This window comes from Homalodisca vitripennis, chromosome 4, assembly GCF_021130785.1.
Source record: "Homalodisca vitripennis isolate AUS2020 chromosome 4, UT_GWSS_2.1, whole genome shotgun sequence".
Lineage (NCBI taxonomy): Eukaryota > Metazoa > Arthropoda > Insecta > Hemiptera > Cicadellidae > Homalodisca > Homalodisca vitripennis.
Window position 1 is genome coordinate 91,125,322 of NC_060210.1, and position 288,358 is coordinate 91,413,679.

The window sequence follows — 288,358 nt, forward strand, 5'->3', positions numbered from 1 at the left end:
TAGTATATAGATCAGTTCGTTACGGAAACCGACCGACGGAAACGTAATTTTTGCTTCCAGCTCGTAGCTACGCTCAGCCTATTACATGAGGTAATCTACCTTGTTACTGGACAAATCTTCCCTCACTTTTGTAACAGTATAATACAAATTTCGGTAAACTAGATTACTTAATATCTTGCCAAAAAATACAAATAAACTAAAACGTTAATCAAAGAAGTAGCTAGACTTCTTTAAACAATTACAATGTATTTTCATTTCGAAATAATTGTGCTACTTTATATATCTAATTAACTTATATGTAATATCCTGTTATTTGTCTAGTTACCCTTATTGACAAGGAGATGAAACGTAGAAGGAAACATTCTCCGACGACGCGACAGTGTTTTACCGACACCGGCAGGCGTGGCAGTAACTCGTCGCCCAAGAAGTGACCGGTGTGCGGGCGCCGATATGTCCATTGCCCGGACCATTGCCCGAGAATCCTGTTCCTTTTTTACAGACTCGCCGGGAGACTGTACCGGCTAAATGTTGAGTTAGGTCAAAAACACATTAAAACTGGTCTGGGCAACTTGATGCCAGCTTGTTGCGTCCTCCTTCGCTGTGCTCTTTAACATTGCTGCTACAACTTCTGCTCGTTTGTAATCTTTAGTTGAAAGTGTTTAAAAAGCATTGAGCCTTTGATTATTAATTAAACACTGACTTTAACCAATGCACTAAATGGACTTATTAGGATAAGTGGATGAATGCAACGATTTCGTCCTGATTAATTTGTTAACTATAGACAGACTTGTGTCTGTGTTTGATTGTTCTTGCCAATTACGTCAACTTGGTGCAATGGTTTTAAGGTGGGTAATGAAATTTCATTAATAAATGGCAACCTGTAAATGATATCATAACTAATTGGGACCTTAGTGATTAGTTTTGACCCCTTGAGATTTAAAAAAAATATTTTTATTTACTATAGTGTTTGTGAAAGTGTGTAAAAATTAATTACTGTGCCCAAAAGGTCATCAGTCAATCTAAACACTGCATTAGTTCCTCAATAGTTATAGGCGCGAAGAAAGAGTAACGGAACTAAAGAAGAGCCCTGCGGTACGGCGTGCGATATACTAGGCGGTGGTCGTGCCAAGGGCCGGGCCAGTCTTTGTTTACACCCCTGGAAGCGAGCGAGTGCACGTCGCGTTGCAGCCCCCCCCCCCTAATCACGGCAACTCTGTAATTCACTCGCTTCGTACAATATTTTCTGAAAACTGCACTTTCTAAAGGTTCACGCGCAAACGGTAATCATTATAATAGAAACGAAATTATTATCTATTACGTAAAATAGTACTTAAATCCGAGCGAGGAGCAATGACCGAGAACCGGTCCCCGGCCTCGCCGCCGCCCGCCGATTGTTTTATATCTGGCGGTACTCTAAATTATTTCTCTTCGTTACTGCAGTTCCTACCAGGATGCGTTTAAATCACCATCAGCGCCGTACATTTCATTTAACACGCACGAAGACATTCGATTATTTTTATGGCCCTGGTGCCCCCCCCCTTTATCCTACATTTATTGGGTCCAATACCGGTTATTGATCTCTATCATGCCCGGGGCCAGAACGATACCCTGATACACATCACGTCTGGCACATCACTGAGATTGCTGCAAGAGGTTCAGCACGTTTTCTACAATTTCAGTTCTCGTTAACTTTCCATAAATTGTACAATTTTTTAAAGAGATTTTTAAAACCACGCGTATTAAATGTATTGGAACGAAAGAATAAGTGCATCGTCTTGTGAAGTTAATTTATTTGAAGTGTTTAGTGGTAGAAATGTTTTATTTGTAACTATTCAATATCGGAAGAATCATGACTTTTTGATATTTTTGTCACAATCATATAATAAATAATTAACTAGCTGTTACTCGAAGCTTTGCACGCATTTCATCTAGTGTAAAGTAAATGTCTTAAACACACCTTGTTTAAATGGAATTCGTTATATTTCTAATATTAAGGATGGAAGTCGGAAAATATTCCCCAGCTCTCAAACAACTTCTACATTATTAATATATTCGATTGTTTACATATTGGCCTCACCAAGTTCTTATTGATTGTATGTGAGGATCAATATTTCGAGACAAGAAGAATCATTTAATACAATTAAAACTACAATTTAAATCATTGAAGTAATCCTCTTAATTTAGAGGGGAGAAGGTCCGTAGGTAACATATACACTCGTATAAATTACAGGGATTATTTTCAGTTTTATGTAAGGCTATGAAACATAAATGTTTGAAAATTTCCAAAATATTTTGAAAATTCTGAAGCGTATAATTTTAAAAGGCGAACCAGGTAGAATCATGAAAACGGATGTAGCATTTGTTTTAGTGTCCAAAATGGGGCCACGAGGTATTTTCCAAAATATTAAAGTATTTGATTTTTGTAGTTTAAGAAAGTTTATCAGTTTCTGCAGAAAGTTTGTGGTCAAGAGAATAGATATGGAAGGCAGAGCGTATATGGTATCCAGTGGCACCTCGAGGAAACATGGATGTTCACGCAGAATCGCACTATATTTAGATCAGTGGTTAATGTAGGGAAATTGCTCCAGTTCATATAATTATAATGCTAAAATATGACGTACTTTTTTAACAATAATTCGCAGTTCATTATTGTCCTATTTGGAGTTCTAAGATTTACGTAAAAATATTCCAAAGTGACGTTTGGTCAAAATTTTCAACATTTTACATGTTGAACATGGGTGTATACTAAAAATGTATGGATGGTGTTTATGTCTTACACAGGCAACGACACATTTAGGCTCATATCGATATTTTGGTATTCGCATTTGCTCATATATATTTTTCCATTGTATAAAGGTGTTTAAGTTCATTTATATTTTCAAACTAATTGTTCAGTATATTTAGGTAGTCTAATTCCAAACATCTACATAGTTTTATATGGCTTCTTAATAATTAAAAAAAACTAAAGATATTGTGATAACATTCAAATAGGGTTTGGCAGTTTAGATTAGTTTCAGTGATGCAAAAAATTTAATAATTTGAAATCACGCATAGATTTATAAATGATATTGAATATGCATCACTTCGTAAATACACATATAATTTTCAGAAGTACTGTGTAATTCACCAAGACGCTAAAACGAATCGATGTGGAACGCGCGGCCGCGTGAATACCAATCTGGAGAAAGCAGAAGGGGGGCCAGCCAGCATGCTGCCAAACACGCAGGGCTAACCCGGCACAACTTGGGGAAGGTCAGTTTTTGACAGCAGGGCTGCCACACTGCGCGCACCAAATTATCGTACATTATCGTATATTCCTTCTCATCGCTTGTAATATTATGGTAAAATAGAAAATATATTATAAATTGGTTTTCTTTCTTCAAAATATATTTTAGTGTGGGTATAATTAATTTCAATTATTCATAATTGCCTATGTCTCTTTGGTTAAAAAAAAATATAATTTGTATTGCTTATGCAATTTTAGTGTGAAAAGTACGTTAAAGATTCTGAATTATTTTATTTTAACTGACTAACGTATACATATCTCAACACATAGCAAACTCTGTTATTACATGTACTACAGTACTATAATAAATGTATGGTATTTATGATCATATCTTTTACTACATATAGTACTAAATATAGGTTAAACATTTAAAATGCAGCGTCCTGAAACTATTGAATTTATGCTGAACCACAATTTGAACTTGCACGATTCATTAGAAGTATTGTTTTTTTTTCATAAAAACGTTGTTTACTTAAAGTCGTAATATAGTGTTTTGATACGATTTAATCAACCAAATTACTTGTTTTACCCTGCTTAAATTTACTTATTGAAACGCGAAATTAAACCCTCTTGCACATACCCGAAAATGTTACTAAAACCGCCTACCTACAAGATGATATCATTAACAAAACTCCAAAAGTTCTAAATTTGTATATATCTTTGTTGTTCGTTGAGGAACAAACTACACGTGAAATGGAAAATCGGCAGCGAGCGGAAATGTAACCCAGAGAGTTGAGCGCTGGAAGCGGCAGCGGGAGAAATTGAGAAGATAGTCGATGGCAGGTAGATTAACCTTGCACATTAGCAATACCGACTGCTGCATCCAGTAAACTAATCTGCCATTAATCATAGAGGCAGCAGAAGACAGAATTCGCGGGACTGCAGGTCGTTGCCCTAGGTTGGGGCCAGTCCTGACCTACCACATTCCCAATATCATTTTTTTCGCGAGTCTTCTCCTTTTTGTCGAGTGGAAGCGAGACGGAGCGAAACTTGTTTTTCTTTTCTTTATCGCTGTCCTGCTATATATCTTCCGCCGGATTTAGTTTTGTTTTTGTAGCCGCTGTCGAGGCGGTCGGTGGCTTACCTCGCGTCCTCGCGTTAGGCGAGCGTTCCTTGACTTCAGACGTTGCTCCCTCTCCTGGTGTTGGGTGGGCGATCCTTGACTTCGGATAGTACTCCCTCTTTTCGTGTTTGGAGGGCGATCCTTGACTTCGGATGGTGCTCCCGCTCCTCGTGTTGAGAGGGCGATCCTTGACTTCGGATGGTGCCCTCGCTCCTCGTATTGAGAGGGCGATCCTTAACTTCGGATAGGGCATCCTTGAATTTAAAAGATGCAATTTTTCTTTGCGTTAGTCGGGCTATTTTTGACTACAGCCGATGGTTCCTTCCCTGGCTTTTGACAGGCGATACTTGAATTTAGATGATGCTCCTTCTCATGGTGTTGGGTGGGCCATCCTTGACTTCAGACGATACTCAGATCTCTGGCGTTGGACAGGTAATCCTTGAATTCAGACGAAGTTACCACACTGGCCTTAGCCGTGAGCTTAATAAGTAATTCAAGCTATCACTAATAAGACAGGATTAATTCTAGCTTTACGACTACAGCCAATATTCTTTTACATATGTTTTAAAACAAAATGTATATTTCGTTTTTCTGTCAAAAATAGCTGTTGGTTAGACGTATAAATGAGCATTGTTAACCTATTCTCCTAAAAGTCTAGTTTACTTAAATTGGATTACATGAAATATTTTATACACAATATAAAGTCTAGAGTTAAGAAACTGTATCTGTAGGGCAACGCACATACAAATCAAATATATTTATTTGACATTTCAAATTTCGTACCATTTTTCTTAGTAATACTTTTTGTGATATGGTTTAAACTGAATTTAATCTTGAAATATTTATAAATGTTGACAACGGCTTAGTATAGCATGGCGGTTACCGCGAGATAACCGAATCAAGCAAGCAGTGTCGAGCTTGGTTCTTATTTGAATGGTGACTGCTGTGCGATCTTGTCCTTACAAGCAGCTCGCCTGCCCGGCCATCATGCTGGTGGTTCGGAAGTCACCCGTTGGTGCCCAGGTTATGTTAGAGAGAGGTTATTGGCCCTAACATCACCTGGTAAAATAATAAAATCTTTAATTTATGTTTTTAGTTTTACATATAAAAATATATATATAATAAAAACCAGACTTCATTACAGTTTAGACAGATTCACAAACCATGTAGAACCATGTAGGAAGTCCTACTTAACATGTTGCATTATTATGTTTAAAGGATTTTTCACTAGTTACAGAAATTTGAGATATATGGCTATTGTAATCCCAAACGGAATTATAGGCGGAGATACAATGAAAAAAGCGGTTTTAAAAGCAGGAATCTGACAAATTGGAGCAGTAACCTCCAACTGGAGCCAAGGATTACCAGAAGGGTTCCTTCTGGTTGGTTTACACCTTCCAGTTGAACTTTTACTGCGTACAGCAAAAACCGTTGTGTCACTTAAATCTAGAAAATCCTATGGGTGTCCGGCAGCGGCACCTTACTAACTGCAAATGTCGAGATATTGGGGAGCAAGGGTAGAACAATAGGTCTAGTATACTGGGGGGATGACTGTTAATCTAATATGGGGGCTCCCTAGGTGTTAGAGGCCGTTTGATTGTCTAAACATAATGGTGTGTGACTCATATCCGCAATGGCTAAAGGCTGGTTGCCATAAGAGAACAAAAAAGACCATGGATGTCCGAGGAGATGCCAAAACCTGGAATAGTAGCTGTTATCTAGATTTATAAACGGAGTTGCGGTGTGGACATCATACAAGCGTCAATAGTAACCGCTACGTGGATGTATTAACCAAGGTTACGGTACGGAACATGTTCTTGAGGTGTCGGAGGATGGTCGTGGACATCATACAAGCGTCAATAGTAACCGCTCTGTGGCTGTATTAACCAAGCTCACGGTACGGAACATGTTCTTGAGTTGCCGGAGGATGGTCGTGGACATCATACAAGCGTCAATAGTAACCGCTACGTGGCTGTATTAACCAAGGTCACGGTACGGAACATGTTCTTGAGGTGTCGGAGGATGGTCGTGGACATCATACAAGCGTCAATAGTAACCGCTACGTGGCTGTATTAACCAAGGTCACGGTACGGAACATGTTCTTGAGGTGTCGGAGGATGGTCGTGGACATCATACAAGCGTCAATAGTAACCGCTACGTGGCTGTATTAACCAAGCTCACGGTACGGAACATGTTCTTGAGTTGCCGGAGGATGGTCGTGGACATCATACAAGCGTCAATAGTAACCGCTACGTGGCTGTATTAACCAAGGTCACGCTACGGAACATGTTCTTGAGGTGTCGGAGGATGGTCGTGGACATCATACAAGCGTCAATAGTAACCGCTACGTGGCTGTATTAACCAAGCTCACGGTACGGAACATGTTCTTGAGTTGCCGGAGGATGGTCGTGGACATCATACAAGCGTCAATAGTAACCGCTACGTGGCTGTATTAACCAAGGTCACGCTACGGAACATGTTCTTGAGGTGTCGGAGGATGGTCGTGGACATCATACAAGCGTCAATAGTAACCGCTAAGTGGCTGTATTAACCAAGGTCACGGTACGGAACATGTTCTTGAGGTGTCGGAGGATGGTCGTGGACATCATACAATCGTCAATAGTAACCGCTACATGGCTGTATTAACCAAGGTCACGGTACGGAACATGTTCTTGAGGTGTCGGAGGATGGTCGTGGCTAGGCTAGTTGTTGACACACGTTTAAGCAGTAACCGCCAATCGCTTTCATAACCGGAGTCACGGTACGAAGCTGGAGGCGGAGAGGATGCGGCCCATTGCCGCGAGAACCACGATCCTAGACCATTTGGAGCTGCGCCAAACGACTTATGGCGAGAACACCTATTGACTTCAACCGTAGTATCTGTATCCATGGTTGTTGTCAGTAGTAAAGGCACTATGGCGATGGCTCATTGGTGGTTTGCACCTGGTCGTCTCTGGTTTGTCACCCTGTAAAAGAAGAAATACATTTTAGTACTACTCCCTGTACACATATTTCTCTCATAAAGTTCTGTGTCATGGTTGGGACAGTACACCAACTGTCACGTAACAGCTTCGCTGAGATTCCAGGCAAAATGTCAACTTTATAGCTCATTTCATTACTATAAGCTACAATTATATTACTATCTCTCATCTTAGAATGTCATATGATTGTGCTTAGTTTATTTATAAATGTATTTATTCTGCAACTTTCTCGTTGCCATTTCATTTAGGTTACCCGTAACACCAGGGTTAAAATGTTCGCTAACGCTCCGCCTAATCTCATGGAATGACATGCACAATCAGCGATATTTGTTTTCTATATGTAAATGAATCTCCATGCGAAGTTTTAAGCCTGTAGATCTTTTTGAGATATCTTGTTAACAGACAGATATGGATATTTTCTAGTCCCATCGAGTGCCCTTCCCTGAGCAAAACATAACTAGAGTGGCCATTTAAAAAAAGTTCCAAACGAATTTTGAAACTTACTTTTCATCTAGTGTAGTTCATTATTAACATGAGATGCAAAATCAATTAAATGACAATGAAGATGTTAAAATCATTTGCAAAACAAAATAAATGTGTAACAATCCAAATATAATATTATTAACCTTGGTATAAATTTCCAATCTTTCTATATAAAACATTGTACCCACACTTACTCATCACTCATTCTCCAATCTCAGAAAGTTTATATTTAGCACACGTATGCTTCTTGACTTAAGCAGAAAAACTAAAGCTTTTTCATAAACATCAAACACCAATAGGGGTCTACACATTCGTGCCTGACGCTTTCAAAAGATATTTTCCCTGTGATGTATGGCGTCCCTCAGCCCGGTGTTCCCTACTTGGCCTAACCTTATCTGTTCAATGTTCTCATTAATTATATCACTGAGACGATTGAATCTAAATTCTTATTATATGCCGATGATATTAAACTGCTCTACCCTATACAATCACTATCAGACCGTAGTTTTCTTCACAGATCTCTTGATCATGTTGCACATTACACATGGATGATATCTGTGGTAAAGCTAGTAGAGTTGTTGAATAGCGATGAATGGGTTTACTACACGATTTCTCGTCCTGCAGTATAAATCCTTCTTACTTCAAGTCTTAGAATATGGCAGTGTTGTTTGGAGACGTTACCAACATAACCATATAATTACACTAAAGAGAATCCAACGTAAAGTCTCTTCAAATTGATTCGTGGAATCTTTTACTGTCCTGAACTTCTGTAACACATCGAGTTTCGTGTACCTGGGTCAACAAGGCCTACTGAACTATTTATAAGAAGATTTATCCCACTAATTATAAGGAAAACAGTTCACTTTCTCGTCTAATGAGTCTTGGAAATGCCATTTCAGGATTGGTTGCCTTTCCTTACGACAGCCTACATAAATTCAGAAAGATGATCAAACAAATCAACTTAGTATATCCCGTCTTCTTCCTCTGTATCATCATTAGATGCAAAGCATTGTTTATTATATTTGTATTTGTTATTAATATATTTATTTGTTGTTACTGTTTTGCCTTGTTAATTAATTACTGTTGTGTATAATTATTATTTAAATATTATTATACATAATTATAACATAGCTATCTTTTATTGAATCATTTTAAGATTTATTATTGATTGTTTTAATTTTTTATTCAGTATACAAAAATAATATTTGCGTATTTAATTGTATATTTCATATTTGTTGTATTTGTATTTTTGTATTTATAAGTAGGAGAAAGACCTACTTTCTCATTATTGACTATATTATTGTTATACGTATATTAACTAAGATTCATAATTATAATTATTATTATATAATTTGTATTCACGCTCGTTTCATATGTTTAAAACGCATTGCCGTTGGTCAAATAAATAAATAAATAAAAGAAAAAAAGAAAAGGGTTTTTCATTCACGTCAACTAGAAGTAGGAGCTGAAATAAGGTTATAACCCCTAAAATGTATAAATTATTGTTTTTGAACTTCCCGCTTTTCTAGAAATATAAAATTTAAAACACAAGTACCTAATCACTTAGAACTATACTTATTTTAACTTAACTTACTGCTAGCCTAGAACGTTGAAATTTGAAATAAACGTGCTAGGACTATGCACACCAGAAACATTAGATACTTAAAAGGATAAGTTAGGCATCTCAAAGTCTTACTAAACGATATCACGCATGCATTGTGTTGATATACGCAGAGCATTGGCATTGTCCCTACAGATTATTTTTCTGCGTTATTTACCCATAGCCTTTGCTAGAAACGGCGTAGAGTTTTCTTAGTATTATTGTGTTTCTATTGAATACATATGTTTCTATTTAAAATTACATGTCACAAGAGAGTGGTTGCAATTTGAAAATTTAAAGTTACATCCTTTTATCCCCTTTGAAAAGGAGTGAAATTTGTTTTTACTCTTCAAAAACACCAAAATAGTAATTTCATAAGTATGGTGAAGGTTGTACATTGATATCTCAATCTATTGAAATATATCCAGGCGTATCAGGACAATTTACACCCGGTATATACTCGACTGGGGAAATTGCTAAAGCTAATAATAAGCACCAGGAATAGATTAAACAGGAAGAATATTACAAAGAGCAAAAGTAGATAATTTTTGACTAAACTAGATTTTTAATGGCGGGTGAAATATGATTTATTCTATCTAGAAATGATTCTTCAAGCTCTAAACTTTAAATAAGAAATATTTGTATTTAAACATTTTTTAACATCTTAACAATGAACGCAAAAATAATTTGTAGTTGATAATGTCGACTTCTGACTCAAACTAATCGAAGATTTCCAACATATTAAATCATAAGTGCTTTCACAAAAATTACTACGAACTTGTATTCTTCCACTATGGCATTAAATAATTAAATCGTTACTGACACTGATGGAGCAATACATTCATATACTATCGAATGTTGCAGAGAAATGTATATATATTTTATTAGTATTCATAAAAACTCTTTCACTTGCCGACTTCAGGGCCCCAAAACATTGCTATTTAAACTTAAAGTCCAATTATTCTGAAACGGAAAAAGACTTTGGAAAACCTTCCAGTGATTGTCCTTTATTTTCAGGAGTGCTTATGCGCTAATAACAATACGCCTATAAAGTAGAAAGCCGCGGGCAACTGCTAGTGTAGATAAACTGTCTTCGATCATTCAAAACTGCGTATTCTAATCAGTCGGTATGTATGAATTTTTTATGTATGGTCCACAAGTGATACTAGTAGATACTGTAGCTTGAATCAGAAAATCACAAGTGACAGATTGACATTTTACATGTAAACTCGTTGTTGGGCCAACTCTCCCAGCGGAGCTAACAGCCTCGCGTTGGCAGTTCATTAGAAGCTCGGCCGCCTCAGATGGTGGATAAGGCAGGCGTGATTCCAACTTTAATTATATTACGATATATACGATCGCGGATAACAGCTGATACAAAATCAACAGCTTTCCGTTTCTCCGATCCGAGATTGTCCTGATGCGGACATGGCTCTCAATAATCACATACGTGAACCAACCCAATCAATGTTATCCGTAATATGTATTGAAGATCAGCTTTAAAAAATAGAATAAGTCTGCATTATAGACGCATAGTACAGTTAAAATTGTGTACACTTTTAGGTAACCGGCTCCAAAATACTTTAATCTAAGTGATTGAAATTTTCACAAAATTTTCATAACACAATGGAATACCTATGAGCAGTGGCGTAACTAGAGGGGATGAGGGGGATATAATCCCCTCCCAAATACCCTAAAATATACGGATAACAGAAATGCAACTTGTTTTAAATACAGTAGTTAAATATTTAACATTGAATATTTAATTTTGTTATTTATGCCATCCTCTCAGTGTGGTGTGAATGAAATCTTCATTCCCCCTTCCCAAAGTTATAGTTACACATCTGCTCATAAGCTTTATTTGAAATTTGAAATTTAGAGGCAATGAGAAATTGTTTTAAGTAATGATAAAATATCGTCTATTTTCTGAAAAAGTATAGCTACGAAACGAGTTGGTCGGCCATTGCGTTCTACGTGTTACGTGTTAAGCACGGAACACGCTCGTGGCAGTAACACAATTGACAGCGGAATCAAATTTACAATTTTTTATTTTGCAAAAGGTGTTTCTAAACAAAAAATGTATTGTGTATTTTAATAAGACAATAGTTTTATAGTAATATGTGTTTTATTATGAGGTGTAAAAACGTTTTTAATTTTAAAAATACGTCCACACAAAAGTTTTTAAATTATTTTTTGAAACACTAAACGATGCAAATATCCACAATACAGTAATATTGTTATAATTCTAAACCATGCATGATTAACAATGACTTAAAACTTCATTATAAACGGAAATGGCACAGTTCATCGTTATAATCGCTTACCGCCTAACAATACAATGGTATGTGGCAACTTACCAACTAGCAATAACACTGCGTATAGTAACTTACCATTCGATGACGGCCTTTTGTGATGCCGTCGTTGATGACTAGTTTTTTAAGCGTTTTATTATTACGTACTTTTTATGAGGACCTGTTTGCTTATCAACGGGATAAACTAATAAATGTTCAGTTAGTATTGAACAGAATCGTTTAATTGTTTGTTAGACGAAAGTAATTTGATAGAAAATATTCTATAGTGATAGCTTCCTTAATCTTACTAGACTTTGGTGGTAATATCCTCAAATTTACAGACAATGACGGGATGAGACATATTCAGAGCCATAATACCTTAGACCTCGTACATGTAATATCGGACACATCACTGCACACAATCTTACTAGACTTTGGTGGTAATATCCTCAAATTTACAGACAATGACGGGATGAGACATATTCAGAGCCATAATACCTTAGACCTCGTACATGTAATATCGGACACATCACTGCACACAATCTTCCATTATTAGCAAATTTCCATATTCAAAGCTAACTTCTTGGAAGCATGCATCGGAGATGAGAATAGGTTATAGGTGACCTATATGTAAAACAATCAATATAGTAATATTACAATATCCAGTTATTAATCTGTGAAGAGGTCACACTGGATACAGAACGCTGATACGTTGTGTCTTAATTTTGTACCATCAAACATTGGAACGTTAATAACTCTGTCAAAATATATTTAAAACGTTTCGAAATATTTAATCTTAAATTTATCTTAAAGAGGTCACACTAAAAAAGTTGTTTGATACGCTGTGTCTCATTTTTATTAACGTCGTTGTCTAGAAAAATTTAATTCTGTCTGTTATCTGTGTGTCTCTCCACACGATATTTCAAAATCGAACTGTCCGGTGTAGTTTAAATTATGCATGAAGCTTCACTGAGTTCTATGATTGGGCATATCCCTCCATGCGATTTGGCTGAACGTTAGCGAATATTTCGACACTGGTCTTATGGGGTAACCGAGATTACATTGAGAAAATAGCTGAATAAATAAATTTCTAAATACATACATGGTACAATCAAGAGAGTTTTTAACATGTGAGGGATTAACATATGTAGCCTAACAATTCCAACATATATACCTTCATTTAATGGTTTCTTACTGGGTAGAACGTATCTGAACGCTAATATGAAAGCCAAAAACAAAATACAGTAAAGTAAATAAATAAAAAATCCAACGATGAAGACGAATAAGGGAGATAATTAGCTATCAAACAGTTCTAAATAAAAGCAATCTCTCTCTCTCTCTCTCTCTCTCTCTCTCTCTCTCTCTCTCCCCCCCCCCCACCCCACCCGTGGATCTGTTTGTTACTTTGTTACATTCCAGGGGATAGGCAGAGAGAAAAATTTACATGTGGCCTTAAAGTCTGCATGGAACGGTTAATGCAACCTTTAAGTCCTTGAAGATAGTACTGATAAGCTTATAATTGATTCATGTAATTGCACTTGATGAATGTTGAAACTATAAATTGCTCTAGAACACTATCAACGTCAAAATAATAGTCTTTATAATGTACCACTGCCAACGATAGACAGACTTTTAACTTTATAATGAAACATATAAAAATTAATAGAGTTTCAAGGTCCACTTGAAGATGCACTTCTTGCTGGTTCGCTATAAATTTTTTAATGTTAGAATCGAGATTTATATAGCTAGATCCATTAGAGGTATACAAATATTTTATTTTTACATCACTAACTCCTACAGTTCCCACATGAAGACTCATGGGACACTCGTAAGGACTTTTAAATATATATTCCACGTTTTTATGTTCAGCCCTAAAGTTGCATTTTTTAACATTCTAAATTTAATTCGCATTAAACGAATACGTTCAATGTCCTTCGCTGCTTACATTGGATTATAAAAAGATTTTTCTACGTACAAGATTTAGTAGTTTGTTTCTTATATTATTATTCTTTTGGATTGTTATATTTTTTAGCCCTTGCGATATTACTGAAACAGAAAGATAATTACCATGCTATTTCCTAATCTGAATGTTTATCTTCATTATGTAAGCCTACATTAAATGCCACATATCATAATGTTGTAAATAAAATGAACAAAACAAATATATTTAAGACGGCAATAACAAATACAATATTCAACCCGGAAGGAAAGTAAATTAAAATTACCGATTTTAAAGTGAGTGTGAAGTAGACAAGATATGTGAAACACTAAAATATGTATTTCTGACTTTTAAATATAGTGTGACCTACAATTAGTAAAACGGACGATAAATTACTCCTAAGACACACACACACAAATCATAATTTCTCTGTGCTTGAATATAAATGTAATAAATAAGCAATCTTCTATTAATTGAATTACAATAAAAGAGCTCTTTACTGCTTTTTAAAAGAAGTAGATATCTACTTTGCGTAGTTGAAAGTCGTACAGTTTGTGTGATTAGTCACGAGATACTAAAATTATGGAATATTTCTGAAAATCACAAAAGGAGAGTCTAGACGCTATGCCAGACACACATTTAAGATAACCTTGTCGTGAAATTACTAGGTTAACAACACCGATAAGAGGTTTTAGTGGGCAATAAAATGGAAAGTTTTAGTTTAGCTAATGGTTCACACTGATTCGATGTGTCATGTCATACATCGTCAGATTAACATCTAAGGTTTCCGGTTCAAAAACAGTCGAAACAATAGTTACACAATTCGATCCTTGAAAATGTTAAAAATTAATTGTGTTAACAATGTTACACCGGATGATTTAGATGTTCGTTGTGACACCGGTCGCGCAAGCATAAGAACTGAAATCATCATATGCTTTGTTTACGTGTAGGCACAAATTGTCTTAAATACCGATTTTTTAAGTTATTGGGTTCTGCACCCACACGAATTATCCAGTACCAGTATAATCTCAGCTCGAGTTTCTCCATATATGATCTGCAACCTTAACTAGAAGAGTTATAAACTTTATTTAAACTCAACTGTTATTTTCAAAGAGAATAGCATATTTTTAAAAGACCTTTACAATAAACAAATAACTTATGGTCTATCCTTGTTTCGTTTTACAGAAGACATGACTTGCAATACTTTATAACCACAGGGTTTTGGTGTACTGTACGAAAGTTACAAACGTTATCGTAATTTTGTTTGCTTATTATACATTTAATAACTAATGTAAATAAATTGGTTTAGCTATTCAAAGAACTGCATGAAGAAAAATTACCAAGGTGAAACAGAAATTTATCACAGTATTTCTCTGGGCAATATTAGGGCACATCATGATTAACGTTTTTCGTTCTTCATTAATACAGAACAAATATTGACCTTTCTATTTCTTGAGACCAATAATGTAGAAAATAATATACAATACGTATGCAATTTGGGGAACATGAATAGAGAGTTTGGGGATGATCATTCATTTTGGTCGATTATAAATATTGTAAATTTGAAATAGCGCCTCCTAAAAAGTGTAAATACCGAATGTAATTCAATACGAACGCCAAACAAGGCGAATGTGCAAAAGCGTATATGAGAATTGCGAAGATTTCATCTACAGCATAACCTACTGTATGTAATCTTTATTGTTTAGATAATACTCCTATACAGTTCTATTATGTTTCATTCGCCTAATGAGAACAACAGATACCACACATTTATAAATCAGTACCATAAGATGAATCGATTGTCTACTAAAATGTTGGCTACAGATTGTTACATCTGCCTGCAGTTGTTTATTGAACAATTTAAGTGAATAAATGTGTTCATGAGTAAATAAACCGACACAGCGTAGTATGAAATGATCCGATAGAAAGTAGCGAAAAGGGTAAGGCGTTGGCGGATAGACAGACAGACGGACTTTTAGACCCTAAAATCAACAGAGCTCCTGCTTGCACCTAGAGTAATCTATGTTCAAGTCTCTAGGACCAATCTATCAAGAGTTATTGTACACACAAGCGGACCAGCACACTGACCGACGAATTGCTTTTGACCGTTTGACCCTAAAATATGTAGGGCTGTTCCTGGGATAAGAAGAACCTAAGAACCGAGCTTCAAGTTTCTAGGACGTTTCTGTCAAGAGTTATCGAAAGATAGGACGGTGAGAAGTACGGAAAACCACACGATTTCAAGAAGGACATATATTAATGCATTTTTAAAATTATTGTTGCCATCTTAAATTCGATGAAAGAACATCTCGACATATACCTACGTACAGAAACGATAGTAGGATTTCGGATATTTTCCGTCATTATACGTTACAAAAAATTAGTCTATAACACAGTTTCGAGGATTGCAATCTACCAGACAAAAGACCCTTAGACATAAAAAACTGAAAATGCTGTAATTGACAGTCACTCGAAGTTAAAATTAATTAAGTTGTACATGACAAACTCCATAGAGTCCAGACTAAAGAGAATGCACAACAGCGATGTCACTCCACAGGAGCCAAGAGCAGTACCATGTCACTCCAGAAGTAACGAAGGCGAAGAAGTTAATGCAGTTTGTCAGGTATCACTTAACAATTATTGTAAATTTGAGTAACAGTCCATTGTCGCATTGTTTTAGTTTTAAATGTCTAGGTCTGAAGAAGAAGTTAGATTTCAACCTCGAAATCCTGTGTTATTCTTTAACAAACAATGACGCAATGACGGCAAATGCCTGAAATCTCATTATCCTTTGGAAATTTCCTTTGTAATAACAAACTTTAAACAAAGACTATACATAATATAATCACGGCTACCTAATGCAAAAGAACACAGATACACATACATATTACATGAAATATATCCTCTTAAAGGAAAATCTAATATCAGGCTCCGCATTCGGTCTTCGAAGCGTTATGGAAAATAATGCGATAGCTGTATACCAAATGGGATATATATGTATATTCATAATTAATTTACAATTATTGACATTATTTAAATGATCCATCAATTAGAGAAATATACATCAGTACAATCTAGTTTATTAAGTTGTTACAAAGAACTTATTCAAGGAAACTGTGTATAAAGTTAAAGGTTTGCTGCATATTGAATGTACACATGTTGAAATCATTATGATAATTTTTTCCACTTATCGGACATTATTTTAACTAATAGCATCCTTCAATTTCTTTTATCATTGTTATATTAGGTTTAACTCTCCAATTGGAAAATTCTAATTAATCTAATAAGTTTAATATACTACGTGAGCATGTTGTAATTTTGTAATTTATTTGTTACTCTAAATTATTTATTGCCCTAAGAGTTTATCTTGGGAGTAAATTCTGTCGGTATTGGTCTCAAAATGGTAATATATACAACATTTACACTTTTTCGTCTATTTTAATAATAGTATAATCATAAATTACATACAATTGTAAGGTATGACAACAGTTATTTATTACTTGAATTAAATTATGATCAATCACAAGTTTCGATTATAATTTTCACATTAGGTAGAGGTAACATGGCTGCTTGGATCGGTGTGTGGGTGTAGACCGTCAGCAAAGGTGTCAGACAGAGGCCCTGTGCGAGGCTATTATGTCTCTAATTGCATCGAATTGCACGCCCGTCGGCTTGCCTCATTGCAGTCTGATGCAAGTTTTTGTGTTTCCGTGTCCGACTGTTTATGTTTACTGCGACCTTTGCCCTTTGTTTGCAAGCGGCACGCCCAAAAGTGGCAGCAATATGCATTCCTCCTCTGCATCATTGCCTAGTGCTGTACTCAAGTAGAGGCGGCATATATCCAGTCTCTCTTGCTCACTTTCACGGAATCGCACAAGCGATATTCGTGTAGGAAGCAACTTTACCAGTGCATCAATTACGATACAAATGACTGTGCAAAGGTAGTATAATAATTAGTCTTTTAATTGAAGGCTGGTATGAATGAATAGATGAGGGATTAATTTTTTTTTTAATTATAATTTGATTATTAAGTAAAAAGCCTAATTTTTTGGGACAATAAGACCCTATAGAACTTAAATTAATAACCTTATTCTTTTATTACCATATTTATAAAAACCTAAACACATTAAACCATTGTTAGACTCCTTTACATGATGGTTTCGTACATTATCACACATAATAATACATGTCAAAAATGGAACAATTTATGGGATACAAACATGCATTTTTCTGGCCGAGACTTACCAAACATGTACGTCTAGTGTTATTTAATTGACAATAGTTAAAATGTCCATTTGTACATTATTAATAACATTTGTATTTACGTTCTGCTCCTGGAATGAAATTTAATCCGTAACATGCAAGAAGTCAAAAGAGATGCTGTACTGGTCAAGACTTAACATCGGTTCCAAGAATAGCGATTCGGCACTATTTATGAGACAAGGGAAGCTTCCACTGTATAAGGACACAATACATTCAATATCCACCTAGAATGCTGTGAATGCGCGAGTTGAAGTACCAACCTCCAGTTGGGAGGAACCAGACCGGTTGGTGCCTACTTACACATGCACTCGGGCCATTCTGTGGCCGTTTCCCGTTCTGAGTCTACTTCCGGTCGCCAAAGTTTGGCTTCTGCATGCCAATGACCTGGGATCCATGACCTGGTCCAACACTGCTGCAGTGACACTTCCTACCGTGCTCCAAGGAGTTGTCCACACTGGTCAATGTTTAGAACCACGCTATGTAATAATCAAGTACATGAAAGTTAATATTGTAGTATGGCGTGTTTATCAATATAATATAATTGTAGTACGGGGCTGGAAAGTTGTAATTATAGCGACTTAAGAGCCGTAGTAAGGGTTTTCCATGAGTCTTTTCCCGATAACAACAATGACAACCCACGTGCAGTTTTACGCCTTTATCGTTAGTCTTAGTATTGCTAGAAATGGCTCGTTTTAAAGATTTCATTAATAAGCATCCTAACGCTTTAGTTTTTACGATAGATTTATGTGTTATTCAGAAAGTAATCTCCTTGTTTTTTATCGCTTCAATATATTGGAAGACATCAACCACAACGCTAAGATTAAAAATAAGGAAGTAAAACTAAATAAGGTTTACATTGTTATAAAGGGGGAAAACCTCAAGGTCATTTTACTACAGCCGGCTGTTAAGTTTATTAATTATATCCAAATGCGGAAATAATCGATTATCCAGAAATCCTAACTAACCTTTAAAAGTCCAAATGAGACCACACTGCACGGTGGCTTTATAATAGGGTGCATTGAAATTGAAAGTATAGCGTAATTTACACTTGTAATGCGGACTAATTCCTTCGAAACAGAACTTTGTGTTCAGGCCATCTTTAGCGCATAAAGAGATTGATTCAACCTCAGGAGCTGGATATAATCAGAATAACGATTTAAACGAGACCGGAATTGTTAGTAACGTGAAATCATTCAGTCAGTTGATCATCGATCTTGCGGTACCTGTCATTTACCCATTCATTACACTCATACAACAGAATATGTACTCGGTATTAGCGCCTTCCGGGAGGGTTCTCCCCTAGTATTTTTAAATAGTACACCCTTTAACTCCGTTATATGAAGGAAAATAGTATTATAAATAATGTTTTATCAACTCATATTTCGTACTTTTTATTAAAAACTAAAATTAAGATAAATTTTCAAGACATTTTTAACCTAATCACCTTTAATTAGGATGTCCTTCTCGTAAGTTGTTGAAGTAAAACGTGTAACGACAAATCACTATCATTTAAAACAGATCTGTAATTTCATATAGATTATTTTTTCATACTTATTCAGTTTTACAAGTCATAGAAACAAGCATGCTGGCTTAGGAATACGGACTGCCAAAGCTCTCTTCTTTTCTTCCGCTAGGATATGTAGGTTTGATGCTGTCAATTATGAATTGTATCGCCCTCAATCAAGATACCCAATATCGTGTAGCCATCCAAAGAAGATTCCACTCAATTTAGATTTGTTATTTCAGCCAGATTTCCGTTGAAAACTAACGAACTTTATCATTTCCAACTCGTATAATACCCACATACTCACAGACACTATTTTTATTTTTGAAACCATAATTAGCACAGCACATTGGCCTGAGAAGAAAACATTGTTAATAGCTAGGGTGATTCTGCTTGGGGATATGCTGTCATTCCTAGTTAATAAGCCTACTAGGGCAAGCACACTAGACTATTCCTTTGTCAGAAGATCGCAAATGCTCGGAATAGAGTCGGAGACCGAGAATGGAACTCCACTCTTGTGGAGGAGACGAACAGAACTATTTTGTGGCGAAACGGAAAACTATGTTCTGCAACCGTGATATTGTCACACTTCCGGCCAGGCGACTGCGCCACAAAGAGTCGCTAGTTTCGCCTACACAAGCATTGCCTAATTGAGTTCATCGCCATTATGAGTAATGCTGCTATTGATTATTTAATGAACGAGGGGCCGCCGCGCTGCGAGGGGAGCTCGCGATTGTCAATACCAAATATTCTTCAGTTGCTTCGCGTTCACTTTTTACATTCAAAATATCCAACTAGACCCATTTGTTTGTCAACCGCAGTTGTATTTTTTTTGGGGTGGTGGGAGGTTTTCAGTAATAACTGATTTCTTTTCGTGAAATATGGGTTAAAAGTAGCAAAAGTAGTGTCGAAGTTCGTGTGAATTTTGAAAAAATACCCTAAAGATAGATTTACACTGTTTCTGAGGCCAATTTTTTTAATCAACTACAATAGTTTCAAATTATTTGTATTTTGGAATATTTTACATTGTACTACCATCATCTAACTCTTTCCAGTGGAAACGTCGTTAAAAGATTGTTAGCAAAACTAAAATCTATAAATATTTCGAAGTCCCTGTGGTAAGCCGTCTCAGTGATCCATCCAAGAGTCTTGGTAAAGTGAAATATTTCTCTAAAATGTTTGGGTTCAACACATAACTAAGAAGGTTCTTAAATTGGAACTTGAAATTGTGATAACAATGCTTCGACGCAGTTTAGACAAGAAAACTCACATGATAGTCACAACCTAAAGATATTAAGATATAAAATATTTGTCTATTTTTATTACTTAATTTTCATATTTTGTATGATACTGGGAGAAAACCACAGAAGTATTCATACAAAAAGTGTTAATTATTAGTTATTTTATGGAGATATTTTTATCAATATACTACTGGTTATTATTTATATATTTTCGTCATACTACCTTTGGCCCGATCTTCACCTTACTACGAGAACAGTCAGTTTCCCGTATCTGCGTACTGTATAATCATTGCTTCTGAACATTTCACTCCTCATCCTGATTACAGTCGTCCTGCACGTGGCCGGAAGGAAGTGGCGGCTAAGTACAGCAGCGGTTTACCAACAGTATACTCTTGAGCTTGCGTTTCTACGTATTTGACGGGAATAACGAGAACAATATGTCGTCGACGCCGGGAAACGAGCGGCGTTGGAGTACTTCCGCTATGGATTTATTGATCCACAATCTACCGGGATCAAAGCGTGTTTGTGGGTCAGATCGGAGCCAACTGACAAAACACGAACAAGCGGGTTGGCGGTGTTTACACGACACCGGGGTAGGCAGGAAGGAGGATACGGTGTGTTGTGGTTGTCATACACGTGGGGAACAACGGGTTCAGAAAACAATCAATGGTAGTACAGGATAAGACTGGTATTTAAATAAAACAGAATTTCACGAAATATTACAAAACATTTTAAAATATCCTAATTCCCAAGCGGTGGAGAATTCACCAGAAATCCCGGGACTAAGGATCGCAGGCCCAAAGGAGCAGGAAATACGAAAATTAAATAATTTTTTTCTTGGTAGTTTCCACTTAAATGCAGAAATGCTATCTGGCATTCGTCGACCAACCACCTACGACTGCAGACGTATGGTGACATGTTTTCTGTAGTTGTGATTCCTGACTTAGGGGTGTCACAACGCTCTGGAATGATTTCTTTATTTTAATCTAGTTTGTAATTATGTGTTACGTTAGTTATGTACCTGAAGAAGAGATCAGATTGCAGATCTCGAAACGAAGAGTTACTGATTTTTTTTGTATCACTAAACGATGGAAAATTTGTATTCCGATTTTTTATTCACGTTTAAAAAAATATTTCTTTCCTTCATTTCTTTATGTCAACAATTAACAAAAGTTAAATACACTTTATATATTTACACCAGGCTTACTATGAACTATCTAACCTATTTTCCCATGTTAGAGAAGGTATAGGGTCTCTAAGCCTAGATATCGGGTTCCATCACTATCATATAACAAGTATTATGTAAGTTCAAAGGCGTAACAGTGAATCTTCTTATTCTTTAATAGACATCTTATGATTATTTATGCCTATCCAAAAAGCTACAACTGAATATAACTATATGGAAAGTAAAAAAGTAGGTATAAAGCAAATTCTTGTTTTAGTAAAATAAAATTACGAATTTTTTTTTAACTTCTGTTAGACCAGTTTAGAAAAATCCATAAACAAGTATTTAGGAGAGAGATCAAGATTCTTACACCTAGCACCCAAGAATATGAAATCCGCCTGAGATTAAAATCAACTCTTTACATGTCTGCTGTAGGTGACCATGTTTTCCCCGAGTGGCGAATTAGAGAGTGGAAGATTTTTGCATGGGAAGTAGAATGCTACATCCTACCAAGGAAGGCAACTGGGATACATGGTTCGTATTCTATATAAAACTATATAAACCCTTAGTTTCTATTGTTTATTGGACTATAAATAAATTGAAGGGTCGTTCTTACCCAGTTATAAGGAAACATCTTATTTGGCCACTACATCCATCATTAACACTTTCCTGAAATTTTTTCATTTAGGGTGCTATAAGTAGTAATCCAGGAGTCTAGAGCCAATTTGTAGTGTATAAGCACACGATATGATATTTCTTTGAAATATAAAAAACAATATTTCCTGGGGAAAATTTCTATTTTTTTAGACTTTAGTAAAAAAAAACAAAATCTAGGTTTAGTAATGTTAGGTTGAAACACTTAATCTCGACTATCGGACATATAACTAATATTCATATCGTTATCAGTTAACTACGCAAAGAAACCAAAAGTCACTCCTTCCGAGCTATTCGTCGGTCTTACGCTGATTTAAAACCAATTTTTTATGCTTGAAAAGCTAAGAAAATATATGATTGGTTAAAAATTTTCATTTCATATTATTACCCTTTCAACATCCTTTCGATTCCATCCCCACCGAAATTAACTTGGTTGACGATGGATTTCTTATTTAGAGAAATTTCCTTTATCGGTTTCAAGAAAACCTAGGTTCTCTGCTTATGCAATGCAAATTTGCTGTCGGCTCCTCAGCCATTTGTATTTAATATTTTTTTCAATCAGCTTGGGTCTCGTGGAGAGTAGGCCTATATTAAATGGACAGATAATTGCAGAGATGGGTTTTCGTTTAGACTTGGAATAATGGTGAACATGGGCTTATAGCAACTGGTGATATTCTCTTAATAAATAAAACATTACATATTACATGTTTAATTGTAAATTAAGTGTCCTCATATGTAACAAAATTAAATTATATATTAAAAAGGTAGCCTCGAAAAGGGTTTGATATAAATATACAATAATAAACCTTTTAACACGTTTTATTTATTTTATTGTACAATGTACATTTCGAATTCAATGAATTCATCATCATCAAATACTTAAAGGTAAAGTGTTTTAAAATATTTAAACGTAGTTCCATTACTTAATATATTCATATTGTATTTACCTTACAAATGTACTACCGTTAAAGGAATGAATCGGTTTCGTTTATGCAGTATGCTGTCGCGTCTAATACGGTTTACCATAAAAATCTTAGTTGAACAGTCCATAAAAACCAGTGAAACCATAAATGAACAGTTAAGTATGTCCATAAAAAGTGTTCTAGAATCTTGCACTTTAAAACCAGTAATATTAGAGTAAACCTTGTTTTACCGTGGTCATTTTACGTGAGATAGCCGAAAATATACAACTATTCAATCTGCAGTCTGATAGAGAATAAAGGTTACAAAGAGGTACGGCACGTACGATAAACATCTCATACGATAGTTTCGAGGAGCCCACGCCCAAGCAAGGGTAAAAACTCACCCTTTGTATCGACGTTAAATATTTAACACCCCTTAACGCAACGCTAATAAAAGTGGACCGAGGCTCGTCACGGGACGGATGGTGGAGGGGGAGGGGAGGGAGTGAAGGGTTGGGACCATCGAAATCATTCCGTGGGGGAGTTTTTATTTAGCTAACCAGACAGTGAGACAGACAGACTGACTCTCCAGCCGCGTATACGAAACTACCCCAAGCCGACCCGCAGTGTAGGATAAGGGTGCCGGATTACGCAATGCTCACCGCCCGTACCACCCACTACTAGTAGTGCCCTTCCGTCTAGTGCTAGACGAATATTTACATCGGCTAAACCCCACTAATGACTGACTAGACTCCCTCATAACTATTTCCCCCTCTAATAGTTCAGTTTACACGAGGATTTAGTTGCTTTGCAATATCCACCTACTGCGTACATGCTCTGCGTCGAGTAGTTTGCCGGAACACGATCCATATTGTGGAAGACCGGATATTGCATATTGAGTTCGGAAGTTGTCATTTGGGAAAATTGGTGCTTCAACGATCCAGCTCGTCAAGTAAGCAACCATCGAGTCGCTAACATTTTCATTTTGCTAGGTGAAATGTGAAGCTATCGTGTTGGCAATTCATATCTGAAATACTATTACCGTACCTCGGTCATCAGAGATGATCCTAAAATGGCAAAACAAACCTTGCATATTTTATAGAAGCACTTCGATATCCACGACTATAATCGATAACTTCTAGACGTTCTTTGGCAATGAATTAGATAAATTACCAGTTTTCCGTCCAAATAACATTCTCGTTAAATACCTCCGTCAAGTTAATCTGCGGCCGTCTTGTTGGCAGCCGTCAGCTTCCAACAAAGGGTAGTTGGCCTACTGTAAACCTTCGCAGGACTTTCCAGAGATTACTGGAAATCACGACATTGCAGCTAATTGTCTCCAGTACCTAGCTGAGCATGAAAATCTCCTTGTAATGCTATTGTTGAGTTCCATTACACTGTCGTAGTAATGTGCCGCGCGGCATGTGGAAATATGCGGACCACCTTCAGTTCATGCGGAGACGTGGTCGCCGGTGGTTCTGGAGTCCAGGAGCAGCATTCTCAATAAATCATAAGCTCTCCATAGTTTAGATGTATTATGAGTGGTATATGAACATCCAGGAGTCAAAACGTTTTACACATCGCAGTCCAAAATAACTTATATCTTCAGGAAACCTATTGTTTTAAGTTATAAAACTTAAATACTAACTTTTTTAATTCGAACATTATGCAAAATGTAATAGCCACTTCATTATCAATATCGATACTGTATCTATAAAAAATGTTGGTTTTACTATATAAAGTTTCAAGATTGAAAGAAAATCCACTTAGGAATTATGATTTTTCTTTTTTAATACACTTAAAAAATAATTTGAACGATTTGGTTAGTGAGTTAGTTCAAAACTAAGACAATGTTCTTTATTTTTGGCCAAAGAACTTGAATTTTAAACTTAAAACAAATCTTAAATCACTACCAGATTGTTCATTAACGATGTAAATCGGATGACAGTCAATTTTAAAGAAAATCATGTCTTTAGAGTTAATTGAGTATCTTTAATTGGATGAATTTAAATCATGTACATACATTAATGTAAATGTATTTATATGTGTTGTATTTATTAATTTTTCCATCTCCATATGTACCTATGAATGAAATTATACAGATTCTATTCATAATTTATCCTATCAATACATTTCATTCAATATTTTCTATTAAGTGAAAACATTATGGATCAAAGTTCCAATTTTAAAATAGTGATTTGGAACACTATTTGATTGAGTACGATTATACAGATTGTTATAAATGTTATTGACTTTAATCGTTTTCGGAGAAAAGCATAGAGTATCGTTTGAGCCGGACGCAATCTGTAGGCTTTAAACATACATTTTTCATTACTAAAAAGATCGAAAAAGTAAAAGGCTCTAAGAGTCGTTAAAGGAAGGTGAATCAGCCCTTGATACTAGTGATAAATGTCAATACGCTGAATTTAAACACGCAAATTGATCGTTGAATGGCTTTAATGACAGCGGAAATAGCAAATCTATATGATCAATAAAGTGTACGCAGCGGCGGACAACCTCGCGTGTGTTGCTGGTAATTTAGCTGTGGCTTTGTAAATTAGTGCTTTAGAAATGTTCTGAAGAGGTGAGCAGTCCTGATGCTCCTGTATGATTTAATTACGATCGGCTGCAGTTTTAATGGAAGCTTTTTGGAGGAATTATACTCGATTGAGAGTTTTTGGCAATATTGCTTTTATCGTTAACTCTGCTTAAAATCTTTCGAACATTATATTAAAAACATCTCTGAAGTATTAATACGACTATAAAATAAAAACATACACACGATAAATGTTGACATAAATTAGAATTACAAAATTACATGTCCATGTAAAAATATTTGGATTTATGCAAAACAATTTTACGATTTGTTGCTCATATACTGGGAGCCACTTTTTCATCATAGTAGTTTACATAATATTATACAAACTAAAAAATACAAATGTAAAAAATTCAAAAAAGGTAAATGTTATATTGCTGGCCACTCCAGCAATCAGGTTTCGCTCAGGTTGCATGTACAATTTTGTCGCAAGTGTTGCACATGTGACTACATCACGCGTAAAAATGCCATATGATTGTACTTGGTTTATTCACTAAATTGTTATTCTGCGAGTATAAAAAATTTCGAAGTGTTGTGATTTATTCTATGGATCTAAAGTTTTCCCAGATGAAAATACGTGAAATGTATCAAAAGATCCCGAATCCTTCAATTGTGCTTCTGCTTTCACCCCCTTTCTGAACACCCATTTCCATGATTTTATGAAATCAACTGTTAGTGAAATCGCAGTAGAGTTAGGTCTGTACAACCTTTTATAATTGTAAGAAGTACCTCTATAAGAGATGTGACTAACACATCTCCTCAAAACCTCTTAGTATCGTGGTAATTTAATTGTAATGATAAAAATTAGAGTGTGAAAACAAGTAGCTGTATTACATAAATTTACTAGAACACTAGTGAACAACATTTTAGCTTAAATGATGCAAAACAAAGAGTTTGAAAATATACTACCAAATATATACTACGGCCAACCTATCATTGCTCCTACCTGAAGTTTGTGATGATGATCGTGATTTTGATTGTTACTCAAAACTTCCTCACTTTATCAGAATGAATTTAATCTGAATAGCGAGATGCCTTAAGGATTTTTATAGTAGGCCGACATAAGATATTTCAAAATGGCACATAAAAAGTATTTTCTGCGCCATCAAAATGCTTAACCTATTAATTAAAATAATAGATTTGAAATCTAATACATATTAATCTGTCAGTAAATACAGATTAGTTTAATACAGTAATTTCAGATTGCGATAAAACCAGCGTCGACCAAATTACAAAGATTCCATTTGAATGCGATATATTGTATATAAAATATTGAGGGAGTAGATAAAATAATAAAAAGTTTTATTTATCAATAAAAATTTGTATACTTCAACCCAGTGTGCGACTTGATATAACTTGCTAAAATCACGTTTAAAATCTTGTTTATGATAATGGGAGAGTTTTTGTGTTTTCAATCGTTTATGTGTAATCATGTTTCTTAAGTTCTATAAGTGATAATGGGAAGATAAAAAATGTATCATAGAGGTAAAATACCTTATCTGTAGCATGCTGTTAAATAAATTTATAACATTTTTTTTTTAATTATAGTATAGAAAAATGGGATTTGTTTGAATATTTATGTAAAAACAATTCTACAGACTGTAAAAATCAACTAACTGATCACAACAAGTAACATTCTGGAAAGTAACCAATAACTATGCTCTTTATTACTTTGTTAATCTATATATATAAAAGAAATTCGTGTTAGTTACACTATTTATAACTCAAGAACGGCTGAACCGATTTGGCTGAAAATTGGTAGGGAGGAAGCTAAGAACCGGGAGAAGGACATAGGATACATTTTTATCCCGTTCCCGATTCAGGATTCCACCCCACTGGTCTCTAAAAGTTACAGAAATACCCGTAAGAAATGCATTACAGCAAACATATGTTATTAAGTGAAAGAGCCTTTTCAAATTTAATCAGCTGTTCTTTGTAAACATATATAATGCGAGAAAAGAAATATATGTTTATATCATTTAATTCCTATTTTAAATTTCTTTACACTTATAGTTTGAAAGCATAGAGTAAGCTTAAGAGAAACGGCAAATTTTTTTCAACTGTTTCTGCCATCACTGTTAAACATAGACTTTACTATCCAGATAATACAATTCAAATTTGACGTAAAAATTCACCTTTAACTGCAATATTTATCTAATATAAACCATGCTCGTGCTTGATCACAAGAGCAACGCAGATATCAAAATTACTATCTTACGTCGGCTACAAATATAAAGAATGTTATAAAACCAACCTTAGTTGTTTTTTTTGACAGAAGTATGGTTATCAAAACTCCGTGTGTACATATTCTCTCAATCGAGACAACAAAGCAAGCTCAATCATGGCATCGGAGATATAACTAATTTAATCCAGAAGTGACACACGCAAAGCCTAAAATAAAAACCATACGCAATTTCGTTTAACATCTGAAGCTCATAATCATTAGACTGTAATAAAATGTACCTTAAATATGCCTATTTTCGTTTCAAAATTACATTGAGCGCCATCATTTATTACATTGTATGTGCGCTAATGAATTCCGACTTTTTGACTCCCGTCCACGATGGTCTAATATGGTTCAATTGTATACAAAAATCATAGAATATTGGAGAAAAATTCCAGTTATTTCACAGGTGCATATTGAGACTGATTTAAAATTTTAATCTTAAACAGATCATGAGCTTGGAGTATCTTTCAGCGACTATCATTTATCTCAGAAGGGTAATAACGACGTTCAAAAGAAATATGCCTCCTATGTCCTAATTTTTTTGTTGGGAATCGTGTGCGAAGCCGTGGGTATTTGGTTGTAATTGGTATTTTATTGAAAATGAAGAGTTTTCGTTATAAAATACTACGAATTTATTGACGAACTAGCTGTTACCCGCAGCCAATCGCGCGTAATTGCTTTTACTAAGTAATATAAGGACTTCGGTTCTTAAGATTTGCGTGCGAAGCCGTGGGTAACAGCTAGTGCATGATATATACGATACAAGTCAGAGTTGGTAAAAAAACTGTGACTATCAAGTGTCTACGAATATATTCAACCTCAAGTTTCGTTCTTGAATATCTTATGTGGTACCTTATCCTTAACGAGTAGCTTTCTTTGACGTTCGTATTGTGCAGTTCAATAACTATCAATATCAAAGAACGAGAACTTTCATTTTATAATAAATACTTCTTTCACAAACAAAATTAAATTAAAAATCATAGTGGTTTGATTATATACGCTATAGCCAGCGAACCAGTACTATTAAAGTCTCGGATTTCATTAAGTACCTACCGAGATTGATGTGAAACTCGCATTCGGAACTATAGCCAGAACAATAGCGCTATAAATGTCCAATAACTAGTTCTGTAACAAGGTTAATCCACGCAAAGAACACCAATAACCGCGTGTTTAATGGCGGTGGTCTTTTATTTTACTAGATTGCAGGTTGGGGTTGATCCGTACCGAGGGTGTTCAGGCCGCGCAGCTAACCGCTTTCATGCACGAACAGCAGTGCCTTTGTCACAGCACTGCTAAGACCGGTTCATTACTATTTTTAGTGACAATTTGTAACGTCTCATTATTTAAAAAAACTGTTAACTGGTGTAAGAGATCTATTTAAATTATAATAAAATTTGACAAGAAAAACAAAATAATTTTAGTCAGTTCAGAAAAGCCGATGCTTCACAAAACGCAAATTATCTGCAGCAGAAGCTTTTTTTGGTGCTTCGAAAATATTCCTTAGGGTGTAGAAAGGGTGTATGTAAATTAAAATGCTTTAAAATCAGACAGGACAAGAAGAAATAAATAGTTTAATGAACAAGTAAAGATGTGAAACACAACCTGAGGCATAAAACACGATAAACTGCGTAACTTGCAATTCTTCAAATTTTCTAGCCGAAATTCCGACTCAGGTTTCAACCCCTCAAATACGGTTTCTGCTTTCGGAATGCAAATATCAAATTCCTGCAAAGCATTCTTCAACTCCCGGAAATAATTCGGGAGGAGCACCCGCCATATTGGAGGGGCCGGGCCGCTTGCCGAGTTTAATTTAAAATCGAACGAGCTTTTCAATATTAATCTTAAAGAAAATACTCAGCTATGTCTGTATTGCGAGAGAAAGAGTAATACTGATTTACAGACAAACAAACATTCCTTTACATTTCTCTCTTTCGCTTTCTTTTCCTTATATAATTCTTTCGTTTACGTTACCATTTTACTCAAACATTGTATTAAAAATAAATACAAAATTTCAATTTATAGAATAAAACAGTTTTACTGAAGCCAGTATGCTCATTTGTTGTTAAAAAACTGTTACAAAACTAGTTTGTATGTGCTGAAAGAATTTTTATTGTATTACAATACAATTCGAATATTACAAATCAGGGTACAATTTTATCTATCTTACTTAACATTTCATAAAATGCTTATATGTTTAGGGAGATATCTATTTGCGTAGTTGTTTTTAAAGCTACGCATTTAAGAATTTTACGTTCACTAAAATGAATTTGTTGTTTGAGTTCAGTTCGAAAACACCTTTGGTTCATCTGTTAATCATACAGGTAAAATTGAATCGTTTGTAACCTAAGCAATTGTCATAATTCTGATTTTACCTGATAAAAACAGTTAAATATAAAACAGTTATTGTTAGAATGAATTAATATACGAGTACATACATACTTACCTGAAATCTAATAAGTTCCTTAATATAGTGCTATTATAGCTTAATAGCCTAATTATCAAAATACACTTTTGGATAATTATATATCGCCCGACATGAGTGAATTATATCTTTAGTTTACTTTATTTAAAATTATTAAAATTATTGTTTTTGTTTAAATTGTTGGTACCAGCTGAGGTTGTACGACCGAACCCCCCCCCCCCCGTTCTTTTTGAGAGAAACTGTTAAGATCATGCTTGTCTGTAACCAAAGCAATTTTTATCATTACCGTTGACCTTGTACCATACCGACTCTCCTCCTTGTTCTGCTTAATAAGATTCTCCCACATGCCAATGGTACATGAAAACGGTTAAAGTTCTAAAAATGGATCTGCCTTTTCTAAAAAGAATTATTTTGTCCTAGTTGAATCCGAGTCACCACCTCCGAGTCAGAACGCCTTTCATACAAGGACAACATTTCTGTCAAAGTGTGAAATTTCATTCGTTATGTATCATTGCCCTGTGTAGTTGTTTTAGGTTAGATTATTTTCTTCAATAGTCACAATCCTACAATACATAGTAACATCTTTCATACAAGGACAACATTTCTGTGAAAGTGTGAAATTTCATTCGTTATGTATCATTACCCTGTGTAGTTGTTTTAGGTTAGATTATTTTCTTCAATAGTCACAATCCTACAATACATAGTAACATCTTTCATACAAGGACAACATTTCTGTCAAAGTGTGAAATTTCATTCGTTATGTATCATTACCCTGTGTAGTTGTTTTAGGTTAGATTATTTTCTTCAATAGTCACAATCCTACAATACATAGTAACATCTTTCATACAAGGACAACATTTCTGTCAAAGTGTGAAATTTCATTCGTTATGTATCATTACCCTGTGTAGTTGTTTTAGGTTAGATTATTTTCTTCAATAGTCACAATCCTACAATACATAGTAACATCTTTCATACAAGGACAACATTTCTGTCAAAGTGTGAAATTTCATTCGTTATGTATCATTGCCCTGTGTAGTTGTTTTAGGTTAGATTATTTTCTTCAATAGTCACAATCCTACAATACATAGTAACATCTTTTCATACAAGGACAACATTTCTGTCAAAGTGTGAAATTTCATTCGTTATGTATCATTACCCTGTGTAGTTGTTTTAGGTTAGATTATTTTCTTCAATAGTCACAATCCTACAATACATAGTAACATCTTTCATACAAGGACAACATTTCTGTCAAAGTGTGAAATTTCATTCGTTATGTATCATTACCCTGTGTAGTTGTTTTAGGTTAGATTATTTTCTTCAATAGTCACAATCCTACAATACATAGTAACATCTTTCATACAAGGACAACATTTCTGTCAAAGTGTGAAATTTCATTCGTTATGTATCATTACCCTGTGTAGTTGTTTTAGGTTAGATTATTTTCTTCAATAGTCACAATCCTACAATACATAGTAACATCTTTCATACAAGGACAACATTTCTGTCAAAGTGTGAAATTTCATTCGTTATGTATCATTGCCCTGTGTAGTTGTTTTAGGTTAGATTATTTTCTTCAATAGTCACAATCCTACAATACATAGTAACATCTTTCATACAAGGACAACATTTCTGTCAAAGTGTGAAATTTCATTCGTTATGTATCATTGCCCTGTGTAGTTGTTTTAGGTTAGATTATTTTCTTCAATAGTCACAATCCTACAATACATAGTAACATCTTTCATACAAGGACAACATTTCTGTCAAAGTGTGAAATTTCATTCGTTATGTATCATTACCCTGTGTAGTTGTTTTAGGTTAGATTATTTTCTTCAATAGTCACAATCCTACAATACATAGTAACATCTTTCATACAAGGACAACATTTCTGTCAAAGTGTGAAATTTCATTCGTTATGTATCATTACCCTGTGTAGTTGTTTTAGGTTAGATTATTTTCTTCAATAGTCACAATCCTACAATACATAGTAACATCTTTCATACAAGGACAACATTTCTGTCAAAGTGTGAAATTTCATTCGTTATGTATCATTACCCTGTGTAGTTGTTTTAGGTTAGATTATTTTCTTCAATAGTCACAATCCTACAATACATAGTAACATCTTTCATACAAGGACAACATTTCTGTCAAAGTGTGAAATTTCATTCGTTATGTATCATTACCCTGTGTAGTTGTTTTAGGTTAGATTATTTTCTTCAATAGTCACAATCCTACAATACATAGTAACATCTTTCATACAAGGACAACATTTCTGTCAAAGTGTGAAATTTCATTCGTTATGTATCATTACCCTGTGTAGTTGTTTTAGGTTAGATTATTTTCTTCATAGTCACAATCCTACAATACATAGTAACCTAAGTGAAATTTCTAGAGATTAACACAAGACTTCCTTAACAGACCGTAAATGACTTATGACTTAAGTTTGTGTTGTTTGTAATAAATTATAATTTAAGACAACTAATTATAAAAAGAAGTAAAATTATATTATTTTAATGCAATATTGCCAATACCAATTAAACTTCTAATATATAACAGCATGTAATTTCATATGTAAATAAAGTTAAACGACATTAATTATAAAAAAATTATATCCTTCCTTTTTTGTCATGGCCAGACTTCCAGATGCCCCAAATAGATGCTTGAAATACAAAATTTAGACCCTTATGGATTGATTAAAAAAAACTTAAAACTAAATTTAACATTGAAATAAAAATTGCTCCTCACGAAAATCGATAAATGTTCTATTGGAATCTTTTTTACTTCGTAGACTGTTCCACACAGTTACTTTACATGCAACACAAAATATGTATAAAGCTCATTACCTATTACAGTCTACATGTAATATAAAGTTTGAAGAATACCTGGCCTAAAAATAAAAAATAGACTTCGCATGATTGTTTAGCAACGATTGACACATTTTCGTACAATTTATAGTAACCGAGTACTTTATAAGTTGTCGAGCAGTGGCGTAACTAAAGGGGAAGAAACCCCACAAAGCCCTAAAGTATTTTTAAAGTACACGTGTAGCAGTAATTTCTTAAAATACAGGAATTAAATGTTCTACTTTAAATTAGGACTATCTAGTTTATTTAGATTTGGATTTATTCTGTACGCCCGCTAGAATACGCTCCTTAATCAGATTCACCCTCCTCGTGCAGACCCAAGAATTAGTTACGCCACTGTGTCAAGGTTCCACTAAAACTAACGTTTGCCTCGATATTCCTCTTCAAGTTACTATTAGAAATTGAGGAAAAGAACGGAATTCTTAGAAACCGAACAGTTGGAACCGATCCTGCATAATGACCTTGAATCGTAACGCGCTCGACTTGTATCCTCAACTCTCAAGTAGGTCCTATATTCTTGATCCTAGGAGAGGACAGTCAATTCCCCATGTGCATGTGAGTGTGTCAATTAGGTCGGGAGCCGGGTAGGTGTTACAGATGCAGCGTTCAAGTGGGTCGAGCAGGGAACATAACTCTGGCCTCAATGCCATCAAGTGTGTCGCAACCCAGGGCTAGCCTAGACCTGGCAACTAGGCACAAAGAAACTAGCCGATAACTGCCTCTCCGATCGACGCGGCACGACGACTGTATTCCTCTCTCTCTCTCTCTCTCTGCTGGAAAAAAACATTCGAGGAAATCAGTGTAAAGGCTAATGAGAACTCTTTAACAGTATTATTTTGACTTCTGTCACTTTTTGGAAAATACGGAGATGGACAGTTGTTGTCATGTAGTTTTGGATAGTAAATATTACTCAAACTTGAGTCCTTACACTTTGAATTTTAAAAATAAGTTCAAGGAAAATTTGTTGATATGGTAGTCAATATTATCTATAGTTTTTTCAATGATTTTTAATGTCTAAACTGAGATTGTATCTTTTTAAGTGACGTCACCTTAAACACTCTACAAGATGCTGGAAACCTCGTTCTAGCAAAGTTTTGGGACATGTTTATAGGAGTTTAAATCATTCTTTGCATAATATCTCGGCGTATAATAGGGGTTAGTATTTTCTCCTTGTCTTTACACAGTTTTTAACTACCTTAGAAACCTTAAGAATAAATAAATCGAAATTGCACAACAACAAAAGTTTTTTAACATAAAAAAGAATTATTAGACTATTTTATTTTAAACTTAGAAGTACGCCACACCAAGTCGTGTAACAAACAGGCTTCGATAAGGCTCAAGGAACATTTCTAGCTCGTTTCATTAGACTAAGTTTTACTATATCACATGGTAAAATTTCATATGAGTGTTCTTAATTTTTTTATTCTGTATTTTTATATATACAAATGTGTTTATTCTGTGATTTTCTTTTTGCCATTATGGTTATCCATAAGGGAAATATAAATATATTCTCCGCAAAATCTAATGAAGTGACTTACTAAACCATTGTACCCAATGTTTCTTATATAGAAATGAAGCTACATGCAAAACTTTAAGTGTACAGGTTAGTTCGTTTTCGAGATATCGCGTGGATGGACAGACAGAAATGAAATATTCCAGGTCTTCATACAATATGTGTTGCTAACGCTCAGCCAATTAATGGATTGCCAATTTTAATGAAGGTATACACGCTGAAAACCTTTTGTAACGATAACAATATGTTTAATGTGAAAACTTATTTAGTTACAGAACGCGACAACAATTTCCTTGGAACCAATGTGATTGAGGCTATTCACAATACCCGCCATCTTGGAAATATTGTTCTGGTCCAACAAATGATTAAAGGTTGTCCAGACACTTATACGTAACTATAACATTACTACTATATCACATTTAATTTGTTTATAAATAAGTCTATTAGTTAATAGTTAGAATTTCAATAGTTAAAGAATGTTTTCGGGGTTGAAAGGAAGATTTTGGAACCTGTTAGTTATGATGGCGAAGATGAAGTAATGTTAATTAAGTACTGAGATTAAGATCGTTTTCACTAGAGAGATTCTGTGAAGGTTATATATAACGAATAGTTAGAAGATAATTAAGGAAGTTCCTCGTGATCCTACTTCACATTCGATACGTACATGATAGATAAAGAATAAGGGTTGTCTACTAACTATATTATAATCAGACACAATCTTTAGGAGCAAAAGATTTATGTTACGCTTATTTTTTTAAATAGGGAAGTTAAACACCAACAGTACTTGAACTTTATTAAATGGTGTTGTCATAAACCTTGTAATGTACTAAATTAACTATCTTCTTCCCTATTCTAATCCTGTTCTTAAAATAAAAATTTCTGAAGTAGTCGTTTTTCTACCGAAGTAGATTTCTTGCAGTAGTTTTTTTACCGTGACAATAAGGAAAACTTAACTGTCACCGCATGCGATTATATACGGTCGCAAGTAGACGCCTTTTAACCGAAATAAGATCAGACATACGTATGTAAATATTGTTTCATTCACCAGGACAACATGGTAACTCTATTATGACACTGGAGATATCTATATGTACACTGAGTAACACATTATAAATCAGGCTAAACTCTAATACTCTTAAGCATGAACACTAAAATAATATGTACCTGAAGTTTGCCTACTTACGTTTGAAAAATTTCATAGGATTACACTTCAAATGCTTTTTGCTAAATACTATAAGGACTCAGATATTGAAAATTGCGTGTGAAGCCGCGGATAACAGCTAGTAAATGAATAAAGTTACATAGTTTTACTCGGAAAAATTAAGATACAATCGTAGTTCTAGTTTTGGTGTATTTATATTAAAAGGAATTAGTACACTATTCCAAATTATAGATTTTTCAGCCTTTTTGTAATATCTGTAGAATAAACGTGTAACAAAATGAGGTCAGTTATGAGATTGTGAAATGTTACGTTTCGTCCCATTAAACCCGATTGGACTCTGAAACGTCAACACAGTGGCAACACACAAAGCCCACTGTCCTCGCACAGTTGGACTGATTGACAGAGAAATCCCACTTTTTGGCACAGCTTTAGTTCTCTTTGGGAAACGTGTGTCGTTATGCGGGTCACTAATTCCTGAACACCTGTAATTCAAGTTCACCTCTAACAATAAACGAACGCAACTCTATTATACGATTCGAGACTATCAAAATTTCGTTCAGAGATAAATGTTCAATTTATCTGGACATCTTAAACTAAACTAATTTGAAAACTGCATCCGTATGCCTGTGTTTAATATCTATATTATTCTCGTATTTATATAATTACTAGCACATACCCATGGTTTCACCAATTGCAACATTAAATATCTTTTGTTTGAACACCTTCCGCGATTTGAGTAACAATTGAACTATTTTATGTCAATGTAGAGGAATTCCAAAGTCGGAATTCATGGGATTTTTAGTGAAAACACTTTTGATGTAATACGATAGGGCACCAAGATATTTTTTAAATAGAATTAGTCATGTATCATGCATTAGGTGCACATTTTTCAGTGTTCATAATTAAGAGGACTAGAAGTTAAGCAAAATCGCTGCTCGCTTGTTTCCTTATTGTAGTCACGAAACGAATTGTTTGTTGAATCGCGCTAATGTCCAGTCCTTCCGTTTTTAGCCCTTTAGCTACTATAAGTATGCGTCTCACAATCTCTCGGGAAACCAGATCCAACACTTTACATATACACATACCCAATTTAGTTCATTAATCAAGATCAGACATACGTATGTAAATATTGTTTCATTCACCAGGACAACATGGTAACTCTATTATGACACTGGAGATATCTATATGTACACTGAGTAACACATTATAAATCAGGCTAAACTCTAATACTCTTAAGCATGAACACTAAAATAATATGTACCTGAAGTTTGCCTACTTACGTTTGAAAAATTTCATAGGATTACACTTCAAATGCTTTTTGCTAAATACTATAAGGACTCAGATATTGAAAATTGCGTGTGAAGCCGCGGATAACAGCTAGTAAATGAATAAAGTTACATAGTTTTACTCGGAAAAATTAAGATACAATCGTAGTTCTAGTTTTGGTGTATTTATATTAAAAGGAATTAGTACACTATTCCAAATTATAGATTTTTCAGCCTTTTTGTAATATCTGTAGAATAAACGTGTAACAAAATGAGGTCAGTTATGAGATTGTGAAATGTTACGTTTCGTCCCATTAAACCCGATTGGACTCTGAAACGTCAACACAGTGGCAACACACAAAGCCCACTGTCCTCGCACAGTTGGACTGATTGACAGAGAAATCCCACTTTTTGGCACAGCTTTAGTTCTCTTTGGGAAACGTGTGTCGTTATGCGGGTCACTAATTCCTGAACACCTGTAATTCAAGTTCACCTCTAACAATAAACGAACGCAACTCTATTATACGATTCGAGACTATCAAATTTCGTTCAGAGATAAATGTTCAATTTATCTGGACATCTTAAACTAAACTAATTTGAAAACTGCATCCGTATGCCTGTGTTTAATATCTATATTATTCTCGTATTTATATAATTACTAGCACATACCCATGGTTTCACCAATTGCAACATTAAATATCTTTTGTTTGAACACCTTCCGCGATTTGAGTAACAATTGAACTATTTTATGTCAATGTAGAGGAATTCCAAAGTCGGAATTCATGGGATTTTTAGTGAAAACACTTTTGATGTAATACGATAGGGCACCAAGATATTTTTTAAATAGAATTAGTCATGTATCATGCATTAGGTGCACATTTTTCAGTGTTCATAATTAAGAGGACTAGAAGTTAAGCAAAATCGCTGCTCGCTTGTTTCCTTATTGTAGTCACGAAACGAATTGTTTGTTGAATCGCGCTAATGTCCAGTCCTTCCGTTTTTAGCCCTTTAGCTACTATAAGTATGCGTCTCACAATCTCTCGGGAAACCAGATCCAACACTTTACATATACACATACCCAATTTAGTTCATTAATTAAAATCGAGAATGAATCAATATGTGTGCCATGTTGCTTCGATTTTGAAATAAGAATAGTTGTTATTTTTGTTATGCTTTAACTCTATAAATGTAAACAAATTGAAAATATTGTTTAAATTATTTAAACATATGATCATACTGCAACAATATGTTTACAAAGGACATTTGATTACATTTAACAGGCTTTATCAAATTATATTACACAACTGTATAGACCAAAAGGGGATTTTCTGCTGCTTTAGAAACCACTGGGAAGTAGGTCGGAGGGATTTTTTGAAATAGGAATAGACCAATATTCATCACAGGAACCCTAAGAATGTCCATGTAAAATTTCAGTACACTCGACTTAATAGTTTACGGATGAAAGTAAACCAAACAAACAAAGGAACTTTCTTATTTATAATATTACGTCTTCGTACGCAATTGCACGTGTATGAGCACTTTTGGTTTGAGTGAAATATTTCCGACGCTAATGTTAAGTTTTCCTTGTTGCCACGATCAAGAAAATACGTAAAATACATTAACAACGGCACTACGAGTTTGTTTCTTCAAAAACTGAAAAATATTCTTAGTATTTCAGAGCTGTAATTAGTATATTAATTAGCACAGTTTAGTTAAATTTCATCTAGCATTGTTCTTGCGTGCTAGTTTAAATTAAGTGAAATTCTGACCATCTTATGATTTAGAACATTTTTACTGTATTTATCAAATCGCAGAAATCCAAAATAACATGAAAAATAGCTATTCCTTAGACTATAAATGAAAACAAATTGTAATAATGAACAATGTGTATTACATTACATTACATTACAACACAGTTGATTACATTAGAAATGCTCTTTTGATTAATTAATTACTCTAGAGACCAAGATAGGTTATTTGCTACTTAAAAAGAATGATTTTCGAAATAAAAATAGGTTATATCCCAGGGACCGTACAAATGTCCATATAAAATTTCAGTGAAATCTGTTGAATTTGTTTACTTGTGAAATGAAAACAAACAAACAAAGGCACTTTCGAATCTATAATATTATTAGGATTAGGATCTTATAAATTATACGAGAAAACGCAGATTCAAATTATGGGTTTGTACCTCCGAAGGTGTGAATTCTTTATGAACATGAACGAAGTAATTTATTTAATTTTAGAAGCTTGCCGTAGACTTTTTCACACATAGTAACTTTGAGGCACAGCACTGTTCAATGTACTAAGTATGGAAATTAATTACGTTTTAATTGATCTCTCAAATTTTAATTACACAGCGGTGTCTCCATTGAAAGATTTTAATCCAAATGTAGGGCGATTAGGTCGATCGTAAGAGCTGCACTGTAATTTGGGTCGTCACTAAATTGAACCACCTAGCGGCAGTATCCCGGAAGTGGGAAGTGGGAAGCGGCGGTAGGTGGTGAGCAGATGCGCGGCCCTACCTGTAGCCGGGGAGCGAGCGATCGAAACAAATGATGTTATATAATTTCGTGTATTTTTGGGCGCGGGCGAAGGGTGGGCAGGGTGTTGTGGGCCGGGGTGGGTGATGGGTGGACGGGGGTGGGGCGCCGAGACGCTCGGAGGGGGGATTGTTACTCCGATCTATAAAAACCGAAAAGGTCATTAGAGCGAGGGAGACGGCGATAGATTGGGCTCCCTAATGTATAACAGAGATGGAATATTTTTAAGGGGAGGGTGGCGCTGTTTGGGAAGGGGCAGAGCGGGCCTTCCATTTTCGTTCCTTCCGACAATAATTTGGCAGTATTTTTTAGCAAAGCTTTCAGCGCGGCCGCGTGTGTTAGTAGCGATTGTGTAAGTGATTGATTTGTGATGGCATGCTGTGTATGGGGTGCTTTTCGCCACGGGCTTCTCGATTCTAAGAGAATAATTCGTAAAAATATCTTAAACCACGGATATTCTTAATTCATTATTCAGTTCAGTACGTACTCCCTATTATCGTTACATTTCTCATTTGGAGTCGTTATCTCCTGAAATTTGTAAGTTTTACCGTGCTCCCAATAATACTCGTTATGTTCCCAAAATAACGTTTGCGCCAAATAACTCCGAATTGCTCGTTTAAAAATTTCTTATCTCCGTATAATCTTTACTCGTTATAATCAATTTGAATTATATTTATTGAAGAAGTTGCAAGATCTTCGTATTGTTATCCCGATTGAACAATGTAAATGTAGTATATACGCAGTAACGTTCGTCCTAACAATAAATCGGTATAAAGTACAATTTAAATGTGTCTAATCTGAGGAAATCTTTAGTTAATTTAACATCGCGTACGTAAACAGTATTGTTTGCAAGGTAAACGTGTAACAAAACAAAGTTTAATTCAGATTTTCAATAACAGATAATTAGCTTAAAATTATAACAAATCCACTTGGAATTATTGTCGCACGTGTCGAATAAACCAGGAAACGGGCAGTGTTGTCCGATAATCGTGCTAAGGAGAGGTGGCGGCGCCTGTTGCTGCGTCCGATTGTGTATGTGCGTCGGCGCGAGCTGAGCGTCCCGACGCCGCGGCCGCCGCCGCTCACAACCGACACTATACGTCTCGGCCGCTCCTGCCCCGCGCCAAGTCCGCCTGACATACGACACTAATTCTATTAGCCGCTCAGCGTGTGCAGTATATCAAATATAGCGCGGCTCGATGTAAATTTCGAAATAAAATTGAAACCGGATTATAACTCTCAGCTCGGTTATTGGATAGTTTCAATTTGCTGAGATACTGAAGCACGAATTGAACTGCCCGGAACAATTATAACGGTTAAGCGGACCATGAATAATAAATAGATCTACTATCTATTTTAAGTTACACTGTTTCTGAAGAATAGCTAAAGTGGGGAATTTATATATTAGAGTATTAAGATCCCAGCGATCGCAATATTTTGGCATTCAATCATAAATTAATTTCCTGCATTTAAATGGGCCAAAATAGTGTCAAACATGTATTTCTTAAAATTAATAACTTATTCATGCATTTGTCTTATATGCTATGCAATTTAAAATGTTTCTCTTAAAACTTTCTTCAGTTTGAAAAAGTTTTGTTTTTGAATGTTGTAAAAATTAAATAATTTATAGTTAAACACACTGTATTTTTTACAAACAATGATATACATTGCATTCGTAATAAAAGTAATTATTTTATTTTGTTTAAGGAACAGATACCATTAAAAACATTTGTCTGTAAACTTATAAATATTGCAGTAAATTAAAAATGTATAAATTGTAGTATTATTATAAAAATACGCATATATTTAGTGAGTAGTCTACCGTAAATTAACATATGTTATTTAATATTTCGGTAAGAGAACTCTCAATTTGGTATACAAAACTACCGTCAACAATAATCAAAAACAACAAACTGTATTGCGATTACAGATAACTATTTTTGACGGGAAACTATTCAATAAGAAATCTCCTGAAGGGTGAAGAAATGTGTTAGTGAAGTTTAACAACTGCAAGGGATGTAAAATTGTAGAGAATATCGATTTCCACACAAAGCAATCGCGGGTTGTCCTCACTTTGTACCCATTTTGCCGTAAGTGTGCCAGCTCAACAGTACCGGAAGTGCCGGACCAAGACGGCCGCCGGAAGTAAGAAGGGGCGGTGTTTTCGGCCGGGTAAGGGAAGGCGTGGTGGGAAGCACAATATTGATTATCTTTTCTTTTTTCGTTGCTAAGTGATTATAACATTTTTGGGAGGGAGGGAACCTTGAAAGGGAGGGAGTTTAAAAACTGAGCAAGTCCTTCCCCTTCTTTATAACCGTATGGAGTTGTATTGAAGGTGGGGGAGCGAGTGAGAAAGAGAGAGAGCGATGCATCTACCAGTTGCGTCACGGGAGGTGACGTCACGGCCGATGGGACGGAGCTAGCGCTCTTTCTGTCAGAAAGGAAAACAAGAAAACCCGTGCGCAACATGGCGGAATGCTCATATGCGAGGTGTGTTCTGGAAAGGCGAGCGATACGGAAATCGTTGCAGAGTTGGACCAAAACCATGGTGCACATCGTAGGTGAGTGGTTTTAAAATTATATATTAATTTTGGAGAATTTTTCGGATAACCTAAAATTAAGGTAAGTGGAAAATTTTGTTCGCTATCAAACCAGGAAGTGTTTGCAAACCTGTTGCCGAATTGCATCCTGATGCACTTTCCCCCACCTCCCGACATCCGCCTAACCGACAAAACGTTACATACGCACTTTCACACCTGACATATCACTAGAACCGCCGTATTACAGCTAAAATATTGGATAAAATTCGCGTACAGTGAGATACAGTGATGCAACACAAATTTAGGCTTAATATCAGCTGACAACAGGGGTATGCGCATTGTCGGTGCAGCGGTGGAGGGAGGTAGGGGCCCCTACTTCCCCGTCACCCCTTCCCCCTCGCATGCCCCCCTCCTGCGCCTCCATCTCTCTCCCGCTGCACTTCCGACTTGACCCACCACAACACCATGCACTTGCCTCTATGCACCGAGCTCCCGCTATACCCCGCGCACTCCAACTGCCCACTGCCACTGCCATCTCGCCTGCGCCTAATTATTCGCGCCGTTTTAACAACACCCGCTCCACTTTCTGTTTATTGTACAGTATTCAGCCAACTTTAAAGCCGCATTCGTCAATCGCGCGTACATTAACACTTGCGCTTTCGAGTTTAAAGCGTTGTCTCTCTCTAACATTAGGGCGATATCCCATGTTAATGAAATTTATTTATTATTATAATAAATGTTCATATCATTTCTGACGGTTTTAACTGCAACTAAATTTTTAAATCTAGTTTTGTAAAATTCTACGTGTAAATTTAGAATGTCTGGTGTAATAACATTACATGATGGTAATTTGAGTAAACGATTGCATTAACTAATAAGAGTTATACTAAAAAACCATTTAAAAATTGCTTAAACTTTTTATACAATATTATATTTTTTGAATGATTTTTTGGTCTGCTTTTGAAAATGCTTGACATTGCAATAATTTTATTTACATAAATTAATTTTCAAAAACTATGTGTAACACAATTCATACTCAGTATTGTTATTATTTTAAAAATATGAATTTCAAATTATGAACTGAATAATCTTGGGAGTGTTCATATCATAATTACAATTTTAAACCATAAGCAATTTCATCCGTATTTTAATAACTAATAGTAATTGTTGTCGTAATATTGCTTATCTAATTCAAAGAATTTTATGCGTATATTCAGATTTTCCTCTGTAGCGTTTTACATAATGCTACACAGTTTGAATATTCATTGTTTATATTTATTCAACATTAAATGTTTTCCCTTCAACTTCTATTTATTCAACATTAAATTTGTCCATTTTATTTATTAGTACCGTAAGTCACATTTCCTGTACTTGCCCCATTGCGTACATCGACTAATTCACGCCACAGATATCGCACGGTGCACACTGTAGCGTTCCAGGCTCGAGAAGCGGTATATGGCCAGAACCACCTTAGAAGACGCACACGGTTCAGGTTGGTAGGCACTACCAGATACCCTCCACTTACCATTACTATCATGCTTGATATAAAAAGTGTCCTCTTTGATAAATACAATGTATCCCAGTTTGTTGTCGTTTCCTTGTTTTTGTGTTGTGTGAATGTGAATTGCTAAACGTTTACTTGTTCAAATCGCTTTAAGGGCGTTTTAATACTTATAGTCTGATGTTGGTGTTGGAATAAACAGCCAAATATTATTTGTATTTCAGTAAAAATTTCTCAATAATATAAAAAATGTTTAAAAAGTAGTTTTTTTTGACAGTAGTTTACTGATGTTGAATGGCGATAAATGCATGTTTCCAAATTTCTTCAGAATTTACGGCATTTTTAGATATTAATGTACTGTTAATAATGGAGTGTATCATTTATTTATGTTTTCTTAAGTTCTTAATTTTTGTATGCAAAGCGATTATGTCCTACTAGCCGTCCTTGATAGTTATATTCATGCAGAAAATTATAAAGCTCGTTCTTTGGGTGCACTTCAACAGGATTTACATAAACGGTGAAAATTTGATGTATTTTAACTAGTATATTAGTTATCACCTTAATATAGTACAGTATTACTGTTTGAGTAGGTCTACTACACGGCATTGGCATTGATGAAGTACAATATTTTTCTTCATCCGAGATTTCGTCCACACTTCTAATTGGCCCCATTATTATTAAGAAATGTTATTATTTTAAATAATTAGAATTTTTAAATTATATATCAACCATATTGAGTGTTACTTACAAACTGGAAAATATAATATACTGCAATCCAATAATAGGCTATAAAGTTTTTAATAACGAGGTTATCAATACAAACGAATTAGGTTATAAATACACTAATGGCAGGTAATTGTTTTGGAGAATATATATCGGTATTTTCACTGTAATGTCTACTATGTTAATATAATTCAATTATTCTTATAGCCTACATTTACGTACCCGTTATAAAAGTGTAGATGCAAAGATAATCTATATTTAGTTTATGGCTATAGCACAGATTATTTTAATTATGTTATCAGATTCTACAACAAAATCAAATAAATTAATTTTAATTTTAATTTTACAAAGTAAGACAATAAGGTTCTTTTTATATTGCAATAAAATTTCTTTAAATCAAATTTACACCTATCCACTTTATTTATTTATATTGTTAGTTTAAACCAGGCAAAATACTGAAAAAAATATATATATATATAAATATTTTTATTATATTGCTAATATATTCTAGAATAGAAATATTATTGTTGAAATAAAACGTTTAAGGTTGTCAACATTTTAATACATGCTTCTGAATCGGCTTGCGGCTTGTTGCCTAATCCTAATTTCACTTTCAAAATAATCAAAGTTTCCTTATTTATCTATCTTTTATAACTTTATGAAAGTGATCCTTTTATAACATGCATTTACGTTCAACTTTGTCTTTTAGAAATATAAATGTGCTCTATAGTTTGTGGCTAAATAAAACGGACTTATTTCATTTCCAATCCCATTATGTTATTTTGAGAAGAGCTTTTTATCTTTATTGCTATTCAAAATTCCAAGATATTTCCTGTGTGAATGCGGAAGTAGGGATTGAAATTATTGATATAAAACTATTTTAATAGGTTCAGCCATTTTTTTAACTTTAATGCCGCTTGACTGTTACATTAGATAATATTCAGCAAACTCACAAGTATTTGTATTGTTAAACCTTCAAAAACACTAGAATTTTAATACCAAACTTTATTATTAAAATGCATATAATTGTTCATACCAACATTTACTACGCAATTGAAACAGAATCTCAGAGGAAAATAGAGATTAAACATAACTATTAAATACTCGTTTATTTTCAGGTTTGCATTTATTTTCTATCAATATTTTTCTCTAAATGCAAATAAACTCTAAAAGAGGGGTAACGTAAATTCACCCACATAGGATAACAAGGAGCGCAAAATTACTTTAAAACACTATTTTATCCAGTTATGTAGCCGTAATTAAAGACAACTACTTAAAGTTAATTTAGTTCATATAACTATAAAGAATTTATTTGATCAAACGTGCATACAAATAACTTACATGTTTAGTAATTTTAACAGTCACTAGCTTGGAAATACGAGGAAATTGCAATTGATTCTGAATGGTTGTGGCATAATGGTTTAAAAATGCATTCATTACTTTATACGCCAAGATTCGCTAATTTTGGTTGCCCAGGTTACAAACGTCTTAACTGTTTCAGTTACATATTAAACTTAATTATTTACAACCTTGGTTTAATAACCTATCCCGTTAAACTAAGCCGATATGAATCTTTAAACAGGATGTCGCTTATATTAAATTATGAGATGTTTCGAAAATACATTAGTGCCGTTTTGTATCTTGGACATCATGTATTTTCAACATCTTAAATTTTAAACGAAGGTATTACATAACCTTGAAGGCCAATGAGCTGGAAAATATTAGCTAAAGAAGCAAGTGATAGTACATTTTCGGTGTAGAGCTTAATAGCTTTGAAAAATCTCCAGAAAACGACGTTATGGGAGTTTTAAGCATATTTGACCTGAATATGTAATAAATACAATTTTTAGAATTTTCGTTAAATTAACATTATTTATACATTAGATAAACAATATCTTAAACGATTTTCATTTTGCTCTCTTTGGTGAGAGGGTTGTCTTGAGTTTTCCGTAGACCAACGAGGAACCACTCGTTAAGTCTCCAGACGATAACGACACGATTTTAAGAAGTACCTGCCCTTAAAATAAAATGCCTAGTGACCTTATTAAAAAGCGTTTCATTTTACTCATTTGTACTTGACACAATTGTGCACTTAATATCTAATCGTTTCTTGCCAAATTCGAGTTACCCCAACAGTTTCAAGTTGAGGCTGACCAATGCTAAATTTAAACGGGAGAAATGCAAAATTAATAACTGCAATCTTTTAATGGAGAGGTTGCGATAAGATAGCAGTTTTCATCAAGTGATAAGACGTGATAAGAGGGGAGTGAGGCAGGTCGGTGGCATTGTCAATATTGACACTCGGCTCACTGCGATGACACACTCTTCTGCACTGTTAAATGCGACAGATAAACCCCTGTCCGCGCCACACTCAGTCCGTGTCAAACGAATGGCAGTGGAATAAATAAGAGTATAAAATTCATTTTTTTTTTTTTTGGGTCTAAGAAGAAATTATTTTATTGCTCAAATTTCAAATATGGAAAATTAATACTTAAATATCACGAATATCTAATACATGCTAATTAGATGCTAAATACATGCTAATAAATCAGTCAAGGAGCCAAGAGCAAATTCGCATGTATACGGACACAACCTGGTTATCCTCTATATTTATAAAGGAATTTCCGATAAAAAAAAATCATCAGCCAAGATTGGTTTGGCGGAGATCGAAATAAGAAGGATATCAAAAGGATTAAAAAAAAAATGGTATTATTTTCTCATGCTTATGCTTGCTTGACACATAACCCACCGCGAGACACGTATATCAGCATCAGCTAACGAATAGAAAGTGTTAAAGTGTAGAAGTTTAGTCTCTTCACGCAGTTGTCTGACGGTGGTATTACTATTTCATGTATGTGTCTGATAGTCGATTATAATTGTATAAAGTTAGGCAAAACATAAACTGTGAAAACATTATCGTTTGTTATTTTAACTCTGCGATTTTAACCTCCACTTATACTAACATTGCTGATGATAAATTTATTTCTTAAAAAAATCTTTAATATTTATTTCAAGAAAACCCCGATTGTATGCCTATATAATGCAAATTGGCCCTTGGACTAGATGGGAGGATGATTTAGCCAATAAATGTAAACTCAGTCTTAAAAATTCTTAGATGCGGTTTGAGGGTAATGTTATGTCAAAATAACAAACTGGACATATTATAATGGTTTGAAATTGGTTATTGAACTGTGCTACCATTCCATACAAAATGCACAACAGTATGTAATGTGTTTGCCATTAGAAGACACGGTGTCGTCGCTTGGTAGTCAAAGTAGTGGATTAGATTAACAAATAAATTACTGTAGAGAATTTACCATAAATAACAATAATAATACCATATAATATTAACAAAAACTGATGTTCCTTTTTAAAGTAATTATGAATCTTATTAATGTTTGTGGCTTGTTAATTCTTGGTAATTACAAAAGTTTGAATTTGGTATTCGTCATAAAAATGCAAAGCAATATTCTACTAATTATAGTACATTTTATGATTTTTAGTGTAAATCTGAAGTAATAGTATTAACTATAGTGCGTTCATTATTCTTTTAAACCTATTTGTTCTCTTTGTTAGTTGCTAAGCTACGTTTAGTAATATGTTCTGTTACTTATACTGTTTTAATTATTTTACTCGATATGACAGATCTAGTTGTGTACAAACATACAAAGACTTTACTTCAAATTTCAACATTTGCGCTACATTATATGTTATTTTTTAATGTCAATTTCTTGTATGTCTGTTTAGTACTTTTAAACAGATTTCGAGAGACCTAGAGACGTAATATTTGAAGCATACCTTAGAATTTGAGGACAATGTTACGTAATAACAATAATAATTTATTTATAAATACTTTAAAAGTTGGACCAAAGTTTGTAAAATAACTTTTCCTACATTCGAACGGATTCTTAATTTGGAACAGGCTGTACTAAAAATGTGCAATAGAGATTGTTAATAGATACTAGCAGTTACCTGTGGATTCGCACGCATTATCTATGTTATAGTATTGATAAAGCACTGCATACTTAATATTTCCTCAGATGTGCAGTTAAAATTTAATTGCTATTAAAACTTTTAATTTACTTAAATGGGCATTTTCTTGTAAACAAATTGAAAATAGTGGTTAAATTAACTAAACATATGATTGTACTGTCAAAAAACTGTTACTATATAGAATAGTTCGTTACTTTTAACAGTTTTTTTTTAGTAATTAATAAGACTTGTTTGCTTTAATGCATCTTTAGAGACTAAGATGGGATTTTTCGCTGCTCTAGAGTCCTGTGGATATGTAGCCCGAGGAATTTTCGAAAGAATAAGCCTTTGTAAACAAGGGGTCTTAAGAATGACCATGTAAAATTTCAGTACAATCAGTCGATTAGTTTTTACGTGATTGATAAACACACATGAACACATAGGCAAACACCATTTCGATTTTTATATAATTGTATAGTTACAATACTTGTAAAACACAAATCAATAAACGTGGAGTGCATTGTTGGTAATCTATTAACCATAAATTTCTTACGCACCATGTGTTCTGTTGTTCTATTCGGTCCTACACATTTTTAATACAATATGAATGGTATTATGAATCTCTTTCAATGTTGGATAATTTATTTGACCAATCGTACGTATTATAAAACGTATGGATTTGATCTTTTTAATGTAATTATTTTTGTGACATACAGTTAATCGGATGTCAAAAAAGATGGATTCATAGTCTAGTCATGAAAATATTCTTAAAACATGTATTATTACAATAATGTGAAATTATGTAAAAAGGTCCGAAATCTAAAATTTACAGATACGTTCCTTTAGAGATCTAGTTAATTTTCAATCCTTAAAAACGATCCGAACTAAAACCTTGTCTTTTGTGGACCGAGGAATCTTGTTAGCACTTCTTTAATCTGCAGGCAAGCTGTGCAAGTGCTTTACGGCGAAATCGAGTTAGCTCTCATCAGTCGGCGCGATGTGCACGTTTCAGTCTCTCAAATGGGAGAAACAAACGGACCCGGACCGTTCTTTGATATCAATAAAACGGTGCAGTCCAGTTAGCTTTTACAGGCCTGTACGAGCTCACTATTACGTACGTGCTGTAATTAACTAGCTCTGTAATTGATTACAGGAAACCTTGATTAAGTATTTATCTCCTAGTATTCTAAAGTACCAAAAGAAAAAGCCAGTGTATAAAGTTAGGGAATAGCTAAATAACTGATTGGGAGGAAGGCTTTATTTTTCAAGATGACTTGAAACAATCTATTATATGTAACTTGACTTTTATCGATTATTAACGTTGTTTGGGTTATTGCAATCTATAGTATAAGAAAATTGGGATTACGGCTGAAGGTCTAGGTAGTTACCTCACACGCACGCACCCTCTCACTCAGGAGCGGGTTATTCTTTAACATCTTCTTAAGCTCATGACTAAGCGATACTCTGTGACAGTTTCTGTGTACTATAAGCTGTCTGGTATCATTGTTCTTGTTATGATGTTTACAATCTATACGTACTAATCACTTTAGGATACAATTTTTAAAAATCTGAGTTTAATTGGGGAAGGACATTAGGTAGCAGTCTTTCCTATTGGGCGGAAATGCGACTGGTCCTGATCCCCTTGCACTTGTGCGTGTGCGTGGAGGGAGAGGAAAGGGTTTACGTGTGTGCTGGTGTGAAACTACCTGGGCCCAGGTCCAACCGCATTCCCTATCTGCTAATGCTATTGAGTCAAAATCATGGCTGCCCTAGTCTTCAATTCATCTTTTCAGCGGAGATTGGAGGCCTGTTTATAAAGACCTTCGCTCTTGTAGAAGCCAATATATTTCATACCAAGTGATTGTGGATTACAAGACAACTGTGTTCCAATAATGAATTTGTGTGACAGAGTACGTCCGATATGTAACTACTGTCGCAGCGTGAGAACTAATTAACTCAAGAGGGTTACTGATTTTTAATGAACAAATTCCGGCTTTTTTTAAGCAATTTTGTGCTTAGGTATTTTTCTCAGGAGACATGTTGAAAATAGAAATCTACCAACTTACAAAGTAAGACATAACGGATCTGAGGAAAAGCACGGAGAGGAGAACCTTCTCGTTTTACACAGGATGTCTGAAACATAGTTTATCAATTGGTTTACCAAAAGTTCGGCATTTCTTGTATCTTAATCTCCAGAGGAATATTTAAGATCCTCCTCCGTGTTCCATGTTGTTTTGCATAGTTCGGAATCTAAATTAAACTCTAGGTTTCTAAGACCCAATTTCAGATCGTCATGTATTGATTTAGTCAACAAACACGTTAAAGTTTACACTAAAAGATACTTATAAACATGTCTCATGCATGTTTATAAAATGAAAATAGTGTTGAAAGATCAGCAACATTTGTTCGTACGGATGTATTTGATAGTTTTCACAACATATACAGTATTAAAGTAGATTGAATGTAGGATTCGTTCCACCAGAAGTTACATAGAAACTTTGTAACTATAATACCTTAATGTAGAATAGACAACAAACATAATTCAGACAGTTCTGTGGTAACTACATAACCAAACTGCACATTAGGCGAACCTAGGTGTGACACACGTGTGATGTACGATTATGGGCTGGGTCTGAAAGGTTACTCGGGCAACTGGCAGTCTTCCAAAACAGATGGAACTGAAGAGATAGATGACAATGGAGGCGATGGATAGTGGAGAAGAAAGGGGAGGATGAGAGTGGAGGCTTGAGATGCAATATTTAACACCTCATAATGATACGTGCATGACGTAGGTGTTTATGAAGAACCTGGCTATTCTAGTAAACATGCTTTGACGAAAAAACTAGATATTAGAGGAAGCTGTCTAATATTTTCCAAAGAGTCATTGTATTAATAAGATCAAATCTATCGCTAATTAGGTTAGATCGTTTGTATTTTGAAAATTGTAATACCATCGAAGCAGTTGGTGGAACTTCAAATATCAGCAGTTAAGTGGAGATAATTCAATCTGCTAAAATATCCATGAAATGCTCTTTTATGGACAGAGCTAGTCCTCAAATAGATCTTAATTCCTCAGAACCTTTGAAGACCCTGCTCTACTGACAAGGACATGCTATACTTTAACAATTTATTTAACTCCCCCCTTCCCCTCACTTTTATCGTTGTTTTTCGGATATTTTCAAAGGAATACTCAATAATGCCGAAGGACAAAGTAAGTTTGATGTAGTTTGCAGAAGAAATGAAAGACTATGCTTGCAAGCGCCTTTTCGAACTCAATGATGATGGCCAAAATCCATAAATCCAGAGTCGTTATAACGGACTCTGTCTATGTTTAGATCTGCCAAAGACAGTAAATTCATCTTCCGTTAAAAAAACAAGATGATGATCATAGCGGGAAATACAAGTGGGTGATTGTTTCTGCAATGTTGGAGACTTCACTTATTATTAGACGTAAGCTTCCCATTTATTCCGCACTATTAATCACTTGGATTATATAGTAAAACTAAGTTTCTATCAATAGTTCAAACCCAAATCCAGATAGTGATTGTGTTTTGAAGGCAGTCAAGTTAGAATTGGCGCCTTGTGTTACGTTGTTCTATGAAAAGATAGTATTATTAGGAGATTCAACACCTACGCACAGAATAAATTAGTCTCACATGTATTTACACATATTCACTATTTCATGATAGTAAGAGAGCTTAATTATGCATTTATTACTAAGCTATGAAAAGCACTGATAAATATTGTCACCTTTCATTGAACTATCTTTAGTTTTATTTAAAAGATAAACAAAATCTTTTAAAGTCTTGTGGCGGTATAGGGTATTGAAATTTTAAATTAGATAAATGGTACATGGTACAACACCAATATCAAGGAAAAATCATACAACAGTTAGCAAATTGAGCCATTCCATTTTTTTTTTTTTTTTTTTTTTTTTTTAAGCTACAGGGATTTTAGGCTTTTATGACGATTTACTTTAAGCTTTGTTTCAGGAATCTGGAAACAACATTATTATATGGAAAAAACAAGTGATATATTTGTCTTATAACCATAGACTAATACTCCAGAAACTGAGGGACAGTTTGCAGTTGTAAAGCACCCAGTCTGGTTTTTCTTTAAGTAGATAGAGAAATATCCCTTAAGAAAGAAATCGATCATCAGCCGCGCTAGTTTTGGTGGAGGACGAAATAAAGGGGCCTTAAAATTTAAAAAATATTAAACAATAATGTTTTTCTCCGATTTGTTTCGTTCGATACACTTATAACCAACCGCCATACACGTAAATAATTGTTGAAATCAGACTCAGGCCATATACAGTGGTGACTTTCTCGGTATCTAGCCGCCTGACGGTGATATAACTCTTATTTATATGTAAAAAAATGTGGACAAGAACGATGTTGGAAGGGCACTTGCGATCAAGATACGGCCTATTAAAAATCAAAACGTGTTGCTAAAAATCTCATTTCTTCGTGAGAGCTGCCTGTCTCAAAACAGAGGCGTAATAGTCGAGTAAATTTATCGAACGGGTTATAAAACGACCATTTGGATAACGATTACTCACGTTTGATCTATTAGGTGACCGGAGCGACAAGTCCGGTTAATTTCATTTCCTACACAACATTTCTAACGAACGGTTTTCACACCCGAGCACGTCGCGTCGCGTCTGTTCTCGGAAGCCGGAATCAGATCTTGGGACAGCGTCTGCATGAGCCCATTACACGGCGACACAGGCGCAATTTAAATGTGGATCGTTATTAAATCATGTACGCATTGACGCCGACCGCTGCAGCGCAAATGAAACGTCGCCGTGATGGATGTAGAGCGCTGTCGGCCCGAACATCTGGCCAGTAGCCGCCATCACGGCTGCGGCCGCCATCAAAGCTCAAGTTTTGAGAACGTTCCAGATTAGACAAACTATGGATTGATTTGTTATGAAAATCTGATTTAGTATTCAGTGTAGTTATCACTCCTGAAGAAACTTATAAGTGATCTGGAGCTTTGCCGTCAATGATTTTTTGTGCTTTTAGACTGGGACCCTAAGTATTTGAGGTACGAACTCTACAGATAATGTTTTTTCAGCTGCTGGATTAAGCTTATCTCGTTGATATCGCCACGTAAACCTGCAATAAATTTAGATATGTTATACTCTGTAGTGATTCAATTTATGGCTACATTAAATTTTCCAAAATAATTAAGAATTTACCTCTATTATGTTTAGCATGACTATAGTAAGTGTTATATACAGTTCATTTTGTACACATCAATGTCTTACCGGCTCTCTTAAGTTTTGTAAAGACCATTAATTTACCGCTCAGTCTTGCTAGTGAAAACTTAATGTGTAAGTGGACGTAAAACGTGTTACGTTTTCAATAAACGTTTCAGATTGTCCCACAGACAGAGTCGTACTTAAAATGTGTTGACCATCGAATTTAAATAGTTTCAATAATATATTCATAACCTTTCTCGAATTTGTCTACGTCTCTCTGTCGATTTTTATCTTTATCTTAAAAAAAAAAAAACAAACACCATATTGTATGTAAAATTCACAGTACTTAACTGGTAAAAAAATATTACGAAATACAAAAGTATTATCTCATTAGTATTTTATTTTATGACCATATTAATATTTGCTGACTATAACAATGTTTATTGTTAAACGAAACGTAAATCCTACAAACAATTTTATTTTAAAAGATTAGCAAAAATAATGCTTGTAACAACTCACTTCAAGAGAAGTGGTCAAAACTGTTAATACTATAATAGTGTTGCCATGATTTGAGCAAAAAAATCCCAAACAAAACATAGGCTAACATAACTACTATTCACAGCTAACACTAACTTCCTCTCAACATAGCAGGGGTTGACATTGGAAACTCCCTTTCATATGGCAGACATTCCTGAGATAAGGGATGATCATCGGATAATATTTTCATTTCCGGAAAAAACTTCTGGATCGGGGAAATATAGACGTAAAGGACAGTCGGAAGTTCCGTAAGCTCGGCGAATTGAACTGTTAGCACCAAAGTCCTGAGCAAATATCCATTGCATTTGAGTATACACTGATATTTCAGTAGCTTCTACTGTAACATCTGCTAGTATAAATACTGTTTTAATTAGGATTATTCGTTTATTAAATTCAGAGTCACAGCCGTTTAAGGTGATTTTAATAAATAATGAACAATGTTTTGTTTACTAAATTACAGTTTTGGGTAATTTTTGAAACCAGGGCTATGAAAAACGGTTTAATGTAAGAGAAGTAAGTTATTTACAATACGTACATGAATGACACGTTTCAATAACTTTTGGTTTAAGAAAATAAAATGTGTTTTACTAAATGTAATGTTTAAAAACCGGCAAGATTTTATAAAATTTTAACCTAAGAAAAATTAGCTTTTTCATTTATTAAAAACATGCCGTTTCTTTCGGTCCTCATTCCCATACCTCATACTATAAACAGGATATTTTCAACTAGGATACGCAGGATATGCTATAGTTAGAAATTCACTGATAAGGCACAAACCAAGGTCAATTTATCACTGCTTAGTAACGAAAATCACTCAACAGAATTCACTAGTGTAGTTTTTCCGAATCTCCTAACCTATTCCGAACGTATTTGTCTTTTCAGCGTCTTGTTTGACCTTACTATTGTGAATACTTATGCAGCATTGAAACGCTGTTACTCATACTGTTGTCGATTTAAAAATCTATAAATTAAAAATGAACAAGAACATCTAATCTCTATCCAAAACAAACATATGGTTTAAAGGACTTTTTATGATTTTTTACATTAACCTTATATTTCTTAGTACCTTACTGATGGTGAAATTATCTTTTATGCTGCTTTACATGACGGGATCTTAATGGATAGAATACGTAGACCGATTTATACAGCATTTTGATTGCTCAACGATTCTACCGTCCGCACAGAAAACCATAAAGAGGTCGGAACAGACTTGGAGTATGGTATGGTGACCCAGATATGGGATTGAACCTACGTTGGGAAAGAGGTCACCGAAGGATTTCTGGAAATGAGGAACAGGAGCACAGATCAGACAACACAATATCAAACTCCGCTATAACTCAGACCGGCGCCGACTTGGGGAGTTGACGGAACCTAAACAAAGACTGGGAAATTAATCAACAACTTGATAAAAGACTTTCAGCCGCAGTCTTTCCTTATAAAAGGAGCTGTTTCCTCGCTCCATTCTTTTATTTTAGAATTTTATTCAACAAAACAATCCCTCAAATCTTTGTTGTTACCGCTGAATATCGCAGTTAATTTCCGATTACTGCAACTTAGAACGTCACCAGTCTAAACATAAATCACAGGTTTCCATTGCGGTATTGTTACGGGATTTCTTAATAAGGTTAGGAATTTATAAAATCCTCCAATATCAAACAGCAATTTTATTGCTTACGCAATACAATATTCAGTTTCCTGTAAAACTGCCTTTATTACTAAGAACTATAATCTAAAGTGTTTACTTTGATTTAATTTTAATATTATATTGTTTTCTTGCTGAAGAATTTGGAAAAATTAAATAATTCCTATCTGAATTGAAATGTACGTTTGGCTGGTGATATTCAAGGTATTGAGTTAAGCACTATGCATCTTGTAACAAAAATAAAACTTATATTTTAACATAAATATTTCAAATTGTAATCAAAATAATAAAAATTGTCTCAGATTATTTGTTATAAACGAATGTTGCATTAAATCAATGTGTGTTACAACATCCATATCCGAATGTATGCTCCCAGTCAACTCATGCGTAACAGGGATTATCAATTCTCGCAAACACTTTCCTGATACTTTCCTTGAATTGCCCTTTGTTGTTTTAAACCCGGGCCATAACGAATCCAAAACAATAAGATCATACGGAGTTAGTGTTCTGTGACCTAGGTGACCACGTAATTGGCCATGGCCAGTTCAACGCTTGGCGATTTCTTATTTAAACAGTTTTTAACAATCTGCTTCAAATAGATTAAAGCACTGTCTTGCTGGGAAAAGAATTCATTTTCATTATTCTAGTTGACTATAGCACAGTTTTTCTATGTATCAATGCAAATGTTTCCCTTTTTAGATTTTGCTTGACATAATATACACCAACAGTTTACTTTTTCTCTGTATTTATCCCCCGTGATAAAGGGACACACCTTTGGCCCCATATCTAACTATCAATTTCTAAGAACACTGTTATTGTAACTAAAGTTAAAAAAAAATGTAATTTCTTGTTAAATTTGAAGGTAAGAGCACAACAATTGAAACATAAGTTACTTCAAATTCAACTTACAAGCTGGAGATCTCGTTTTAAATTTACCTTGCTATTGCAGGGACGATTATTATCTTTTAGGCAGTTTTTTGTAAACAAAATTAGTCTATTGCAATTGTCCACATGGTAGTACTTAAGCAAAACTTTTATATAATTTTACCGAAAATGAACCTCAGAACCCAAAACCACCCCGGTTCAAAAGTTTTGTATCTGTATCTATGTGTATGTGTTGTATAAAACGAAATGTGTGAAATATAACTTTCAAAAATACCCCAAAGAAATTTAAACTACTGTACGCACAAAATTTATCTTGTAAGTTCGTTGGCAGCTAGGTACGCCAATTAGCTCCTAAATAGCAGCCGTTTATACTTTAAAAATTCACAACACCGTTATTTATGGATCTGGAAAAACTTATTACGGAATGCCTATAATTGCCCCAAAACTTTCTGTAACCAAGAATTTCTTTGTGTGTTGAACGGCTTTCAAGATATCGATTACATGTGAATCCACGAATTTATCGATCACCAAGATCTGGTGAAAGAAGTGTTTCACTTGTTTAAACTCGGTACTACACAAGTTGATCTAAATCTACCGAACAAATCTTCTACCCCAATATTTTGACATACGTGGTTAATGATGACACTCCCCAGGACACGCTTGGGACTACACATGCATAAGTGACCCACGGGGTTTTTTTACTGTACCCAGAGTAGTCCCGGATTGCGATTCATCAGTATTATATTTTTTCGTTTACGAATCAACATAAGAAATCAAACAGCTGAATAAACTATGCGACTCTACATCATGTGGTACCGACAACAAACTCTTATCACCAATGAAATACGAATACGAAATACGAACTAAGTTGTAGTTTCTTTTACCCGCTATGTTTTCATGAATATTCCAGCACCACTAAACTTCGTATTTTCTCATCTTGTGTATATTTATATTTTCTTTTCTTTTAAGAACACGCTATACTGTATTATTCAGTTGAATATTAAAAGTAGATACAAGACTAAAATCAGCAGGGTCTAAATATAAAACTATTGATGTATACGCTCATTACTTTAATACTATTATTAAGATCATTTTCAGAGGTGGTTCTTACCTGTGTGGTTCTCACCAATCAATACATTTTTAGAGGTCCTTAAATGTGTGGTTCTCACCAGCCAATACATTTTCAAAGGACCTTAGATGTCTGGTTCTCCCCATTCGATAAATTTTCAGATGTTATTAGATATATGTTCTCAATAGTCGATATTTTTTCAGAGGTGTTTAGAATGCGTGGTTCTGAACATTCCATAAATTTTCAGGAGATTTTAGATACGAGGTTTTCACCAGTCAGTATATTTTCAGAAATTTTTAGATGTTCGGTTCTAAAAATTTTATATAGTTTCAGAGGATTTTAGATGTGTGGTTCTCAACATTTTATGACTTTTTAGAGGATTCTAGAAGTTTGGTTCTTAAAATTTTATATATTTTCAGAAAATTTTAGATATGTGGTTCACAACATTCGGTGTTTTAAAGAGGTTTTAAGATATGCGATTCTTACCATCCTATACATTTTAAAATATTCTTAGATGTTTGGTGCACAACATTCGGTGTTTTTTAAGAGGTTTTTAGATATGCGATTCTTACCATCCGATACATTTAAAAATATTCTTAGATGTGTGGTTCACAACATTCGGTGTTTTTAAGAGGTGTTTAGATATGCGATTCTTACCATCCGATACATTTTAAAGTATTCTTAGATGAGTGGTTCTCACCAGTATATAATTTTTTTTTATTTACACTAGAAAGCTAATAAAGTACATTATCGAAAATTGGGTACTTAAAATAAAAATTATATTTTCCCTAAATAATTCCGCAGATCTAAAAAGCACTGTGAAAGTCTTGGGGAAACGGATATGTTATACTAGGCTCCTAGTTAGTCAGAATTAGGTTGGTAATCTAATTAGAGCTCGCACGAACGTATAGCGGAATATTACCTCTGTATCTATCTCCTAAACAGTGTTGACCAAGCTTAACCTGGACTATTTACTTTCTTTGGTACAGTGAAACTTCAATAATTCAAAGCTCAAGGAACCAATAAAAAAATTGAGATCCAAGATTTCGAATTAAGCAGACTTTATTTTGTATAATGATGTCAAGGGAAAAATCTGAAATATCCTAAATCTATTGAAAAATGAACGAATCACCCACTCTTAGTTGTTGAATTCTTAAGTCTTTTTGGAATAGACCCAGAAAATAAGCTAAATATTAAGTGGTTGTTGTCAGTCTGTTTATTATTATTCAGCTTGCCATACTTTATTGTTAAAGGTGTTCAACAGATATTTTTACACGTTATGACTTCTACGCAATGAACAAGACGAACAGTGTATTTAACAAAGAATATTTTTTCGACATTCCTGTTTAGTAAGGAAGTTGCAGTCAAGGAGAAAGTTTAGAAAACTATGTTTATATGATATAAAAGTAGCATCCACAGCGGTATGGGAGTTTGTTTAGAACATGGTATAAGTGGTTATGAACAAACAGTTAAAGAGCATAATGAGTTAAGAACTCGCAGGTACATTTTGGCTCAAAAGTGTTACATTTGGCTAAAACTTTCTTTGAAAGGTAAGGACCAATTAATGGTTTGATTTTGGTGAAATTCGGCATCGTGCACTCTGCTATTGTGAGAACTTACAAATGTAGAATACTGCAGCACAAAATTATGTTATAACTTCACAGCACAAAAGTATATTTTGAATTTTTATAACAGTTTGAGGAAGAAATTAGTGCACCGATAATTCACTTTACTTGGTGGCAACTCATTCTAACGTATTACAACTGTCGTAAATATTGACTATAAACGTTATAATCTCTCCCGCATTGACGCAGCCAGCACACACAGCTGGAATCTTCGTTAAAATTAAAAGCGGAAACGTTCGGCTATTGTCAGAAGTAAAACAGGAAAGAGAGGAAAAGATGAATGAGGTCTATGGACATGAATGGGGCCGAACTCACAGCAGCAGGTGGCCTACTGTTTGTATGACCAATCTATGTATCCGGCTTCTCCAGGGCGTCCCGGTGTGGTGGCGTCGGTGGCGTCGCGACACATCGCGGCATGATGCCAAGGAAGATGGGATATACTCGTACTTACATCTCAGTACTTTCGTTTTATTTTCATTGCATCTGATGAAACTGAGATTTAGATAAGAAAGTTAAATCTGTATAAAATTCCTCATATTCAAGTCTTTACCGAGTTCTATACGAGCGTTGCGTTACACGTAGTACTGTTACTATTTATTGTATTTATTTTCTCATAAAGGGGAAAAAATTTAAAATAAAATATTATTGTGAATGTTTTGGAAACTAAATTTATAAATTCACTGAAAGACTGAAAAAATGGAAACTATTTAGTGTTTTTTTAAAGTGAGAAATAATAGTAATGGTGATATCTTATACAATAATAATAAAATATTAAAGCTGTTACTAAAGAATATAATATGTACCGAAAGTCTCTTTTCAGAAGTCAAGAACTCAAAATGTTTCTAGGCTACATGAATTAAAATATTTTGTGATCAGATGATACTTAAATGTATTTATACTATTCTCAACAAAGAATACAATTATTGAAGCCCGTCTTAAAATTTAAGGATTGAGATCTACGAGAAATTTAGTCTTCATTAGAATTTAGTCGTAACAAATTATCAAAATAAATCACAAACAAAAAGACTCCCAGTACTTAAGTTTGGGGTACACCAGTTTTATATTTCAATTTCAACCAACGATTTGCATTTAAACCAATAAATACTGATCAATCTGTACATAACACCACAGTTTCCTAGAGTGCCCTTTACGTACAATGCGAAATGTTTTAATAACAACTGTTATATTTATAGAGTGTTCAAAAAAGGTGGGGAAATATTTTGGGCTATGGTTAAACATGCGAAAATAATAAAAAAAGTTCCTATTGACTATTTACTGTCATTAGTTAAATAATAGTTTTCATCACTATGAGAAAAGCGCTTTTTTCATGCGCAATCATATTGTACGAATGTCACGAATCCGAAGTCAGAAATACGATTCAGCGCCTAAATACACTTTAATCCATGTGGTAAACAACAGTTTCTATCATACGGGAAACAAAATAAAAACTGATGAATTTTATTAAGTTTGTATTATATAACAACTTCAAAATAGTAATCCTGTAAGGTTTACATATTAAAACAAAGTAGTGTGTTTCTGAATTTGTTTATTGAAACAATGACAAAGTTTCAGGTTAGTCAGCGCGTTGAAAAACTTGAATTGTGCACTAGCTGATTTCTAAATCTCTATATAAGATAACGAAAACAATAATTTTATGGACCAAATTAATCATCAAAAAAGGTGTTATTTGTGCAGTTTGGTAAAACAAGTATATTCAACGCATATGTATAATTTAAAACTGCAAATATGTCAGTTTTTAAACTTCTTTCTCTAGTGACTGCTTGACCACGTTGTTCTTATCAGGAGAAGTAACCTTGGTATAAGAGTATAAAATTTCAACCTACATGTATTTTAAAGATGACAGTTTGAATTAGTAACAGCTAGAATAGTGCTAACTGATCATATGTACCTTGTTGGCCTAATCTGTTATATCAAGGAAAAAGAAATATTTTCATAATTAGTTACATTGTAGTAATAAAAAACCATATTTATGCCTCTCTTATACTACTAAGCAAACCTAATGAGGTAACGGCCAAGATAGGGCCGAAGTGTTGCCAACCGCAAAGTTAGGGCCGCAACTCCAAGGCCGCCAACATCATGGTACTCTAGCACTTCCTCATTACCTTCACTAGTAAAACTAGCCGATTCGAAGTAAAGTATAATTTACCTTATTCGTTAATAGGGACGGGGAATGATAAAACACACGTCGCGACTAAATTTAATAATTTCGTAGCTTAGTAATTAACAGCTATAGTTTTATCATTACCACCTTCAAGCAGCTGCGTCATATAAGACGAAGTTTGAAGTTATTTATTTATTATATTTCATAACAGTGATGTGGTTAATCAAATTTTCTATTGTGTTGCAAATTATATTATAAAAAAAATCATAAAAGTACCATTATTTTATTTATTTGTGAGTAAAGCAATTTCGACACAGTGTATTTTCAAGTGTTACCTTCAAATGAGTGTTACGGAGGAAATAAATTATAATCTCTCTTTTAAACTTCCTGAGAAATATTCATATTAATAAATGAGAATAGTAATGATTTCTTAAGAAAATTATATACACCTTATATTACATTTTATTGCCATTTCTTAGAACAGCGTGAGTTGGATAATTTCAAGAGAAACAGAAGTTTTAAAGAAAATTTTTCTAATATATGAGTATTTACTTTAAATTTAACCAGCTACTGAAGTTTTTACTTGAGGTTTATTTAGCCAGAAAATGTTCCTTAGATATTTCTCCCAACACAATCAAAATTAATGTAGACTTCTTGTGGCTATCATCTCAAAACGTTAGACTGAAAATCCATTAATATCTATAAAGGTAATTAATGTTGATGGTAAAACAATTCTTTAGCGGCTGGTAGTCAGTTCTTAAAACAACCCATGCTTCATCATCTTTAAATCTTAAATTATTTAATGGTTACAATTACATAAGTGGTTTCAAAAATTGTAGTTTTAAACATAAAAGTTATTGCTGTATGAATTTTAAAGTTCGCGATTTTAACTAAACAGTAGTTTTTATATTGTCCACACATACTAACCCACAAAACGTTCCTCAAAATCTATAAATCGGCCGCCATACTGAAACTGTATGTATATAATTGATGGCAAACAAGTATTCAATACAATTTTGCTAGATTAGTTTATGTCTACCAATGGTAGTTAGTAAATTATGGTAGTATTCGTGATCAATCTTTTAGTAAAACTTCTACAGTCCCTACCTTACGCAATACAAAATGCTTTTTAAAACCACCTGAGAATGCTAAAACCCTTCTGGCGCAACAACATAAATAAAAACCCACAAAAGTATGGTGGTTTCTTATTTTATTTCCGAATCCTTAATCGGCCGTCATCATGAAACTTCATAACTGTATAAATTATCACGCTTGGGCAGGTATTGTTGAGTAAATCCCGTTAGTTTCAACCCGTTAGTACACGTCCATTGTGTGTTCTAACTTCCAAATCATGTGATTCCTAATAAACGGAAACCTATCTCACGATACACGGATCTCTGTACGTCGTGTATACCATCAGCTGTATATTCTATTGGGCCGATGTGTCACCAAGATTAGTAATACCTATGATTGTATGGGTTACACAAGAAATGATTCACCCAGTGCTATAAATTGAGACAATGAAAAGAAAGCGCCAGGACTCCCTTCTGTGGAGTGAGAGGCTCGTTTAATAAATATTGAACACTAAAAATGAAAAATTAAGTGGCGAAGCCTTAGCGTCGGACCTCAGAACTAGATTAAATAAGCCCTTGGACCTCAGGGGACTCCTCTTCTGAATGAATGATTTATCTCATATCCAACCAATACAATCAGATATAATACTTGTATGCAAGGCAAGCGGGTTAAAAGCCGATATCAAGATATCTAATGTCTTACTAACTAGCGCCTCAATAGGGCCTCTGAGTCCTACAATACTTCCTGAATATCTTCCTGAATCCTAACTAGTAATCTTTGATTATTTTACGGACGACCATATGATTTCCTAAACCCACGAAAATCATATTCATTATAACATCACACATATATTAGTAATAGGTATATACAATTTTGTATACTAAATAATGCAAAATGAAACCGCTAACTTAGAAATCTGTGTACATGTTCCTCCGATCATCATATTCCTGAAATGTATACTTTCCGATTCTAGAGATTCTTGACTGGACAATTGTACCAAGTTGGGCATTCTGTTTAAAGCCCACAGTTATTCTTTATACAAATAATCCAAAAGGCGATGTGTTATTCCATTAAGACCGTTAAGTCCTTAGATATCATTCTGCAAACAAGTGTCTGAGTAAATTATTATAAACATATGTAACTTTTACGATGGAAGTTTTGAAAGGATAATATGATTTCAAATATTTTCCATCGTTATATGTTACAAAAAATCATAAAACTATGATTAAAGGATTGAAATCTACCCTCTTCTTCAGATGTAAAGAAGACCATAATGAGTTTTTTTTTATGTCTAAGGGGTTTTTTTACCTGAAAAAGAGGGTAGATTTAAATCCTAAAAACATTGCGTTGTATCAATGTATCAATGCTATAGACAGTTAATATGCCATACCAAGGTATCCTATATATGTACTTGTAGGGTAGTGTGGGCTAAAAGTGCTGTTAAAGTAGAATAATACTAATAACATTAGTGATAACTGATATCAAGTTGGTTAGCGTAAACCATTTGAGGTGTGTATTAATTTATCAAAGTGTGGATCAGCTCTTACAAGTAAAATAAAATAATAATGAAAACCATTATGATTTCATATGTAGGTATCGTCCATAGATCTTGGCGTCTTCAACAGTTTAGTTAGCGTTCCATTTATCGCTACTTATATCGAACCTTCAATATTAGTTACAATAAATTTTAGTTTCATGGGGCAGGAACTAGGTCACCTCTATCTTTAGAACCGCTTGGCGTAAAGTTTTACAATTGTCGCTTTTAATGTTGTCCCAGTTACACGGTTCTTATCATAACGGCTTCGTCGTTGTTGTTAAAATTATTATAGTCCCGTGGGCTAGTCCCTCGGGAGTTGTATCGTCTTTACTGCAAGATGTTCGGGCTCAAAATGCTAGGCTGGCTATAACATATCGTGATGACTGTGACGTAGCTATGCAAATAACACTTTGGAGTTTGGTGTGTCAGGGAATATGGTGAACTGGGGAACTTCACGCTTGCAGACTAAAATATTACTTGAGAGACTATGGGAACGCCAGTGACGTAACATTAGTAAAGAGATTCTAAAGTCTATGATTTTTTACATTTTATTCACCTACGCTTTGCCTAACTATCAAAATGTTCCATCGCTCAAAACTCGGCCGAATCATCCAAAGCATTTCATATTGCTGACGATCGTTGGATGACCGGAGTGGTAATCAATAGGATTGATTATTAATGAGGATAGATGGTCAATTACAACTTAGCTTGGCGTGGTTACTATTATAGTATAATGTTAACTGCCATTAAAGACCTCGATTGATTGGTTGATTGATATTGTGCCATCCACATAAATTCAGAGAATGACAATAAAAAGAAAAGAAGAAATCTAACTCTAGCCTGTGAACGTCAAGAAGCTCTCTGTTACTTGGTGCGAAGAGCAGCACCATTTTGATCCTTCCTTCCGGTTTACTTTTGTTTTCAGTTATGTTTTGTTCATAAGAGAAATTATCGGAACCCTAAGTAAGAATAAAATTATCTTTTATGTTCAGTAGAAAAATAACAATTCACAAGTTTAAAATAATTCTTCAGTACCCAAATGCCAAAGTCGATCCATCATTGCCCACTGCATCGACAGTTGCATAAGAGTGCAAAGACGCTATGAATTCCGGTATAAGATGGTGAGGAATTGAATTAATTAATCATCACTATTCACCGAGATAGATATGAGTGGATTCAAACGGATTACACAACGCCTTATACGAGGAAAAAATATTAAAGAGCACGGAAATACGTCATATATGAAAATTAATACCTGCAAAAGGTTTACAGACCCTGAGCGCCCAAAGTGCGTTTGCAAGCGTGCTCACAGTCATATACTACTACCAAGTAGGGGAGGGTCAAGTACTCGCCTCGCACCCCCGCACCACCATCACTCAGAGGGTTGGGGGGCCAGTATACCACATGCTGTTTTCCGTTCCGGTCATTCAGTAACACAATCTATATACGAACATAATATTAATGACTTTAGAATAACACTACTAATAACATATTTTGGTTAGATTTATTCACTACATTGAGAACACGCCAACCAATACTAATAACTTTTTATTTTTGTGAGCCATTCGATAGCAAGGCTATCTTCATCAGACACAAAATTTTTTTCTACACATTACTTACATTACTTATAGTTGTGCTAGGAAGGGTTTATTCAATGTGAATGTTGATTTTAGCTTCAGTTCACCTTCCTTTTAGGGCAGAATCTAGAATCTGGCGCTGTCAGATACAGTACCTAGAATGTAGAGTCATTTTCGTCTGAAGAGATCCAAAAAAGCCTGGATGAGACAATGAGATATCTCTTCACTTAGACTACACTATATTTTGTATTAAAGATGTCTCTAACGTCAAAACGATGTAAGGCGTTTATTTTAAGCTTCTTCGTAGACGACCTTTTATGTCTTCAGGCGAACGTGACTCCAGATTCCAGGGGTCAAATCAGTGAGTGACAGCGTCAGATCCAAACGTTGCGCCAAGAGAAAAGTGAACTTTAGCTAAATTCAACATTCAGATTGCTTTCTTCAGTGTAATTATTTTTAAAAGATTGAAGGTTCTCATAATGTTTATTCTATGAAACAAAATGCGATAATTTTATATATCTGTGGATTTTGATAATTCAGAAATGTGCAATTAGAAACCAAATACTCTAGGTAACAAAAGAAATATATTTTTTCTGTAAATATCTCCCATAGCTAATACAAAATGATGCGGCTCTTAAAGGAAGATCGCAGGTTCTTTTTTTGGGAAGCCACACCATTAAGTGTGTCAATAGAAAACCAATGCATTCCTAAGCCATGACTAATGACAGAGAATCTTTTTGTTTCACCGTGTATTTATACGAACATTTTTTTCCATCTATCGGTTAACTGATATGTCATATTAAGACCATTCCGATGTTCCTAATTTATTGTGAGTGTACAAAATTCTCTTCGACTTTCACACGCAGACTATTGTTACTTAAAGTGTTCTAAACTTATGGTGTGTATAAGTTCTAAACTTTGAAATAAGTTCGGTTTACATATCTACACGTCATGGGCCAACCCATAATCAATTCGCAGACTGAAATTTTGGTAAAGGTTGCTTTGAAAACCCAACTGACTTGGTGAACATCAAAGTATTTATTGTTTACTATATATTGTTTAATGTTTTTAAGTGAGTATGCAATGAATCCTTTAACGTTCAAAATTAACAAATTTTTAATTTACGGGGACTAAAAAGGAACTCTGACATGTTTATGTACTAAATACTAATATAAATATTGTTCCATCACTGATCACAAATTTGCTTTTTATAAACTTCGAGAAGATTAAACTCCCACCTTCTTATCAAACCGTTACTAAGGTGTGAAATTCGAATTAACTGTAGATAAATTGTAAACTAGTGGGCATACATAATAAAAGAGATTTTAGATTTCGATAGAAATTGAGTGGACCAAGTTTAGATGTTCGGAGGCGGTTAGCAGATTGACGCCTTATCGTTGCGTTGGAGTGATAAGACATGACATAACTGATAAGACAGCGCTCCGCTGCGGTAGAGTATATTTGTGCCAGTCAACCAGCTCCTGACCTACTCACACTACTGCTCTGGTTTCGTTAGTGGCTGACAGACAGACAGGCAGCGTCACTGTGCCGAAGTTATGTCACCTCCCCCCCTCCACCCCTGCCGTCGTGTACCGTCACCGCTACCATCACTGTTTACAAGTTACCAGTTCAATGTTTACAATGGATGCGGTTCTCGGTAGTACAATTTTGAATACAGGAAAGTCAACTGTGCATGACTCACACGCTGTAAATACTGGAAAGAAAACAATTTTGCGATATTCTAGCCGGCTATTATTTAACTTATTGAGCTTTTTTCATAAACTAATTGCATGAAACATGCGTAGATTTGACATGATTTACGGACATGTGTACACGATTACTAACATTATATAAATAAACATTTAAATAACGTTTTAACGTGGATAAAGTTAAGAAAGTAGTGTTACTGGAAAATAAGATTTAAAAATATATATTCATTATACCAAGTAAACCGTAACATTAACTATCTTTTTTATTATTTCATTTTTATATAATTTGCAGATTTAAAAATCCAATCTAACTCTAGCCTGTGAACGTCAAGAAGCTCGCAGGCTCGCAGGCTTTTTTTGTTGATATTGCCAACAAAAAAAGCATATCATATTTGCTTTTTTATACAAATCTGTATAAAAAAGCAAGTAAGTGGTCTTTTTTTAGGTTTTAAAACTTAAACATTAGATTGTAAGAAGGTAAAACACCAATAACCGTCGTAAAAATAGGTAAACATGGTAACAGAATAAGTCTTCTTTATTGAATATTATGTACATACTGCAAGAGAAATATGAAATTAAGATGTGGGATAATATCTATATTTTTTATTTTCGTAAAATATTGTTAAATTAATTACGTAGCAGCGACAATATCAGCTAAGATGTTGTCAAAATATGCTGTATCCGCCATGTCCTCATTAGTCTCTAAGATAAAGACATCCATCCAATGCCCTCACGAGGCGTTTAGACACAAGGAAATTAGACAGCTAACATTGACAGAATAAATTATGGCTTCTTCGCAAATGTTCTGCCAAATTACCAAAATCCAGCTCGGTTAGTGACGTCCCAAGTGTTCTGTATATATTTATGCCACCAGTACGAATTGTAATAGACATAGATAACTCAAAGCATTCAATATCGAGGTTATAACACTCACAGATCGTACTATTTTGTCAAGGTCAGAATAATTTTCTTTCAATTGAGGAAAAATCTTTTTCTGAGACTTTTGTCAATGAATTCGCCTCAATCTTCTTTCTAATGGATTCATGTGTAACCGATCGAATGCCGTGCTTACTTGATCTTCACTGTAATTTACAACCTCGGAAGATCTCGAGGTTCAATGTGTAGTTGCGAGATGAGTAGTGTTGCAACAGAGACAAAAAGAATAAACTGCGTGTTCTCATATAAAAGTGATTGAAACGCTCTCTGACCTGGCCTTACTATGCCCAGTCTATTTATTTGTTTAATCTGGTGGTTCAATAGCTGCATTTACCCTTTTCTATCCTCCCCACTTTCGTTTCTTTTTTTGTTTTAGGTGACAGTGTATTCATTTATAAGGTCCGTAATGATTTCACAGTGATTTCGTCTTCTACGAAATCGTATTGAGATAGGTGGCTCTTCTTACTTGCTAAATTGTACTTATGTATCTAGTAGTTTCATTATTTTAAAACAATATTGGTGGGTTTAAATCATCAATCCAAATAGATGGTGAAGAATCAATTATTCACCACGCTAAATCACCATAAAAATGTACTTGTAAACAGCACAATCTAAAGTCATCAGAGTAGAATCGCACATTGACGAAGATAGCTTGCACGGATTTTTTCTGACGTCGATTTGGGCACAAAAACTAATCAAGCCCGACTGCTGAAAAAGAAGGCCATACAAACGATAACCTCTTAGAATTTTTGACTACCCAAACTGCGCATTTAATGTTCTTATGCAATACGTTATCGTGTTGCGTTGGGATGTTAATTTCAATGCAGTTCTGATTAGATATTGCCAACAAGCTGTTGAAATACCTTAATGTGGAACTGTTGGATCTCAAAATATGTGGGAATAAAGAAAGCATCGGTAACAACAATTGTTCTACTTTATTCTTAGGACGAAATAAGGAGTTCCTTAAGTAGTTAATTACCTTTATTTTTTAATTAGCAAGGACTTTTTACCTAATCTTACTATTTGTAGTAAATAAGAAACAGTGCTTTAAATGTTATCAGTGAATTACCTTAGAATTTACAACAGACTAAAATAGCTCGTACCTCAACGTTCAGCCCTACTTTACTCGTCCAGGTGGCCTCAATACGGGAGTTATGTGGCCATACGTTGCCATAGATGTGTCAAATAGTGCTTTGTTTAGCACATTCATCAAGTGTTATTGCAAGATGCCACCAGAATGAGTTACTAGTCTAGTAATGGCTTCCAATTATCTAATGCATCTCTTTCGTTCCCATTCATCTCAACTTTCAATACATGACGTTTGTAAACAACCGTGTTTCAAGGTCAACCTTGATTTGTAAATGAATTTTTATTTTACGATTTCTTCGTTGTAAGGTCGATTAAAATAAGGCTGTCCCACTTAAGAAGACACATTGCTTCGCTGCAAGTATGCAATTAGAATGTATTGTCCTCTGATATGTACTGGCTATTTTGGTAATACAATACTATTAAAAACAATTATTTACTATTACACAACACACGCTTTTTTAAGTAGTGTACTTTGCAGATCCTATATTCCTTACAGGGCTCACTTTGCTACCAGACGGTATTTGGAAATTAGAGCAAACCTGATACAGTACACTCCAATTGAAGTTCAACATCGTCTTGTCATGTTCGGCTGGTTTTGGCTTTCAGTGGCAAAACCGATAGCTAATCTATGTAGTAGAAGATTATTAATAACAAAACAAAGCCCCAAAATTAGCAAAAAGTCACTAAAGGATTTTAAATTAAAGTAATTAACATAATGTGGTCCTTTTTTCTGCAGCCTACTGTATTTGGAGGGCAGACATTTAAGAAACTTTAGACAATGAGATTTGACCACTATAAATAGACTTTCAGGCATCGCACATCGTTCTAGATCAGTCAGTCTCCAATCTTGCGGTCTTTGTTTCTAAGAATTGATTAAGGGATGAGGGATATCAACATTCTGTCTCAGTTAGAATGTTAGAATTATAAACAGAAACTATCTAGATGACAATCAGACACAGTGGCGTTAAGTCCACATTCAACTTACTGTACTCCACTGTAGGTTCCACATTTTTATGGTCACCGCGCTATCCTCGCTTGGCTTTTAAGCATATATGATTGCAAAAGACTTTTCATCTGCAAACTTGAAATTCATTTTGAGAGCCATGATACTTTTCTAATACAGCTGAGTTGATCCAAGGAAGACTGTCTCGTCAGAATAAGGGCTTCAATAGTATGATGCCTCCTAATCCAGCAGAGTCGGGGGAAGGACTGTCTCGTCAGAATAAGGGCTTCAATAGTATGATGCCTCCAAATCCAGCATAGTTTGGGGAAGGACTGCCTCGTCAGAATAAGGGCTTCAATAGTATGATGCCTCCAAATCCAGCAGAGTTTGGGGAAAGGACTGCCTCGTCAGAATAAGGCCTTTAACAGTATAATGGCTCTCTGTCATGGTTTAGCCATGGGTCAGGATTTTCAAAAGCTGTTCTGCTAGATGTAGCGAGCCATTCTCTCTTTGAAAACCGGGGTCAATTCAACCCCCAAACCCCGCATAGAGCATTGAACAATCCCAGAATAGTTGTTGAGGAACCAGTAGTACTCTCTAGTTACTCTAAATAGCGACAGAGTCAACCAGCACTGACTTACATAACCATAACTCAGACTTCATCATCGGTGAAGTGAAGAAAGGATCAAGCACAATTTTCTTGACAAATTAAATTAAATTATTTAAGATACTTTACAAATATCCCTAATCAGACATGTACTGCAGTAAGCATGCTTCAAAATTTAAAAATACTCTCGTTGAAATTTAAGAAAAGTACGAGAAGATAAAAGTAATTTAACACTTTTCAAAGGGGATAAAATATCCCATATGGAGTAGTTTGTACAGTAAAAGTGTGAAAGTTAAAAACGTTAAAGCCATGAACTTTTTAAAATTCTTAATTGTAATTATGTTTACGCACCCCTTAATAGCCTACTGTATGAAGAATAAATAAATTCGTTGTAAACAAAAATCTCACCTTTGAAAACCATTTATGGCTATAATAATTTACACCCCCAATCTGAATATTTGTTTAGTGATAGATAAGGCCCTATTATATTAAGAGTACAAAGTTGTTATGTGTTATTGTACGTTCGTTGGCAATACCATTTACCTCAGACCTCAAGTGCTCAATGTAAGTCTCATAGTCTATCCTTAGTTATTCTAGCCTCTAGTAATTACCTTAGTATCTTAATACCTTTTCCTAATAAGGATTAGCCGTAGCAGTAATCAGGATAACGGATAATGAGACAGGAAATTCACTAATAATAAGCTTTCTTGTTTCAACTAACCCTGTAAACACCTGTAATACGAACTTCATCTACAATGATGTTCAAACATAAATGATAATATCATAATTAACAACATATAATATAATTGCGTCGCTTTGTTTAAATACATCTACTAAACAATTTTGAGCATTATTTCCTTATTAACTGTTGGACGAAATGTTAATAAGGAAAAGGAAATCTAAATGAATATTTATTGGGATTCTTAAACTCCCACCACGGTTCATCAAATGCGAAATTTCAGTCTCCAAGTAGAATTATCAAATACTTCCGATCGCTGAGTAATATAATTATTTGTTTAGTTTGATATTTGGACATTAAACATAAACTAAACACTCATTGAGTTTTCACACAAATACGAAAACCATCGCTGATAATAAATATAATTCAGAGGTAAGCATTGATAAACATAAACATAGAATGGAATAACGCAAATAAATAAAGCGCAGGAGACTAATAATGTGCATAGCAAGGCCGTTAGATTATTGCAGTTCTGTTTGGTCTCCGACTTGAGCAAATCAAGCAGAAAATAAATAATGCCGGACTTGTTTACCGATATTTTGCCTTATTAAGTAAACATGTTTGCTCAGAGTTATTAGAAAAATCCACTGAACCAAAGCACTGTTTGCTGAACTGCTCAGTAGATTAAGTATTCCGTAAAATTTGTTTGGGATTTTTATTTTCACATAAAATCAAAATAACACAATAAAATTAAATATAATTCAAAGCAAAATGTAATATTGTAAGAGCTAGAAGCGTCAGTATACAATGAGTAGTTTGGAGTAACCATTGACTTGTTTGTTAACTTAACTTAAAGTTAGGTATATATACACACAGTTGAAATATACATGTTGGAAATTTAACCAATTTTGTATCAGTGCAAAAATTGGTTAGTTTCTACTGAGCCATTCAAAGTAGCGAACAAATAATTTAGTTAAATTTGTATCTGCAGTATCTACTTGTATTAAATTACGTAATTTACCTACCTGTCCTCCCTATATCAGCTTAATGGCTTATTGTAAGATTATGCATAAAAGGAATTTTTATTTAGAAATCAACCTACTGTAAGAATTTACGGAAGCGTTTATTCGCCAATCATGAAGTTACAGTATGGCTGCCATTGGTGCGCTGTAACAAATATTAAATAAAGGTGATACGTAAAAAAAATTTTGAATATTATGTTTTGAAAATATAACTGACAACGTTTTTATGTAATAATCCAAGACTTAAAAAAAGATAGCACAGTTGTACTGGAATGCGGTCTAAGTATTCTTTGCGTGGTTCAGTACCCCCGGTTTGAAACTTTGCAGGTTGCAAAGCTTGTTCTGTAAGTTGTCATCCTCGTCCGTTACAGCAGTTGACTGGCAAAAGAAGGCCGCCAAGTGAATCCCTGGGGTCCGAAGAGCCTTTACACGTAGAGGTAGACGACAAGTAATTATCTGCTAAGTACATGCGGTAGGATAATTGGCTGAAACGTTTCACAATGGTATGAACGGTTTGACCTCAGGGAAGATCCTCCTGTAACTACCTCACCAGCCTGGGTGTTCTCAGCTTCTCTTTGAATCCTTCAACTCAGAATGGTTGTATGATAAACAAAACAAGTAATGTGATCCAAGGGACTGGTTAAAACAATAACTCTTTTGTTAATCTCAGAACTAATCAAACTATTATATTAAGTACGATCTAAAATTAGCACACTGCTTACTTACCAATGTTGTTTTAAGTACGTAGTAAGAAATTTGAAAACTCGTATAGTTTTATAACACGAAAACAAGCGTAATTTGCAGCGTACGAGCCCGCTGGAGTAGTAATCGACTAGGTAAACATTTGATTACTTTGTTTACCTCTTTCCTACAACTGCTACTGGAATTTCTTCCGTTATTCTTCTTCTCTTGTGAAACGGTTTCTATAGTTTTTAACAGCCAAAATATATATATAATTGATTGTATCAAATGTAGGGATTGTTTTAGGCTTTAAAATATAGTTTTAATCATAATATCCATTGATAAATTATTGAAAAATAAATAAATTATTTTTGAGTGAGAATAATCATTGAAAAGCAGCTTTAAACAAGTTAAGTTAGTTTGTTTACAAGGTAGTGTGTCTAAATAGAGTCAAATGTTGTAGATAATTAACTGCAAAGTAGAAGATTATTGTACCTAAGTTAGAGTGTGTGGGCCAAGCATTCCCCTGGTTCATTGTACCCGGTTTGAAAGTTGGTAGGTGCAAAGCTCGTAGCTTACTTCATTTCAATTCGGTAAACAATGTCCTAAGAAGCATTGGGTTAAAAAGCGAATTGCTGATGTCCGGGATAAGTTTGCTTGTGGATGCGGAGAACGACTCTGTGCTAAATAAGCTACACGCGAGTCGTAAAGAATAGGCTGAAACGTTTCGTGATTTTTCGGTAAGGTCATGAAAATTCCCATCAAATTGAGTCGACTTCTTCTGTTCTATCCTCGACTGGAATTATATTCAATAGTCCGGGTTCAAATCAACTGATATAACAGTTATGTGCTCCAAGGAATACGGAATTTCTATGGCATATCTCAAGCCGGTTGCAATGTATCGAAAAGTATCAGGCGTGTATTACAAAGTTACGTCAGAACTCGTAATGGTCGCATTAAACATCATAATGTTATAGAGCATGCTGGCTGGAGTTTTACAAAATGTTGGTTGGACTATGGAACAAGAAGAATTTTTCAGTAAGCCAGATATATTTTGACCTGAATTGGTGATCTTTATGCTTTTCATATGCTGTAGAATGCTTGCATTAAGTGATTAGTACAAAATAAACTGGCTATATCATTATTAATCTTTGGAGCATAGTCCATATGCTGGTGTATTCTGTCAATCTTTTATCTGCTCGTATCAAAGTATAAAGATCTCAGTAACCTGGGACCACATTCTTCCGAAGTTCATGGGACCAGACCATGACTTACTTCGAGAAACCCTTGAATTTTGGCAATGAATCGACGACCAATGTCATGAGGATATTTGTGGTCAGTTAGTTAATTCATCCTTCATGAATGGATATCAAGTAAATGAAAGGTATCACTATGATGCAGTATATACGTCCTTCGTTTTCTTCTATTTATCCTTTTCTCACTTCTGTTTCCGTTCATTGGAGAGATTAAATCGGAAATAAAAGAATTATGTTTTTGACGACACGATAGTATGATAGCTTTTGAATATTGCTTCTCTTGTGAAATACATATTCATGATTTTCCAGCAATCTGGACAACTTTTACGAGTCTCCGTTCCTCAAACGAGTCAGTGGGAATGATGGAAGACCGGGCACCCTAGTGTCAAACCCTCCACAAGCAGCCCCCTTTCTTCAGAAAAATTATTTGAAATGCACACTAGAATACTCATTACATTGATACTGTATACTCTGAACAGTCTACTTTTAAAATTACAAATTATTTTCGCACTGACTGACACCAGGCATACCAACTTACCAAGTACATGCGCTGCGGAAGTTGATAAAAGATTTAGGTTTGAGGTTTGATCTCCGCGCAGTTTTAAACCACTTCTTCCCGGATGCGGCTGAGTTTGGAGAGGAATATCGGACATTAATCCTTTTGTAGAGAGAATCTGCGAGATAACTTAGTGGAAACAATGGAATAACCGACGATTGTAGCTTTATCTCGACGGAAGTGGTCAACTTCGGAATTGTACTCGACTCAGCGTCCAAAAGTGATCCAAAACTCGTGATATCTTTGTGCAGTTTTCAAGTGTTGTGCGCTGTATACGCAGGATATCCTACAGGTAAACTGATGCTTTCAATATTACTTTGATTGTTTTGTACCTACACTTGAACACAACAAAACTACTTTACTATCAAAAGTACTGTACTGGATAAGAAAATTACCTTATTAATTAAGGGAAACCGATTAGTCTCATTCAATTTTGTCATAGTGTGATCGAGAAATATTTCATTCTGTTAAACTAGTATTTTTCATGAAACGCTAGTTCTGTATGGACAATAATTGTTCTAATTTGGTGCATGTCCGATCATTGAATTTGTCTGAACGTCAGTGAAGCCTTTCACTCAGAGGGACGTAAAATTTCTTTTCTGTATAAAATCTGCCTGTATATCAATCTGCAGATCATCTCGGTAATGAAATGAGATATAGACTAAAATTTTCCATGAAATCTCATCGGAGCCTGTTACGCGAACATGGTGTAGCGTACTCCAGTCTTGTTTGTTACAACCACCAGTTACAAGAACGCTATACAATTCACTGTCTATGACAATAATTCGGTAGTCAGATGGACTCCGCTTAAATAATAATAAATTTATTTCCAAATAACAACAAATAATTAGAATAAATCCAACAGTAATACAATAATTCAAAATAAGGTAAACATTACATAGCATATGTAAAAAAACATAACATAGCATATACAAAACAAAAATGATTTGCTCAGGCTGACCAAGTTTACACTTATCAGTTAATTAAAAGGAAAATACAATGAACAGTATTTTTGTTGGTTGTTTTCGGAAAATGAAACAGGCGATACAAACGATACAGATACAAGCGTTATCAAACAAAAAAGCGTTTTGTAAGTGCGATGTTTATATAGACAGCCCCATAATAAGCCATTCGCACGACACCAATCAATCGGATATCAACAGAAATCATTCGAATGTTAGATACGATATAATCGAATAGTTATTCACCATAAACAAATTTCAAAATGTTTAAAATGTAGACATTTTCTAAGTCGTGCACGTGGTTATATGTTCTCCCGGATATTAGATATATATTATAAATTAAATAAATCTAAATGTTTATACCGGTAAAACTTGCACTTATCAATACTAAGGACTAATTAACTTTTGAGATGTGTCAGACGAGCGTAAAATATTATGTTAATTATCAAACAATTTTTTTAATTAAAAAAATTAATCTGTTAATAATTAAATAATTAATAAGGACTAGAACATTTTGTCTGATAAAATTTATTACAGTATAATAGTTCACTATTTTGCGATATAAATACCATAAACACGTATGTAAACAGTTATATGGACGAAAGAGTTTTTATTTTTACTGTGTAAATAATTACAAGTAATATAGATTCAATGCAGTGTTCGGCAATATACGATTTTTCTATTACTCCGTATTTATGTGTACTAAATGCTCTTTAAATATTGTTTTAATGTCCCTTTTGATAATGTAATGTAGGACACAAATTATTAAATGCGTTGGATTTAATTCTGGTTGTTATTTTCATGCCGGTTTTTGTCTTCGGAGTTTTGTTTCTTAATATTTGGAGATATAATCTCAAAAACAGATTTACAATTATTAAAAAAAATTACAAATTCAAGGCACTAGGACGATTGGAAAATGTTTTATATTAACAAAACTTATGAATAGTGAAGAGAGACCCAAAAGGCCAAAACTCTTCTCTTTTGTTCGATAAAAATGTTGTAAATCTATCAGAAATTATGTACTGGTTAAACCTATTTCTAAATCGTTTGTTCACATCATATTATATTTAAAATAATAATATTTTATTATTATTTACGTAAGGATAAATGTGTAAATATGTATTTTTGGAATTGCCTGGACATAATATATGTATTACGAATAGCCACTTATAAAATTAATTTTGATATTGCAAAATGTGTTATTAATATTAGTTAGATTAATTTAATAATACCCACTCTCTTGCAATGCTAAGATATTGCTTGGGTAAAGATTTACTCAGTTAACAATGCTGATTGCTAAGGTCATATAAACAACGGTACTTGTTCATTGGCAGATAATATTTGAACCGTATAAAGTTTTATATCGCATTATGCTACAAAAGGACACGATTTCAATACTCGAGAACCTATAAAAACCCCATGACTCTTCACTAAAAGAACAGTTTTGTACTGTTTAATGTACTTTACCATAAGAGAGGACAAGGGGTATCGTTCGATTTTGAACTTTTAATAGTTTTGAGGTTTAAAGTACTTTCATGCGAACTACGAAAAAAAACACAAATCGATTAGGAATGGGTTCCTTAGGAACCACTATTTATAAACAATCTATTTTAATCGTAATCGTAAAGAAGTCCAATTTAATTATTTACGAGAAAGTTTTTACAACTTGATGGTCTTTAGTGAATGTAAAGATAGTTACTGTAGTGCAACCTAACATGAACATCAAACCAAAAGAATTGCACAAGCCTTTCGTTAAGTTCTATTATTTAAACCTACAATAATACGAATAGTTTTTCCAGTTTTTACAACTTGATGGTCTTTAGTGAATGTAAAGATAGTTACTGTAGTGCAACCTAACATGAACATCAAACCAAAAGAATTGCACAAGCCTTTCGTTAAGTTCTATTATTTAAACCTACAATAATACGAATAGTTTTCCAGTTTTTTACACCTTGATGGTCTTTAGTGAATGTAAAGATAGTTACTGTAGTGCAACCTAACATGAACATCAAACCAAAAGAATTGCACAAGCCTTTCGTTAAGTTCTATTATTTAAACCTACAATAATACGAATAGTTTTCCAGTTTTTACAACTTGATGGTCTTTAGTGAATGTAAAGATAGTTACTGTAGTGCAACCTAACATGAACATCAAACCAAAAGAATTGCACAAGCCTTTCGTTAAGTTCTATTATTTAAACCTACAATAATACGAATAGTTTTCCAGTTTTTACACCTTGATGGTCTTTAGTGAATGTAAAGATAGTTACTGTAGTGCAACCTAACATGAACATCAAACCAAAAGAATTGCACAAGCCTTTCGTTAAGTTCTATTATTTAAACCTACAATAATACGAATAGTTTTCCAGTTTTTACAACTTGATGGACTTTAGTGAATGTAAAGATAGTTACTGTAGTGCAACCTAACATGAACATCAAACCAAAAGAATTGCACAAGCCTTTCGTTAAGTTCTATTATTTAAAACCTACAATAATACGAATAGTTTTCCAGTTTTTACAACTTGATGGACTTTAGTGAATGTAAAGATAGTTACTGTAGTGCAACCTAACATGAACATCAAACCAAAAGAATTGCACAAGCCTTTCGTTAAGTTCTATTATTTAAACCTACAATAATACGAATAGTTTTCCAGTTTTTACAACTTGATGGACTTTAGTGAATGTAAAGATAGTTACTGTAGTGCAACCTAACATGAACATCAAACCAAAAGAATTGCACAAGCCTTTCGTTAAGTTCTATTATTTAAACCTACAATAATACGAATAGTTTTCCAGTTTTTACAACTTGATGGACTTTAGTGAATGTAAAGATAGTTACTGTAGTGCAACCTAACATGAACATCAAACCAAAAGAATTGCACAAGCCTTTCGTTAAGTTCTATTATTTAAACCTACAATAATACGAATAGTTTTCCAGTTTTTACAACTTGATGGTCTTTAGTAAATGTAAAGATAGTTACTGTAGTGCAACCTAACATGAACATCAAACCAAAAGAATTGCACAAGCCTTTCGTTAAGTTCTATTATTTAAACCTACAATAATACGAATAGTTTTCCAGTTTTTACAACTTGATGATGGTCTTTAGTGAATGTAAAGATAGTTACTGTAGTGCAACCTAACATGAACATCAAACCAAAAGAATTGCACAAGCCTTTCGTTAAGTTCTATTATTTAAACCTACAATAATACGAATAGTTTTCCAGTTTTTACAACTTGATGGTCTTTAGTGAATGTAAAGATAGTTACTGTAGTGCAACCTAACATGAACATCAAACCAAAAGAATTACACAAGCCTTTCGTTAAGTTCTATTATTTAAACCTACAATAATACGAATAGTTTTCCAGTTTTTGCAGTGTTTGAATTTTCGACATACCACGGCTTTTATCGTCTCTCGACATGGTAGGTGAATAAGGTACGTACATGGGTACATTATAGCAATGCGAAGGAAAATGTAATTTTTAAATATTTTTTCAGGAAAGCTTTGTATGCAGTTATTACCTATATTTTCCCCCTACAATGATTTGTGTACAATTTGTTTACCTATTTATAACAACTTTTAACTGCAAATTCGTCTAAAACTGTAATATTTCAAAAATATTTCTGGATACTGGTGTCTTAATTTAAAAAAGTTCCGCAGTATTTTATTTAAAGTACTTTTAATTGGCTTCTGTATTTTAAAGCCCGGTTGTATTTAAACAACTACCTAATGCATCTCAATCTTCTGATCCAAAATCACAGTTGCATATGGTGTCTGTATTTCTCCCGAAAGTTTTGGCCTATATGTATACAGTATACGAATTTAAAAATGTATTTTTATTCTTTGTTGTTGGAGGCCAGCTTCCCATTTACTTGAACTGCACTGTCTTCAGTTATTTTTTCTCTAGTGTACACATTTGGCATATCATCTTTGCGTGAAATGTGACCTTGTAAATACAATACACATCCTTCCAGATTAATATCGAAACAAAAATGTTTAATTAATTCTTAAATTAATTAAGAATTTAAAGAACATGTTGATTTAAATATTTTATAACTGTTAAAGGACTCAGCTGAAACAGTCCCCACTAATTATCCCTACCATTCTGCCTTACTGTGAAGTTACCTCCATTTTAGGCAGTTAGGCCATTCCAAACCAGATTTTCAGTCTTTCGTGTCGGTGTCATTGGCGATAAAAATAAATGGACAGCCACGTGCCCCACACGTAGAGGACAAAACCACTTGAGCGCCTTAAACAGAATACCGAACGTGTGAGCTACTAAGAGCTTTCGGCTTCAGAGAAACAGGGAGTGCGACAACTTCTTGGCGTGGAAAATTTAAGCAATACGAACCGTGGTACGAACTGCAATAACGTCCGTGGTCTTCAAGGCAACTTTGGTCATGGTGTTTGCTTCCACAAGCTCAGGATATACTATTTTTAACTAAAAACATGCATTGGACAAAATTGGTAATTTAGATCATAGGAGCTAAACTAACTCAACCACCAATCTTTATGCCGACCAAAGACAACTCACCATTGTCTCTTAACTCGGTGAAGCCTTGTTAGACGCAATTCAACTCTGTCTAAACAGATGACAGAATGTTCCGCAATCTAAGGAACGTTCCAACCGTTCCTCGTACTCATTCAACCACAAGGCACAGAATAGAGGAGAAAAAGCTCAGACCCCTGAGTTATCACAATAAGTTAAGAACAAATAAACTGATAAAACGGAGTATCATACGATCCGATAAAGCGCAACGAAACAGTTATCTCACAAACTGTCAGACAGACAGACGGACAGACTGCCATTTGACATTTGGCCCCCAAATCAAGTTCTTCCTCGTACCAAGAGGAGCCTATGTTCTAAATTTCAAGTCGGACAATTATTCTTTAGCACATATGGGTATACGGATAGACGCTGATACACGCCTCAATTTTAAGAAGGCCCTGTAGCTGTCGGGTCCCTAAAAAGGTAATAAATACACTCTTCCCTGTGCTTCTAAAGGAAAACTCCATTTGCTCTCAGTAATATGTCATGTCGTGTATATATACTTACAATCTGACCGTCTTCACTCATTTGACTACACACTAAGCGCGCTCCATACAAATTAAATATGACTTCTAATGGTTTTTAGTCTCAAATTAGTTTTTGTCTTTATAATTTTTTTACATTACTCGTTGTCGTTTTAATGTAATTTGACAATTATTGGGTGTGAATTCATTTCTTTACTTGCCGGAATGCTCTAACAAATGATTTGTCGACAGAAAGGAGTTTCTTGTTTTTTGCCATTTACCAACATTATTAACCAAGCGTAACGGCTCTCTCTAGAAATTCTCCTCACTATGACTTTATTGCAGGTTTTATTCAATCTGGAATGCCGCAGGATGTTCGACACTGGACTTTACATTACATTTCGACAACTAAAGGAACTTACAATGTTTTTTTCTTTCTCGTCGTCTAGCTTCTCGTCATATACAAATAAATAGGGGAAAGTTTAGTGAAACGAAGGAATGGTCTTCGTTCTGATTGTTCTTGAGCTTATCTCCACACCATACCCAGAATATCCGATGGCTATCGGCCTTGTGATACTATTTATGATCAATTCCTGTGTAATTTTATGACATTACCGAAATTGCAACAACCACACCATTTGGATTAAGAGTCAATTGACTCTTCGTGATCATGAGTTCTCATTAATGATAAATTTATATCACCGTCCTATTTCCGATGCCACTTTTATCGGTCTGCTTTCTGCGATGGGCGTGTTGGACCCGTAATAACTGGAACACGTATTTCACAAAACTTTGTTGGAGTACGTTTTAAAGAATCCTTGCAAATCTTGCATTGGTGTATAATTTCGATCTAATAACTGGTCTGTGGTATAGATGCATGTTCTAGTCTATAGTAAGCTGGAGTACTATTGGCAAGAACAATAATATTGATAAATTTATTTTCTCACAGACCCAGTAAAAACCAGAAGAAATAGCCAGATTATTATTGCGAAATGTACAAACATGGGCCTTAATCCACGTACACATAATTTGTTAAACGTGCAATTTTTATAAACATATTCTTTTTTTTTTAATTTCCTAGTTCTCCACTTATATCTAATAAATCTTCCATTCTCAAAATCTTGCGTAGATACGATGTCACATTGCAAATCGATAAGTCATCTCATTCAAATTGATTTACCTATCTTGGAAGTACTCCAACAGATTACGCTGAGCTTCAATATATTCTTCTAGGAATCACCTTCTTTCATTTAAAACTCAGTCAACAAACGATATACATCAATTCTTAGTTCTAATGAGGCAGTGTATGCATCAAAACCATAATTTACAAACGACTCCTGCTTAAGTTCTTGGAAATTTACAATGCCGAGTTCCGATTTCTTACATTCTGAATGCTCTGAAGTCTCATCTCTAAATGTTTCCGCATCATATGTGGAATGCCACTAAATGTTTAACGGTCATGTATCTAAACTCTAAATTATATCCCCAGAATCCATAAAAGTAAAAAAAAAAAAAAAAAAAAAAAAAAAAAAAAAAAAAAAAAAACACCGTTTTATTCCAGAACCTAAAGATATTCTCGTGTTATTCCCAGATCCCTTAGGGAAGACCTACAGAAATTCCTAGAAACTCTCAGCAGCCATCATACATATGCCACTAACAATTGGTTGATAGAAACGTAAAGACCAATTTATATTTTAATTAATGTACAGACTAACACAAAAGCATTGTTGGAGTAAAATTATTACGTCTTTATTGATTATTTCCAAACAGGATCGAACTCTGCCCATTTACCAACTTCCAGATCTGGACTGCAGCTCAATCTAATTTCTAAAGTTAATGTTGACCATATGTTTCATATTTTCCAGACAATATTATTTGGTTAGTAATAGAGTGTTAGCATATTATGCAGATTTTAAAGATAACGTGATTTTGGAAATCTGCCATCGTTATTTGTTACGAAACCGAAACATTACGTTTCAAGAACTGGTTTCCGTCCTCGTCTTCAGGGAGTACACCTTCAGTAATAAATAGCCCATGGTCAATAATAGCGTCAAACAAAGAATGAGTCTGTGATACAAAATATAGCTTATACTCGTTTTATGGCTCACTTTATTTTTAATTTGCACGCTGCAAACTCCTTCATATACAATGTGTAGTCTGTCTGTCCTAAGAATAAGGTCAAACACGTTAATCAGTCCCTATTATATTAGACATGATATATTTATGATTTTATTAGTCTCTAATACGGTTTTTGTCTTTATAATTGTGTTACATTGCTCGTTGTTTATCTAACAATGTTTAGTTTATTTCCGCCTCTTTCGGTTGGATCTAAACAGCTTTATCAAACAGACAACCGTGTGAAGACATTGACAAAAGTATTTAACTAACGAATTCACATGTGGTGCACATCTCACTCATCAACTTACTTACCGAAGTTTAATAATCGGTGAATAACTATCTTCATTTCATTATCCTAAACATTACTCTGCGCAATAGTTTCCCATTTGTTAAATTGGGAACAAGCCTTGATAATAACACAGTTTTGCTTATTTTTAGCTTAGTTTTCCTCCATTCCCAAAAAGTGTATGAGTCACGCCTATCAAGTTGCGGTATCTTTATAACAGTTGAGTAGCCTATCCATCAAAGAACTTTTCTTGTCAAACTAAGACAACACTCTTCTTGTTTTATTATGTCCATGATTACAGTTTGTTTGTAACACACCTAATGTGCCAGTATGAAATGATTCATTTTGTATATTATATCCGTATCTCATAGAATTGTGTCTTATGAGTGTTGTATGTTTCTTAAATGATTAACAATATTTGCAATTGGAGTTTCTTGGTAAATTACCTATTAATAAAAAATTAACTTACATTTATACGCTACTAAAAGTTTCAGATTTTCACTCTGTACTCCACGTCTGTGCACATGTTAACATCTCTACCCATACATGTATAACACAAATGTAGATAGTTAAACGTAACGTTATTACTGATTATCATTATCACTCTACAATCTGTCATCAAACTTGACCATTCTGAAACATTAACTATTTAACGGCTTTCTGGTAACGCCAAAATGTGGAGAAATATCTTGCTGTTGGTGTTTTTGACACTCGGTGTTGAAAAAAATGTTGCAATATTTCGATTCTAGGCGTGAATACATTTTTCTTAACTACGATGAACATTAAAATAAACGGCATTGCTGCCAACACTATCGATGATCATGCTATTGATCCATTGCAATTCTTTTTTGAGATTAATTTCAGCAGATGAATTCAAAATATAGCGTACGTCATTTGTCAGTCGTTATGTTTGAAAAAGTGGTGGCTGACAGATAAGTTCACGGTAAAAATCTAGATATTTTATTAGTTTTTATATTGACGGAGACTACCGTGTTAAGATTCTTATACATACGGATGAAAAGTGAGTTTTACTATGCGGATGAAAGTCACCACCGCAGGTAGTCGAAAAAACTGTGCATAAAGTAACTCACGAGTTATTTCGGGTAGAGTATCCCAGTATAGTGTACATGTACAGGTCTGCATGTCTACCATTACAGAACCTACCACCTCTGGATCAATATGTTCCGAGAGAAATCTGGGAATAACTTTAATATAAATGTAGGGCAAATTGCACTGATAGAAAACCGCAACTAAAGTATGAAAAATGTGGAATGTCTAAATATGTCATGTCGTGGTTTTAAATACTACGAAAAAAAAACTAAACGATAATAATTATAATGCCTATATTGTCGAACGCTTTTCAGTTTACACTGCTTTATAAATTTACTCCAGTCATTAACTGTAAAATCTTTAAATTAACACTGTAAAAACGAAATGAAAACAACTACACATAATGCTATAGACTGAATAATTACAAACCTTAATTTAGAACTTTTTACTATTATAATATAACTTAATGTAAAATACAACACTTTGGACAGGAATCGAAATATCATATTATCTAAGGAGATATCCGATCAGATCTAATGTATATCATCTATTTTCCCATGTCTTTATGATATATTTCACCTACATAGATAAGACACTCACTGTAGAGATAAGCGTCTCTAACTGAGAGGTTGCTGAGATGATTCTCAGCGGGTCACTAAAAGTGTTAAATAAGTTAGGGCCGTTTTCCTTTAACATGTTTTATGTCATCAATTTAAAATGGCATTGACGCAAAAATCTTCTCATATAAAAAAATAGAAGGCCTTCCACCAAACGAGGAAACGTCTTACATTGTAACGGATATATTGGTCTCTTCCGGTAGCGATATATCCAAACAGGAAACTACTAAACAGTGTGGTCTGCGTTTTATATAAAGAACAATTGTCTGTCTAATCTTGGTACAAAATGAGGATCCTTATATTTAGTTCCGACATAGCGTTAAATTCACTCACTGTTTTGGTTGCTGTCAATTTAACAACTCTAGGCTATATACTGATACGTACCTTGCAGAGGTGATTAAGTGCTCGAATAAACAAATGTGTTTCCCTAGGAAGTAATAGGAGAACGGTTTACTTTTTAGTGTTAATTTTAACCGATAATGGATTTATTAATTTCATTCAACACAAACACCACAAAAGACCTACCTCAAAGTTTAAATGAATGTGGAGACAAAAATAGATAGGCCTACATTTTTGGAAATTCTGTCTCTAACTCCAATTGTCGTTTAACAAGGAATTTTAGATAGGAGAATGATCGCCATGTCGATATATCTAGACATAAACAACTACGTCATACCCATAGGCATCGTTTTGGTTCTTATATACAGTATACCGAATGTAATGCATAATATTAAATACAAGATAGAGTATGTTCATTACAATATTTTAGGTTAACTGTATGTTAAATACTTTAATATACGATCACACTAAAAAAGATAAAAATTGAATAATAACTTAGATCAAACGATCAACTGCAACCTTATGCGGTTAATTCTTAGTTTATAAAACGATTAATCGAGTCTTGATCATTCATTTAAATTTCAATAAAAATATCTCAATGATTATTATGTATTATAACATTGAAAAAATGAAATAACTTGAACTAATTTAAGTGGAATATTCAAGCTGATATTGCTAAAACTCAACAACTTCACTGGCGTAATCTAACGGTGGTGGTATGGTTTAAGTTTTGTAGGATAACAACGAAATGTATTCAAGTAGAGGGATCTAGTATAGAACAAAAATTGAACGTTTGGAATTTGAACTGTTAAGTTGCTGGTGACATACAATTTAAATCACAACTCCATTTATATATTGATGTTCCTTAAAAAATTGAGAAGTATTATCTTTCTCTTGCGGTACTGAGAACCTAACAGAGCCGAAGTTTTCTGTCTCGTACAGACAATCTTGGAACTGCTAGTAGAGGTGCCGGTAAGATCCCGAGGCAGCAATATTAATCATTCGTTGATTGCTCAGTCGGCAAGGAAGGAACCCAGGAGTGCGCTAATTTTAATGAAATCGCGAACTCGGGCGAAGTAGGAAATTAGGGGAATATCGATTGGGAACGTCTTAAGACTGTAGATGCACTCGGCGCGGTGGCGGGAGGGCGTGCGGGGAGGAGGGGAGACGGCGCGGCACGGCGGGGCGGGGCTGGAGGGGGAACAGCCGAACTCAGCCGAAGTGCAACGAGCTGCATCGTTAAGTTGGGCAATGCAAGGGTCTGGTGCATGGCGGCCGATGCAGTTTTTCGCCAGTGCACGTTGCACATTTTGTGCATTCCAAGGCCAAACTGAATTGAAAGAACCTCTCTTAAGTTAGTCTTCTTCTGGCCGCTCCCCCAGCCACTCGCCGGCGCCTCCTCGACCACGAAATTTAACTTTTTCAAATTATAACCTAAAAATTTCTCCGGCGACGCAAAATGTTTAGTGAGTTTGAAAAGTGCAGTTTTAAAAAGTGTGTGTAGTTTATGAAGATGCCCGGACCCACTCTACAACTTCTTACAACCGTGAGTCACTTTTCATTGATTTTAAACAATTGTTTTGTGCTTTTCAAATCCTAACCTATTTCTAGTGCTTACATCAAACTATGTTGTAACTTGTGTTTACTGTAACCTTGGCCCAATTTCCGCTGTTTATAAATACCCGTCATTCACGTCAGCCATTTTTCTTGACAAATGTCAACTCGACGCTTCATACTTCCGCGTTCTTTTATCGGGCGCCAACTACAACTTAACAACTGTGTCGTGCTGTAACAGTCATCAACTACAATTTAGCTCTTTTATACTGGTTTTATCTACGAAATTCACCAATAAATGTCTATAAGGTGTTATGAAAACTAGAGTTGTGCTAACTTGATTACGGGGACTAGCCTAGATCTTTTTGACCCATATATTATAGGGTTTCCCTGTACATTTAAACGGCGTTCTGTGCCGTCAGCACTTCTTTTATACATTTTCGTCTCTTTATTACGTTAAATAACTATGCATCTATACTCTATAGTAGACGAAATAAAAATTTAAAACTTCACTGTTGGAACTTTATACTGTTTACATGAGTTGCCCTGAATTATTTAAAAACTAAGTAAAATATGTACTTGTTTTTATTTAAAAAATTGTAACTGAACTAAATATGTTTTTATAAACTGTTCAAAAGGATTAAAACTACTGATCGATTTTAGTACTGTACTCAACTTAAAAATAAAAAAAATTCAACATAAATTTGAAAATTAATATAATATTTTCTATATCTTAATATATGACACTATATTTTTAATTTCATTATTTAAAAACTCGTAGCAGAATATTGTTTAGAATTTTAGTAAACAATGTGAATATTTTAAAAATACTTAAAATGTACGTTTTAGGGGACAGTTATTAGTAGTTTATAAACTGTAATTATATTTTATGATCGTATCTTTTCAATGTAACTGCAAACTTATCGTAAGCTAAATACTTTACTTTTGCATGTATTCAATTTGTAGTGTCGGATAATTTTGTATCGATATATGTAACAGATTAACAGTATTTTACACGTTGGCATAGATTCAAATTTAAAAAACACGCATCAGATTTCATTACTTTTATAACCTATTTATTATTAAAAGATTGTTATAACATTATATTATTACAATGGTTTTAGTTGAAGATAACCATAAAAACTTTCATAATTTATCCATCTCACGATTAGTTCCAGATTTAAACACAAAATCCTAGATTTACAACTAAATTAAATACTAGTTATTATCATTATTGTTTGCAAATATTAAGTTCCACTCCACCAATAAACTCATATGTCCGTAAACAAACGGTCATGGTGTTCAGTTCAATTTCATCATTATAATAAAAATAAACATTTATCAATAAAATGTCGTAAACGAATATTATATGTAAAATCAGAATCAATACACATGCGTTGCAATAGAGTTAAAAATAATGTATGCGTAGTTGCGCGAAACTCCTGATACCTTCGTTGTTGCGTAGTGTCAGTCAAAAGAAGTATATATTAAATACAAATTATAAATAGCTATATTATATTTACCATGTTAGTAAAACAATTTTAAGGATATAGTACATATGACTGCGAAAGTAATTATTCTTAAAACAATTTCAATATAAGGTAATGCATAGGTTAGAACTTAGAACACGGCATTTTCGTTTTAATAAACTACCACTGTAATGTAAGATTGGTACTAATTATGAATAAATGATTTACCTTTAAGTTACTATTCATGCTAAACTCTAAAACACTCAAGTATATTACGCGTTAATAAAATTCTGTACATATATCATAAATTATTTATATTATAAATTATTATTTACAACAATAATAACGATTTAGGCTCATCAAAGTAAAATTTAAGTAAACTCTGTTCCCGTAAACTCTGTTATAATATTTTACATCTAATCTAAGAAAAGTTCTATAAGTAGCAGTATATCTATAAATTATTCTTTTTATTTTATACTCATTTTTCAATAGCGAATAAGATTGTTAGTTACTTTCGAAAGGTTACAAAACTGAATATTTGAGTAATAATATTAACTATTAAGCTCTTTGATTTGAGGTATACTTAGTATGCTAAAGCTAATGCTCGGTATACTAATGCTAATGCTCGGTATACTAATGCTAGTACAAAATGATTAAAATTCTCCGTTGAAGCGTGATATAGCCTACATTTAAGATAGGAACAACATTTAGATTTGAATTTCCGTTTCATATAAGTAAATTATTTTTGTATAAAACAATTTATTTTAAATTTTGATAGTTACTCAACGTAAAGTAAATGTTACATTTTCAAGTTACCATAAATAATAGTATCATCAAATGTAATTAAATAGCTTTTATATTTAGTATAGATCAATGCAATAAGCCTGCAATTTTATTTTAAACTGTGCATGGATTTATTAATGTCAGGTAAATATATTATGCGTTAAACAGTTTAAATAGGTTTAATTGCTTTATTGTCATTTTCACAAGCAAATACTGTTCTGTGGATATAAATTATCGCGCCGACCTTTAGGAATTATTATGTAAGAACTCAAGCCAAGCATTAAAATAGATTGAAGTTATAAAATCACGCAATAAAGTAATCAATTGGTGTTTAATGCAGTGAATACGCGTTCATTACAAAATTAAACGTGATACAAGTAGTTTTTATTTGATAACTATAATTTATCACCCATCATAATTATGCCGAAATTTGCTTACGATCATAAAAAGCTGCGGTTAATCTTTGACAATGTCATTGAACTTTATTAGGAGCTCTTATCGATGTCTGCAGCGCCGGCGAACTGTGCTGAGGTTGACGTATTTATCACTTCGGTTAATTTTATTTACGTAGCTTCATTCGATTTGGAACAGAATCAAATGCTATCTGTAATTCGATTTCAATTACTAAGCCAACGGTTTTAAAATGCAATACTACATATTTACTTGTCAAAAATTCTACAAGTTTATTATTATATTTATTATATTATATCCAGTATCGCGTTTAAGCGTTGGGTTTTCATTTGTTATGACATTATGTGAATCAAAGCAGAGCGAGAAATAACTTCCAATATATATCTTTTATGTATTATATTCATATGGTTCATCTAAAAGTTATATTTTACACTAACAATTCTTCCATTTTTTACTTTCGTACTTTTAATTTGTATTGTTTCTGTACTTTTCTTCATTCAATTAAATTTCTTTTACTAGGACAAATTCCGAGGCCGAACTTCTCGCCTGCTGCAGTTTGATTGTAAATAACAATAATTATTTGCCGCTGAACTAACAAATAATAACAATATATGTTGTCGCCAATATGAACATATATTTACTAAAGGAATGATCTTATCCTAAATGACTCCAGATATTCCGAAGTTGTGCGTAGTTAGTATATATTTAAGGAGTACAGTCCTAGTATTGGAAAAGCAAATTTAGAATAGGGGTCGTGTATGTCGCTATAACAGTCTATACAATGTTGTGACAAATTTCTAAAGTAGATAGAAAACATATGTATCCTAATAATAATTCCAAGATGATAATTTCCTAACCGTTACAGGACTTCTTTTATCCTGAATTCATTATAAAGCAATTACAATCTGTCTAAATGTAAATACTTTGTAAAGTTATATAATTTTATTACCATTATTACGTTATAGCAATATAATTATTTATCACGTGTAATCTATTAGTAAAACAATGGCGTATGAAGGGTGAAATATTGTAAACAGACTTGCAGCCATTCACACAGTTAATGGACTATATATAAAGGGCTATAGTTTCAACGTAATATTACTTCCAAACTAAAACTTTATTCCGTAAATAAATCTCCAAGAACGGAAATTTTTAATTGCCGTTAATGTAGATTAGTATGTTAGAGTTATGTATATATAAGTTTCCAAAGAGTAGATAATTCAAAACTATGTGAAAAAAGTGTACAAGAAACTGGTTAAATTCAGGGCAATTACATAAAAAAGTAAATATATATTTTTATAATGTTTAACTTGTTTTAAAGAAATTAAGTAGCCTACAATGAGCTACGCTACATCGTGTTGGAATGACAGCAATTACTGTAGGCTATTCCACTTGTTCAAACTCTCAGTGAAAATTTGCAAATCTCGTTATCAATTCGAATTTTTTGTGAGTAAGCACAATAAATCACAGGATTACCTCACTTCAATAGAAATGAAATCACTTAGTACAGATACTGACAAGCATCTGCCAAGAAACTGTAGGGTTTCCAAGATTTTCTTCCTTCCAATGTTTTGTAGAGTTTCACATAATGGGTTTTAAAGTTCAGTATGTAGATGGCAAGAAACTTAGTAGGCTTAATAAAATTATAACGTAGCCTATATGGGTTGTATAAAGAACAAATATAGTCTAAACTTGAATAAGTGTTTCCGACGTATGATACTACGATAAAATATTATATACTATTTAAATAACAGGTATTGGAAATAATATCAAAATCAATGTAGTTACGATTATTTTATTTAATAAGTCCCTTAAATAAAATCAGAGCTAATGTAACACGTAGACATTATATGCAACATAATGCTCAATTTTTTTAAATCTTTGATGGATAATTCAAAAGGAATTAAAACGAGATTGTATTACAGATGGATGGTGTACATTAAGAAAGAAACAAATTTTGTGGTTAATTTCTGATGGCCTAAATAGGGAATAAAGTACGATGTGTAATAAAATACTAAGTATTTAGACTGTCAGAAAGCACAAAGTCACATGTCGAAATTCAAGTGAAGTACAAGAAAGTATTAGTGCGAGTGACTAATACCTGTATACATATTTTTACGTGGTCTAAATCGGATTCTGATTATTATTAACTCAAAAGAAATCATAACTAGGAAGATAACTTTCTCATTTACCTATAGTAAACAACATAATAATATACTGTGTAGGTAAATTGTATAGGCCTTTTTATTGATAATAACGTATAAAATTCAATTTACTTTTACCCTTTATTTTTAAAGTATTTCAGTACTTTATTATTTATTGTTATTAATTATGATTGTGATTTTAGCTTGCTCTGCAGTCGTCAAATTTCTTTTAATTTTTTTTGCCCATGTTACCGAATACTTTTTGGAATTAATCCTCCAAATTTACCTATGGAATAATAACATTTATACAACCAGTATAATGTTGGTAAAACTTTCTTACTTTTCTTTACACCTTTTAGTAGCATTACTATAGATACTCTACAATTTTATTAAGATAAAAAAAATAGGAACGGCATGTTTATGGTAATTGTTGTTTACTACATTCTTAGTTATTTTTGGTACCATAATTGGTTTTGCCTTGTTTCCCCAATAAAGAAAATATGGATACATACGCAGGTATGAGAAGCCTACTTCGGTCATACAGCGTCTACTTTTGGCCGTTGTATTTTAGTTCCAGTCTAAGCAGTTTATGGTAACACATTTCATTTTGCTTTGTTGTCCTGATGAAGAAGATATAAACATGAGCCGGTCCAAGAAGTCTATTTCTGTAAAAAAATAAAACTAAGATGGGTTCTATTACATTCTTTAAATTTATAGCCCTTGATATTTCTATTAGAGTAATGATAAGGAACTGTATACTTTATATTTGCTAAAACATAAAGTTAAAAGTATATTTTTTCTAAGACATAATTTTATTATCTGTATTCACTCTGTGCTCAACAGCGATTCTAGAAAAAATTTTAATAAGGGAGTTTTGATATTATGAAGTTTACTCTTTGCTTTCAAGACTGTAAACATAAACAAAGTTATATTAATTGTTAAATTAATTAAACATACCATATTTCTGGCATGAAATAATTATTCACACAGTACAGTTAAACAGGCTATTTCAATTAATAACATTTGTTTCATGTAATTATGGGGTTTTTCGCAAATTTAGAGACGTAGCCCGGAAAGATTATCGAAATAGGAATAGACCTATGTGTTAATTAGGGACCATAAGAATGTTCAAATGTCAGTAGTTGGTCCTGTAATATTTAGTGATTGACTGACACACACAGGATCACGCAGAGAGACAACCTTATAGTTTTTATATATAACGTTATACATAAAGAGCATTTAAAAGTAGAAGTTCTATGACAAACAATACTATTGCATATTTTCACATCCATTTAAAAACCTGAATATCAAACACTTAATGATTAGCAAGCTTCGGAAACAATAAATTCTTATGATAACAATAAAAACATTTACAGGTATGTCAATATTCGAACTTTAAGAGTGTTTTGCTAAAATTAAGTATAGTAAATTAAAAATTCGTTTTATTTCCATACTCAAATAAAAATTGTATAATTTTTTCCACCTTTCGTGAAGTAATAAAACTGAAACATTTGTACAGCTTTGAAATAAACCTATTAAATGGATCATAATATCTATCTTTTTGACTCAATCGTTAAATTCAAGCCTTTTGTAATATTGATCTGAATTCAGTATAAAATGTTTATGTATATATTATTTTGTTAGTAAACTACAAATAATTCTTATAAATTCAAATAACTGTAATAAAGCAATTGAATCTAAGCCTATATCATCTTCAATTCAGACCGCATGTATTTAACTTATATTATTGACACATTCAACTCATTATATATATATATATATATATATTATAAAAAAAAACAACACGTACCTTTGGTATAATTACGTTAAGACATAAACCCAATGCCATGTTTTAATGTAAAGTGCTAATGTCCTATTAACGGGCTTCAAGGGCGGGTCGTTAAGCGCTTAAATAACAAAGTGACATTACGCAATAAATATTTCACTGTCTTTTTTATGGAGTAATTAGTTTGAAGTTTGTAATATATATTTCATAGTTTCATTAAAAAATTTGAAGGGTATACATTACAAAATTTATCTGTATTTTTTAATATTTTATTTTGTCCACCTTAAATATAGAATTCAAAACTAATATTTTACTTGAAGTTAACAAGTAGGCTATTCCTGTTCCTTATCCACTGATATTAAAATGGGTGCGTTTCGTTATATAGATAATGGATTGTCTAAGCTTATAATAGAACTCAATTAAATACAGAGATTATCAAATCCCATTAGATAATTATTTTAGTTAAGTATTGAAATCACAACAATTACACTGAAGGTCATCGTCGTTGCACAACGCCAGATCGCTCGTGAAAATTCAATTTTACTAAATGCATTTTCCTGCATAGATAAGCTCTGCATTGTCACTGCACTAAACAAAAATATTTTAAATATAGAGTTTTAAAATTTTGTCGAAAGATACACAAAAACGAGTAGTAATTATTTTGAAATAAGGTTCGGAAAGTAGGTTATTTTTTAATTACAATGTGAATACAATTATAAGTTGTAATTACAAATGTTTATACTGTTATTATATATGAAACCTAAAAAAATAAAAATAAATTTAAACGTGTCACTGAAAATTTTAATTGGTTTGTTTATTTATTTATGAAAGTCAAAGTCATTTTGCAAAGGATTTTAAAATAATTAATACAAATATATTTTAAGTTATAACAAAATTTTAATTATGAAATTAAATAGTTAATTACCACCAGGTACTTACCGCAGGATAAAGAATAAATACATTTTGGATAACAATATTGAAATAACATAGCCGTAAATCGCATGTCATATGTATAATCATAAACCTACTTGACAAAATAATTAATAAATACCCCTGTTAAAATACAGTGAACACACGTGAACGTGCGTGAATGCAATTAAAGTGCCAAAACACAAGTAAATCATGCAATTATGCATAAATAATTAAAACCTATTTTATAAAACAATAAATATAACAGGACCCAAAAAATTGTATGCGATCTATGAATAAATGATAATAATTTACTGTATACCTTGAGTAAATTACGAGTCGGTTGTTTTGTTATTCAGAAGAAAATATTATCTTATGTAGAATATAATGTTTTTGTTAGTTCCAGCAACTTAATTTTGATACCAGATCGAAAAACCTAAACCAGCTAAAAATTAAAGGCAACAATTACGGGGAAAGTGTAAAAATTAATGTAATCTATGACGAGAACACCATTGTGGTGAATAATTTATTATAACAATAAATACACGGGCATTTTTACGTTTACTGTAAATATCGAACGAATAAACATCATAATATTAGAAATAATGAAGCCGAAACTATATGTTACCTAGACGCGCGTAGTATGTAAGATGTAACTTTCTTATCAAAGATTCTCATACATATGTTGTTACTTGCATAATTTTCAATGGTTCATGCTACTTAATATTTTCTGAAAACTAATTTTATATATGAATATTGATTAGGGGCTCGCCTTCTGAGAAGAATAGTTAAAATGACATGAATGCTTGGCAGGTTAACAAAAACTAAATGTATTTCAGGCTTTTCATATAGATTGATAATTATTTGGTTTCGTTAAGATAAGTTACATGTGGAGGAGAAATGCTAAACTATAGGGTTGTTCTTTCTCTTCTCAGTAGTACAATGGTTTGCTAAATCATTGACGTTTTATATTTTTGGTAATTTAATTTGCTTATAGATCTTAGAGGGTTACATTGTTTTAGTGAACCTGAACTATTTCCATAGGTTTGTGTTTGAATATCCTTCCACGGTATTCAAACATTTTGTGTAAGGGAGGATGTTCCCTGACGTATATTCGCTACGACGTTATCTCTTCTGTCCCCTTTTACTGAAACGGTCCCCTTGTTGTTCTTTCACGGTTTGAATAATACCGCGGTTTATTGGAAAGCTATTGAATTATATACGGTAGTACGTGGGAAACAAACACACGTCTTTGGACTGTTTGAAATTGACATGATTGCTTGCTGTTAACCCAAACATGAGCTGTTGATGTTATCGTCTTCCCACTGCATTTCAAACCGTCGCTTAGGTCTTCTGGAGATTGCATTATTGATAAATTACCCAAATTTTTGGTTTGATGAAGTAATAATTGTGATGGCATATATGGATATCGGATCGGGAAACTCACCAATGAAGAGATCGTCTTGTAAAACTCATACAGCAGTACTAACGATGAGACCAGAATTCAGACTATGACGTTGTTGCCTTTACAACACCTCAACGGAACATTACTCTGACAGATAATGATGAATTACAGACTATTATTTACAATGAAAGGTAGCATTAAATTTGCTGCTACTATCACTTGTTTTGAGGTAGAATGTCAAAACTAAATCTATTTCTATATCACGTAAACTAAATGTACGTTTTGTGTTATACTATCAAACTCAGAATTAGAGTCTCGGGTATCACATTTGACTACATAAATTTCAAATTTAGTTTCTGGATTATATATTCTTATGTTATGCGTTATAATATTTTCTGTGGTTCAATTTATGTGCTATCATGCAATATGTATCAGTCATAGTGTATAGAACATTACATGGCTCTGAGGCATAACCTATTAACACAAGATTATACTATGACATTTGTATGACTATGTTACAAATAAGTAGCTCTTATCAACAGTATACTTGAATACAAAATGGTAACATTGTAAGACCTGTATAAAACGTATTTTTAATTAGCCAGTAACCACCATAGGACTGCAAGGAAATGTAATAGAATTGTAACTGCCAGGTTTTCAAAATTAGCAATATCAAAAATTCAGTTGGAAAATAGAAAAATGTTTTCAGTTGTAATCAATACTAATATATTTTTGTAAATTTTCTGAAAGTATAAGCAATCGAAAATACTAATAAGCAATCGTAAATAGTTACGTGTATATCAAATTTATTAAAAATTAAGATTTAGGCAGCCGCTGGATTTAAAAAGAAGGGAAAAATTAGGAGAAATCTGTTTTACTATATTATTGTTAAAACACCAGGCTTAAAGGGTTTAAAAAAACTGAAAATATGTATTGCAATATGTAAATTATGTACTTGTTCTGTACGATAAGTAACAGTCCTTTTCTATTTTGGGTTATAAAGTTGCCGATTTAGTAAACAGTTTTTATTAATAGAATAAAAAATATAACACGTTTTGACAAAATCTTAAAGCAGGATGAATTTTGATAAATATGTTCATAATACGCCCTCAATAATATTACGTCATCGAAAATTAATTACTTATCGGTAAATATAAATAATAAGGATGTAATACATTATTCCATTTATGTTTGGTTTACACCATTCACATTGAATGAAAAATCGTATTCAAATAACTGAAATACTGTACATAACCACCCGACAGTAAGTATTTGTTCAGTTTCTAAATGGTTTCCTTTTTTAGAGAGATAGCTGCTTTTACAATTAAAATAAAAATAATAAATTTTAAAATTTGCAATCACATTATGCATGTACAATTAGTATACTGTTACTAGTGCGTAGAAAACGAGTATCATGCGCAACGTAACAGGCTTTGCTAAGTCTACTTGCAAAATTTTAAGTCTATACCTGCACATGTTAATATGTCACATGTTGAAACGTCATATTATTTTACTCAGTTTGTTTACAAATTTACTTTGCGCGTTTCTTATTGTCATAGTGCTTACTCATAACATAAATGTAAAAACGTTCGTTACCGCTCAGCAAAATTCCACTTAGTGACATGTAGCACCACGTAAATTGATGTAGTTCATACAAAAATGAGGCTAGAGGCAGAATTTGAAGTCTATGTCACTTGGTTATCGAGAAATAGTGCATACAGACAGACAAAAATTAATAGCGCAGGAGTAACAGGCTTCGCTAACGCTCAGCCAATTATTTGGGTTTTTATTACAAATTCCTCAACCTACCGTTAGGCATAATTACCAGCAGTTAAGTATTGAAATTAGTTTTGTAACCAATAAACTAGGTTTACCACCTGCAGTATTATGCATCAAAGCAATTAATTGATAGCAAATATGTTGAAACCCCATTTGGTTTGCTCACACATTTGGTCTATACCCTTCGGCGTCAGAAAATTGGCTCGCTTGCCGTCACTACGCTTTGGCACCGGAATTCCTGCGCAGATCTTTGAGAACAATGTTACTTCTACAGCATAATTCGACCAAAATATCCTCATTGTATGTGATGAATCTTGTAACGATCCAGTAATCCATTTCCCTATGTCGTCTTTAATTCGCTCTCTATACATTATGCCTATGTCTTCAATAAAATAACTATTTGTATGGTCTTTCTTAATGAAAACTAGAAGTAATACAACTTTACAGTATTCCAAAAACACGTGATTGAAACTAAAATTTCAGACCTGTTGGCTTTGACTTTTAGGCACCTTTAAAAGTATTATTGAGCACAATATTTCCCGATTGTGCTTGTTCTTTCCCGCGAAATGTTAAAATACATTAGAAAGCAATCAAAAATACATCATATAACAGTATAAAATAATGCGTTTACTTATTAGCTATATTATAAAGAGGTTTATACACAAATATCACTTTGGTTTGGTCTATTAAAATACAAGGTGGTAATACACAACATCACGTCTCGCATAACAGGCAATGTTACGTGCAAAATTTCAAGTCCGTAGCTCATTTTATTAATATGCTTGTGTTTTATGTGATTTATTGTTTAAATATAGTATGGTTGGTTTCAGTTTCTTTTAAAATATATTTATTCTACAATTTTCTTTGATTCTATGGGTTTTTCGTTGTCGTCTTAGTTGCCCACAAGACCATTAAAAGTATTAGCCAAATCGCATGGACTGACATACATCATTATAATTCATTATAGAAATATTCTGTGGGAAGACATACAGAGAGACAGAAATGGAATATTAGCACTACCTCGAGTAATAGGCTAACGCTCAGCTAATAAATAATATAATAACAATTTGAATTTGCAATACATGCTTAAAAATATATTTATTTCTAATATACATGTAGTTAAAATATGGTTAACACTGCTATGTTACTAATCATGCCGTGTTAGCAAGATCTTATAACGATTTAGACATTCGGGCTAAGGAAGACAGGTAAGCATACACTAAGGACTGGTATACAGAATCCTTAAATACGTCACGTCATGTTCTCAGTTATGTTTGAATGTGTTATAATTTCATCTGTTGCTTCTATTTCTACACATGTTTTTGTAATGGTTGATTATTAAAACAATTACAAGAAAAAATATGAAGCTAATAAAGTGGTAAAATAATTCCCTTTAGCACACTCGGTGTGATACGGTTATTTGCAAGTTTCCCCTGCATTTTCCTGTCCCTCCTCATTTCGATGTATATACGGTATTTCCTACAAATGATGTGGCACCGCTATGTTTATCGCTTCTTGCGATATCAAATAATCGTTTTATGATCAATCGTACGGAAATATCAAAGTAAATTAATCGCATTTCCTTAATTCTATACTGGCTGTAAATTTGGAATCATCTTGCTAGAAAACGTAGTTGTCAGATGTTATTAATAGATAAAATGTTATTTTCTTTTCACGACTGTATGGGGGATAAGGAAAGTCAAGTTCTTAACACTAATACATCTTTCAAAGCCATCCATCAATCTATATTGTCAGCTATCCAAGTTGAAACTAATTGAAAGTTGAATGTTGTTGGATTTTGGCCCACAAGTAACAAAATTAACTATAAAGTAAGTTTATGATAACATTAATTTTTAGAGGAAGGCAAGAGAGTCTTAGAGAAGTTTCCTGTAAGAGCATATCAAAATAAAACATATGCTGATTAAAATTATTTGATTTGCCGACAGAAGGTTTAAGCAACCTAACGGTCAACTATTTGAACGTTCGCTTCCGCCACTTCATCCATTATTTTTTCTTCCTGTGACCCCTCCTTCGTATACAGTATTCCAAAAGAAAAATCAGCAGTTCCAAACCATTAGTTTTTTTACGTTTTACACCCTGTTTTGTTTATGTTTTATACACATACTGTTGATTGGAAGTTTATTATATTACAACTCCAATTATATCTTACAGGGTATTTATACTATTCTATGAATGGTCTTAGACAAGAGCTAATATAAATATGCTAAAAGATCAATATGAAAGTCAATATATCTTAAACTATTTTCTATCTGATTATAATTCGTAAAATATTGGTCTCTACTGTTAGACTTAAGTATTTAATGAGATAGCGGAAGTTAGCACGTGAAACTGAGTTATCTCTCCCGGGCAAAATCTGGTTACACTTGAATACATGTGTTGTTTACAATTTTATGTATGTAGAGTGTTAAGCAGAGCCCTGGCGGTGCCTCGAAAAATGTGAGCTAGCTAAAAGAATGGTTATGAATTTTTTGTGGTGGTTGTTAGAGTCGGAGCATCCAAATACAGAGAATTTAATTAATTTCGGCGATAGATTTTTAAGACTAGAGGTCGAAAGTCAGGATAAAATTCCGCACTTTAGGAGGTACTCTAAAACCACAAGATAATAGACGGGATATTTCCTGTTTACCATTTTTCAATCTCAATTCTTTTGATAGATTACTAATTGAACATTTTAAGGTTCCGCTACATTTTTTGATTTTTTTAAACAAATTACTACAACATGCCAATTAAAAATTTTTCTATTGACCCCATAATTATTTGATGTTAAAAGCCAGGCCGTGATGTTTCCGTACCGAAATATTGTTAAGTTTTAACAAGTAGATCGTTATGGGTTATTTTGTATCCATTCCAACATAACAACGTCAGACTTTAAATACTATTATGTTATTAACAAGATTTCTGTTAGGCAATGATTGATAACGATTTATAACACCCTAAGATTAACAAACGAATGTTGGCCATCGCTGAAGGCGCGTACTTTTGTGCACGATGCGCTACTCAATTTTTACATATCAATACCAACCGGAAATAAGATTCTCCACGCTATCCTAAAAATATTTGATCCCATAATTTCTCCTTTGTAATTCAGTTTTATGTCTTCCCCACTGTTGCTAAGAATTTGACGTATCACGACTCTTTGGCATGATTTCTTAGTTAACAAATGAAGAAACGGATTACAAAGATAACGACCAGAGTTGCAAGGGCTGTTCAGAGTCAAGAAGACGATCTACCTAACACTCATTTGGGCTCATTCAAAATGAAAATTGTTCCTTTCGCCCTTATCCTGACCCATTTAAATTTTCTCTCAATCATTTTCATTATTGTTACTTACAATGTAGCTTATATAGAAATTAAAGAATATATTCTGTGTCTTGTCGACTTAAAAATGACAGGCGATCTGAGTTAAATATAGGGCATTGATTTCGCTCAGCAACAATTAAAATGAAAACTTTTGTCTAAGCTTAGCTCGTGTTTAATTAATCATAAGGGAATTGAATAATCTGGTAATTAACTTGAAACAGATCCCAGTTCGAATTGACTAACGTTTAATTTTGCAATATATTATCCCATGAAATACACCTCTACCGAAGGTTATTGGGAGAGAGTGGAATATCAACACAGTACAAAACAGCGCTTAAATCAGATCGCGTTTTGTCACGTGCGGTGGATGAGCCAATATAGTCATTATACCGGTACAAGATGGTTTGCCGTGGCAATTTACTAGAGTATAATAATTAACAATACTCAATTATTGGTCACCAATTAGGCGTGTACAACTAAATTAATATGGCATGTGTGTATTATAACAAACGCGAGCTAAAGCTGCACTTTCCATGACCAATGGCGATGTGGATAAATCGGTTTACCTATTTACGATGATCGCAAATGGAATATTATTTGTTTCATTAGATACCTGTATCGGTCTTCAAATAATGAGTTTTTGAAGGCGTAAGGATCTGTAATTATGTTATAAATTATTCTTGATTAAATTATTTTGTGCTAACGTTGTTATAACACTAAAGAATGGAATCTGTTAGTGTTAAAAATTTGCGGAATTAAGTCCTTTTCTAACTAATTTATTAATTAATACTATCTAATTCTTCTGCTTTCGCAACCAGCGCTATGACTTTCCGATCATCCAAATTTTTCGCTGGAATTTTTACAGTCCGAAATATTTCGTAATTTTTCCTTACTTTAAATTTTGGATGATATGAAAGGAATATACCATCCATATTAGGATTTCGGACATTTGCCATCGTTATATGTAACATGTGACAATCACAAATGTATGAAATGCCATTTTATTGTGTTAGCAATTTTCCGATGCGATGTGAACGGAAACACTAGATTATTTTCAATTAATACCATATTGTTAGGGAGACTAGGAATACCATATTGAATACCTAGGAATACCATATTGAAACAAGGAAGGAAGAAAGGGTTGAGTGTGTGCTTTTTCCCACTCTTTGAATATACGAGATGTGGGATTTAAATTAGTTATAGTGAGTTATAGTGTTCAAGTTCTAGTACTTTAAGGTTTTATTTTTCGTATAGAAAATCATTTCGAAAACATTTTAAATCTTTATAATTTTGGACTTTTTCATTTCCAATAAAGCAAAACCAGAAACTTTTTAAAACTTGTTTGTTTTTAAGACAATGAAGGTTTTGTTCCGAAGTATACAGTATTTTCTCTTTGTTTTCCTCTATATTAATCTGCATAACAAAAGTGCTCTATTTCTCCACTTTCGCAAAGTTTTATTTGGAAGCAAATTTGCCAATGAAAAGAATTTTTAACTATTTTCCCCATTCTTTTATCATTGTCGTGACCAAATACGTATTCCTTCAGTCCACATCACCATATCCTAATTTTAATATTTGCTACTTGCAGCTGCTATGCTGCAGCGTGAAAGGTTGTCACAGAGCTCCAGTGTTGTGTCACACTAATTTTAATATTTGCTACTTGCAGTTGCTGTGATGCACCGTAAAAGATTGTCACAGAGCTCCAGTGTTGTGGCCCACTAATTTTAATATTTGCAACTCGCAGCTGTTGTGATGCAGCGTGAAAGGTTGTCACAGAGCTCCAGTGTTGTGCCCCAATAATATTAATATTTGCTACTTGCAGCTGCTGTGATGCAGCGTAAAAGGTTGTCACAGAGCTCCAGTGTTGTGCCCCACTAATATTAATATTTGATACTTGCAGCTGTTGTGATGCAGCGTGAAAGGTTGTCACAGAGCTCCAGTGTTGTGCCCCACTAATATTAATATTTGCTACTTGCAGCTGTTGTGATGCAGCGTGAAAGGTTGTCACAGAGCTCCAGTGTTGTGCCCCACTAATATTAATATTTGCTACTTGCAGCTGTTGTGATGCAGTGTGAAAGGTTGTCACAGAGCTCCAGTGTTGTGCCCCACTAATATTAATATTTGCTACTTGCAGCTGTTGTGATGCAGCGTGAAAGGTTGTCACTGAGCTCCAGTGTTGTGCCCCACTAATGTTATTATTTGCTACTTGCAGCTGTTGTGATGCAGCAGCGTGAAAGGTTGTCACTGAGCTCCAGTGTTGTGCCCCACTAATATTAATATTTGCTACTCGCAGCTGTTGTGATACAGCGTGAAAGGTTGTCACTGAGCTCCAGTGTTGTGCCCCACTAATATTAATATTTGCTACTCGCAGCTGTTGTGATGCAGCGTGAAAGGTTGTCACAGAGCTCCAGTGTTGTGCCCCACTAATATTAATATTTGCTACTTGCAGCTGTTGTGGTGCAGCGTGAAAGGTTGTCACAGAGCTCCAGTGTTGTGTCCCACTAATATTAATATTTGCTACTTGCAGCTGTTGTGGTGCAGCGTGAAAGGTTGTCACAGTGTTGTGTCCCACTAATATTAATATTTGTTACTTGCAGCTGTTGTGATGCAGCGTGAAAGGTTGTCACAGAGCTCCAGTGTTGTGCCCCACTACCAGTAGGTCAGTAGGCCTGCCATTGGCGGGGTTTCTGTGCATCATCTTACTGCAACCCGATCCCTTCCCAAGGTCACAAGCTCTTTTTACAACTTACTCCTGTCGTCTTCTAACATTAAAACGACCTGTTGTATTTCAGTTGATGTGAAAATTCGATATAGGAGTCTAATTTGCTCCATTGAATCCCTGTTCTGTATCAATACACTATCAGTAGGCTACTTACCACGAAACATACCTTAGACATTACTACTATTCTAACTGGTAAATAATCTAAAAAATATAAACATTGCAACTGTTCGAAAATATAATCTTAAGTGTAAAATGAAATACAAGATGGGCTATTATAAAGACGTTTCATACTGATATAGTAACTCGGACTGTTATTAAATATACGTTTCTTGAAAAAGTCTTTTCTTGTCTTTGTATATCGTGAAAAAGTCAAAGGCTTGAATTGTCTTATTTCTTCTTTTGTCTTTGTTCAATAGTAGGAAGTTTGAAATGTTTTATTCATAAGACTATAACATTTATTGAATTATATTTCATTGTATGGAAAGGTGTGTTACCTTTATTAGCTTAATGAACCCTACCAATTGTTTTTATGACAGACTTAAGTCAAAATTATGTATATAAATATTACATCCCACGCCGTTTCTTATTTTTTTTAATTATCTCCCTTCTTTTCTTCTTTATTATACTACTTTAACTTTTTTTAATCAGGGAATTTCAATCTGAAGCAATGTTCTCATAATCTTCTTCTATATTATGCTATTTGGGCTACACATTAGACGTAGTAGGCATGTACTTTGATTCTTAGCAAATTATTGCTTAAAATCGTTGTTTTTAAATATTGTGAGTGTACCACAGTTGTAAATGAATGTGACGACAATCATCTAAATTTTTCCAGTTCATAATAATTAACACTGTGACATTTCGGCCTCATTGTGGTCAGCTGTTGTCAAAAAATGTAAACCAAATAGGTTTAGTGTTAGAAATTCTTCGATAAGGTGTGAACAGGAAAACTTTGTTGCTAGTTCTGACCATGGAACCGGCCTCGTAATGGTATAATCAAGGCAAAATAAAGTAGTCAAGCTTGAACAAAATCCAGTTGCCATTCTGATAATAAGTGCATCGAGGCTAAACATAACTGGTGAAATGTGAAGCCCGGCTTGGGCGGAAAATCAGATGACAAAGTTACTCACCAGCAGTACAAACGAGCATTTCCTTTTGGTGAAGTTTGAGTCGGCAAAACCGATTAAATCACTTGGCCTGGGTTCTTTGTCAGAAATATCCGGTCAGCAGACTGGAGGAAGGACCTAGGCGCCACGCGGCCAAGATAACAGACCAGACCAAGCACCGCGCACTTCTGTGAACTGATAAGGACACGTGGACATCAAGGAAGTGCAGACTTGCACATGTCTCTGGTGTTCCCTGCAGTCCGTGCCAGTCTGTGATCTTGGGACAAGCATGAGGGACTGCGGTGAGTACAAGCGTATCTTTACATCTCAGGGGATTCTGTAAACCTTCGACGAGATTATTAGACTTTACTATCTAAAACGGCTGATATTTATTGTACAAATTTTTATCTTTACTGTATGTATACATAGACAAATATTTATTATCTTAATATAGCCTACATTAACCAAATGACCCTACAATGTTTTAAATTGCATTTATACTGCCAAATATATTTTTTGTTATTTTGAAAAATCTTAAAAGTTACGGAACAACCTAAAAGTATTAATAACAGGATGGGTTGTCCTTTATTTATCTTGATGAGTTTTCAAAAATATTGTATGAGGCCCAGCCAGTTAGGTGCCAAATTGACAAATATGTTATTCCTAAAAACTTATGAGACATAAAGCTGCTCAGAGACCTAGCAAAGTTTCAAAACACTACAGATCTGCATAGCAATTTTAAGACTATTTCAACAAATAGACCAATTTCCCCTTTATTCTAATTTTGCCAATTCAAATTCTTTTTACTAACGTAAGATGTAGTCAATCTTTTTCAGCGTTGTTGATACGTTCCTTCATGCGATCTCGACGCTCACTGTCTCCTCATTTTTGAGTAATTTATTGTGATTACAATTTATATTTGTAACCAATCAGATATTTTTAGTTAAATTTTAAAACGTTTTTATATAGCAGATTCGACATAACTGTAACTTACCTTTAAACTCGTTTCATCTCATGATATTGTAGAGTAATTGAAATTGTATTGTTATTTATAGCAAGTACGGTGTACCAGTTGTGCTTTAAACATTTTAGCAGTGTAGTTTATTTTGTGTTCAAAAATGTTCAAAAAGGACGTTGGAATTTTTTGCGTTTACGAACGTACACTTAAACACAAAAAGTAACGATGGTTCTTTTTTGGTGTAATGAATTAAAAAATGCTTTACATTGCTAAAATATTGTAATCAAGTTACAACAACAATGAATTGCAATGTTTGAATATTAAAAACTCGGCGAGTTCTGAACCAATCCAATAATTACTCATTCCTTCAGTTTAATAATCTGTCAATGTTGTATTAAAATCTGGGCGTTTCGTAGTCAAAATAAATAGTAAATGTGCTTTTATATTACATTTAAATCCAACCTCAGTATACAGCATTATAATGAGTTTAAATATTTTCAATACGAATAGGAATTGTGTGAAATTGTCACAAAACATTGCTAAACTTAAATGTTTCAAAATATTATAACTATTATACCTAGCGGGAATTTTACGTTTCATTGTTTTTCGTTCTTTACTATTAAGGTACCGGTATAATAATAACACTATAAAGTATTGAAAGTTTCATTAATAAATTTCAATTGCATTTGAGATTAATGTATACTAATTTATTATAATTTTAAATTCATATACCTTTTTACTTTTTTCTTCACATTTAGGAATGGTTTTATTGGTGAAGTGTTGGTTTTTTAAATTACAAGGCAATGAAACACTTAAAACATTAGTTAGTTTCTTTTCCTTATAGACAATTACAATACACGTTTTTAATACAACTGTACGACTTCAAAAATAAGTTTGCTTGTGTTTAAATCATGAAGAATTATACCAATTACGTATGATTCCCTAAGCATAATAGTGACGTTGCCGCATTTGTCTAGCGAATGCTTTGACATTGACAACAGCTGGCAGGACAGCGAGCGTGCAGTTCTAGCGCCCCTAGCGACTCGCTGACAACCGTGTATGATTCCCGCCATTTAGGCAATCGCGCGGGAATAGTGGCCACTTCTCTTTGTTGCTGCTACTGCCACAGCGATTGAGCTTTTATCCATCCGCACTTACAAATCCCACCTTGTTCACTGTGAGTTGCCCGGGGGCAGTCCTCTATTCCAACATACAGTAAAAATTAAACCCGAGTATAGCGCCAGTCAAAGCGAATGTGCACTTGTCAATGATCGGCAATACCTTGTTAAAAGTCCGACATGTCCACTTTCAAACAGTTTTGACACCACTAAATTTTCATAAAACCGCTGTCAAAAGCTGTTCATTATCTGGAACATGTTATCAGGCATTGTTCCTTCAGTTATGTTCTAAAAACATCACAACTAACAGTCCGTTTATTTTTTTATTTATCTTTCGAATCGTTAAATAAAAAAAAACGAAAGCTCGTTTTTTGTTTTCTATTGAAATGTTTCATCGAGGTAAAATTACTGAAAGTATTACTGGAAACAAGAAGCTTACTGCAAATATGTGCTTGGAATTGATGATTTTTATCTCTGAATGTAATTCATATATATTAATGTCATAAATATTAAATAAAATGTTGCAGGCTCTAAAATTTAAATAACCAGAAAACGAAATAAAATTAACGCTATAGAATAACATTTAAACCCCATTCAAATTACGTAAGTTTCAGCATAAGGCCCAATATAAATCTCATGTCTTTGATTCTATACTATTCAACCTGATAAATACTTGTTTAAGATTCTTGAGAAGAGGGGGAAATTATCAAAGTTGTAAATTTATTGCATGCATTTGTTGAAAGCAATGCGCGCTTTCCTTGTAAAACGCATATATCATTACTATTTAAACAGTTAAGTTTTCCTTAAATGACATGCACTACTACTTCGTAAATCAATTATTGGTTAATGTTTCAAGAATTCTGCTTCATCTAATAAAAATAAACGTAACATTTGTTAAGAATATATTGCAAAACCTGATCCATCAATGATAGGACTAAAACTTGTCATCTTACAGGTGTCAAATATTAAAAAATTTTGATAGTCGTGTTATGGTTTATCTGGTTAATACACTAAACAATTATCATATCGTCTTTAAATCGTAAAAATTTTGCTGTTCAAGATATGCAGAATTTCTATTGAAAATTCTGGTTAGACATCGGTTTCAATTTTTTGTAAGGATTTAGACAGAAGTTGTAACTGTGTGTATGTGCGCCCATCATACTACTCGGTTACTCTCGTAAAGATTTACATAAACAGTTCAGCCAGAAGAATTTCTTTAGTAAATTTCTAAGGTAAATAGTCCTATAACCCGCAATATCTGTCAATAAGTTTAAAGAAAAGACCGATCAAAAATAATGTCATCATCAAGTGCCTAAATTTTTTCTTGCAATTGAAACTTTGCATGCAACCTCAGCGAAGGCTCGTACCTTGTTTGCAATATGTTTCAAAATACTTACATTTTCCTCAGATTTGAAGGCCTACATGCGTAGTCTTTTTAATACGCCTTTATGAAAATATCATATTTATTAGCACTTTAATTCAAACCTACTCTTCTGCACCAAATTTTGATATCAAAATATGAAAATAGTTTTTAAAGCACACAAACTGCAATTGTTTATTTTTCAGTTTTGGGAGCATAAATAATAATAATTTATCCTACTTGCATGTTTCAGATTTTGTTTTTAGTATTAGAGGATATGTTTTTCGTAACACTGTTATAAGCTAGACTCGTATATATCGCATAAACTAAGTCACATCTTTGTCGATCATTATTACACCGCTACGCTATGGCGTTATAATGGAAACTGCACATTATAGCCTAGTACGGTGTACTTATCAAAGCCGTTAATGTATGTGTTGGAGGAAGTCTAAATGAAGGATACTATTCCTCCCTAGTACGGCACAGCCCGAGTTGTACCTCATTCATCCTGACCAGAGTGTCGGGTGTTCTTACATCGCCAGCGTTGGACCTCACTGCACCCCAACCGCACCCTCTCGAGACCCGACAATGGCCCGTCTGGCTCTTGGGCTAGGTCGTGGCCTACTCACTATCGATCTATCTCGTACGGAGGGTATTGACCGATTTAACCGACTCTACTACACATTCCCGCCCCTCGTGGTCACATGGCCGCCACCACAGACGTGCACGCCGAGGCGACGTCCAGGGGTTCGCAACACACACCATCTCGGGAGTTGGAGATGAGTAGCGTAACTTCGATACAGTATTCAGACGGAGGTCGTTTAACATACTTTACAGCACATTTGACTGATAGAACGTTTTAAAGATTGAACCATTTCCTTATGTTATTATTAAATAAATAGAATATTACTACGCAAAATAGCTAACTGTTAAAAACATTGTAGAAGGAGTAACTTTACGTAAACATTTCTACCTAAACCATTGATTTTATTCTTTGTCTTAACCAACGCCTATCTGAATTCTTACACATATCTGAATACTGATACATATCTGACTACTTACACATAGGCTATACCTTTTATACAGTATAGTAAGCATTTCACGTAAGCATTCAAATAGACGTAAATATTCGACAGATCTAAGTATTTAGATATGTGTAATTATTTCAACAAGTATTAAAATATGTATAAGTTGTTAGATACGTGTAAGTATATACACAATTATAAAAGAAAGAATAATGGTAACGAGCAAACAGTAGGCGTCGAAATGCGCCTATCTTACCCCTCAAACCAAATCAGTGAACTTCCAAATCCTGACGATTTACAGAAATATAATCCATTCCAGATAATAAAGTGGAAAATAATAAGCATTTTTTGTAAAACGAAGTACGTAAGGTATCTGCATTATCATTAAACGCGCTCTATTGAGGTAAACTTTCTATTCACGGTTAGCCGATGAAACCGACATGACATAGATTAAACATTGACGTTTTAATCTTGTATTCTGTGATTTTTTTTACTCTCTCTTCTTTCCTGTACTACTTTTTTCGGTTCTTATTCTTACCGTTTTATTCTTACAGTCTTGAGTTTTTCCAACCATCTGATGGTTGAAGAAGAAAATCAACCATCTGCCTTTCATCAAATTTATTGAAATATAAATACATTTAAAGAACATTATTTGATTATTGTTAAAGAACACAATTTTATCTATTATCTTTTTGAAATAAATAGTATAAAATATCATTCGTTCCACCCGGTTTTTAATTTATCAATTTTAAGATCTGCCCATCTGCAAATAGTAGAACAACAATCTATTTGAATTTTTTCTCCATCTTTTAATATGACTCCATTACATTGATTATGATTCAGTAGTTATTAGAAGTAACCCTCAACATTGAGTTTTATTACAATTTTTGTAAGTTTTTAAGCAGGCATGATAATCTCTCATTCTTGTACAATTTATTGGACTTAACATAGACCTTTACAATTGGCGTATAAGAGCAACATGAACGTTGTCATGTAACATTCTCATCAGTTAGTGCTTACTTAAAAATAAGGTTTCAGTTTACGGTGTGTTAACTAAGATGGATATGATATTTATATAATTATTATTCTAATAATTTTAGAGTACATAGTTGTAGTTGCAATATATTTACAATAATAGTCTAATTTCAAAAATGGAATATCCACAAGAATCTGTAATGCTTTTTTTTCCAAGCTCGTGTTGAATTGCACTTAAACGCTAGATCCCTAAATGCTCAGAAACGACCAAAATTTTGTAATGGGTCCGATGTAATGGCAGTTAGTCAGCAGCTGTTCCGCTGTGTTACTTTATAGATTTTATTGTAGATTCAGTTCTTACCACTTCAGTAAAATGGAGCGTAGGATTTCACACAACAATAACGTGATGTTTTTTCTTCATTATAATAACGCCATGCAGCTTCTGTTTTCTCACAATGTACAAACATGGTGTTCCTTATCACGGTGCTGTTACTTTTCGAAATTTTATTAATTGGCGAGTCTGTAATGGGAGACAACCAGTCTTGCACGGTTTATTTATTGGTAGACCTGGATCTGACGTGGAGATGAAGGAATTATTGGGGTATCGTACAACTTGGATCAACTGGCAGGCATTATTGAACATACGTGTGGAGTTGGAATGAATATGAGTGATTCCACACGTAACGATACCAAACCTGCAGTATACAAACGTTTTGTTAGGCTACGTAAAATTTATATTATTTCACATTATATTTGTCACAGCAATGTTTGACACGGTATGTTTTAGTGTGTGGAAATTGTCAGATTCTGCTTTTTAATATGGACGGTATATCAAGAATTGGTAATAGACAAAACAGCAATTTTCATTTTTGCGAAATGAAGTTCCACATAGGAATGTCATTCCTGACCGTAGTACTTATGATAGATGGATGATGGAAACCAGAGAAGAGACCAACGGGAAGACGTAAAAGTGTTCATCGATGAAGTACAAATTAGTGTTTATCTACACGAGTTTTAACATGACAAAAAACTGTTTTTGTTCCAGAACAAACATTTATTCTCACTGATTTTTACTGACGTGGGAATAACATATTTTTTGTCCCGAAATATAAAATACGCACGTATCGAAGAAGAAGCCTTGCGGAACCCCACCACTGATATACAGCCGTTATCTTATCACTACGCCAATATTGGGACGCTCTCTAAATAATTTGCATTACCTCTATTTAAACACTAAAATTAAAATTTTATCAATGTTATTTGAACAGCGTATTTGTTAACAGCAGCGTGAATTGCTAGTTACAATATTCTTCCCAAACGTTCGCTATTTCACCAAGAAAAACTACTTTGCTGGTGGCTTTCAAAAATAAGATGCTTTCCTTCTTCAAACCCGTTTGAGCTTAAACTCGTATTTGACAGGTGTCTATTTTGATTTGCGCTCTTCATCAGATGGTCTGAATTAATTGAGAAGTACAGGAAGATGTTTGCTTCTTTGGTAAGTTTTTAAATGTTTGTATACAACTTTTCGTTTTCTATTTAAAAATGCTCGTTCTTGTTAAAACTGTTTTAAATAAACTAGGTACCATAAATAGATTACAAACTAACATAAATTGTTTTTTATTATTTTAATCTAATTATGTTAATTTGCCAAATTATAGAAACTAGGAAACATTAAGGAGTTTAAAGGATGGATATGGTTACAATCTGCACAACAGTAGGTACAGAATTATCCGCTACATCTGTACCAATATAATACTCATCTTACGTGTAATATTAGTTTAATTTCATCTTGTCATCAATGTTGAAAATATAAAAAATATCTCCAAAGTGTATTATATATATTTTATCAATTCTTTAAAATTTAATTGAGTTTCACGATTCTTAATAGTAATTTCCGCAACAAGAAATAATTCCAAAATTGCATGTATCTGTTACAAATGTTTGTTGGATATTATTCTGCGTTAAAACACGTACGTGTTCAGTCGTAACACTAATCAAGTCAATATTTGTATTTAAATGTACTACGTTTCTTCAAATACTTGAAAAATTGTATTTGCAATATTAAATAGTTAATAATTTTAATACCGTACCTTTAATTAATTGCATTCAAAAAAACTACTTTAGTGTAAATTTAATATAGAAATGAAATTAGGTCTTGATCCCTTAGGCAACGTCCTTATTTAATAAAGTGAACGTGGTTTAACATTATGCAAGGCATTTAATAGACAAATTATTGTAATTATATAAGATTTACAGCCGTGGTGGCGGGTTCCACTCTTTCTTTAAATGTTTGTAATCAACTTCTGTAACGATGGTTGATATCGATCATTCCATGTGGTCGTGTTACTGTCTAGGTCTATAGTCTCAATATAATAAATAACCTAAATGCAAAAACTATTGTGGTAAAGCAGGGATCGAAATCAAACAAACTCAAAGATTTCCTCTAAGATAAAAGTTTAGTACCAATGAGCTGTTTTTAATGTGGACAAAATTGTTATAATTTTTTAAAGACTTCCATTACAAATTACGGCGGTCCAGGCTGACATCCCTCCATCTCTTAATGTAGCCTAAGTGATAACTCCCCTTCTCCATTTTTTTTTTATTTCAAAATATTTCGCAATTGAATAAGGAATGTTAATGGTAACTTTAATGTACACATAAGTACTACAATACTAATAATTTGTTAAGCAGTGGTTTAATAGTCACCTCCGTTTTATTTTGACTCTAGAAACGATATTATAAAATCCACAAAAGTAGTTACATGTATTAGAGTCTGTCCTACAGGTAGCAGGTGTTCACTCCACGCTGTTAGAGTTCTATTACATGTTTTTCAATCTATAAGATTTAGAAAAGCGTTTTAAAAATACATCTAATTCATAATTAAATTTGAATCAGACACTGAGTTCATTGAAAACGACCACAGACTTGTGAACATGACTCAAAAGTGGAACAACAAAACCGATATATTACGATGAAAATAGCTTAGGTCTGTAGTAATGACTCCGTTCATTATATCTGCGGGCCTTTTATACCACAGTAGATATTTGGAAATTTTTTATTCTAGTTTACATTTACAAATTTTTCATTTTCTTATTAGTAATCGTAAAAAGATTTTACATATTTCAAAAGTTTTATTACTCTCCAATGTACAAGGAGACTGTCAAGGACCTGTACCATTTTGAAGATAGATATTTAGGCTGAGAGGTGACAGGCTAGAATCCCGGAGAGGTCAACACAAATTTACAAATAGTTTTAGACTGTGTTCTCTGAAAAACGTTTAGTATGCTCACTTTAAAATGCCACTAGCATCGATACGCCCACTGAATAATTTTTCTGGCGATACATGCAATGCCAGTTATTATTATGACCTAACACACAGTTTTAAATTGTGGTTTATGAATTAATAACGGAAAGAGAACTGAGATGTGCGTTTCACAATCCAGAAATCTGACCGTAGTTTTAGAAAATCCTTATGGCACATGGCAGAATCATAAGTACGAGGCCAGACTCTTATCTGCCTAGATAGGTTGCACAATCCAGAAATCTGACCGTGGTGTTACAAAATCCTTATGGCACATAGCAGAATCTTAATTCCGAGGCCAGACTTATTTGCCTAGATAGGTTGTACATTCCAGAAATCTGACCGTGGTGTTACAAAATCCTTATGGTACATGGCAGAATCATAAGTACGAGGCCAGACTCTTATCTGCCTAGATAGGTTGCACAATCCGGAAATCTGACCATGGTGTTACAAAATCCTTATGGCACATAGCAGAATCTTAAGTACGAGGCCAGACTCTTATCTGCTTAGATAGGTTGCACATTCCAGAAATCTGACCGTGGTGTTACAAAATCCTTATGGTACATGGCAGAATCATAAGTACGAGGCCAGACTCTTATCTGCCTAGATAGGTTGCACAATCCGGAAATCTGTCCGTGGTGTTACAATTCCTTATGGCACATGGAAGAATCAGAAGTACGAAGCCAGACTCTTAACTGCCTAGATAGGTTGCACGATCAATAGGCCTAAATCTGACCATGGTGTTACAAAACCCTGATGGCACATGCCAGAATCAGAAGTACGAAGCCAGAGTATTATCTGCCTAGATAGGTTACACGATCAATAAATCTGACAGTGGTGTCACAAAACCCTGATGGCACATGCCAGAATCAGAAGTACGAGGCCAGACTCTTATCTGCCTAGATAGGTTGCACAATCCAGAAATCTAACTGTGGTGTTACTAAACCCTGATGGCACATGGAAGAATCAGAAGTACGAGGCCAGACTGCCATCCATCACAACATTGCTGGCCTTGACTCTGTGATCAGCTCGTCATTATCTGCCTAGATAGGTTGCACAATCAGACACTTACATGAGCAGATCGTTGTCGCCCAGTTGATACTCTTCTGGAATATCTTGGCTTGGAATTCAGGACAGGTTCTTTCAACTTGAACTTCATCCTAATGGTCGAGATCTTTTCTTAAATTTTAACTGCGTAGCAATAACATCGTAAAGTATTCACTCAATTTATTTTGGTCGTATTTTTGTGAATCCGAGATGGTTTAGAACATTCCCTTTTTAGAAATGTGTAATTACAGTATTTCCCGTCTTTGCAATTAGGACGGTTTAATAAATTTATCACTTTTGACATGGCATTCGCTACACACTTCAGGAACCATTGTTTGTTACTATTGCTGCATCATTCCAGATAGTTGGAAAAATTAAAAAAGAACCGTAAAGAAATGTACGATACCTGCATCGACGAAGAACTTCAAACTTTTTTCATAAAGCCACTGTTTTAGCCGTGTAATGCGAAATACTGAAGAAAAGGAGACAACATTTTAAAGCAATCATGAGTTGTATTTAAACACAACCTCATTTTTTTCGGCCTGTACGTATTTTTTTCTTTCAGATTTGGGTTAAAGAATTTTAATTTCACAGATGGGTTCAATAGTAATTCCAAAACCCATCGTGGGTTGTTTTTTGTTTCAGTTGTAATAAAACATAATAAACTATTTAATATTTTTTCATATCATTTTAAACTCGTAAATAAATGTATACATTAGGTTAGTAAATTGTAGATATACCATTTGCACAATATTTCCATTTATGTCCATATTTGAAGAGGAAAGGTGGTTATTTTTATAGTATTTGAACCCTTTTAGTGCTAAGGGATCTGGTGCATTGCCATACCCAAGAGTGCTAAGCATTTTAGGGCATAAATGCAGAGTTTTAGTAAATTCCTTACTATTTCCTTAATTGAGGACGTATCTTGTTACTTTTTTTGCATTGAAGATAAATAACCAATAAACAGAAATAAATACAAAAAAGTACATTTGTACATATTTGGATTGTTATAAAAAATTTTCTTTATAATGTTATTTTTTTAATTTTTTTCACTTTGGCATACAATTTTAGTAAGTAAACAATTTTATATTATTTTTCTGCTACAATCGGAAAGAGCAACTAAAATTAAACAAATTCCATATATTTTATTTTATTTTTACACAACAAATAAGAAGTGTGGATGAAAAATATAATATGTTGTCCGCGCCAAATTTTGCCCTACATGTAATGTTTGAAACGCTCAAGAGAAATGTAATACACTTACTATTATTAGCATAAATACTTTATTAACTTTAGTATTATTTATAAAAGAAGAAATTCAAGGACAGTTAACACTTTTTTTACCTAAATAATTGTTTTATTCAGTAATAAAACTATAAAAAAGGTGAAGTAACTCATCATAACCCGCAATGTTCTTATTAGATATAGTTTGTAACTTAGTAAAATGTAATACACACGGAAAACACAAATGAAAAATGAAGTAATGCAATGATTTGGAATACTAATGAAGTAGTATTTCACAATTATAACACAATTTAATGGATAAAATAAGATAAAACATAATAAACAAAGCACAGCGTCAGTTCGCTCGCAACGTAAACATCCGAAATGACCTTTTTATTTCACGTCGAAGACGTATAAACAGCTGGTCGTCGGCAATCAAATACACAAATATCGTTACTATATGGCTTTTGGATGAACTGTCATAGTTTGCAGCCAGTAACTTGCATAAACCGAACCAATGCATATAAAAATACGCTGCGTCTACGACGTAGACGCTGTAACACTAAAAGTGTTAATGGCAAAATTACAATATATTCTAGGCTAAGGCAGAACAATTATTTATTGGAATTTTTAACATTAGATTCTCATAAGTCAAACGATAGTGGTGAAATTACTCGACCCATCTATGAGAGAGTGAAAAATACAGACAAAAGTCGAAATCCAGATTGTGACATTTCCCCCCCCCCCTTCTAACTACGAAACAATAACCCACAGTTTGTGAGAAGAGCGACGCCCTGGGAGGAAACTTTTGGAGCGCAAACCGAAGCCGCGATTAGAACAATTGGCACAATGTCCATCTGATGATTCCCGCAATAACCTGTCATATCTTGACAACTTTATAGACGATATGTGACAGCGTCGAGTGGTAGAGGGGGAGGGAGAGGGAGAGGATCGTTACAGGACCAAGGATACCGCGTGGCATGCCCTATCCTAGCGTTGGACTAGGAGGACAAAATATATATTTTAGCCTCGTATTTCTGCTGTTGAATGTTTATTGTTACCAGTATTTCATGAACAGTTATTTTACCACTAGCACAAATAGCAGTTGAACATCTACCAGCAATACACGAGTTTCTGAAAACACAAAATGGAATCAACAAATACTCACTGGACCTTTGTCTGACCTGGGCTCGTTTATGATATGCCTAACAAATAGAATTTTGTTGGCAAAGCAAACCCTGTCGATATTATTGTAAGACGAGTGTATCCCAATATTTGGCCTGCTCACAATAGCGTTCTCCATAAATGTTTTCTCTTCTTTGAGAATTTAATTGGAATCTTTATATCACCTCTTCGTTCTTTGTCCCCGGTTCAGCGCAACCTTTGTAATGATAACTATTCGATTACGTATTAAATGTGGATCCACACTATTGACAGAAGTTACAGAAACAACTTTAAGTACATTTCACGGTCTCTTGAGTGTAAGAAAATAAACAGTAACAGATTAAAACTAAAGTACTACTGTGCACAATAATTTTCATGTCAATCAACTTACTTCATGTAAGAGTTGCATCGTGGTGTATATAGAAGCCAGTAAAAATACTAAAGCTTGCTCTGACAAGACTGCTAAATATTACAAGAACAGACAGTATTTAATGAGAAGATGACGGACAGTCGGCACGATAGACGATCGGCAGACAACAATACGAGGTAAAAGCAGCAGTTATGCCAACAATACAGCGTAAAACAGATGTTCTGACTCGTGACGCACCACGAGCGTGATGGCGTGACGCTACTGGCACTGCGCGGCCTAATTGTAGATTTCTAACCTTTCTCAAGATTCTGTTTGATGCCATTGTTTCCGACCATTCCTGTGCGTAGCTGAAGGAGCGATGCTGTTCCTCCAGAGTAAACAAGACTCCGAACGTCTTTAATTCGAAATTAAGGTTGTGTTATATATTTCAAAACCTTCTTATAACTCTTATCTCTTTCTAAACTGTTGTAAACCAAGCGTTTCATTATAGCACTGCAATGTATTGCACCTAATGTTTTTGTTACTCTATCTACAAAAAACAGTAGTTTAATCTCCAAATGGTAAAATCAGGTCATAATGGTTTGTTGTTCCATAAACAAGCCATTTAAATATGCATGTTTTCCCTCTTTTAAGTATTAATGAATTAATTATTCTCGCTGAATTATTGATTTTTACTGCTATTTCATAATTATATTATATTTTGGTTTGCAAAGTGTAAATATATTAAGTTAAACACTAATAAATGTATACCTAGTTTGATTTTGAACACATACAGTTACATGAAGCCGAAACACATTTCTTTATACAGTAAGAAAAACAAACCCACGTTCACAATATGACGCGGCTTCTATAAAATCTGACAGTAAAATGTTCACAGGTTATCTTACAGCGTGGTGGAAATTACGTGAGAAAATACTCCAGAAGATGTGTTGATTTTCTAGTCTTTTGCGGTGCTCCATGCATTTTACATTGAGCGAGACTTCCATAATGGGACCAGCACCTTACTTATTGAATATAATATAGTTGGCTATTATTGCATTATTTAATACCAAAATAAAATATGTTAAATATTAACTCCATTTGGAGATCGGCGTTTGAAATCTGTAAGCATAATGTTATATCTGTATTAATTATAAATATTCTTCCTGTTATTAAACGAGTGACACGATGGTATCAGGAAAATAGCTGTGTTTTATATATGTATATTTATTAAGTATATTACTACGAATGATATATTTTTTAAGGTGTTAAAATGATCCCTGAATTCTTTTTTGAAGTTTCGATAAGAAGTTACTTCCAAAAAACCGTGTTCAGTTATTCATGTATTATAAACTAATATACACAAAATTATGATTTAAAACAGCTTGGGCATTTGTTCTTGAATCCAAGCCTGTATTATAATCCAGGTTAAGTATGAATAACTAATTACGCCGCATAGTTAGAAGGGTTTATATTGCGTGCGTTCAACATATATTTCACTTGGTGAAAGTTTATAGATTTCAATAAAACATTTTCTCAGCGGTTGAAGGCTTCAAACCGGATTCACCGTGATATTTCCTTTCTACTTTCCCGTTATGTTTGCTGGACACACTTTAGTCCCGCTTAATTTGTATCTTTAATTTTATTATTTAACTATTAAAATATTGATACTGACGGCATCATACGACGTGCGTTGGATATTAATCGTTGCTGATCCGTTCCACTCATGATATGAACGGTAATATTGGCCGGTAATATATAACGGTTTACGTTATTCTGTGTCTACCTACATGATGTAGTAATATTGACGTCTAAGATATTCTGTGTCTACCTACACGATGCGGTAATATTGACCGTCTACGATGTTCTGTATCTACCTACAGGATGCGGTAATATTGACCGTCTACGATGTTCTGTATCTACCTACAGGATGCGGTAATATTGACCGTCTACGACGTTCTGTATCTACCTACAGGATGCGGTAATATTGACCGTCTACGATGTTCTGTATCTACCTACAGGATGCGGTAATATTGACCGTCTACGATGTTCTGTATCTACCTACAGGATGCGGTAATATTGACCGTCTACGATGTTCTGAATCTACCTACATGATGTAGTAATATTGACGTCTAAGATATTCTGTGTCTACCTACATGATGTGGTAATATTGACCGTCTAGGATGTTCTGTATCTACCTACAGGATGCGGTAATATTGACCGTCTACGATATTCTGTGTTTGTATCGTCGCATATCATGCTTTCACTCGTATCGGTCAAATACAATCGTGTCGACTTTGCATCCTGGATTTGTAACGTTAAGTGGTAAGATACCAGGCCATCCACCTTAGGCGCATAATAGGAATTTTTTTATTATGTATAATAAAGTAACCAGGTCTTTTAAAAGAGGGTTTGTACCAGAAGTTTGTAAATACGGACACCCCAACAACAACGTTTGATTAGTACTTCAAGTAAACATTAGCTCGTTAAACAGTTCGACTGATATATTTTAAATTTATTTTATTCGATTTTCTTCAATTGTATAATTTGTAGTCCCACTATGAGATTGGTATCTTTGAGATTGAAATGTAAATAGTTCACAATAAAAAGAACTTTAGTGAAATTTGTTTTTATTTTTAGTATGAACAATCACCACAACAAATATCCTCAGATCTTGTGCTGATAAAGAGGTCATTTGCTGTTTCTTTCAAAACAGTTTTTGATTAGAAAAAAAAGTTTGCTATTCCCAGTTGCAGTCCTGACTCGTCGTGCCATTTAAAAAACAAGACATCAAACAGGCAGCGTAAATGTCGAGAAACTTGTCGACTGTCAGTAAGCGACCGTATCAACCACACACCGCTGCTCGCCTGTCTCTTCACCAGACGAGAGCGGACGGCGGGATGAAAGGAAAGCTACACTAGCCCAGAAGAGGTTCTTCTAGTAGTCGCTGTTGAAGGAGCAAGAAGACGCTCCTATCCTCGGCCATAACAGGATCCTCGACCAGTAATTGCGACTGGTTCGGCGCGGTGCTGCGCGGCAAACCGACCGGAACATGCTTCCGGCAGCAGACTCCATTCTCCGGGCTGGCCTAGGTCAGTGCTGTTTCTCACCGGCGGCGGCAGCACTCTCTGTGGACATTCCACCTGCCAACACTGCGGAACTAGAGAGATTTTGAAACTCACTTGCTTTTCTCCTTGTACACAAAGAATAATGGGAATGTGATTTCAACGGTTTGCTCTGAATTGTACTTTGATTTAAACCGCAATAATAACTAATAACGTCGAAATATAAACTGAAGACTGGAGACTTTAGGAGATGCACTATTTCCTTTCATGTTTATCTAACTTGCTATTTAATCACACTTCGCCACTGACAATGAAAGTCCATTTTTACTCAAACAAAATGTTTTATCACTTGACTTACACGATTGAAGCGAAAGCTAAATAATACTTTGAATCTACTGTCATGGCTGAGAATTGGTGTCACTTGCACTTGATGCTGAATGTACACGTTTCGATAGACACCTGGCTGTCATCTCTCCGACAATGCACTTGTTTTAGATACTGCAAAAGTGTTTCTGGTTTTGCATTAAATAGATTTATTCTTTGCAAATTGAGGACTCCAATACGCGTGTGTCTGTCTGATTTCTTGCAAGCTTCTTTTGACGCCTTTCCAACAATCCATTTCTGCGAGAGAGCGCCAAGTACATTATCAAGTAGTTGCAGATTTTACTTATTCAGTATGGGCCTAGAAGTAAATCATTTTTGCTCGGAATTCCCTTACCCGTGATGCAAAAAAGTGTCCAAAAAGTACATCTGGAACAGGTGGTGGAGCTTGACAGTTCATCGGATACATTTGACTGCGGGATGAATGAAAAGCTGCCTAAACTGCCTGTGCACTTGCCGATGTCACAATGTAACGGGTAAGGCGATTATCGCAAGATAACTGAGTCAAGCAACGTCGAACGTGACTGCTGCTTGGATGGGTGACCACTGAGTGGTCCTGTCCTTGCAAGCAGACCGCCTGCCCGCCCATTGGAGGTTCAGAATTCAACTTTAAGCCACTAGACCCTAGTTTAAGTGTCAGAGAACGCTAATAATATGGGATAGATATTATTTCTAGTTCTGGCACATTTGTATGAACTGTCTTACAACAAGCATGAACAAGATAAAATGAAGTTGCCACCTGGATATATAGCGCCAGGCCAGTGGCCACGTGTTGGAAACGGGCTCACGTGATCCAAAGTTGCAGCGTCATGATTCTGGAGGCCACGTCAAGTAGCGAGTGTTGTATGTGGCAGGGAGGTCGCGGCTATATTCGATACTAATTGGGCTGCCCAAAATGAGTGCTCGTCTGACACTGATGAAGGTCGTCGTGGCCTCTCCTGGCGGCTGCTTAGGGGAGTGAAGACTATAGTATTAGCAAATAGTGATTGCGACTAGGACACAGGTAGCTAACTTAGTGCATCTCCCTAATTAAATCCAGATTTTTGTTATTTGTATATTGCCATATATATAGCATATGCATATATTAAATTTGTATAAATGGCAATAGCCTTATTTAATTTCAATAAAGATTGAATTACAAAAAGTACTTGCTCCGCAGGGACTCGAACCCGGATCTCTCACTTGCCGGGTGAATGTGCTACCATTACACCACAGAGCCCTTACTTTTTACGTATCAATTAATTTTTTTTTTTTTTGCTATCTGTCACATATGCGTTTAAATGACCAAACTAACATATGATCGGAAGACCAAATACCTGTCAAACGACATATATATATATATATATATATATATATATATATATATATATATATATATTAAATATTATATAAATAAATATCTTATTTAATTAAAATAAACTATATATATATAATATGTATATAAATTTATCACATTCACAGTTTTATCTTGGTATATAAAGCCTGCGAGCAACGACCTCTGCCAATTATTAGAGACATTATCAACACATATTAATTTTTATTAGACGATGTTATCACTATTATTTGTACATCACCATACGAGCTGTCTACATCCTGTATGGGCATTTTAGTAAATTGTTTAAAACCCATGTCACTTGTTAGGTTATTTTTGATTGTTTATATTCGTTATGTTCTTGTTCTGCTTTTTGTTGTACATTTTTTAGTTATAGCCTGTCGTTGTTACCTTTATCATTGTTAGCTTAGTTTATTACAAAACAAAAAAATTGTTGCATTTAATTTATCGTAGTTAATTAAATTTATTAAAAATATTCGAGCATTTTATATTACAAATATCAAAGGTATTTAACATTTTTTGTTAATGTATTTTATTACTTTTATCTTGACTTTAATAACTACGTGTGTGTGCTATTAGATATAATTTTTATTTATTTATTTTATGTACAATTACAGACTATATGGGTTAGAAAATAAATACCAAAAATACAACGACGAGCCAAAATTATACTTCAACGCCCAAAGAACTTTAACTGTGATCGTTGTCGACTGAAACTGCAATAAACGTTCAGTAATCCCAAAGTGCTATTGGTATATTATCTCTCATCTCGATGGATTTAGTGCGAAAATCAGAATTTTTCTGTGCATACTCACCCTACTTATATAGTTATATTTCACCCTTCCTTTAGAATATAACTAAATTCTTTTTGACCCAAACATTTATACATATAAGTGTATAAAAGATCACGCACTTTTGGATGTTTTCTTCCTTAGACCGTTGACACAGACAATTAATATTGATGTTGTAATTGGCTCTAATTTTAGTTTGATTTACCACCTTGTCAGTACGATATACAAGTGCAGTGGAAGTACCACTAGAGAGAAGAGGAAGTAGGTTCGGTAGTACACGGGTGTCGGCGTGGAATCACTGTCTTACCCTTTGGAAACGTGACGTCAGCTACAACGTCAAAATTAGGCGGGAACCTACAGTCCTACAATCCTAAATTTATATCCTTTTTTTTATATAAGTGTAGCAAAAATGTTGTTGAAGTTTTGTAGTGGCTATTTCCGTAGAAAATGTTAGTAATTTCAGCAGGTGTTCTAACAATTATTGAATATTCTGCCGTAAAGTTGATCTCAATTGTGAAAAATAGTACTTAATTTAATTACATAATACTATTAAAATAATAAGCTTAATTACAAAATAATTTGAAAGAAATTTTTTCATCCATGTAAACTATCCATACTTGGCATGGAATGCATAGTTTTCAGAGTAAATGTGTGTGTTTAATTTTCTGCAACATTAGCGCCAGGTGTAGTTCCCATGATTGTCGTAAAAATGAACAACCGTTATTCCATCGAGTTAAAAAATCTTTGTACATTTTTCAAAATGTACTAATTAAGCTTTAGTAGGAGGGCGATGAAAATTCAGAAATTGCTAATAGAAACAATAGACAGAGAAAAATTGTACCGCAACATTGATAATATTCTGCGCTAAACAACGGTAGCCAGCAGAGTCGAGTCAAAAATTAAACGTCAACTGCCACAATAGGAGAGCGTGCGGGAAACCGGGATCGTTGCGTAGTTTTTTCGGTACCACTGATAACGTATTCAGTTATATTAATGGGCTAGGGTCATGTAATAGTTACGGAGGGCGGGGCACAAAGTCACTATTAATCTAACCATCAGCCGCGCACACATTAAACAACCGCGTACACAGAACTAACCGACTATGAACAAATAGTCGCACTAATTTCTAATTACTATAGATAGTGCTGTCGAAATACAATGAATCCATGTTTGCCGTTATTAGTAATTAATTATTTGTTTCTGTGCGCACATGTGCGCTATTTGTTCTACCCTGGCATGCATTGTTTTGTTAGCTGCAGCAATTATTGGCCCATTCCTGATCCACGAATTTTATTCACTTTATTTTGAATATGCCTTTTATTGATTTTATTATTCTCAATATTAATTTTTTACTCAGTTTATTTATTTTGATGTGTCAGGAGGTTCGGAAATATTATGCTCCACTCGTCATATAATTACATTTTGTGTACTTTATGTTTAATTTTTTAAACAATAAAGAATTATTACTTTTATATATTTAGTGATTTAAATTTATTATTTTAAAATTATAAATGAAAAATTATTTATTTATTTACCATAAAATTTTGTCTGATTATTCCTTTTTTAATATCACATATTATTTTTTTGGCGTATAAAATAAAGTTGGCTGTGGTGATCTACTAAAGGAGATATTGACATTTTGTGCTGTGATTGGTCAGATACTACTTTTCTCTCCAAGTAATTTTAATAATTTATTTCACTTATTTTTTTGTTATGAACTTATAACGTGTTTTTCCCATTTGAGAACTGCATCTTTCACGCGACAGACAAATCGTAATGTTTTCTCAACTACAAATTAAGATCTGCAAAACATTGCCATTATGTAAGTGTATAGTACGGAAATTGTAAGACTTAAGACACAGAAGAGAGAAAAAAATCAATATTTAAGTACTGTTAACCAGTTATAAATTCTAATTATAATAAAGAATCTATATTGAAACCAACAATTAATTAATTTTATTGCAAACTGTTCATAATAGGTTTAAGAATAAAAAGTCTAAATACGCACAAAAACATAGCAAAATATTCAAATAATCAATTGTTTAAATAGGTACAATATACACGTAGAATACAGCTACACAGCTACCTAGCCAAAAGATCTCGGTTAGAGTCTGAAGATATTAACAAAATGTAATTAGTTAAAAGAGAACCAGTGTACTATGACGTCAGTATTGATAAATTACGGAACAAGTGACAATGAACTGATAATTATCCTGCTAACTATGGTTTTAGGGTAAACCTATTTCTACAAACATCATCTGTAGTGTCGACCATCCGATGTGTTATGGATAGTTTTTATCTTAACTGTATCCAGGTCAATAGTAACTAAGCGACTAATTTATTAGTCTATTAGTCTCCAAAATGAATTACTCTCAAAGGCCAACTGTTATTACCACGGTCCACTCACTTCATTTCGCTAATGGAACATTGTACAAAAGTGGGTTAATAGCGTGATTCCGATATGCGTAAACATTTAAACCCTATTGTAATCTCTAATGGCTAGCTGTTTTTACATTGCCAGTTAGCATTTTATTGGTTGACAAGAACAGGTTTAAAGATACTAGTTGGACTGAGTTATGAAAATCTATAACTACTTTTTATTTATAGTATTCTTGATGTATACATACCTCCAGTATCTGTTACCAGTGACCAGTATCTGTTAGAGAGCATAAATACAATTTTACTAACTATATTTTCTAGGTAAAACTTGCAGTAGCTCCCGCTTAAATTCTCAAACATTACACGATTTGTGTACATTTAATACTAATATGAAAACCTAGTAACACAACAATGGTAGGAAGGGTTGGTTTAATGCGAATGATGAGTTTAGATCTATTTCATCTTCTGATTAGTGTAGCATCTGACATCCGGCACTGTTTAATCAAGATATTAAAATGACCAAAACCTCATCGTGATCTTACCGTTCATAACAAATTACACATTTAGAAATATTAGACCTCCTTAGATAAGGATTGCTTCAAAATTCCACACCGGGTTCTTCGCAGGATTGACAGGTCGTTCAAAATCATATTTGTTCATTTCTAAGCCTAATTGCATTAGAGCAACGGTAAATGACCATCTCTCATCTCCAAGATGATCGGTTAATACAGTTCAATAATATTTTATTATTATTTAAAGATACCATTAAATTTGGACTAAAAGCCAAGAAAAACAAAAAAATGTAATTGCCTTTATATAACTAACCCAAATTGACGAGTTGATTAACGTTAGGTAAGTTAATTCTAATAAGTTAACTTGCGAGAAGACTAAGAGTATTGCAGAATCCCGTAGGGACCCATGGAGTAACTAGTAAGCCTTTATAATTTTAAAGTAATTTATCTGCTAGCTCAAAAGCGCCATATAGTTCTAATTCCAAACAGATCCTCACACTCAAATTAAATTGAAAGTTGGTAAACGCAACGAGCACCTGCTTCAAATCTAATGCAGTCACTATTTATATCTACAACAGCTGTTTTAAGCTGTTTAGAAGCTCATGTTTATAAATCTAACAGCTTTGTACCCTGAGTATAAAAATTTAATTTAAATTAAATATTCGAAATCGGCTCGGAATTAACTGCCCGCTGAGGGTCTTTAAAAATAATTAGGATTCATTCTCCATTTAAGAGAACTCAAAATGAACTACTTGAGTACGAAATAATTGCAGTGTTCTTCAAAAATGTTGAAAATTCCTTTCCCTTTATTGAGTTTTGCCAGATGACAATTTGATTCAGGAAATTTCAGAAGGAATATTTGTGTCAACTAAATTGGTCACATGTAAAGTTTTGAATAAACACCCAAAATAAGTTCAAGAAGTTAAGGTCGGTACGTATTTAAAAATAAGCTGTTTTTTTACTAATCGATACCATTACAAGTAAGCTATCTTGTTGACCTGACTGTTGTCTTTACAAGTGACAGTAGCAGGTATCTTGTGTAACAGTTACATCCCATAACAGGTATATTAATGATAACCATCGTACCGTACTGTACTGGCCGTGGAACGCTAGTTACAATGGCTGTTCGCTGTGGCCGTGCCGTCGCCTTATACACTCAAGCATTGGTGACTCACACTCCTAGGCTAGACAATAGGTTACGACACTGTCTAGCATGGCTGGCCTTTATCCCGCCATTAAACGCAGTACCGAACACTGACAAATGTTCCGTGAATATTTGTCTTTTGACAGTGCGTCTCTCAGTATCATTATAATTACTATAACCTTGCGGCACGTGCTTTATCCCTACACCAGGACAGTATTATCGCCAAGTATGGGTCACAAAATGGGCTTTGTTTGTTAAAGAAGCTGATTAGAATTTATTGCCACCACGTCTTTGGTTTTTAGACAATGAAATCTCTGGCTGAGGCCAGTTTTACACCCGAAACTTATAGGCATTGAAAGTAAATTGTATTATTCCGCCACCGTTTCTGTTGATTTACTCATGGTTTTATGGAAAAGGCTGATTGTAAGTTAACTGACTGATTAATAATGTTAGATTAATGAAATTAAAGTAACATTGATCTAGAAATTCGACTGTATAGGCTATTGATCTCGTAAGCTAGTATCATCAACCAAAACGATAGTCAGAAGAGAAGTCTATAATTGCATTGAACAACTTCAGTAATTTCCGTAACGACATGCATTTTTGTAGCTTGTTTCCAAAGTTAAATAATGTCATCCTTAAGCAATAATTTAAGGAAACCCAATATTGTCTATACTCCTAGTAGCAGTTTTGAAAGCTCTAGAATCTGCGACATGTTACAAATGCAGATACGTATATGATATGTTTTATTGTTGGTGGTAGGTGAACTTGTTAATATTCCAGATAAAAAAGAGGGCAAGGTCATTTGAATGGATACAAAAAGATTATTTTGCAAATGCTATGTTTGTTTTGTACAAGTCTAAAACGTCTCGCAGAACATTTGGGTACAAAGAAGCTAGAGACAAAGAACCCTCAGATAAATTCAACTTGTGCCACAAACAGAAATACCCTATGTCTGTTTTGTTTTCAGGTTTTGAACAAGTCGCCGAAGAGTGGATAGACAGAAGGAAATGGAGGCAGTAACAAAAGCTGATCATGAGCCACGAAGAAAATTACTCGATGGAGGCGAAAGACTGGGAACCCTCGGATAAGTGCAACTTGTGCCACAAACAGAAATCACCTGTGTCTGTTTGGGTTTCAGGTCTGGAACGAGTCGCCGAAGAGTTGATGGGCAGAAGGAAATGGAGGCAGTACCAAAAGCTGGTCCTGAGTCACGAAGAAGATTACTCGATGGAGGCGAAAGACTGGGAACCCTCGGATAAGTGCAACTTGTGCCCGGAACACGGCGACCAGCCGCCCCCACCCCACACGGACACGTCTCTGCCGGTAACTGAGCCTGTTCACTTAAGTCTTATTGGTCCAACTTTGTGTCGCCTACTTAGTGCAGGTCAGGAAAAACTAGAAAATCTGCTCGTCAGTAGAAACAATAAATCATTATTTTTAGATTTGCTCTGTTTACTCTAATTTGTTTCTCATTATATAATTTAAAAATAAGTCTGTAAGTGAATACAAACGTTACTCCATTAGTACTTAAGCTGTTACTATTAAATCAAACAATAATAGAATTAATTATGAAAGTTAATAAATTTATAGAACAACGCTAAAATAAAACTTTATGTTTATAACTGTAATTTTAAACTAGTGAGTGGTATTACTCTGTAACATGTTCAGTTTAGCACCTCACGGCTAAAAACCGAATTTGGAATTTAACTTCTAATACTTTCAAATTCTAAATAGCGATTTGTTTTTAGTGGTCATTACGAACTCAGAACGTATGGAAAACTGACGTATTGTTTAACATAAAAAGTAGCAATTGCCAGATAGTGAAAAGTCAACTTACAGGTCTAACTAACAATTTCAATTTACATAGCTTGGTGGTCATTACGAACTCAGAACGTATGGAAAACTGACGTATTGTTTAACATAAAAAGTAGCAATTGCCAGATAGTGAAAAGTCAACTTACAGGTCTAACTAACAATTTCAAATTCTACATAGCGATTTGTTTTTAGTGGTCATTACGAACTCAGAACGTATGGAAAACTGACGTATTGTTTAACATAAAAAGTAGCAATTGCCAGATAGTGAAAAAAAAGTCAACTTACAGGTCTAACTAACAATTTCAAATTCTACATAGCGATTTGTTTTTAGTGGTCATTACGAACTCAGAACGTATGGAAAACTGACGTATTGTTTAACATAAAAAGTAGCAATTGCCAGATAGTGAAAAGTCAACTTACAGGTCTAACTAACAACAATTCTAACTTGTTTTTAGTGGTCATTACGAACTCAGAACGTATGGAAAACTGACGTATTGTTTAACATAAAAAGTAGCAATTGCCAGATAGTGAAAAGTCAACTTACAGGTCTAACTAACAATTTCAACAATTCTAACGATTTGTTTTTAGTGGTCATTACGAACTCAGAACGTATGGAAAACTGACGTATTGTTTAACATAAAAAGTAGCAATTGCCAGATAGTGAAAAGTCAACTTACAGGTCTAACTAACAATTTAACTTGGTGGTCATTACGAACTCAGAACGTATGGAAAACTGACGTATTGTTTAACATAAAAAGTAGCAATTGCCAGATAGTGAAAAGTCAACTTACAGGTCTAACTAACAATTTAACTTGGTGGTCATTACGAACTCAGAACGTATGGAAAACTGACGTATTGTTTAACATAAAAAGTAGCAATTGCCAGATAGTGAAAAGTCAACTTACAGGTCTAACTAACAATTTCAACTTGGTGGTCATTACGAACTCAGAACGTATGGAAAACTGACGTATTGTTTAACATAAAAAGTAGCAATTGCCAGATAGTGAAAAGTCAACTTACAGGTCTAACTAACAACAATTCTACATAGCGATTTGTTTTTAGTGGTCATTACGAACTCAGAACGTATGGAAAACTGACGTATTGTTTAACATAAAAAGTAGCAATTGCCAGATAGTGAAAAGTCAACTTACAGGTCTAACTAACAATTTAACATTACGAACTCAGAACGTATGGAAAACTGACGTATTGTTTAACATAAAAAATCTTTGGTGATACTGGAGTGAACTATATATTTCGACTAAAGGTGCTTGATTGAATGCGGCAAACATAAGCTGGTAGCAATTGCCAGATAGTGAAAAGTCAACTTACAGGTCTAACTAACAATTTAACTTGGTGGTCATTACGAACTCAGAACGTATGGAAAACTGACGTATTGTTTAACATAAAAAGTAGCAATTGCCAGATAGTGAAAAGTCAACTTACAGGTCTAACTAACAATTTCAAATTCTACATAGCGATTTGTTTTTAGTGGTCATTACGAACTCAGAACGTATGGAAAACTGACGTATTGTTTAACATAAAAAGTAGCAATTGCCAGATAGTGAAAAGTCAACTTACAGGTCTAACTAACAATTTCAAATTCTACATAGCGATTTGTTTTTAGTGGTCATTACGAACTCAGAACGTATGGAAAACTGACGTATTGTTTAACATAAAAAGTAGCAATTGCCAGATAGTGAAAAGTCAACTTACAGGTCTAACTAACAATTTCAAATAGGATATTTGGGCATTTTGTAATCAGGCCCAAGTAAAAATGGCTGACTTAATAATACAATAGCTGACAAATAAAAATACTTATACAGTTACAACATATACAGTTATACCTTCAAGAGTGACATTTTTGTATTTATAAGGAACAAATAATTTAAAATGTGCAATTGTAAAGTAATATTTGATTAAATATACAATATATTTTAGCCATAAATGAATAAGAGCACATACAGTACAAAACACACTAAAGTAATCTTAAGTAGCTGTCAATTCAAAATTTAAAATATTTTGCAAAACCAAAATTTATTGCTCCGTCCTAAAGCGAAAGCTTTATTAGAATATATTTATTTTTATTGGTGGGAATCTTTCACCCACACCTGATAGTTGTTCATGAGGTTTACCTCACTGGAAAGTATGCACTTTTGAATACCCTGGTAAATTTGAAATTTAAGTTAGGGTTTTGAATTGACGATTTTATTGATATGCTGTAAGGTTTTCAATTGTCATCCAAACCACACAGCCAGTAAATTTTTAAAACTTGACAGACAATTAATGTTATGTTGTTGACAAATTTTGCTTTTCTTGTGTGATAAATCCAAAATCACGGTTTAGATGAAGTTATAAACTCAAAATTCTATTCACAGCGAATATTTTATTTATACAATAACAGCTATTGAACCAAAGTTAGTACTACAGTAGCCATTTTGTTAATGTCAGTAAAACAATCATCGAGCATTTTATGTTTAAGCGTTAGAATTATTGAAAATTGTATTGAAATACAGAAGGATATTCATTCTTCTAAACGGCACAACCAGCAGGTTTTTGAAAGATAACTAGAATTAGGCCTGCTCTCTTCTAGCTTATCTAGCCTGCTCAAAAAGACAGCAGATTTTGAATTTCTCGTTTGCAAATTACAGAATCACGTTTTAGGTATGGTTATGAAAATTATGAATTATTTTATTAAAAAATGTCACGAATAATACCTCTTTTCCAACATCCGACTTGTTGACCAAAGGTTTATAATTATTAGACAGGAGATAACTAATGTAGTGTCAAATACGAATTAAAATTATTTTAATCTTTAAATGCTATTAAGTAAGACAATATGTTCGGTTTGATTGGACTTGATAGCTTATGTTAAGAGTCATGATATATACTTGTCTGGTGCGTTTTCTTGTTAAAATAATTACAGTTATATATATAATAATAGGATTACATTTTTACCCACCCAATAAATGAAATCAGTATCAAAGCACGAGTAACAAAATGAACTCGCGACATTTATTGCGAAATGTCGGCGCTGTAAATCTTTGGTAACTTCACCCGGAAGATATGAGGACTGGCGGGGAGGAGAGGTGTCAAACGGGGTTAAATGAAGCCAGATATCATGTGTGAAGCAAACGGACCCAATAAAGCGTTAGCACTGTTTGGTCGGTCTTCTCGCAGGGTTTCATCGCCATTGGATTTGGTTGGCGACATTAAAACTGAAGGACGGCGAGAACTCTTCCACGTTAATGGTTCCTTTTCAAACAGACTAATCTCTTCTTTCTTTTGAAAACTAATTTAAAAAGCTTTATTTCAAAGATATTTCTATAGATCTTTGTCCTTTTGAAAATTGGATTGGTTCTTTAGTTTCTGACCTGTTTGAAATATCCAAATGGAACCAGTAATTAGCCATTAGTGTTGCAAATTTGGATATATATATAAAGTATATATATATATATATATATATATATATATATATATATATATATATATATATATGTATGAGATAATTTTTATCCGTTGATTCAATTTTTCCTCATACATTGACTTCTGAAATGTAAATAAAGCCTTCACCTTTATTAAAATCTGAGTAATTTACTTCAATTTACAAGTTGATATTTGCAAACCATACTTATAACACCGATAACCTCTTATAGCACTTTCCTTCATTAAAATCTCTTCATTACATGATATTTAATTACCTAATTAAGACTAGTCTTTAATTAATTATAAACTGATTGTAAACGCATTAAGAAAGTATTAAATTGTGCTTCATACGAATACTGTGGTAATCCGAAAACTAATTCAAGTTTTCATAAAGTATAAATTACAACGTTTGTTTCTCATCTTATGAGAGAATTCTTGTGACAATGGAAACTATTGTATTGTTTAGAATCGCCATTTCAATCAAATCATAGAATATAAGTTGTTTCTTTTTGTTCTTGCTGTCCCTTTGTGGATCCATACCGATCCTTTGTGAATTTTAGATTTTCAAATCATGAGCTGCTTTTATTCTTCTGTAGAGTGACCATCTTGAAATGGACTTGGACATCATTATATATATATGGGGCTTTATGTAATTTTCTCATAATAACACGTGGACGTCTGGATTCCGCATTAAACGCCTTTCGTTAAAGACAGTGAACTTTTAATTTTGCTAAAGACTTGTTAGAATTATCCTTCAATAAACTTGTACTATCTTTAAGAATTGAACTTTCAAGGAAAGTAGACAAAGAACTTTTCAACAAAAATCGATGAAGGTTGAAAAAACCTTCAGAGGTTATAGAATATGAGAGTAGAGAAGGCCGAGGGCCGGACCGGCCAAGACGCATGCATGCATGAGCCACACGCTCGCGCGATGCATATTGCTGATGCATACATAATGCAGGAGAGGTGGGTTTAATTGCAACGTCCTCTCACGGGGAGCGGCGTGGCGCGACGGTCTCCTGAAATAGTGCCCTAATAACGAAAGATATGTCCTGTACAGTACTTCCTTGCATGGCACGCCCTCTCCTTCGAGCCTCTCTATTCATAGTAACCGCTTTGTAATAAAATACTTTTTAATTATAGCAACAAATACAAGATTATATAGTACGTATTTGTAAGGGGCCATTGGTTTTATTTAGAACTCATCTCTTACACAACCAAAGATGTGTATTGCAGTGAATAATTGATAAGTTTCTTTCATCTTTTTTGTGCGGTCTTGACCTCTACCAGGCATTCCTTTAGGCCAAGGTCAGATGATCCTTATCATGGCGAACCACGATAATGACCATGGTTCCTACCCGGGATTCGAACCTTGGGGTGGCAAGCTGAGACTGCACAGTAATGAATAACAAATATAATGAAAAGTCCGTGTTATAAGTCGATATAAAAATTAGTTTATGCTTTGGACGTCCACGGGGTAGTGCCTCACACTGCAAACGTCCATCCAGCAGACGGAAGGCGGACGAATTTATTCTCATCTTGTCTTTCAGTTGAGTTGCGACCTCCATCAGGGAAACATTGAAATAATGACATTTTAGTGTACCTTGGTGTAACAGTGATTTTGTGAGAGGTGTACCATAGATTGCTGCTGGCAGTTGCAGCAGTGATGACTAAAATACAGTCCTGCTGTATTCATTTAGTAAACGAAAACATTGGGTTCACCCCATTAATAAAATAAGAAAAGTGTTTGTGGAATTCCATAATTTAATAGCAGTTTTAGAAGGGGGTGAAGAGAGATTCAGACGGTATTTTAGACTAATCAGAGAACAAGTCGAAGAGGTTTTGACATTTATAGAAAATGGTATAAAGAGGGAAGACACGAATTACAGGAAATCAATCACAAGCAGTAAACGGCTAATTGTATAGTTATGGCTAACTGTAAAAACTATTAAAAACCAGCAAAATCCTAAATGCTTTTCTTAGTTAATATCGGCAAAACATAATTTTACACATTTATCAAAACTTCAAAAAGCTACTACTATACGCCAAGTTAAGAGTCAACGATCCGACAAGGAAATAGTTAGCAAAGCCTGATTTGTGAAGTTCAAATACCACGGATAAGACGATTCAGCGACCAACAGAAACAATTCGCGGCTAGGAAGTGGTTGGTGTCTGTTGAAGTAACGCCGTGCGCATGCGCAGCCGAAAACGTCCACGCGGACGTCGCGACTCATGACTAAGGAATACTCTGTGACAATATCAATGAATTATACGTTGTTTGGTATCATTATTATCGTTATGATGTGTACAATCTATATATACAAATTATTTTGGAATAAAATTACAAATAAACCAAAATCTGGATTTGATTGAGGAAATGCAGTAAGTAACGAACAAGGTAAACATATGGCCGGTCCCAATCCCCTGCACTTGTGTTTGTGTGGGTCTACGTAGTTATCAACCTCAATGAGATGGCTAGGTGTGTATTGTCTTTACTCACCTAGCTGTGGCTCTGACCACTCATATTGATGGACGGCTTTATTTGCTTTTTAACACTCGAAATTTTAGTTGTTTTATATAATATAATAATTATTAATGGAACAATAGAATTTCCTGTAGAAGGTTGACGCAGTCGGTACAATTACCTCCTGGGCTAAACTGTGCATCTGTATTGAATGATTATTTCGCATAGTCATTTTCATTGGATAATAAATTTTATATTCACGAGAGAAGACATTAAAATAAGTCGTTAATGAATCAACTTCCTGTTTATTTGAAATTTAATTATCAGTTATTTATTAAAGTTATTGTCAGTTCATAGTCACTTATACACACAAAGAACGATCGATTGATTCATTTTTTAATATTTTTCTTGGCTGAGTAATTTGCTTAAATTCCAATGGATATTTTAATATTTGACATGATAGTTCTTGACTACTTGTTGCTCCGGTTAAAAAATAAAGAGTGCATATCATATTTCAGATGGCCGTTTACGTTATTCACATTGAAATATATAAATCAAAATGTTTTAAGTCGCAGTTTCATTTTACATTTTTTCTAAAATCGTTATTGGGCTGTAGCTGTGAGTAAAATTTAATAAAATGTGTCAATATGATCAAATGTTCGATAACTCATTTACTGTAAAGAATTTAGCAGTTATCCGTGGTGGTGCACGCAATGTCTTGTTGAACCACAGGGACACCATGGGCATATTTTTTAACCATCTTGAAGTAAAAAAGCATAAAGTCGTGTAAGGAAGAATCTAGGGAGCTTAGATCATTGAATTTACCCAGTCTTTATACTTTGAGGTCGCCCTGTACTGGGATGTTCACCATGAAAAACTAGACGCAGAGACAACTATTGAACTCAACACAGAAGTGCAGTTTTCAAACGACTACCTTCACAAGTAGGTGTCAAAGTAATCAATTGCCTCCCTTATTACTAAAAAAAAAAAAAATCAAAACGAGAACCTTTTCAAGGCTCGTTTAAAACGTCTTTTGGCGTCTGTGCTGAGGAGTTTTTTCATTGCCGTTGGGATAATCAGTAATTAGCTCCCGCCCCGAATTCTAGCGTTAGAAGTGTGAATGGTGGTATTACTGTTAACGTCTGTGTGTGTATGTGTGTGTGTGTGTGTGTGTGTGTGTTTGCGCGTGCGTGTATGCGTACGTGCGTACGTGAGTGTGTGGTTAGGCTACACAAATAAAAAATGACGCTTGAAATACAATTGTAGTTTTATTAATGTAATAAAGAATTTATTATTAAATCATAAGAGTTTCGAGAGCGCTGTCCCGTTATCAAATCAGGTTGACTGATTTGATAAAAAACTAGACATTAGTCAAGATTAACATTATCAAAGAACATAACTGATTTACATATAGTGTGTGTAAGTGCTCTTATTATTTGTTGGCTTTTAAGTAATTGTGTGAAATGTATTATGTTGTTTTGGGCATTGTTGCTAGATGGTAGTATTTTTTACAATTTTATTCAATGGAAATTGTAAAACACTAGAAAAATGTGTTTTTTTAATTTTATCCCATAATGAAAATCATAGCAAAGTTCCAATAGAGTATCTTGAATAATACATGAGTTAAATTGATTTAATGGTTAGTACGATTTTGGACCTTGCTATCGTTATATGAAAAAGTATAAAACAAAATTAATTGTTTTTAAATGAATTATAAAAAATATAAACATAGCCTGCAAGACAAGGAACAAAGATAGATCATTGGGTGTAGCCTACTTAAGCGTTTGTCTCATCGTTACCTAAAGAATAGTAAAACAAGCCTCGAACTCTCTGTATACGGATAATAAATATGCCAGTTTTAAAATTGCCTATGTAGATTAAATTGTTTATTTAATAATATAAACACTACAAGTTAGCCTACAACAGCAATATTGTATAACGTGTATTTATATAACGTAATCTTATCTTTGTAAAGAATACTATTGATGTTTTTACGATCGGGCTCAGTTCAGCGCTACAAGAAATGACAAAAGAATAATTAATCAAACCTAACGTGAGATTAGATAAGGGTTATATCACTGACAAATCAAGCAACTTCTGATATCTAGTGCTATACCGATTTCACCGAAATTGTTATTTATCTGTGTGGAAATAGTTTAACAATATATTTAAGAACAGAATTTTACATCGTAGAAAACTATGATATAGATGTTTATGAATCGAAATACACCGATACAACGGCGCGGCATACCGGAGGACTCGAATTACCGGAGGACCGGCTTCACGGCATTTCTTTACGGAGGTAGGCTACTTGCATATTTGCCGTCCTTTGATTCAAAAGAGAGAACGGCTCTTTATTGGACCAAGAGTAACTTATGTACCAAATTTCATGTCTCGAAAATCTTTCTCTAGAGACTTATCGCATATCTGGACAGACATACAACGATTTCAATACGGCACTCCTGGTCCTTAATAAGGTAGGGTTATAAACAATTTAATGGCAAATCAAATTCGTGATACTCAAAAAAAGAAGTGGTTAAATCAATTGTTTTAATTACTAAACTATAATGAAACCGTTAATTATCTTTTATTACGTATACAGTTAAAATAAATGATTAAATAATATAATGAGGACTAACAGGATACTTGAGGATATTAATAGTGAGCTAATGAGTGGTAATGACAAGTTCTCGCAATAAGTGGAGCAGTAAGGACGTGCGAGGCTCCGGGAAAACGGAAACCACCGGAAAACCGCCGCCATACTGGAGGGTTCCCGCATAGTTCGCTTTCCGCCATTGTTGTGCTAGAGAAGGGCCGCCCGCCGCCATCTTGGGCCCCCCGAGAGTATATTGTAGTTCAATACTTCCCTAGCCTAGACCTTGCCTACACCTACAGCAACTCCACTCTACTGTAGATTGAGCACTTCACCTCAGTTATGTTGTAATAGAAACTGTTTACTTAGCGTCTTACAAACTATTGTAGGTGACTTGAATTGTTTTGCTACCGCTTTGAATTCCGTCATGGAATAATCAGTCATACTTTATGCTATTTATTAATATTATTTATTTATTTCTTATAATGAACATGTAAGTAGACCAGATTGTAATGTTGAATATAATTAATAGCCAGTAGGTAGCTTATCTTATATATTAAATTACCTTATGATTCTAAATGTACCAAGGAATGTACCTATATTTGGCAAGAACCAGTAACAGTTGTAGAGATTCATTCTACAACAGTAGCCCGATATTTTGCAGAACCGTTGTGTTAAACCAACATTTTTTTAATATTTTATACTAGCAGTTACCCGCGGCTTCGCACGCAATTTTCTGTTGAAAAACTAGACAATATATCTGTGTATTCTTTTTCTATGACATAATAAACAGTCTAGGGATAATCGATAGTCATTCAAAGCTATTCCAATCTCCTTTTCCAATTTGGATTTAAGTTTAAAGAACAGAGGTTTGGGATCCTGGTCGTAAAGAGAAACAGTTTTTATAAGATTAGTATTTCCCTCCCACATTCCATGATAATTTATTGAAGTGCTCCGACGATTTCAGTAACAATAAGAGTTAGCCTTTCTATCCCAATGACGAAAGTGTATCGTACAACTAAAAAGTTGCTGCGGTCAATATGGGTCTGTTTTGGTCGTTTAAAATTTACCCCTGGTGTTTTGGCATAATAAGTCGCCCGCCATTATCTTTTTATTTTCATTAGCAATATAAACAGATGTTTCAGAAAGTTTGTCGAATTATAGCTGTCAACAGCTGTTTAGTGCCAGTTTAATTTGAATTATTAAACGTTATTACGTTTCGTTCTTATTATAACATTCGAATGTAAAAAAAACTAATTTTTCAATTTGAATTCGACTTTATTTGGTAAAATGAATGTGTTATGGGTGGTAAAAAGCACTCTAAATGTTAATTCAGACCAAAAGCTACACCTGTTCCAATTTTCAGCACTATCCGTATAGCAGTTTCAGCGTGATTTGAGGACAAACCTCCAAACATCCAAACATTCAAACTTTCGCATTTATAATATTAGTGGGATTGCAGTTTCATTATAGACGCTTCTCTTAAAACATACGGATATTTTACTTTTCATTTATATCCCATATTTAAATCTTAAAAATACAACACTTTATTCATTTGATAAGGTATTAAAAATACAATTTATATGTTAATGTATTTTTATAATTACACAATATATACAATCTGGGTAAATTAAAATTTAAAATTAATTATGTTTTATCGTGGTCAAGTTAGTTTTTAGTCTGCATGTAAATCTGGACCCGCTACACTGACGCAAGCGCATCTCATTGCAGGAGCATATGCGTTGGAGCTTGCATTGTATATAAACACAATCTGGTTTTTCGTTAAATCTACAGGTATAAAAACATTTTTCCAAACATAAACCGTCGGACGCGTTAGTTTTGATGGAGATCGGAATTGGAGAGTATCAGAAGGGTTAAAAATATGAAACTATAATTTTTCACGGGTTACATTTCTCTTTTAGGGTTTGCAAAACGGTTAGCTGAGGCTGATTTCACATATATTTATAAATCTGACGGTTTGTTTTTAAGTGCCGATACAAGCATATGGTGTAGAGCTAAATATGTTTATAAGAGAACTGCGAAATAATATAGAAACTCAATTTTAATTACTCTAGAATTTGCATTATACGCCATAAAAGAAGTGGGCAGTTGAAAATAACGCCAAATGCAGGCCACCACTTTGTCACTGTCCCATATTTCGTTAGTCTGCGGGCCGGAATCGGTTGAGCGACCTAGTTAGTTGTTTCTTTTGTAAAATAAATCACAGAATATCCACGTAGTAGGGCAGTAACTATATACCACTACCAATATGAGATAGTCAATATACTAGTTACACTATGTACACCACGGGTACTAAAACTGTTATATACATTTACACTAATATTCTTTTATCACTATGTATTTTTCAGCAAGAAACACGTATATGTGTAATGTATTTTCAAACTGTAGTGTTAAATAATAAGGTTTACTTAAACTTTCCTTCAATAAGTTAATTATTTAAAATAAAATCAGTTTTCAAATTATTATTATTATTATTAACTTTCCAATTATATTTATCATGGAGCTATTACAACAGTTTTATTTTGTTATGAAGTAATAAACTTCGTACTTTAGATTCCACAGGCCTCACAGTATTTCCCTACAAGTTCCACAGCATATATCCAAAAATCCATACAGGATTTTCCCTACAAGTTCCACAGCATATATCCCAAAATCCACACAGGATTTTCTCCTCAAGTTCATGAGTATTAATAATTTCCACAAATTTTACAGCAGAGATTCTATAATCCACACCGGATTTTCCCCACAAATTCCTGGGTATAGTTCTCACTATACATCTCAAATATACTAAATATAAATCCATATATTTCATTTATACGAGGGTTGTTCAATAAAGACTGAGACTGGGCCCGGGATTTCCCCATACTGCTCTGATAAGACATGATGCCAGGTTTTTCCAATACCTTTGGACCCTATTGTTTACCAACAGACATTGAATTGCTTTATATCTATCACAAAGCCATCAGTGCTCATTTGAACATCAGCTTGGTAAGTACCGCCTCCAACGTTTTATCATGTCCAGTTTGCGTGAACAACGATATGCGATTAAGTTTTGTGTTAGACTCAACAAAACTGCGACTAACACTTATGAAGACATAAAGCAAGCTTTTGGGGATGACGCAATGTCTCGTGCTTCCTGTTTTCGCTGGTTCAAAGATTTTAAGGAGGGAAGAGAGGACCCAGAGTTGCAGGGAGGAGATGGTGCCCCAGTTACTGCTCTCACTGAGGAAATCATCAATACAGCAGCGGCAATAATCAAAACCGACCGACGTCTGACCGTCAGACAGATTGCTGAACTCCTTGACATATCGGTAGGTAGTGCTCACACAATTTTAAAAGACAATCTTAACATGTCTAGAGTGTGTGCTCGTTGGATTCCTCGTTTATTCACACCTGAACAAAAACAAAACCGTGTCGATGTTTGCCTTGAGTGGAAGCGGTTCGTTGAAGAAGATAGGGATTGGTGGAAGAGTGTAATCACTGCTGATGAGTCCTGGGTTTATCAGTATGACCCTGCAATGAAAATCCAAAGCACTGAGTGGGTAGAAAAAAATGAAGGTCGCCCGAAGAAAGCTAGGGCAACCAAATCTACAAACAAAGCAATGGTCATTACTTTTTTTGACTATAAAGGAATGGTGTACACTCATTCAGTTCCACGTGGACAGACAATCAATGGAGACTATTACAAACAAGTTTTGGCTACATTAATGAATGATCACATATCTCGAAAGCGTCCAGAACTTCGAGGAAACTGGAAACTTCATCACGACAATGCGCGGCCTCACATTGCCCACATTGTGACAGAATATTTGGCCAAACGAAACATTAAGGTCGTGCCCCACCCACCTTATAGTCCTGACCTTGCACCCTGTGACTTTTTTTTGTTTCCTACTGCAAAAAAGGAATTAAAGGGACGTCGTTTTGATTCGGAACAGGGATGCAGTAAAGGCTTTGGAGGTGATCCTGAAAAACATGTCAAAGGATGGCTTCTCTAACGTTTTCCAGGCATGGCAAAAGCGCTGGGACAAGTGCATTTCACTTAATGGGGAATACGTTGAAGGTTAAAAATTTGATGTAGATCAGAATTAAATAATAAATGTTTTATAGACACAGTCTCAGTCTTTATTGAACAAACCCTCGTACAATCCACAAGTTTTACAGCATAAACCTTACAATCCACATAGGACTTTCTCCACGAATTCCTGTTACACAGAATAGATACCACAACCCACACAGGATGTTCTCCACAACTTCCTGAGCATATATGTTCCACAGGTTATATCCCACAATCCACATAGAATGTTCTCTACAATTTCCTTAGTATAGTTTCCACAAGTTCCACAACATAGATCACACAATCAACACAGGATATTCTCCACAATTTCCTGAGTATAGTTACTACAAATTCCACAGTATAGATCCCCCATTCCAGTTGTTTACCATGTAATGCAATTCTTCTAGAAGAATCTAGATGCTAGAGAAATTATTAAAGACAATAATAAACATAATTTTTTTTCTTGTAATTATACCTAACAGAAGTCTAACCTAGCATGTCGACGATCATATCCAAAATTATTGAGAAAAGAGGGTTTGTGACAAACTTGTAAAAATAGGTTTGAAAAACATGGCCATCATACTTTTACATATCTTTTTAAACCTCACTCAATACTTTAGGATCAGTACACATTTCGTCCTGCCGGGACTTTTGTTACTACGACGATGACTGGAGTGGCTTTTCAACTTGGAAATTAGCTCATAAAAAGTGTATATGCATTCAGTTAAAAATAACTTTTACTTCAGGATTAGAAACCAAAATTGCAATTTATATTAATAATTTACAGTAGGATTACCCTATATTCACATAAACAGCAGTGGTCGGCTGCATACCTGGACAAAACATCCTCAACAGTTTTGACAAGGTAACAGTTATGATTAACTTAAGTTACACGAAGGGATTAAAGAGAATCCCTTACTTGCAGGACAAGGTGTGATAGTCTGTATTCTGTATACATGAAAAAAGTATTCGTAACAGTTTTGGCTATGTAAAAGTTATGAATAACTTAAGTTACACGAAGGGATTAAAGAGAATCCATTACTTGCAGGTCAAGGTGTGATAGTCTGTATTCTGTATACATGAAAAAAGTATTCGTAACAGTTTTGGCTATGTAAAAGTTATGAATAACTTAAGTTACACGAAGGGATTAAAGAGAATCCCTTACTTGCAGGTCAAGGTGTGATAGTCTGTATTCTGTATACATGAAAAAAGTATCCGTAACAGTTTTGGCTATGTAAAAGTTATGAATAACTTAAGTTACACGAAGGGATTAAAGAGAATCCCTTACTTGCAGGTCAAGGTGTGATAGTCTGTATTCTGTATACATGAAAAAAGTATTCGTAACAGTTTTGGCTATGTAAAAGTTATGAATAACTTAAGTTACACGAAGGGATTAAAGAGAATCCCTTACTTGCAGGTCAAGGTGTGATAGTCTGTATTCTGTATACATGAAAAAAGTATCCGTAACAGTTTTGGCTATGTAAAAGTTATGAATAACTTAAGTTACACGAAGGGATTAAAGAGAATCCATTACTTGCAGGACAAGGTGTGATAGTCTGTATTCTGTATACATGAAAAAAGTATTCGTAACAGTTTTGGCTATGTAAAAGTTATGAATAACTTAAGTTACACGAAGGGATTAAAGAGAATCCCTTACTTGCAGGTCAATGTGTGATAGTCTGTATTCTGTATACATGAAAAAAGTATTCGTAACAGTTTTGGCTATGTAAAAGTTATGAATAACTTAAGTTACACGAAGGGATTAAAGAGAATCCCTTACTTGCAGGTCAAGGTGTGATAGTCTGTATTCTGTATACATGAAAAAAGTATTCGTAACAGTTTTGGCTATGTAAAAGTTATGAATAACTTAAGTTACACGAAGGGATTAAAGAGAATCCCTTACTTGCAGGTCAAGGTGTGATAGTCTGTATTCTGTATACATGAAAAAAGTATTCGTAACAGTTTTGGCTATGTAAAAGTTATGAATAACTTAAGTTACACGAAGGGATTAAAGAGAATCCCTTACTTGCAGGTCAAGGTGTGATAGTCTGTATTCTGTATACATGAAAAAAGTATTCGTAACAGTTTTGGCTATGTAAAAGTTATGAATAACTTAAGTTACACGAAGGGATTAAAGAGAATCCCTTACTTGCAGGTCAATGTGTGATAGTCTGTATTCTGTATACATGAAAAAAGTATTCGTAACAGTTTTGGCTATGTAAAGGTTATGAATAACTTAAGTTACACGAAGGGATTAAAGAGAATCCATTACTTGCAGGTCAATGTGTGATAGTCTGTATTCTGTATACATGAAAAAAGTATTCGTAACAGTTTTGGCTATGTAAAAGTTATGAATAACTTAAGTTACACGAAGGGATTAAAGAGAATCCATTACTTGTAGGTCAAGTTGTGGTAGGCTGCCATATGCAGGTAGAGTAGACGTGCATCTTTGATGCGCTACAGATTGGAGGATTCTCGTTTTATTTTCGGATGTTTTATGTTTGATCTCTTTCACTGTCTACACCCATACTATATCCGTGCAATTTTACTATGTTTGCCGTGACAATAATGTCCTACTTATCAATTATACTTCGTCAATTAAATTTATGCAAAGAATTGATAAATAATTGTTGGTCAACTTTCACATTATTTACCTAAAAACGCTGGTATGACGTATACCAATGTGTGTGTGTGTGTGTGTGTGTGTGTGTGTGTGTGTGTGTGTGTGTGTGTGTGTGTGTGTGTGTGTGTGTGTGTGTGTGTGTGTGTGTGTGTGTGTGTTCAAGTTCAAGTTCAAGTTCAAGTTCAAAAATTCTTTATTCGTATTAAATTACAGTACAATACATACATTTCATGTGCTATGTATAGCACGTGCGAAATGAAAAACATCGTTTAATTTTATTTTATATTGTCTTTCGTATCGTTGGCAATTAGTCCTTTACAGTTACTTATTTGCTGGTGCAGCTACCATTCCATAACTCAATCCCACAATTACAAACTAAATAACAGTGAATATTATTAATACTAACAGATTTCTATAACCTCTAATTCCATTACAATAACAACAAATACTTTCTTTAATAAAACCAGAAAAAATCTATAATGACATAAACAACATAATCAACATTATAAATAACACATGTCTAAATAAATAAATAAACAGGAAAAACACATACAAATTTATATAAATACATTCAGGAAACGTGCTTTCCTGTTAATATTAAATCCATATAAAAATCTATAAAGCAATCCATATTTAACAATCTATAAATCTATATTTAACAAATATAAAAAAATATTAGATAGTACAAATCATATTATATAAATAAATATAAATTATATATATAAACAGTCCATTATGATCCAATGTTAATATATTCTAAAACTTTCATTTTGAATTTAGGTTTCCGTTCCATTAATATATAATTTCCAAAATGTGATACGAATTCATTAAAACATTTTATTCCTGAATAACAAAACTGTTTCCTTCCTATCTCTTTGAAATAAATGGGAGTCCAATAGCAATTGCATTAGATAAGCGAGTACTCACAGGACATGTCCTCAACTTATATCTCTCCATATTCTTTCTAATATACATAATTGAGCTCAATTTGTATAACTGAGAAAAGGTCAGAATATGTTCTTGTTTGAAGAGATGTGAAACGCTATCAAATTTTTTTAGATGGTACACATTACGTACTGCAAACCTTTGCAATAATATTACCTGTTTCAAAATTGTTTCATAAGTAGCACCATAATGGATTATCCCGTATTCAATCGTACTTTCAAACCATGAGAAGAATAGATTGTTCAAATGCTGTGGTTTTAGAAATCCCTTCATATGGTACAGTGAGTAATTAATTTTTCTTAGTTTGCCGATAAGATAATTTGCATAACAGTCCCATTTTAAATTTCTATCAATTACTAATCCTAGGTATTTCACACTATTTACAACTTCAATCCTCTCTCACACACACCCATACAGACACAAATGCTTATGACAAAAAAATCATTCTCTGTTTGCAATTCCTCACATTTTGTATCTCTGTCATAAAATAATAAACACTTGGACTTGCTACTGTTTATAATTAACTTATTTTGAGCTATCCACCAGGAAATAACAGACAAGTCCTGAGATACTTTATGTTTCAGGGTGCTTCTGTCATAAGCAGAGCAAACTATGGCTGTGTCATCAGCATAATTATGCAAATATTGAGGAGTTTAGCGGAATACATAGTAACTAACTCATTTATAAATATATAATAAACATGAGGGGGCCCAACACTCCCCCCTGTGCAATTCCGTGTCTTAAATTTAATTTACCACTATGTACACCACCAACTTTTACTACCTGCGCCCTACAATTACAAAAAGATTCAAGCCACTTGAATGCATCGCCACCGATTCCATACACTTTAATCTTATTTAACAGTATATCAATATCCACTAAATCAAAAGCTTTCTGAAAATCTAAATAAATAGATAAAACCTTTTTATTTTTATGAATTGAATCCGCTATGCATTTAACATGATTTTCAATGGCTAAGTCTGTTCCTCTGCCTGGTAAAAATCCAAATTGTTGACTCGAAAACAAATTTCTACATAAAAAGTAATCCAGAATCTGGTCTTTAACTATTACTTCAAAAATCTTTGCTACTGTATTAATCAATGAGATCGGTCTATAAGAGGAAATTTGGGAGGGATTCCCTGATTTTAAAATGGGAATAACACAAGCAATTTTAAATACTTCTGGAAATACACCCTGTTCTAGTGACTTGCTGTAAATATTAAAAAGAAGTGGGAGAAATATATCTATATTTTTTTTAATAGTTAGTATACTTATTCCATCCACGCCACAACTTTTTTTACTGCATTTTATTTATAACTTCAAGAATGCCGTCATAAGTTACAGGAAACGATTGCAGTACTATACTATTATCACAATTATCAGGCTTATCACATATAAACATATCACAGCCAAAATTTTGCTCCCTCAAATGTGTAGTAACATTCACATAATAATCATTGAAACTGTCAGCTACAAATCTCTCATTACCACTTACCCTAACCATCGAATCTTCACATTGTACACATGTTATACTGGATTTAGTTTTCTTCATAATATTTCTAACAATTTGCCAATATTTCTTTGTGATACCTGTGCTTCCGTCAATCAAAGATGAATAATAATCTAGTTTGGCTTTTCTTAATTTATTACGGACAAATTTTAAAAATTCTATAAATTGTAGTAAAACGTTATTATCATTCCCATTACCAGAACACAATTTATATAGGTCATTCTTTCTGTTAACTAAGCCAATTAAGTAATCATTTATCCAAGGACTACGTTTTCTGTTTCGACTATTTAATTTTTTTAATTTCCATGAATCATTTGTAACACAAATTATAAATATCATAGAATGAAGCAACAGCAGCATTTATATCAGTATGTTCATAAACAGACTGCCAATCAACCTGAATCAATTTCTTCCGCAGCAGGTTGTAATCAACTACCCTACAAAATCTATCTTGTGTGTGTGTGTGTGTGTGTGTGTGTGTGTGTGTGTGCGCGCGCGCGCGCGTGTGTGCGTGCGTGCGTGCGTGTGCGTGCGTGCGTGCGTGCGTGTGTGTGTGTGTGTGTGTGTGTGTGTGTGTGTGTGTGTGTGTGTGCGTGCGTGCGTGCGTGCGTGTGTGTGTGTGTGTGTGTGTGTGTGTGTGTGTGTGTGTGTGTGTGTGTGTGTGTGTGTGTGTGTGTGTGTGTGTGTGTGTGTGTGTGTGTGTGTGTGTGTGTGTGTGTGTGTGTGTGTGTGTGTGTGTGTGTGTGTGTGTGTGTGTTCAAAGTTCAAGTTCAAAAGATCTTTATTCAGAGAATAACAAAGTTGAATACATGCAAAAAATTAACAGTACATGAAGTTTATACATCTATCGTTACATGTATTTGTAACCGTACATTCCCAATGCCCCTATAATGGTGCGTGCGGGAAGTAAAGTTGGCTTACTAAATTACATTGCTTATTTTGCTTATTTTGACAGTCATTGCTTTACTTTTAGTTAGTTATTTCTGATCTTCTCTATGCACGAGTTATTTAACATTATTCCAATTTAAACACTAAAAATATATATTTGAGACAAATGCATTCTTCCAGTATATAAATATGTTTAGATATAATATGTTTAAATTTTACTATAGTAAATTTATTTTGACATAAATTAATTGATTGAGCCCACCATGTTCTCCAATTTGCTACTGCTAACAACACGCACGAATACATACTATCTATCAATAACAACGTTTGTATATATGCATGTAAATCTACATACATATAGGCCACACACCTACATACACACATATGTATATAAATAACAAGAGATAAATAATATAATATAACAATATAAGCAAGTAACAAGGGGTGTGTGTGTGTGTGTGTGTAAGGGTCTAATTTTAAGTTCAAAATTTCTATTTGGATATCAAAATACGTGGTATAGTTTATTTTTATACAACAGTGTTAAGAAAACACTATACTGATCCAAACTAAAGGATCATGTTATCTACACACATTTTTACTTGTAAGATATATGTATTTTACTGTGGTAACTGACTATCCACTTTGATAGTTTTATTATTTGGTTTTTACTTTGAAAACCTTTTATTTTATATTTATTTTTTGAGGTTATTGTAGTACTTGACTTTGCTTGACTTTTTGAAGTATCTTTCCACTATTTTTGATTTTACGTCATATTAATATGCACATGTTTTATAAATCTAATTATTTTCCTTAACTTATTTATTCCTTCAATGTAGATCCCAAGGTTTAAACCAATTTCCATAATGTCCATTGGATTTGTTTTTCATATTATTTTGGCCTAATTAATCACCATTTAAAAGCTAAGTAATAACAGTCATAAATTACGCACAACTAAAGAATACAATGTATTACACAAAATAATGAGAGTAAGACTCTGTTAGTTTGATATAATGTAAATGCCAATAAAGCACTAAGCATACATTTTATTGAGACAACACTTAAGCTTGGTATTTTTGTAATTATGAGTAAGGTCTTATACAGAATACAAAATATACGGAACACCGAATAGCTAAATTATCTGGTGTTGCTCTTTTTGTCCCTCAATATATACAAATGGAAACGTTTTAAATTTTCCCATTTAAAAATCAGGGAGTAGAAAAATTCCTTTCATTCCTCATGGTGTAATCAAATCTGGTTGTTTTTTACGAATAAATAGGGAAATAACGTATACGCGTTTATAATGAATAAATAAAAAGTAAACATGTATTATTGAAAAGTATGCTGAAGATAATGTATTGTGCACAAAATAGGTTTAATTCAGAAGACTGTTTAAACGCAACATAACATTTGAAACGAATGAACGATGGCATCAAGAATATAGACTGGTTAATCGCAAGAAAGTGTGTAGTGAATTTAAATGTTATGATTAACATTTATTACAGTCAAGATGATTAGTAGTCCATGTCTTAAGAAAAGACAATGCGGTACCTTACCTTACCTCGGGATTCGAACACTGGTCCCCGGGGAGATCAGCTGAGGTGATAACCATTCAGTTACCTGGCAGACGCAACCAGTGAGAGGGGCAGAGGGAGAGGACGGCAGCTATACTCGCTGCTAGTATAGAACGAATATATTACAATATGGAAAATATAATTAAAATATCAGAATGTGTATGAAGGGCTAGATAAGTATTTTATTATCAGTTTAACATCACTGTGACATACAATTATACTATTATAAAACAGAAGAAGTTATTCTGTTCGAAGCGACGGATGACTCAATATAAAAAAGTTGTGGAATCGAACGACCTAGAGATAGCTCAGAGGATAAATAGCTCAAGGATTTATATATATAAGTGGTAACAGCCTACTCTGGCTAAAGTTGGCCGATCTGAGAATATTTTTTTATTGAATCCAAACAGGCTGAAATTCATTTCGTTCTCAAAATGTATGCCTACTGTTTTCCACATCTTAAAGGTAAAGTTAGTTACACTTTTTTATTATTATACATGCCACTTTATGACAGATTATTTGTACAGGACTTTTCTCGTGGTAATTTAATTGGAATTTCTTTTACAGTCTCTAATGCGATGATACACTTTCGGATGAAAAAGTATATATATTAACCACGATAAGTTTAAACATTAACCACAAACTAACTTGTAGAGCTGAAATTAAGATGGTTACACTAATGTGTAGCTTGTTGATTTTTGTGTTCAGAACTATAAAGCAAATTAATTACATACGGAACTTCAAATTGTTATGTCCGCAAGACGAAATAAGGTACATGTTTATGACTTAAACTGCAATTTGAATATTCATAACTCAGAAACTTGTGATCCTATTAACACCAAATGGTTATATACAATAGATACACGTGCGCGTTAATTGAGTATGTATTTTATGAATGATACGATAAAATTTGTTATCAACTTTTATTCTTGACCGGATGGTTAAAAAAATTCTGCATTAGTCATGTTATACAGCTCCTAAAGTCAATATATTGGGCGTAAACTAAATTAAAAACTTTTTTACTCCGACTTAACCTAACAGATTTATTAATTTACCGCGGCCGACGCTTAGTGGTTGGAACGCGCAAATCGTAAGATCGCCGAAAGCGGTATGCCACGATTCAATCGTGCGTTGACTGCAAGAGGATGCTGTATTACGTGTGTAACAGTATTAAGAATTTAGTAGTATTTAGAATGACGAATGTTTCTCAGCTGCTACACCAATAATTTATCAAGTTCTAAACGGCAGCAATTAGCAGAGAAATTACGGTTCTGCACAAACAGATTTAGTACCTGATAAGTAATATAACATATTCTAATAGGACATGAAGGGTTGGTAGGTAAGCATAACAGATCACAGTATGTGGGGGGCCTACCGAGTGTTTTGCCCCGGGGACCTTCCTGGCTGTCTGCGGCCCTGTTACCATTGTTATAAATGGTTTATATTCAATACGAGTAATTAAGGTGTGATGCAAAACATAGTAAATATTTATTCAGACTGTGTCAACCAGTCAGTAAAACCGTCAATCTATAAATTTAGCTAGTGACGCTAAGGAAGTCACGAGAAATATGAATGCTTCACTAATAAATAAAAATCAAGTTGAAAAGAAATCAAAGAAAGATATCTGCTAATGGATCTCATTCAGTATGAAATACAATGTGAAGTAATCTTACAGGAAAATGTGCACAAGAGATTTAACGCCCAATGTGCGCCCTTTATCACATTTATCAGTTATTCTTCATACTTAGTCTGCCAGAAACGGAGGAGCTACAATAAGTGCTATTTCAGTCTCTTTTCTGTATCAATACTACATGAAAAGCAAGAATTTTAATACAAGACTTCACTTAGAATATTGATCCAAGCCGTTAGTGTAATTATACTACACCAAAAGTTTATAATTATACAAAATGTTACAAACCGTGTCTATCACAAAACGTCCCACTATGATTCAGATCGTCTTTATTACGATCCAATCAGAACTCTGAAATCATAAAACTTTTTTGGTTTGTGTTTTTTTAGAGTGGCCACTTATTTCAGCCATCCTCTGTCCATACCCCAATGACTAGAGTTGGCGCAGTGGTTTTTTTTTTAATAATGTTTTATTAAAAGAAGACAACATATTTGCGATTGCGCTACGATTAACTTACATTAGAAATTTCAGGTATGTTTTGTAGTCAGATCAAAATAAAAAATGAACTTTCTACATTCACACATAGATTTTGAACAGTAACTTAGGCTACTAATTAAAAGTATTCCGCTCTTTGGCATGAACCTAAAGTATCACTATGTCCAACACTTTAAATCGAACCGCTGCGCGCCTCTTTCTTATCTGTTTTAGACGGTCCTAGATTGTCCCTATTACGTTTCTACAACGAGAACTAATATATATATCCAGATAATATATATATATATGTGTGTATTACAATACTGTAAGGTAGTATTCCGGCACACCATTTGTCGCGTAATAGAGGCTGCATCAATACTGTAAGGTCTCTGTAGCTCATTCCATTCTTGTTGCCATTGTGGTTACCCAAAAGGCCAATTTAAACATGTTCGATAAAGCTCAGCCAAATCCCATGGAATGACATGCACCATTATCGAACTAGATACACACCAAGCTGTATGTAAAATTCTGAAGTGTAAGCTAGTTCTAAGATATCATGTGGATAGAGGAGTAGGAATATAATATTTCTTGCCCCTCAAATGGAAGGCATTGTTGATGCTCAGCCAGCTATTCAAAGATTGGTCGAACATTTCACTGTGTAATTATGTTACCTTAGTATGGATCCAGATCGTGCCTGTAATACTACCACACAGAGTATATCGATTCAGATGATCTGTATTACGCAAGCAATCATCTCATGTTTAGTTGATACTCTGTGATTAATCAAGCCTAGTTTAATTTATTATCAGTTGTTCCAAATCCGGGAAATCTCGATGACTGATGATTCATCGCCGTGCAACCTTGTGGCCTCTTGACTCAGCCGGAAAATTCTGAAAAGCCGTCCAAGGTCATCAAGCATTTCCTGACCCGCCTCTCTCATCATCGCCCAACTTGGCTATTAGCTTTTATTTTAAACGCCATTGTGTTTCGATGAGTTTATCACTCAATAGATGATATGGCATATTTTATAAAAAAAAGACACCTAGTACTGAACATGGCATTTTTGAGAATAGTTGAAAATCGTTCTAAAAAGTGAGAGATTTGGGTTCACCCCTAGAACACTGTCATGAACAATTAGTCTTGATTGTTCTAGAGCATTGAATTGTAGAATCACAGACAAGAATACGGATTAGAAGGAAAGTACCAACCAATATTGGCGCTCAGGTTAGGTTGAACCAACAATAGGAGCAGTTGTTCGGAATGCAATACAAATGCTTGATATCAGAACAGTTGCCAACATCTTACGGATGTTCCCTAATTGTACACAATTGTGCCATTATAATTGCAAGATTATATTTCTATTTAATCAAGATGTATTTAAACTGGAAAGACCTAAATAATGTGTTCTTTTTCTGTTCTTGTATCCAGGGTAAAATTTATTTAAACTTAAAACTCTCCACACGTACCAAGAAGATGATTTTTCCAGTTCAATAATTCATTCCAAGATGATTCAGAAAATAATATTTGTGCAAAACTTGAAGGTGGAAAACTGTTTGTGCCTTGAGTAGATCTTTTTATTGTGTTACACAATATATAAATCATCCAATCATCATCCAGGTTAAGGTAACAAAGTTACGTGGAGCAGCCCTAGCGTCGGACCTCAAAACTAATCGAAATAATCCGTTCGGACCTCAGTATACGTCATCCGTATAAATAATTTATACGGATAAGTGATTTATGCCAGGTGTAACTCATTACACCGTGTCACATTTTACAGACTTCTGTAGCCCAACTGTCACGCTCATCTCTGCCTTTGCATTAGTACCTCCCGCTTCATGGTATCGTCGGGTACTGGTTCCACAGTATTTCCCGGCCGCTACCTCTCTGTTCATGGTGGACCCACTTCTCGGGAGTAGTATTGTAGAACGTTTAAATTTCACTAAATAACATTAAATCAAACGTCTTATGTCTGTGACAAGTCTCCAAAACTATCCATGGTCTGATTTCATTACGATGATTTAAATTTGTTTAAACAACAAGCATATATACGTTTCAAATATCGCATAAGTTGAAGTGCAATAATCTTACATTGGAAATAAAAACAACATGATGTTTTGGTCGTTTAGATTACCTTTTTGTAGAAGAAATAAGAAACCAACAGACCAAGTTACACCTTGCGGTTGACTGATATAACATTTCAAAGAAGCTGTACAATTAAAAGTATTTCTCATCTCCGAAAAGGCCGCATTCAACTTTTCAGTACTTTCCTGAATTGATACAAAACTTAAGAAATATTATTGCCAAATGTTATGCAGTTCCGTATATCTTAGACGTTACACAAAGGTGTTGCCATCGCGTAATACCAGTTTTAAAGCGCGTGAAACTGCTTTCTGAAGATCACTTTTACTTATTTATATGAAGTAAGCAGCTGCTCAGACTTATGTAACGTAGACTCTTTGATCAATTTGCAATTACTTTAAACTAGTAGTAAAAATATTACTTTTCCAATTGTGTTTTATTTTTTTGGTAACAATACAGAAAGTATTCTTTTAATAATTACTAGTTTTGTAATTTATGTGAAGTAAATTAAATTCCTCGTTATAATTTTGGAATTGTCGATGAGTGGACTTAAAAGGATATCAGAATCACAGACTCTTCGCTGTGTATTGTATAAATTGAAATTTAACGCTTCTATGCCTGCTTTCTCTGGTTCTCGTATTAGGTGTCAAACTCCAAAACGTTTGCAAGGTTAAACATACAAATAATATAAGAAATGAAAAAAAATGGCGATGACATGCCACAGTGATGACTAAACATAGAAAGGTAATAGCTGCTTTCAACACACTACAGTAGCTTAAATTCTAAATATTTTTATCAATATAGTAGTACAAATTTGTTTCGCTATCAAAATTCTCGTAATTAAAATTGTAAGTATGTTTAAAATACTAATATGGATTCAATATAGATTATATTATTATTGTTTTAGAATCTGTAAATAGTAGTAAATGTCTACATTCCACGCTCTAAATATCCATATTTCATTCAGGGCACTTCGTTTTAAGAATAAGTAGATAGGCTTGTGTGGAATTAGAAAAAGTTATTCCAACTGGGAAAAGCATTTCCAAAATTTGATACTTTTCTAAGTCGAATTTTTACCACTTCATGAACTCATACTACATATTTAAGAAAGAAATATTGTCGTCAATTTCGATAAAGGTTCGTTGAAAGTACGATCTGCACTGTTAGATAGGCATATAGGTAACGTATTTAAGATAAACAATTCAATCGTTATAGATGTTACCGTTGGTCCGTAGAACTTGCTGGATCTCCTAGGTTGAAAGTACGATCTGCACTGTTAGATAGGCATATAGGTAACGTATTTAAGATAAACAATTCAATCGTTATAGATGTTACCGTTGGTCCGTAGAACTTGCTGGATCTCCTAGGTTGAAAGTACGATCTGCACTGTTAGATAGGCATATAAGTAACGTATTTATGATAAACAATTCAATCGTTATAGATGTTACCGTTGGTCCGTAGAACTTGCTGGATCTCCTAGGTTGAAAGTACGATCTGCACTGTTAGATAGGCATATAAGTAACGTATTTAAGATAAACAATTCAATCGTTATAGATGTTACCGTTGGTCCGTAGAACTTGCTGGATCTCCTAGGTTGAAAGTACGATCTGCACTGTTAGATAGGCATATAAGTAACGTATTTATGATAAACAATTCAATCGTTATAGATGTTACCGTTGGTCCGTAGAACTTGCTGGATCTCCTAGGTTGAAAGTACGATCTGCACTGTTAGATAGGCATATAGGTAACGTATTTAAGATAAACAATTCAATCGTTATAGATGTTACCGTTGGTCCGTAGAACTTGCTGGATCTCCTAGGTTGAAAGTACGATCTGCACTGTTAGATAGGCATATAGGTAACGTATTTAAGATAAACAATTCAATCGTTATAGATGTTACCGTTGGTCCGTAGAACTTGCTGGATCTTCTAGCTTGAAAACAGCTATATTTAATTGTCTTTTTATTTTGTACAATAAATTATAAAGTACATATAAACTGTAAAATTGGTGGAAAGGACATTAAACAATATTGTAGTTCAATGTTTGTAATAATTCTTTATTTTTGAGTTTTTCTAATCGTGCAATAAACTTACATCGTCAGCTGTCAAAGTGACTTGTAATGTATTCCACAATAAGTCCCGCAGTGTGTATTGCCAGAGTTTAAAAACACGTGCACGAGTGTCCCGCAGCTACTGAAACTGCGCAGCACTCAAAGAAGAGTTTCACCCACCATTGTACGTACCCAAAGACAGCTTATTATTATGCGTAATGATAAACATGTCCTACGGAAATGGAAGCAGGGCTTGTGAAGCGATCAATGACACATATCACATTATGTACTCACATTTACATATATGTAGCATCTGCTTATGCGGCGCGGCGCGGCAGAGCGGTCAGGTATCAATACAATATGGGAACTGTGATGTGTTGACAATACCACGTCACTCGTACTTGCCCGTTAATCAAATAACAAACTGTGCGTTACATTAAGGAATGATTGTGTCCGTGATCAGTCCGCCAGCACCGTGTGCATTAATTAATTGTTATATACAATAATTACATTCGGTTTAATTACCGATATTAAACAGATTCACAGGCCGAGGGTCATATAGCGGATATGGAAATGCAGCATTAGGTCGGTAACGAGCTTCCATACAAAGGTAGCGAGGAAATGTCATCAAACTCTTAGTGGAAATAAATAAATCAACTACCATACATTAATTTCAACATGAAATAATTCCTCGGCTATTTCATTTGTTTTAAATGACCGCTGATTCATTTACATTAAATGCGGCTTAGCTGTAAAATAATCAACGCGTAAAACTGTCATTTATACGATCGGACGATTCTAATTGTTGTTATCAAACTATAAACGGTAATAAAATGATTATAGTAAAATATATGTAATCATATGTATACTGAGAATATATTTAAACTATGTAAAGCATTTCTTTGCTGCCAATGTGTGATTTAATTTATTCAACCAATAACGAAAAACTTTGTATTCAGATTGTTAGTACATTTGACACACAGTTAATTTACACGCATTGTGCCAATATTTCATAATTGTGTCAGATAACATCGTCCTGTAGGTAGTATTAAAAATATTATTTGCTTATAGAAAAATATTGTAAGTAGTGTTAAAATATTATTCTTTATTTTTAAATCACGCAAACCATTACTAAATAATACAGTTGTTATGAAAGCTGACATTCTTTGATGTATCGATTTCCCTGGTAATCGGATTTCCAAACTATCTTTTTATCAGTTATGTGAAAACAGTAAATAGCATAACTTATTATCACACCGGAATTTTCCTCCCTCATTGGTGTGGTGTGTGGCCTTCAACTTTGGTGTGGTTGAATCAAGATTTCCTGGTGGTCAAATGTTGTCTAGCACTTTTGTAGTGAAATGACCGTTGGGTGATTCTTACATACCACCCTGAAGATTCTTTAGAACCAACTGCAGCAAAGGATATCTAGAAAATATGTTGGAAATGAAGATACTCCCAGTGTCTGTCTTCCGTCTAAGTCCAGCAGGAACAGAAGTGAAATCACATTCTCCCAGAGAATCGTTAACCATTACTATTCCTGACTGGTGATCCAATTCCAGAATGATAATCCAAAGATAATTCCAGGTTTAGTTAGGGGCACTAGAAGAAGTGTCGATTTCCCACCCATAATTTGTAGCCTTCACCCCAAGATCGGTGTAATGGGAAAAAGAAATATTTCATCCACATCCTCATCCTATTCAATCCTTTCCGCTACACCAGGTCAGAAAAAGTCTCCAATAAGATTCTCATCCAACATCCTTAACCCTGGAAGAAATAATTAGGAAATTCGAGAAACTGATGTTTCAAATACCCTTAGCCATCGTTCATAAAACATTTATTCACACTTTTTAGTATATCTTAAAGTCTTAAAGATTCATCAAGTAGTTCTAAACAGTTTCCCACAACTCCTTAAGTATGTACATTTCTGTTACAAGTTGTGAGCATTAGCTTTATACTTTCAATAATATTATACAATAACTTTAATATGAAGACCATTGTTAGATGTTGAGCATGAGCGAAGGGCTGGAAAATGTTCATTTCTGTCTGTCTGTCTGCCCACACGATATCTCAAGAGCGAACTGACGACAAAGGTTTAAAATTTTGCAGAAACTTCATTTTTATATAGGTAATTTCGAGTTCGATAGTGGTGCATGTCACACATGGGGTTTGCTGAGCCTTAGGAAATATTTCTACATTAGTTTTATGGGTAACCATGATGTTACAACGGAAATATTGCAGAATAAATCAATTTTTACAGAAACTGAGTGCAGCCGTAGGACATTTTAACTTATGACTAATGTAGTCTAACTATCAAATTAAATGAGCTACACATTGAAATATTGTATTCAACCTCGGGGGGGGGGGGGATGTTACGAGGTACATGGTGTTGCGTACGTCTACCTTGTATAATTTAATCAATTTAAATATATTTCCAATGTGTTTTCAGCACAATAAACGCCTCAGTCATCGAAAACTTGTAGTAGAACACAAACATTTGTGTAGTTCTCTATGGAGCGATACCAGTGGAGAGTGTGCTTTAATTTCGAATGTTGCTTTTAGTGTTTTGTTAACATCATGATAAGTACGTAACGCCGTATAATACTGTTATTCTGTTACCAGCGTTACATTGCGTAAGAACCAATACGATTATTTAAGTAATATAAATGTTCCAGTATGTGAATGTTAGGTAAAATTAGAATTTTAGATGGTTCAGGCACGCTCTTTTATAAATACTTAAAACGTCAAATTTGATTAAACATTTGAATAAAACTTACACAAATCCTGTTTGACTATTAAATATTTTAAACGTAACAGTTTTATTTTATGATGTAGAAAAAATACTACAACTTTGTTCTGCCTGTAAAACAAAAAGTAAATTATAATACTGTATATTGTATTGTATACAATGGTAGTAAACTATAGTTTTCCTAAAGGTTAATAGTTGTTTTTACTAACTAAAAAAAATTTTAATCAGTTTTGTTTTTATTTGATATGTTTAAAATTGCGAATTTAAATCCCTTTTCAGCCCTCTCTCTTATTTAGCAGAAAGATGTGTGAATTAGTGATGGAGGTGCCATATCGTTTCTCCGAATGATCATTTTCCTAAACTTGCATAGGAACGGATACATATGTATGAATACTGAAACGGTTTGTGCACAATAAGCAGGCATAATCTTATGGGAGACAAGTGTATTTTCCCCCTCGCTTATAGCAGCGTATATCAAATTCGGACAAAAGTGTTTTCTGACAAATAACTTTCGGACAACCGATAAAGTGTGAACACAATAATAAACAGATCCAGCAACTACAGTGACCGATCAGTTCTGAATTACCATTATACAATTTCACTCTGCGTCGTTGTAACCTCATCGTCTAAATGTTTAAATTGTATAAAGGCCCGAGCGGTTACGAGCTGGAGTGTATGAGGTCGGCCGACTGCAGGGATGTTTGTCAAAGTTATAGCGTATTGTGGAAGGGTGAGTTATAGGGCAGCATAGATTGGCTGTCGCGAGCGTATCTGTCGATAGATCTGGCCCCGTGACAAGGCTACTGTAGCGGTGTCGCGTCGGTGTGTCATACATACCGTTTAACTTGAGGTGAGGCATTAACAGACTCGGTTGCATGACTACATAAATGTCTCGTAAAGTATGACTCACTGGAAACAATAAAACTGTTGTACTAAACTATTTGATATTTATTCCACCTCCTCTGGGATGATTCTATAAAATAATCTATGTAGAAGCGCTTTTAAAATTTTTCCCGTTAATCTTCAACCCTTACCCACAACCCCCGAAAAGGTTGTAGCTCATCCAGCGGGAGAATAAACGCACAACAATACTTTAGCTCTCACATGGAGAGCTCTCGAGAGCGGAGAGTGAGAGGGGTTACCTGGAGAGCAGGGCAATGAGTACACATTCTGAATTCGTTAGAGACCTAACCCTCGCGTCTTACATTTCCTAAACATCTTTAAGTAGATTCTCCAACTTGCTGGATAATATTTTGGACGGATTCTAAACTTTACTGAGGTGTATTCTGTATTATATCGCTGCTCAATCATCCTATCCCACCAAACATGTAATGGTTCTCATAACCGAACTTGTGCGGTAATAAGTGTCGATTAGGTGATCAATAACAATAGTCATGTCAACAGTTCTAAACAATTTAACAAGATAACTTTAACCAATAAATGGTAGTTTTTAGTTTTTAGAACACCATGAAAATAAATTATGTACAATACTTTAGACAAAATATGATAATATATGATGTAAAGTTTTTATACAGCATTTAGTAAATTATTGCAACTCAGATAAACCACATTGCGTTATTGCGTAGCGTCCCCGTGTAGAGGAAATTAAATAGCTTCACTGCGATTCACGACCAGAAGAACTACTCTATATTAAGGTGTTGTATTTGATTTTGAGTATTGAAAATATTTTGAAATGTTAAATTATAGCTCTTTATAATAAATTTCCTGAACACTGTCTTTTTGGTTACCCCACGTGAAATTACAGACATTTAAGGTACCGGCCATTTTGTAATCAGCCCCAAATAAAATCTTCTAACGATAAAAGTGGGAAATGTTTAAGTTGCAGGGAGTGACATGTTTTATAGAATTATGACCAAGGAAAGTTTTTAAATTAAAAATTATTAAACGTGTTCCAAGAGTCTTCATTCACGTTTATTATTTAAATAGAAACCTAAGGCATTGTTCCTTGAAGGCCAGGAATCGTGAAGGGCATGAATGTAATAATTCAAGATGATAAGATACTCACATACTTCATGCGTTTCCTATCAATATAGACATCATAGAAGACACCTGTGAGAGTCCTAGCTGATTGATATTACAATTGGAAATATTGTATTGAATTCTTGTTTGCTGTCGTTTTTTTTTTAAAAAAAGAGCGATAAGTTAGTTGCAGTATACATTGGTAAGACTAATCCAGTTTATAGTGAGGCCCTTGGAAGAAAATATATTGGGGTCATTGTGGAAGTAAAACCGTTTAATTTCCAACCTTCGCATAAAACCTGCTCTGAAAAATTGAAGAAACGTTTGACGCACGGACTAGGGCAAGCCTCGTGTAATTATTCTTGACTCCATAAAACCTGCATCAGGCTATCAGTCGCCAGGCTACTAAATGAAGAATGTATGCGCCCTCTCCCCTACTCGATGAGGAGCTCGTTAATATACAACGCGAGTAGGCGCTGACTGACCGGGCCAGCCCTGCGGGTATCCCCGGAAAGTTGATAGCTACCTTTCCACTCACGCGAGGCCTCCGCGACTCGTGTCGTGCCCCACGCCTGTTTTGGTTGGAAGGGTTGTGCCCCATCGATCGTTGTCATACAATGTCGCATAATTCTTGCCAGTATTGCCACTCAATAATGTATGTATGGCGAGCGATTAAAGAGGTCATGATTACTTGAGGACCCTCACCTTCATAAACGAGTTTCACCTTCTGAAAAGAACGTAAAATCTGTTTCTAAATTCTTGGTAATTGTATGCTCGTTCTACATTATCAACTGTTTTCATAGTTCACAACTACTTCACTAATATTAAAACTTAATACTTGGAGAACTTCATATTTTGCACGTAAATATTGACGTGAGTTGTTATATATTGCAGCGGCCGCCATCAGAAGAAAGTGCCAGTAGTGCCAGTGCCAGTGCCGACGACAGCGGCGATCGCTACCCCGCCAGGGTACCAGCCATGACTACCCTGGAGTCTGTGGCCTCCTCCATGGCAGCAAGTCTTGCCGCGGTTGCTGCGCTGTCTCAGGGCAAGCCGCCAGTCGCCGCGGCTCTCTACCCTCCACCGCCAGGACTGTTCCCGTGGTACCTGGCCGCCCCTGAGCCCAAGCCCAGTCCACCGGTGCCCGAGCAGCCCCTGGACCTCAGCAAGAGCTCCAGCAGGTCTCCCGAGCCGATAGTTGAGACCCCACCCTCCCACCAACACTTGGTGCCCTCCTCCCCTTCGCTCAAAGTGCCGGCCGCACTCAACAGGCTCTACAAGTAAATATTTATTTTTCATATTTCAAAACAACTTTTAAAATTTCGAGCACTTTTTATTTCTCTTCATTCAGTAATATTAAAACTTAACATAGCCCTTTACTAAAATACACAGAGAGTTTTAAAAACTCCTACTACAAATTTACCAAGACGAGCAGGAAAGTAAATGCTACCAATGGTATCTCTTTTCGTTTATGTGTGTCTGTGCCGCTGCCTGTGTGTATGTGTGTTTCTTTAAAGATTATATTTTAAAAAGTAGTCAATGAACTTTAACAAAACGTTAGTGAATTTGTTATGTGGATAGATCCTATTAATAACAATAAATGGTCAAATTGGGAAATTACATTTCTTAATGGCGCACATATAACATATGTAAGTTAAAACATGTTAAAAATTACTAATTTTACAACAAAATGTAGGCTACAAAAGTAACTTTTTGAAGACAATTTAACTAAAATAAAATTACACAAATAATAAAACTGAGCAGTATTATTAATTAGCAGTAGGCTATTTGCTCCATTGTTGAATGGGTTACCTTACGAAGAAACATCAGTGTGAACTTATATTGTTGGACTAAACTTACAATAAGTCACGTATTTGTAAAATTAAGACACGTTTTCAACAACATGTCAGATATTTTAATTTAAATATTTTATTTGGTGACCATTTCGATCTTTAGTTTGAAAATTTGTTTAACTCTTTTATTGATAAATTCTGCCCACATACCAAGTCTACTAAAGCTCGTTTATTAGTTTTTAAAATACATTTTTTTAATAAAAAACACAGGCAAACAGAGATAAACGAAAAGAGGTAGATCGAAGTTTGGTGAAAAACAGAAATAGACTATGCAATCGTCACAAAAATGTTTAATTGGTGTAGCTTCTATTTTTTTAATTATAGAAAAATCATATGTATTAAATATGTTAATTCTCAATTCTTGCTAAACCTGATAAAACATAGGTAGTATATGCAAACAAGGAAATTTCTCATCAATAAATAACCAAGCGTTTTATTGGTTTATTTTGTGTGTACCTCTAACATACTTCTTTTTAATTGATACCGTACACTATTTGTTTCGTGGATTATTTAATAAATATCATACAATTTCTGCTTTCTTGGGCCACGTGGGTGATATGAAGTGATATTTAAATAATACTAAATGTTAATGAAAACAGTACTTTTCCAAATTGTTATTTTTTGGACGAGATCTTTCGAAACCAAAGGTTTCATCTTCAGGCAACTCCACAAATAAATGATTTAAAGAATTCTTCAATTGCTCCAGGAGTCTTCAATAAAGTGATATGATATAAACATTTACCTACCTCTCTGATAGATCACAAACAAAAGGGGAAAATGACGTCGTTGTGTAAACTAATGACGGCTGATTTGGATCGTCCTGTTTCAGAAATATATCGATATTACCGGCAACGGTGGTAATTTTAGCCCACTACTGACGACGTAATTCTATTGGACTCCATGTTGTTTAAAACACTCTTTTATTTCATAAACACCCACCGACTGCTTTTGACGGGCGAACAAAACAAGAACCGAACATTTCCATCTGTTTCGAGACTTAATATAACCAAGTGTATTTCGTAACTGATTACTTGTCTTGTAGGTGGACTGACAGACATCCGAGCAGGGTTTTAATGACAATGATAAATTGTTGGTTATTTTATTTATTTATATATATATATATATATATATATATATATACATACATACATACATATATACAGACGTACATTGTTGTAGGCTCAACGGTAAATTTTTCAGTACATATCAGATGATTTGTACCACTATCACCATAAAGTTGTTTTAGGGGTTGTAAAATAATTCCCTGAATATTTGAAATCCTCGAAGAAAAAACACTACTAAATAACAATAAAAATACAAGTGCAGGAGATTAGGACCGGCCGCATTTCCGTCCTGCCGGTCACCCACTGCACCCAGAAGTAGCCTACCATCAAAAAAGTGCCTTCTTTCAAAAAATTAAACAGTTCTTCAAATTTAAATTTGTTCATAGCAGAGTTGCGGGTGAATAGATAAACCTTACAGAATAATAAAACAACTAGCACTGCGTATTATAAGAATGTTCCGTTAACGATAATGTAAAATACAATTTTGACTTGTGATATTTCCTTTAGGCAGTTAAAGCAGTTTGTTTGATTCCAGAGCGAAGCCGAGGCTGAGTGCGGTGGCCGGGCGGAGGACGTACACTGAGGATGAGCTTCAGGCAGCACTCCGAGACATCCAGAGCGGTAAACTGGGAACCCGGCGAGCAGCTGTCATCTACGGCATCCCACGATCCACGCTACGCAACAAGGTGTACAAGCTGGCGATGGAGCGAGAGAGAGATTCGCACCTGGTGCTGGCGGCCAGCCCGGACCACGTGGCTGCCAAGGCGAGAGCTCTCCTGGGAGAGAAGGACGATGACGACCTGCAGGACGACGAAGATGATAAGGACTCTGGGGCAGAAGAGGAGCGTGAGGTAGAGAAGGCACTGATGAGGCCGATCATTTCCATAGAGGACTTTATGAGGTTGTCCAGTGAGAGTGCGGGATTTCCCGGTACCGATTCTTTAAGAACACTTTTGCAGCACGGGAGTAAGTATTTAGCCGAGAAGAAGGAAGACGGATCTTCCTCTCCACCGGTTTATCCTGTGTTTCCTTCCCCTGGATCCGCGGACCTGTGGAACGGTTTGGATCACGCCGCTCTAGGCCCATATATCAATCGGCTGCTCAATGCTAACCCTATAGTACACCCTAACCATTTTGCTATGACCGGTAACCGACACTCTCCTACAGAAAGAAGTCCTACGGACTCGCCTGGTGACTTTGTGCCAAAACTACCACATCTAGAATTAGTACGGAGGATGATAATCGAGGACAGGTTGGCCCAAGAAGAGCAACAGAAGAAGGAGAAACAATTTTTGAACGGTTCTCGCCTGGGAGAACCGGGACCCTCTTCTAGTATTTTCCAGGAAGACGAACATTCGGGTTCAGGAACACCGCCGAATGTGATACTGAAAATTCCGTCCTTCAAACCCATGTCTAAAAACGGAATTCCAGGAGAAACCTCAGGTTTCCCTTTAGGTGTGAAAATAGGGGAATCTAGTCAGCATTCGGTGATTTCTCCTCCGATCAGTACGGGAAGGAGTGAATCTTCTTCACCACCATCGATGGGCAAAGGCATCAACGTCAGTTTAAAAGACGTCATATCCAAGAGCATCATTCAGAAATATCAACAGTCAGCGGACCTGCATCATCTCTCCCACACGCCTCCAGGTCTAGAGCATTTCAGACGAGCGGACTTCTCCCAGCCTCTCGGATGCAGCCCTCCTATCACGAGGAACCATAACAACAACCACTTAGATGAGAGAAAGATGCATGTGCCCACATCCAAGCCTCAGATTAGTGGAAGTAACACGTCTACTACAACTGGTGGAAAGGGAACGAGACCTAAACGAGGAAAATATAGGAACTACGACAGAGACAGCTTAGTTGAGGCGGTAAGAGCCGTTCAAAGGGGGGAAATGAGTGTTCACCGAGCGGGATCTTACTACGGAGTACCTCATTCCACCTTAGAGTATAAAGTGAAGGAAAGGCATCTGATGAGGCCTCGTAAAAGAGAGCCGAAGTCAGTCCAAGAGGAGATTAAACTCAAAGAGGATCCTATCGTTTCCAGAATTCCACCACCAGTGGATAAGAGCAAGCTATTACCCCCTACAAAACCACCAAAAACTCCATTCACACCTCCATCTACTCTCCCAACAGGTCCCAACGGCCTGAAAATGTCTCCTATGTTTGATCCCTCGCTTCCTTACAGTGCAGCTCCACCTTTTCCCTTCTGGCCACCTAATCCGTTCCCTCATTTACCGATGGACTATCCCAGAAATCCAAATTTCCCACCAACACCGGACCATTTCTTTGCATCCCAGATGATACAACGCTTGCAAGAGGATTCTGCAAGGATGCCGCACAGTCCACCGCCTACTCTCGGCAAGACGGAGCGAGAGCTGGCGGAGACCCTGTATGACGGCACCGGCGCCAACGGCAGCTTTTTGGACGGAATCATTCGGTCCAGTTTGGAGTCTGGGTTACCAAAAAATAAAGATGGCGAGTTGAAGCGGCCCGAGCAGATGTCTAATAAGGCTCTTCTGGACCAACTGTGTCGAAACAGTCGGATGACTCCGGTCCCGAAGGCGGAGACGAGTAGCTCTGACGACGAGAAGACGGCTCAGAAAAGGCCTTGCGAGGATACACCCTCGGCACACCTCGAGGAGGTGAAAGAAGAAGTGAACAAAGAGGTGTCCGAGGAGCGTGATCCTTCCCCCCGACCGGAACAAAAAATAGAACCCGAATCTGAGGAAAAACCAGACGATTCTAACCTAAAAACTGACAATGTCGATGAAAGTGCCTGTGATAGTAACCATACGATAAAAAGAGTGAAGTTAGAAGAAGAGACATAGATCTTATTATAAGAGACTGATAGAATGCCATTATTGAATTTGAGGTTTCAAACCTTGCTGTACTGAATAAGTGTCGTCTCTAAAGTTAGTTCATGTCGGCTGTCCATGTAGAGGTCCTTTTTACGAAATTAGTCCTTTTTTACATTTTTATAGTTAATGGAAATCGTATTCGTGTATTATTTCGTTTGATGATTGTATGATTAGGTAAATTAAGCATTAATTGTTGTAATTATTTGTTAACTATTTTCTTCTTGTATGACAATCGTAAAGTTGCCAAATGTTTTCAATCAAAAAGTAATTTTTACATTAGTTCATTGTGAGAGAAAGGAACGACAATATAGAGAAGGCGGTGTGAATGGTCCGGTATTGGTATACACTAGAAATAAGCATCTTTTTAAACTTTAATATTTGGTGTTAAACTCTCGAACTGCATATTAAATACCGATGTGGGTATATTATTACCAAATTTATCTTATTCTAGTCGTCGATATCAAATACACTTTAAAATTCTTTATTAAAACATTTTAATACTATAAAATTATCGATATACTAAGCTTGTATTATCTAGCACAAAGTTTAAAATATGCTTCTTTCTAAAGCTTTGATGAAAAGTGGAGTAAATTTTTCTGCCACGATCCAGAGTGTGATATGTGTTTTCAAGTTATCATTGCAGATATAGTAACGATGTATTACATATTTACATATATATATATTATATCTTTTTTATTGAAATTGAAGTCTATTTATGTAGTATTTATGTCCATCTGGAGTTCCCAAGAAATACAAAGCAGTGTGTTATACATATACATGATTATACGCAGTCTATTTGTCCAAATATATTATTTTGCCTCAGCGTCGCTCACCCTTACTATTTCTATCTTTCTTCTGATTGTTCATGAATGTGATTCTACGTCATAGAAATATATATTACGATACCGTACTAATTCATGTGGTCTTATTAAATGTTATATATACATATTTCATGTTAACAATTCGGAGAATGTGTTCAGTGTAAAAACCAAAAGAAGGTTTGCAGTTTTGTACAGAAATAATTTTGTCAGTGTGTGAATGTGCATTAATTGTTTTTATCGTTTATTAGTTCTAATGCTGCTTTGATGTTTTTAAATAGTAAGTGTTGATTTCAGTAGTAAAATACCAAAATCTTGGGTATCTCCAAATGATTTTGACTATCTGTGATGATTCCAAATTTAATGTATATTTTCTCTATCCATATCTTTAAATTTAGAGTAGTTTATTGGATTTATGGTACTGATAAATTGTAACGATTTGTGAATCTTTTAAATTTTTTAAACCAATCAAGTAACTGAAGTGCAATTAGGGTGACTATGTGTATGTAGTTATGTATGAGTGTCCGGTCATATATTTAAGAAACCTTCTAACACCGAATCTATCCACATTTCCACCTTCTGCAATGTTTATGCTTTTAATCGCATTTTATTAACACATTTATATTTGACACGCATTCCACAGAACATTACCTTGCATGGAGGTTACACGACAGTTTTAAGTAGTCTTATCTTATAGATTGTTAGAGTTATTGAAATAATATTGCAGCACCATTTGTCTTATTAGTAAGAATTATTATAAAAATGTTAATATTTTATAATTTAATATTATGCTAAAACTATAAGCCGTAAATTAAACGTATAAGAAATTATACAAATACCTGAGAAATTAGATCATGTTATTGCATCAAGGGATGCCTAACAGTTGTTTTAGAATTATTTATAGAAACTTCTTGTTAGTAGCAGGTACAGTCTACATCTAGATCTAGTCTTCAAATAATTTCATAAATATATCACGCTATCTACTCTAGACCAAATTCGAAAAGCATTTTCTACAAAATGTATCCGTCAATCCAATACTTTACTACATTGCTGGATCTAAATTAAACAAATACTTTACATTACAAAGTACTTTAATGTAAACGTTACAATTATGAAATTTAATTAAAATTGCACTAATTTTCTTATTAGTTATTAGTTTTAAATGGTGCTCAGTAATTTTAATTGTTTTTTTTTTATATAAATAACACCAAGTGCATTAAGCCTAGTTTGGGACCAAAAGTAGAGTTTTGTTCCACATAACTTTTAAACACTCCACAACAATTTTTAAATAAGTTTACACCTTGTTCCATATTCGTGTTTTTTATAAAGGGACTCTTTATACAGAGAGTATTTTATAAAGGGGTATTTTATAAAAGGGGACTTCCTAATCTAGTTTAGTTGTCATTTATTGTAGGTATGATCAATCATTCCATTTTACGTTACAAGCGTAAAACCCAAAAAGACTTAACGGAATGTGCATTTTGTTGAACCCATTTACAAACACCTAGTGGTAATCATCGTTTGTAATTCGTCATGCAAGTTTAACCTCTCGATTCATTCAATAAATTGCCTTCTGTACGATACAAATCTATGATTTAGGCGTTAGATCCTGTGGAAATGTGGATAGACAGATAGACAGTACAGTAGCCTAGGGTAGCCTACGTTAGTCGACAGTTGAAAAGACTTCTCTTCTTCAGCCAAATGAAGAGTGCATTTTCTACAAATGAAACATATCGAGTTATCATTATCACCATAGCTGCGTAGTGGTGCAGACATTCCTCCTCAGAACTGGCGTCTACTACATTCCATGTCGTGCCGGAGATGTCATCCAGTATTGTTTTCCACTATAATAGACTCTAAGTTCTTCAAACCAGATGTTTCAGTGCGTTAGCGCCCACACCTATGATTCCGGTATGCATTTTGACAGCTCCACACGTGTTACAGTGTGCGGACTTTTACAGAAGAACGTTTCGTTTCTGCCGCCTACTTTACTGTGCAATGCTTGTTCGCGTTTCATTTTTGACTGTTTTCGTTTATTATTATTGTGTGATGTTTTTTTTTATGAATGTGATATATTTGTTGTTGTTGTTGTTTCACAGTACCCCGGTGTTCTTGTATAAATAGAAATCTTTATGAACAATGTTTGTGTTGTTATTTTGTTTTAAACTACTAGTTACTCACTCTGTATCGGTTTGAGTCGAGAGAAGCTAAGCTGTCTGTCTCTACTATGACCTTCTGTTTGTTGATGGTTTTTGTCATTTTTATATTTTAGATCTCTGTTATTGTGTTGAAATGTCCAACATACCTTCTAAAGTTCCCTGTTATTGTTGCATACTATTGTTTAGTGAACAAAATGTATTTTAGTATTTAGTAAACATTTTTATAAGTAGGCCTATACACATTTATGTATGTATGTCCATGACAGATTTAGTACTCTTATACTTAAACTGATGGATGACAGAGAAATTAATTGATTTATGAATTAGCTCATATTAATTAAAAATTTTTCAATCAAAAGCACATTTAATGTACATTTTGACAAATTCAATCAATACATTACATTTTAAAAGTAAGGAATCATAATAAGTTAGTAAAAATATTATAGTATTGAAGATGTATAATTTATTATTAAGCAAATTTTATATCAACTCTAAACACCTCTAAGTGTATTATTGATAGTTATGTTAACTGTATAGTGTATTTTAGTGTAATCAATCGTTTTACCAACCGCAACTGTATAACAGTTGAAGCTTTTGTTGATTTTATTTCTAAAATTCCTTTCAGTTGGTACAAAGAAGGTATGTTGGTACCTAACGTTTTTACTCAAATACCTTGTCCAATCCTTGTTGGTACACGAATTAGACATTGTTCAATAAACCATCGCCTAAAGTTTGCATGTAAAGTTCACGTTTTTAATACATTTTTAACAGAAGCTTGCTTACATTTTGTAAATTTTGAACGTTTTTAATATATGTGGTACTTGTTATTGACAGGATTTAATTGTATATAACAAAAGAGCTCGTCAAAAGTGTACATTTGTTTATAAGTATAATTTATAGCGCTGGCATGCCTGTATACCATGTAACATACACCTAATGATCAAAACCTGTGTTCAGTCAGCCTCTGTGTGCAGAGGTCACCTACATGTTGAGGACAGTTAGATAGTTAGCCTAGAGCGTTGAGACTGCTGTATTCAGTTTAAATTTTCATTTTTGTATTATATTAAACTGAATAGTTGGTTGTAGGCATTATAGTTAAGCAGAATATTTTTAATTAATTTTAGACACTTTTAGTTTGTTGTTCATTAATTATTCTTATTCTGTATTCTTCATTTTTGAGGTGGGATTTTTAAGCCAGCCGTGTGGTGATGTTAGATTTTACTTAATTCGTACAACATATTATCTTTATACAGTTAAGTTCAACAGCCCTGTTCATGTAGAACATACTAAATAACAATTACAATTAAACAAGTACGAGAAACCTTATTTTTGTAAAACCGTGTGATACTTATATATATTTTAATAGCATAAGTTTCAACTTTCAGTTGAAATTGGCTAAGCTACTGAATCGAGCGTCGAATCAATTAAACTCTATTACATTGTGTAATGAACTTAATTTTTTTCATACGGTAATATAAGTCTCTATTGAAACTGTATGCAAATAAATCGTGAAGGACCTGATTAACGAATGTGAAAAATTCATTCCTCATACTGCGCTACAATAGTTTTAAAAAACGTTTAAAATCATATGAGAAAATAATCAATTTGTTTATCTACATAATTATCTTACTTTAAGTATTTTTTTTTATTTCTGCTTTTACGTTCTTAATGGGGTTTTATGATAATTGGGAGTTTATTTCAAATTTGTAAATGTGGTAACTAAATTTATTTTATTCGTCTTTTATATTTTTTATTCGATTTGAGTTGATTGCTATTTAAATTTATTTTGTCAGTATACGGATGTAGTTATTTTCTTAAATAAGCTGAGTTCTAGGTGTTTAGTGGTCACGTAGAGACAGTGACGCGACAGAAACGCGTATGCACAGGCTGTTCCAAAAAATCCCACCTCAGATCCGAAACTGACTGAGCTTCTGACCCATCCGGTACGGAAGTAGTGTGAAAGATCTGCAGTGTCTGTGTTAGCTCATTTCCGTTTCCGATCACACTTGCAAAGATTGCAGCAACTACCGCCAGCTGATATCCAAGCGAGGGGACCAAAGTAGAAGAAGGATTCTATTTGTTTAGCATGCAATAGTTAGACCGAACTTTCTGTAGACAGTGTAGTCTGTTTGTCAGCATACAATAGCCATAACATTACAATAGATAGTGGCCATGTATTGTACACTGTTAGTTTTACTGCCGCTCCAATAGCTATCAAAGTTCGCGCTCGCGCTGGACTTATTTGTTAACAGTGTTGATATTGCCCACCCTGTTTAAATATCTCATTCGCGTTGTAGTAACTCTAACTGAAATAATTCAGTCATTCGAACAATTGTACATTTTGCAACAATACAGGAAAAGGTTTAAAAATCCAAAAATGTACTAAGTGCTTTAAAAATTACCACAATTTTCAACTTTTATAATTTAAACGTCTATAAAATAAATTTTGTTTTCTAGTCGGTAATACTGTAGCTTTGAAGTTTATTTCATTTAAAAAGGTTGTATGAAATATATCAGTGGGTATTGGAAAATTTCATCAAGCACATAGTTTCGCTCATTTTGCTTTTAATACAAGTTTTAGACTCTCCTAACCGATCTTTTATTACATAAGGGCTCAAACGGTAAATACATAAATAATAATAACTGTAACATTATAATAGATCACCAATAAATTTATAAATAATAATTTTAACATGTTATATTTATCTATAATATCTTCTTAGTTTCAAGAAATGGAATATAAAAATGTTCCATACAGCAAAGATGTTACCCATTCTACCGCCAGATCCTGCAGGAGACATAACACATTTCTGACCACACAATATATAGTATTCATTTACTTCGTCCATACTTGCATTGTCACAAATATTAATAATAAATATATATTTTTTGTATCCCTTTCTGTAATTCCTATTTGCTAAATAAGAGTCATATCAATCAGTTGAGATAGTTGAAATCGGTCGGTAATTACATTTTCTGTGTGAACTGTCAAAGTAATCAAATGCGGTACGCGTGACATTTGTAAACACAACTTCACGCTTACTTTGATAGCCGAGGAGTGTAGATTACGTATACTTGGTACCATTGTATGTCATCACTTTACACTTACAAACTGTACAGGATCGGGACACATATCCTTGCAAGTGTGATATTTTACTGACAAAATGTTTGCTTCATAAAAACTGAAGTATTTTTTTATTATTGTACTTTACATACTTATTAAACAGTTATAAACAAACTGGTGTTTTTATTTATCCACAAAGAGTTCTATTTCATCATATACTATCTTTGGTATATAGTACGAGGTACGTATTGTTGCAAACCAATAATAAAACCCTTGTACCATATAGCTTCTTCCAAAACTTCTTAGCGACCTCTTTTGATGAAGATTTCAATATATCATAGGTCAGAGGCGCTAAGTTAATTACCTGTCTATATGTAAATGAATGTTTTGTGTACTATGATAAATAATAACTCACTGGTGGTTCATATTACGCCTCACAGTTAAAGATCCTTGATTTTAAGATGTGTATGTTTATAGTTATTATTTAAAATGTGTTCTACACCAAAATCATACAAAAAAACTGTTATTGGGTAAAAAAATAGCACAAAAGGTAAAGTTTTGTGTATCTGATTTTTAAGACGTTATCAGTCTAAAACTAATTCAATAGATTTTCGGACTATTCTCAGCATATTTAAAATTACAAGTGTGTGTATTGTTTTAAATAAAAAATAAATGTTTAATTATTTAAAAACTGGCCATAACAAAATAATAATAATATATTAGATTATTTACCTTACCTTTTATGCCTATTAATTTTATTTACTATTACGTCTGTTTTGGGAAAATTTAAATCAACCGCCGTTGTGATTTTTAATTGTGTTCCATATAGCATCTTTATAAAAATTAAATATTACAAATATCAAATTCTTTATTATCAAAATCACATCTCCAAATTAAAAAGAGATATGCAACGTTACAAAATCGCAAGACCTGTACTGGTAACCAACCATACATATTCTAGCATTGTAAGAACAATGTGCAAATCCAAAATGCTCTAAATCTATAGTTGCCACAATACAAATAAACAACTAATAGATGTCAAACTAATTTTTATTGTTTTCCCGGCATTTTTATAGGTTATTTAGGAAACAAAATCTCTATGTTGTTCTTAAATTGCCTTAATATTCTTACATAAATGCTTTAAAATTATACACTCAATACAAAAAACTCTTTACACTAAAAGAAACACTCATTTTATTTCAACCTATAACTAGATATTTTATGAACATTAAAAATGAGCTTATTAATAAATTACGAAGTCTTAATTGTCTGTAATTACTATTATAGGTTAACTTTGGGCTAAGTAGATTTGGATTGAATCAATTGTTGACCAAACATTTCTACTTTAAATGCCTATATTTCCTTATGGAGTAATAAACTAACACTATGCTATTGCCTTTAAAGTAATTATTTAATATTATATTTATTTGTGCCTGTGAAATAAAAATATAGTAAAAACAACATGTATACCACGTTAAAACCTTGCTGAACATGATTCAAATCATTATTGCAAAGCATCAATATCATGTCATTAAATATTAAGCAAAATACTAAGAAAACGGTCGTGCAAGCTCAACTAATTCCAGTATCAGCTCACCGCAGTGATGTGTTATAAACTGCAAAAAACGCGTCTTTATTATAACATTTCTGGGAAACCCAATAATTAGCCTTTTATCGGATTTTCTAAACTGTATTGAACCATTATGATACCCTTTCCCTATCATCTGTATACCGTCAAAAGATAAGTAGAAATGGTTCGTTATTAACCATTGAATCGTTATTATAAAATATAAACGATATAATAATAATCGCATAAGTCATTCACAACTATACTAAGTATAATACTAAGTCTTAGTATTAAACTATAAATGCCTATGTAGTTGACAGTATTCTGCCACGGGATATTAAAGAGTGATAAAACAACCGGAACGAGTCCGATCATTCTATGTCGTCACTTTCACTCAACACATACACATGGACGGATGTTGAAATTTCGAATACAGACAGTGGGGGGTAATAACTAGAATAAATACCTCTCTAAACAAATCTAGTTGTATTCTTTAAGAGAAAGGCATGTCATACGAACCTAAAAATAAAGAAATAAGGAAAAAACATTCATATTAGACATTGAAAAGGAAAAATCCTAAAATGCGTAATTATTAAAAAAAAATATAAATTTAAAAGTGAGATTTGGGACGTTGGTCATGCAAAAGGAAGTTTTAGCCATAACAAAAGAACGAGCTTAGAAATTCAAATTTTCAACGGCTAATAACCACATATTTACAAAATTAAGAAATACTAATATATTTGTATAGTTACTCGCAGTTGCGCACGCTATTCCCTGAAGTACAACAGGGGTGTCTTATTCACCTAGTTTTTAAACACCAAGCACCTGCTTTATAGGTGCTGCTCATTAACAAGATTTTCTTTTTTCTGGATCCGTTGTCGAATAATTTATTTTTAGTTTAAAACCCAGTATGTCAAAACTTTAGGTCGAAAAGTGAAATGGGTTTCATGAGCGCCAAAGAGATCAATAAATTTCTATACAAGATTCCATAGTTTTGGTTGAGTAGCTCCTAGAATTTTAGTACATGCTATTACACCATTCAGTGACAGTGAGGCAGAGCCCCAAAGTCGGCGTCTATAGATAGCCCTTCCTTATAGATATAAAATAGCCCTTCCCACTATGTTTGATAAAACATCTTGGAATCACATTATGATTTAAATTTACATTTATAAGCACTTTTTTAAATTTAGACACTTTTAAATTTTATAACACTAAAATTTCATCTGGTATATTGCATACAAATATAACTTCAATTTATTATTATGCAACACTTTCAGTCCTGAATAGCGTTATATTTGGCGAATCGTAAACCATAATAGTTTTTGCATGATAAAAGGACACAAACACCTAGAATTAGACACATATACTATTTAGAATTACGGTAGCTCCCTAAAGGCAATCTCTGGTTACTTATCTGTGTTTCCATGGTTCCACTATTCTCGTTGGCTTCTTCCACAAAAACCGTTGGTTTTTTCGCTTTTGGAAGGAACGCATTGGCCCTCTATAAAATCTCAGGGAAATAAAGAAACAATTATAAATCAAACTGATGAAAAAAATACGTGCTTGCTAATGAACCTCAATGAACTTAAAGATAAAAACCGGAATCGTGTCAATCGGAAAATCGATATTATTTAATTGATTGAAAATATAGAGAAATGAACTATTGACCTAAAGACTATAAATCTTGTATGAAACATAGATTATGTTGTTTGTCATTCCATGACATTCATTAGTTGAGCGTTACCGAACATATTAAATTTACATTGGTCTTGTGGATAACCATAATGGTAACGATAAAATCGCAGACTAAATAAATTTGTAAGCAAACTGGGTACAATCATATAACATTTAACATGTTATGTAGTATAACATGCACCTATACTGTACCCTTGAAATTTGTTACGCAACCTCTGCAAACCGTCTGGTTTTGCGTACTCCTACCTTCCATTTTCTTAATACGGAGCACTGATCTATTATTAATTACTGAAAGTCAACGAGTTTGTGCACCAAGTTCTATAAATATACTGACAGGAAGATACGAATAATAAAACGGTAGGCTACTAGGTACATCTTTGTTTACTCTACCAGGAAACTGTGATTGGAGAATACGAGTTAAACAACTAGGAGTTGTTGAGTAGTAAATGATATATATGAAATCGTGTTACAGCCTTCTTGTGTCAGAGTCCTCCTAAGTTGTTAAATTAATGTTTTCTTAAATGTGATATTCGGGAGAATGGTGCCCAATTACAAGCGTTTTTAGTACATCCTAGGTGAGCCAGTGACGTGGGAATGTATGCCAACAATAACATACAGCCGTTAAATATTACCTTTTCTGGGAAACATTCTTTTTTGAGCCCCACCTTGAAATTAGATTTTCCCCCCGAAAACGACAAAGCGTAGCCAAAAAAAGTAAGACATAAAATTGCTATAACTTTCAATTCATATATATGATGGTATAGCTACATTTCAAGAATGAATTTCAATGGCAGCAATACGTATTCTTTACTTAAGGAAAACTTCATAGATCACTGTAATTTTCCAGATTTGTCTTGGACATCATCAAATTTTGCAATTCTAAAAAACTCCATTTATGTACTAATACTTAGAAGACTATGGATGGTGTTCTCTTAATACAAAAAATTGTGTAAATCATCGGAGAGTTCTAGTTCCTAATAGGGTGTGTTTTTGAAAACATTTGTACAAACGAGTACATTTCCACCCATAGAATATGGCCTAGAAGTTTGTTACGTGTGTTTGGATCACTCTGTATTTACTCGTAAAAGTGGCAGGAATTGTGCGGGGGGGAGGGGAGGGGTAATCAGTGAGGAACTGCAGGAACGACCTTGTCCAGGACCGGTCCGCCGCCGAATTGCGGGAGCGCGCGAAGAGTGCACTGTGCCCAAAACAGCCAAGGTCGCCCGAACCGCAGACTGGTTCATGTACTTTTTGTTTTTGTTTCGATACTATCGAGGTCATGCAATTTGGCAGCTGATGTGCTGTCGGTCGTTTCATTGCCGTAATCTTGTGAAGAACACGAGATAATCATGCAATAACAAAAGATACAAAAAGGATAAGGTGGCTTATACACAATAACCCACGATACTTTAGATAACATACTAAACTTACGACAAAATGAGATACTCGCGACATCGCAGGATACAGCGAAATTAACAAGAGACTGAGAATTATGAAAATCGCACAATATTCTATTCTTTGGAGCATAGTCTTTCTACTACCTACAGTTGAAACGTGTACTCTAGACAAAATAGTAAACTATTTTCTCCATAGTAGGGTGACGAAGGGAGAGCCGCCATGGCCTGTTTTTTAGACGAAAAGGTTCATCATTGAATGATTCATCGTATTTTCTTATCCCAAGTTCTTATAACATTCTGTAATAAAGCTCTTGTGAGAAGTAATAGGTCTAAGTCCTAAGGGTTGTCTCTCGAAATAAAATTACTTTTCAAGTGAAATATACTTGAATTTGACATTGGTGCATCCTATACATTTTATATTAATAGCATCAGATAAAGTACTTATCTTTACTCATTAAGCTATACCCTATTTCCTTAACTATTACTTGCAAAATCAGTATATTTTAATGAAGCTTTCCTGATAAAACTTAAACATAAAAAAATTAAAGTGATTAAAAGATTATGAAATAGCAATAAACATGTTCTATTATTATTTTAATTTCAGATTGTTTTAAGTAAATGGCATAAGCATGCGTTCAAAACTAGATAAGAAGTTCTTTAAACATGAGATATTTGAAGGTGGGTAAGTGAATTAGACTATCCATAAAATCTTATTATCTAACCTGTTCCAAAACGTGTATTATTTTCAGTTAAATATAACATAACTTTGCCTCATGAATCCATACCTGGAACCGTGTTACCTTCTTTTCATTGCCCTCTCCCATTCCAGACAATTCTGGCTTGTACCCTCAAAGCTTACCACCTAACTTTTACCACTCCATAACTCGAAAATAGGCTTGGCAGAGAAGCCCGTTGCGTCAAAATCTTAAATGAATCTATAAAAGTGATTTAGACGCTAAATTCTAAAACCGTCCAAGGGCATCGTAGGTCTAGTTCCAGTCGTGGTTGATGGATAGTGGTCAGGTACTAACTTCTGTTATACTTCAGTAGTTTCATTTCCAAGTGACATTTATTTATTTTGTAATTTAGGGGGGGGGATTTAATATTCAATCTAAAGTTTTTAATTCAACATTCATAAAAACGCGTTTTGTAAGATTTTCATTCCAAAACATTTTTCACATCTCTAGAAATAACAGTCTAGGTTAGTTTCAAATTACTCAGCCAAATTTGTCGTAACAATTGAATATGTTTTAAATAATTTTTGTGAGGTTTGGGTCGAACTTGGTTGGGATAGGTTTTAGTGGACATGTAGTTAAACGAAATGAACATCGTCGGTTGTTTTGTGTTTGTGGATGGCCGTGTTGAGGGGAGTGGTGAGTGAAGGGGGGGGGGGAAGTAGAGACCAAAAATATCGTCTTCCCGCCAGAACCGACCCAGTTTCAGGAACAAAGGGTCCGGCCGCTCCAAAATTGTAATACCTCTCAATGGTTTTGTAATTTATAAAGCACATGATTTGTTGTATAATCTTGGTAAAAAAATAGGCACTTGGTGTATAGAATCTCCAAAATTTTGGTTAGGTTGTTTCAATCTTACACATAACTAAATACTAATACTGAGAGTTCATTTTGATTCAAGGTGGTAGACGTAGGCTGACTGCGCTGAACGAGCATTAGTAGCATTAGTCACATTTAATTTCTCGAGTTTTGTTGCATCGTGCGTTGTCACGCTAAACTAATCACGTATGTGTAAGTTTAGCACGTTATCTAAGGATCGTAAGTTATTAGGTTATCGTATGTTATTGTACGTATCGTATGTTATTGCAAATATCGTATGTTATCGTAATATCGTTTGTTATCACAAGTAACATAATACGTCATCGCAAGTATCATAGGTTTTAGTAAATAGGGCATATGATCCTGGGTATTTTACGTTATCGCAATGATCTATATTATCTCAAGTAACGTATGTTATCGTAAGTATCAATTTTATAGAGAGTAACCTACGTTATCGTAAGTATCTTTTATCAACACAAAATATATCGTATGGTATCGTAAGTACCGTTTGTTATAGTAAATATAATTTGCTATCACAATTAACATATGTTAACGCAAGTATCGAATGTTATCATAAGTATCGTTTGTTTAATTTAGCAAGTATCGTTTGTTATTGCAAGTAACTTATGTTATCGTAAGTATCGTAGGTTATCGTAAGTATAAAGTGAAAGTAAAGATGTCTTATTTTACCAGGCGAAGTTAGGGCTAAGAAGCCCTCTCTAACACCACCTGGATCTAAAACACAGACACACACACACACACACACACACACACACACACACACACACACACACGCACGCACGCACGCACGCACGCACTTCCACTCTTCTGTTCACTATTTCTCCTCTCGTTTCAATGACTTTTTGGAATCTTTTCACTTCACACTCGACAGTCAAAGTCCCTCATTAGGCTTTTGTAAAGTTTGCTGGACCCTTTCATAACACTTTTATGATTTTGATATTAGTCATTTTGTATTAGCGCTAGGCTATGTGCGCTCGGAGAACATAAAGCTATATTCATAACATTTATTTTATTATCGAATCTAAACCAGATTCATACAATAAAGTTTGTTTAGTTGTAGACTTTTTAAGTACTACTCTTAATTGAAAGCAGTAAAAATTATCAATCTCTAACATAATATTTTTAAGTTGGATGTTTTAAACAAATTCAGTTATAACACAAAGAAGGATATTTTTACAACCAATTGTATATATATTTGTATATATATATATATATATATATATATATATATATATATATTATATATTTTCAATAAACATTGAATCACATAAAAAGTACTTGCTCCGCCGGGAGTCGAACCCGGATCTCTCACATTGCCGGGTGATTGTGCTACCATTACACCACAGAGCGCTTACTTTTTCCGATTCAATTATTTTGTATTTGGCCGTGATCCTGTCACATATGTCGTTTAAATAAGCAAACTAACATATGATCGGAAGACCAAACACCTGTCAAACGACTTTTTATTTACGTTAAATTGTATAATTATGGGCAATAGCCTTATTTAATTTCATAAACATTGAATCACAAAAAAGTACACTTGCTCCGCCGGGAAGTCGAACCCGGATCTCTCACTTGCGGGTGATTGTGCTACCATTACACCACAGAGCGCTTACTTTTTCCGATTCAATTATTTTGTATAGGGCCGTATCAGTCACATATGCGTTTAAATAAGCAAAACTAACATATGATCGGAAGACCAAACACCTGTCAAACGACTTTTTATTTACGTTAAATTGTATAAAATGGCAATAGCCTTATTTAATTTCAATAAACATTGAATCACAAAAAAGTACTTGCTCCAGCCGGGAGTCGAACCCGGATCTCTCACTTGCCGGGTGATTTGTGCTACCCATTACAACCACAGAGCGCTTACTTTTTCCGATTCAATTATTTTGTATTTGGCCGTATCTGTCACATATGCGTTTAAATAAGCAAACTAACTATATGATCGGCAAGACCAAACACATGTCAAACGACTTTTTATTTACGTTAAATTGTATATAATGGCAATAGCTTATTTAATTTCAATAAACATTGAATCACAAAAGTACTTGCTCCGCCGGGAGTCGAACCCCGGATCTCTCACTTGCGGGTGATTGTGGCTACCATTACACCACAGAGCGCTTACTTTTTTTTTCCGATTCAATTATTTTGTAATTTGGCCGTATCTGTCACATTATTTTTCAATTTATTTATTTCATTAAATTAAATAAGGCTATTGCCATTTATACAATTTAAACGTAAATAAAAAAGTCTCGTTTGACAGGTGTTTGGTCTTCCGATCATACTGTTAGGTTTGCTTAATTAAACGCATATGTGACAGATACGAGGCCAAATACAAAATAATTGAATCGGAAAAAGTAAGCGCTCTGTGGTGTAATGGTAGCACAATCACCCGGCAAGTGAGAGATACGGGTTCGACTCCCGGCGGAGCAAGTACTTTTTGTGATTCAATGTTTATTGAAATTAATAAGGGCTATTGCCATTTATACAATTTTAACGTAAATAAAAGTCGTTTTGACAGGTGTTTGGTCTTCCGATCTTATGTTTAGTTTTGCTTATTTAAACGCATATGTGACAGAGATACGGCCAAATACAAAATAATTGTTTATCGGAAAAAAGTAAAAGCGCTCTGTGGTGTTGTAATGGTAGCACAATCACACGGCAAAGTGAGAGATCCGGAAGTTCGACTCCCGGCGGAGCAAGTACTTTTTGTGATTCAATGTTTATTGAAATTAAATAAGGCTATTGCCATTTAGACAATTTAAACGTAAATAAAAAGTCGTTTTTCTTTGACAGGTGTTTGTCTTTCCGATCATATGTTAGTTTGCTTATTTAAACGCATATGTGGGGACAGATACGGCCCATATACAAAATAAATTGAATCGGAAAAAAGTAAGCGCTCTGTGGTGTAATGGTAGCACAATCACCCGGCAAGTGAGAGATTTTTTCCCCCCGGGTCGACTCCCGGCGGAGCGGAGCAAGTACTTTTTGTGATTCAATGTTTATTTGAAATTAAATAAGGCTCATTGCCATTTATACAATTTAACGTAAATAAAAAGTCGTTTGACAGGTGGTTTGGTCTTTCCGATCATATGTTTAGTTTGCTCTTAATTTAAACGCATATGTGACAGTTACGGCCCAAATACCAAAATAATTGAATCGGGGAAAAAGTAAGCGCTCTGTGGTGTAATGGTAGAACAAGTCACCCGGTCACAAGTGAGAGATCCGGGTTCGACTCCCCGGCGGAGCAAGTACTTTTTGTGATTCAATGTTTATTGAAATTAAATTAAGGCTATTGCCATCTTTATACAATTTAACGTAAATAATAAAAGTCGTTTGACAGGTGTCTTGGTCTTCCGATCATATGTTTAGTTGTAGTTTGCTTATTTAAACGCATATGTGACAGATACGGCCAAATACAAAAAATAATTGAATCGGAAAAAGTAAGCGCTCTGTGGTGTAATGGTAGCACAATCACCCGGCAAAGTGAGAGATCCCGGGTTCGACTCCACGGGGAGCGCGGAGCAAGTACTCTTTTTGTGTATTCAATGTTTATTGAAATTAAATAAGGCTATTGCCATTTATACCAATTTAACGTAAATAAAAAGTCGTTTGACAGGTGTTTGGTCTTCCGATCATATGTTAGTTTGCTTATTTAAACGGATATGTGACAGATACGGCCAAATACAAAATAATTGAATCGGAAAAAGTAAGCGCTCTGTGGTGTAATGGTAGCACAATCAAAAACCCCCGGCAATGTGAGAGATCCGGGTTCGACTCCTCCGGCGGAGCAAGTACTTTTTGTGATTCAATGTTTATTGTGAAATTAAATAAGGCTATTGCCCATTTTTACAATTTAACGTAAATAAAAAGTCGTTTGACAGGGTGGTTTGGTCTTCCGATCATATGTTAGTTTGCTTATTTAAACGCATATTGTGACAGGATACGGCCAAATACAATATAATTGAATCGGAATAAAGATAAGCGCTCTGTGGTGTAATGGGTTAGCACAATTCACCCGGCAAAGTGATGAGATCCGGGTTTCGACTCCCGGCGGAGTAGCAAGTACTTTTTGTGTGATTCAATGTTTATTGAACATTTAATAAAGGCTTTTGCCTTATATACCTCAATTTTAAACGTGTATATATATATATATATATATATAAATAGTATTATATATATTTAAACGTATAGCTTGTATGTATCTCTGAGTAGAACTTTGTCATTAAACAGAGGAGCCATTGTACATGGACATCAGCTATCTTGTCCGCACCGTCTTCAGATTCTTCTCTTTATCGGTTTCAATCTCTGCCGCCAGTGAATTGTATGGATATCTTCCTTATATATGTAATGTTGATAGATCATAAACCAGCAACATATCATTTTTCAGCAAGCCGAGTGCAGTAGTCGTGTACATTTGTTCCCCAGGAAAGTTTAAACCTATCGGAAAACAACCACTTTCTTGATATAGAGATACAATTTAAGCACAAGCCATTGTAGCCTTTTCAGCAAGCGTCAATGGGTTTTAAGTCTTTGAGAGTTCTAATTCCATTCTTCTAAATTCTTTTTATAGCGGTAGCTCTGATGCTTTCCCATACAGCAATGCCATATCTTAGATGACACTGAAAATGGCGTGCTATGTTTTCTTTGTACTGTTTAAATCAATGATATATTGAATTATTTTGATGAAAAAGGGACTGGTATTTAACTTCTTACATAGGCGATGCTGAGTCCACGAAAGGTTTTAATTAGTTGTAACATCTAGACGATTTTCACGCTACAGACATTTTGATTGTGATTCCGTAACAGCTGCAATCTATCTCATACTCGGTTGCTTGCTCAATCCCATATTATCCACTAGGTCTTTTAAGCAACAATACTGACATAGTCATAAGTTACAGGTAAGTGTAAAAATAAAAATAATATTATGAACTTAGATGAGGATAGTGGCTAAAATAAATTGAACAAGGAGTTAGACGGGTCTTTGAGAAATACCTCAACCTATAGGTGAAGGTTAAGATCTAACATTTTGAACCATTTCCTTGTTTTTCTTTTCCACCACGTAAATTACATTTTTCCAGATAATCCCTAAATAAGCATTTCTTACAACAATAACTTTTCTTCAAGCATACCGCCAATTACATTCTTTCCTATTTCTAATTAATCACTTATGACTTCTGTTAGTAAAAGTATAGAGTTGGAAATTGCTCTTCAGTTGCTAGGCTTCGTTCGGTTATGAAGTCTAATGAAGTGTCAAGAAATCAATAGAAACATTTCTTACAACAATAATTTTTCTTCAAGCATACCGACAATTACATTCTTCCCCATTTCTAATTAATCACTTATGACTTCTGTAGTAAAAGTATAGAGTTGGAAATTGCTCTTCAGTTGCTAGGCTTCGTTCGGTTATGAAGTCTAATGAAGAGTGAAGAAATCAATAGAAACATTTCTTACAACAATAACTTTTCTTCAAGCATACCGCCAATTACATTATTTCCCATTTCTAATTAATCACTTATGACTTCTGTTAGTAAAAGTATAGAGTTGGAAATTGCTCTTCAGTTGCTAGGCTTCGTTCGGTTATGAAGTCTAATGAAGTGTCAAGAAATCAATAGAAACATTTCTTACAACAATAACTTTTCTTCAAGCATACCGCCAATTACATTCTTTTCCATTTCTAATTAATCACTTATGACTTCTGTAGTAAAAGTATAGAGTTGGAAATTGCTCTTCAGTTGCTAGGCTTCGTTCGGTTATGAAGTCTAATGAAGAGTGATGAAATCAATAGAAACATTTCTTACAACAATAACTTTTCTTCAAGCATACCGCCAATTACATTATTTCCCATTTCTAATTAATCACTTATGACTTCTGTTAGTAAAAGTATAGAGTTGGAAATTGCTCTTCAGTTGCTAGGCTTCGTTCGGTTATGAAGTCTAATGAAGTGTCAAGAAATCAATAGAAACATTTCTTACAACAATAACTTTTCTTCAAGCATACCGCCAATTACATTCTTTTCCATTTCTAATTAATCACTTATGACTTCTGTAGTAAAAGTACAGAGTTGGAAATTGCTCTTCAGTTGTTAGGTTTCATTCGGCTATGAAGTCTAATGAAGAGTGAAGAAATCAATACAAACATTTCGTGCAACAATAACTGTTTAATACTGATAAGGGGATGTATAAATGTGTCATTGCAGTGCTTAAATAACGTTTCTTACCCTTAATCACATTCCATATACCTATTGTGTCAGAGGGCTGAACTAGTGTACAATAAAATTGGTCTTTTCCCTTGTTTGGTGTTAGTTATTGCTTGTCGGGAGACGGTGTTTGCTGTTCAGCTGAAGGGAGATACTCAACTATTTCACAGGGATCTGTTTCCACTTCACTTAGGTGCAGTTGCAGCTGTTTATGTCGCACCTTTACTTTATCTTATTAGTTTATTTATAGCTTAGGGCGTTCTTCAAATACGGTTTATGCACTAGGCGCAACTGTTATTGTTATAAATGCACTTAGAGAGGGACAATTTACAAATAGTACCTATTTACTAATTTTCCCAAGGATATAACCAAAGTGTGCCAGCTACTAAAAATGTTATTGTTCGTTTTAATTATACGTTCATTATCTCATTTACACCAATTAAACGGAAACATATCTGTGTAGATATTCTTCACATACCGTAGCTACAGTAGGCAGGGTTGATTCAATGTCAACGTTGAGTTTAGCCTCTTAGGGCAGAGTCTGGAATCTGTTGCTGTCACAGACTTGCCTCCTGGAATCTGGAGTTATGTTCGTCTGAAGGGATCCAAAACAGTTGGAATACATGTCGAAATTATGGAAAGAGTTCATTTTCAGTATATTCGTCACAGACATTTTTTTATTTCTTCGATGTTGTACTAAGAGGAAGGCAAGCTAGATATTCTTGTTGTAATTATTCCTAAAATTCCAATTTTCATATATTGTAAATATTTGATAAAATTATTAATTCTTTTATTGCACTTAATTGGAATAAACAAGAAACATAACTTTAGTTCGCTACTTTATAAAAAATTTCAAACATCATTGACATTCTAAGTATATTTATGTTCTTTAAATAAAATACAAATAAAAAAAATAAGCACGGCCAACCCAAGAAATGCGTTAAGAGCGTTCATTTACGTATGAAATCGGCGCAGCGCCGACGCACCACGCAACAACTATCACACCTAGAGCGTATTAATCATATAATTGTTGCCACTCTAATAATTTAATTACACAGCAATGCGCCGCTGTTTGGTGGATTACCATTTGTGATCCCGCAGGTGTTAAAACAAATTGAAGTGATGACAATTACATAATTAGACCATAATCAAATTAGTAGTTTTTAGTAGGAGTGATTTGATTGGAGCACTATTGCTATTATAATATATTGTTAGTACACAGGAATATTTCAATTTAATTTGTATCTACAATCTAAACTTTTACTCCCTATTTATTCACTGTTTTTTGTAAATTATCTATAATGTTGCCATATATGTAGGCCTACTGAAACGGATTAATTAACGTTATTATTCAAAGTGCAATTAATAATTTTACAAAAATTGAATTTTTCAAAATCTATTGTTTTGCATCCGTATTTAGTTAAACAACCATGCAACTTTATGCAAGTAAACAGTCTAGCTACATGTAAATCAATTACCTACAGTTAGTCTTATCATGATCAAACTTTTTTATTTATTTATTTTTGTACAATAGCTTATAGGGATATCATCCCAAAACAACTATATTGACTAAACAAATGAATAATAAAAATTAATAATATAACATATAAGTACATGAAAAGACTTAATTACAAAATCACTATTAAGCTGTGAAAGAGTAACTGTTTCTATTATAGCACGAGAAAAAACACAAACATAGTACAATACATAATAATGTATTAAAGAAGAAACCCGACTAAAGTAGGGTTCACAGAGCTGTGTATGCGTATATATTTTCTTGATCAGAAAAGAGGCAACATCAGCAATGGAACAAAAATACTGACATCGAAGTAAATTACAATGACCATAAATATATACTTTTTGACATATTTTCTTGATTATGGAAAGAAGGGAAACACAACATTAAAGTCATATATATATATATATATATATATATACACATATTATATATATAAATAATATATATATATATATATGACAAATATATATATATATATATATATATATATATATATATTTGGATGGATTATGACATATATATATATATATATAAGTAATTGGATTATGACATATATATATCATAATCCAATTACTTTTTTATACACGTTTAACAACCTAGTATCTTTTAGAAATGAAAAGTTCTAAACCTGCCTAATTTGTTCAAGGCACTGATTCGTTTGACTAATTTGCAGTCAGAAAATAATAACAATTAAAAGAAAATTATAACAGTCAATATACAACTATATTTGGGCTACTTAACCAAGTGACGAACAGGAAAAAGTTATATAGGATAGGCAAATGTGGTTTAGGCTAAGAAATGGGAATAGCTATTAAATTACATGTCTTTAGGCTATTCTAGGATGAAGTTGACTCAATGGTTGGGTATTACACGGATGCCACTCTGTTTCTATGCACTACTTGTTATTACGCAATACAAGTAGGTAAATACTTACGTACGAATTAATTTATTTTTAAATAAGTTAACATTTACGAGCGCTCACTTGATCTGAGCTCGAATTTAAGTACCATCGCGCGGGATGTTTTTCTTCTATCGCCAGAAGTGCGGGGTGGCGCTTGGAGGTGTCAGATTATTCCGCGAGATAATACCTAAATTAAAGCTCAAACAAGTGAGCACTCGCAAATGTTAACTTTAACTTTGATAATACAAGTAACGTCTTTATGATAACGTAATGTAAACCTTCTTTTATCGCGTAATGACAAGAAGTAGATAAAGACAGGGTGGCATCCGTGTAACACCAAAGTACCGATGATTCATTGACGAGTGAACAATAACGAATGGATACCCAGAATTATCGATTACTAAAAACACAATGATTTTAAAACGTTTTAAAAATTCGGTGACTAATCCAGAGCTAGTAAATAATTTGAAGTACTCATAAAGTACGTGCTCTAGCAAAAATATTAATACGTGTTATATTATAACATACAGTAGTAGACGACATGTATGTTGAAAATTAGTGAGTGATGTAAAACTCTGTAAAAAAACTCTTATGTAAAAAGCTGATTAATAAAATGTTAGGGTAATGTACAGAACGTCAACCTTGTGTAATATGAATATTTTTTATAAATTATTATTAAAATATCAGATTGTTACTGTCATATAAGTTTCTAAGTTTAAACTGAGTCAAAATAATCTTGAAATACTTCGGCCACGTATATACGCTACTTATAATTTTTAATCTGCGTTCCGAAATTTACATAAACCGATCAATCGTTGTAAATTATGGCTGGGTTCTAATTTAATTTTAACAGTATTTTTAATTTGTCTCCAAATCGGCATCAACGTCAAATGTATTAACCAAATCACAAACTCAATACGGAAGTTTAACATAAATTATACTAACATCTAAAATCCAATCGTTTTATACAGGCATGATTTTGAAACCTTTTTATACACCTTTTTTAATAAAACGTAGCTTTTATATGAGAGATTGAATCACTAAAACAATTCAAAAGTCAAGTTTGTACAGTTGAACACGATCGGGCTAAGTGATAAACTCTTTAACAAAACTACCGAGCGCGCTCATGCACTCATAAGCCCATTTACTGATTTTGTGCACGTATAACGTTTAATACTATGGGATTCCAAACTATACTTTTAAAAGACGATTGTTGCATGGAAACCACGTTTCTCCGAATAAACTTGGTACGTTTCTCCAATAGGTAAACTTGACTTGTGCTTTCAGAAGACTGAAGAGAAGTGTACGCCCGGCAGCAGCAGTGTTATTGATTGGAGAAGCCGGGGGCGTACTCTAATAACACAGTAAGTCAATTCGAGTAATTACATCCCTATAGGTCGTGGTGCAATGAGTAATAATTATTACAGCAAAGTTTCGCGCTCCTATTTCGGTTTGGTTGAAGAAGTTTAATCTTACTTAGTAAACTGCTGGAGTAGCTATTTACTACGTAGAATCTAGAATGTTAGTATCTACAGTTGTGAAGGTTAGACCACCATTGGTGATAAATTAAAAAAAGGGGGGAGGGGAGAGAGAGAGAGAGATTCATTGGCTGAGTGAAGCCTATCACTCGAAAGGGGCTGGAAGAATTCATATACCACACGATATCTGGAGAGCGATCTAAGGGTACAAATACACAGAACGACGCGACACGATGCAAGGCTGTGCGACGCGACGCGAAACTAATAGATGTTCACATATTGAATAAAATACACGGAGCGCGACGCGACGCTAAATTATGTAATTGATTTTAACATATTTAATAAAAGACACGGAGCGCGACGCGACGCAAAACTATCTAATAGGTTTTAAAATATTGAATAAAATACACGGAACGCGACTCGATCTCTCTATTTTATTTTATATGTTCACTGTTCTTGAAATTTCACGTCACGCTCCTTGTATTCTTACCTTTACCTATGGAATTTAAATTCTGCATGTTGCTTAATTTCTATATAGTATCATTGAGTTCGTTAATGGTGCCTGTCATTGTATGGGATTTGGATTAGCGTTGGCGAACATTTTTACATTAGTTGGTAATCATGTTTGCACGAGAAGCTAGCAGAACAAATAGAATACAGTCATCTGACAGGCAGCAAAGCCTGCGTAACGAAACAAGCTATAAACCTTTTTTCCAGCTACTCGACTGAAAGGCTTACTTAACGGTCAGCCAATTATAAAGGGTAGAAATAAAGTATTTAACGTTGCATTTGTGTTAATGTATTTTACTAGTTAAATAATGACTCTTTCCTCGCTGTTTTACTGTAGACAGGTAATGTTATATCCGTCACTGTCTTTCTCCAGTGCATTAGGTGTCTAAATAAATAAAGGTTGCTTTAACCCTCCAACTGTTAATCCACAAAATTTTGTTGGTCATTGCCGCTTCTGTAGTGTTAAACCCACCAAATTTTGTTGGTCAAACATTCCCTCGTATAATTACTTTTACAATATACTCCGGCAATGTATCGATTTAATTCATGCACCATTGGATTTGGGAAGATAAGTTTTATGGTATTAAAAGAAAGATAAGCTATTTTAGTAACACTGTGTATTTTATTGTAGATCTGCATTTTTTCTGACTGGTGCGCCTTCTTATTACACTTTATTTTATAAACTTGGTATTTTTCATATATTTAGTTATATTTATGGTTTTCTAAACCTACATCATATTTCCCGTTACTTATAAACCATCAATCTATAAATTTAAATATAGTGCAAGCTTTCAAACCCATTTTATATTTTGCTGAATGAAAATGTTTGCAAAAGTTTTAAATAATGGTAAAATGAGGCTACTAGAATCAAACAAAGGTATCTCCAATCCTGAAAATTTTTCAGTAGAGGCAAAAACTGTTGCTTTCAAAGTTAATTTTGTAGTCTTTGAAAATTTGCTTAAAAATAGTAAAAAAAAATAATAAAACAATTTGTATATATTCTTACTTGTGTATATTTATTGGTCATTTAAATAAACAACCCTAAATGCTGGACATACCCTTTTTTGTTTCCAAACTTTGGATATAACCTTTTTAGTTACTAAGACAACTGGGATATACACTTTTTAGCTACTAACTTTTGTATTTTGCATTGCCTAGTTTGTATTTTTAGGCTTTAAAAAGCTGTTATTCAATAGATATTAATATTAAAAATAATTTTGAAAAAGTATTGAATTACTTGTTGTTTTTAATTTATACATAGTTAAAGTTAATATAAGCACTGCCTCCCATAAAATGGAAATAAAGTGAAACTACAGGTTATTTTAAAACATACTTTTATTTACAGTTTAGTTTTTAAATTGCCTACAAGCTAACAAAATTAAAAATTAATATTATTTCTAGTAAGTATTCAAAAACATTTATATTTTATCTACATATTATTAATCTCTCAGGTCTGGCGACTCGTCTTGGGGCTCACAAACTTCCTCTCCAGCTTCTTCTATGTCATCTATTTGTAAAGTTTGTTGATGGAAGACATCATTGTAGTACACCAACTCAGGGTTTTGGGACCAGGTTTCACCATAATGGGTTTTGAGGAGTTTTTCTACATCATTCAACTTAGCTGCTTTAACTTTTATACAATTCGGTGGAACTAGACAGGGTGAAATACTGTCAGCTAGTTCTCCTTTTCTAAACACTGATTTAAACAGACCCAAGTCGCTTTGATAAAACAGCTCTCCTTTAATCAATACGTTGTTAGCATTTTTTACAGACCTTTTTAAAACAAACCTCTTAGTTTGTGAAAATTTGAAATGCCAATCTTTTGTGTCTCTGAACACCCTATCTGCTTCCGCTTTCCAATTGAACACCTCACATTCATTCCCATCTTCGACAACTCTTGCATATTTTGTAATAGTTTCTTTATATTTGCTAGGGTTGGAAATTACTTCATGTTTACGGAGGTCTTTTTCAATGTTCCCGAAAACCCGGTCAGGTGGGAGAAAGGAGTGCCCTCTAACTGGGAATATTATTTCTACTTTATTAAATTTTGAAGGTACGTCGTTAACTAACCATTTGCAGCACAAGGCTATAATCATACGGTTTTTGTTCTGGCCTTCACAGCCATCTGCCATGAGGCGCAGTATCTTTGTATCTAGAGAAACATTGTTTTTTTAAACAATGATAAACACAACTAGCAATTTCGTTTGAGCCTTTAGCATGTGTATTTTGTGTCCAGCAATAGATACTATAGTTATCTGGTGTCAGAGAGCTTTTTGAGTTGCCTTTAACTATGACCAAGTTATATAAATACAACTGCCTTGTATAATAAGCATCTTGATCTTGTACTTTGGGAAGACACAGGTTTTTTTGACAGTCAAAAGTTATTGTTGTAACATGTGGGTTAGAATCTTTAAGTACTGTATATTGTAAAAGGCTTTAGCCCTAAGTTTGTGTACTCTTTTTTCAATGACTAGCTTTGACCTTTTTTATTCATCGTTCTCACTTTTTGTTCTTTCTCCAAGTTCAATGCAAGTGGAGCACATGTCTGTCCTTGGATGTCCGTATCCTAGGTTAAACTTTCTGTTAAATATATAGCGAAAATAGGACTGCTTTACCTTTACATGTTCATCAGCTTGACTATCGTTCATTCTAAACAATCTGTTAATAGATAAATCAGCAGAAAGATAATTCCTTAAACATTTCCCACGACAGTAATGGGATTCAATGCACTGGAGGTTACTGATGAAATTTATAACAGAATTCTTTTTTTTTCAGCGTATTTTTGTGACTTTTTATCTCCGCCTCTTTTGTATTTGCTCACAGATCCTGATTTGAGAAATTATTTATTTATATTGTCAACTCTGGTATTACTAACTCCCAAAATACTAACAAAAGCTTTTTTGCATACTGGAATGCTGTCTAAAGTTTCAAAATCTTGCACGAAATACTTCGTAGAATATGAGCGAGTTTCTTTATCCCCAGTTTTCTGTCGTCGCCTTTTAACTGCGAAATTTTGACGATGATTCATTATAAAGTTGTCTTGTGCCGACTTTTCTTTAACCCTGTAAAAAGCTTTATGGAAATCCCTGATCTGTGCCATGCGAAGTGAACAACACCGGTATGACTCTATATTGTGCTTGCAGGTTGGATACACCGGCATGCTTTTTGCAGAGTACCTAAAAATGGGAAAATATGTTTTAATAAACTGCAAAAAATGAAAAGGATTGTATCTCGGAGGCAGTGCTTGTGTGTTAAATATATTTTTTAAATTGTGAAACTATGTACCGTACGCCTATATCATCACAATAAACTGAGTTAACATAAAATTAATAACTTATGCGACAAGCTGTGAAATAAAAGGAATGTTTAGTATTACTATAAAACATTCAAGATATAAGTTGTTAAAAAACCTAATGAGGAAAATTACACTTTCCTAATATAACCTCAAATCTACTAACCTCATCTGTTTTGCTATATTAGCTTTCCACGTAGATTCTTGGCGAATCCTCTTCCTATCTTTACTAGGAGAAACAACAGAAGCTGTTGATCCAAAAGAATCATCCATTTTCCTTTATTGCTTTATAATAATAACTGTTATTTATTATTCGTTTTAAATAGTATTTGAGTAATTATGTTTGTGATAAAGTCCATGATAAGATTTATTCTTCTTTACCTGCTGGATTTTTAGACATTCAAAGTTAATCAGATTTAATGGCCGCCATTTCGAAAGTATTAATGAATATTTTTTTATAACTGGCCTTGTTACCACAAATATTTTATTCAAATTAGGTAGGATTTGTTTATTCGTTTTAAGACATTAAATATTTCTATAAAACTATACAGACTGACAGATAGGAAACTAAGCACCGTAGATCCATTTCCATATTCTGAAATGCGTTTGCCATGACCTGAGCAGTAGCGGGATATACCCTTGTCCTAAGAATTACAGGACACTCTGTATATAAAATGTATATTATACAGTGTCCCACAACCTTCTACCAATATTTTCAGGCATTATTCACCGACCAAAGGCAAAGACAACCATATTCACCTTTCTAAAACTCAATAATTACTCAAATAGCCACAATTTTGTTTTTTGCCTCTTTTTTTATTTAACTATTTATATTTGATGGATTGTTTAGGTTAAAATGTATATACCTTTATAACCTTAAGGCCTAATTACACCAAAAATTTAAATTTCTTACAAGCTTTATTTTGAAAATAGTGGTTTCCAAAATCTTTAAGCGTAAATATCTTAAAAGCGATATATGTATATAAAAAAGGTATATATATATATATATATATATATAAAGGGTCTCAATTATTACACAATTTAATTTAAAATCCAAAGATACCAGGTTTTAGAAATTGGTTGTGAAATAAGGGAGATAATTTGTTTTTTTAAACCAATTACCAAACAATATCCGCCTTTATTATATCACAGCACTGAATGTGGACTGCAAAAATCAGCTGTCTTAATTAATCAGTTGATTTTAACATTACATTGTTGAACTGTGGTCATAATATCCTCAATTATTTCAGGATATAGGTTTCTTTTGATTGAGACGTCAGAAAAAAAAAAACACTCTAATACATGAAATAATTATAATCTAATAAAATAATAGAAAACTCTAATACATGTTGATCACCTAGACCAAAAATTAAAACCGTAGTTATTGTAGCTCTTTACTGTTGATGACTCAATATTTATATTTAATATTTTGTTATTTAAATGGAAGGCCTCAGACTTACTTTTGACCCTTAGCTTGTAAATTTATACGGAGTTTGTAGATATGCTATTGATTACGGTGGTAAACGTAGATGCTTAAATGTACCAGTAAAGATTGCTATTTGTTGCAGTTGTTAAGTTTGTGCTAACTAAGGTTTGAAGATTTTGTTCTACCCGGAAAATAAAACATTTAAAATCATAAAAGTCGACTGTATACAAAATGGAATAGTATGTACAGTAATTCTTTTATTATTAATGTAATAATATTTATGCTTCTATACATCTGTTGACTACCTAGTTTACAAATCAGTTAAAAAATTAAAACGAGTTGAGAATAAGAGGGTAACAACAATCATTAAACTTTCCTATATAAATAGCGTTAAAATAAAAGTACAGCTAAGCTGAAGTGTAATTTTAAATTTTACCTTTTTTTTAGGCGCTTCATTAGAGACTTCACTGAGCTATCACTCTTCTTTTTTACAGTATTGTAAGAATGTTCATCCTTAAGTTTGACACTTCCAGATACATGGGGTTAGAAGTGCACGTGTGACTAATGTAACACACAATAGTTAAAGATTCGTTAAATGCATACAAAAAGGCATTTTCAGTTTTTTTAATTATAAATTATAATCTAGTTTTTTATTGCAAATATTTATGAATAATTATTTAAGGGCAGGTATTGAAAAATTATTTCTGTAATAAATGAAAAGTAAAAAACTGTAATATTCATGCTTCATCTGTTTAATTCCATAAAAAATAAATTTGAAATGTAATTAAAATCAAATATGAAACAAAAATGCCGCAAAGAAAAATTCTATACTGTAACAGTGAACTATTTTGTCTAAAATACGAGCCTAAATTGTTTACAAAATTATATTAGTTATTTAAATTTGAGCTAATTAAACAAAGAAAATAACACTCGATTTTCGTGAAGCAATTAAATGAAATAAATTATTTAATTATGGATTCATATACAAATAACATAGTTTTAATTATACCGAGAAACATGATTCATTGAGTTTTCACGATTGGTTTATGCTTGAATTGTTAATGCTTAGTGAATTCCCTTACCTAGACTATGAATTGATTTTCCATTGGTATGGACGCCCAATACGCAATGCCTGTACAATAAAAATGGTACAGCATAGATACTAGACTAATTTCATAATTACATTTTATCTTCCGTAACATTCCAAAAATCTACTAAAAATAGCTTTTACTTTCACAAAAATGTACAACTGAAGATACAGCAGTAAATATCTTTTATTCAAGAGGAAAATAAATTATGGTATTTTTATAGTATTCTTATAGTTGACATGAAAGAACTTAATATGCAATATTACAAATCTTATACCTCAAAAGAATGAATCCATACATCGAAATTAAGAAAGCTAGGTAATTAAAATAAAAAACAAAAGCAGCATTTATTATTAGTTTTAATTTGTCTCTAATTACTGTATACTCGTTATTAAGAAACTTAAAGGGAAAAGAGCCTATATGGGCTTTAATGATCTGTGCGTAGAGAAGTTTATTTTTTTTTTAATATATATATATAGCAGTGCGTTAATTAATTTTATAAACGTATTAACTAAAAGAAACAAGTGAAATAGAATACATGAAGGATATGATGTAATTAATTATTTTAATAGGTAATATTTAAAAAACATTAAGAAAGCAAAGTCGATTACGATACGATGTAAATATTGTTAAAAGAATGTAATAAAGAGATTATTATTATTATTATAGGTGTGGAGAATAAAACGCTCTGCCTGCATACACACGATTTAAGTGCACAAGCGAGTCTCCTCTGACGTTCCGCTGCCCGGTGAATCGCGCGCGAACAGGGCCAGACCTCGGTCAGTGGCCGCGCCACACCGCCCAACTCGCCATCCTTGAGGCAGGTTATGGTCTCCTAAACTTGACCTTCCCCAACCATCGACTGCATTTCGGCAACTCGCTCGCTCTCTGTCACACACAAACATCGCTTTGTTCCCCGCTCGCCGCGCCCGCCACATGGAGATCTGGCTTGTTTATTTTCAGCCAACTCGTTCGCGGCCCACCTGGCCCACTTTATATAACCGCGAGAACCTTTGGTGGCGTCTTCTGAAGTTTTATATCCGCCATCAATGTCCAAGAGTGGTTTTTATTTCCATGCAAAAATAGTTCTGTCATAAATGTTCTTTCGTTAGGAACAACCAAACGGTCCACCACTGACAAAAACTGCTATACAGAGAATTTTCTAAGGACATGCCAACCTAATTCATGTCGCAGTATGAGCACAAAGGTTTCTTACTTTAGGAATAAAGTTACTCTGTTAAGTACTACAGGCTATGTAACGAGTTTCGCAATATCAAAGACGAGATAAACCGAGCACATCGAGTCGTGGCTGACCCGCGATGTGAGGATAACCGCCCCATAGTTACTTTTGAACCGTAGTTGGCAGTTCCAGCAGTACACCGAGAGTACATTAGATTTTAATAACCAGTCGTCTAAATTGATTGGTACGGGATAGCTCTTATTTACAACACAAACATATGCAATACATTGTATTAATGATAGTGTAAACTAGTAAAGATTTCTCGAGTTGAAACTCACTCATGTAAAATATTATGGCAGTTTACAATCACTGATATGAGTTTGAATGTGGCTGACTTGTTTTCTAATATTCTACATTATACAGATAAGTAAACAATATTTGTATATAGCATATTTATCTATATACAATACTTTTACGTTAAGGTGGGTGTTTAAATAAGCTTAGTTAACCGAGGTTCCTAAAACCTCTAAATATAACCTAACTTTATTGGAATTGACATTAAGGGGAACACTAAAAGCTTATTACTACGGGGGGAAACGAACGTATCCCTACTGATACATTTATACAAGTAACATCGAGTTTGATGATGTTGCATTTCGGAATTTGGCTGCGCATTAGCAAGACCTGTAAACAAGGATGATACAAATCTCGACAGTTAATAGAGATATACACTTAAAATTTTGTATATTTTACTTAAAAAATAAGGGTTCTAGTAAAATTCGTCCTCTTTTTATCTGTTTGTCCTAAATATATCGTATCTGTAAATAAAGCGATGAGAATGGTCCGATAAAAATGAAATGAAATGAAATATGCCCTTATTTAAGAGGCGGATAATGCGTTTTGTTTACAATATATTTGTATATGAACTCTGTCTCCTTTAGAATAGTTGCTTTGGAAGCCACACACCTCTTCATTCTGGTTTCCCATTCCTCGTAGCAATGCTGGAAGTCCGAAACTGGGCAGTCAGTCAGCTGATCGGTCACATGAGTGGGCTCTTTAGTTTAGGGAACATAAAAAAGTCACAAGGACTCAAGTCAGGAGAATAGGGTGGTTGAGAAACTACAGGAATGGGAGTGCTGTGTGACAAGGCGCATTGTCATGATGCAGCATCAAGTTGTCTCTGAGGGCTGGTCTCACGCGCATGGCTCTTTTCCGCAGCCTTTCAAGGATTTTACGATAAACGTATCGATTTATAGTTTGTACTGCAAGCAAAAACTATTTCTGGACAGTGCTATTGGAATCAAATAAAGAAATCAGCATGGTTTTTACTTTGGATTTGCTCATTCTTACCATTTTCAGATGAGATGAATTTGAAGTGTGCCATTCTTTACTCTGACGTTTTGTTTCTGGATCGTACTCAAAAATCCAAGATTCGTCACCGGTGATAACATATTTATAATATATAAAGAAAGTCAGCTTATCTTTCAAATCGTTCTAAAAGATCTCAAGAAACTTACATTTTGTTGCCTTTCTGTTGAACATTAAAATCTTTATAAAGAATTTTGCACAAATCTTTCTCATTTTTAATTCATCCGCCAAGAGTTTATGTACTGTCCTATGATCAAATCAAGTTGTTTTGCAATCATTTATCTAGTCAATCGTCGATCATTTCACAAAATTTTCAAAATTTTTCATCACTTTTTGATGATGATCCTCCAGAGGGATTGGTTGAGCGTTAGTAGATATCTTTACATTGATATTTTAGGTAACCATGAAAATCGCACAATAACAATAAATGTGTAAACAAATTAACATCACACAAACCAAACATCACTTATGGTGACTTACTTGGTGTGCAGACTTTTATTATTTTAACATTGCCACATAACCCATTTTAATGAACCAATATATGAATGTATCGACAAAGATTTCATCTCATAGACTTGTAATTTTGCATGAGATTGTTCTATACAGACAAGAATGAGATTTCTGTATTACATTTTCAACTATGGAGTTAAGCTAAGCGTATTTGAAGCTAATCACTAAGAGGTTGACACAATTATTTTCTCCTTTGTTTTCCGGGGTATGTAAACAGTTATTTTCCGTTTGATTTGTCGTTCTATCTGTTAACAATAAAATGAGCTGTAGACTTGAAATGTTGCACTGAACCTCAGCGACACGTGGTGTTGCGTGGTCCTACCTTGTTTGTAGGACGTATATGTAAGTGTAGCATTTGCTGCAGTATAGCTACAAAAATTATCCTTTGCTAAACGTCCAGCATCTATCGGCAACGCGACAGCCAGTAGTAACACAAATAATCTACATGGCCGCACGCCAGATGTCCGCATAATTGCATTTTGGACCGGAAATCGCGGCTTGTATTCAATGTAAATGAGAACTTCCGGTGGATAGAGTTCTGTTCGAGATGGCCATTCCAATTTAGAACATTAATATTGGTTGTACGTTATTAAAATACACAGAGCTGTATTAACATTAACGTAATTGGATCCTAAATTATTGATACCATCACGTAATGGGATATTCGGTTTAACCAAATTCTGTTTGGTGTTTAGCGTAAATATTGTTGTTCCTACTCCATCTGTACTGAAATATTTCCAATAAAAAGTAATTTAACTCACTGTTCAATAACTAGATACATAAAATAAACGCTGTTACTTCTGCATTGGCAATGTTATTAAATTAAAAATAATGCCAGTATAAAGCAATAGCAAATTAGTATTCATGTGTGTAAGAATCGCTAAAACTAATAAGTTAGAGGTTGGGGGGAAAATAATTAGTTAGGAAAATGGAAATTTCGCTCAACATGTGTGAACCTGCAAAGAAAATTCAAGGTTTTTATAACAATTTTTGTTATATTTATACGTGTTATTATCAGCGTATATAATAATAATAAATTATTCCATCAATAATTTACAAAGTATAATTCACAATAACTTTTTTCGGAATTGACTGACGACTATTACCAGTAGTGTGGCCAGTGATATAATTTAATAATAATATTAAGACACTTAATCTAGAGTCCAGCAACTTAAATAATTACTTAAAATTGAACCTCCAATTGTGATGTTTTCTTTCCTTTTCTTTATTTTTTTAATACTATTGACGTGAACCAGAACTGATAGGTTTGTATGAATATCCAAATAGTGTTGAATAACGCCGGCTAACAGTGATTTTATTTCCATTGGTTGCTCAACCTGTTCAGAGAGCAAAGTTCAGATATTCGAATGTTGGTCCATTCAATCTGTCGTAACTGTTTTCAACTATATTATTCCATACTTTGCACTCAAATTTGTTCGTCAGATATATTGTATATAACTTATTCCCCTCAAAAATGGAAAGTGCTTAGGGGGAAAATAGGTTTCTAAATAAATTTGGTCAATATATGTAAAAAGTGACGCCCAGTTGAGTGACTAATGTTGGCGCTCAAATCCCAGTAAATTCCTTCCATTTATGAATTTTAGTGCGTTACTCCAATTTTTGAGCACAGAAATTTTATTTGTTTCTGGCCTAAATCTTTATTCCATTCAACGTTATTGAATTATTTTAATGTTCAGTTTACATGTGCCTTGTAAAGAAAGAATGTAAAGGATGCAGCGGCGTAGCAGACACATATTACTACAGTGATGTAGCTGTATTGCATCTCAAGTAAGAAGGCGCTCGATCCCTTTCAGCGTTTTCTCAGTCCATCGAAAATATTTTCTTGCCAACACAGAATAAAGCAAAATAAAAAAGGCGTTATCTGGAAATTCGCCGACGATTCAGTCTACAAATATGTTTTTTTTTTTTTATAAATGCTTAAATGAGATTTTCAAAAAAGCTGTTGTAACATTTGAATGAAACCATATATTTATTGTTTTATTATCCACCACTATGCTACGTTATCCAGGATGTTTAATACCCTAAAGACCGCTTGGTAGTTTTTGTATATTTCAACTTGATATAAACTAAAATTCCACACGTTCCTGTATGAACTTTTGTACTTCATTTTTGTATTTTTCCCTCAAAAGCACATAAGAAGATGATAAAATGTTTTACATTTAATGATCGGTGAGATGATCATCGATTTACAAATCTGTATAAATTTTAGTTATTTTCTAAGTCTTCTACAGCTTTCTGTGTACTTTAAGATAGCTAAGCTAAAGACGGATAAGTTATGATGTCCTAGCATTTAAAGGTAGTCTAACGAACAACTCACAAATGAAACGCAAGAAGTAGATTTATGATGGTACGAAGTTATAAAGAGAAATATTTCTATTAACCTAGGTAGGCTAAGATATGATCCGGGGTATCATAATGAAAAAATGAATAGACACGGTAAAACCCTACGAGGAGGACGTGTGTAGTTTTGCTCTAAAACAGACTGTTATTTGCTAGTGTTTTAAAAGTCCTGTTTGTTGCTTACAAATCAATAACATATCCATATCATATTTGTTTCGTGAATCAGATTTGTTTAAATAAGAAAATTTTAGTACAAATGCCTTTTTTCTGTAGTGATAAAGCAGAATTTAAACTCCTGCCATCCCTTTAAGTGTCTACTTCAGAAAGCCCATATTTGATCGTGTCTTCAAAAGTAATTTCACAATTATAAGCAACAACATTTTGTCTAGGATGAAGGATAGAAATGAAGATTTAAACTCGTTTATTGTGAAATCAAAATTCTTCTAGTTATCTCCGCCAGTCCGTAAATTAAACGTCCCTTTAAGGCGTGGTATTTTTATCTGTTGGTCGTTAAGTAGATGTTTATGAAAAACATAATATTTAATTGTATGCTAACATGTTTTCTATAATCATATGAATGGTGTCGAAATTACATCTCGACCTTTCACCGTTTGTAAAGTTCACTTGAAGCAGTGCTTTGAAGCTCAGGTGGCAATCGAGTTCCGCGACAAAAGTTTTATTTGAAGCGGAGGGGCAGTTTTATAATTAATTAGATTTTGCCTACAAAATATAGGCATACTAGCTCACTGGGCGTATATTTTAGGACGATACCCCCTCTCCCCTCTCGTTAACCCTTTGTTTTTTTTTTTCATTCCACCCATTGATAAGCTACCATAATAATATCCGCCCATCCGATTCGCAGCGGACGGCCCGGTCGGGTTTTTATTTCCGTTGTATTAGGGTCACAGGATCGATGTAGAAGGGTTCCTTAAGGGGCCGGGTAGGAGGGGGAGGGCGGGGGCAGAGTCTTAACGGCCCTGGTTATCTTTATTGTAGCATTTTGTAGATAGCGTCTGGAGTCTTCCATTCCAGCGGCGTTATAGCGTTATAGCGCTGCACCATATTGTGTGCGACCCTCTGCGCTATAATGGCGGCAGCGCGCGCTTGATTAATTGGAAAAAAACTGCTTCAGCTTTATTGTAGTTGAAAACGTTTCGTTTTAATTTATACTCGCCTTAGACATATTATTATCTTACAGGGTACTGTTATTTATTTTCAGAAATCTTGGCTTGTTTAAACATATTTTTAATTGTATAGTTACGTTGATATTTCTATTTATCTGTTACTAGGTTATTATTTTTGGTAATGTTACAGACAATTATTTTCTCATATATCACTACGACACACCTCTCATTCCATTGTTCAATTATTATAGTCGGCCGATGGATAGTTCAGAAACAGCTGTAAGCACTAAATATACAACACTATTCAAGCAACCACTTTCTTTCATTACATGTGTGTACTTTTGAGGATAGTCTAATTCAATTTATGAATTCGGATTTATATATTACTGACTACCAATGTAGAACAACTATAATACTTATTATAATAAAAATTTGTTTTCCAGCAAGCTGACAACTGTATATTAGTGCCAGGTATGTGCACGTAACTTATACTGTTACAATAGTGTTTTTATTTTATTTTCTTCAGCTCCATGATAATAATTCTCATTTTTAAATCAATAATGCGATGTATGCTTCCAATATCGAAATGCAGGAATCAAACCTTCATTGCTATTATAAAATCACCATCTTCCCTCATTCACCTTTACTTCCAAGCTTTTGGCATTATGACTTTTCGTACTAAAATTTAACAGAGTCTGAGAAGGGAACAATACAACCTGGAGCATCCAGTGTTATTTAATACAACATTCTACAAACCCTTTGTCATGTTGCCTTTATATTAATAATGTGGACATTATTAAAATAAATGAATTAACGAACAAACTCAATGGAATTGTTCCTGTTATAAGAAATGAAATCTGCTCTCTTCCAAACCTTCTTGTGGCAGTTAATTGTCGCAAGTTGTAGGGTTTAAGTACTGCTATACACTAAATGTCTTACACCTAACAAAGTTGGTAGATTTCAATCCTCGAACGAAGTGTTTTACATTTTGTAACATATAGCGATAGCAAATGTTTTAAATCTTGTATAGATAAAATTGGGAAAAAACATGTACAATGTTTTGAAGTGTGAAAGTTCTTTTAAACGTGTGTGTTTTAAAATAATGTAATCGATTCCATTCCTATTGCAGTGGTGACAATGAGTCCTGAAGATTACAATTGGTCTAAAGTTGATAAACAATTCATTCAAATTCATTCAAACTCAACTCCATTGCAATTAAAGTTACGTTTAATTTATCAGTATGCAACACTCCAAAGACAGAGGACGATATTTCAGTCCGATTGCAACTTTGGTTAAATATTTATCTCAATCTGTATCTGTTACTTGTATTATTTACTTTAGAAGTTGGTACTGTATTGAAGAATATTATCGTTCACCTACAAGAAAATTATTGTAATACGAAATTGAAACTTAAACCTTATTGTCTGCGGAAGCCACGTAAAGCAGACCACCGTATCAACATTTGTAATATTCATAAAACACTGTTTAGGTTTCTTAGTCATATATTAAAAAGTGACATTTCCTAAGTGAATATTCAACATGAATACTGATGGCTATACAGTGCAATACTATCATTGCGATGTAAATTACTGATAAGAGGAATTAATCAGCGGCCTGGCATCAAATATTCGACTTTCTCGCCATGAGAAACGAACTAACGCCCACACTGAATATAACACATAACCCATTACAATTATTATTTATGGAGAATTCCAAAGGTTCAGGTTATTCATAGAGTACACTAGTATTAAACACTAGTATTAATTATAAAACCAGTATATTACCAAACAAAAATTGGCGTCAAGCAAAAGCGATTAGAATGGATTGTTGAAACAATGTTAAGTGCCCTGGAGATGTAACGGACGCCTATCATAGTCGTGGAGAAGACCCGGATGAAATAGCTAGAGCGTAAATTATTCGCGACGAAACTTCCTTTCATTCTTGTTTAGCTTTGAAATTCCTCGGTCAAAGGGACGCGATTTTCCTTTCCACCTCATCTCTGATCTCAGTGTGCTAGTTTTCCATTCGATATCCTTTGCTGTTCTTTCTTTAACGACACCTAAACTCGGTTATAATGCACAACATATGTTTTCAGGGTGAAACTTCTTCAGAGTCCGAGTCGAGATCAGCACCGGCTCGGACAACGCGGACGGTAGACAGGAGATCCCCGCGCCGCGCCGTCAGACGAACCCCCGGCCCGTGCGCGCGAACAAGGGCATAAAATTAATAAGACGACGCGCCGCATCGCTTCCACGCCCGTCTAGACTTGGTATCGATCCTTCGCTCCTCCAGACGCTCAAAAAATAAGAAGGAACTTACGTCTAACCTAGATTTGGAAATAGGTCGCGGGGGGTGCGAGAGGGGGGAGGGGGCTTTGTCTAGATCCAGCCCACCTGTTGCTGGGTAACGCTTCACTTCACCCTCACCCCCACCTCCCGCCACCCCCAAACTGCACTTTTATAACATTTCATTACACGTTGGCCCCGGATCGTGGTATACATGCCGATCAGTTCTGATTCTCCCACCCGGTATTTACTCGGGATGGGATGGCATTTTGTCGGGATTAGGGATTTGTCCCGAGAACGAGATAGGCCCAGATTATAGCACTACGGATGGAACATATTCTGTACTTTGTGTTGGGGTTAGAAGTGTTATTTTCTACTCGAGATATCCCATTGATTAAAAGATAATAATCACTTAACCTTACGTTTATTCTTTTAAACTGTTACGCTATATCTAATAAAGAGCATATCAAGATAATACAGTCTGTTTTCTATAATTTTTTTAATGACGAATTATTTTTACAGCCTTGTTACCTGAGCTCTCAAAATGTGTCTTAAGTAATTTTACTATTCTGTATATTGAATAACGTGCACACAAGTATTTAAACACAAGTTTGTCTTGATTTTAAAATATATAAACTCCACAGTTTAAATGCATTTGTTGCTTTCTACGTACAATTATAAATAATCAAGTTTATATTTACATCTCTAAGCTAAATAAATATTTATCTAACTCCAATGAGTGATTATAGTGAAAGACAGACCTTACAACAATAAAAAGTGAGGAAGAGTTAGAAATGTAGCGATTACAAGAAACAATAAGTCTATTTACTTCTTCGCCATTTAAAGATAGTAACCACTATCTACTCGATAATCAAACGAAAATGTAAAAATAATCCTTTAGGTAAACAGGGAACACTTTTAATAAAGCTATATTCAAATATTACCTTTCAAAAGTGATTACTTTATAGTATAGAGAAAAACTTTTAATTATGACAAGTAAAACAAAAAATTAGACAAAATGTCAAAAAAGTTAATATTTGTGAAATGCAAAGAAATATTTTTACAATCAAATCTGGTAAAAAAATGTTCAACATACCTATAATATATTTTATTTTTGTGAAAGCGAATTTTCTAGAAAACTACAGAAATAATTTCCTAATTTTTATTTTTAAATTTACGATGAAATATGAAATACGATGTTGTGCAGGAACATTACTAATGAACAAACTAGCAAACACATGCAAGACTAATTAAAAATTTTCACAAACACTATATATAATTAAGTGGGGTGAAAACTGAACTTGAATACGAGCCTTAAGATTGTGAACTTTGTAAAATGTTGGTCATATACACAGTTGAGAAGAGTGATTCAGATTTTTTATCAAAAGTATATAATTTAATTTGACGTTAAAATCAGTCATAAAATGAATACATCTTACTTCTTAGATGCTTGCAAAAAAAGGTTTGAAAACTTCGCTGCCTCGCGTAAATCCACGATAAGAACCGTGATTCATATGATGCCAATTTGTATAACTGTCATAATTGTTTAAACGTAGTTGTTACATGTTGCTGGTAACATGTTGTAACAACTATATGTGCAATTACTACCATAACATACACTTGTTACCACACGAGTCCTATAGATACGCTAGAAACTGTTTTTGCAAGTTTCCTTAGCCAATAACGAGGACTTGTGGATACTATACCACTCACTTAAGCTTTTCTTAAACATTGGATACAGAGGCTCGAAACATAAATTGGAAAAGTTTCCTTACAATATTATGAATGTAATTATGCTCTATAATAACCATATTTGAACCTACGAGATTAACGGCCTGATGCATTGTGGAGATTTGGGGCACAATAACGGTAATTTTTACTGTGAGGTGCATGTGCAAACAGACAGATGATGGGAGTATTCAAATTGCAAAAACAAGCGACTCGAACAATCGCCCATTTGAATTTCAGAGACTTTATTGAAATCTTCAAAACACTACAGTTTTTGACTGCTTGATCTCTAATAACTCTGTATTTTAAGTCCAAAAATGCTATGACAAATAGCCAAGATATGCATTTAATTATATGAGACTAGAGAGTGGGTAAACTACCGAATAGGGAGGCATAAAACGGTAGTTTATAAACACTTGCTCTCATAAAAAGATGTGCATGTCATCAACACGTTGCCGAACTGGTTAAAAATGCCACAGCCCCAAGGCGTTTAAAACTCGTCTAAAACATACGATTATGAGACCGACCAAGTGGGATATTGACTCTACCGTTGAAGGTGAGAAAATTGGTGAATGAGAGAAGGTTGCACGAATTATGATTTCCATTTTTGAATGCTGATTTCGCTGTGGTACAATTGGAAAAATGTTAGTATTTACAGACACCTACGCATGTTAATCATGTCCTTTCAATAAAAACTTGATTGATTCTCATGACTATCACAGATTTTACTGATGTTTGGGAACAGGTCAACACAAATCCAGAGTCCTGGCAATTTTACAGTCGTAACCGCAACGGGCCTCTAGGAGCTTAGTACATTACAAATCCCTAGTTCAGAAAATTTAGTGTGTCACAGAGGAGATAAATTTAAAAGTCTCAATATTGTAGTTTTGATATATCAAGGAAACATTCAGAAAATGTTGGATTTAGCTTCTTTTCCCCTTCCATACATGAATTGTGTCGCAAAGAAGATGTTAACCATAACTTCTACACAAAACCTGAGTATTTTACATGTATTACCTGAATGTGACTTATGAAGGTTGCACTTGTAATAGCTATCAGTTTTCCCAAGTTATACATTTACCACACCTTATAAGAGTCTTTATATGTTTACACGAATATGAATGTAAAACATTGAACCATGTCATTTCTGGAAGCATTCTGAAATTAACGCAAAAAACAAAGGAAGACGTGAGCTTCTGTTCTGCTTTACATGAATAAACAACAGATGACTCTCCAAACTAATCCAGCTAAAGTGGAATCAAAGAGCTAACCCTCCCAAACTTATGACTTGGCTTATGGCAGTTTGTGGGGATTATCTGTTTTATTGAGGCACGAATTCCTAGCTTCTACTGAATATTTCGTTGTTTAGTCTGTGAATGCTTGAGTTAATTACAAACATATTGCCATTTATTTTATTCCTCTTATAAGAATGCTTCTTTACTTTAACACTACACTGTACAAAATAATTCATCAAAAGTGAATTGCCATTATGTTTTGGGTTGTCCAACTTTAATTTTTTTACATTGTTATTTTATCTTATTAGGAGGTTTAAATTGGTATGCAACTTGACTTATCATAAGATAATAAATATAAATTTATATATATATATATATATATATAAAATTTCATAATATAAAATATAAGTTACCCGCAACTTCGCTCGCAATTTCATTCTGAAAAACAGTGACACCACGAACATGATTATTTTTTATGGCATTCGAAATAATCCTGAGATAAATGATAGTCACTGAAATATATTACATTCTCTTGATCATTAAATTTAAGTTTAAATATGGAGCCCTGAAGACGAAGGGTGAAACTAATTTTTCAGTACCTTTGAAATTTCAGTATATTTTATTGAATAACTCCAACAATTTCAGTAACTATTTAACTATTTTGGACCAGCGTAGAGAAATCCTATCCAAAGTAAAATTCCTTAGTTTTTCAGTTAACACACATATGATGTAATGAACTATGGCATTTTATTACATATTAAATAAAAAAAAAACAACCCAGGCAAAGAAAATCTACTGCACGTATCATGACAAGAGTAACTGACTTTTATAGGTTAATAACTTCACACATTTACTATTACCTATTTAAATGTTTATAAATTATTATATATACTATTATATAAATATGTAATGGTATCTCTCTCTCTTTCAGTGTGTGTGTTTCACTTAATCAAGGATACTGGAAACGATTGTATAGAAATTTTACATGGACATTCTTAGGGTTCCTGGATAACATATAGGTATATTTCTGTTTCTAAAATCCCTGCGGGTTACACCCTATTGGTCTCTAAATTTGCAAAAAAATTCCGTCTTGGTCTCTGTAAAATTGTGAAATATTAATTGAAAGAGCTTGTTAAATGTAATCATCAGTCTATTAACAGTGTTTTACAACAGCACAACCATATGTTTAATTCATTTAAGCACTATTTTCAATTTTTTTACATTTATAGTTTTGAAAACTTAGAGTAAGCTTCATAGTAACACTTCCTTTTCAACCTTTTCTGCAACCACTGTTGAGCACAGAGTAAGAAAATAGCCAGGTAAGAAAATTTAAAGTTTTAGTCAAAACATCCTTTAAACTGTACGTTTAAGCAAACATTAAGTATGCAGTGCTTGGTCAGTACTAAAATGTACATATTAAAGACAAAGTTACTATCTAACTTGCATTAAAAATTTAAAGTTATAAAACCCATCTTAGTTGTCTTTTGAGAGAATTAGGTTTCTCGGACCTGCTTACATATATCTTCTTGATTAGAGCAACAAAGCAAAACTCAACTATGGCACCAGAAATATCTTTGAATGGAAGTAAATTACAATGGCCAAAAGTAAATGCTTTATGACCGAAGTAGGCTTCTCAGACCTGGTATTATTTTTTATTTTAACAGATGGTTAAAAACACATTCACTATCTGCTGATTACGCCAAAAGGGGAGATTTCAATACCAGTAGGTTGTAGTCCTGAGGGATTTTCAAAATAGGAATAGACCCTTATGCTAAACAGGAACCCTAAAAATATCCAGGTCAAATATCAGTACAATCAGTCCAGTCGTTTTTATTTGATTGAGTAACACAGAGAGAAACCATTAGATTTGTAAACAATGTATATATAGATCATAATTCTTCACAGTATATTAATTTACGTTTCTGAAGAATCTATAATGGTGAAGAAATAATATTCATGTCCCATACTGATGAGTTTCATTTTTGAACTAAACTGTTAAACATTTATAAAGATTGGAACCCTTGAATAACCTTGTAGATAGTTAAAATTCTCTGTACTAACTGAATTCTACAAACATTTAAATTTAAGTTCTGACCATTTAAATGTTTCAGTTGATTCCTGAGATCTGGGGAATGGTAACTGGAAAAGTCTCCAGGAATACCCCAACTCTGATTCAACCACCTCACTGCACCATGTCTGGGTGTTTAGAGCTTTCATTAAACAGAAGCACTTTCAATTAAGAGCAACAGGAAATTGTCAACTTAGATATAAAATAGAAATGTAAGCTTTTTAAACTGGGGGAAAAAATTTACACATTTTAATTTGATAGAAGTTCCTTTATTTAAAACAAATAAATACATTTTTGTCTATAAAACAATATTATTCTGCAGATCACATTACTTCTTATTTTTCTGTTTCTTTTTACCCTCCTTTGCAATTGATTTCTTTTTCCCCTTGCCATTCGTTGGTTTTCGTTCTTCTACAGGTATTTCCTCTGATGGAATTAATCTTTGTATCAGATTTTCTACAAAGCTAAAAACAAATGATTAATCAAATCAAGAGAATGTACAGTCCATCAAATGTTAATTAATAAATATCATATTCATGCGAACAGGTACAGAGAGAGATTTGTATAGCATTAAATCTGACAAATAACTCGTAATATAAATTTTGTAACATTTGCGCTTCTGACAGCTCCTCTTATGAACTTAATGGTAAAAAAAGTCGTGTGTGTGGTTACTTGACAGTGCAGTTACTCAAATAGCCTTTAAAATATGTCTGTGAAGTTCCACTAAGCGTTTCCTGCACAGTTAAAAAAATATTATTTAATTCTATCAAATCCTTTCCCTGCAAGAAATTTTGATGCTGGAATTGCCAAGAAATATTTACAAAACCTTATTTAATAAATATAACTATAACTTTATTGTATGCGTATAAAATGTCACAGTTTGATAGTTTTTATTCAAATCGACTTAGTTTGCATAAGGGCCATTTCAACAATTAATCCAGCAAACTTCCTGAAGATGTTGTATGGAACACACAGATTCAGTCAGAGCAGGCTCTATAAAATATTTGTTTATACATCTAAAGTCTGATTAAATTCAGCATGAACTTCTATCCACGAGCTGAGCAAGCCACTCAATAAACTTTGTGATAGAGACCAAATCAGGGTGATCACTGACAAGACTCCTCTTGAACCAAAGCACCCTTCATGGATCTTTAATTGGCTTTGAACTAATTTGCATACTATTTTTTAATTACTGGAGGATGTTAATACAGAATGGAAAACAGTTTAGTGCGCTAACAAATAATTCTATACATGTGTTAGCACTATTACAGGTAAGTTTAATGATTAGGCTTCATAAGAGAAAGATTAAGTAAATGCAAACAATGAAAGGCTCAATTTTACTGAAATACATCTTTGTAAAACAATGTTTTATTCTTGAGATAATTTCATATCGTGTTGCAAGGATAATTGCTCAGATATAAAAAATGGTGTAGCCATGAATGAATTATTGTAATTGAAATCTATATATCCATACACAGTGTTAATGATTCCAGTAAATAAAGAGAATTAAAAATAATGTTTCTGTTAGTAATCGTGAATTCTTTTAATTCAATATTGAGAGCTAACTATTAGTTATTCGATTATCAAATATTCAATATAAACACTAAAATTCTTTATGAAACATGTAGTTCATCTATTAGCTCTAAGCACTACTTACTTGTCACTAACGGCATCTGCAAGGGGAAGTATGTATTTATCTTTAGTGTTAAGTTTTTCTATTTCAAGTTCTCTTTCAGGAGAACCAACTCTGTCAAATTGTTTAATCCTTGCTTCCAACAGAATTCTTTGTATATCTTGTTCATCATGTAAACTACTTGATTTTCTGCTCTTTCTTGAGAATTTCTTGCCTTTTCCAGTTTTCTTTCCTTCTGGCAATTCTTTTGTTTCATCTTTTATCTTTTTTGTTTTACTTTTTTGTTCTCCTTTATCTTTTGTCAGTTTGTCATCACCTATTTTTATTTCCTTATTTCCCTTGGATTTCTTCTGTTTTCTTTTATCTGTTCCTGAAGAAGGCCCTTCGGGACCAGACACTTTTGAACTACTTCTTGGTTTCTTACTTTCCTTTTTCTTACTTCCACCTTCTGTTAAAAAAAAAAACAAATTATACTGTAAAGCTATTTTATAGAGTCGAAACTAGTCTGTTTGTCTTTATTTCAAACTTGTATTCTTATCAGGAATTAAATTTCAGCTACCAAATCGAGTTATTTAAATAATTGCATCAATGAATAATGTGATCTATAGTTTCACTAGAGGTTCTCTCACACACCTCACCCACACTAGTGATAACCACACTGCCCAATAACACCCAACCAAAGAACCAAGTGCCTAAAATATCCTCAGACACCCAAGCAAGCAATTAAAAAAGCTATAATTAATAATTATAACACAAACTGAAAAAAGGATAAAATAAACGTTCTCTATTTTCAATGTTTTTAGTTTCCCACTGTGTTAAAATACTTACTGCCATTGAAATAATTATAATGTTAACTGCATTAGTTGTCAATTTTGGTTTAACATTTATTATTTGATGATGGCTGTCCATAGCATGGCTGAATATATCAAGACTACAACAGTGTTAGTAATACTTTGTCGCTGTGTGAACTGGGAAAATTAGAAGATAGTCATGAAACTGACCATGTAAGCCAAAGACTGCAATGATTCTACCATTAAAAAGAGACTAGAACTCTTAGACGTGACTTTTTGCAGATAAAATTAACTATACTAAACATTGTACAAAAGTAACAAGACATCTACAATGTTAATAGCTGACAGATCTGGAGAGCAAAGCATTTTTTATATCCACTCTAACCCGGACCTAAAATTTCCAAACCATTTATAAACTCCATTTCCTTCATTGTTACATCTATATAACCAGTACTTGATTTCTGGAACTAGTCATGGCGAAATTGTAACCTCATAGGTGTCTTGAGGGGTATGGAATACTTTCCAGAAAAAGAGAGATTCCTCGTCCAGATAATTTTGAAAAAGTTAGGTTTCAAAACAGTGATTTTATACATTTCTGACATGCAGGAGAAAGCTTCTCCTGCAAACCAAAAGTGTTAATTTTATCAGAGAGGTGCCAGAATATCGATTCGATGTATTTCGTCTCAAGTTAAGAACCATGTGTAACTATTATCCTTGTCCAGACTATGGTGGTATACTCAATTTGGTTTCAGTTGCAATAGCTGAAAAACTAAATACTCCTGTTCAAAACCTTGACAGATTTATCGCATCATAGATTTTGGGGGTCACAACACTAACTTTCACCTGACTGAAATAGTGGCATGCTATCAGAATTTCAAGAAATATCTGTCATTGAGAAGCAACATTAAAAAATGTACATAATGTCCTTCATTACAGTGTAGTGTAAAATATATAATAAATATAAAAGTAAAACTACGTGATGGACAGCACAAAATGTAATGTTGCTCAATGCTTCACAGTAAAGAGTACTTTGTAGAATGGGTGCTCTACTGCTGAAGAACTGAATTTGGTGTGTAGTACGTAGTAAGTTGAAATTATATAAAATACATTGTAATCGATCTTTGTCTATGTTCCTTGCGATCACTATCTCTCAAAACTCTCAGTGATTTACTGCCACGTATCTTTTAAAAATCCCAGCACTATTTTGCCCGTTTTGCAAATCTTTTTAAACAACTTTGTTTACATATTTTCAACCTTAATTTCAAGGGTTCAAGATTTAATTTTCTCTTTACTCAGCATGTAATATACTAAATTTTACTTCAGTAAGTGTGGGTGATATTTATTCTTATAATATATTATACAAAAATAATCTACCTCAAATCTTTTTGAATTTGTGTTCAAGAGAGGTTTACAAAAAATACATTTAGATGATAACTTTATACAAATATACAGCTTAAAATGAGAAATCACACCAAATTTCATTAATTTATCTCAGTAAACAAATAGAATATTGGATTTTATTACATATTAATACATTTTTTTAAATTGAAAGTTTATTCAGGTCTAACATTAAATAAGAAAACACTGATTTAAGCCATAACAGCTTAGCCATTGGATACAGTTATATACACAGAACATGGACACTGTTTGTATTAATCTGGACTGCGATGATTTAAAAGAAATGTGAACATTTAAAATATAATACTAGAAATAACTGAGTAATAAAGTCAGACAAGTTTCACTCAAGAATAAACTGTATAGTTAATTGTTATTTACAGCTTACTTACTCAGAGTCAGAGTAAGTTGCAAAGTTTAGTTCACAAAAGATCGATTCTTTGTGAAACCAAGAATGTGGAGGGGTGGTTTGCTTACCCGTGGCACAGGAGCAATTGTCTGAAGACATTGTGAGCCTGACGTGGTCCTTAATACACACCAAACACATTCACCAACTTATTCTTCAGACATTTTTCAAATCATAGTTTTTTTTACAAATACAAGAAATAAAAGCTTAAAATTTTTTCATTAAAGAAATAGTAACTCTTCCTTTAACCAAGTTGTTACTTTGTATTGAAAAAGTCTAAATAAGAGTAAATAAGCATCACTAATTTATTAGTGTCATTATAAGTAGTAAACTACTAAACTTTTGCCAAAAATATTCTAATTTAAATGCAAAACTAACAGAAACACGTAAATAGATGATGTTAACAAATAATACTGTAACTGTTTAGTATTTATAAGTCTTACAATATAATGGTTACTTAATTCTGTTAATGAAACAAACATAGACTAATACTTGAATGTAAGTAATAGTATCTCTATTTATCGGATGTGTGATTGGGGTCAGATTATTTATCTTTTTTACTCACCTTTTTTACTAGACTTAGCAGTAGACGCTTTCTGCTTTTTAAGTGACATATTTTTCTCAGGAGGTGGGCTGACAGGCTCTGGTTTGGGTGGTTTTGGGTTGTGAAAGTCCATGTGCATATCTACTGGGGTCACAATCACAGGGGAGCTGTACACCCCACTCACTACTGAGTATACAAATCTGTCTGCAAACCTGGACAAAAACTGATTTTCTGTGCTTACAACAGTTATATTTATATCAATATTTTCATAACAACCACCAACTTATGAAATAAGATTTCTGGTTCTTAAACCACAATAACAAACGTTTGGTTCTGTCAATAGATAGTTGCTCAATAAATTATTCCAGAATAATTCACAACTATTTATAGAGTAGTATGAAGTGACTTAAAATATTAAAAATAAATTATTGCAATAAATTCTCTGTTTTAAGATGCTCCCCTTGAAAATGTTAGATCATTATATTCACTAATTGCAACACTTAAATTAGTAAATGCGTAAAGATTCAGTTTGTTTTTTTGGCATAGGTCCCAATAACAAATTTTAATTAGGTAAATTATTTCTACAGATGTTTTTTAAGTCTGATATATTTTCATGATATGTCACTCATTAAAATGTGTGCATTCTATTACAAATAAATCTGATTTACCATAGTGCAAATCCTGAACCAACAAAAAAATTACGATGAAAATGTTTTAAATCTGAGAGCCTAATAACACATTATACTGGCACAGCACAAGCAATATCCAAAACAACTATTATTTACACTTGTACTCACTATAATCATAAATATCATTAAACCCATTAGGCAATAAAAAAAATAGAAGCCTAAACTATTAATAGTTCTGTGCAATACCTGCTCATAAAACTTGACTATTTTCTCTTACCCTATACAATCCCCACTTTGTAATATGAGTACCTAGGTACTAATTGTATGACATTTGCACAAAGAGTTGAGAAACTCTTTACCCATCTCAGAAATTTCCCAAAGATGTAATACACTTGTTCGTTCAGCTGTTTATAAAATGAGCCTTTACAGTAAGTGTATTATTCAAAATATTATGACCATAAAAAGAAAACACACATGAAGCATAGTGGAAATAGATCTTAAATTCCTTTATCAAACAACTTGAATTTGTTGTCTTTTTATTTTACCCTTTTCCAAGATGGCAGAAGGTAGATCTGACTTGATCACTCTCACTCGGAACCAAAGAAGGTGCTTACTAATTTCTCAAAGAATCCCTGCTTCGATTTGTTCTATAGAGCTGGGCAACAACAGTGCTGCATTACACCTTTATTAATTTTTTAAAATTTTTTATGTAGCACCATTTCCCTAATCCAAGCCTTGTCAATAGTTGAATAGTTGTGTATTGGCACAAAACAATAATTAAAGTTTTACATGCAAGTCAAGATACATGCAGAGATCATCTCAGTACAACAGACTCTGGCGAGACTTGGCCAGTGGCTCTCATTCTTCACAGTCCTATATGTGAGTACTTAGACACCCCAATAGGTTAATGCCCTGTGTCCTTTGTAAACCCGCTATATCTAAAACAAGTACAATGGCAGGAATTCGTGCTGCAACCATGGGCCACTTTGCATATCATCTGGACAGGAACGCTTCTATGCAAAGCCAACTTATGCTTAAAGTGGTTTACCACAGCGCTCAAAGCTGTTCAAGAGCATGGAGTGTAAAATAAACATGAGCAGTTGCCACTAGCTCGTCACATGCTCACTGACATTTTTCATAGATGTTATAAAGAGACAGTAATTCCTACCGCTCTGACAAAGGTAAAATAAAATTCTCCATGTATCACATGTCACAATTTGATATAAAATAATGGATTATAAGATCGATAGAAATAATATAAACACAGAATATTACATACAATGTTTATGTTCCTGGATTACATATTACTCTAAAAAATAACAATATTTAAAGATTACTTAAATTTAAGTGTACATACACCTGATAAATCATCTTTATGAACATGTAAAAGGTGTCTAAATTCATGTTAACTTTTTCTTCTGGGCTTATCAAGAAAGTACTTGTTTCGGAAAAAGACTTCGTTACAGTCTTTCGACTTTTACTTGATGTCACTGATGGTGTTTTTGTTGACTTCTGTGACATATTTGATGACTTCCGCTTCTTACGTTTTGAGGATTCACTCTATAAATATGTACACTATTAATTAATTTGTATTTTTGGGTTAACTTAATTGCTTTATTAATTTAATAAAAGGCCTTAAACACGTTTTTCTGCAAAAAGGATAAATTTTATTTCTTAATCACTGTGATTTATTTTATTAAAATTATGTACAATCTTTGTTTTAATAAGTCAAGTATCTGTATCCCCATATTTTCCCCCCTTATTATTAATATAATAAATTATTTAATTTTCATTTTTGTGTGTAAAGTTTAAAGGTGGTTGGTTATATTTTCTCACTAAAAGATTTTATTAGTCTAATTTAGACAGTTTTGCTGTATAAACTTTTTTCATCTTGGAAATATAACTGCATAAGATGACACAGTTTTACTCCTAGAAGAGATTTATTCTGGTTTCTTTCTGAAACTATAACATTATCATCAATATTGTATAGACATGAAACATCATAATCGTTCAATACAATCCCATACAAAATCTTTATGTAATGAAGGAAACGAATGGGATCTAAGACAGATCTTTTTTCATGTCTAATTTTCATGTATACAGGGTGAGTCAGAAATATGGTAAAATGTTTTAAGACGTGATTGTAGAGCTGAAAATAAGAAAAAAATGTTATATAAAGGTAGGTCCGGAAACGCTTCATTACTGAGTAATGGCTGGCGAAAGATTCTGCTTTGTTTTCAGTTCACCTGGTGAAATTAAGTGATTCTAAAATGTTTTGTTCTTACTTTTTAACTCAAATAAGGTGGATTTATAAGGAAAGTCACCTAAAAAATCAAATAAAACCACTCTAGAGGTTGTATTGTGAACAGTTTTTGAGAAAAAGTATGAAATTTGCCAAAAATCGAATAACAAAAATACCGTTTTAAATGTTTGATGTCCAATTACATTGTTAAATGACCAATAAACTAATTGTTTTCCTAATACAGATTGTAGAGAATTTAATTCTGAAAACAACCAAAATAAGCAAAGTTAACTAAATGTGTAAAAAAAGTTATGAAATTGACTACCCACGTATTACACTACACAGCAAACTTTTGCTGTTTTATAATAAGGAATTAGTATCTGATTGGTAACAGCTGATAAAACACAAACATATTTTTAGTTCAAAATTTTATTTTTAAATACAATAAACATACCTACAATCGCTTTAAGTCTCACCGGAAGATTAAAAATGATGCTCAAAACTCCGTTGTTCGAAATGCATGCGTTCAGGCATCTTCTCGTCGAATTTCGGACCCGTTCAAAAACTCCAGGTGTCCGCTTAATGGTTTCTATTCCATTAGACATGTTTAATCGGAGTTCTTCAATGGTATCTATTGGGGAAGAGTAAACTAATGTTTTTAAATGTCCCCAAAGGTAAAAGTCCAAAGGATTTAAGTCCAGTGATCTTGCTGGCCATGAACTGGTCCACTTCGGCCTATCCATTGATATGTGAAACTCTAATTTAGGTGTCCATGAACAGCCAGAGAGTAGTGCGCAGGTGCCCCGTCATGTATAAACCACATGTTTTGGCGCAAATGCATCATCAAGCAGGTTAGCTAGCTCGTTTCTTAAAAAGTTCAAGTACAACAAGCCATTAAGCCTGGGAGGAAGCACGAATACGACTAAATGATCTGCTAAAATTCCAGCCCATTTTACATTTACTGAAAACTGATGTTGTGGGCGATTAGGTTTGATAGCATGAGGATTTCTGTCTGCCCAAGTGTGGTTGTTATGGAAGTTAATGATAGCTGTTCTTGTGAAGTGAGCCTCATCGGTAAACAAAATTGTATTTAAAATGTTTGGATCAGCACATTTTCCCAGAAGTCATCGACAAAAAGCAACACGGGGAGCGTAGTCTTGTGGCAAAAGAGTTGGACATGCTGGAAGTGGTATGGATGTAACTGGTACTCGTGTAATATTCTCCGAATACTAGATTGGCTGACATTGACAATTCTCTAGTGCTCTTTTCAGGATAATCAGATATTTCATTAAGAACCAACTCTTCTAATTCAACAGTCATACATGATCGGGTCCTGCATTACTATGCTTAAAAGGCTTCAAAGAACCTGTTTCAGATAGGCGTTGATGAATAGTTGCAAAAAATCTTGCGCTTGGACACCTGCGGTTAGGAAAGTTCTCTTGATACAGACGTCTTGCTGCAGTACTATTGCAGCGTCCCAAACCATACATTAATGCATGTCTACTGATTCAGAGTTTGAATACACATGAATATTACCTTCCATTTTTAATAAATGAAACACACAACACAAAATCACTAGTAAAATGAATGAAAATAACTGGTTAAAATACTTAACACAAACACACAGTATCTTTACAGTTTGTTGTTTTGTTCAACAATGAGGTGACATAGGCCTATGTCATCTAATAATAAATGCCCAGCTGTTATTTATTATTTAAAAAAGTTTAAACAGCTGTTGTTTAAATGATTAATTATTACCAGCTGTTACCAATCAGATACTCATTCCTTATTATAAAACAGCAAAAGTTTGCTGTGTAGTCAATACGTGAGGAGTCGATTTCATATCCTTTTTACACATTTAGTTAACTTTGCTTATTATGGTTGTTTTCAGAATTAAATTCTCTACAATCTGTATTAGGAAAAACAATGTGTTTATTGGTCATTTAACAATCTAATTGGGCATCAAACATTTAAGACAGTATTTTTGTTATTAGATTTTTGGCAAATTTCATACTTTTTCTCAAAAACTGTTCACACTACAACCTCTAGAGTGGTTTGATTTGATTTTTCAGGTGATTTTCCTTATAAATCCACCTTATTTGAGTAAAAAAGTAAGAACAAAACATTTCCGAATCACTTAATTTCACCAAGTGAACTGAAAACCAAGCAGAATCTTTCACCAGCCATTACTCAGTAATGGAGCGTTTCCGCACCTACCTTTATATAACATTTTTTTCTTATTTTTAGCCCTACAATCACGTCTTGAAATATTTTACCATATTTCTGACTCACCCTGTATAGTACATGTAAATTATATGAAAGGTATGTGGGATATTGAGAAATGAATGACTAAAGTTCAATTAATTAAACAATTCACCTATCAGATACTGTTATATTCCTCACATTCAATTCATCCTTTTAATTTCTTTAATTAAAGAATAAACAAAGAGGTAGGACAAAGTTAATTTTTTAAATTGTTCCTAAAATATTGTAAATTATTTAAGTTACTATTGAAAACCTAGATTTCATGAAAGTAAATACATATAAATCAAATAATTTAGTATAGGAAATATTTTCACAAATTAATTATTGTAGGACACCTAGACTTCATGTTGCAAACGTAAAACAATTTGCCAATTACTTTATTAATATTCTCTGTAAGTACATCCTTAGCGTTGGCTTTTATGGTTATTATTCAATAGAAGACTTTTCACTTGTAGTAGAGTGTCACTTAAATATCAATCAAATCAAATCAAATATTTGTTTCAACTGCATAGTAATGGTATATACTTACACCTGTAAGTGACTTTGATGACAAGCTTTTTGAATCTGACAACAGTCTGTGTGATATTGTGTTCTCATCACTTCCTACATCTTCAGGTTTAGGTATTGATTTGCCTTCATTTATTATTTTTACAGTCTTCTTAAAAACATTTTGCATAAAACTGAATGTCTCTTCACGGGAAGCACCACTAACTAAAATTGTGTGTCAATATAACAGAATAGATATATTTAACATATGTAATTATTCTATAGTTTGCAGCTCATGTAACGTATCAAATATGTATTTGTCATTATGAATGAGATTTACACTCAATACTAATAGTATCACAGAGAACAACTAAAATTTTAAAATATGTTTCATTGCATTATTATGGTATCCAACTATATCACATTTGTTTACATTGCTTTCGTTAATGAAAAAAAGTTTATGGTTTGAAATTGTGTTGTTTTTAACATACGTCTAGCACATTTTCAACAATTTATTACTATACTCTATTACTATGTATAAAACCCTTATAAGATTTAAAGCTCGTAATAATGTGTGCAATTTTGGTAACCTGCTCAAGAACTTGCCCTAGTAGTTTGTATTGTCAGCAACAGACTCTCCCAAAATCACAAAGCTGGTGAGTGTCACCAATCAGCTGATGATACTAAGGCGATTAGTGAATTGAGAACAACTACTTTAACAACACATGTATTTTAGTAATCAGCTACTTTAAACTAAACAAAGATGCTGTCATAGATTAACATTAGAACTTTGGAAATAGGGTAGACCCCTAACGTCAGATGTATTTCAAATTCTCAAAAAGCACATCTACTTTCGATAAATACCCAATGTGAATATAAAATAATAGCTATAGATATCTAAAATTGTCATTCAAAAATAAAGAAATCCTTTTAACAATATATATAATTAGTATTCTCAACCTTCTTATACTGGAAACAGAAACATATTTATGTACCTTTAAATCTGAAGTAAACATATAAATTCAAAATATTTTTTTTTTTTTATTTGGTTTTTATAGTGTCAAAAATAAAACTGAATACTACAGATAAAGTGGAAATTTTTGAAAATAAATGCTGTAATATAAGTAAATTTTCTAAAAAAACTTACCGTACCTGAAATACAACGCAAAACAAAACTAAACCAAGCAAGACATGTGATCTGATCTTTTACTGAAACGTTCTTGAGTTGCAAGTCCTTTATCATCTTTGACAAGATATCAAGCAGCCAGAAAGAGGAATAGTTCAATTCAAAATCTAAAATATTTAAAGATTTTCCCAGTTTTCTGAAAAAAAAAGATTGTTGAAATACATAAACTGTATAAAATTATGAAGTTTTATAAAATCTTCTCGGAAACAATATTCACACACTACTTACAATTGATTCTGAGAATAATAAAATTGAGCCTTCCTTTGTAAATTCATGATGATCCAGGTCTGCAATGTCCAGCAGACTTACTAGGAATAAATAGAGTATTTTTTTACTCTCTTGGGCTATTTTAAACTGAAAAATATGTAAGAAATATAAACTTGTAACCTACCAGACAGTGAATAGGAGCTTTGAAAACTAGAAGGTTCAGAATAATTGAAATGCATATCCTGCTTAGCCATTATCTTCTAAATTCTAATTCTCTTTTAGTTAAATTTCACAAAAATATATTTGTACTACTGTATTCATGTAATAGAACTCCATTAGGCTAAAAAAGGAAAATTGTGATTTTATATTAACATTTTCAAGACTACATTTTACTTACCTAATGCAATTAGTTCCTTCATGATCAGTTAAATCTGGCAATTTCGTATCAAATTGAAGAGTTAGATTGAAAACTGTTCGAATGACTCGAGAGTTGACTGTCGACAATGTTTGAACCAAACCTGGGTCAATCTTTTTGGCATATTTTGCAATTGACCTCCCAAATTTGGAGCCATGTACTGATGGAAAACTGGCTGAGATTTTGGAAGTTTTTGATAGCAGAGAGTCCTAAAACATTACCAGATATTTTTTATTATTTCTTTGTTTAGCTCTGTTTAATAGTTGCTTGGTATATCAACCAGGTGTTACTAATTGATTTTCATTACATGTATTAGAAATATAAATGTATATGGTTGATATAGTTATACTTGGCAATATGGAATATATTATACTATTCATTATCAAAGTAAATATATGGTACTTTCCAGTGGTGTAACTAAGGGGGATGAAGGGGGTAAAATCTCCCCGGAAAACCTAAAAAATTACACATCATACATTTTTTTTCAAATACAGCAGTTAAATGTTTTACTTTGATTTAGTCCTATCTAATTGATTTGTTCACATTTAATCCTAACCCCCCTGTGTGATGTGCTCTTAAATCCTGGGCTGGTGCATACTATCCTGGCCCCAAAGCAAGATGACCTTCCCCCCTTTTACACACAAACAATACAACAAAAACAGAACTTCTTCCATGGCATGTTGTAATTACCTGATTTAAATTACCAATACAAAAAGGATATAACCTGATTTGTATTGTATTCCAAATATAAATTGTATAAGTAAATAGAAAAGACAACTATTTTGTGATTAAGTAGAAAAGGCTCTATTCCTAAAAGTTCATATAGGATTTATCTATCATTTCATTTTTACGAAGTTTCATTTTATTTAAAGGCAACACAAGCTCACTTAAATCTATTGTTTGGGCCAAGTCTTGTTCTATATTAGTAGGGTGGATAGTCAGAGTCTTTCCTGAGTCATTGTCCAACGAATGTAAGTTTCAATTAACTTTAGTTTGGAGAAACTGTGCTTATCACTAGTAACAGATACAGGTTAAAGTCAACAAGATTTGTAGTCGGCTGTACTGGTGCCCCTCTGCCAGTATTTACACATAACACCAGTAACCAAGGAATAATGACACCTAAAGTAATGTTTAATTTAATTTCAGAATAACAGAACTCACAACTAAATTTGTCATTCAGTAAAAATAGTTTAGTTTTGTCATTTGTTTGCCCCTGCTTCAGTTAGATTCATCCCCCAAAAAGGCAAGCCCTAGTTACGCCACTGGTACTTCCATAGCTTTTTTTTAACAACTTAGAAAAATCTAGATAGCATCTAGAATGCTAATAATGCCTTCAGACAAATTATCTTGTGAAGAGCACAAAAGTGAGAGTATACCACTGTCAAGTACAAAGGAGTGTTCAGAAAGCAGCTACTTCAATGTATTCAGTAGAAACATTTTGGGGAGAATACTGAAGAGTAGAGATGGATCAGAAGCATGTACAGAATGATCGAAACACTAAACCCGGAATTAACCCATGTGATTCATGATAAAGTACTATAGGAATGACTCATGACTTACCGATGAAAGATAAGAATAAAGATGGAAAGCGCCTGATTGGCACAGAAGGAAGAAGAGTCCACTATGAAGTTCTCATTAATATATGAGGTACAGGCTGCAGTATAGTAAGCGGCAACCACCACCATCAAATCAGATAACCAAATTATTGATTTGTTGTTTGGCTGAAAATTTTGATTGACTTTCTCATATTATTCATAAGTATGTACAAATACAATACCTACTTACTGCATTTGTTGAAGAAATAAAATTTCTATTTTTATAACAACTTAGTGGTTTTCAAAGTGGAATCATAAAATTATGGATGTGTAATAACTTGTCGGTATTTATTTACAATACCGTGACCATGAAAAATGGACTTTTTTTCATGGGTTGGGCATTTATAGCCAAGTATTATTATCACAGGTGCATATAAACTGGGGGGAAAGTATATCATTGTATTATATTGATGCCTTTCGGGCATTATTGCATTAAAGATGGAAAATAACCGACAAAATTTTGTCGAACAACACTTGGAGGGTTAAGGATCAGGGGCATCACGTGATCTGGGATTCGACTTTTGCAAGCTCGAGTCAATTTTTTTTCTAAAAGAGCAAGCAGTGCGCAGCACTGCGCAGCGGGCAGGCATCGTTGACAGGATTAACGTCATCATTTCAGTAAAATTGCCAGAGGTACTGTCAAAAACAGAGTTTTCAGAGGATTGCAAAAAATCGTAACTCCTTTGATTTTCGTTGCCGACGAATTTTTTCTTCACTATTGTTTTCAGGAAAAATTGTAGTTTTCAGGAAAAAAAAATGAACATACCTTTCCATGGTCACGTTATTGTAAATTGATACCAACTTGTCAATACCAGTAGTAATTTTTGTTCTCATTACTATTTTCCTGTGGTATAGTAGCCTATGCCAGTCGAATGCTAATGAAGTACAGAAAATAGTTTGTAATATGAATTTACTGAATCTAGCAACAACGCATAGCTAAAAAAAATCCTATTTTGATTTTACTAAAAATTTAAACAAAACATAAATAAGGTCTCTTGCAAAGGCCTCTTCTGTTGTAAGAACGAACTTTACAAAAATTTGGCTATTTTAATGTTTGAGCACACCTTTCATTTCAGTAACATCTAGATACTCTATTTAACATCACTCACTACACTTCAGGTTCAAGTTTTAGAAACTACTGTAAACAGAAATTTATTTAAATTTCACACCAATATAGTTTAATTCATGTTTTACAACAATAAAAATTATAATTATGTACATATATACTTTATATTAAATTTATGTTTTATTCATTTTACAAAATAAAGCTTCAAACCCCAAAAACTGGTGTGCATTTTAGAATTCCTAATGGCCACTTCTAAGGTTAAGTTATAATGACACATAACAATCTCAAGATATCTAAGGATATTTTAATATACTTTGGATTTTAATGTTTTATGGCTAGATTTTGAGCCAAGATTATTGCTAACACTTAATTTTGACATAATACAATTTATTTAAATTGTTTAATGTGTTTACACAACTATAAAAACACAGCACCAATACAATGAAAATAATACTATGTACACAACAGATGATGTTTGTAACTTTGATGAACAGGTCATCAGATGTTAATAATCAAAAATAACAATCAAGGATTTGAAAAGTATCTAGAATTGAATATAGTACAGCAGCTCCATTGGAACGACTGTTCACAGCACCATCTGACAGTCAGTCCTAATAATACACTTGACAGTATCTAGCATAACACACACAGCAGACTGTTGATTAACCACAGAATATATTATTATTATTATATAATATTATACTGGAATATATTATTATTATTATATAATATAATAGGTCATAATAATAGTTAGTCAACAGTCTGCTGTGTGTATTATGCTCTGAAATTAATAATAATAATTATTATTATTATAGAAACAATTGTTTACATCCACCTAACAGACCAAAGAGATAGTGTGCTAGCTAGCCTACTGAGTTATAGGCTTCAATGCATCAGCATAGAATTCATTCTTATATATGTAGAAATTATGCTAAATTTAAAGTATACATGTGAAATCTTTCCGAAGATATATTACAGATAGTGAGGCTACAAGTATGGTATGTTATATGTTAAAATGTCAAACAATATACAAAATGTATTATTCCATGAAGTGAAGTGATATGCACCATCATAGAACTCAATATTGTCTATATAGAACTTAAGGTTTATGCAAAATTTCAAGTCTATAGTTCAGTTTGTTCTCAAGATATCATGTGGATAGACGGAAATGCAGAAATTCAAGTTGTTCAGCTTGTTGAGTGATAGGCTCTGATAACGCTCAGCCTATTAATATATTTCGTGCCCCGCCTAGTATGAAAAACTGATTAGCTTAATTTATCCACTCAGGTGATCTTTCAAGCCATACTGCAGCTTGTGTCAGTAACTCCATCTAGCAATGTTGTGATTTAATTATTGAAAAGCAAACATACTAATCTTAACTTAATAGCCAAATTAAGCTCTTCTTTGACTAGCCTCGTGTGATAATCGGATACATTTTAACTTAGGACGAACAGTATACTTATACTGAGAAACGTAAGTTAGATTATATAAAGCTAGACGTTCACTTAGAATCAATTTTGAATCACTAAAAAAGGAACCAATAATTACAAAGGCCTCAAGAGGAACAATAATAGTCGGATTTTGACATCCGTAGTGTCTAGACCTGAAGTTTCTTCTGCTAGCAGAAACATTAGTCGGTTGCAAGTAACAGATAACGAACAGCAGACGACACAGGAAGGATCAGCTGTTGTAAGCAAAACATATGACGTAAATAGGCTGCAGCCTGTAGTATTGTTGACATTGACAAACAAATGCAGTTGTGTGCTCGAAATAAGGACAGTGATGGATTTGTAACTGTGAAAACTAAAAGAATGCTCAGAAGAGAGAAGCAAAATAATCTCACTGCTGCTCGAAAACCTGGAAAACATATTCTGGGCAGTGCTATCAAAGATAATATGCTAGGTGTTGAGGAATAAAAATACAGATCTTTTTGTTTCTAGGTTAGCCCCTTCTTCTTCTTCTATAGGGCGGCCTACTCCATGCACTTAAGCCTCAAGGGCCTTTTGCGTACCCTGGACGCACACCATAAGGCCTACCAGTCTATGATTTCAGTAGTTCGCTCCTAGTGTTGACTGTAATTCAGTCAAGTAATACTTGGCTGAGGGTGCTAAGGTAGATTATGAGGTCTCACAATTGAGAAACAGATATCTGGGGTACTGATCTTTTAAAATTGGATTGCCTGTATCAGTTTGGCACAAAGTTTCTCTATCTGAGTTTTGGCCTAGTGGAGTGTATGTGAGTTGTTAGATTCCCCAAAGGACAAAGGGAAGAACACCTGCACTCTTTTTTAGAGGAACAGACAACCACACAGGCAAACATTTAACAGTGGGTCTTTCTGAGGGTGAGTGTAAAATCCTTAAATTAATACAGTGGAGAAATACAATTTCTAAGGATGTAAATAGTTCTTCTACAGTGACTTGTGTAAATAGCATAACTGTTGTGGAATATTCAGAGCCTACCTAATAAAACTTAGTATTTAAATTTCTTAGCATCGAACAACAATGTTGATTTACCAGGATATAAAATTGCACTTTTAGGAAGACTGTGCATGGTGGCAGTGTAATTTTGGTCAAAAACCATATTGTCTCACAAGTTAACAAAAGTGTACCAAATGTTGGTGAGGAGCTTGTTTTTGAATCGTTTGCAGTACATCTGAAAACTTTTAATACTCTACAGATTCTGGTGAATTTTTACAGGTAACTTTCACGATTTTATAGATAAACTGCATGACACCTTTTCAAGTGTGCATGGTGTGAAGTTCGACTTTGGGCGATTTTAATATAAATGTTTTGGAGCAATAACAATGAACATAAGAATTAAATAGCCTAGCAAAATCATTTAATTTACATACTACCGTAAGAGAAGTAACCCGCCCAAACTTTTTAACACACAATGCTTAAAAAGGGACTTGCATTGATAATATCGTGTCTACATTGCATCCGGACAGATGGACTGTTTCTGTGTTACATACACCAGTCTCCGATCACCATGATATCCTTTTCTGTGTTAGTTTGGAGTCTCCAAACTCAGATAGAATAAAACATAAACATAAACAAGGCCTATAAACTATGAAAACTCTACGAGATTTTTGTTTAATATTAGCAGAGTAGACTGGTTTGTTGTATGTATTATATAATATATAGGTTTGTAACCTAGATATTAATGATAAGTTTAATGTGTTTTTTTATCTTTTCCATGGGCTTTAAATAATTCTGTACCAATAAAAACTAAAAGTATTGATAACAAAAATGGTACCATGAAGGATTGGTTAATTTAAAGAGTTGTATAAGCTTTATTTTTTTATTTTACAGTATCTCAAATAACAATGTAATTAGGGAAAAATACAAATGTGAAATTAGAAGAGCCAAACTAATATAACAATAATTTTATTGCTGGATCATTGAATGAGTCAAAGGCTTTGTGGGAAATTATTAATGAAGGTAGAAATGTAAATAGTAAGCCCTTGTATATACCAGATTGTCTGTCTCCAGATATTTTAAATTCTTATTTTATTAATAGTATTAAGGATATCAGTAAAAATGTACCAACTTGCTCAAATGACCACAATGTTTTCTTAAATAGAAATACTTGTAAAATGCCTCTAGGTAAAACTTTTCCTCTAAAAGAATTTACTGTTGAAAAAGTTTTCTTAGCCATAAATAAACTAAGAAATAGCTCTTGTCTAGATGTTTATGGAATAAATGCTTTACACTTAAAAATAGCTTCTAAGCACATAAGTGAGCATATTTATTTGACTTATGCATCACACAGGGCTTTTATCCTGACAAACTTAAACAAACTAAAGAGATGCAAATACATAAGAAAGATCAGAAAGATTTATGTTCAAACTATAGACCAATATCCATCGTGCCTGCAGTGTCGAAGGTCTTGGACCGTCTCATACATAGTAAAATGATAATCATCGTAGAAGGAAATGAATCTTTTATCAGAACGTCAACATGGTTTTAGGTCTAAGCGTAGCAACGTTGCAGCCACTCAAGCTCTAATTAAAAACTGTTTTAAAGGTCTGGAGGCTAACAGAAGTGTTCTCTTTAGATTGTATGATATGTCCAAGGCCTTCGACACTGTAACACGTGATGTGTTGCTAGATAAGCTGTATTTTTACTCATTTGACAGTGTTGCCATTTCTTTTTTTACATCTTACTTGGAAAATAGATGGCAGTCTGTATATTTAAATGGCTCTTTTGCAATTCTTTGTAGACTGTGCAAGGCTTACTACAGGGGTCTATACTTAGTCCGACCTTGTTCATAATTTACATAAATGATCTTCCAAGCAACATCGTGGAGCAACATGTTAAGTGGTTTATGTTTGCAGATGATCTGGCAGTGTGCGTTCAGGGTATTAGTCCTTAGAAACCTAAAGATATTATTACCTCTAAATCAGATGTAATACATGACTGATGTAATGCTAATAAACTGAGCTTGAATGGGAAGAATGTTCAAGACATACAACCTTGTCTTCATTCTGGTTCAGAGAAATTGGCATCCTCAACTTTCTTGGGCTTTCATCTTCAGTCCAACCTCATATGGCACTCGCACATTGACATCCTGACCGCAAAAGTTCTAAAAGGTCTATTTATGATTAGATCATTGAGAGGGAATGTGTGTGTCTTCTGATGTTCTCCTTTGCATATACTATGGTCATGTACATAGCCAATTGTCTTATGGAACTTCACTTTGGGCGAATTGTTCTTATGCTCACAAATTATTTGCGTTACAAAAAAAAGCTGTCCGTCTTATCTGTGGTGCGGACTGGCAGGCTCACTGCAAACCACTTTTGTTATGCTAGTTATCCTTACTCTGTCGTCTATGTATGTTTTTTCAGTTCTTATGTATGTAAAGGAGAACTTGCAAAGCAAAACTAAAGTTACTGACAAACATAACTATATAACAAGAAATAGACATAATATAACACAAACAAGATGCATGTTTTCAGTGACTCAACAAAGCTTTGTGTATCAAGGGATTCTATTGTACAATGCTTTACCTGGAAAATTTAAAACTCTGACATCTCAAAGTTTTAAGATAGCACATGAGGAAATGCTATTGAATAAATCACTGTATAATATTACAGATTCTTATGGTGTAATAGCTACCATAAGTTCATTTAAGTTTATATTTAAGTTGCAAATTGACGACTTTCATGCATTCTGTAAAATGTCAATGATTATAAAGATTTTTTATTGAAATTCAATAGAAACGGGTGTTTTTGCACGATTAAAACCAATATCTCTTCTGGTACATTAATCTGGTATTAATGTATACAGTACTGGTACGGATATAATGCTCATATTACATGATAGGAACACACAAAACACTTGAATTTATTTAAAACACACCCTCTATTGTAACCATTTGAAGGAAATAACGATACATATCCAGGATGAAGATAATTTTCATAAAAAATGAAACGATACACCATTTAGGATGTAACTACAAGTCATTTTCATACTCCCAGAATCTTCTGGATAGTCTAGGTTGGCTGGAGGTGTTATTTGGTCTTCCCTATTTTTCATAGCGGTTGTTATCAGTTCGTGCTGTTTCTTAAGACTTAGTAGATAAAATTTGGTTAATATGTGTTTTTTCTTAAACAAGTTTTGACCAAAAATGTGTTTGACATAAACTTTATGATTTGTTGGTATTAGGAAAAATATTTCATAAAACATGTTTGTAAATTAGATCTATCTACAAGCCAACTTTCAACAAAATCAAACTTTATAGCGTCTTCCATATTTTAAATTGTTTTAATAACAAAATTTCAATTTGTTGATATTTGAACTGTAACTTTCATAGACTTGATGACTGTGCCATATTGTTAAGCTTCTGTAAAAGGTTAAAAATGAAAAATATTAATAAATATTATTAGTTGTTTTGAGAATTAAAAATGCCTTTTACAAACAAAAGCTCGGTTTTTATGTGAAGCTGTAAGAAATAACAAATTTCAAAAGATCTGATGAGTCTCAGCAGACCACACTATACACCAAATTTGAGCAGAACGAGCCCAATTGGTAATCCTGTATATGCAGACACAATTGTCTTAAAAAAACACATTTTTGAGTATACAGACCTAAAAACAAAGCTATTCAAAACTGTATATAAATTTCAAAAGATCTGATGAGTCTCAGCAGACCACACTATACACCAAATTTGAGCAGAACGAGCCCAATTGGTAATCCTGTATATGCAGACACAATTGTCTTAAAAAAAAAAAACACATTTTTGAGTATACAGACCTAAAAACAAAGCTATTCAAAACTGTATATAAATTTCAAAAGATCTGATGAGTCTCAGCAGACCACACTATACACCAAATTTGAGCAGAACGAGCCCAATTGGTAATCCTGTATATGCAGACACAATTGTCTTAAAAAAACACATTTTTGAGTATACAGACCTAAAAACAAAGCTATTCAAAACTGTAGATCTGTGACAGTGAATAGTTATATTAAATGTTCCAGGAATTATTACTTTTCAGCTGTACCACACGATCCAGAACAATTCATCAAGCTATATCCTTGGTGTAGGATAAAGTTGTAAATCACTACAACAAAATTAATTGATCACCTTAAAACTTTCTAGGGCTGAACACTTTTATATTTGAATCACGATAGTTTCCATGTAAAAATCACCTAAATAATAAAATGACATACAAATATAGCTGCATAAGAGCACAAGTAAAATAGGATTATAGAATATGAAAATTAAATAAACAACAAAGAGTAAGAAAGACACCAACAACAGATTTAATTTCTTTTATCTACAATTAAATATTGATTCTCATTAAACTATCTTCATTAAAACTAATTAACAAATTGCTTAATTAACTGACCCAAGAGCTAGTAAACAATCCACACTACCACTAGGACTTTTTGGTATAGTCTAAAAATACTTTGTGGCCATCTAGGATCTATTAGTTTTAAAAATTTAAAAGCTTGTATTTACAAGCATTACCGTATCAACTGATTACATCTTGTGCTTTAAGAAAATATTTTATGAAATACTGTTACTACAGTGTGGATACAAAACAAACTACAAGGCATGTTTGGTAAGTTAGCATCTTTCATTGTGAATGGCTAGCATAACTACTTTATTTGGCTTACACCTGGTACCATTTAGTGCTTCATTATGAGGTAATATTGACTGAATATGAAATAGGCTGTCATATACACTTCACTCACAATGATGAAATTATTAAATAAATCGTGACTAAAATAACCAGAATGCCACTATTGGATTTGGTCAATGGACACAGTAAGCTAATACTGTGGTAGTTGTGTCCTTTAGAAGCGAAGATACGGTAGCTCTAGATCATCCAAAAACATTGTATATCAATTACAAATTGTACTAAACAAACTAGAATTAAAACAATAATTTTTCCATTGTGAATTTGAAAGTATATGCCAAGAACATGATTAATTTGTTCTGAAAATATGTTTCCAAGCAAATATTTTATTTACGTCCAGAATCATCTTTCTGCTTTTTACCTTTGAAAAATTAATACCTATTTTAATTGTGTAACAATGTTATGGAGACAATTGTTTATTGCTCACAAGGGTTTATGCGTTTTAGGTTTCTAAAAAATTGCCATGAAGGAAACAACGATGATGACCCATCTATTCATAGATGACACACATTACAACAATCGATACTCATATTTCATAAAAAGGTTTCAACTCTTTCCCACTGAACAAGTTATCAAAATTCTTTGGGAGAGGCGGGAGTGGGTGATACAGTGACAGCCTACATTTCACAATCAGTTTAAATTCAAACTATTTTGAAACATTTCACTAAACTCAAAATACATTATGTAAATAAAGCTGAGTTGTGCATCTTAGGGATGCCGATATTATGACTAATCAGATTTATGGAAACGCTGCTTACTTACCAAATTTACCGAATATTTTTTAGAAGTTACAAGCATATTAGACTGAAGTGGTGATTTAATTTATACTGGAAGACAAATTAGGTGAACTGGCTAAATACAAAGCAAATATAAAAATTCATTACTTATTACTTTTCACCTTAGTTAATTATTGTACCACTTTAATAAAATAACTCTGTGTTTACTAGTGATGAACACTTTTATACCATTAATTTGACTTTGTTTAATGATTATGCCATAACCTTTTGTGTAACAAATGAGAAAGAAATTAGCAATAAAGTCATCTCAAATAAAAATTAATTACAATTTTTACATAAAATATTGATCTACAGCAACATTCACTTTTTTTTAATAGAGTATACAATAAAATGTATTTGTAGGACTAAAAAATAAAACTACCCATAGAGACGATAACAGGAATGCTAACATATTCCAGTCATTTTATTGATAAAAAGGAAGATAATCAAAACAAAAATCTATTTAAGTTGACAAATTTCAAACTTATATGAAATTATTGAATTAAAATAACCTACATTTAGTCTAGACACAATTGCCTATTCAATTCAATACTATTCAGTTGAAACTGTTGAAGAGGGAAAAGGAAGTAATGAATTGAGTCAATTTTTTGTTCAGAGGAAGAGGTAGGATTATGCTATAAGACGTTCCCTGGGAAGTTGTGCAGGGGGCGGCAAGAATTTCACCCACTCTTATTGACAAAAAAAGTGTATAAGAGGAAATCTCTGTGTTTAAGTGTTAAAAAACTACAATGTGTTCACCATCCAGAGTTCTTATAAGGCAAATGAGACTCTATATTAAGGGAAAGGAGGATTTATATGAGGATTAACATAACAGTGACCATGTTTTTAGTTGATAAAGTGATTTTTATGTAAATTATCCTCATTAAGTTATATTATACAGAGAAATCACTTTATCTTTTTATTTACTTAATATGTCATATTTTCCATTTTTTAAATAAACCCTTCAAAAATAGACATATAAGTGCCATAATATGATCACTATCAGTAAAAATCTCTAATTAGTTGTAAAACTTAACTATTATAATTTTCATAGTTTAAATTTTCAAAATATGGTCACTAAATCACAAAACTGACAAGCCATTTAGAATTTAACAACTATGAAAAATTACTTTCTATTGATATTTAGCTTGGGAGTACCTGTTCGCAATAGAAAAACGTTAAATTCTAAATTATGATACCAATTTATTGTTAAAATGTGAATCTTAAACCAATGATATATCATGGTATCACATGCACGGGGATTGCTGTATTTACATTATACAAACAGGCCACTATTGCCTCCTTTCTTAAGAGAGACAGTGCATAAAAAACAGGGGTCAGATTTTCTGACTCTCCAGAGAAACATACGTGTTACTAAAGGATAGATAATTTCTTCGGAATTTTAAAATCCAAATAATAGATGTAAAAACCTAAGAGCTAGAAGAGTCTTAGACCAACTCAAACTAGAGCCAGAAGCACAAGTTCGAGGTTAATTTTATTGTTACACATGATAAAAAATAATGCAAATATTAGGAAAAATCTATAAATATCTTTGTTCTAAAACAACTGATTGCACACGTAATAGAATGCTGTACTTTCTGGAATTTTTTAATGTGTTTACCCTTTAGTAATTTTGGAATTCATTTTATCATTTCTTATATATTTTTGCATATGAACTTCCCTTCTGTTGGGCCTCTTGCTGGCTTGTTTCAAATGGTTTAGTTTTTTTTTTCATCTCCTACCCCTACCTACCTTGGCAATATGGCCAAAATATAAAACCACGAATACAACAATTACTGGCTTTGCATGTAATACAACAAGTTCCACTTTGCATGTTGTTCATTTATCACAAATATATTCCCTTGATTAAATAAACAAACCATGAATTTAAATGCTTAATAATAAGATACACTCAACAATTTGGTAATGTGTAACTTCTCATGTAGTGTAAACTTTACACCAGATTGTACAATACCTGTAGGATATTACACATGGATATTATTTTACAGAATGTTTATAATAGTATTATGTTGGAAGAAGGTCTCTTTCAAGAAGGTTTTTTTATTAAAGAAAAATTACAAATTATAAAACATGTGAGCAATTTAATTTACCTTCACATGACTTCTAGTGTTCAAAAGTTACGGCTATCCATCGTGAGTTTGTGTTCTTGGTTTTGTTTTTTAAGTTAACCATAAAATACAAAGAGCTACAGAAAGTGGCATTCTCCCAGAACAACAAAAGTGGTATCTTTAACACTTAAATGCACAAAAGTATACAATAAATCTTTTACTGAGAAATTAAGTAGTAAATAGGGTATCGGTTTGTCCCTATTTGTTTAGTCTGTTCCAACCTTTTCACATGCATCTAGAAATCGAAAAATGTCTATATAAAAATGTTAAAAAAATAAACTAACATAAAAAATAAATATAGATCTTTGTAATTCTGGAGTAAGGAACATTTCCTGAAATTCTTCTTCAATGTTATATATTAGTTGCCTGAATTACAAGAACTCTGTTTTAAACTAATTTTTATCATAACTGAGAAATGTGTGATAGTGATTCAGACTTGTAAATGCTAGATGAGTCTTAGACCAACTCAAACCCCAAACATTATCCTACACAACCCCAGCTAACAATAATTGTTCTTTTTTTAATTGTATAACCATGTGATAATCACAATGAGTATACTATAAGAGAAAGTTCAAGTGTTGTGAAAACATTTTTTGTTGATACTCGTTTGTGATTAGATAAAGTTATGAAAAGATTATACAAGGCATGTTTTTTTAAGTAAGAACTGTCTTGAAATTCCACTGCTGCAATTCTGAGAATGCCACCGTTCTGCGCATATGCACTGTGTATTTACATTTATTAGCAAGTCAAAAACGCCATTACCCCCACAATTAATCGTATTTACATTTGTTTTTTCGTACTTAGATGTCTCTATCGACTGAGAATTGCACAAACTGCTCCCAGTTGTGTATCTCCATAAATAAATTTATTGATAAGAACTTTCTCTTGAAGATTTGTGAAAGTTGAACATACTAAGTAAGTAATTGCAAGAAAAGAACACAAACATCAAACCGGTCAGACAAAGTGGAGGGTTTAAAAAACAAACTCGATTTGCGGAAGGCTATCACGGCAAAAGGTGAATATACTACATGTTCTGCCTTGAAACAGTTTATTAAAGAAAGATCTAACCAAACTGAGTGTAATTTGGTGAATATCTCCCTATAAACAAAGTCAACTCTATAATGTGGATATGAAATCCATTTAACAAGAAATGCATCTAAACGTTGAAAAGAGTGAACTACTGGTTGAATTCCAATTATATAATTCGTTAAAGACTGGATTAAAAACTAATTATTTGCTAGTTTCAGTGTGACATCGAAAAAAGTGAACCCACAAATTGCCAGGAAAGAGTTACTTGTATTAATACCCTTTGCTATTTTATACCTTTTTGAGGCGGGCTTCTCAAATCAAAATACAAACCAAACTAATAATTGAAAAGTCTTGCAATTTCGAACATGAGTCCAGATATTAATGTATTAATTAAAGGAAAAAATCTCATCCTTCGCATAGACATCTAGCAAATATATGTTGCCCAGATGACACTAGAAATGCACATCTCCCAAATCTGTTTACATCTACAAATTGGCTTGCGTCAAACTTTAAATGAATATTATCAACTGTGATGAATTAGAGTAGGTATGATCTGACTAGCTATAATTTTTATAAAGCAATTATTGAATTATTACAATAATATAAAAAAATTTACTCTTTTTACTTTCCTTACTTCCCTCTATACATTTACTTGTACTACTCAGTCTTGTAAGTCTAGTAATAGTCTAATAGTTTTCATTAAAAATCAGTAATATTGAATAGTACAGTTTTAGGTAATTTATTAAAAACAGAGATTTTAATTCATATTTTTATGATGGCTTATTAACAAAAGGCATAATTAAATTGGGCAGACATTTTCCCTTAGATTATTAAAAGTTATAGTAATTTATTGACAATATTGTTGTTGCTGTTTACAAATGTTATACATTTGTTTTTAAATTTTGTTTTGTTTTGTATCTGTATGTTTTGTAACTGTATGTGACACCATTTCTAATTTTGATTTAGAATGAAGATTTTGAAATATTCTCTCTCTCTCTCATACAGGCAAATATTTTATCGGTGTGAATTTTATGTGAATTATAGTTACAATACTTTACTGTTATTGTTTAACGACTCTATATTGAGATGAGCTGAGGGGTGGGGCACCACGGAAAGTAGTACAGACCTAAAAGGAGCCATAAGTGAAAACATTTTGGGAAACACTGGTTTAAGAGATTTATTACAGAAAGTGAAAAATTGAAAAAGAACAGACACATCACGATTTCTTCACTATAAGAGGTGTTTCCTTAAACGTTTTTAAATATTCTTTATGATATTTTTACTGGACGTTTACAATACAAAATAAGTAAAAAGGGGTTCTTTCATTGCACGGGAATGCCTATCTACATGAGGCAAAACAAACTCAAGATCACATCGCAACATTTGGCTGGGAATAATTTAGCCATTCTTAATACAGACCCTATATCCAGTGATCACGTGGACGTGGATTATCAAATCTTGGATGTCAGTGCACTGATGTCAACGGTGTTGGAGCGATTGTTATGTGACAAGTGTAGTGGCATACAGCTTGTATAACAATATAGAAGAAAATTTATTATAAACAATGTTTCAAATTGTATTGCTCCACTACAAACAAAAGTTATAATGGTGAAATGAAACTCTTACATTTTCACTCAAATTAATTGCCACCACCAGGCCTGCAGAGCCATAAGTAACTACTACCTCAATGGGTTAATATTGGTGGCAATTACGTAAAAATTAGATAAAAGTATGAGTCATCATAAATAAAAAATAAAACTGTTAAAATATGTTTACTTGTTTATTTTGTATATAAAATTGTTGCTTACTTAAAACACATGCCTTGTATGTCAGCCTATCGCTCTGTTTCCACTGTACATATAAAACAAATTTTTTTTCTTACTAATTTAATAATTTTTGTCTTCTGTATTATAACAAACACTGTTTAAAACATATGATACATGAGATTGTAACAAGAGAGAAAGTTGGTGGGGGGTCAAAGATTTCATGAAGAATTAAATAAAATAATTTTATACTAGGCAGACTGTGTTGTTTTCTGTATTCAAACAAATCATTATATAAAGATCTTCAGCAAACAAATTGTATATATCACATTTAGAATTTATTTGATCAAGTTTTTTTGTAAGAATTTAGATTAATAAACTCATCCAACTACATATTTGTAAAATACTTCATAATAAATTCATGTTTTAACTATTACAGAAATATGTTATTAATATTAACTTTTTCATGTACTACGCAATATAAAAATTTCTCTTTAGTTAAATAAAATTGGTGTTGTTGAAAGTTGTGCTCAAACAACTATTCTTATTCATAATATCCACAAAATCGCTCAATTGAAATAACAGAACTAGTATAACAGAAAGTAAAACATATATTGTACAAAAATCAAACTTTGTCACTTTTAGGAAATATGGTATATAAAAGAAACACAATTAATTAAAGCCCTATAAAATACAAGATCTTGTCAAAAGAATACTAGAAAAAGCTATTATACTTAATTGTTTTAAATTTGTACTGTACTAGGATCATTATAACACCTATCACCGAGAATGGCTCAAACACACAACGTTCAACTAACAAATGAAAATCGTAAGTATACAGGAATAAAAAACAGGATAAATCCAGAAAATATAACAAAACATCTGAAGTGTAAACAACAAAATTGTATAAAAAACCATTCTACCATAATAATTCAAAATACATGGTTGATTTAAAACGATAAATGATTTATTCAAATGATTATAGTATAGACTGTACAAAACCGCCACAATTATTGGTCTGTTATCTTGAATAAAACCAAAATCATTATTTTTTTAATGTTAGTATTGAAAATACAATGTATCAAACTTTACTTTATTACTACACAACATATTTCAGAAGCACCAACAAATTTTAAACATAAAGCTAATCTAGGATTTAACTTAATAAAGCTTGTTCAAAGTAAAAAATTAAGATTTCTATTGAAATTTATAATTTTACAGTGCTTAAGAGTAATTAAAGTATCTACTCGAATCTTAAATAAATTGGCCATATACTAATTTTTTAAAGTACCCTAAATTGTTCTTTTCTAGGAAAGGGTGTGCAAGAACTATTCCAAAATTAAACTGAACTGAACACAATAAATAAATATTCTCAGATAAAAATATAGTGAAAACACCTTTTTCTTTTTTTACTAATACTTCACATTATTAGTGTAACATGAAGTCTTCTAGAGGAGTTTTGTTGTGCTACCCAACCTGTATATACTGCATCTGTCTTAAAAATGTTATATTATATTACAGTATATGCCTATTATAACCAATATACTGGAATAAAGATAATCAAAACTGCTGTATTAATCAATTTCTATTTTTAATCCTGTGGTACAAATTTCAAACTCAATATTACATCAATTCTACCAAGAATGAAGTATGCTACTGACTTCAGCTAGAAACATTTCAAACTCAATTGTTTTCTAGTATAATCAAGTAAATTCAGAAACAATGTAAATTGTGGAGTTAAGAGAAATGAGACAACAAATGTGTAATATAAAAGAATACTTTTGAATAAATTAAATCAAATATTTATAAAAAGTTACAAAATGTGTATAAATTACGAAAAATACAGTTCAATAGCAAGAACTATAAGATAAAAGATGTGTAATATTTATAAATATTTTTATATAAGAGCTGGTCTTGAAATATAAAGTATTATTCCTCAAGAATTAAACAAAAATACTGATTCTTTCAACCAAACCTGGCTGATGACTAGCTTATAATAAACAAAGACAGTTGAAACGGGATCTTTCATTCAAGAAAATATATAAATAATATGAACAGATATGTTATTGTCATATTCATATAAGTATACAAATATGAACGGATCAATGACCAGTACACATTCATTGCCAATATTTTACAACAGAAAAATGTTTATTAATAACCTATTTAAAGTTAAATTTTTTACAAGTTATACCATTGTATGAATGGAATTCAGGGTCAGAACCGGACCAACTATAATTATTGGGTTTTTAATATAGGAAAAGACATGAAATATCAGACATCAGAAGGTTGAACAATTAAGAAAACAATTAAATAACTCACCTACAATAAAGAGAATAACAATTTTAATCTAGTATATGATTAGTTTTTTCATAATTATTGCATTTTTTTTATAATTTTTTTATAATTTTACATTGCTTTTAAAACACATTTACTACTTTTATATAATTTTTACTCTATTTACCAGCTGTGAAAAAAATTTGAAAAAAATATTTACCTTCCACTCTACAAAGTAATAGACCTCCCACTCGTCCTCGTGTGGCAGAAATACTGAGTGGCAATGCATAAACCATACTATCTTGCTACAATATTTCTTTAAATCTATATATCCTTTTTCAATCTCTATGTAAATGTCCTCATTTTCATTAATTGAAATTATATATTACATTTCGTTTATCAATAATATGACAATTTAGAATGAATTTAATTTAATATTCAATACTATTGTGTAATACATTTATAATCACTGTTTAAGATATTCAGAGCAGCACGAAATTTTAGCTTTAGATGGCATATCCTTACAGAAAATTACATAATCAAAGATTAGATTTAACTGAATTCAATTGAGTTATTTACTGGTTTGAAGTATTTCCTTTAAAGTTCTTAATTCTATTGATAAACATTACTGACTTTAAAAAATGGAAACTAAATGTATAGTTAGTTGCTTATAAAATAACAATAAATATTAATGAAAACAAAAATGTTCATAATACCGAATTTATTTTAACTTAAAAAAAAGAACGGAACAAAATTGCACACCCCTTATAATATTCTACGACTACAAATAAAAATTGGTGTATAAAATCAAAATTTCACTAAAACATTAAATGGAAGGAACTTAAAAGTTTTTATTTTACTTTTACACAATTCAAAACACCCTCTAATTTCCTACTTCAATTAAACCTTGTACAACCCCAAATTGCAAGAGTTTTAAATTTACAGAAATACATTGACAGAAACAATAACCCAAAAGTCTTAACAAAATACAACAATAATCTATCTACCACCGGCCACTGAATAACTCTGACTCTGATACAATTAAAATTTGGTCAAAGCTGAAGAAAATATGGATAACAAATTTATTCATGATTAAATACAGCACTGATTGTGAATTAAAGAATCCTTAGTGTACTCTGTGGAAATATTTACAGGAACTCATCCACACGAAACACCCTGCACTCATGCAATTTATACAAATTATAATCAATATATATATAAATATATATAAATGTACAAAGAGCAGATCACAATTTATTCATCGTCCGTATCACCGTCACTTGAGTAGTCCTGTACAGGAATCGGTCGGCTGAACGGGGCATGTGACATTTGCCTGGAATAAATATCCTTATCATAGAATATAATATACATGTAAAAGAAGCAACAACTTGAGAAAATCAGCAACAAAAGTCAGATGTTAAGTAAAACTCAAACTTAACATATTTTAATGTAAAAAACTGATACCATTAAATTTCTGTAATAGACAGTAAAACTATATATATACACATAAAAATAAAGTTTGCTTGAATTTTAATCACCACAATTAAATATCCCACCTTGCCATTGGCAAATAATTTTTTTTAGTTCAAAAGTCTTTGGTCTTATAAACAGAGTTAATTATAAATCTACGTTTATTTCCTCTCAGAGTTTTGCATGATCTATTATATAATTATTTACAAAACTTTAAGAAATATGTATGTATATATATATATTAGTTTCATACATTTCTTTTGTAATAGACAATTTCTGGAAAAAGATTTACTTTGTGCAACAATATTAAAAATAAATATTTGAAAGAGAATTATCTTTATTTGTAAAATAAGCTATTAACACAAAGTAGCATTGCACACAATATTATCTGCAGTATACAAGAGATAAAAATCCGGTTAAAAACCACTTGTTCAAGTAAATACATTAACCCTTTTAACCCCGGCCATTAAATCAAGTGATGTGCCAGAAATCCCAAGCCATTTTCAGACAAAATGTAAGGGTTTTGTAAAAAATTCATAACTCAGTTATTTTTTTAAGATATTTAGGTAATTCTTTTTTTGTTTTACTTCTTTATACATGTAGCTTACAGAAATATACAAATAAAATTATTATTTTGAAAGTAATTTTTTTTAAATGCATATACATATATAAAAAATAAATAAAAATGAAAAAATTTCAAGTTTGATCATGGAAACCATATACATAAAAAAATATTTGACACAAAAATACCCATTTAATTTATGATATATTTAATCCTTAATAAAAGGAAACAAAAATTATAGGCCTACCTTATTTACAAGTGGAGTAACATCAATTTTTGTAAAGCCGTGTAAATTTTTCTTTTTGCCATTTCTGGGCAAGGCAATGTAACAAGACCTTTGAAATTCACAGTACTTAAAATAAACACAAAACCAAAGTTATTTCTGACAAAATAACTAAAACTGTTCATAATCTAAATTTTAAAAAAGTTTTAAAACAATATTTACATCACTACAAAATGTAAATTTTCAAGATATCCATCACTCAAATCGTCGTCACTAATCACATCCACACCATTTGCAACTAGGTTACTAATTATTGTATTTTCACTTACGGGAGACTTTGAACGATGTCTTTTACTCATTTTGAAATAAAACAAATAATAAACTAAACTTTAACTGCCGTACTTTATACTGCTTTAACCTAAAACTGTGAAGAAAACAGAATATTCACAACCACGTGATATACAGCTGTCTGCAAGCGTGAGCAGTCAGTCGAGACGAACTGCAATTGCTCAGTCACAGACTGACAAAATACGAAGTCAAACCATTACAAACTAATATATTTCGATGCAAAATATCTTTGTGCACAAGTCTGTGAAATTTCAAAGCATTTGGTGAAATAGGTGGCCAGTAAAGTAATAAAAAGTGCACGTCCGCACTATACGGACGTCGGGAGTTGACGCCATTTTTACGACGTCCGTATAGTACGGACGTCGGGGTTAAAAGGGTTAACATAAATTATTAAATACATATAACCAATTCACAATTAGGGACAAGCACGAATTTTTTATTAAAACAATAAAAAGAATAATCAGTTACAGAATAATGTTACACATTCTATGACTAAGTCTTAGCAGCAAATACTCACGCTAATCTACGGTAATGGTTGAGCCACTCCTCCAGCATCTGAGCGACCAGCAGCGGTCGTTTGTTGAGCCTCTGTTGAGCCACCAGCAGTCCTCCATCCGTCATTCCCACGTCCAGCCATTGACGTAGCAGGCTCTCTTCTCGACCCATCTGCACACACATGGGTGCACACAAGTGTATTGAGCAATTAAGTGTGTTTTAACCTTACTTTTTCATTTTTTAGACTTTAGCAGACAAACCTAACAGATTTGATGGTAGCTTCAAAATAAACACTAATTTTCATTATCATTACATATCTCATGATTAAATATTATTGATAATTCTTTCACTGCTTATGAAATTTAAAAAAAAACAGATTCAGAGATGGAGAAATACAGAAAAATTGGCCAAATGTATTGCCAAATGATTTGCAAGGTTATAAATAATCCAGTACTTCCTGGATTCTATTCTTCATCATTGCCCTAGATATAACAGAAGAAAGATTAACTCACCTCGGACTGCGTGACAAAATGAACGGGCAGCAGCTTGCGACTGTGGTCCATGAGTGGCAGGAAGGTGACCTGTAGACTGTCCTGGTTTGTCAGATTGTTGGCAGCTGTCTCTGGGGACGAGTAGGGTTCTATGGGGACCAGGGCCGAGAAGTGTCCCCGTGTGTAGCCCAAGGCAACTGGAGACTTTGTACAGAATCCTGGATCCCATAGAAGAGGCAGGTACACACCTATACAAGAGATTAACATGAGAATCTTTTCTACTCCCTAGCCCAAATTTATACTTAAAACAAATATATCAAGACATTTTGCAATTTGTAAACCATCCACAATTTTTTTATCTTAAACAATTCACTAAACCAACAGTATTTTATTATTTATTAAACCTTGGAAATTAAGACATCATAATCTATCACTAGAAAAATTAAATATCTATCAGGTTGTTATATAGTAACTGTTATAAGTTCACATCATTTATATAACTCATGTAATATAAACAGTACTTATCACCTTAAATATATAAATGTATTCTATTGTAAAGTGTGTAAAAGTAAGTTCTGGATTAATTTAATTTTTTGTTATGTTACCAAAGTTCGTAACAGATTTGGGTTCATCATAGATTAATCCTAGAATAAATTAAATTACAAGTTCATTGAAGAATTGCTTTTCCAACAACAAATATTACTTAACAACACAATAGTGTAACAATTATTATTACATAAAACACAAGCTCACCTTCAAAGCGCGCATAACCAAGGTCCTCGCCTCGGAAACTCTTGACGTACTTGACCCCATAAACGATAATGGGTCGACGTAGGATGTGTGCGAGGGCAAACACATGCAGCTGTTCCAGACTGGCACCAGGCTGTGTAGCTAGAGACATCAACCCTGCCCAGTCCTGCTGCCATTGAGTTTCTTCCAGCGAGAACTGCAGCAGACGCGCCTGGCACGACTCGTACTCCCTCCACCTTGGGTAGAACCTATACAGATAAAAGCGTTGCTGTTGAGAGGATAAGAAAAGGTCTACATGGGTGTGTAAGGATCACCCAGAAAATAATATACACAGTGCACGCTAACCCTCCCCCATATCCACCAGGGAGCAGAACCCTAAATACTTTGAATTTGAATGTAATTTGAAACACATCATATTTGGAAAAAAACAAGGACAAAATAACAATCATGTGGGATTGTTATTTTGTCCTGACTTCGAAATTTCTTGCTACACAAAACATCTTGGACTGACGTTAGACTTTCTTTGATGACTCTTTATGACTCTCTTTCCTGGAGCTTTCATATTGATTCTTTGTGTCATCAGCTGAGCACAGCAGTGTTTGCCATAAGAAGAATAAAATCTGTAAGTACCCCGGAAGCCATCCAAACAGCTTATCATGCAATATTAGAGAGCAGAGTCCGATACGGAATTGTACAATGGGGAGCATCCTCAAACAACAACCTCCAACGAGTCATGGTTCTTCAGAAACGGGCAGTAAGAATAATGGCTGACATTGCACCATGGGACAGCTGCAGAGATGCATACAAAAACCTAGATTTAATGACCATCACATCTCTTTACATACTTGAAGTCATCATGCTTGCTGCTAACTTAAACTTGACAAGAAACAATCATCACGGTTGAACCAAGACATGGACTTGACTACAACTTACCTGCTCACAGGACTGCTCTGTTCGCAAAGAAACCATCATATGCTGGAGCTAGACTATATAATGCTTTACCTATCGATCTCAAGACAATTGAAAAAAAAAAAGCTAAAAAAAAGAAATACAGTCCATTCCTGGCTTGTGAAGAAATCAATTTACACAATCAGTGAATTCCTTGAACATGCAAATAGCCGCAACAACTATTAAAGACTTACAAGGAACTAAAGACAATTTATTTCCATTACATTGTATTGATTTTCATTTATATTATTATGTATTTGACACCTGTTCTAAACTTGATGTTTATGAATAAAGCTTTCTGTATTCTGTAAGTTCTGGTAATCAGTAAGCTTCCCTTCTCCCTTTAGTCTGAGCAGAGTTTCGTTTGTGTATGTATAATGTATGTGCTTCATTAAAAATATCAAAATGCTGCTAATTAAAAAAAAATTGTTTATCATCCCTTACACTGTTCTCACCTAGCACTTCATCTGTTTCAAAAACTTAAGGTATTTTCTGGAGGAAATGTTTTCAAGGCGATGAAATATTCCTATTATTAATAACAGAGAAAACTAGGTTCTCGTCACGATAAAATACCATCATAACATGAGAATTGCGTATAAAAGTACCATTAGTTGATCTATAGTACATAACTGATCAGCTGTCTTCCACGCATAGGCACGTTGTGATTTAAAAACAGAAATACATAGCATACACACAATTTAAAATTTAATATTATTTACAAGACCAGAATATGCTTTTCTTACTTTGGATATCCATCTACAATATTTTACAAACATATCGAAATATGAGAGTTACTCTGAAAATTTTGAGATACCCACTGACAGTGCATACAAAATGATGGAGCATGTCCAGCAAAGGGATTAGTCTCAGCATCATTCAAGCCTACTACTCAGTGAACTGGTATAATTTCTCTTTTCTTTTTCAGGGACTTTTGCCTGTCTGTTCACGGAACACTCAAGAACGGCATGAACTATACGCTTTAAATTTTGCATACATCCTCAGCGAAGCCTGTAAAGCAATGAGAATGAGAATATCTTTATTTTAAAATCTTCAAGATTGAAAATGGTGTCACTTGATACAATGTAACTGTAATAATAATTTTAGCCCAGAACTTGCCTTACATGGTAAAATTCGGAAATTTTTTCTTACAGGTAAGTCAGCTCTCTAGATCATATCAGGAAGGACATTAAAAAATACTTATCTACGGGCGTTATGAAGGCTTCAATTGGAAATGATGACAATGGTAAATTGGCAGAGCAAAGTCCCTGACATTTCTGGTCTGGTAGGCATAAGTGTCCATGTGCCACTGCAGTTGTCTTGAGAATGCATGGCAGATCACTTCCAGCAGATAGATGTTGGTAACAATCAAGATTTCAAATTCTTTAAAAGCATCCCTGCAGCTCTCCCTCCAGTCAAGATCAGCCAGTATTCTGATAGCTTTTTTTTGAGTGATTAGAACATGTTCCAGGTAGCTATATGCTGTAGCACCCCACAAGACGATGCCATATCTAAGATGACACTCAAAACAGAAAATTGTAAGCTGTTCTCACTGCATCCTGTGTGATGACATGACTAATTCTTCTAATTGCAAAGTGACCACTACTCAGTCTTTATACAGTTTATCAACATGATCCGTCCATGATAATCTACTGCCAACCAAAACACCCAGTTGTTCCACTGCTTTCCACATAGCCAAGATTCGGAAATGCTAACAATCTCTCTTTCATGCGGCCTAAGGTCATTCCTTTGGTTTTCGATACTATTACAAAAGTGTGGAAGAATGTTCCGGACAGGCAGGCCAACCCCCCTCCCCCCCCCCCCGATACGAAGGGATAATAAATTAATGGGGAGCGGTCATTGGGTCCGGGCCACCGTCTCTTCTTAATGCTGTAACCCTTCTCCACTCGTCAGTGGGTTCTGGATTTCTCCACTTGAATGTTCTGGAAGCGCTACTGTAGTGGCCTTTAAGGAGCTGGAGCGACGCAGCGAGTTGAGTTGAGATCCAGAAGTGAACTTGTGAAGTGACAGAACTAGTGACAGCTGTATTTGTGTTAATTACCATTGACTGTGTCAGTGTTAAGTATAGTCCTGTGTGTAATTATTAGATAGTTAATTTAGTTAATAGTGGATTGTGTCAGAATAAATTAGTGACAGTTAGAGAGTTTTGAAAACAAGTAGTTTATTTAAAGCCAGCCTAGTTTTAAGAAGATATATTTAGATTTATTTGTAAGATTAATAAATATTTAGTGGACTCAATATTTCCTGAGTGTTTCATTCAAGAAAACCCACAACAATACATTAAAAACAATATCATTTGCTGTGCAGTACTTAACAGCAACATTTAATGTGATGTATGACTGTATTTCGAGTGTCTCTCTATTCTTCCCAGAAATCAAAAGAATTGTGTCATCACCATACACAAGGGTTCCTACAGGGTTCGATGTATGCCAGGAAGTCAGATAAAACCAGGACAAACAGACCAGGTCCCAGGACAGATCCCTGTGGTACACCTCTGTTTACAGAACGTCTGTTAGATTTATGGAAAACACTAACCCCTTTCATGCTCTGCTTGAGTTCAACTAGTTTGTCTTGATTGTTCAAGTAGCTTGCAAACCATGACAGAGTGGTGTCTCTAAAGCCCAGGAATGCAAGCTTTATCAGGACCATTGCGTGATCCAAGTAATTAAACAACTCAGGTCCAAATAGAATCCCACATTGCTTTCACCCTCTTCATCTGTCTATCATGAATTCTACAAGATCTTGAAGTACAGTAGAAGTAGAATTTTTGGAAGTGAATCAATGCTTTCCTAATAAAAATATGTTATTTGATGTCCAGATGTACCGATATTCTTGGTGTGTTCTCCTTCATTGTTAAATTATACTCATATAAGGTACATCTATTACAGGGATAGAAACAACAATAAGGTCTTTTTGGCCAACATTAATGTATAACACAATATGACTTGCCCAAAGCATGTTGTTGGTATCTTGAATTTGCGCAAAAACCAAAGTTAAAGTTTAAATAGGTAAATAATTTAGTAAATGCAGTTTATTCAAGGCATTGTTGGTAAATTTTTAATTCCAGACAATGACCAAAAGGAAATAGCCACAATGCGTCGAGTCATTTGTTCTATTCATATTACATATGATAAAAGTTTTAGATGAAAAAATTGAGTGTAACATATACTATATGTACAACTTTATTACAGACCTACATAAATTTTTTTATCGGTGTGCATTTAACAAAAATGCAATAAAACAATCATCATATGTAAAGTTCTTCAATATCTAGGTAATGTCCTTTAATTTACAGAACTCATCTTGAAATTAAACCAATGATTAAAAATCTGTACACCCATTTCAATTGGTCAAGGTAAATGCTATATCAGCATAACAAATTGTATGATGACCAGTCAATTTAACATGGCTAAAACCGTGTCACAAAGTCAAAATGCAATCTGGTTAAATCAAAGATAAAGACACTTTGCTTTATCAATCAGTAATTGTGTATCCTAAAATTTACCTATTTTTTAGAATGTATCAATGCTTATATGAACAACTCACAGGTGGCCACAGTTGTTAAGGGTATCAGAGAGGGCTTTGCGAAGCAGGTTGTCACGGTCAAACACACCCCAAGTAGTCTGCATGAGGCTGTCCAGTAGACAGTCGCCTGCCGAACGATTCCACAGGGCATGTAGCCGTGAGCCCAGGTGTACAGTTACCTCCAGCGACCAGTTGATCACTGGAGGCTCGTCCTCCAGCTGTCTCTGTGCGTCCCTGTCTAACAACTCCTCCAGTAGCTGCTCCTGAACGGAACCTGGCAGCTCCTCTATATCTGTCATACATCCACTATTGTTACCATAATATGTTAACCAATTTAGGCACAGAGCCACCAAATGTAGTGATCGATTAAGATTTGTACATTATGCAATGAAGGCATTCGGTTCACTTAGTACAATAACAAGAAAAATGCATGGTTTGGAAAATGTTCTCAACACGAGACTGGCAATACAGAGGATTCCATAAATGCTAAGATCAAAGAGGACAATTTTGGATACAATACAGAGAATTAGGTTCAAGACTTAAACGCTCACTCGTGATGTAGAATCAGAAATTTGATTATCTATATCTATTGTTGCACTAGATGAAAATCCTATTTCAATTTATAAATGACTGTATTTAAATATGAATTTGATATAAATAAATTGGTCTTCAGAAACTGGGGTTAAGATAAAATTGTATTAAATGTCCACATAATTTTTACTCATAAATATTTCTTTGAATGAATGTTTAAAATTTGATAGTTATTTTAGAAATAGAAAACAAGTAATAAATGCAAAACTAAACTGTTTTCAACAAAATTTAATTGCTGCCACTAGGCCTGCAGAGGATGAAATAAATAATACCTTAGTGGATTAACATTTTTATTCACTTACTACTGTTGTAATAAAAATACAAAATAATCTTGCAAATTCAAAAGATTGATAACTTTTGGATATACATATTTAACCAATGTGTGGAATATTATGCTATTAGTATGAAACTAAACAATTACTGATTATTAAATTTATCACATTCATTCTATTGGAAAATTGTACAAATTTATAAAATATATATGGCCAAAAATTATTATTTGTTTAGTAAGTTAATTTTAGAAAACATACATTTAGTAATGTGTTACTTTTAAAATTTAGAGCTTAACTTTTTGAAAAAGTAATATGTAAATATCTCAACACTATATCACGGCCTAATGCACATTCACAAGCTTATACAACAGCAATGATTGATATAAGCACAGTTTCACTAAGATAAATGTTTCTAAACAAACAGCAGATGAAGTAATTGTAAAGTTAAACAGAGCTCCATTCCTTCCCATAGCTTTAGTACTAGTAAACTTAAGAACATAATGAATAATTACCGGCTGGGAGAGTGAAGGTGGGCATCTCATTAAGGTACGGACAAGGCATGGTACCCTTGCGCTGGCGAAGCGTAGAAGCAGCATGGCGTCTGATGTCGGCAGCCAGGTCAGGAGCAACGTAGGACGGTACTCGTTTCACGCCCGAGCCTCCACCTTCGATACGTGACAACAGCGTAGCCAGAAGGTCCTCTCGATGAAATCTGTAACAAGCGTAGGGGTAAAACCACTGTTTAATGCATCATACTTAAGCTTGAAAATAACAAATGTTTCATTATTTATGGTAACAAGTAAAAAAGTTTAAAAATTTAGTTTAATATTTTTAGGATGAACACAAAAAATTATTTAACCCTCCATCAGGCGCTTAAAATTAGAAACACCACCAGGGGCTCACAGAAGTTTCCTCCAGGTTAGCGAAAAATGGATTTCATAGTCCTTTTTATTTGTTTAAATATTCATACTGATTTAATTACAATGTAATATATTAATTTTTAGAAATTAAATAAAAATTACTTCTTATGTAATGAATTTTCCAAATAAGAAATTCAGAATCTTAAAAAATGTTATTGTATAATAACAACATAATTAATTTTAAGGAATAATGCAATTAATAGTAAAAATGTTTAACCTACTGTAATAATATATGGAAATTAACTTAGTTTTTAACCTCTTACAAAAACAACTTACTTCAATTCTTGAGATATTATACAATTGTAATGTTAATTATTACTCTGAAATCAACATTTATTCTTTACTAAAACATTTTTTACACAGTAAACACAGTTTCAAAACATGTTCCTTTTGGTTCTTATAACGACAATGGTCACTCCATAAACAGTACTGAAATGTTCCCTAGCACACTTGTACTGTACTGACAAGTCTCTCGTCTTCATTCTCCATTTCACAAAATTCAAATAAAATATATTGTAAAACTTAAAAAGAAACCATCACAGGTCACACATTTAGGCGCACACGGATTATTACTCCATAAAAACTAAACACAATAAGGGGCTCACGGAGATTTTGTCCAAGCACTACAAACACAACATCGGGCGCTCACGGAGGAATCGTCCAGTTTCGCACAGAAGTAGACCACATACTGACAGATTTTGACAAAGATAAGCGGGAGGCTATTGTTTCGCTTCCCCAAAAGATGCTCGTGAAGTACACTGCGGGAAACGACTGCCAACATCAGAAAAGTAGTACTATTTTTTATAATAAAAAATACACGGAGGAAAACTCCGTTTAGCGCCCGATGTAGGGTTAACTGTGGGAAACCAATTGATTTGGTTTACAATTTCATTCACACACACACACACACACACACACACACACACACACACACACACACACACACATATATCAGATTATGGTTTTATAATGTTTTGTGTTTAGAAATCATTTAGTTGTACCAGTAACACTAATATACAAGGTGTTCCCTAGTTTTAATGCGTTCTAGAATCTCTACAAAGTGACATACACTATTCTAATTTGTGATGTTTGATTCATCATCTCTCCAAGTTTGGCTCCCCTCCAGCTAGCTGGTAGGTCTGCTCTTAACCTCATTACAGTAACCATGTGTGTCTGCATCTTTTGACTCACTTTCCAGGAAGGTAGATAGGCAGGGCTGGCCCAATACCTTAGCCACAACGTAGCCCAGACTTAACTCCACTGGACTTTTTCTTTTGGGGCCACATAAAAAATGTTGTATACAGTAAAAAGATAAGAGAAATCAATCATTTACAGGAAAGGATCAATGCAGCGGTTGGGAGAGTTAATACTGTCTACTAACATTAAACAAAAGTTGAAAAAATTCTCTTTCATGATAGGTACTAATTGATGTAATTGTTTAGTCATTTCCTCATTAAATTTATTCTAAAATCTATGGAGGTCTATTTCAAATATCTTATATTCAAGTTGAATGAAGTAATATTTAAGTAACACAACTGTTAAGCGATTCACATTGCCACCAAGATATTTTGTGCTTACACTAGGATTCTGACCTGATCGCTAGGTGTACTAGTGTGTGGCCTGTATCAAAGGCAGAGGGTCTATTGAGCAGAGCCACCTCGCTGGCAGTCAGCTGACGTGTGGGATCACCCCCTGATGAGAGAAAGGCCTCGACAGGACTGTGCTCGCCTTGCACCACCCCAAGACACGCTGCCAGCCATGACCGGTCAACTGCTCGTTGTCGATACCGCACCGGGTTGTTTGGACTTACAGGTTCGTCACTCCTCCGTACCGTGGATCTGTCAACGCCACAAAATTATATTTAACCCTTCAACGCGTTATTTTTTTTTCATGGTCATACTCCCTCCTGCGTTGATTTTTCTGGCGGTTTTTTAGAGATTTTGTGTTTTATAAATAATATAAGCAAATTACCCAAGTTTATAATTATTTTATTATACTTTTATGTTGTTAGTGTTTAAAATTAGCCAAATTAAACAAAATTAACCTACTTTAGGTTAATTTCCCTAAAAGCTAGCTAACCTACAAACCATCCCCAACTCATGTTTATAAAACACAACAAATTGTTCCTGTCAAAACGGGATTTCCTTCTTCAAAACAATATAGTTAGCTTGTAAAACTAATAATAATAACTAAACAAAGGAACGTAAAACACACAAAAATATGTCAGTTGAACATAACCATCACACTAACAATGACTGTAAACAACAACAAACGTAAGCTGACAAACGATCGGCTGCAAGGCAATGATGTCGTCTTGAATGCAGCTGATTTCTCAGATATTTTTTCTAAAGATCGATTTTTCGAGATATCGACTCAATTAATTGAAAGTTTGAATCTTCTCCTTTCGATTGGTATACATTTTTCATTGAAAACATTCGATAGTCGTCTGTTACAGCTACAAAAATAACCGACTACTCCATGACGTACTCAGTACGGCAAAACGCGATCTCAAGTAAAAGTGTCATGACGTACCTAGTACGGCAAAACGCGTTGAAGGGTTAAAGACTAAAACTTGTGCACTACTAATTTCAAGATTAGTGATAGCTTACAAAAATAAATTGGGGCAAATTTATTTAGTCAAGTGAAAAAGATCTTGTACAGGGTGTTCCTGGACGTGGAAAGACATCGATCATCTTGAACAAATTTAAAGATTGTGACATTGTACTCTACCTTGAAGAGGGAGCTATAGATTTTACCCATCAACTAGGGAAGTTATATCCTGCCCAACATTACCCTAAAAATATCTGCAGTACCTTACATTCTTTTATGATAAACTCCACAAGTCATCTAAAGTCTGGAGGAAGCTAATAGAGACTTATTGTGGATGAGGCATTATGGTCCATACTGGCGAAATACTGTTTGCACTAAGTAAAACAAAGGCCAAGGAAATTCTAATGATTGGTGACCAAAAACAGATAACTTACATAAACAGAACATAAAACAAAAACAAATTACCATAATATACTAAAAATAGCTGAAATATTGGAAACTATTAACCATTTGTACCAGTGCACCTTTAGTGTTGCATGTCTTCTATTGAAACACTATGAATAGGGAATGACTACTAGTAGCAAAGTTAAGCGAGAGCTCAAAAAAGAGTCTGAAGAACTTAGAAAAGCTAATAATTCAACCAGATCAAAAACTCCTAGTTTTTAAACAATCAGAGAAAGCACAACTGAAAAAATATGGTTACTATGTGTCAGCAATACACAGACCTAGATTACCCATAAGGCCAAGAGTGCAGATCACGGACAAGAAAAAAATAAAAATGGTGAAACAAATAAAACTTCAACACGCATGAAGATGAGAAAGAAGTTTTAAGTGTAAACAGATTGCTCTCTGTCTGCAGAGCAGAATTATGCAGTTTACTTGAATGTCGTAGTCTGCAGGTGGGAGGTGTAGGGTAGGTGGTATGGGACAAGAGTCAGGTGATGACTCATTGGAAATACAGAAGACTAGACGAGCAATCAGCTCCCCTTGCCTCGCAGATCGTTTTGTACCTTGAAGTGTCACTGTCATTGTTTTTGTCAGTGAATTGAAGTGTCACTGTAATTGTTTTTGTCAGTGAATTTTTAACATTTTCTGCTAGCTTGATGTTGATTTATGTGAATGCTAGCTTCGTCTTTTGTCAAAGGAGATTTTAATGATTGGAAAAATGTGTTGTTGAGACTTCAAAGAACATGAAAACTCAAGTTTCCCAGAAAATGAATACAATGTTTTTAAAAGAAAGAGGAAAAGAATTGGGTAAAGTTGAGTTCAGACTTACTGAAATGATTGATCCAGAAATGAGTTATTGGAAAATGATACTGCAAAGAGTTGTTCAGATAAAGCCTACTTCTGGTGGGTTGCCGTTTTTGGTTCCAATTCAAATGGAAACTACATGATGGTGCTTGAAGTTCTTGCTGAGTTTAACCCTTCTTTGGCCGACCACATTAGAAAATCTTGGAAGAGGAAATATTTTGTATTTCTCATCCAATGTGTGTGATAAATTCATTGAGCTACTTGGAAAACAAGTACTAACCTAAATTTTAAATGAGGCTTGAAACTCTCAATACTTTTCAGTTGTTGTTGATTCTACTCCGGACATTTCGCATATGAATCAGTTGTTAATGTTATTTGTAATAAGCTATTTGAAGCAAAGGGGAGAGTCAGTTGAGAAATTTCTTAAATTAATTCTTGCCAAAAGTTGGACTTAAGGCTTTTGATGTTTATAGCCATCAACGAGGCTCTGCTTTGGTTTGGACATATTAAAGTGCAGCGGGCAATCTTATGACAATGCGTCAAACATGTCTGGGATTTATTCTGGTCTACAAGCAAGAATTTTTTAAGGCAGTTCAATTGCATCAATGTCCCTTACGCAGCCCATTCTCTAAATTTATTTGGTACTCAGCAGTAGATTCTTGCCTTGAAGTGGTACAGTTCTTTAATCTCCTTCAAGAGTTATATGATTATTTTGTAGCTCGACATATACATGGACAGAATGACCATCATATGTACAAGTTTGTTAGTATTACATAAGTACAAAGACACTAAATTAACAATAAAAAGCCTTTCCATGACAAGATGATCTGCTACTTGTGACACTGTGAGAGCTTTACAAGAAGAATGGTCTGCAGTAATCAAAGCTCTTGAAGAATTCGAGAGCGACCCAGATCAAAAAATGAGTACCCGAGCGGAGCAAGAGGTCTGATTAAAAGACTGATGCGGTTAGAAACAGCTGTAATAGCTCAGATTATGGGAAACTATTCTGCTTAGGCTTCATAAAGTTAACAAATATGTCAAAATGAAGATGTTGATGTAGCAGTCGTCGTAGAAGTTTTCAAGTCACTAATACATATCTTTGGAGAACTCAGAAAGCAATTTTATACGTATGATTATAAAGCATTAGACATTTGCGAAACAAAAACTTATAAACTTAATGAAAACAGCAAGAAACTTCTAGCTGACGGGTACCAAGCCGGCGAAGTTTGCTTATCCGGATGAAACAACTTCAGAGTGAATACAGTTTTACCCATAACTGATAACTTAACTGAAAAGATCAAAATGAGAACAATTTTTTACTAGAAGTTTACACTATGAAATTGCGGGCTTAAATACACAACTAGAAATTGAAAGTAAAACATTTCTTGACGTTTTTCATATTGATTTAGAGACTTCTATTTTTGAAGAACTTGTTCATCTGAAATCATACTTCATACCCAAAAAACTTATACTAAAAATCTACTGTCAAATGGCTTAGAGAAAGTGGACTACAGGAGATTTTATCCTAATGCAGAAATCTTGCTGACGATGTTTTTCTCTACTCCAATGACGAACGCATTAGCTGAGAGATATGTAACAAAATATAAACATCCTAATTTAACCCTTTTAGTGCCAACGTCCGTATATACGGACGTTTGAAAAACTACAGAGAAATGCCAGCGTCCGTATATACGGACGTTTGAATAACTACCGAAGAATGCTGACGTCCGTATATACGGACGTTCGGAGTAATAGTCATACCGCAATCATTTTTTAACTTGTTATAAATTTGTTGGTATACAAACAATCAGAATGAACCAATCTACATAAAAAAAATAATAATAGTAATATCGTAAAGTTAGTCAGGTGTTTAGCAATGATAGAAATGGCCGTGATTGTTGCATCAGACAAAGTTGTGTCAGCTGATAGTCCACATCTAACCTCTGTGTTTGGTTGTTTGTGTTGCTGCTTCCACAGTGTTTGTTTGTTGATAAATAGTTTACTAACAATGTTTTACTAACATAAAAAGTAAACTTCAATAAAATGAAACGCTCGCGATCTCCACTTAGCGAGAATACAGTTCTTGCCGTATTAGAATCAATGATTTGAGTGATGGTGCTTTGAGTGACGAGTCTGCTGAAAGTCCGCCTAACTATAATACCTATGTACAAAAGTGTGTACATTTTTTTTTAAATATTTTACAAAATGTACATTATTTTTTAAGTAGAAAGTAGTTTCAGAGAATTTTTGGTTTCATAGTGGAAAATATTATAAGCTTTATAAAGAAGCTAAATAGTGTAAATAACACAAAAAAGTAAAAATGTAACTTTCTAAAAAAATTAACATGATTTTTTTGGTTTTTCAAATATTAACCAAAACTTTTTATGTGTTTATTCAGTTTTAATTCCTCTTTCAAGTTATAGTATGTGTATATAGTGAAATATTTTTTTTAAAGTACTATTTTTCATGTGAAACTGGAAAAATATAAAAACTGTGTGTAAAATGTCTACTATTTAAAATTTTTTTAAGTTCATTACATTTAGAAATATAATTTGCTTTATAGTTTTTTATAAGGGAATTTATTTTACTGCAAAACAATGAAAAAATTAGGAAAATATCTCAATATTTGTAATTTTTACAATTTTTTTAGTAAAATACTGCAAAACGGCTGAAATAGGCCTGGCATCCTTCAGTAGTATCATGTGAAAAATCACTGGCATTTCTCAGACCAACTTTTGATTTTTTGTCTGGCACTAAAAGGGTTAATATTTAAATTATGTTTAGATAACAAAGAACTATGATGATAACGACTTTATTGTCCATTGAAATTAATGCAGTACGGTAATCAACTGTAACCTATGACTATGACAAGATGTGATTAGACTTTTTCACCAGGCTCTCTGTCAAGGCAATTACTAAGGAGAGGGTTAATCAATTTTCACTATCCCAATGTGACTAGCTCAAACACCCAATAGCTTTCCGTATCAACTGATAATAAAACAGTGCTTGGATGCATAGTTTTGTATTTAATCTGTTAATATTATGACAGCTTATAAAGATGTTGATAGAAAAAATACCACTGTGTCATACCTTTTGATGGTGGCCATATTATCTTCAATTATGATGCTGCCAGCTCCCTCGCTGGGACTGATTCTAGGTGCTGTTCCACACATGACGCAGCGTGTGGCACGTGGCCAGTTATCATACGTGCAGGTGGGACAGGCCCACTTGGCAGGAGTGGCGGCCTCCGCGCTCTCAATACGCAGCGGACGTAGCTGCTCTGCTAGGTCCGCCGGTGTAACAGGACGTGCAGTCCGACATTCTGCACACTCAACAGCCCGCCCCCAGTTCACGTGCGCACACACCTCGCAGTGCCACGAGTCCCGCTGGCTGCGTACATCTCGCGGCGATGGTCCACATCCCGGCGATGTTCCTGAAAAACAAACCGATGTATCCCATGGTATTTTCTATACCATGCGATATCAGAATACATCTTTTCCTATATTCTGATACAATACTTCATTTTTTATGAAAAGATTTAGAGCCATAACTATATGCATTATGACATATTAGGTAGGAAATTAGGTAGACTAAATGTTTTATACAAGGGTAAATAATTTGTGTTCCATCAATTAAGCAAGCTCTACCAAGCTGACATTCACATGAATAGTTTTGTCACACATTACCAAGCCCTTGGTCTCTCTAGTCATTTACACTATGTTTTCCAGGTAGTAATGTCCAAATATATTAAAGTAGCTGAGTTGTATGAAAGTGTTAAAGGCCTTCATTGCACTGATGAACAGTTTGACACATACCCCATTGAACAGAGTAAAGTTATATCAAATTATAGTTAAATTAAGCTGCATGGACAGCTAAACTATGTTACATGTTTTACAGCTTGTTTCATATTTTGCAAAGTTTCTGAAATTACATAAAATCATAATTGGCTTATATATTGAAAAATTCAAATGGAATGGTCTAATCAATAATTACTGTACAAATTCAAGTTTCATTTAATGAAATATTTAAGTTTAAACATTTATTCCCATTATAAACCTAGTACCTAATAACAGGTTATACACTTTTTTTAGCAATTAGCCTAACCTTTCTACATTTACATGGATCTTTCCAAAAGATTTTAACCATTTGTTAACCAATATTGTTTGACAAATATAGGGGATAATCCGTTCACAAATATTAAATTTGTAATAAAACTAGTTTGAATTCTACATACCTACTCCTGATGAAGCCCGAAATATATCTTCTCCACTGGTCGGTGATTCTTCTCGCAAGCGGAAAATGTCCTCATTGAGCAAAGGCTTGCTGCCACGGCACATCGTACATTTCAGCGCTGATTGGTAATTTTCGTAAGTACAATATTCGCAAACCCATTTTGCAGCCTCACTCATTCCGAATAAATTTCAATAAACTCGAACTAACACAATTACTTTAACTAGGATAAAACTTTGCAAATTTGAATAGTTGAAGTAACAGACTAGAAGAAATAAGTGCTAATGAATTCTTTAAATTTTATGCCCAATTAATAATTAACACTAATATCACATATTTCATAATCCTTAATTATCTATTTTAAGCGTATCAACCACAAAATGCCAAACAATATTGAGTAAGAGGCAACCGGCTTTGTTCATTACACTTCCAGTTTAATGTATAGAATATCAAATGGCGAGAAATCTGCAAGTGCACTAAATTCCACAGTTGTCATGAAAAACCAGTTTTATAATTTATAAGCATATTAGCAACCCCGAACCCAAGTCTGTAACTGAACCAACCGAACCACTTGTTCGGTACCAGTGTGAGTGAACAAACGTGTATTTGTGATTGGCTAACTCATTGTTGAGTTACCACACAAGTACAATTCTTCTCGTCTTCAATCCATTGTTCCAGTAGGAGCAGCACAATCAGTTTAATTGATGTTTTCCCTGAAACAAACAGTGAAATAAGCAACAACAAATTTAAGTTAGATCAATGGTACTTTTAAACTGGAACAATAACAAACACTTCATTGCTCACTCTAAAGATACTGCTCACATAACCTAAAATATATAGCTTTAATGTCTGATTTTAAAATTTCTTGCACACTTACTATTTAAGATATACAATACAAATAGGCCATATTAGGTTAAATTTTACATTAATCTAACAATGGGTGAAAATAAGTAGCAATATTAGCTTTGTTAGGCTGATTTTGAAGCAATTACTTTGTACTTTATGAGTAAAAATGGAAGTGTTACCAAAGGATAATACTTGCTTCACATTTCCCAGACTCCGCATATGAATAAAACTTAACTACTATCTTTCTGTGGTAACATTTTTGTATTTATAGAGCCTGATGTAGGTAAGACTTTGTTGAAGTTCAGTTGCGTTAGAGCGATGTTTATGCACGTTCATGAGCGTAAGTTATACTGTGAGCATATCACTGATAAACAATTTTTAAGGTTTAAGGATAAATGTGACAATTTTTTAATTTTTGAGTTTCTGCCTGGAAGTGATAAAACACAAGCAGCTTTAAAACATATAAAGGAAATCGTTTACACGCTATTACTAATACACAAGTTCATTTTTTATTAAGCTATTACACTTGAATTTTTGATTTCTCAATAAGTTTAAATGACTGGGCGATCTGTAAAAAGATGAACAAACAGTGTTCTGTCCACACCTCTGTTTTCAGATTAGCATCAGTACTTACAGCTACATTGCAGGATAAAATCGTCAAAAGCCGATTTTGAATTACGCCTGATCAGGCAATTGAACCTTACATGTTAAACTTATAGCTCAGCTTGGTGAGAAGGTCTGAAAACCACAAAAATAGAGTAATTACTATCAGTAAATGGTAAGCAAGTAATAATTACCATCTGTTCCAGACAACCTGTAGTCATAACTACCTAATGATAGCAGTTGTTCATTCACTTTGTATCCACAAAATGATGTTACTTCATAATAGTTGCTGTGACTAATTACTTTTTTTTTAATTCACTATGTTTCTTTTATCGCCCACTATGTTTCTTAGAATCAGATGGAATGCCTAGATATTCAGGTTAACCATTTGGAGTTTTGTTATATCTGTGTCTATCTTGTGTTTTTATTTCGAATGTTTAGTGTTTCAATACATTTCAACATATAAGGCACTATGGCCAACTAAAAGTGAAAAGGCTGTTGATCACAATAAGGTATAGAAAAATAAATTTCATTTTACTAAAAAAAGGAAAACATTCTTTGCCACACTGTTTTTTTCCTTTTTACTCATAATCCAAATACAACAGCATTCAATCAATATTCCAGGTTTACAACAAAATGCATATTGTAGTATGTTGTAGTATTACTTTTGTTAAGAATCTAATAATATGACATAAAGAAAGACTGCATGACAATACTTTGAGCTATAAAACTATGGGTCTTTGTTATCTACAGTTATAGAAAAATAATACACTTTTACAACTTATTGTAAATATTTATTGTACTCCATATTATTAATATGCATATAATGTAATACAAATTTTTATTAATTAAAATAAATAAGCTGAAGAAACAGTTGTTTTTTTACAATACTATATACCTCTGTGGAAGTAAATGGAATCAAGCCAGTTTAAAGGAAAAATAGTTTATTCATTGATATATGGGAGTGCCGATGGCCAAGTGGTCTAAGACGTTGGACTTAGAATCTAAGTTAGAGATAGCGCAGGTTCGAATCCTGTCTGTGACCCTTGCACTTTTTATCAGTACCACTGACCTTCTACTGTATCGACTCTCCCCCTTATTCTGTTTGATAAGACCCTCGCACAGGCCAGTGGCCCATGAGTATGGGCAGAATAAGGCTTATAAGGGGATCGGCTTCTCCTTTCAAAAAAAAGAAAAGCAAAAATTTAAACAGCACTATATTGGTTACAAAAACAAATTTATCACTTAGTGTGGCCATCACTGTTTATCATTATTTCCACCTGTCCAAGTAACTACTTCTTATAACGGACTGTGAATATATATCTTGAAAAAGTACGTTTGCAAATTATTAAATGCTTATTTTTATATTTTAAAATAATATCAGACATTCAATTCTTTTAACAAAAACAGTTTTATATTTTCTATTAATTTTATAAATATCTTTGTAATATTTTGAACATTTCATATATCACAATAATCACAGACTTCTAAATATTACAGTAATAGATATTTGTACATTTTCATTATTATCGTTTGTATTAGTTTTTATAATTTGGTACGTATAATTTACACCAAAATCTTGTATTTTTGAAATAATTACTTCATCTTCATTGTCATTAAATACTCTAAGAATGATGTTATGGGTTTATAATAATTGAAATAACAAATACAAATTCTGGAATAAAATCTTCCTAATTATCTAGGTATTTATTTACAATACCGTGACCATGAAAAATGGACTTTTTTTCATGGGTTGGGCATTTATAGCCAAGTATTATTATCACAGGTGCATATAAACTGGGGGGAAAGTATATCATTGTATTATATTGATGCCTTTCGGCCATTATTGCATTAAGGATGGAAAATAACCGACAAAATTTTGTCGAACAACACTGGGAGGGTTAAGGATCAGGGGCATCACGTGATCTGGGATTCGACTTTTGCAAGCTCGAGTTAATTTTTTTTTCTAAAAGAGCAAGCAGTGCGCAGCACTGCGCAGCGGGCAGGCATCGTTGACAGGATTAACGTCATCATTTCAGTAAAATTGCCAGAGGTACTGTCAAAAACAGAGTTTTCAGAGGATTTCAAAAAATCGTAACTCCTTCGATTTTCGTTGCCGACGAATTTTTTCTTCACTATTGTTTTCAGGAAAAATTGTAGTTTTCAGGAAAAAAAAATTAACATACCTTTCCATGGTCACGATTTTGTAAATTGATACCCTTGTTTCATATCTCGTAGTACTTAAATGTTTTATCGTATGACATTATTAAATTAAATTTATCTTTTAAAATGTCAATTAATGGTTCTGACGTCTCTTCAGCAAATTTTGTATTAAAATCTGTTTTTAATAAATAAATAATAAATTTTATTTTTTAATTGAATGTAAGGTAAGACCCAAACCCAGCAGGGATCACTTCTGACTGGTTTATACCTTCCAGTTGAACCCATCAATGGGCACAGTAAAAACTGATGTGTCACTTAAATCTGGGCAACCTTATGGATGTCCAGGAGCGGCACATCACTAATCGTAAATGTCGAGATTCTGGGGTTCATGGGCAATTCGATAGGTCTACTCTACTGCGGGAGATAACTGTTGGAGCTGGTGGGGTTTCTTCCCTAACCTCAGAGGTTCTTGCTAGCCTCAACAAGGGTGTGCCACCCCCTGCCTACTTTGACTGGAGAGGCTGGTTCCACAATACCAAATCCTTGTAGGGGAGCTGGCCTCCCCTTTTTCCGGGGAGACATGCCTTTTCTCAAAGGTAGTGCCCTAATTCTTCCTCATGGATGTCAATAGAAGGCGGCCCCTACTCCCTAACCTTACCCATCCTGAATATCCTGTCACTCTGGAAGCAGCGCAAAGGTTCTTACAGGACTAAGTGTAATTTATAAGCTTCTTGTCCTAAGAGAAAAAAAATTAGGCCCAATGTAATTTAGTAAAGATTATAATTATATATAATCAACATAAAGACTAATTTTCTTCCAGGATTAAATTACACTAAAACATTGTTAGCTAAAAAAGATCTAATCAATTTATTTTTAATCTTTTTTTAAATTTTGTCAAGATGAAACTAGTAGTGAACTGGAATAGAAATTTATATTAACCATGCTCAAATTCAATTTAGAATCTGATAAGATTTAAATACTGCTGTTATATGAAGTAATCAATTTTACGTTGGATTCATTAATAAATAAACTAGTATTTCATACATTTATTCAAACCAGTATTTAACCATACATTTTAGTCTGTGTTTAATTTTGTTCACAGCCCGTTATAAGTCATAGTCATTTCTGTAGGTCAGCCCCACTACTACCTTTCCAATTTTTTGCCTCCATGCAAATTGTACATATATAGCCTGCCAAAAGAAATAGTCACTTGTCACTAGCCCACCTGGATAGCCTCCGAACTAAACAGAGAAATGCCCTGATCAAAATGGCCGTGATAGTCCTGCCCCTAGCGGCTACAGAGCACACAAGCGAGACGTGACACAAAACAAAAGTTTTTCCCCTTGCAAAACATATATCCATAGTAAAATAAAATTTTAAAAGTTTATTAATGACGTATTCAGATGATTCTAATTTTGAAGATTTCATGCAAGAGTCATTAAATAATTTGTGTACTGTGGGTAAATAAAAGAAAATATTTGGTACAGTACTTTGTTATTATCTGGAGACCGCTTTTTTGGAAGAGTTTTTCTTATCAGGGATCTAAAATAAACTACATTATTAGAAAGAATATAGTTTATTTGACTTCTAGGAAAATTACATGTCATTATGACAATTGATTCTTGTTTTCTGCCACCCAAATAGAAGTCATGTCAGTAAGAAGGACGCCACTCTGTTCCCATCTACTATTTGTTATTAGGTTATATAAGTAGGCCTAGGTTTAGATTAGGTTATCATGAATATGTTGCTAGAAGGACACAGCCAAAGTTAAAAAGGAGTCAGGAGCGCTATCATAGCCCAGGGCATTTCCGATTGGTACGTTCCCAACCTCAGATCACGTCCCAGATTGTCCAAGTTTTCCGACGTCAGATTAAGTTGGATGATCTGGCACATGATCCTAAATCAGGAAAGTACTGACTGGAAATGCCCCTGGCCATTAGTGCAGACTTCAGTGGTGCCACTCCGCACTCCTAACAAAAAAAATGTGCACAGGATATTACCTAATCACGTAAGCATTTGTTAACTTTTAATATTCATAGTATGTATACCTTTACCTACTTACATAGCCCAATAACAAATAGTAGATAGGAACAGAGTAGCCTACTTCTTGGCGACATTGTTTCCTTTTGGGAAGCAGAAAACAAGAATTGATGGTCATAATGACATATAATTTTCACAGTAAGTCAAATAAAATCTGTTCTTTCTAGTAATGTAAACTTGTTGGGTCCCCGTTAAGGAAAACTCTTCTAAAACTAGTGGCCTCCGGATAATTCCAAAGTACCAAATATCTATAGTTTCTTTTCCTTTAGTTACATATGTACAAAATAAAAAAATAAGCATTGAGAAAATATAGTTTTTAATTTTTATAATTAATGAGTGCTATGGCAGCAATTATACACTTCACACTTTAGGAGTTGAGTTAGTAGGCTACTTGTTAACTTAATGTAAATTACAGCACTCAATCACTTATTTCGGCACAATAACAACCTCAGCAAATATTATTACACTTGCTTTGGAACATCAATGTAAACAAACAAGATAGCAAAACAAAATTAACAACTGAGAATCCAGTATTACACACACAAATAGTGTTCATGTGTGTTCTATAATAAATGTAAAGAGCAGAGTATCATCTTTAAATGTTATTTTGTATATTTTTCTAAAGTTAAATATCTTTTTTATTTAAAAGAAGTTACTTACAAATAAAAATTGTGTTTTGAATATGAAAATGTGTATAGCTACAGTTGGTACAGATGATTTATTGTTCAATTTAATTAAGCTACTATTGGTTGATTATATCAATATGTTTAATATTTAAATAATGTATGATAATTTCTATATAAAAAACCGGGTCTGCTTATCGTACTCGTGATAATGTGTGTTCTATAATAAATATAAAACCCCCAAGTATGAGGGGATGACACTACAGAAAAAGTAAAATCATCCTATTAATAAGTGATTATCACTAGTAGGGTTAATATTTGCCACTCCAAATGGTTTATAGGCTGCAGTATAGTAAGCGGCCACCATCAGAACCAAATCAAAAAACCAAATTATTCATTGGATATAGTCCTTTACCTAAATATTGAATAAACCATTCTAAAGATAGTTGTTTATAATTAATTATTGCTAGCTCTTTTTAATGTATTAAACAACAATATTACTGTTAACAGTTAATTCATACAAAGTAAAGCATGTGTATGGTAGCCTATTTGAGTAATGGCTTCCAGTACAATTGTGATGAACATACCTATTTGTGTCATAAGCATTTGTGTCATACATGTTTATTCTTTAACATAGTGAAAGTAACTTTAACTACTCCGACTATTACAGGCTACTGAGTAATCTAATAATAGAAAGATGTTATGAGAACGCCAAATCATTTAGCCCAGCTGTTACAGAAATAAAATGGTGTTGCTGGTAACACTTTAACCTGGTAATAGGTTATCACTGAATAACCCTGTTACTGAAAATAATATGTTATAACCATCTATCTCAAATGGCCGCAAGTACAATGGCGATGTACATGTGTTATTTATGTCTTAAGATGTTGGACACGCTTATCCTACAAAATAATATATAAATGTAACACTGTTTCGTTAGTTACATTTTATAAATATACATATCCTAGATAGTTTTTATTCAGAATTAAATTATTACTTTACAAGAAATAAAAACAGCCCAACTATACTGTGATTTTAAATAATACCTAAAATGGAGAGACTTCAATAAGTGGCAACTACACTCGTTATTCAATTGTTATCATCGTATGATTTGTTATATTATTCAACTTCAATATTATATAGTAAACGTACGCTACAAGAATTATAATACAATAATAAGAAGAATAATACATTACAAGTTTTAGTCAAATAAATTTAACATTAGCATCAAAAATCAACAAAACCAACTTTGCCCTAGACTTAAGTTAACTAGTACCAGAAAAACTACAATTGCAGCTTGCATGGATAGCAGTAAATAAACACTTGTTTAAAATGAAGTTAAGGATTCTCCCCATGGATGTTACTAGGAGCCAAATCCATACCTTCAAGCCACTTGAACAAATCTCGTCGCTTTTAAAAGATATCTCACATAATTTCCCCACATGCATCGCCAATTTCAAGTTCTACAAAAATTAATTACTTCATTTTGTTTGTTTTAACATTAAAAATTATTGTAATTAATAAATTGAAATGCTTGAAATCATATGTTAAGTTAAATAAACTGTAATATCAAATTATTCATTGGATAAAAACAATCGTAAAATTCCATAAAAATAACCGAATAATGGGTATAGACCGCTTATTAAAGTCTACCCCCTATAATATAATGATTTCAGTAGTTGTATTGAGAATTCATTACACATGAATACTGATGATTCAATTGTCATGGTGGCCGCTTACACTACAACCATTCATTAAACTTAATTATCGAAACACTGATTTTGTTAATAATGAAACATTAAAACAGAAACCACAATAATAACTGATTTATGGAATGACTATTTTAGTCTAACAACAAATGGACACGACCATTTCACTGTTAGGGTAATCAAAGTACCCTAAAAACTTCATTGACCCACAGGCTGCAAATACTCAAACAAATAATTCTACTTGGGGAGCTTTAAAAAGTCTCCAACTGGATTCAGAGAATAACAGCATCACTGACCATCTTGCAAAATTATATGTATCAACAAGAATTGGTAAATTATAGACTTAGTAATAGGTGTAGATTCATTGGAGCATGTTATAAAAGCTGTCAGATGCTATCAGTTATCCTGCAATATAGTAATAATTAATGTAATGCATTGCTTATAAAAATATTCAGGTGAATAATCAACAATATAACTCCAAATTACACAAATTAAATAAGTTGGTACAGATTGGATTATTATCAACAAAAATGACATTTCATTTTGTTTTGACACTTTGAAAATCAATGATACTGTTAAGTTTTACTACCAATAAACAAATCCTGGTACATAAATAATTAATATACGATACTAATACTGCGTTATGTATTGAAAACTGCGACTTACGTCAGTTATTTCACTATTAAGTCAATAAATTCTAAATAAAAGAGTAAGGCCTACGAAACTAATTTCTCACCTTTGTCACCTTCAAGTATTAAATGAGCTTGTAATTAATTTCTCACACACAAAGATATATTCACAACACTAATTAAACTAGCTAAACACCAAAACTTTCAAATTAAAACCAAAACTTTATGATAAAAGTGAAAAGGAATTTATTTGTGACCTAAACAGTCCATCAAGAAAACATTACGTCACGAAGTCAATCCGCCATTTTGTCCGAATTCTGCAGTCTTGGTATCTAGATCATGTGAATACCTAAAATTTCTACGTATACAATAATGGATGCTCATCGATGTATATTGTTCAGAAACACTAAATAAATAATGTAAATAGTCTCAGATAGGGCTCTCTATGTTGGGATCAGATTATTCTATATTCAACTTGATGCATGAAAGCAAAAAACAACGGAAATATGATTATAAGAAAGCTAGATACACGAGTTTTCTAATACCAAGAACATTTTATATAATTGGGAAATAAATGTTTCATTATTGGAATTACTTTTAGTATGATATAATTTTATTGATGGACACGGTACAACTGAGCTGCTTTTTTATTATAATAACATTCTTGAATTTGTTTTCAGATGCTGTCATGAGGAAACGATTTGCTCTATACAATAACTCAGAACTCAGAGATTCTTTATTGACAGACAGAATAACACTGCAAAATAGCGTCAACAATAATATGTAATATTTAATTACAGTAGGTGATTCTAAGTAACCTAATTACATAAAATATAAATACAAAGTCAGACTAACTAAAATAGCACTAAAATTTTTGTTAATGCTAGAATAAACTAAAGCTAACACTGGTGGCCTTTCAACTGAGATTAAACTAGTCTGACCAGAGCACTCTACAAAGTCCCTGACACTGTAATAAGCCCGCTGCACCATATGCCGCTTGACCTCCCTCTTAAAAAAAGGATAAAGTCTGAGAGAGCCGCTGACTAATAAACGTCTTTCAAAGAAATTTGTTCTATGGGCAGGGATGGTAATTATATTGGAGTGACGTAGATTGTGGCGATGTTGGGGATTATGTGATTTGAAAATGTGGAGGTTTTGTGAACAAATATTACGCGATTCAAGATATAAATCTATGGGAATGTTAGAACTTTGGCCTCCCTAAAAAGCGCCCTACATGAAGTTTTACGAGATTTCCCAAGAACCGCTCCTTAACAACCTTTTCTGGAGTTTGAAAACGAATTTTGTGCGTACACTTTCACATCCCTAAACAACTACCGTAGAGAAAGGGGTAGATCATCCCATACTAAGCAGCCAAGGTCACTCTGGTATCAGCAAACTTTGTTAGGTTTCTCATAACAAAAATCCCCAAGCTTATAGTTTCTTACAGACAAGCTCAATATGATCATGGAACCTTAATTTGTTGTCAATCTGAATGCCAATGTGAGTTATCAGACGAAATCTCTTGGAGTTACATCCTCCAAACGGAATGTAATATGCTCCACATCCTGAGAACTCCTGATAGAAAAATGAATCATTTGAGTTTTCTCATTATTTACTATGAGCTGGTTATCTTGAAACTACTGAGATATTTTGTGTGTTTCTTCAGAAGCCAGAGTGATGAGGTCAAGCGATTTGGGGCTTTCACTGTAAGGGATGTATCGTCTGCAAAAAAAAAAAAAAAAATTTTGGCATTGGCACCAGTAATGCAGTTTTGGGGGGTCATTTACAAACAAGAGGAACGACAGGATTGTTCCTAGTACTGAACCATGTGGGACTTCTCTTATTAACTCACTTGATTTTGATAAGGCTGATCTTTGACAGCTATGGTTGTCCAAAAAAGGAAGCTGAACTGATTGCATCCTCCCACGTAGGTAAAATGAAATCCAAGAGTACGATACACCTCTAATGCTCAGTAGGTGGGGTTTGTTTTAGCAAAATATTGTGATTAACCACATTGAAGGCCTTGGTCAAATCGAAAAACAATCCCATAGCTGAACTGCCTGAGTCTAGAGCCTGCGTTAAAAATAAAATAACAGAGTTGACTGGGTTAGTCATTGATTTTCCTTTTATGAAACCAAACTTGTTTGGAGAAAGAACACCATTCCTCGCCAGAAAAGAAAACAATCTATCCAGAAATATTCTCTCAAATATTTTATAAAAGGCTGTAACCAATGAAATTGGCCTGAAATTACTACAAACGGTCCTCATTCCTTTCTTGTGCAGAGGGTAGACTAAAGTGTGCTTAATTGAATTAGGAGTATTTTTTCTTCTGGAAGGCTTGCTGTCATTAATGAGACTCCAAATGGTGACTTAGTTTGCTGATTCAGAGATCCTACTCAGGAGTTGATCCGACTTAGACTTCCTTATTGCACTTTTATAGGAACGTCTTAATTTTCTGTACGCCAATCTTAAGGGATGTAAAGATTCTAAGTCATTTGTAAAGGAATACCAAAACTGTAGCTGGTCATTGAGTCTTAGATTTTCGGGACTCAGTGACGATCTAGCTAGAAGAATTAAGAGAGGGGCATATTTTTATCTTTGTCAGAGGAAAAGTTACTATTAGTTAAGTATTAATAAGTAATAGTTATTACTATTAGTTAAGAGTAATGAATAGTGGAAAGTCTATATTAAAGGTCGGTTCTTAAATTTGTTTATTACGCACTCTGACATTTAAGTATTCTCCCTAGCACGCCGGAAACAGGCGGTCTTAGTTTCCGTCATCTACCACATGGCATCAAATTTAAGTTCATCTATGTAATATTTAATTGTGTGAGCGATTCGGTCTCCAGGAAATTTATCAATCATTAAAAAAATAATGTAGCTTTATGAGATTCATTTTAAAGATAGAGTACCAAAGACGGCAGGAAAAATTTCAGATTTGAGAAAATTTCCTGGGCTTCACACCACTGGCACTAAGTTGGAGAAATCTCCATAAGAAATGCATTGGTAAATAAACAGTCTGAATTTTATTAAAAATAAATTTTGCATCACTACAGTGTGAATTATCTATCATCTGATTTAAACATATCGGCTGGTTTGAACAATAGCTGATGTAATTATTGCTCACATAATTGTTTGTTGATTTTGATTTTCTGTTTAATTGGATTGTATAGACCACAAGTTCATGTAAAAGTATTTAGGAACAGTAAGCAGCAGAGGAAATAGGTTAAATTTAGTGTTCTTTGTTATTGACAATGGATAATTTCAAACGTTAATAGGATTTTCGATATTTGCCAGTGTTGCATGTTAAAACTCTAATTTTTTTAATGGATTAAGAGAGATGGATTTTTTTTCACTTGTAGAAGACGGTAGATTTCAATTCCCAAACCACAGTGTTATACTTTAGTGTTCTGTTTTAGAATTGAAAATGTATCGTGATAGATAAAAAAATGTGAGTAGTGGAAGAGTATTATTTTAAGAATGGTGCACAGCAGAGAAAATTGTTAAGGAAAATTTACAACAGAGGTGAATAGGACGGTAAGCATTACCACAATTTAAAAAAAAATTCCCCCTCTGATTAATGAAAACTATTTAACTCAAAATAGTGTTGGTAGCCTTTATCAAAGCTTTGTATTGCCAACACTTCATTTTCCTGGCGAGTCAGTAAGAGGGCACTTTAACCCATATTGCCACAATGGACCGACCTCCACCCAGAACAAACCTACAATTACACCACTTAATGCTGAGCAGTAGACATTTTATTGAAAACATCAGAAAATGTAATAGGCGTTTGCATCATTTTCAGCATGTACCAAAACATATCTGGCAATGGTCCTTATACTTTTAAGGTGCAAGGCCAGATTTATAGGTACATCTCAGATTTCTATCCTCCAAATGTTCAGAAGCTTTCATATGGCATATGGGTACATTATCAATTCATCAATTGCAAACAACATCAGATTATGATGATTAAAAAACCAAAGTTTAAATAGAGAAGCTTTAAGAATTCTAACCAATATTTTAACAGATAATCCTTAAAGTCAAACATATGTATGTACAGGACAGATGTTATGAAATGTACAAAATCAGAACTCACTAATTAGATTTATGTTTTGTTGATAGATTCCATGGACAAATGCTGCTATCACCAGCAGATGAGATAGCTGGAGTGTTCATATCTAGAGATGAGAACCACCGGAAAATTGTCATATAGTTGTCCATGGTCGAGAAAGAGGTCCAAAGTTGCCATCTGTCCTCAGCCCCCACAATGATCCAATGCTGTATCCTTTGATTTTCCTTGTGATTCGAGATGGGATAAGGACATGACACATATAAAAGCAAGGAAACAGTCTACGCAAAATAATACTCTGTTGAAATTGGTGAGTTCCAGAATAGCTATTATGGTATGGTGTTTCTCGTTTAAATTTGAGTATAAAACAGTTTCATTAATATTTAGTTTATCACTATACTAGACTTACAACAAATTATGAAGGAATAATGAGACGCAAATTCATGTACTCGTGAATGTGTTTAGAGACTGCATCAAAATTAAATGCATGAACAATCATACACTATTATTCGCTTGGTTGTACAGTAAGAGGGATTGCATAATTTATTTCAAACCCTGAAAAGAGAGCTCTGGAAAATGTCTCAAATAAAAATACATCTTTAACAGCATAATTTGAAAACAATCAAGTTCAAGAAGCTCATCGATATCTACATTCATAAATTCCAAATTAAAACACTTTCAAAAGTAACACATGGATTACATAAAAGAGGTGGAGACAAATTTATAGGGTGAATATATGCTGTCTCACTAAATAATGTACAGCAGTTTTACATTAGAATACTATTCATGTCAAAGGAGCATAATATTTCAGAGACTGCAGTAGAAAAAGTTTGTTTGATAACAATAAAAAGCAGGAATTGCTGCTACAAGCTTCTAGTATTGTATTATTGTTATACTATAATGTATACATTTTGCTAAGATTAGTTTATAAACATTCTGTCAAAATGTTCCAATTGTTTTTTACTCACTCATTGCCATAAAATATAAATAGCGTCAGTAAGATAAGAGAATTGCAGCAAATAATCTTTATAATGTAAGCATGAGGTTTACAACACATTGAATAACAATTAAATGGCAATGTGAATAAATCACAACAGTAAGAGTTAACCGGTCATGATTTCTACCTCCAAGATTATTTCTAGTCTTTTTGAAAACAATTTATTGTTCAATTTCTGTGTGTATAAATGTGGATTTCCTGATTTGAATTAATTTAGCCTAACCTTCATGCCTTGAAGAATGAATTCTAAGTCATAGGATACAGCTCAATGCTTGAGTAACAAATTAATTTATCTACACTTATTCATTAATGATGTGCTTAGAGAATTATCTTTTGCTTTGCAAACTCAATGTCCTTGAATTTCCCAGACTTATATCATGTAACTAAAGAATCTTCATCTTCTCTTTGACCGATTATGATATTCTCCCAAGTATCCCAAATGTCTTCTATGCCCCAGAAATAAACGATTTGGATCAACTTGTCTGTCGAATCTCTTCATCTGCCGGTGAAGGCTGTTGCCACCCATAGCTTCTCCCAATCAGCCAGCCACTGTTCTACTTTGTCACTTCCTCATAAGTATGCATAAGTTTTATTGGCGTCTTCCCCTATACACTATTGCCCTACATAATACCTGAATACCTTATTCTGAAGAGTAAGTCTAAGCCTACGGTGAAAAGTCCCACCCCTGTCTGTCTCTTGAATGCATTCACCACACTTGACTTGTACAATAATACTGTATCTGTACTCATGTCCCCAATATCCATGTAACACAGATAGCCCTGTGGTATGGATGCAAAAATAAAAAATATAAACAGCTACGATCATTTAAATCAATGGATAGCCCTGTGTTCTCAAATAACAAGGATATGGATACAAAATAAAAAATATAAATAGCTACGATCATTTATATCAAATCTAAACACTTTTGATATAATAAGTACAAAGTAACTTGACAATGCAACAACACCGCTTTCCGATTTAATCTGATTCGCATAATAAGTATGCTTACTTTTAAATGTTGTAGAACAAAAATTATAAATTATATAATGTACTAGAAAATTGTAACCTAGGAAAAATGGAATTTCATGAAGACACCAACCACACCCCTTAACTGGGACTTAGGAATTCCAAGTGTTAATGTGCTATGCTTCTATGTGCTAATCTAGTAAAAATTCTGGGAAATATTTATAAATTACTGATATTTTATTTTTATAACATGCATTAACAGTGGTTAAGAAATAACACAAATCTCAATATTAACAATAACTTTTATTTTTAATAGATTTTACAATATTTTAAGAATATTATTAACAAATGCAAATAAAACTTTATATCATAACAAAAGCTATTCTATACCTCCTATTTCCATGTGTATAAAATACAATATTAAATCAAATTTTTATAATTAATGAATAATTATTTTGTAGAGTAAACATGTATAAAAATATAATTATGATCTTTAATAATTGTATTCATAAAATACTACTTATATAATATATAGTATAATAAATTGACACAATTAACTGGCTGGTAATTCTTGTTAGTAACATTTCTAACATTTACAATTAATTTTATTTTAAATTTTTGCAAGGCACAATATGATTCAGTCTCTTTAAAACTAAACAGAATAAAACAAAATAAATTTAAAAAAAAATTAAAATGCAACTTTAAATTAATACTATTATTAATATAAAAAATATACTTTAAATAAGATAAATAAATCATGTCAACACAAATAGAAGAAAATACAACCTACTTAATTAAGAAAATATATGCATGGAATTAACACATTTTAACAATTATGTTTTGTTGTGTTAACTGGTAGCCTACATGATTGCATGAAATAATGCTAAAATGAAAAATATATGATATAACCTTAGTAAGGCCACATACAGAGGACAAAGTAATGAATTTTAATAAAATCTAATTTAGAATTTTGACAATTTGATTATCATGGTAATCCGTAATTTTCTCAAGAAATTACAACCTAATGTAAAGTGTGGTTATTTATTTTACTACTGTAGTTCTAAATTTCAAAAAATGTCTAAAAAGTAGACAACTAATATCTTAATATTCATTATTTTTCCAATTGAAGCATTTATTCAAATGTGCAGAACTTGTTATATGACTAATTTTATTTTAGCTAGAGAAACATATTTTATCAAGGAGGACTGTTCTTAACACTATAAAATAACACAGATCATCATTAAGGCAACTTTAAAAAATATTAAATCACAAGGCTCTAAATGTGAGCATTGATCTCATGTTAACATACCTTCAATAATATTAAATTTTATAGGAAACGATGATACAACTATTTTACAACTGATACTGTGAGACTACAGGGCCTGATTATCAGTAAATCCTAAATAATAAAGACTGATAACAATGTACTGCATACAGGAATCACTAAGTGTTTCAATTCCATGTGTTATAATAATTTGATTTAATTATTCGTAATGTTAAATTCACTCTTGGGTATAATTGTGCAGTTTTTTAAACAGATCTAGACTATGTCCGTCCTGCCTCCACATCACGAGACATCTAAAACACAAAATATATCATGAGTACAGCATGAAACATAAATCTCTCACGGAGATCTGTTGATATAAAAATATAATTTTATATATATTTAATTAGATATAATATAACCATTATATACTAGAGTTGTTCAGAAAGTGTCAAACTTTTATAAAAAATAAACCAAAACATATTTGTTCAAACAAAATGTTGTTGTTTATTACTTAAACTTTTCTAAATAGTTTTGTTTGTACATAATATTTATTACAGCATTGAACAAACTTTTGTATTCTGAAGACATGCACGTCTGTTATGTATGCAGACAAATTAGTCTTCAACTGTTTCTGTCACCTCATCATACATGGTGAAACATTTTCCATTACGAAACTCCTTTAAGTGGAAGAAAAATATAAAATCACTTGTGCCAAGTCTGGACTGTATGTATGATGGTTTGTCAATTAATTTGTCCGCACCCTAAAGATCAGCTTATATTTTGGTTTTAAATGGCAGAATGGGATCTGAAATTGTTATATGGAGCAACAAAACTTAAGATTTTTGAAGACCATGTAGCTTATTCTATACTACACATACATGTATATTTAGGTATAGTCAGGTTACTACAGCTGACAGCAGTTTATTTATTATTGCTCATTTTGCAAGGAGTTCATTTTGAGCTTCTTTGTCACCAATTTTTTTGGGATCTATTCAAACATGCCTCCAGAATCCAGGAGTCAAATCTGTTACACTGTCAGATTCCAGATACTGCACTAAGAAGTGGAATTAACTCAACATTCACACAATTTACATCTTGAATTACTTTTTCTCAACCTGGAGTAAAATATTTTGGCTTCAGTCAACAAATGTAAACTGGCAAGATTAGTAATGCACTTCTGTATGAGAGTGAAGGGGATGATGGAACTTTATTATGATTTTTTGAAACTTAACCTGTCACCTATCACCTACAGGATTAGTAATACACTTCTGCAAATGAGTGAAGGGGATGATGGAACGTTATTATGATTTTTTGAAACTTAACCTGTTGCCTATCACCTACAGGATTAGTAATACACTTCTGGATATGAGTGAAGGGGATGATGGAACTTTATTATGATTTTTTGAAACTTAACCTGTCACCTATCACCTACAGGATTAGTAATACACTTCTGCAAATGAGTGAAGGGGATGATGGAACTTTATTATGATTTTTTGAAACTTAACCTGTCACTTATCACCTACAGAATTAGTAATACACTTCTGCAAGAGAGTGAAGGGGATGATGGAACTTTATTATGATTTTTTGAAACTTTCCTGTCGCCTATCACCTACAGGATTAGTAATACACTTCTGCAAATGAGTGAAGGGGATGATGGAACTTTATTATGATTTTTTGAAACTTAACCTGTCACCTATCACCTACAGAATTAGTAATACACTTCTGCAAGAGAGTGAAGGGGATGATGGAACTTTATTATGATTTGTTGAAACTTAACCTGTCGGCTATCACCTACAGAATTAGTAATACACTTCTGCAAGAGAGTGAGGGGATGATGGAACTTTATTATCATTTGTTAAAACTTAACCTGCCGCCTATCACCTACAGGATTAGTATTATACACTTCTGCAAATGAGTGAAGTGGATGGACCTTTATCTTTAACAGTGAGTGAAGGTTATCTTTAACTTTGTTACTACTAGTAACATATTTATGAGATCTAAACTTATAACATCAGGTAAAAAGGGACTGAGTGGTCTCCTCACAGACATCGCTTCCTTTCGGGAGGTTCAAAATTAAATCGTCATATTGATATGTAATTTTCACGGTAAGTCAAATAAAGTCTGTTGTTTCTAACAATGTCGTTTTTTAGGTTTTGGTAAACAAAACTGTTAAAAAGATAGTGGCCTCTGGATAATACCAAAGTTCCCCAGTCTCATAAATTTTGAACAAGAATTTGTAGGGAGATATAACTTGTGCCACTTAGTTTACCTTATAATGGAATAACGATTTAATATAAACTGTTGAGGGTATGTTTTGTTTCTGATGGATAAGTTTTGATTTTTTATTGAATACACACTATTATTTTCAGTTTAAAAACTGTAAAAATATTTAAAATTCCAAACAATGTTCAAATGAGATTTCTGGTACTCATTGAAAACCAATTTTTCATTTTTTTGGAGTGTTACTATGTAGTACACTATGTAGGGAATGAAAATAAAAAATAATAGTACTTTCAACATTTCAAACACATCCTAATAAGTTTTCTACATTATTATGAATCATTATTATTATCTATATACATTTCTCTAAATAATAAAATACTTCTTTAAGAATACAGTTAGTAATTTACATAATTCATATTTTAGATTAAAGACTTAATACTTGATTTAAGAAGTATGCTCTAGACACACTTGTTAAGACAGGAAAAATGTTTGGAAATTATGTTTACTTTGGAGTTATAACTTGTTGGTAACATAATCTGAAAACAAAATAGGATGTCTAAAGTATCTTCAAATTTATTAAACATTTTTATATTGCACATGATTCTTTACTGTTGTGTAAATTTCAAATCTATTTTAACACAGGTTTTAAAATGATGATCATTCAAGATCTGTGGAAAAGTCTTACAGCAAAAAAATTATGTTTACATTTTTAAAACAGATAAAAAGGTTACAGCAGTTTACTTTTTAATCCTAAATGAGTTTTTGTTTTTGAAGTAAAAAACTTAAAGACTGAAGAGTAAAGCTAATAAAAAATTTGTTTACAGTATTTATGCTTGTTAGGACACTTAAACACTTTCCAGAATTTGCCTATAACATTTTCAGAACATACGCAGATATATTTTTTAATATCATCTTTAATCAATTTAATTTTTTTTTAATAGATTAGTAATGAGTGATACTAGAATTTAACAGAAATATTAAGAATTAAGCTATGTAGCATTTGGTATTCATATTACAGCTCACTCTATGGCACAGACAAATTTAGTTATTTTTCTTATAGCAATCTGTATAAAATAATATAAAATACTCACAGACTGTCCTTTTGACTGGTAAAACCTGTAACCCACATACGCTATCACACAGACCACAAGGATAACTCCAATCAGGGTGGGAGCAAATATCACTTTAAAGACAATGCTGATTACAAACAAGACCACTATGATGATAACCACAGCTGCCAAAATTTGCCATGCTCTTTTCTTGACGTCTTCTCTGTTACCAAAATCCATATTTCTGTAAAAAGTACATTTGAATATTAAAAAAATTACAAAAATCCTCACAATAGTTTGATAATCCTTCAAAATATTCTTGCAGGATCCTGGCCATTTATCTTTTGTCTTCTAAACAAATTACAATGGAGATCGTTTCGAAAACAACACATTTTTTCTGTACATAAACATTGAATTATAATTTTAATGCATATCTAGATATTTGTTAGATGTTAATTAATAAATAATTTTTTGAGAATATTATTTTGAAAATATCTATAATTAAAAACAATCTAGATACTATAAACAAAAATCTAAGTTTTTAAGCCTCAGTAAAATTATACTTCTCTTTCTAGCCTGTATTGTAAATTTTAAAGAAGGATGATTATTTTTCATACTTTAATTAAACTCTAGAATTGACCACCTATATATCCTGTGCTAACGGGCTTATTGAGAATGACTTGCAACAGCGTCTTTATCCTTTTCGTTTTGTATTATGGCTGTCCTGGGCTCAAAATATTTATCATGGAACAGTTCTGTGATAAGTACGCCACTTTGATATTTAAAAAAAAAATTATTTATGGTATCTTTTTAAATAGAGACTAAATTAATAATAATTGTCACAAATATTCATAAAAAATATTTTAGCTAGACAATTTAATGATAAAACATTTATTTATTTACACAATTTCAGGATATTTTGTTATTACATAATAATGTGCACAGACCTTGTATAGAGTTGTGACTGTTTGGTTTCCTTGTTTCCACCAACAATCTTTTTGCCTAAATCCACATACCAAGATGTTGCAAATATATGTATGTATGTATGTAAAACATTTAATAAAAAGATGAAATAAAAAAATTATACTCAAATGACAATGAATCTTCTATCGCTCAACAATGTCAATGATGGGTTTCTCACACTTAATATTCATGTTAATCCAGAAATTGCTCAAAATTACCATATTAATAATTGTAATACTTTGTAATTTTATTTAATTATAAACATTAAATTAATACATGACAAAAAATAAAACACTACAAAAATCATGGTGGTATTAGTTTATATGACCCACTCAGAATGAGTGATTAGGTTAGCAATCTTAATTAAATACCTAAAATACATTCCCTCCTAAATGGAGCAAATCCCTCTTGGGTAGGGTGGTAAACCCTCAGGTTAGATAGTTGGCTCTTGCATCACAGAGCAATCAGCTCACGAGTGGTGTAGTTAGGTCTCAGGTAGGGTGGTAACCCTTGGAGGTAAGGTGACAGAGCGGTAGGCTCTCAGATAGGACGAAAGGTTTTTGGGTAGGGCAATAGGCCCATACGAAAGCCAATAGGTCCTTGGGTATGTGACAGTCAGGTAGTTAGGTTAGGTAAGGTTTTATTAGCTTTATGAACAAAATAACATTATTTACTGTTATTCTCCTATATTATATCCAATAGTTTTTTGTTTAAAATCTCAGTATTTTAGGTCTAAAGTACAAATAGTGTTTTGTGATTGTCTACCCATAGGGAACTCATAATAAAAAAATTAGGCAAATTAAAAATGTTGAGCTACATGATCTGGGTGATTTGAAATGGATTGACCCATAAGTAATAATTTAATGATGTATTATGTTATTGTACTTATGTACAAATAGATGAAGCCCCTGTTCACTGTACTAAAATATTTCTCTTTTCTCAAATTTGAATAAAAAAGTTGTGTTAAATTGATAGTAACCTAAACTGCCACAGTATAATAAGCGGCTACCACAACAATCCGGTAGAGTAAGACAAGCGGGCCCAGTTTTTTTATATCGATGTTGACAAATTATATTACTTAATTATAACTTTCGATGCAACTAACCGATAATGATTTTTGATCAATAACTAACTTGTATCAACAATAAATACTTTTTCAAATAATAAACGTATTTTCTTTTATAGATAATAACAGACAGTCAAAAGCTTGTGGAGGACCCTGAAGCGAAGTTTAAAAAAAGGCATATCAGCCGACCTGTTTGCAGATCATCTCTGTGAGTATTTGTGCAGAAGAGAAGTATGGTTTTCTAGAAAAGTAGTTAGGAGGAGTAAACTACAATTAAAAGTGGAAACCAAATAGTGTTCCGCGGCAAGAAAAGTCGAAATGAACACAACGTTGCAAAAACAATGGCACCAGTACCTACTCACATAACATAACATTTCACATTGGCTAAAGTAATCATTAGTATTACGCTGCTCAATCAGAGTTTAAATAAAGTTTCTTCAAAGTAATCTGAGACAAATACATTTCTTTTACATATAAAAGTATAGCTCTACTATAATATGATTTTAAAGGCTTAAAATGTAATTCAGCTAGACATTATCACTAAAAATTAATTAAAAGTAAATCGTGTTTGGTTATTGACTAATGGCGCAAGAACAACGACATACATGTATTCCTTGTTTCACAAGGAGTCAGACATGTTTATCCTTGAAAATAGCAAAACTAAGTAAATGTTATTGATTTTTTTGTATCATTTTATAAATATAGATAATTTTTAATTTATATTTAATATATTTATTTTTAAGATTGAAGACCAGCAGAACTATATTGTTATTTGAAATACCTATTATAGACATTTTTATTTCAGTTTTTTTTTAGATGGTCATGAATACCAATGATATCAATGATTTTAAATATATTCTATTGTGTTGGTGGCCACTTATTATACTACAACCGTAAAATCATTTGTGTGGTATATTAGTAATGCTCACAACTACAAACGCAATGAACTTGTGTTATTTGTGTAAGAAGATATCATACAATATTTTACTTTAAACTAGTTAGAATTAATTTATACACTGCTTTTATATATATACATATACATAAATATATATATAGAAAATATATATATATATATATTCCTAAGCTATATATATATATATATATAGCTTTTAACACACATTTAATTAATCATTTTTTATATAAAAAGATAGGCAGGTCTAGCTGATCTGTAAGTAATATGAAATACCTAATATAAATAAGTTATTATTGTTTGGTAGTTTTTAGATAATCAGAAATATCAATGATTTGATTGCCATTGTGTCTGCTCATCATACTACAGCCACCTAAACAAGTAGGCTAACAGGAATTGAAAAATAAGTAGGTAGTACAGATTTGTATAAGTTCAAGGCTGTTAGTAAGATTATTGTTGAAATTAAATTGTATAAGAACAAATATTGTTCAGACTATGGAGTTACCAACATAATTCACAAACACACTCAAGCATTAAAACAATGCCATTGCCACTCCAACTAACCTAAATACCTGCTCTAATTAAGAAAACATGGTCCTATTTATAGCGAATCTACAATAAGAATAATATTTTAGGAATACAAGAATATTTCTGATCATTACCCTACTTGTATTAGCCTACCACAAACCAATAAACATATTACTTACAAAATATCTGCTTTCTTGTAGTTTACACTGTTTTCGGGTTCAGACTTGATATTAAGTAAATTTATAAATTTAACTTCTACCTTGACATAAACAGATCTGCACTATTTATTGGCAAGAGCAGAAACAAAAAGGCAAGCACTAGTTTCTCGTCGCTGCATAAGCTTAGTCTTGAGTATTGACAACTGTACTGACACTGATGATTAGGCGAGGCATTGTAGGCGCAACAGGCATCATTCCGCATCAAGTAGGCGCGTTGGCGTTCGCCCTTTGCATCCTCCTCCCCGTCACTCCTTCGTTGCTTTGCTTCACCCACCTCTCCCAGGCCACATAACTATAATAACTCACATAATAACAATAAGTGTTCCTGCCAAGGTTTTCTCTTTTTTCTTAAACTATCTCGATAGTGCTGATAATTCGGTACTACCCGGAATAGAGCGTTAAAAGCATTAAAAGTTAAAAGCGTCAGGTGATTGTATGACGAGTTTAGTAAATCACTCGACTTTTGGTATAGGAATTATGAAGCAAGCCAAAAACTAACGTCTGATTTAGGACTTACAAGTCATGTGTATAAGTGAAATAGGTACATATGTTTTGAAACGACAAAGAAAATTAAAATGTTGTAGCCATGCTTGTAAAATATTTAATTATGTTAATTTTGAACATCAAACATATTTTTGAATGGTTCAGTTTTTAAGTAAAACCTGAGTGTAGTAACAATTTAATTAAAGTTTATTTTTCACATATGGATATTAAAAATAATCATTATTGAATATTCAATGGATTAGAACACAGAACAATTGTCATCAATGGTTTAAAATAATATTCTGCTTAGTAACCTTCCCCAGCTCTCCATTTCTTTTAGTGTTAGTGCATAATATCCACTCCTTAACTGTACGCACGCCACCCCAATCTATTATGCAATTTAGAGGCTCAGCTTCTTCCAAAAGTAATCTAAAGTAGGTTTGATATTATTTTATTAGTGGCCAAAATTAGTAGTGGGCCATCCTGCATTTTGAGAGGAAAATTTCCCTTAATTATAATTTCTAAATTGACCAGTTCTATTAACATCGAGTATTATACTGAAAACATTGTTGTTAAACATTAATGTTAAACAACAATAGCTATCTAGCATAGCTATCTATCTATCTACATTATAGTTATCTAGTATTAATATAGAGTTCGTTCAAAGTAAAAAAAGAGCAACGGTAGGCCTATATTAAATTAAAATTTAAATTGATTCGTCCGTTTGTAAGTACCTAATTTTATAATTTAACCATTAAAACAGGAGCTAGAATATTAACATCCATTTATTTGTTCTAGTCTAGGCCTTCATACGGTGGTGGCGGATTTCCTCTAGATTCTAGAACAATATTCTGCTGATATACATATAAACCTATATATGTTACGGTGCGCTATCCTCAATCAGACAACCTTATAATGGCACGATTCATGTAATATACCATAACTTAATATATTTATTTTTGTGCATTGTAAATATTTAATGTAAATAAGAAGAATATAATTACAATTATGCCGCCCTGTGCGTGAGCACACAATAGCACGAGTCTAAAATCAAATATATGTCTGGTGAAATATATGTTAGACTTTCATTCCGTACCTACAGGTATTACATTGAGTTTATAAGTGGCCCAATCATTTAATGCAAAAGTCTATAATAATTATGGTTTATTCTTGCTGGGTTAATTTTACATTTTTAACGGTTATGTCATTAATTTGTGTATTTTTGTATATCGTCAATTTGTCACTTGCTACAATCTCACATTCCTTGTGAACTACAAAAATGTGTGGTGATCTTGCGATAAACCATAGAGTAAAGACTAAAATATAAAATAGTAGGTACTAACTTTTAACAAGACTTTCTACTCTACTTTTTATGCTGTATTCTATGATAAACTCTCACTTGTTGCTTCGTTTTTTTGTTGAAAATTCCGCAGATTGATTAGTGATCAGGCCCATCCATACTCATACCGGTGTTTTCGGACAAATTTACCGGGGCTTGGACTCGTACGTCTACGGGGTGACAGGTGCGCGGTGGTGGAACATGACAGACCCAGCCGAATGTCTTATGGGGCCCGCCAAAACTGAGTACGGCCCTGCTAGTGATTATTGATTACTCTGGTGTCGAAAATGAAGAGCATATCGTCCTTAAAATATGTTAATTTTAATAAATTATGCAACTATGAGAATATATTTCATCCCTTCATGCAATGTTACAATCTGTCTTCACATTAACGTTGTGGTTGTGCGTTATTTAGCGGAAATATAAGAATCAGTAATTACAAATATATTATATAAAAGTAGGTATTTAATGTGTTGTACTGAGTAAACTCTGCCAATAATGAAAATAATTACATTTTGAATATAGTTATGATTTAATTAATATTCAAATGAGTTAAATTGAAACAGCATATTTATCACGACAGCCCTTATACAGGGTGAATATAAAGTCAGGACCCCCCCCTCTATTTTCTTCTATAGGTAATATAAGGAGATATCCTTTGGGTAGTGGTGCAATGTGGAAAGGAAGTTTCATTTTATGACATTGAAAATTATTTTTGTCCCCCAAAAATGCGAAATTTTGGGGGCAACCCAAAAATTTCAAATGTAAACCCCTATCAAGTGACCCCTCATTTTAAAGAGCATGAAAAAACTTAAATAGTAGTGAAAACCAGAGATTGCTATCTCTTTCCTAATCCGAAATAATAGCCAGTATTACCAAAACAATTTTAATAACTCACCACGTCACGAAGATACGAAAGATACAAAAGTGACAATGTCCCAGCTGCATGATCAGCTGTTGGTGTCAGCTCTACTGTCTATTATAAATAATAATGCATCAGCTGACTCATACTGCTTATTGTGTTCTGACGATTTATTTATATTGAGGTTATGTATACTGATGATAGTCCAGTTGATTTTGATGTGAATATTTCTTAATTTTTGAAATCAATTCTAAAAAAAAAAAAAAAAAAAAAAAAAATCCTCCAAATAAATCACTGGATGAATAACTTTCTAAATCACTCTGTGCCATTTTTTAATTTCAAAAATTAAGAAATATTCACATCAAAATCAACTGGACTATCATCAGTATACATAACCTCAATGTAAATAAATCGTCAGAACACAATAAGCAGTATGAGTCAGCTGATGCATTATTATTTATAATAGACAGTAGAGCTGACACCAACAGCTGATCATGCAGCTGGAACATTGTCACTTTCGTATCTTTCGTATCTTCGTGACGTGGTGAGTTATTAAAATTGTTTTGGTAATACTGGCTATTATTTCGGATTAGGAAAGAGATAGCAATCTCTGGTTTTCACTACTATTTAAGTTTTTTCATGCTCTTTAAAATGAGGGGTCACTTGATAGGGGTTTACATTTGAAATTTTTGGGTTGCCCCCAAAATTTCGCATTTTTGGGGGACAAAAAAAATTTGCAATGTCATAAAATGAAACTTCCTTTCCACATTGCACCACTACCCAAAGGATATCTCCTTATATTACCTATAGAAGAAAATAGAGGGGGGGGGTCCTGACTTTATATTCACCCTGTATATATATATGAATGTTTGTGTGTTTGTCCTTGATGGAATCGCAAAATATTAGACAGACCATTATGAAAATTTGTATGTATACGTATGTTTCCACGGAGAAGGTTTATAAGCTATGCCCATTGATGTAACTCACCACCAAGCGGCTCTGCAAAAGATAAAAGGTTTCAAAGCGCCTGTACACGATAAACTGCAATTACGAGACAGTTACGTATATTACATAGCCAAACACTATTTAAAGGCGCTAAGTTATTATGTATATTTGTCTTTAAGATACATTTCTGATTGAACGTTTGAGTGTTAGACCACTTTATAATAAAGTACATGTACGTGCACAATGGCTAAAAACATAAACATATTTTCTTGATCGTGGCAACAAGGCATACTCTACATCGGCGTTGTAAATATAATTCAATTAAACCAGAAGTTCACATACACGGGCAAAGCTTACGAAAAGCGTGCAAAGCCGAGGGAAACAGCTAGTATAATATAATTATAACTAACTTATATTTGTATCACTATTGCGACTTAAAAATTAATAATTGAAAGATTATTTTCCTCTTACTGTCACATTACATTACATTTAGTCTTGTTTATTATACGTTACTTATATCGTCTTTACTATATCTACGTAAAGACAGAGCGTACAATAGACAAAACTGTAATAAATTCCTATTTTTTTTATTTTGGAAAAATAGTTACCACCAAGACAGTGCTTTTGATCTAATGTATCAATTCCAGCTCTAAATTTACTAAAATATTAACAATACTTTTCAGTTTATACAGAAAAAACGGATATTGTCATGGATTATGTAGTTTTAACTGTACATGTTTATGACAATGTTACTATCTAACTTCAACTATAAATTGAACTACTAATACAAAACTAATCTTAATTCACTTTTGACCGAAGTAGGCTTCTTTAATCTGTGATATACATTTTCTTGATCGAGAAACAAGGTAAAATCAAGTATGGAACAAACCGTACTAAGAACAAGTAATTTACAATGGCCTTAACTATAACACTTTTCACGTATTTTCTTGATCGTGGCAACAAAGCAAACTCAACAATTAATATTCACTTGAACCAGAGGTGCTCATTCAGCTGTAAAGCCTCCCAAATTACGCGCGAAGCCATGGGTAACGCTAGATGGAAAATGGGGTGTTTAGAAAAAAACCACAAAATGAATGATAACGTCAAAATGAAAACTCATTTTTCAAAATATTATTCTAATTTGATGAACAATTGAATTTTAGATTAAAAACCACTATTATTCTATTGTACTGCATAATACATCACTCCGCTTAGGCATTTCCATAAATATTTTTAACCAAACAGCAGTAGGGAAGGCTTCATTTTGTCTCGTTTTTATCCAAGTACGAGAAAATATAAGTCCATTTAAGATCAACAATAACATTTTCCAATTCCAATAGTTTGTTGGTGAGGAGTTGCAGGGCAGCGACTGTAAGCCTAGCCACCTAGGCCTACCAACCATAAATACGGGCCTGAAAAGGGGAATTTTGCTGGTCTACTGTATCGTGAGTTGAAACGGCACACCGATCACATTCCGTTGCAGCCGTAGCATGATGTCACTGCGCTGCGGCGACTGCGCATGCCTCATGAATATTAACGACAGTGCGATCATCAGCTGACAAAATGTCGAATGACGTAATGCCGACGATTTAGTGGGCAGTGCCGTCACTGAGAAGTGAATGAATCTAAAGAGATTGCAGGACCAACCAGTGTCAAATTGATAGGTTAGCCTTAATATTTGAAAATTTATGCAATAATTGATATCCCCCCTATAATTCTTTATGCTTGCACGCACGCACGCGCGCGCGCGCACACACACACACACACACACACACACACACACACACACACACACACACACACACACACACACACACACACACACACACACACACACACACACACACACACACACACACAATATATGTATATATATTATTGCAATATAATTATTATGCAATATATATATATTGCTAAATACTGGCGGAAGATGGAAATCCATTATGGAGTGGTGTACATTTCTAAGATTAGACTTGTACTGATAGATAAATACACACCAGGAAAGCCAGGCATGAATCATTATTAGTCACCAAGACCTCTATAAGTAACACTTTAACGACACTATGAGCTGTAGTTTATTATTTACTTGAAAATACATTGAAGAAAATGACTAAAAAGATTATTAATTTATGTCGCAGTCAAAAATCAACAATCGGCATCAGAGTATATATTAATATGAAGAGCTGCGTTATAAATAGGATAATTACTATACGCTTTCTGAACTAATAACAAGTTCAGAATTAAATTACGCATATGGGTAGATTTAACTGAAAGAGCTTTCAAGGTGCAAAATTCAATTTTCATTATTAATTTATTATTTTACAATTTATTTTTATTATTTAGGCTATTTCAATTTCGAACGTGGCCTAACAAACATGAATAGAAAATTGTGTGTAACTAATATGCTATTAAATATTGTCGTATCCAGGGCCGTATTGAGCTTTGACGGGCCCAGGAAAAGATATTCCATCAAGATCCCTTCAAATATAGCCTACGTGTGGCGAGGCCCGTCCCGGGCCCCGGTAAAATTGTCCGAAAAAACCAGTTTGAGTACGGGCCTGGTCTTATCTAACGTATGCCTTCTCTCCATACCGTATCAAAAATTACAGAGAGCTCCTACTTTGATTATGAAACCTTAATCAATGGTATATAAAGGCATTTGAAAAGGTTTCATATTGAACCTCAATAAAAAATGTTTATCCATTCAGCGTCATGGTCACAGTCACTAAATCGAGTACACCACGAGCTTAACGTTTGATGCAACTGCCGTCAGTTCATTGTTCTTGTACCAATAGCAGTCTAAGACAAACGGCGATCATCTTGGCATTATTTTACTTGGTACTCGTAGAACAAGGACGATGGCTCATTTATGATTTGATTTATAGTCATCCAAACGTCAATATTGGTTATTAAGAAAAAAAAAAATATGGTTGCCTGTAAAGTCGGTTTTACGGGCGAAGATTTTACGTGACAACGTCTTTTTCTCGGTAGAATATTTATTGATATGAATATTATTAAATTGCACAATAGGAACAAGGAATTGAATGAAAATAAGAATTGCACAAATTTTAACTATAGAAATATATTTTGTTTACTAAAACATTGTACATAATTTGAAATTAATTAAAATTTGTTATTGTAAATGGTAAAGTTGAATAAAACATTTACTAAAATTGGAATTTGAAATTCTTGCTAAACACAGTTAAATTCTAACTCCGCGCGTGGTGATTGGTCGGTTTAGTTCGTTTGTTTGGTCGCACTGTTATGACGGGTTAGAGGTTATAATTTGTTATTTTAAATGTTTGACTAGCAATACGCGCTGTTTCTTCTCAATCGACTGAATTACGATTGATTGCAGAGTGATTTAAACTAATAATTTACTTAACACTATCAACATTTGTCAATAGTATGACATAACCTATAAACTCAGTTTCTCAACTTTTGTGTCAATCTAACAATTAATCAATCAATCATAGTTTACGATAATGAAATATCAGTGTACAATTATTTACCTTTATTGTTGTAGTTGTTGTAAATGACGAATCTAAGCACTCCACATTTTTACGAATAAACATAGTTATCTGCTTTATCCCGTGCGGCGGACCCACAGTTATCTGCTTTATCCCGTGCGGATCTCGTGCGGCGGACCCACTGAACGGGCATCGTAACGTTACCGGGCGTTACACTTTTTCAAGAGTGACTCCGAGCCGCAACCTAATTTAAGACGTTGTCACGTCAATAATCTCAATTCTTTGTTAACATAATTATTAAAAAGTATACATTTAAAAGAAAAAACAAAAGCGTTCAAAAGAAAAACTAAACATTGGTCTTAAGATGTAAAACCTAAGGTAGTTTCACTACAAGCGGCCCTTAAATGTGGCAAATATAACCGCTGTCGAGTACGGTTTGTTAAGAATTACTTTGGATAAAGTGGTGAAATAAATAAGGTTGTTTAAAATTGTATTGTCACCAATAAAAATTAACATCTAATCCTATTATTATTTTTTTGTTCTAACAATGAATTATATAATATAATTATTACCCACAGTGTCATTTTACTTTTTAGGCTCAAAAATACATTGGCCTTTCACATTGATTGCACTAAAAGTGAAATAATTCCAAAACATTTTATGACAAAAAATATTACGAAAATATCATACATTAAGTGTCTAAAGTTTTAAACCGTATTATTAACTAGCAGTTACCCGTGACTTTCATCAGAATTTAGTAGGCTTTACACGTATGTGAGCACTGCTGGTTCGTGTGTATTATGTTTTTTGACGCCAATGTTGTTTACCTTCTTGTCACGACCAAGAAAATACGAAAGGGAGCCAGTCGCGACGGCTCCTCCCATGCTATTTATATGGAGAAACATAACGACACATAGGTACCGTTTAACTAAAAAGTATTAAAGATACACACTTGAAATTTTTGGTGGGTGATTGTTATTACTTAAGGCATAATTTCATGCAATTTGAGTGTTATTGCATCAATGGTTCAAATTATAAAACAAAACTAAACATTGCTTAAAAAATGAATGACCGATGAAGAAGTTATATTTTTTTATTATAGCCTATATTGGTTAAAATCTAACAACAATGCATGACATTACTCACCATAGTATGGAGAAGGTATGTACAAAATTTGAAGATGATACGTTGAATAGTTTTTGAAATAATGGTACCTAA

At 33.5% G+C, this 288,358-nt stretch overlaps 3 protein-coding genes and 1 long non-coding RNA gene across 8 annotated transcripts; 2 read left to right on the forward strand and 2 right to left on the reverse strand.

Annotated features, from left to right (window-relative positions):
- Positions 1–42,269: 42,269 nt before the first annotated feature.
- Positions 42,270–172,213, forward strand: LOC124359759 (mushroom body large-type Kenyon cell-specific protein 1). 5 transcript variants are annotated; one of them, XM_046812765.1, is made up of 4 exons: positions 42,270–42,522; positions 128,490–128,674; positions 161,115–161,500; positions 163,658–172,213. In XM_046812765.1, exons 1-4 carry the CDS (start codon positions 42,429–42,431, stop codon positions 165,966–165,968), a joined length of 2,976 nt encoding a protein of 991 aa, XP_046668721.1. In that variant the 5' UTR covers positions 42,270–42,428; the 3' UTR covers positions 165,969–172,213. The 5 variants fall into 5 exon arrangements, with proteins under 5 accessions (XP_046668721.1, XP_046668722.1, XP_046668726.1 ...); XM_046812766.1 differs by having other exon boundaries at positions 42,271–42,522; positions 163,673–172,213; XM_046812770.1 differs by lacking the exon at positions 42,270–42,522 and adding an exon at positions 75,636–75,741.
- A 36,584-nt stretch (positions 172,214–208,797) lies between these two features.
- On the reverse strand, positions 208,798–222,368 carry LOC124359760 (mediator of RNA polymerase II transcription subunit 12-like). The gene is made up of 8 exons (XM_046812771.1): positions 222,310–222,368; positions 220,732–220,958; positions 220,094–220,263; positions 218,985–219,166; positions 215,306–215,508; positions 213,341–213,531; positions 210,208–210,631; positions 208,798–209,014 (listed from the first exon to the last, which is right to left on the reverse strand). Exons 3-8 carry the CDS (start codon positions 220,182–220,184, stop codon positions 208,879–208,881), a joined length of 1,227 nt encoding a protein of 408 aa, XP_046668727.1. The 5' UTR covers positions 220,185–220,263; positions 220,732–220,958; positions 222,310–222,368; the 3' UTR covers positions 208,798–208,878.
- A 7,783-nt stretch (positions 222,369–230,151) lies between these two features.
- LOC124359761 (ubiquitin thioesterase trabid) lies at positions 230,152–266,088 on the reverse strand. Its single transcript, XM_046812772.1, has 10 exons — positions 265,893–266,088; positions 257,177–257,885; positions 256,033–256,375; positions 250,734–250,979; positions 248,734–248,933; positions 247,380–247,650; positions 242,871–243,115; positions 242,139–242,365; positions 241,649–241,797; positions 230,152–239,861 (listed from the first exon to the last, which is right to left on the reverse strand). Exons 2-10 carry the CDS (start codon positions 257,349–257,351, stop codon positions 239,783–239,785), a joined length of 1,935 nt encoding a protein of 644 aa, XP_046668728.1. The 5' UTR covers positions 257,352–257,885; positions 265,893–266,088; the 3' UTR covers positions 230,152–239,782.
- A 2,840-nt stretch (positions 266,089–268,928) lies between these two features.
- Positions 268,929–278,945, forward strand: LOC124359762. The gene is made up of 3 exons (XR_006922184.1): positions 268,929–269,322; positions 269,908–270,164; positions 278,505–278,945. It is a non-coding gene; the product is annotated as an uncharacterized LOC124359762 (long non-coding RNA).
- The last annotated feature ends 9,413 nt before the right edge of the window (positions 278,946–288,358 follow it).

Excerpts from the sequence above, each read along its gene's own strand:
- LOC124359759 (XM_046812765.1), top strand. The coding sequence starts at position 42,429 with ATGGCGGAATGCTCATATGCGAGGTGTGTTCTGGAAAGGCGAGCGATA. Across the intron at positions 128,675-161,114 it reads ACACGGACACGTCTCTGCCG|CGGCCGCCATCAGAAGAAAG; the intron begins GTAACTGAGCCT and ends TATATATTGCAG. Across the intron at positions 161,501-163,657 it reads GCACTCAACAGGCTCTACAA|TTTGTTTGATTCCAGAGCGA; the intron begins GTAAATATTTAT and ends CAGTTAAAGCAG.
- LOC124359761 (XM_046812772.1), bottom strand. The coding sequence starts at position 257,351 with ATGAGTGAGGCTGCAAAATGGGTTTGCGAATATTGTACTTACGAAAAT. Across the intron at positions 248,934-250,733 it reads CTAGTACACCTAGCGATCAG|ATTTCATCGAGAGGACCTTC; the intron begins GTCAGAATCCTA and ends CGCTTGTTACAG. Across the intron at positions 239,862-241,648 it reads AACCATTACCGTAGATTAGC|GCAAATGTCACATGCCCCGT; the intron begins GTGAGTATTTGC and ends TATTTATTCCAG.
- LOC124359760 (XM_046812771.1), bottom strand. The coding sequence starts at position 220,184 with ATGATAAAGGACTTGCAACTCAAGAACGTTTCAGTAAAAGATCAGATC. Across the intron at positions 210,632-213,340 it reads TGCTAAGTCTAGTAAAAAAG|AAGGTGGAAGTAAGAAAAAG; the intron begins GTGAGTAAAAAA and ends TTTTTTTAACAG. Across the intron at positions 209,015-210,207 it reads GCAGATGCCGTTAGTGACAA|CTTTGTAGAAAATCTGATAC; the intron begins GTAAGTAGTGCT and ends ATTTGTTTTTAG.